This window comes from Gasterosteus aculeatus, chromosome 14, assembly GCF_964276395.1.
Source record: "Gasterosteus aculeatus chromosome 14, fGasAcu3.hap1.1, whole genome shotgun sequence".
Classification (NCBI taxonomy): Eukaryota; Metazoa; Chordata; class Actinopteri; order Perciformes; family Gasterosteidae; genus Gasterosteus; species Gasterosteus aculeatus.
Genome location: NC_135702.1, coordinates 6,222,143 through 6,452,905, shown reverse-complemented (window position 1 = coordinate 6,452,905; position 230,763 = coordinate 6,222,143). Strand labels below are relative to the sequence as shown.

Here is a 230,763-nt window from a genome sequence, read left to right as displayed (position 1 = left end):
GGAGAGTAGAAGGTGGGCAGGGAGAGAGAGGCAGGGGGGAGGGACGGGTGGGTGCTTTTCCTGGCTTGTCCGGCTATTTGTCCAGGTGTGAAAGTGTGTACTCACAGAGGCTGCCCCTGGGCTCGGGGTGGCCAAGCGCTGACTGGCAACCAGCCGAGGCCAATGAGTCAATTTCTCCTGGTGGGGGGGGCGGCAACCATACGTTTGTGGGACTCCCACCGGCCCCTCCTCCCCCATGTCCCCCCCACCCTCCTGGACACACTGCCTCATCTGTCACTGTCAGGTATGCCTGCTCAGGGCTGCCAGGGTCAAGCTGGCCCTGTGAAAATGGGAGAGGATGTTTGCCCAGCTTACAGAGCCTTTTGAAGTTTTGTAGGCTGAAGGAACACAGTTCTCCTCACCTAGATCCTATGCTTATCACATAATATGATTTGTATAGCAGCCTTTTTTTTTTTTTTTGACAGGCTTTGATACCTCTCGACATTTTCCACCAACAGTCGCTTCTTTGTTTCTAATTTAACACCCTGCTTGTCGAAAAAAAATGCCAGAAACCTTGTTTCTAACGCATTTCAAAGCCATGGGAAGCGTAGGTAAAAGTGTCTAAAGCCGTAATATGTTTGTTCAGATCATTGCGGAAAAAAAATACTGATGTGCCATCTTGTTGTAAGACATTTTCCTTGTGTATTGTAACACATGAAAGTACCTCTCACAGGCCTCTGGTTATAGAATGGTCCACTTATGTCTGTTTCCTTATCCCTCAATAAATAAAAAAAGGTGAATGGTCCTTTTTTTCTAAGTGGAAAATAATAAAAAAAAGTGTATTTACATATTACGTGGATATCTAGTGGTATTGCGATGTTTCGTACCCAATTGCTCAACAAATATATTTTAAGATGTAAATAATATATGATTGTATTTGCAAACCATGTACTAACTGTTGGGAGTAGCTCTCTGATTGGTTTTCATCATAACTAGTATACAAAAAGATGAACCGTGAATATGTTGTGCATTGTGTCAAAGTATCACCTGCAAGACAGAAAAAAGAAAAAAAAGACCTGTGATGCTTTACCACACCACTCCCTGTCAGCATTCATCTGTTAATAATGGCTTAGTACAAGCACTGTTGTCAGTTGTCTAAACCATGAAGTTATCCATTGAGTCATTAAATATTTATTTGTTGTCAAGATGAATAAAAACATTGGTCATTTCTGCAGTTTCGGAGTCTGTTGGAGTTGATCCTCACGTCAAACCTGACTGATCGTTGCGGTGCATCTGCGCGTGCATTTCAAAATAGTCCGCAGACAGCTTTCCATTCCTTACTCATTCCTGTTGAGTCTAATCCCGATAACTTCGTGTTTTTGCTGGGAATTTCACCAACACTGTAAAGGTTAGCCAACAGACCCAGTCGTCCCTCTGATGGCCTGCTGTCTCTTTGGTTCTTAAACAGTACCCACTTTTTCAGGCACATATACAACAGATTGGACTTTTATGTTAAAGCCAATATTTCCCTCTGTTTTCACCGTTGCGGTTGAATATATTTTTGGTGCTCTGGTACATGGCAAAACATGTCTGTGTACTATATTTTCATAAGGAAGAGTCATATTATCATCTTTTTCATTCTGCTGTCATTTATTGTGTAGAAATAAAACACTGGTTAAAGTGAACATGAGCTTGATTGTGTTTCTTTTGAAAGCTTTTTATTTATTTCCATCATTGCAAAAGTGTTAATTTTGGAGCAGCCTTATAATGTATTTTTAACTCCTAAGATTATCTTTCTTCTAAAAGATCCATAGTGAGCCTTATTTGAAATGCAAAAAGTGCTGAGGTGGTTATCAAAGAGGAGCTCGTTCTTTAAGCCGTCATTGATACATTGGCATGGAAACGTGAGTGTTGTTCCTGGCACTCCAATCACGTTAATGGCCTATTTTGTGAGAATGAACATCAAACTACTGATTTTTTAAAGTGCAGTTAATGTTGCATGACTGGAAAGAAACTGGATCTGAGCTTAAAGGAATAGTTTGTTGAGGGAGATGGAAAAAGAAAATGCTTCCCAGCAGCTCGCATGCAGACAGGCATAGCCACCTTCAGTTAATGATATGAATCATGTATAGTTATATATAATTATATAATTAATGAACTAATAATATAGTTCATAACGAATGGCTGTTTGGTAGTTTAGCAGCGGATTTCCCCCTGTTCAGCTGGGTCATGTGGTATATTGGGTAAACCAGGAACATAACAGCACTGCACAGCAATGTCAAATTTAAATTCTTAATGAAGTCCTTCCAATCGAAAATTTTCCGTTTCACTAACTAATTCTGCTCCAAATATTCACGTGAACTTTACTCTAGTTTGTTCTACGGAGACTTATTTCAGCTCAGCTTTTCTGTCAGTTTGGGCAGGTCACACGACTCATGTGAACCAAAGGGGAGGATGGAAACCTGGTCAGATTATCACTTCTTTCAACAACTTTTTCATGACTTTTTTTGACATACCTAAATGGTGCAAATTTTGTGATGACACCGGCCATTTATGACTTAGGGCTATTGTCAACATGCAATACGTCTTCATGGCGACCTACCATACCATTGCTTTTCCATGACTAATAATGTTACTATGACTTGTTTCTTACTATGTCTTATAGTAAAAGTTATATATTAAAAGTTTGGTTGTTGGTCCTTTATTCGAGGAGGGTGCACTAAAAGCACTAAAAGTAATTATTATTTGTTAAATACACTATCGATGTATTTAACAAATAATAATTACTTTTAGTGCTTGTGAGTAACTAAAACTCACTCCCAACACATACTACACACAATTTATTTATTCTATTTTGTTTAACTGGTACACACATGGTAGAATTTAATTTTTCACTTTATTATTTTAAATGGGATTCAGTACATTTTTTTAAATGTATAGACACACTATATCATATGTTTTTGGAATGTATTTGTTAATTCTATGTTACGTTTTTTTTGCAAAACACTGACTTCATCATGACAGTGATGCTATGCTATATGACGGCTATAAAAACAAAGCAATGCTAGTTGTGTAAATAAGGAAAGCTTCACAGAAATGTTTTAGTAATTACTTGAATGAATGTTTATTTTTCATATATGTAAATGTTCCTGCTAATAACTTTAAAGTATGTTTAAAGAGATGCTTCATAGCTGTACAATACTGTCATATGCTAGTCCCCTCAACTACTATTGAATTACTCATTCAATAGTAGAAAGACAAGTCTTTCGATTCAATATACATTTTTAATATTACACATTCTTCAGAAAAGACAAACAAAGCCACATAATACTTTTTTTACAATTCAAAATGTACAATATAATGATTTTTTTGAATCATTATTTTTACAATTCATATAACAGGATGTAAATATAAAAAAAGGCATTTTTCATCTGCATTAAAACAAAATTCATGGCTTAGATATGACTATGAACAGCAAAATAAAAGGATTAAAAGGACCACAGATGATCCCTATAATCCCTGATGCACAATTCAGTGTACAGTACTTCAAAACCTTACAGTTGGTTCAACAAAAACTGTTTAATCACCTACCAAATCTTCTATGAATGCACATAAATTAGCAAACATCATATTCTCCTTGAGAATGACTTTATTATTACCAAATTACCATGACTGTAATGTCATAATTAATACTGCTCCTCAGTGAATTACGTGTGTCATCTCCACAAAACTTGATGACTTATCCCATGATGACACACGTTCCATTCTTCTGATAAGTTGTAACATATCAACAAACATCATTCAATCCAGCAGTATAATGCTGTTTTTTTTCCAACATCAATTATAATACAGTTGCTGTGGTTATTTATATACCAAACCCTCAAAAGTTATGCAAAGCATTTACTTTAAAGACTTCAGTGTGGCCATGGAATTGCATTATTTTGTCTTCGACAGATAGTTTTCAGGTTTGTTTCTAGTCGTGTAATCAGAGAATTTTTCGTGTCATTTATTGTGGAAACTGAAGATTCAAAAAGGACAAAAAGACAAAATGATTCCTGTAAATCAGTGCTATGTTAAAAGTCCTTGAATGAATACTACCCACTCTATCTTTGCATAATTTCAACAGGCTGATTAGTAGTAACACAAAGCTTTGCTATCTCAGGTGAAACAATTGAATGTAATACAGTCTTACAACATTGTTTCCGATGTACTTATTTCAATCATGAAGAATGGCTTAGTTTTTTTTTATCAATATTAACAAGAACGTGATTTTAAATTGGCTTTAACACTTGTCAATTTATGCTTTTTTTTGTGTTCCAGGTAAGCTTCAAAGCTCCAAAAAGGAACTACAATTTTACATTCAAAGTACTTAAAACCAACCAGTGGTCTCTTGGCTGAGTTATATATTACATTTTCACACTGAAGTTTCTCATTGAAGTGTGCAATCACTGGCATTTTTCTCCAGTTTTTTCTTCTTCTTTGTTTTACAATAAAAGTAGGCCACACAAAAATATGTTTTTTTTGGTAGCTTAACACAATGTCCAGTAAATTCGGCTTGCAAAATCACTGCAAGTCACTTGAGAGACACTTGCTGCAGAGCGGGTGACAAGGTTCATCCTTCACTGATGTCATTTTTGCAAACAAAACCAGAACCAAAACCCCAGCGCTGCGGACTCCAAACGCCTGTCTCATCGCAGTTTAGTGATGCTGTAAGTGTTACGCTGTACCGAAATGAGTTTTTCCATGCAGGTGGTGCGACTTTCATGTAAAGAGCCATGCCACGTGTTACTGGGAGTTCGCCCATCTTCACCACGGCAGTAGACGTACGCCATGGTGTCGGTGCGGCTCTGGATGTGGGTGCTGCGCAGGAGGGACCGGCAGTAGTGGCTGATCTTCTCCACCCTGTGCAGAATCAAGTTGGCTTTTCTGTTAGGAGGGAAGGAAAAACAAATTCAAATTCACAGTTGAGACATGCAGAACACAGTGAATATAGTAGGGCACTTGGTTAAAATTATCTAATAATTAACAGGCATAAACATTAGTTGATCAATGAAAGACAGTGATTTTAAATAGGTACCAGATGACCCTTATAGTAAAATCATAATATCATAGAATCACGGTTGGTTTAGCTGGACAGGGAAAAGAAACCGCTCACAGTTTCATACCAAAGCAGGCACCTTAAAATAAAAAAGAGAATTTTAACAATGTCTCTCCCGTCACTCTGACTGGACTGCCAGTCTGGGTCAACGACATCACATGGAACAGTATTTTAAATTTTTGGCTTCAGGATGTGTTCCCTACACCGGAGGAAGAAGTCTGCAGTCCGTCAAACAACGAATTATTTCCGAAGGCCCAGTCAGGAGTTTTATTATGGTTTTCAAATACCAGGTGAGCTACATACATTATGAATAAAATACTTTACAACACACATACACATTCAAGTGCACACGCTTATACATACATGCATGCATCTACCCATAGTTACTAAACAATAAAATACCCACAGGTTAAACTCATATGTATAGTGAAATGAGGACAGCACATACACAGAAGGGCAAAATCCATTTGTTTTGAAAAGCAGTGTCTGGCGAGCATCAACATCTGTCTTTAGTTAAACTAGGAGCACAGACATCCTTTTCACTTATTTGCTGAAAAAGGGGCGGAAAACATTTTTCTCATTTCCCTTGAATTTTCATGGCTGAAACAATGGAATACCAAACACATAATTAAGGGAAGTTTGCAAGCATCTGAGCTATGCACACATTTAAACCTGTTTGATGCCATTCATGACAAACAAAGAAATTACAAATAAAACAATTAAAGAAACATTTTCAACATTATTACAACATGACTTTTCAGGATGCAACCAACGGACTTTCTAGGTAAACAATGTAGTCTCTACTGATTTAAACAACTGAGTCCTGAGCAATTTATTTTTTACACAAACAAGGTTTCAAAAGAAGGCAAACCAGAACTGAAAAACCACATCCAACAAAAGACGCCGATGTGGGGTACCTTGCAGTACGAGATGATAGTTCTGTTTAGAGTGAAGGTAAATAAAGCAGCAAGCATGCATCACAGCCATGTCCATAAAACAATAACAGCTAGTTTTCAGTTGAACCAATGCTTGAGTACTTTTTGGTCTTGTACGACTGACTCTCGGGTCCAGGGGGACTTCTGACTGTTCTTGCATTTCACTTGACCAATCTGTCACCTTTTTTTTTTTTTTTTTTTAAAGAACCACCAACGGAGCCTGCTTGTAAATTACCCCAACAAGGCTCAACCCTTCCAACTTCGGGCAGTAAATAATCCGTACGCGTTCATCCAAAAGCCCCCACCTCCAAGCAGCCCAACCCTCCTCCTCCACACACACACACACACACACACACACACACACACACACACACACCTAATCTTTTTAAGAACCACAATTATTCCACAATTATCATATCATTATTTATGGCTTGAACGAAGGTCTCCCGGGCAGCGGGGGTGGACATAACAAAACATTGGGACATAACATTTTTGCTATAATCAGCGCTGGACCAACTTCCTTGAAAGAATAGCATCCATAAATGTTTATTCTCTATACTTTTTGCTAAAGTGATGTTTATTGGACTCCTTTTTGAAGCTTAGTCAGGTTGACGTTTTGTCGTAATGTCTCAAGTGTTTTTTCACACAGCAACACTATATATGGGAGTGTGCCTGTTAAGGGGGGGGGTCATAGTTGAGGGGAGTGTCTGAGTGGCATGTTGTGGACACCAAGGAACTCTTTACGAGAAAGAACAGGAAATGGAGTTTGAAGGTGACTTAGTGTCAGCGGACTCTTAGTGTTTAGTGTTTGGCTTGGCTGTCAAAACACTGCTTCAGCAGCACTGTAGCAACGCGAGGAGGGGCAGTAACCACGGACTTTTCACCATGACCTTGCCCACCATCCTTTTAGGCAGAGGTACCTCGGGAAGTAGGAGACAAAGCTTTGGCTCTTTGACATATACTAAAAACATAAAAACAAACAAACTTCTCACCTTGGGCCCAGCTCATCCTCGCTACGCCAGACGAAATCTCCAAACTTCTCATAGTGGGAGTTGTAGTGGTGCTGGACTCTGTACAGCAGCGGGGACGGGATCTCCATCAGTGTGTTGTAGGCCATCTGCTGCTCCTTGCCGCTGGTGTAGCCATTGTACAAGTTGTACACCTTGTCTGCAATCTCTGTAAGAGATACACAGAAGAGTGATACGGGCTGCGACAGATGCAATCAAACGTCAGTGAGGAAAATAATAGTGTCTTTGATAGTTATTTAGCTCTTTGTCACAATAAGTTGGTAAATGTGAGAGATACAAATTTCGACCCCTGACGTTTCAATTTAATGTAGGAATGACTACTGAAAGATGTTTTGATGATGAGCAATTCACGCTAGAACGTAGAACATGTGACCACCAACCCCGTTCTCCCCTATATTGAAATCAATGTGTTTTACTAACAATCATATCCAATTATATTCAATCCATGTCAACATTGTAAGAGTAAGACAAAATTTGGAAAGTACCTTCAGCTCGGCTGTCATCCACCATTGGACAGGATGTCCTTACTGAGACAAAGCTTGACTCAGAGAGGCTGCCTCGGCTATCCACTGCATGGAGGGTAAACCTAACATGACAATATCAAACAAGTAACGGCGTAAAGTTTATTATTTGGAAAATCCAAAGAGTAAGTATGATACAGCGCCAGAGGCAGGAAAATGGGCTGTGTAACATGTTGGTCTAGAAAGCGGATATTTGATCATATAACCTACGCATACGCTGACATCACATGACTTTTGAGTAAACATCTTGCAAGTAAGTAGCCTGGAATTATGGGATTTATATTTGAAAAAGGAGAGCAGCGAGTACCACAAAGAAAGGCAGACGAGACGGGAGTAGTGGGGCATCTGGTTTGCCTCCAAGCACTCCCTCAGGACTAAGTGCCTCTGTCTGAAAATGTCAAAAATCCACATTTTGTGTGTTCGTCGAAGGACCATACAGTAGCGTGTTAAGATGTCACAGTGAAGCGTAATGTAGGACCACAAAGCAAATACTAGAAAACAAAATGACCTTTGGATGCCCTTTCGAAAATGCAAATCTGTGGACCTCCGAATAAGAAGTGCAAGGAGGAAACGGCCATATTGAATCTAAGAAGCGCATTACGGGTAGCACAGCTTAATCCGTCAATATCCGTACAGCAGCAAAGAGAGAAGTCGCCTCCCGTTCTTATGAACATGGCTATTTTTCTCTTGCTGTCTTGATGACGCTTGAACTTTTTACTTGCCACTTGTCGCTCTCCATGTGACCATGGCAACTCTGGGAACCACATATTATTAGGAACACCAGTGCATTACCTACTATGACAAGTCAAAAAAAAAATATATATATAACCGGTAGCATATTGTAACAGGTTGCCATTAAGTACGGAGTTAACTTCTAAGTCAACATTTGGCTCATAGCCGCCACCCACATGAGTGATTCCAATTATGTTGGCTAATTTGACCTCCCCTCAGTTATGCCTGCATGTGTACAGACTGCACATCTTCAACCTTAGTTGAAAAGGGTGTTTGATAGGCAGGTACAAGCGTCTTAAATGTTCCAGTATCAATGAAGAATACCAACAATAATGTAGCTGTGGTTACGGTTGTTTTATGCTTTAATGTTGTAAAATAAACAAGACTCCCAAATGCGCTGTTTTTCATTTTGAAGAGAAACACTTTGAAAAAGCAAATTTAGTACTGAGGAATGTTTTGTATCTAGTTTTGAAATACAGTAAGCTTTCAGCAGCATTCCCACATACTTACCACTGTAAAAACAACAGATGACAACAAGGCAGCCACAAAAACGTGAGACAAAATGAACCACTGAGACGGCGTTATATTGCCAAATACTTTGAGGATTACATGAAAATAAAGATTTTTCTTCTTGTTGTTTCAAATTCACTTTTCATCCCGAAAGACTGTTTTTCATGTAATGTCTTGTGAGAGCTGTCCCAATGCTGTCAACTTATTGTTTTTTGTTTGTAACATGGCATGTTTGGACATAGCTCACATAGTTCGTCTGCTCTTGTTGTTCAGCGGGGTGGATGTGGTATTTCCCCAAGAACCTCACAAGAGACGCACAGTCCTAACTGGCTTCTCTGCCCGGCAAAAACAACGCCGGCCACACTGTTTGAATTATGTTGCCCCATAACGTGCAGATGGATACAATGAGTTGGGAAAGGGGGAGGACAGCAAAAGGATGACAGGAGTTTTATCAAGACAATTTGTTAAAAGTTGTCTTTGGTATCAAGAATGGGAGCTTGCCAGACCTTTTTATTGCAGTTTTATTTTTTGGAGTGGTGGTGGTTCGGCTCACATCAATGCAGGTAAATATGTTTTTCTTCTATTTTGTTACCACAGTTACCACAGATCCTTAAAACATTTTCAAAACCTCTGTAATTCGTGGACACATATAGTGATATTAGTGGTGGGCTGGATGGAGAGAGTGTAGTGTCTGAGCAGAGAACAGGCTCTCAGTGATGATAAAGATCTCCATGGAGAACAAAGCAACCAGCCACAGTCTGGCCTGCCACGACAATGTCAAAACATCAAGCAACACAATTGGCAAGACACACGACAACAACCAGCCCGGGCCACCCCCCTACGCATACTCACACTGACACAACACACATATCTACATTGCTTGCATATTGATCAGTGCTGTCCATCTCTGCGCTGAAATGATTTGCCCCTTGCGTCGTTTCTAAGGCCGTCTGGCCCCACACGTACCTCCTCTCGGAAGCGGCGCAAATTCTTTTTCCTGTGCCACAGTTTTTGAAAGCTCAGCAAACAATGAAGAAGACAAATGGCAGATTGATGTTTTTGTAAGTGGACGATGTTACCATTAAAGTAGTCATTGTCCTCTAATTTAATGAGCCGGCAGAGAGAATGCCAAACGAGGGATGACAAGACAGAAAGCCCAGCGACAGACGGACAGTGGGAGAGCAGCAGTGAGAGAAAGTGAGAGAGGATCAATTAGGGCAGTATTTTTGGCATGCTGAGAGAAGCTCGAGCGGTAAGGGATGACTTTTCCATGACATCAGCATTTGGACGGCAGAGCCAGTCCTCGAATCAATCAAAGCCACGTTGAACTGTCTCTAAATGGCTGAAAATTCGTGGCAGCTTAAAGTATCTCATGACTTTTGAAATCTTCCTGATCAATGTGGCATTACTCTGGTCCAACACCCTGAACAATATTTGATTTGCATTTTGTTTTAAAACAAATACTTAACTCTGTTCTGAACAGTCTCCCTCTCAGCCGAGCAGGACTCACATTTAAATGAAATAAATTACACCTCATTAAAAGTATTGATACTTTGAGAAAGTTGACACAACCTTAGCTCCAACAATATTTTGAAGGAAAAGGCCACTTCGGTCATTGTGTACGACTCATCGGCGTTCTTTTTGTGCTGGGGGAGTATTTAATCAAAAAAGTCACTTCAAAAGTAATGTTTGTTTTGTTTGTTTGCAGACACACAGTACAAATTGGGCTCCAGCATTAAAAAGTTCCTCTGGTCTAAAAAAAAAACCCTCTAGATACCACAGGGCAGCTGAGGTTTTAACCATGAAGGAAGGCGCTAATTTGATCAAACTACTCACATGTTTGGTAGAACAAAGTCAACACTGGTTGTTAGTAAAGGACTTTAAATGCCCGACAGTCCAACAAGAATATGAAAATGTGGGGCTGATGTTCTTCTAATTCTAATACTTGATTCACGGCTGTGTTTTGCCGTTTCTCTCTTGAAATGAGTTTAACCTTTCACACAGTGAAGAGGAGCAGGTTTGCAGGGCTACGTTGGGGCCACGGCAGCCTTGGTAATGATCAAGTGTGAAGCCAATGGCGGTAAAGGTCTTATCAGAGTCCTGATTAGGACGGCGGAGTTGGCCGCGAGCAGATGTGCCCTCAGACGTAATTGCGACGTAAATCCTGCTCTTATCAAAGAAAAACAACAGGTTGGAGAATGCCTAAACAAGGGTAACTCTGATAGTTAGAAATGAGGTTTTGTGACAGACGCCTGACTACTACAGGTTAAAGTAACACATGTTCCAAATTATTCTTCATCCACTATCAAAGCCTTCAGGACTCTCTAAGCCACACTTCTTTTTTTTTGTACCAAACAAATAATACATCTTCTAGAAATGTCAGCAATAACTGTTAACTGGTTCCGGGCGTTTTTATTAGACCTTTTGTCTTCTTTATCTCCTTGTTAAGAGGCTCAGTTATGGGTCAGTTATGAACACCTTCATTGCAAATTTAGACTACTCTGCACTTTCCTGGGCGCAGAGCCGCTGACTGTTTGCGACCACGACTTTCAAAGTTGTTCCAAAAAAACAAATCACACATTTTAATACTACAGTTTTGTTGATGGGAGACATTAATGTCAGTGCTTTCTAGCATTTCTACATTAATCCCTTATTTACCTTCCCTCTGGGATGAATACAGACAGACTACCTTGTAAGTTGAATTCCTTGTAATGCCAATGTTGAGATTCCCAAAACAAACCAAGGCCGCCACATAGCAAGAGCATTATATAAACACATGTGACGTAACACAACTTGCGAAGAACTTCAAAAGCTGGGAAGACAATGACAAGCCATAACAACATCTGCGTCCTGTCTGGTTCACAGTCTGCTGTTCTTACACTTTTTGGTTCAGGGTATAGAGGGTAAATAGTGCCGAAAGCAAAGGCAAAGTATACTGTAATGATACTCAAACAAATGGAATTTTCAAAAAACTTGCCATAAAAAAAAATTAATGGAAAAATATAGCATCACTGTGGGATATCTCTTTAAAACATTCCAGGAATTATTTTGAATTATTTTTTGTTGTTGCCGCTGTCCCAGAGACCTGTTGGGCCAGCTATAACTTTTTGTTTTTGAGGTTGTAGTCTGTGGTGGCGCTTTATTGAAATGCCATGCTGTACAGAGCTTATTTCTCCATTTTGTATGTAAATTAGATGAATAAAATATAACAACCTGGTATTAATATAATTTAATATTCTGTAATGGAGTCCAGTAAATAACCACGCAACCACATGGTTCATATAACAATGTTTGCGGGACATGAAGTCGGATGGGGTAATCCCATTCTCTGGGAAAAATCCACAATCAGCTCCAGCAAATAGACGTGTCATCAGTCATAGATTGTCAATGTTTGATGTAACGGGGTTATGGCTATGAATTCATTAAATTATATAAACCCCCGTCGGTTAGTTACCTACAGGCCTGCCAAAATGTACAAAGAGTGGTGCATTTTTTTCTTTTACTTTAAAGAATAACTATTCTGGGGGACACCCCCATTGATAATAATTCATCAAAACCTCCGGTCTGTTCTGACCAAAGGGAACATAAAAGAACGGAAGCATCTAGCACTTTCACTGAGTTGAGACTAAGGACACTTCCCTAGTTAACTCGACCCAGCTGTTGAAGGTAACATAATTTACCCCCTCAAACAAAATATAGCGTTTGCTTTGGGAATCGCAGACGCCCAAAGGAGTACGTGGTATAGCTGATATTTACCCAGTCATTTTTGTTTGGAAGAAATGCAAAAATCGCCACAATGTCATTTTAAAAGGTCTTCATTTGGTTTTAATTTTATTGCATAGAATGGTCAGATCACACCAAAATGATTGTTGCAGAAATGGATCATTACATGTAACTTCGCTGATGCTTCTGTCGAAAGTGACTTTCAATGAGTGCATTTTAACCATAAGCAGACCCTCATGTTCGCTTTCAACAAACCGTGGGAACCTGTTCTGGTCGTTCATAGAAACATTCCCAAAACCTCTACACCAACACTGATGTATTAATTAATTCTGGACGGCAACATATATTTAGAAACATTCGAATTTCAGGGAACATCTCCACCGCCGCCGGCACCGCCAGTCATTACCTCTTTAAAACCAAAGTCTCTCTCACGGGCCTCGCAAAACTCCTCCACTCGTCTGCTTCCAGGACCCCCGGAGCTGTAGTTCTTCAGGTTTCCTAACACGTGACCATTAACTAGGTAGTTCCCTGGCTTAAAGTTGTCGGATACTCTCCTTGTTTGGTTTGACAGTCTTTTTTCACCATTCCACTCTTGAAGGTATAAACAGCCACAATAAATCACAATAAGTGACTTGTAAAACTTGCTAAATAAGTCGACTTACTTGTAGAGACTGTCGGATTCCAGGCACTTGAAGACCACTGAGTACAACACCGAGTGAGGATGGTCTCCGGTCCTCTTCCCAGCGACGACGCAGGACGAACCCAAACCAGAAAACAGATCATCCACCAAGCTCAGAACTTCACCTGGTAGAGGGAAGAAATCGAAGGCAATGCCAAAAGAAGGAAGGAAGAAATAAGGAGAGAGCAAAACAAAAACTTACAATAGTTCACATTGGAAATTATTTGTACTGTTTTGACATTTTTCCTACTTTTCTGCTAAAAAAAGAGGAAAAATGTTGCATGTTTCGGTTCCACCACATTATTCAAAAAATTTTAATTTATGGTGGCTCAACAATAATTTAGTCATAAATACATTTCAAGTTTAGGAAAGTCGATATTTTATGATCAGTGATTGTGCTGGTTGGTATTATGATCATCACTTCTGCCCCGTACGAGGGGAGACGTTTGTCCAGCACCAAGCCCGCTGCTAAATCAAGTTGGACTTTTTGCTGGCAGAAGTCCATGAAGACCACATTACAGGACTGTAAAAAAAACAGGATTTATTTCCTCTACGAGAACACTTTCCTGCTTTTACAATGATCTCTCTGAGCACTTTGCCGTCTCACAAAACACTACTTTACAAGTTGTGGAATATCTTTTGTGTCAGTTTACGGGAAAGACGCAAACTTCATTTCATTTAAACACACATGAATGCCGCCAGTTTCCAGTATTCATGGGGTCGATGGAAGCAAAGAGGAACAGTCAAAATAGTTTAATGGTTTGATTCCCAACTATTTCTTCACATGTTAGAGGGCAGTTTCAGCTTGTGATACATGGGCCAACTTATAAACACACTGGCATGGCACAAGGGGCTGAGAAGAAAACGTTGGAAAAGAGAGTGGAAAAAAAACTGTACATGAAGGATTTGACCTTAGGAGGTTTTCCCCTAAATACACTATTGCACTGTGACAGTGTTGCCCTTTGAAAGATTTTAAACATGATCTCGGTTTGGATTCATCCATATTTTTTGGGGGGTAAGAACTCTAAAAGAAGTTGTTGACATCAATATCAGTGTGTCCAAATCTATAATTTCAATCTTTTTGTAAAAATGTCAAAAGATCCCATGCACTCTCTTTTCAATTTGAAACTTGGTTTGGAAAACCTCTTTCAAGAGCAGAAACTCTGTGATTTAAATGGTTAGCTGGTCTTGTAGGCTGAATTGTGGGTGCTGGTCTAACCCGGGGTTCGCCTCGCCTCTCACAGCGGATCAGCGGCTCTCTTTTATTTGATGATTGCCATCCTTAAGCTAATTGACTTTCTCCTCTCTGGAAGGATCTTTTATGGTCCCAAGGTGGAGCTTTGTTCCAGTATGCGAGTATTTATGCATGTAGGAAGTTTGAATGGTCATTTAAGTGATTAGCCTTGAGTTTAATGCTATGTTTGTCTGTTCTGTGTTCCCTCGCCTGTCACCACAAAACAAATCTTCCTCCAAATAAAGGAACCTGAACCTGAAATGTTTACTGTGTTCTTTCTGACATAAATACTTTGTAATTTTATTAAATTCAATTTCTTCATTCAATTATCTTTCAGTGGTGCTATGTGTGGTAGAGAAACCAAGACAAACTCACAGTATGCATAAGAAATATTTTAGCCCAACACTATGTGCTTTGTGTTGTCAACACGAGTGACAATGACATTTGCAAGGTTTACAACTGGCAAATATAGTTTTGGAGAAATGTAATGTGACCTCAATGATGTTTTTTATCAACATAATGGGGAGAGAGTTTTGGTGAATATCAACAATAACATCTTGTTATGTTGTAACAACTGAAACATGAGTCATATAATGTTAGCCTAATTAGTTTTCTTTTTAAAATTGGTGGAACAATTTCCCATAGCAAACAAGTTATTCTTTTGTAGAGATAATTAGTAACATTGTAATTAGGATTCACCAGATTCACCCTGTGTTGTCTTTGCCTTTTTGAAGTTATTTAGTAAAGTAAATACAAGAGGAGTGCCAATTTATCGACAAATTTCTGCCACAAAAGGATATGAGTAGAAAAAAACTTTACCAAACAGAGTAAAAAGCAGGACAGAACAAGGAATTACAATGAGAAAGCCAAGTTGCACCCAAGTATGCATTTGTCTGAAAAAATACCACTTGAACTCCCCACTCAAGCAAATATTTATTCCAATGTGCCTAATATTAAGATTGCGTGCTGAAAAGATGGCTGAGTAAATTCTTCAGTTACTAAGCCTTTATATGTATCTTCTGAAAAACAGTCAAATAGCCACACATAAAGTACTGATTATAGCTTTTTTTAAATAGTGAACCATAGTGTTTGTATTGTAGGAAAACTGCAACACGTCCAAAACAATACACTTGTCATGACAATATACAGTATCTATGTGTAATAACAGAGTACAACAGAGTATTACATACATAATCCTTATGCTATGAATAGAAAGGAGCATCACAGGCTTGAAGTAGAAACATGAGACGATGTGTTTTAAAAGAGCATTGTAGTTTCAATAGAAACTGATGTAAAGTTGATGCATGTGGAGGATTAACCAAAAGTCAAATGTCTTTAGTTCGGTTGCTTGCGGTATAATTATCAATTTATGGACTCAACAGGAAAACACAAAAATGTTATAGTTCTTTAAGAACTCTTATATCTTTTTATCTAGGAAACTCTGCCGCACGACAGATGGTTGAAACCCTCTTAAAACAGAGCCATCTGAAAGTTATAACAACTTTTATGCAATTACATAAATATATGCGGGCTTAGTGGGGGTACAGAATGTGCAATCATGTAGACACAGTAAACGAGCAGATACATACATCTCCCAATCAAGCCGTTGCTTGATTCAAAGTACAGACGGAGATTCCAGGAACACTTCACTTTATGACGTAACTGTATAACTGCAGTTTCTGAATCAGTAGCACATGTGCTTACAAACCTTGTCAAAGACAATTATCCAAAAAACAATTCATGCGCTGCTAAATATTTTCACTAATTGATCACTCGCTCAAAATCCTTGAATGCATCCCGTTCACTAAAGTTCACAAATAGCTAATTTCTATAGAGAACCTTTAATCATCGTCTGCCTCCACGTTGGTAGCTTTTAAGTGCTTTCGCATCAACCTTGTTGAAGTTGTTAATAACCAAAATCAAATCCATTAACCCCAGAAGGAGATATTGAACCCACCCAGACATTATTGGTTTTACCCTTTTGAGGGGTTCTTCATGGGTAGTCCTGTGGTTCCGTCAACATTTATGTCAATACCAAAGGCCAGAACAGCGCACAGCTGGAAAAAATTAAGGCCCAGCCAAAATTCTATTACGGTAAAAGCCATTTTGCATATTCTCCAGCTTATGCAGCAATCTAAAACCTCCTGGTAAACGCCAGGTGACCTTTTTTAGTCAGCTCAAAACGGCACAAATAATAACAAATCATGGAAAGAAGACGAGATGGGCCGACGGAAACACACGGGCCTCGAAGCTAACAAGACATGCCGAGTTTGTTGGTACGGACCCAACATCATACGTCTCTCAGGGCTTTGCGGGCACACAACAGCAACAGTCCCCGACCCGGACTCACCCAAACTCTCCAAGAAGAAAAGGAAAACCCCTCTCGAAAATCCTTGTCACATAACAAACACAGAAAAGAGGAGGGGGTGGGCACAGCCTGGGAAGATTAAAGAGAGCTCCTTTTTCTGTGGGCAGCCCTGGTTGTTGAATAGTTGCCATGGGCGGGAGGACGGCGGGGGGGCAATAACAAAGCATGAACTGAACGTTGCGGGGGTAGAGAGCAATATAAATGTTGTATGGGAACGTATATTTTGCGTAGAGCTGCATATGCGCACACAATAAGAACGCACGCCTTCGGTGGATTGGTTCCTTCTGTGACAGGTGTGTACGTGGTGGGATTTTGTCAAATGTCGGAGGCCAGACCTGCTGCGGCGTTATCTCTCCGACATGCCTTTTTGTAATTATGCCGCTGAATTCAGTCACAGGGTAATTGCCATAGCCATTAGCCGTGTGTTTTGTGTGTGTGTGTGTGTGTTTACCCGCGTGAGTGAGAAAGGGAGTGCACATATAAATCCTAAAGGTCAGTGGGTTCACACATTACAAATCTTTTCAAGGGTAAGTGGCTGAGGAGAGAACACTGGAGCAAGGCAATATTATTCGACCTGTAAGTGGACGTGCGAGTGAATCTAGAGTTCTATGCACTAAATGAAAGCAGTAATTACATTGTTCTATGAAGTAGAAATCACAGTTCCTTTAAAACACGTAGAGGCTTTGTCTTCTTTTATTAACAATTATATTGTTGGTCTCTTATCCTAAAATATTATATTTTTTTAAAATGCAAATAATGTTGCTAGCAGACAACCAAAAACAGTCTGTGCAACTCCAAAATGTTATTGGGATTTGATGAATTTCCCTATGTTTCACGGTAGTTTTGTATGTTGTATTTCCATCCTAAAGACTCAATAATAGCCTGTAATACATTTGAATTCTGCAGTGCTGCATGTGTATGTCCGCAGTATACATTATGTGTTTTCTCTGTTCATCCTCTGATTCGCCTTTTCAAATTAGATTTAAGTTAGCCTTAAACTACCCCTTCATTTCTTCTTTTTACTTTCTCTCCTTTTTCCGCAACCCATTATCAGTCCAGACATTTGCACAATTGACTCTGTTTAAACAAACAAAAAAACAAGGTTCACATTAACAAACAAATCACAGGCTTTATATTTCCTGTGCTGCCAAACCCTCCCAGGCCTCCTCTGTTAAACAGCACTCAACTTCCGCAACTCTCTGACTCTCTCTCACACACACAGGAGACATTATGCAGGTACCGACAAACGGTCACTCCTGTGGAAACTAATGCTTCACAATGCCACCTATGTATGGAAATTCAAGCGAACAAACCAAACAAAGTGTGGGAGGGGTCTACAGCTTCGAGTGGTGGGGATTTACTCACTTCATCCTTGGTACATGTTTACTGGGAGGAACAAAGCTCTGTGGGAAGCAGGTTGAGTTGCGCAAAAAAGATGTTTCTAATCAGGTAGAGGGACATCCTTTAGACAACCCTGCTGAGGCATTGTGCGGGCAGAAAGATCCATAATTTATTGATGGAAAACATTTTTTTCAAGGTTTGAGAGAGTAGGCTAAAATAGGCTTGGAATGCTATGCTGACACTTTAAATGCAGAATTGTGTATTAAAGTGCATTCTGCGTTTCTCTATCCAGATCAATTCAGACGGTCGGCGTACCACCGTCCAAGTCTTGTGTAATAAATGCATTTGATGTATTTATCCAGCTGTTTTTTTTATATGCAATAAATACATCAAGAATATTTTTTTTAAACGGCAAATAAGGGAAATGAAAAGAATAAACTATGCTTTGAAAAAATGCTTTGCTTGTTTTTTATTTTGTTGTTGCCCAGTTATTGTAAATGCTGAGCCCAATTCAGTGCTGTACTTATTGCTGCTGTAATAGTGCTGTTGTTTTTGTGCATATGAGTTGGAATAATAGCTGGATGTCTATCATCATTGTTATGACTGATGGCCACAAAAGGCCCCTCAACACACTTTAATGTATTAAAAGAGCGGCACTGAAGGGCAGCATCCTCATCTTGTCTTAATTATAATTCAAGCACAAATCAATTTGAGTTAGAGGTTCCACTAACATCAAATGACCACATGGACAAAAGGGAAGAGGGAGAGTGTTGTGGTCACTTAGAGATGGAGAGACAAAAGAATGTGACCAGGAAAGTCTAGACCCATGGCGAAGAGAGAGAGAGGGAGAGAGCGAGACTAAGAACATGTGTATGTGTGTGTGTGTGTGTGTGTGTGCGGAGAGACAAAATGGGAAAGGATGCAAAAAGGGAAAGGGAATGCAGAAAGCCCTTGGCCCCCTGCCTGCAATCAGCAATCTGCTGATGGCAAGGCTCGTGACGAGGAGGTGCACAGCGTCCATTTTTAGCGATGAGGTCATCTTTAATTAACAAAACAAAGAGAGTCGGCTGTGTCACTCCAATCTGTTATCTGCACCCATACCCAAGGACACCATTTATCTCCGTATAATTCAATCTCTTTGCATGAGGGCTGCTTATCGACGCATTTTTGGTCTCAAAAAAATAATGGAGCTGTTACATAAACGGGGACGGGGGATGCCGCTGATCACGGAAGAAAATGGGACATGAGGAAAGTGAAGAGGTATGTGACAGAAGAGGAGAATGAAAAAAGGGATGATTCACATGTTGTCTATCCCAATAGGCTATAATAAAAAAAACAATACTACAATAATAAAAGATCAAATGGATAATCTGCTCCTCAGTCCAACAGTGCCAGCAAGAGGTGACATCATCGTCTGTCTGCCTCCCTCCTCCATTCCTCGCCATCTCTACCCTTTGTCTTTTTTCTTTTCTGACAACGTCTTCTCTCTCACTTCACTGTGCCTCTGTCTTTTTTTTACACAATATTTTCCCTTGTCGTCATTACTGCCGATGTAAGGATTTTTTTTCTCCGGTGGTTCTTTGTGCCACCAAATCAAGTATCGTACAGCAATGACGCGACACAGATACTCACAGGTTTTTAATTAGTAAGTGTGGGACAGTAGAGGGAAAGATAGTGCCACGCTGTTGAGTCCATTCACAAAAAAGTGTCACCTCGGCATAATCAGGATTTAAGGAAATGCCATACATCCAACGAGACAATAGACGGATTGTTGAAAAGTGATGATGGAACCTAAAAGCGTATTCAGCCAATTCAGGGTGTGTTTGGTCAAGCTTTTTGTAAGACAAATTTCCCAACACTGTTGGCACCCTCCTTTTTTAACTGTTAACTCACATTGAGAAGCTTAATGATGTCTCATAATACAGTATAGATAAACTACTAGTTATTTCCATACTCTTGAATCCATTTGTGAAACAATCTGCAGCTGCGGCATCTGTTTTGGGTGTTCAATAATCTTTAAAGTAAATGTTTTATTGGTAAAGGTTGTTTATGTTTAAGTGAAACAATGTGAGGTCCTATATAATGAGGTATCAGTTTTACAGCACAAAAATATATTGGCATTTCTTGCACTACTGGTTCCCTTCTCTTGTGGTCAATGGGTTTTCTGAATGGGCTTTTGGTTAAAAGCCTGGCATTAGGATCTGTGGCTTTGATAAGTAAAAGTTTACGTCAGGAAATACCTCTCCCGTTAATTCTGAAGCTTTTATGTGTCGTGAAAAGGCTGCGGCTAACAAGTGGCTTAATGAGACTATAAAGTGTCATCACATTGACCAGTCCATTACAGCGATGCTGTGCGCACTCACACTCTTGGTGGGTTCTTTTTTAAAGCCATATATCATCAGCATAGGTGACCGTCATGCTTTGTTAATAATTAACTACTGTTCATTTGTGAAAATTAACTTGGGGGAAAAAAAACATGTATTTAAAGTGGGTAAAAGGGATTGTACTAATTATTACTTACCCAATTTTCTTTTTCTTTGTTAATTCTTTTTTTTTTTAGTTTTAAAGCTACCTCTTCACATTTTCTCGAATGTTCCATTTTGAGACTCTTGTCAAATGTCAATAATGTTAATGATATCTGTGAGCCTTAGTGTCTTCTTAAATATCACAGTTGGGTCGACCTGCAGCTCTGAAGGAATGCTGAGTCCCTCAGCGCTGCCTATCTATCTGGCTTCTCTGTGAATGCTGTCTCTGCCTTGGTGTGCCATCTAGAGGCCTGTCTGAGGCCCCGTGAGGTGGATCATCCATATCCATCACTGATGTGATTGAAATCGGAGCAAAAAAAAAGAGGCTTGCTAATCTAATTAGTTTTGAAGATACAGTATGTGACATAAAAACCCAAAGGAAAAAACAAAAACACAAAGAGGAATAGATACTTGTGGAAAATAGTAGTCGTAATAAATGCTACTTTATGCAGACATTCCGCTTGTGGGGTCGTGGAAAAGAGAGAGGCCTTCATCTGAAAAGAAAAGCTTAAACTGGTTAAAACCGTGCCGTCCCATATCAGGCTTTACAATCTAAACCGAGCGTGGGATTCCTTTTAAACCACAACACTGGGGCCTCAATCCACAAGCCCCACAGGAACCCCAGGAAGTCCCTGTGACAAGGCCATGACGTCATTAAGACTAAATAATAGCTAAACAACTCTATAGATGTGGCTTACTGTGATTCCCACAACACACAAGTGAATACTGTTTACACATGAGCTTATCAGACAATGATGCTTTAACCGATACGCTGGGCAGCTTGATCCAATCATATTGGCAGGCATACAAAAGAGGAGTTGGCCCTTTACTGTTGGTCCAAATGCTGTAATATGAGAAGTACGAAGACAGAGGCAACTTTACTAGAGTTCAAAATACCACTGATGGTCTGGGTTTTTTGTTCATTTAACTTTAGTTTTACACAGGCAGTGCCCCCTTGTTCTACAACCTTAATCAATCTCCACAGGGAAGATTTGAAACAGTCTGCCGATTGGAAATAGTCTGCCGAGCAGGTTATCACGCGTGGAGACTGCGTGTGGCTATTAAATCTCATCTTTGCATTTACCTTTTTGCAATTTTTTAAACTTTACTGCAATCTGGGATGACCTCATTTTCCCCCATGCTTCATCTCAGTGAGTCAGTTCCCCTCTTGATTTACTGGCCTTGTAGGAACAGGTGATCCCTCTCTTCCTGCTCCAGCTGTACATCTGGCATTGGCCCGTTCTATGCAAACCCGCAGGACCTGGAAACTGACCACAGTGTCTGCAATACCCTAGTCCTTGCGGGTGGCGAACACAGGATGGATGTTGGGAATGAGTCACCCTCCAGTGACATGCTGTGTTGAGCAAACAGCAGGTGTATTGCCTGCTGTGGCGACGGAGATCGAGGGAATCCCCTATTGAAGCAAAATTAGGCTGCAACTGTGCCTCACAAACAGGAAACTCTTCCTTCAGTTTAAGCATGCTCTAAAAACATGTTTTATAGACTGCTCTTGTCGGTAAGGAAGGATTATCAAACTGTGTCTCTGTCCATGCAGTTGCATGTTTTCGGGCAGGGAACCCCCACTATTAGATTCCCCAGACCAGATGTTGCTTCTCATTTGTTTGTTTTGGTTTCATTTAATTAGCTTCGCAGTGAGGATGGGTTAATTGTTGAGATGATAACAGCGTCTCCGTGGAACTGCCCTAGGATCTATGACCCCCACATGAGATGTCTTCTTCTTTCTTCTCTTGGCAGGAATTATGGCATTACCTTAAAGTGGACTTTTACTTATTAGGACATAGTTACCATGTGGTTTTCTCTCTATGATCTCAAGTCTTCCCTCTATGTCCTAATATTTTACAAGAATCTATTTCAAACATTGTATTTTAATACACTTTTACAGGTATATTTCTGTGCGCATTCTTAGAAAACCAAGCCCTGGCTTTTCTTGTGTGGAAATGGAATGCATTCCACGGCGTAAAGGAGAGGTTTATCTGCCTCTGAACTAACATGGCATTTTCTTTTTTCTTGAAGTGGACCACCTCTCCTGATTAACTGCTAATGTGAGCACAAAGATCAACCCTGGTGTATGTCAGAGTACTTGTGAGAGGATATGAGGACTCACATATGTTAAAAATATACTGAGGCTTGTTGATGTGCATGCACTGAACTTGTTACTATTTGGCTTAAATACTGTTACACAAAACCTTTTAAATGGGTTTTAGGGTCTCTTGTCAGGTTCAGCTGCAATTGGTTGTTCCATCTTAACAAAGGAGGTATATTTTCATCTTGAAATTTTGAGATGAATTAAATTGCAATCTGTTTAAAAGGAGTGTTTGTTCAGGCGTCACATATTATCATAGGTATTGGATGCTTCTTTCTGCCATGCCTTGCAACCATGTATATATGGGACCAGACAGGGGCTGCCAGTAAAGCATCATGCCCATATAAACAACAAGATATATGAACTTGGGTCATGGCTCCTCTCCTTGCATATCAAAGCTTGCAGTCACCGTTGACCTCAGAGGGAAGATTTGTGAGGGACCAGCAAGAAGCCTTCAAGAAAAGATTAGTTTTTTTTCCCCTAAGCAGCACTGATAAGTGGGGTGATCTAAGAGGACTGAAGACAGGGGTCTGATGCTTTGTACAGATGTGACAGGAACAGGGTGATACTATAAAAACAACCTGACCCCTTAAAAGCCTCCCTGATACGTGCTATGAGGCACAAAGACTCGCTAAGAGTGAGGGAATGTAAAGAGAGATTTAAGCAAAGGATGTAGAACATTAAAAATGAAACATTGTGGTGCCTGCTGAGGGCTTGAGGGCCGTGTAAAAGGATGTTGGAAAGCTTTCAGGAGGACTCGCTGGAAGAAAAAAGGAGATTCTGACATATTACGTGTCATTATCCCAATTTGTTTTGAATTTGCTTTTTACATTCAGGTTGGAGGTGCAAACTGTCCAACTGCATGTGAACATATTAATGTTTTGTATCTTGTAGCTATTTTAAGTAGCCCACAGACGATGGCTGCAGAAAATATGATTCTAATGTAATGAACGATGATGCATTAAAGAATCAGACCTAAGGCACTGTACACTGATCTAGAAATAAAGAAATGCAAGGAGAGGCCTGCGGAGTAAGAGTCAATCAGTAAGCCAACATGGTGGATACTTACAACTCCTTAACAACATACTTAAGGCCTATAACATCAGAAAGCCCCTCTGAATAACAAAGTCAAACTGACAGCACTATATGTTATAACGCATAGGTACAATATCACGTCTGCTGGTTAGATAAAGCGAGTGGGAGTCTAATTAGCTAGATTTATTGATATTAGCTCAAAAGAAGATTCACTGGCAAGATTTTCAAGGACTTTTTGATTGCATCCATCCGTACAGGAGGCTGGTACGGACGACCAACACAAGCCAAAAGGTGTCACACTATTTCATTTGAATCAGCTTATGAACATGGATGAAAATTTCTCCCAGCTTGTGGAAACATTTGAAAATAAGTAATTCCTCATACGCAGCGATAACAGGGATGGGAATGGTGGTATTTGGAAATTAGAAATCAAGAACTCCCACAGAGGTGATGCCATTTGTGAATAATTGCTAATGTGGTTGGAGAGTCTTTAAGGTCTACACCATTTAGTATGGTATTCTTCATAAAATAACGAAGTTTTGATTTTACGCACACTACAATGAAACAAAGGAGCAGGATGAAAGCAGGCAGGACCGCTGTTCTTCAAATGAGAGTAATCTCTAGAAACAAGTCCCCCTTTCAATAAGAGGAGCCTAATGGAAACCTTCAAGCTAAGAATAATAAGAATAATAATTACCTCAAGAGGGATACAGTATCATTTCCTTCCCTAGTCTAGACAGCTCTGACACAGAAACATGGCTTTGGTAACCCATTGAGAGCTGCATCCAAGTGTCTGCATCTCCATATTCACTCCGTCTACCATCTGCATGAGAACGCGCGTGGCTGAATGTGTGGGCTGTGAGTGCGTGACTCATGCTCAAACACGGATGAGTGTCGCTGTGTGGAAGTCTGTTTGTCTTTCCTCTCTCTCTGACACCGGCCCCGGAACACCGGTTTTTCTTTGGCGACGGACACAAATGCCGCCGCAGCTTCTGCGTTCGCTGGAAGCAGGTGCCGCCGTCACTGCTGATGAAGTTCCACCTCTCTATCCGCACAGTGTTGACTTATGTCGGATCTATCTTATTTCAATCACACCGTCCATGGCTCTGTCCATTCTATGTTTTTACCCCAGCGCACATTATTAGTACTTGTGGATTTTGGAATGAGGTTTTGTTTGGTTAGCAGTGTATTTAAGACATACTGCTGGCACTGCTCAATCCCTTGTCTGATATGAATGATCAGAATCGGTTGTTTAAATGTCACAATTTTATGATATAAAAACAGTGAGGTGTACAATCTTTGTCTCTCACTTCGTCTCACATCCAATTGCAAAACATCTTCCATCTTTAAAAATGTAATCTGAACACCTTACAATTATCTATATTGCCTAACAGCCCAGACTTTGAACTATGATTGTCTAGTTTGTCTATTACAGTTTACTGTAAATCAGCCGAATAATCATTTTGTCTGTTCACACCCTCGGATGTTGGATGGAAGGCTTGACTTGAAAGCTCACTGGTCCAAATCACCACAGTCTTGGAAGATATCAAGAGTAGAAACACAAAAAACACCAGCATGCCCTCGAACCAAAGTATTTATTCTGAAATCGCTCCATTAGAGCTCCTCAGTAGCCAACGGTGGAAGACTGGATTCAATGGCAGCAGGGAATGAGTGTGTGAGTTAAATTCAACAGGAATACTTGCAGAGACACGCTGGATGTTAATTACTTTGTCATTCTTTATCCACGAGGTGAGCAGGACGCAAGGCTAACTTGCTCCCCTTATTTATCTCAGGTTACGGTTTTATTCAACAGACTTGGATTTGCTGGTCCAAGTGCGTCAAAGATTGTGATTAAGGAAGAAGGCAGGTACGGGGAGTACAAATCCAATCATTTCAAAAATAAGCGTCAGAAAATGATATCACGGCTTTCATTTGCAGAGTCCAGAGAACAAGATCTCATCGAGGCCCGTATTATTTCTAAAATCGATCCCTACAACGCTCTCCAAGATTGTATCTTGGAAAGCAGTCCCAATCCTCTCGCCGGTTGGGAAACAACGAGGGTGTTGAGGGAGTTGAGTAGAGTCGGTTTCTTGGTATTTGCGTTGGAAGTGAGATGCATGCCCTTACAGTTTATAATACGGGTTTCCATCGAAGGGGAAGGCGGGCACAGTGGGCCAGAGTTTCCTGGCAATTAACATAATCTCACGGGGGGTCATCCACTGAACAAACACGTATCAACGAGCTGTTGGTTGTGAGTAAACACGCAAACAAGCGTGACTAACAGACTAATCTTTATTATGCTGTCCTTCATGACATGATTTATGTTGGAGACTGGCACATTGCAGAGTGAGTCACCCGCACCATCTGCCCCTTCCTACCTCACCTCTGCAGCACGCCTGTGTGTCTGTCTGTGCCCCTTTCCCCCCCTCGCGGGTGCCCACTCTTCATCAGCACTCCTCCCAGGGCTGATGGATGGGCTGTACATTTTACAATAGGACCAACGCCAGGTTCTTCCAGACTACCTCATTTCTCCAATATTATTAAATTCTTTCCTATCACCCTTCCGCTGAATCACCCCCTCCCCCACCCCATCGCCTTGTCGCAACCATGACCACTTCCCCATAGCACTTGATTAATCGCAATACGTCATTTTCTACCATCATCACACATCACTGTTCTGCATCCAGACCAAAATTCTACTTTAATTCTCTGGGTTTTTTAAATCAAAACCTCTGTGACTTCTTAGCAGATGCTTATGTGAATGCTATTCAGCAAGTCATTACTATCACACATCTAATACAATTAGATAATTTAGAGACTCTTTCACATCTGTGAACAGTGGAGGGAAGACCACACAGAAATTATTCTCTTCCTCAGAGTAATTATGTGTGTGATTTGTACTTTTATATGGGTGTGTGTGTGTGTGCGTGGAGAAGAATGTTCCAAACAAATTGAAAAAATATGTCTGGTGAATACCAATGTATTATTAGGGAGCATGGAATTTAATATCTGTGTTCTAAATGGTCCTTACTCAGCATAACTGTAATCCCAGGTCCAGCATGCATTGTCATGTCAAGTAAATTGAGTGAATCATGTTAATAATGTTAGTTTCTTTTCTTGCACTGGTGCAATTGCGTGAAGCAGCATGTGCTTTAGATCATTGTCTGGATCAACGAATGAACCAACAGCACAATCCACAGATCAAGCTCACGTCCTATTTTAATCACATATTTACAAAAACTAAAATCACTCAAGCTTGGGAATTATTTTTTGTACCTGTATAGACTTCTGCCTCTGAGGGATCCTCGACTCGTTTATGCTGGATCATGTAGTCAGAAACTTTGCAGCCAATCACGGGCTCCACATCCATCCACTCCACGGCTACCATGGTGCTTGAGGGCTCCAGGTAAGGGGCCAGGCGTACACTAATGGATCCACATAGAAAGGGGAAGGTTAAGAAACCGTTTATTGCCCTGTTCTGGAATTTCAAGTAATATTGTATGTGCGTGCAAAAAAATGTTTAGGGGCATTAACCAAAAATGGATAAGTAAGAATCCCATGTGGTCATTGTCATGTGAGCGAAGAGACTGTCACACCCCTGCCTATAGAGGACAGGGTGGTAGGTCTGAACAAACCAGCATTCCCATGTTACCTGTTCTCCAAAAATGTTTTCCAGTGCAAATTTCCTTCTTCCATCTCAAAGGGATAAAAGAACTACTGTATATTACCATGTTGCCTGCCCCCCAGCTGTGTCTGTCACAACATCTGGGAGAGGAAGGTTATTCATTTTTCATTTTTTATGCTCGGTGTTATCCCCACAGACAATAACAATAAGTACTGTGGGTTCTTACTGGGCTTACACTCTTACAGTGGCCAGAGTAGGAGATTTGGCCGCTGCAGCAACTCTTCTTTGAACCTTTCATGCCAGCGGGCATCGGCCCTGGGAAAGCATGACCAAATCTTTTGGTTGTGGCAAAAGCCTCGCCCGTCCTCTCCAATTCACCAACCACAATTCACAAACAAATCGATTTGTGCAATTCTTGCGCAACATATTGAAGTATTGCAAAAGAGGTTAGACCAATCTCCTCACAGACTCAATTTAATAACTGTTTTGGAGTTTATCAAAAAATTCTTTGTGGAAACAGCATATCATGTAAAACAATTATTCTCAAACCCATAGGAACAGTGTTAAAGTGGTAGGATATTGGGACATTTCATTATTTTCATTAACATTTAGTTATATTTGATAATGTGCGGAGGACCTCTGCAAAAATAAAGGATAATTCACATTGAGGCCGCAGAACAGAGTCCTTTCTGCAGCTACACTACATTTTATCCATGTTGAGCTTTTAATATTATTGAAGTAGTAGTAGTGCCAATAGACGTTGGCCCTCTTTCACTCTTGAAAGTAATATACTAAAGGCATATTTTCAGTCTTGATTAAAGGCATTAATTGTAAGTTATTGTCCTTTCAACATTCTGTTTCTCTTTAAAAGTTCTCAGTGCAGCGGTGGCAAAGGGGAGGGGGGGGGGGGATCACTCAGGAGTATTATTAGCACACCTTGAATGAGAGCATGTTCTTTTCAGAGAAGTGTAGGGACTGACTGACAGCTATTAGAACTCTGGGGACTTTTTGTGTCTACAACTCTCTCAAGTAGCCCAGGAATCAGTGGAGATAGGTGTGTTTCTGCATGTCCTTGTGGGTATGTGAGGATGCCTGCAGAGCGTCAGTGCATGCATCCATGACATCCATGAAGTCCTTGGTGTCACGGCGTTACCTCACACTTACATTGGCTGCCTGAGGGGACTGCAGTTTGGCAGGCCATCCTTGCTGAAGGCACTCAGGTCACAGCGACACCAGTTATCAATGACATCGCCCTTTCCAGCACACCAGTATGAGCTCATTGTGGCGCTCTTGAAGGCCTGTAAAGGGTAACAGGTGAGAGAAATGCAATTATCTTTTGAAACATAAGCTCCACATCCATTTATTCTTACCCCACCCCCCATCTCCCATTCCAAACCAGCCTCCCCCCCACTGTCCTCCTATAGCCTAGCCTACGCATATAGGCGCACATCATTGCACATCTGTCCATATAACTCATCATTGGCTATGCTAATTTTATTTTCCCCATCTCCTAAATGAAATAACATGAACGTATTGCTTGACAATAATGAATTGTCGTCACTTTGATAGTCACACAAAGATAGACATGCTCACACCCACACACAGGGTGACCTTTTCCTACCCGCCATTCCCAATTATCGTGCGGCATCTCACTAACATCGACAAGCCTGCACTATGATATTATGAAGTAACTGTGACTTTTATGACAGAGGCGTGAAAGCTGTGCCTTTCTGTGTGGATCTGTCAGTGTTGATGTTGATGTGGTCTGTCTGTGCAGGAGATGGGAGAAGGGGTTGGGGGAGGGGGTTATATTAGGAGATGACATCATCTCCCAACATCTCCTTGTGCCGCTTCATTAAGGGGCGAGCAAAAAATCAAAGGCAGAAGCTCAGTCTTTCTCCAAAAGGCACCAAAATGCCAATACAACCGTTAAAGCAATAAAGTATAATGTCAGGGCTTTCCTAAAGCCACAGGCATGAAACAGAGGGAGTTCAAGGGAGTTTGCAAGCACTGTGGTTCCCCCCATCACACAATGGATCAATGGAGCACTCAGTTATTTATGTGCTCTAACTGGTTGCCAGTGCTGCCTCGTGAAGACAACTTTAGAGATGTACTTGATCATGGTCCCAAAAATAGGCCACTGGAATCATGCAGAAACATTATCACTTTGTACCAGGCTTCTGACCAAAAGCTGAGAAAATCAGCTCTTTTGCTCCAATATACAATGGCATTCACTTATCAAAAGGCAAAGGAACTGATGAGACCACACACATCTGTACGACAACTGCAAACACGCAGTGTGTACACATGGGTCACACTGCGTGTGTGAGTCTTTCACGGGAACTGACTTCTCCCAATGCCAATTGCTTTCACTCAAGGCAAATGATCTTCAGAGTGAAAGTGGTCTCAATGAGCAGCAGAAAAGGACTGGAAAGACCAAAGGAAGAAAAAAAACATCATAAAATCAACAAAACAAACAAAAAATGAAGGTGTGAACAAGGGAGACTCCCAACTCTCAAAGCCTCCCCCAGCGTACTGTGGGACAGGATTAGGATCCTTCAGCAGTGAAGGCTTCCTCATTATTCATCCTCCAATACAAGGCCCCTTAACGAGCACTCTGAATGAACAGTTATTATAGGGAGTAGGCAAGCAATGTCATCCATGGCCATAATATAACCCCCTCGCCACCGGAAAACAAAAAAGGGGAAAAAGGTAATTACACCCCCCCCCCCTCCCCTTTGCTTGAACCCGTGTGGCTAACTGCAGCCAGAAAACAACAGCAGCAGGGGTCTTGCCACCTCACGTCAATGGGAAGCAGGCCACAGACGAAGGCAAGAAGAAAAAGCCGCACTCAGGGTCCATGCACGCAGACAGACTAGACAAATATGAGAAATGAGAATATGACCTCTGCTGCTAGGGGCAAAACACAGAAAGACCACAGGACCGCCGTGCGTATACCACCACCGGATTCCTAGCAAAAATCCCATATGGGTCTGCGCAGTTGATTGCATGGCTGCACATGTGAAAAATAGACAAAGCGATTACTGCCGTGTTTATGTTTGAAGAGTAATGCAAGCCAGTCTCCACTGGGTAAACAGGGAATCTAATTGTGGTTTAGAGAACGGGGTGGGAGTTTGGGTGGGGGGGGGGGGGGGGGCAAAGGAGGTAAAGCAGAGATGAGGATTTAGAGAAAAGCAAGAAAAAAGGACTGCTGCTACACATAAAGTCATTATATGACAACTGTGTGACTGTAAGGACAGCCATTTTTATCTGGCTGGCATTAGAAAGGAAAAGCCACTGTTAAGATGAACAGACACATTGAAAGGTCAAAGAGAGAGTACTTCTGTGTTCAATGCAGAGATACTATAAAACTGGGAAAGGGAAGGTTATCCTACACTGTATTGATTAAGTATATTTCCTGTATTTCCAAGAAGATAAGATAGATCCATACACATTCTATGCTGGCCAGATAGTAATAAGCAGGTTTCTTGATGAAGATGCTCCTATCGGATTGTAACAATGTATGACAGCAGTGACTACAGATCTTCTTTCAGGGGGCCGGGAAACCCTTCCAGTGGTTACAATAACACACAGTTCTACCATTTCACAAATGGGCCACGATTCATCTCCATTGACATTATCGATACTGAACCAATTGAGCTGAAATGTAATCACCCCCTGCCAACGGAGGGCAGCGAGTGTACCGAGCGTCAGCAACAACTCCAGCCACAAATTCCGAGCCTTGACGTCATCTAAACCCAGCAGACTCACTGGCACCAAAATACTATTTGGACCCTTCACTTTCGTAGAAGCCTGTCATGACTTACAAGAAGGAAAGGAAGGCCACGGTGACCTCTTTAATGAATGACTCCGTTAGTCTAGTCCAAGCTGACCGTATCACTGTCCGTTTTCAGAGGCTAATACGTGAAAACACTGGCCAGCTGGCCCACAGTATTGATTTATAAGATGATCACCAGGGGTGGTAAAGAGTCTTAGTCAGCACACACAGGACACCATCATTGGCGACCTAAGTGTGTGTGTGTGTGTGTGTGTGTGTGTGTGTGTGTGTGTGTGTGTGTACTCGTGTGTGCGTGCGCACACGTGAATTCGTTTATGTAGCATTTCCAATCATTCAGGGCTAATGGTGTTAACAACATAACCAATGGGCTGCTTCAAGGAAGCTTATCAGAAATAGTAGTTCTAGGAAATTGGACACTGAGGGCGACTGGCAGGTTGGTTCACCGAGAGGTTGAGAGCGGGTTGCCATGTCACTGGCAGACCCTCAACCAGCAGGTACTGCCTCCAGGAATGCCAACTCTGTCTAGGGATGGTCGCAGCTACTCTGATCATTCCGGCAAAGAAACATGACTAGTTTGTTAGCACGTTAACCTGGCTACAAAATAACAATCTACGAGATGGGCAAAATGGAAACATTCACCTTCCTGTGATTGATAGAATATTATTAATGCTGCCTTCATTCATACGTGCCTTGTTCATCTAGCAACGAAGGATTTAGGGTCAGTGAATTCTCGAGTCTTAACCACTGCTGTATACAATTAATGCTTTACAGGCCAAATCTTGACTACATTGTAGACTCAGTTGCCTATATATTGGTTATGTGAACCTATTGCTTGAACTAATGCTGTATATTAGAAAAAACATGCAATTAATACTGCTTCTTAGGAACCCCCCCCACATACAAACACATTTATCTCAACAAGGGCGAAATAAAAATCACCTCTCTACATTGCCATACACAGCTGTCATATTAGTCCACAATTATTCCAGCTAGGTGTACTAAACTGGAAATTCAGTGCGTAGAGTTGATAAGAATCAGTAATTATTATCTGTTGGAGTGTGCGCTCTCCTTGGTACTGAAGGGTTGTTCTTGGAATCAAAACGTGCCATGTGTTGATTACGTAAGGAGACCTACAGGATCGCCCATTGAAAGCATACGCAACGCGTTCGCCTGCATAATGCTCCTTCTGCTTTTGGTACAAATCTGTTGTTGCTGTTTTACTTCGGCGCTCCCTCGTGCCCCCGCTGAGAATTTTCTAGTCATAACCCTCCGAGGAGGCTGCAGTAGTGCGTTACGGTGAGAGCATGACTGCGGCCACTCTGCAAGATATAAAACATTCTGACCCATTAGACTCACAACCAATTTGTTCAAAAGGTTTGCCATAATTCAGTCACAGCATCACAGGACATGGGACCACTGGCAAGCTCCCCTGGCGTTCGCTTATTTATTTATCCACTGAGGTATTTCTCTACGGCACTAAGGCAATGTCTGCCTGCGAGTGTGTATTTGCGCGCACACCCGTGGCCTGTCAGCAAGACCACCTTAGTCGTGTCCAAGCCAATTCCAAGACTGGTTCCAGTCAGATTCAAGTCAAGACCAGGTTTAAACCAAGTCAAGCCCAAGAAAAGAGCCACCTCTGAGGTTCAATCGAAGGTTCAAGCAGAAGGCCTTTTTATCTGAGGAGTTGACGGAACAAAAAAACAAGCATTATAAGCTTAAAACATCTGCTGAATTTACTGTGAAAGGTTCCTTGCCAGGGGATAATCCTCACTAGGCATTGTCCTTGGAAAATGTTGCAAATGTCATATTTTAGTAGTACCCTCTCTGTGGAGGCAGATATATCTGGGATTTATAATTTGGACAATTCAAAATAAAACTGGATAGAGTTTTGTTTTTTTGGGTAGTCCAATGTTCTAGGAAATACTTTCATCCAAAAATAGTAAAAAAAAATTACTATTCAAGTATTTTTGCCCATGCACATGCCAAATAAATGTAAAAATAAATTCATGTTTCTTCTAAGCTACAGTATAGCTGTGTTTTTCGATTCGTGGTCTTTCGGACGAAGCAAAATCCCCCCAGGCATTATAACGAGGAGATACATGTGAAAAGGACATGACGTGTCCTGTCAAACAGTCCGGGAGCGGCCACTGAAAGATGCAGGTAGCAGAGAACGGAGGGAGGAAGGGGGCCAAAGGAGAGTGACACGTCCGTGTAAACCCAGTATTTGGTTTATCATAAACAACAACTAAGGCCCTGGTTTGATGGATTCAGTGGGTTCAGGGTGAAAAACGAAAAATATATATTTGATAATAAAAAATAAAAAAATGCATGTCTCAGAAAGCTTTTTTAAGACTGTAGCTGTCTTTCCACATGTGCCCAGTCAAGTAGAAAGATAGTGTGCATGTGTGCGTGTCTGTGTGTGTGTAAGAGAGACAGATAGAGAGACAGAGATAGACAAACAGTAAGGCAGAATTAGTGTGTGTGTGTGTGTGTGTGTGTGTGTGTGTGTGGGGAGGGGAAGTTTTTTTTTTTTGTTGATTGTCTCTAATGCAATATAGGTATGTGCCTTTCAGACGACGAGCAGCAGTTGCCGCCAAGAGAAGAAAAGGAGAAGAGGAGCGGAGTGATGGTCTCCCCTCCCTCCCCAGAGGTCGATGACATCAATGCGAAGCTAATATACCTGCCTCGAGCTAGCTCACAAGGGCTCGCTTGAGTGATCCACTGCGGTCTACCACTTCTCCTCCTCCTCCTCCTCTTCCTCCTCATACATCTCAGTCCCTGTGTCCCCAGAAGACCACGTGTTGGGGTATCAGGAGCGAGGAGGATGGATAGCAAGACGTTTGGAAGAGAGGGAAAAGAGACATTTTTGCTCTTCCTCACGTTCAGCTATTGACGAGGCCCAGTAGGGATCGTCTGATATTGATTGTGCCTTCTTTTCTTTGGGGCTGTGGTGCTTGTCATTAGTGGCACGTAGAGGGGGCTTTGCTATGTGTATGTGTGTGTTGCCTCTGAATTTATATATATGTGTGTGTGTGTGTGTGTGTGTGTGTGTGTATATATATATATACACACAAAATGTCGGCACTTGTTCATGTCTAAAGGTAAGGTAATTAGATTCTTGATTGGGGGAGTATGATCCAGTTTGCTCCATGTGAAGTGTGGTGCGTGCGTTTTTTGTTTGCTGTGAGTCACCTCCAAATAGCTCAGCGTTTGCTTAAACACGCACACAGAGAAGGCATGAACCGGATGTCTTGTCAAGAGGATGCCCAACGAGAGCAAAATGAGGTAAATTAAATCTCAAGTGAAGCCGGGGCCCCTCCTAAATTACCATATGGAAAATACATCCGTTACGATTAACCTTTCATTGCTTTGCTATATATATATATATATATATATATATATAATGACTTCGCCACAAAAGGATAAAACCATGATGTAATCTTTTTATGCCCTCTGTATTCTAGTGGTCAAAGTTAACCAACTAATGCCACCTAGAGGCAACTTATTAGAACTGCCTCAATTGAATTGCTTAAGAGAACAATGGATGATGTACAACCACATCCCAACCGAGTAGGATTGGTGTAACAGTAAATCGACACACTTAATATCCATACATTGAATAATCCATAATAACAAAAAGCAAGATCCAGGCTTCAGTGACTGGATGTGGATGTTTTTATATATAAATATTTATTTTATTTTATTTTTTTCTCCAAATCCAGTAGGTATGTTGGCACTTCAGATGTTCTCCATTCTCTTTCTGGTTTTACGGTCCCTCTCCCAGCCTCTCCCTCCCCTTCTGCAAACACATCCTCATGCACATGCAAAATAGGCAAATACACACAGATGCACACAGTCTCCCCAAACCCCCCATGCTGATTTCTAACCTCTTTGGTGACGTTGTCTTGGACCAGGCTGTAGAGGGGCACCACGCGGCTGACTTCCAATAGCACAGGGACCGGGGAAGGCTGCTCACCATTCCTGCTGTTGCCAGTGCGGCCTCTTCCGGACACTCCTCCCGTCGTCGCCTGGTGGTGGCACAGGTGGCAGCCAGGTGGACAACTGCCCTTCTCCTCGCAGCGGATCTCCACGCCGTTCACCATGTCGTCGGACAACAGTTGGCTCCTCTGCAGGGCCGACAGGTAGCTGATGAAGGGAACCGACTTCAGTTCACGCCGCCCGCTTCCTCCGACCCCCTGGTCTGTTGCCTCTGGAGTGGTAGTCCGGAAAGGGAGGGAGGGCGATGGTATCATGTGGTGCAGATCAAATCAACAACAGTCATTTATTAGTGGTCATTTTGGGATAAAGTAAGAAAACATCTCCCCCACTTTTATTTGAATTATTTGAAAATGATGAAACCGAACCCCTCTTTACCAACTTTCTCACATCTGTAGCTCTATAAAAATGTTTTATGAATCTTCCCGTGTGGAAGCAAAGAAACAGTAAAACTCGCTAAGTTGCATAAAGGGTCCACATCTGTTTTTAGTTTTGCTTGCTGCCAAGGAAAAGAAGAAAAAACAACAACGACCAAGCCTTTACTGTCATCATCTTTCATAGACAAAGAATGAATGGGAGGGAAAGAGAGGAAGGGTGTCACTGACTTCTTCTCCCTGAGTGTCACACACCACTATTTGATGTTCTCACTAGTTGGGGGCGCGGGGGGTTCTTCCTCGACAATTTTTGCTTTTAGTGACACACCATGTGGAAAGAAGAGGCGACAACAGAGACTGTTTCATTTGGAGGCAACGTCAGGCGACGTGTTACAGTGGAGCCATGTAGTTTGTCACCTCTGCTGAGATGGCAGATGAGGATTTGTGTCTATTTGCTTCAAAATAATTTGAGTTTTCCAAAGTAGAAATTAGTGGCTTTTTATTTTGCGTTGAGACATGATTCATCAGTCAGCACATTGATGGAAAATGGATATTTGCAAATGGATTTTCCTAAACCAAGCCACTGAAAAATAGGGTGAAACCCCATGTTTAATAGTTAGATCTAGGTTTTGGACCAATTAGATTGAATATTTTAAATGACAGATTTTCACTTTTTACCATTTTGATGCCAGTGAAATAAAAAACTCCTAAAAAAACTATTGTCAGTGCATGACCCAAAATTCCTTTCTTTCAGAGACAGAAAAAAATCTGAATGTGTCTGCATTTTTAAATTGGAAAGTTCCAACTATTTGTTTCTCAGACACAAACAGATGCATGCTTGTAGCTCCAGGAAAAGAGGACAACTGGTGAAGACGTTCTTGAAGACAAATATTTGCAGGACAAAATCATTCAGTGTGTCAACTTGATTTTATATCTAAATCAAGTTAATAAAGTAGGAACAAACAATTTAATTGAAATATATCTGAAATTAGTCTTTTGATTTCAAACCAAGAAAGTAGGTCTTGATGTAACTCAAAGCTGCAAAACGTTTTGTTTTCTCCAAAAATGCAAAAGGTAAGAAGCAAAAATAATGTGATTACAGAAGAAGTACTACTTCAATAGGTCTGTTTTATGTTGTGTAGCTAAAACCTGAATAATAAAATGACATAATGTTAATAATTAGCTGCATAGAAAGTTAAATAATTTCCATGCTCTAGCAAATTAAAGCTTTGTCCTTTGTAATGGTTACATTAAAGACAAAGTCAAGCTGATTACTGAGCTATTTAAACAATAACTTGCTATTAAAAGTGCATAATAATGTCTACAAATGGAGCATTGGGACTCAAACCAAAAGAAATTGATGATTGCAGAGCTAATGGGCAGACTAAAACAACCAAGCTGTAGCAGCAAATCCCTGCCATAGAATAAATAATTGTCTGTAGATAATAGGGGGAGGGGTGTTACTGTGGTTATGAGTCCAGTGAAAGGTCTGGAAAGATGAACACAATTCCACGGACATGACCCCAAATGATCCTTAATTGTTGCTATATCCCTGGTGTGTGTACGTGTGCGAGAGAGAGAACTGATTGTGTACACACGTGTATTTATGTATGTCTTTGCTTACAACCTGTGTGTGAGTCTGACAGTCAAAAGGGTGGGTGATAACTGCATGTGCAACAGTATGTAAACAGGCTTTAACGAGTGGACCAAGAGCACCAATTACATGCACTTCTTGATGCAACACAGACATAGAAACGAGCTGTCGTCCCCCCAGCTCTCACATTACTTTAGATCAGGTTGGCTTTGGCTAGCCAGTCTTATTCGCTCTAACCCCCTTTAACTCAATACAGTTGAAAAATGCATTTGATGAAATATCTGTCACATGTCTTTTTACCCTGCTTGGCATAATTAGCATACATTAATAGTGTGGGGTATTTCTACCAGTGTAAATTAGTTTTTCGCCTAATACTGAGTCTTTTATTAGACTTTCCTGTAAGAATTTCCATCTGAAGTGTTTTGTTCATGTCAATGTCTATTTGTGTAATGTACAGTCTTACTGACATCCAACCAACGATGACACCCTTCACAAGGGTGAACTAAACAGGACGGCGTGTATTTCGGTGCAGTTAAGGGAGTGGCCCGTCATTCGACTAACACATTCTTTGCAGCGTGGAATGAATGTGATGCTGACTTGCCTGTCATCACACATAGTGAAGAGATAGATGTGTGAATTTTCTTGCCATTGATCCTGCACTGCCTTTGTTAATTAAAATGTCTTTGTAGACTGGTTGCAGTATAATTACTCATGAGGGACACATCCGTTCTGGCCAGGGTTATGTTGCCCAGGCAACAACAGCAAAGGTGTCACATGTCTTGCCAGGCAATTCAATACAGCTGTTGTTAGATTTGGTTACTGTTGTCATTATTGTTTTGCTTTATTAAAACCACAGCTTTTAACAGATACACCATCTCTTACTTCTTATTTATTTAAGGCCCTGCACAATTATTGGTGAAGCAAGTGACACATGCTTCTGCAATGCTGATCCCTTTGAGCTGTGTCTTGTCTTCAAAGGGCTATTGCAAATAAACATGGTTTTACAGCAGTTACTTGGCACGGGTCTATTAATACAATACATTCAATAAATGACAATCAAATGGTATTTTCAATTTGACCAACCAACAAAAAGCAGTTTCTCATATGGTGCTAATTCACACATCAACTCTACACCACTTTGTGGCAGCAGTTTTGAACAGACATCTTCTCGAAGACTTACTCTGACATCTAGTGGTCTCTAACTATAATTACTGAGTAAAAACCTGAATGGTCAAAGAATGACCTCCTAACATCTATTCCTAACCACTTTTCCTTGACTTTTGTGGAAAACGTCACGGGGTCAAGGAAAGATGGTTAGGAGAATTCATGAGGAGTTAGCAAAAGACTACATAGTTATGATGCAGCTGCGAAACCACAATTTCTCTGAAGATGGACTACAAAGAAGGACCTTTGAGATATGATTCGCCCAAAGTTAGGTTAAGTTAAGTAATCATATGAGTGTTTATTTTAAAGATGGCATGGTATGATAATAAGATATGTCTTCCTGCTGAACACGAAAATCGTTCCATCCAGTTGTATCATACTTCAAGACGTATTTTACAAATTTCCATCTTACAAGGAAAAGTATTATGACAAGGTATTTGGAATGAAACTTTGCCTTGCTCTCTTTTTATGTGAATATTTTACTGTTGAGAAAAAGGGAGAAAAAAAATAATATTCTCCTGATATTTGACGTTAAACTAGGACGGGCGTTGGGACCCTGGGGAGAGGTTTTGTAAACCCGCACAGTAGCCAATCAAAACGACACTCTCAGCGCCGTGCGTCTGACGTAGCAATGCGTACGTCACGTGGTCGACACTGCAGTTTGACACCAGCAGCAGCAGCCGCTGCAGCAGGACCACAGCACGCCCATGAAACATCTGAACTTCAAGACAGCTAACGTTAACGTGTGGAGAGCAGGTAACGTCCACAGGCCGAGGTGTAAAACAAGAGAGGCAGTAAAATGAACCGCGTGTTTTATTGTCAAGTGCACGTGCACCACAGTCATAACGTTGTCGCGTTGTTTCATAGCCTTCACGTTGGTTGCTTAGTCGAGGGGCCTGCCATTCACTTTTTTTTCTCCTTCTCAATTCGTCAATATAATTCGTCCGTAAATCTGAAATGCAAGGTCAACCCTGTTCGTATGCATCAAGAGATTACATTCGTGCCCTTGCACATGACCTAGTTACTGGTGGCGTGGACAGCTCGCGTGTCAATAACAAATGTCAACAAATGAACATTTTGTTCGGCTGCCATTGGTGCACCGAACGGCAGCGTTACTAACGTTCGTTGTCACTTAATGGTGTCCTTTTTTCACCCGTTCGGTGTTATTGATCACATGTTAAACAAAGAGCGACAGGCTTGACTTAAAAAAAAATACATATAAATAAATAATAATAAAACAGCTGATCTGCTGTGCTACTTCCAGCTGGACATAAAATGACTGTTGCTTGCATAAAGGGGTATGATTCATCAAAAATATAACAGAACACATTATTATTTCTCTTGTTTTCTTTTTAAAGTCTTTGTAAAATATCACACAGAACGCTGAAATATTACAAAAACTCCTCTTTTTTTTTTTTTGTTTGTTCCAACTCCAGGAAGAGGACCATAATGGAGGCAGCATATTCCCCGCTGGACCCAGATCTAATGAGGGAGGTCCTTGAATGCCCCATATGCCTCGAGACCTACAACCAGGATCAAATGAGGCCCAAGCTCCTGCAGTGCGGTCACACAGTGTGCCGGCAGTGTCTGGAAAAGTTGTTGGCCAGTACTATAAATGGTGTGCGCTGCCCCTTCTGCAGCAAGGTGTCCCGCATGAGCAGCATCTCCCAACTGGCCGACAACCTCACTGTGCTCAAGATACTGGATTGCACCACGTCCTGCAGTGCCGCCGCCGCCGCCCTGATGTGCAAGTCCTGCTGCAGCCGCCTGCCGCGACAGTACTGTCGCGACTGTGCCACGGTCCTGTGTGAGCTTTGCAAAGGCGAGGGCCACCTGCACCTGGGCCACTCAGTCCAGCCGATCCGGAAGGCGGCTGAACAGCGCCGCAAAGAACTGGGTGGCAGGCTGGCTTCTCTGCGCGACGTCATGGGCGAAATTCAGAAGAAAAAGGCCGCTGTTGAAAACCTCTCAAAGACCTTGAGAATCAAGTACCAGGCGGTGCAGCAGGACTACGCGTCGGCCGAGCATCGTCTCCAAGAGGAGCTCGGCAGGTCCCGAGGGGCGTTCAAAGCGTCCATGGCCGAAGTGGAAAAGCTGAACGGGCAGGTGCTGGAGGAGCAGACGTATCTCCTCAACATTGCAGAGGTCAAAGTCGTGTCACGTTGCGATTATCTGACGATGCTGGTGAGGCAGAGCGACATCGCGCTGCTCAAGGACGATGACGAAGGCAGCGATAACGAAGAGCTGGATCTGAGGGGTGGCTTGCCCACCATGTTTCAGCTACAGGAGCCGGGTCTCGTCCGAACGAAGCACTTGAAACCAATAGAAGTCGGCCAAGTGACCACGAATACTTATACTGTCAACACAGAGGATGAGGAGACTGGGTTGGAGATCGCGCTTGAGGGCGATGTAGAGGGTTTAGCCGGGGCCACGGCGCTTCATAGTGGTGGAAGGGGGGCTCCATTGGATCTTTACCAAGACATTAGCATGTTTGCAGCGGGAGTGGAGGCGGCCTGTGGCTCACCAGGCAGCTTCAAGTCAAAGTCCCTGGATGCAGGCGGGGGATCACCTGGAGGAGCTGGGCCAGGTGCCGGGCCTCCAGCCTGCCAGTTCGTAAAGAAGATGGGCACCAAGGGATCGCTCCCTGGCATGTTCAATTTACCAGTGGGCGTCTGTGTGACGCAGCATGGCGAGGTCCTGGTGGCCGACCGCGGCAACCACCGCATCCAGATCTTTAACCGCAAAGGCTTCCAGCGTGAAATCCGCCGCAATGCGAGCAGCATCGACAACTTTGTCCTGAGCTTCCTTGGGGCGGATCTGCCTAACCTCATCCCCTTATCCATTGCCGTCACTCCTCAAGGTCTGATCGGGGTCACCGACAACTTCGATAACTCCGTCAAAGTCTACACCATGGACGGACAGTGCGTGGCTTGCCATAAAAACCAGCTCATTAAACCCTGGGGCATTGCTGCCATGCCGTCGGGGCAGTTCGTGGTGTCCGACGTGGAAGGCGGCAAGCTGTGGTGTCTGACAGTGGACCGCAGTGTGGGCGTGCTCAGCTACAACCGGCTGTGCTCCGCCGTGAGGCCAAAGTTTGTGACGTGCGACGCGTCCGGAACAGTCTATTTCACCCAGGGCCTGGCCCTGAACTTTGAGAAGCGCCACAACGAGCCCCACCTGGAAGGCGGCTTCTCCATCGGCTCGGTCGACACGGATGGCAGGCTGGGCAGGCAGCTCAGCCATTTCTTTTCGGAGAAAGAGGACTTCCGCTGCATCACCGGCATGTGTGTTGATCTCAATGGGGATCTGCTGGTAACGGACAGTGGCAGGAAAGAAATCCTCCAGTTTCCCAAAGAGGGTGGGTTCAAAATCCTCATCCAGGAAGGACTGATGTGCCCAGTAGGAGTGGCCACCACCCAGAAAGGACAGCTGCTAGTGCTGGATTGTTGGGACCATTGTGTCAAAGTCTACACATACATTCATAGGAGGCATTCCTCCACTTCCTAGAGGAACTACCCAGTCTATCTGCACAGGCATGACCGGTTTAGTTGGTGTGTGTGTTGGTTTGAAAGGGTAGATGTCACTTTAGTTTGGGTGTAGCGCAAACGTCTTACTTTCACTGAGTTGTGAAATTAATATTTGAGGCAGTTTGTTTTATTTTAAAACCTGCTGGACTTTTAATTTGGGAGCTCAAAGTAAAAATATGCTCGTTAAGCTGCTTCCTGCTTAATTATTTGATTGAATCACAACACTGAGACCTTGCAACATCTTTTACATAAAAAAAATACTGGCACAAGACAAATTAACATAAAGAAGAAGCAAGAAAGAATTTCAAATCGTAAAGATGAGTTTCCTTCCTCTGGTATGTTGCTCTATCTGCTATTCACTGATTTGGCTCTGCTGTGCAAAAGAAATGAATGAGGAAGAGGAGAATTTACACATAATTCATACCTGCAAACTTGTTGCTTTTTGGCAAAATTCGCCGCTTTGCAACAGAAGTCATCCACGTGAATCGGGTAGATCCAAAGAATTGAAAATGAATGAAATGAATCGTGCCAAGCGGCAGCTTCCATTACATTACCTTTATGCTTCCCACTCTCCATTGTCTTTTTCACAATGAGTTTGCAGGTATGGTGTTTACATATGAAACAAAGCATACCAAGGCTTTCGGCCTGTGACGCACTTTATTATTGACACAGCACTGTTTGCTAGAGCTTTAATTAAGAGCACAGGCTAACATTGATGTGGCTGAATGCACCTTTACGGTTAACTGTGTAGTTAACCAAGGGGAAAAGAGTAACCAATTATCAGCATTCAATGAATTACATTCAGGGACATTTTAGTTACCTCCAGGATAAAGGGTTGACCAATAAAATAGACCTTGGAGGAGAGCTGGGTGATACACTGCAGAGGAGATCTGTAATTCTGTAAATTGCTGTGAGTCCAAGCCTTTAGGAGATGATGGACTCGGAATTGGGGTTGCTGTTGTTTTTTGTTTTTTTTGTCTCAACACCGAGCAGAATGTGAGCTTAGAGGACATTTTCAAAGCAAATATTACTGAAATCTATTCGTTTATATTCCTTAATTCAACCTTTTTCTGAGGACTTCCCATCCACAGCCTCACGAGGAGTCGGGTGGATGTAAGCATCTGCAAGGCAACGTTATCGTCCTCTTTGGCTCCTCACTCTTCTTCTGCTCACTATATCTCCTTCTGCAGGCCTTTCATTTTATATTTTGCTCATAAACAAGTTCTTCCTACTTTTTGGACAGAGCTGTGTCCATAATGATGAGAGAAACAATGGTTCCTTGTTACTTTTATAACGATAGAAGGGGCTCACAATTTTAAAATAGTTAATAATGGTTATCAAAAAGTTATTTTGAAGCCCTATGGGATTACCTTGAGCTACTCCAGACAATCATGTATAAACGAATACTGCCAGTATAGCTGACACTAAATAGTGCAATTAAATAGATTTATATATATATGCATGCATTTGATTCATCATTTTTTATCAGATGACCCGTTAGATGGTGATGATTTCACTAAATGGCTAAAATAACTAGAAAGACACCTTTTAATGCACTTTGTGGCCTAAATATTGGGACACTAGTTAATCACTTAAACTCGCCTATATTTGTGACGTATTCCATGGCCATAAAGTTGTGAATAGTAAATATGCCTCCCTTACTTTACCAGTCACATACTTTCAGTTTCAGCCTTAAAAATAGATGGTTTCCCACAGCCGACCTTAGTTCTATTAAACAGTGAGAATCAAACTGTATTGTAAACAATAAGTGTTTTAAATATTTCCAAAAAGTATCAGGTGAAGTCTTGTCATTTGTTTTATTGTTAGGCAATGTTATATCTCAATGCTAAACTATTAGATTGTCATTCCAGACTAGCTGCATGTCAACCTGGCAATAGAATTTTTATTTCAAAGCTTCCACTTTTTACTGTCACTACAAGTAGTTCTCACTAGAGAATATTCAACATTCAACTGAGAGAAATAATAGAATTATAGAAGAATTAAGTGTCCTTGTATCTGTGGGCAAAACATCACTGTGTCACATAATCTCTTTATGTCAATGAAGAGAAGTTATTTGATTTCATTGTGATTACATTTTCATTTCTATCATCGGCTTGTAATACCACATTATGTTCGTGAACCAAACTGTTCAGGGTGTTTTGCCCTTTGGAGGCTTTGAATTGTACAACGTGTTGAACACACTACAGACATCTTTGTGTAGTCAAGTACATGTTTGTATTTACCCCAGTGCAATAAACATTTACAAAAACACCAAAAGATAGCTAGATTTTTTTTTTCATATTCTAAGATTTGTGTTTTCATCCCGCAAACATCTGTACTCATTTAATTCAGTGTGACGGTAATAAAAGAACCTTCCGTCACCATCATTTTAACTTTTATTTTTAATTTAAAAATGCACTATGTTGTCTTATCTGTCTTGTTGTCCACTGTCTTACTGTTTGATGTTATGCACCAACCGCCAAGTCAAATTCCTTGTATGTCTTGACATATTTGGGTAATAAATGTTCCTGATTTAAACATGTTGATTCATAATTTAACAAAGGCTTTTGAAAACCCACAGAGTCGTTTTCAAAAGTTGAATTTGCAGATCCTTTGGTTCAGTAAAAGTTCATAAAGTTAAATACTTGAAAAAGTATTAGAAGTAAAAGGCCCTAACTACCGAAAATATAAGCATTCTCACTGGGGTGGTGCCTCTTTGGGTGGTTTTTTGAAGAACATTTATGCATCATGATGTAAGAATTGTAGTTTGCTATGATCTAATTTTAACTGCTTTATCTACAGTTGAATAGTCTTACAAAAATAATGTGTGCAGATTAATCAAAGTAAAAAAGAGCTAAATATATATATACATATTTAGACAGGAAATATGAAAATAAAATAAAAACCCAGGTGTTCATTTACACTGCTTTTGGATCTGGAACAAACAGGATTAAAAAAAAACCATTTGAATTGAACAATGATGATTTTAGGATATTAAGTCATACTGTTGTTTAATTCAATGAATGCAGCTCCACACGTCTCTAAACATGACCCAGGTTAATCTACGGTCAGAGGGCAGAAGTATACCCCCCCCCACGTTTGGCCTGGCGTCTCGTCTTTCTGGACACACTCACCTTTCTGGTACTGCAGCCAGAGCTGCTGCTGGGCCTTCTTGCTCGGGAAGTAAATGCTGCAGCTGAGCTCGGATCCGTACAGGGCCTCGGATACGTAGTGGCTGCCATATTGCTGGAGAAAAGCCAGCAGCTCCTCTCGTGTGCTCTCAGCTGAGAGCGTCTTCAACACCTTGGAAAAGCCTGTCAGATCAGGACGCGAATGTGCGATTATAACATGAAAACCGATGCATCAGGGGCAGATAGACACACAAACAGAAAACATATGCAGGAAATATATCAAATATAACATGAGAAAGGCTAACCTGTAGATAAGGTGATGGAGCTGAGCTTGACTCTGTACAGATTACTGCGCACTCTCCACTGTTGAACCATAGGATAGCCCACTGCCTCGCTGAATTGGGCTTCGCCTGAGAAAGGGAGAGACAATTCATTGATACAATTTAAGACCGGGGAGAAGTAAGACCGACAAGTACTACAACAATTTGAAACTAATTACCAAACTTAAGATTTTTGAAAAAGCAGGCTGAAAATCAAATTAAATGAACTCACAAATGCCATTCGAACCATTTATTGCGTATCGATTGTTTTCCCTTTCATTGCCTTAACAGCATTTATTTTCCCAGACCATATCCCAGCTGCTCCCAGATCAATGGCAGATGTATAGTGCAGCTTGAACTCCAATTGCTTTTTGCTGACATTAGAAGTGGGCGCATTCTTGCCTTCCTCTGCAATGCAATTATCAAACTTTCACACCCGTTTAGAACTAAAAGCCACAAAAGTGAAGCGCGAGGGAGAAAATAAAATAAACTGCTTATGGGAACCTTGATCCTGTGCCTCTGGAAAACGTTTTATACCTGAGACATAAATTGCAGAGTGCAAAAAAAAAGAAAAAAGCATGTGTGTGTGAGTCCAATTCTGGTGAAAGCAGAACCAAAGTAATAATCTCAGGGGTCGATGCGGATCAAATGCCAATTTAGCTAATGGAGGGATTAGGGAGCAGAGGTGGAGATGCGGTGAGTGACTCCTACGAAATGGGATGGAACCGTCAAAGAAAGGATACGAGGATGAAATGGGATGTTAAGTGTTGGTTTGGGTCCAGCGTGCGTGTGCACAAGTGGGCAAGACTTTCCAAGGTCAAACCGCAGCCAAAGAAGAATAAAAAGTTCATATCTTGTATTCTGAATCTCACAAAAATGACCCACATGTCTTTTTTCACTCTCACCTGTGAGCAGGGCCAGGTTGGGCAGTGGCTCGGACAGCACCCCGCGGCATTGTTCCTCTACTGGTAAGGGGATGACCATCAGACCGTCGGCCAGTTGGGGAAAGTCCTTGATGAAGTTGTTGTCCCTGGGAATCGCAGGTGTAACAAAGTGTAAAAGGTTCAATTCCTCAAACCACATTAAAGACGTAACTATTTGGTATTAACCAGGTTATCGTGTTTGATTGTTTGTGTCAACCTCAACATGGACTCAGAGATGAATGAGGTGTGCGCGCGTGCGTGTGTGTATGACGCTGTGTGTGGGTGTAACAGTTGCGTCCCCGAGTTTGAGGGAAAAATGAAAATCTGCAGGCAAAGATAACACCGACGCCCCGGGAACCTCTTGCGTCCTCTCTGCGGGAGGCGGTGAGAACAAGAAAGAAGGGTAATATAAAAGGAAGCGAGAGGGTTGACGAAGGCCCCCGCAAATACACGAACACGGAATTGATACGTTTTGACGTTATTCTTCATGCTTTTAACGTGTTTTCCAGCCTTTTCGTTCCCTTCTCTATCTTTTGCGTCTTCGAAGCACAAAGTGTTACAAATGCAAGGGTTGATTCAAGGGCGCAGGAGGAGAGAGGAAGAGGAGGGAGGTGCTGTAAAAAAGATTACTGGGGGGGCTCATGCTCGCACAACAAATATCGATTGGTAAATTAAATCCGCCGTCTTCACGCCGAGGATCAGAGAACCCTTTTGGAGGCGCGTTGACCAAGATGATGTGTGGCGTTATGGATTTTCAATCCCAGACGTGGACTGTCCTTGACACTCCAAAAAAGAGCTCATTCCCTTCTTCTTTCCATTCATATATAAGAGTGTGATGTAGCTTATGGTTCGATATTATTGCTCAAAAACAAAAACGTTCCGAGGACAAAAAAAAAGCGTGTTAAGACCAGTGTCGCATTGGAGTGCCTGATCACACATAAAATCGTTAAATGTCCTTCACCTTCTTCTTCTTCTTTCACCTTTGAGGAAAAGCAGCTACGACCAGCATAGATTGCTGTGGCATCTTTCCATTTCTGCACCGGTTAAGTGGTGAGACCGCAAATTCAGAGGGGTCAAGATGTAAATCCTGAAGATTTGTGTTCATGAGGTTCCTCCGAAACCAAAGTTCTTTGTGTGTGTGTGTGTGTGTGTGTGTATGTGTATGTGTGTATGTGTGTATGTGTAAATGTCTACCGCTGACAGCGGATTAGAAAATGAGACATTATCCATATCAATGTGACCCAAACATGTCAATGGCGTTTAAGAGCCAGGGTCTTTCAAGGAAGATCATCTTAATCTTATACAATTCCTAAACTAAAATTCAGTACAGTGGCCACTGGCCACTGTTAATTTGTATCACCCCGCAGCCTCAAATTAAAATTAGTTTAAATGATATGATTCACTTGTCATGATTAGTTCCGGCTTTGCAAGCAGCGAATCTGACATAGAACTTCTTCAAGGCAAGCTACTAGAGAACAGAGACCGGCCATCAGGATGAATTTGCCGTGCGTGGATCCAGAGGGGAGAAAGGGTTTTGCCATAGTTTGTTGTGTGTTTGTGACATTGTTAGCTTAAGTGCACTACCAATGGTCTCAATAGGACTAAAAGCATTTCTGTTTTCTCTAATGGCGGACTAGCGCAGATTGAAATAGATTTTCAGTCAAAAGAAATACACAATAGTCACTTTGTACAAACATTGTTTTCACCTGTTTTCAGAGATGCAAAAAGGTCGTATCGTAAAGCTCACTTTCACCTGATAAACTATTTTTTGAAAATGGATTACCTAATTGTTTTCTTACTTTTTAGTAACTTGCACAATTAGTGGACATTAACACAGAAATGCATGATGGCTAAACAGCAATGAGTTGGTATTGTGCAGAGAATAACAGTAAAGAAAAAGAAAGTGGAGATAGACGGTGATTTGCTTTCTGAGTCCTTTGGGGGAGAGGTTTTATTGCTTTGCATGCATGCAGAACGTATGTTTATACTGTATGTAAAAATAACACATGTGCACACATAGATGACTGACAGATTGATTTATACCTTTTGCAGTCACCTTTAACATACCGTATGCATATTCAGGCTTATTATCATTGTGCATTTAACTCCTTTGCCATCTGTTCAGGGTCCCAAAGCAGCTCCGGGCAGAGAAGTGTGTCATACTCGCACTAATGAGGATTCATTTAGGTGGCTGGAATTCATAGAAGGCAATTTATCCAGGATTTCATTTGGACAACTTAAGAAATGAAAGAATACATGTTTCAGACAGGATTAGCTATTCTATATTAATCCATGCGCTTTCAAGGTGGTGTAGCCAGCGCGTTGCGTGACGCACATGTGCAGCTTTGCCACACTTCACAACGTTCTGTGCACCAGCCCACCGGTGAGCAAAGACTTAGCTGTTAGCTGTTTACTCATGTTTCATTCAATACCCTTCTGTGCTTATTACGGGTATTGGACACTGGTTTTCCCTCCTGGCCAAACAGGAATCTAATCCTACCTGAGTGGATAACTCTTCCTGTTTGAATAAGAATCTCCAAAGCACACAATTTACAAGTTGTATCGAGAAAGAAAACATTCACACATATGTATTTAAGCTAAAAAAAATTGTTTTCCTGCTGTCTCTTCCCTTCCCTGTGTGCACACTATTTAGATACACCAGGTAAAGCGAACAGTGGCGCATGCCTCACACGGAACCAGTCATTTTTATTCTACATGTGTGCCGTGTCAGTATTGCTCCCCCTGTAGACTGTTACAACTGCTGTGTGTTTGTTGAGCCTCGCCCTCGGCACTAACACTTTCGCATTTGTCCTCAGCATCCTTTCTTCCTGCTGTCTCTCAGTCACTCTTTCAGCTGCACCTGCTCCGTCCTCGCATATCACAGGCCTTCTGTTGAAAGGCTCACACCGTGAGCCGTCTAGAAAGAAAACATTTCTCCCGTCTCTGCGTGTGTTTCAGCTTGTGTCTGTCCGTCAGAGTTTATATTGGCCAATAGGGGCCATCAACAGGACACCTAGTTTCAGTTTCTGTATGTGTGTGTGTCTGTATGAGTTAGAACGTGTGCTCACGCGTGGCTTGAGTGACTGCATCTATTTGAGTTTGTGACCGACATTCGGCGGTGCTTATCTGAACATTGTCAGGGGTAATTGTCTGTTTTTTGTTCTATTATCTCACAACCTCAAAACTAAACTAGTGCTCTGCCATTTTTGCTTTTATTGGAAAATCGCATTCCGCCACTGAGCCCCTTCATCCAGTCAAATGTTGTTCAGCGACCGAGACTGAGGACGTTAACCAAACATAGCATCGACTAAATGGCAGTACTGTATCCAAAGATGAGATGGCCGCAACGGCAAATGTAAAATTTTCCTCACTTCCTTCCTCCTCACTTTAGGTGCCCTTGCTCTGACCTCCCGGCCCCCCACCCCCAACTTTCCAAAAGGCCTTCATGAGCAACCCCTAAAACTGTCTCTGCTAGCTGTAAGCAGTGCAGTATGTCTTTTTTCCACCAACTAATTTAGAGGCTGCCTTCGTGGATTAATGCATGCACTAACAAAGAGTCTCTAATTCCCAGAGGATAGAAGTATTGAATGCACATACAAATCCTTGGTGCCAAGCTTACAAAGGCTATAGCGTGATTACTCAGCTGCTAATTGAACGTTTGTAACCTTCTTAGGTCAAGGCTGAATAGGAAAGTAGCTCTTCAGAAAGTGAAAGACATAAACAGAAGGCAGTTTGGATGGTAATTTCAAAGTTTATGTGTTCTTCACTTTCAAATGAACACTTTATAGCAGATAACTGCATTAAACTGGATTTGTGATTAACGCTTCATTTAAATGGGCTGGTAATTTGCATTAAAATGAGTCCTCGTAATGCCATCAGTAAACACATTCTCCATGAAATATTCTTGCAGGTTAACGAAAAAATGATGAAAAAAACCCTTCAAGAGTCTCTACCGAATTAAGTAATGTTATGTCAAAACCCACAAAAAGAAATGTTTGAGTTGAGGTTACACAACTTGAGTCAAGCCAGGCTTCAAGCGCACAAATACACGGTTTTATTTAAAAACACTATTGCTAACGAGCAAAATGTATTACAAATCTCCCCTTCCAAATGAATGTCAGTCTGCTTTTTAATAGCCATGCTCCATTTAGAGGGACCTGCATCTTACGACACTTTAATGACCATCTTCAAAATAACTCTGGAGGGCTGAAGTTATGACACTGTGAGAATGTGTGAAATCAAAAGACGCTGCGCTCTCCGTAATGAGGACTGAAGAGCAGGGAAAGCGCAGCCGTGATATCCGCCACTAGAGGCTGCTCCCTCTCTGCGCCCGGCAAAGGCATCCAGATCACTCCAGAAAACCTCAAGGATTCTGTGTTCTAATGTGCAGCCTCCAAAGGTTCCCGCCCACTTCAAACGCTCCCTCTCGCACACGGAAAGGTGTGTGAGATTGAAAAAATAAATCCTAAAAAGAAAGCATAAAAATCCTTCAGTCTAAGACGTATTGATCCCTCAGCAATCATCATCCGCTAATGAGCACAACCGAATAACCAGCAACGAATGAATCAGAATCAGAAGCCATTCATTGCCACACACGTCACACATGGAGGGATTAGTCCTGACGATTTGGTGTGACGGAGGCAGCATCCGAGGGGCCGGCCACAGAGGTGGAGATGGCAGGTGACCTCCAGGCAGAGGAGACGGTTTCCACAATGTGTCGGTGACGGAGAAGTGATTTGCAGTTGTGACTGAGGTGGAGAGATTACTTCTCCACAGTGATGCCGGAGGGAGGGAGTGGGGGTGGGGGGGGTCCGGGCGGTGGAGAGGATGAAGAGAGAGTTTACCACAGAGGAGGGAGGGACAACCAGGCGGAAGCTGAGCGTGAGATTGTGGGGTTGAGATCTGGAGACGTGGGAGTGCCGTGTCCTTGGTTGCGTGCGTAGGGTCACAAAAGCATTACGGACTGTGTGTGCACCGCCACTAGGTGCCAGTGCAGTGCAGTTAGGAGGAGGGGGGGGGGGGGGGGGTGGTATTATGTTGGAGAATTTCTGAAGGCTGACTGCAGCATTGTGTGTGGATGACCAAAAACAAAGAGGGAGGGAGTAAAGCCTTCGAACCTTGAAATACTGGGAGGTATCATGCCTCTTCTGGATGGACAAAAGAAACTTAATTCAAAAAACAGCTCTGTTTTCTGCTTTTGACATACAACCGGACAACTGAACACAAAAAGTGTGAAATTTATGAATTTATGCTGGCAAAGAATGCCTCTCTGATTGGCCCACACATTGCTAGTAAAATGAGAAAAATAACTTGACAATGCTTCATCTCCTGCTAAAAAAACAGCTGCAGGTACAGAAGATCAGTGAGTGGTTGTGTCGTGCAGTTATCAGCGGTCTCAGACCCTCCTGCTACATGCGAAAGAGAGACAGAGAACAACCCGACAGTAAACATGTCATCCAGTGCGACACAGCGGGATTTCTATGGCTGCCCTGCTGTTTAGATTCCTCCCTGAATGGGATAATTACCCAGCATTGAAAAGGCAAGTGTGCCAGAAAAAAGGCAGCATGACAAAAGAAAAAAAGGATATTGCTAAAAGCAGTTTTCTCTAACAGGATATATACACAATAAGCAACGATGGTCATCGCACAGTCAAGAGGAATTCAGAACCGTTTACTTGGGTTTAAATCCATCCAGATTAGCACAGATTTATAGATATCTGTCTCACACAGGTCCTTCCAAGAGCCTTTTAGGTGAATCAAATTTTTGTCATTTCAATGAAGCCTGACTGGTGGTAGCGGAACAAACTCAAAAAAAGGGTTTAATTTAAGTTTTGGAAAAAAAAGTTATCATGAAATTCACTTTTTTATAAACTCCGCAATTAGTATAATTCATGTTAAAAGAAACACTATAATAAGTCAGTAATGTAATATATACAATTGAGTTAAGTTTTGTTAAGATTTTGTCATATTGTTGTATTCATCTTTCTGTGAATTATCGCTACCCCAAATCCTGGACCCCTTGTTTATTTCTCAAACATGAATCTTGGTACTAAACTCAACTAAAACACATTCATTATGAAATAAATGGATCTGATCTACACTGCAATTTCTGACTTAAAAATGTAATATCTCGTTATCTATATATTAAACCAATAAAACATTTAGCCATACTTGCCATTGAAAAACTAGGCACCAATTTATTGCACAATCAAAGACGAATAGGGTCGAATGTAGCCAATGTAATATGCTTAACAGCGGTATAACTTGTTATTTGAATAAACGCTGTGGTGCGAGTGGAGCCTGTCTGATGATACATAGCCCAGATAAAACAACCGATGACACCCAGGGGAACAGGCCCCAGCAGAAGAATTAAACAGTTCTTAAAAGACGCCATCCGAAATTCGGGCTAATGCGTTGCGCAATAAAACATTCAGAGATGTTTACCTTGAGACTCGTGTTACAATCTCTCATTACAGCTGCAGGAACTGCTCAGTTGATAAATGATTCCACTGAGAAGAGGAGATGGGGGGGGGGGGGGGGGCTCTTCATGGTCACTATTGATTAGAATTGGAAGGGAGAGGCTGTCAGTGAAACGGCCTCTGATTGAGAGGACACTTGGTGTCCCCCGTGCAGGAGACTGCGTGCATGTGCATTTGTATTCATATGTGAGGTTCACTGCAGACAACTGGCTAATTATTTTAGTAGCACGCTTCTAACCGGCCAATCGAAATCAGCAGTCATTGCTGTCGTCCCTGTCAGATATACTACACCACAGCATGTTTCACACAAAATCTAATTCAGTCACAACACATTTGGACATAAAATACGTCTTGTGCCGATTAGATATTTTAAGTAGGAAAACAGATTGTACTGGATCACACAGCTGCAACACAATGTGAGTGTGACATCATTTTTTTGCACCTTCATACCTCTATTGGCCTTAGGAAATTGTGGAAATGAACTTGGTTAGCATATAGTATTACCATAGAGATGAAGCTTGGTGATCCAGATTGAAGGTGTGTGTAGGGTGGAGGGGGGCAGTTCAGCTAGTTGCAGAACTGATTAGAGCCATTTCTTTTCCAATTTTGCATTACTCCACTTGCACTTTCTCACTTCATCTAAACCAGCCATTTGTGTGCGTTGTCACTCTTTCTCTCCCTCCCTGCCTCCCCCACCCCCGTCCTCTCTCTCCGTTCACACAGAGACACCACAGTGTTACGAGGAGCCCCTTACCAGCAGTTCTCTATTCCCGACACACTCTCATGTCATCGCACTGACAGCAGACTACAACAGGGGGTTGTCTTTGCTTACTTGGCTCAACAATCAAGAGGCAGAGCTGTTGGACCATCTTCTATTTCAACAAGTAAAGCCAAATTAACAGGCAGTCCAAAGACGAGACTCTTTTTCTGCCTTTTTAATGGAGACAATTGCATAAAGTGCTCGTAGCGTTTTCAATTTTACGGCGGCAGAATGGTGATTGTCGACTGTGAAATTTTAAAATGGTGTTTGCCCCCCAAACAACTAGAGCACAAAACAGGAACCGGCGCTGGAACTTGACAGAATAACTATGTATTGATTTGTATGGGTTGTCTTAAGCAAATGTGTGTACATGTTTGCACACAAGTCGTGTGCAGCCATCGCGGAGGCCGTCATCCTTTTAACTACCACAACAACGGAAAGCGATCAAGTCCTCCTCGATTTGCTTCCCGCTTGATACTCAACAGATTTGTTTTCAACAGAGTCATCACACATTTTTCACAGTCGTATCTTTTTGCATTTGATCAGCAGTAATGGGCCTGAGACGGCGTGGAATTCTGTATCCTTTTTTTTACAGTGTAATTACAGAATGATACGACTGACGTGAAGTCCCAATTAAATGTTATTATGTTATCTGGTGTTCTGTCCGTCGATGTGATACGACTAAAACTATACAGCTGGTTTGGGATTTCCCTCTCAAAGAGCCGGCTCTTAAAATCCCATCACAGACGTGGTGACTGACATGCAGCGGTGAGTGTAGGCGGCTCCTCGACGTAGCAAACTTCCTACAGTTGAGAGGTGGCTCGAGGCTGGATGTGAATATATGAAGTGATATTGTTATCATGAATAATTTATAAATGATACATTGACAGCACATCAAAACGCAGGGCACCGTGATGGGGAGAGAAGGATGTGAAAGGGGAAGAGGTAAGGCAGATAGTTGCCCAGAGGGGGCTGCAGGGGGCTGTGGAGGGCTGCCACCCTGTAGTTCATTAATCGTTACTAAAAACGTCAAACCACTGATTTAGTCCTGGTCCAACAAATTTCTCGGTCAAATAGGGAGGCAGACTGAAGCTGTTAGGGTGGAATGGCATTGTTAGCTACCCCCCCCTGTGATGCAATGTTCATCTCATTCCTGAGGGTTTTAGCGCTTCATGCTGCATATTCTCATTTTTCACCCGCCGGTCTGCTATCGATTAACTGGCTGCCACACATCCAAGTGATTTTATCAGTCAGCAGCTAAACTTAGTGAATATATGAATCCATTGTCCTTGCTTCTAGCTGCTCCTAAAGGATGCTTTCTGTGAAAACGTGTTGAACTTCCACAGAGAAAGGTTAGCTGGAGAGAGAGAGGTAAATTTATTGTCAGGTTTTCTGTGTAATGGTCTCCAAGTATCTAAGTGGAGAAATGAAGAGGGTGTTTAATCAATAGCAAATACACTTTCATGCTTCACTTTTTAATGATGAAATTGCCCTTTAGTTGAACAAGACCAATTGTTGTTCTGATCGAGGAGCAGGAAGGAAACTACACTCTGGGTAAAGATGTAGTTTGCAAGTTTGCTTGCTGTCTAAAAGAAAAAACAGCTTTTTCAAATAAATGTATAGCAAAGAAAAACTTATTGAGATAAGTTAATGATCTTAATCTTTTATCCAAATTTCTACAAAACTGTAAGGAAACAAGTCATAGTTAACTCAAATAGAAACATTTACATTCACAAATTCCTGTAAACTCGGCCGGGGCAACAATGTCAAAAAAGACACACTCCACAAATGGAATTATCACCATAAAGTCTGAATTTGAAATTCAAAGCTATAACAGCTTCCTATGTAAAGGTAGAGTTGGCTTAGTTCTACCAGTTTTTTTTAGTGCTTTGTTCATGAAGCAGCGCCTCAGTTGACCATTTAAAAAAAAACTATTTGTTTGCCCTGCAACAATTCGCTCTCCGGCACGGAATAACAACATCCGTGTGCAATATCTGACCACCGCTTCACAGTCCAGCGTCCTCTACAAGCCACATCTGGAGGCCCCACTGCTGTTTTTCCCTCGTTCTCATTTCTCTCACAGTTACTCTTTCAAAGTGTCTCGCTCTTATCACTGCTTTTACAAATCCATCTCTCTCTCTCTCTCTCTCTCTCTCTCTCTCTCTCTCTCTCTCTCTCTCTCTCTCTCCAGTCAAACTGCAGGTAGTCGGCTATAAGCCTCTTTGACATTAGCTGATATTAGGCTGGGCTTTATTAGGTCCTGTCTTGCCGTGTGAGTTATTGAGCAGAGAGCGACAGCCTCAGGAGCGATCACACTTGTGTATGCTGGTGCATTAACTCACCAAAGCAAACACACAACCACACAAAAGGTAAAAGGGGAATGTCTGCGCTGACACACACACACACACACGCAACGCCTCTGCAATCTCTATAACATGTCATATAAGTAAAAAAAAAGGTGAGGTGAGGTTTCACTGTGGCTTTGAAAGACTCCAGATAAAAAAAGATCCATGTTATGGTGTCGTCTTAGTTTAAGGGGTGAGGGGGGGTGACGAGCACAGAGAGCCTATCAAAAGCAGATTTGTCTCCATTCTTCCTTACTGTATCTTTTTTTTTTTTTTTCTTTCAGTCAAAAGTGTCTTCGCTATCAGAGCGACAACGGTGGCGGCGTCAGATTCACAAAGCTTCACACAGGTCGAGCTCCTTTTTTTCTTTTCCTTCTCACCCGCCGCCTCTGATGTGTCACAACCCGAACTTCTACGAATCCCGCTCGCTTTGCTGCATTCTCGCCGTGCTTTTGGACGAGGGGAAGAAAGAAGCTCGGGTCAAGTGGCTGTTTAGCGAAAAAAAGAGTGAGCTCGATTCAAACCACTTCTCTCCATTTGCTTTATCATATCTATCTATATAATTACAAGGCATTTTCATCGTTATGGAATGAGGGCAATTACTATAAATTACGGAGGTGCTGTGGCAGCTGAGGTCCAACTGTCTCAGGCCGCCTATCCACGTGGATCCATGCGGACTTGCCATCAGATCATGACGTGATTGCAGGAAAAGAAGGTGTTTTCTCGAGATGAGATGGAGCGTGTGAGCAGAGAGCCGAACGGGAAGATCACAGCGACAGCTTGTTATGTGCTGGTGAAACATGCCGCTGTTAATGTTTGGTATTGATTATTGTCGGGTCTTTTTGTGTCAGGTATCCTTTAAAAAAAAAAGATACATTTTGATGATGAAGACCTAATGTCCGTTTAAGATTGAGAGACTTATAGTAAAGGCCACTTAAAAAGTTCAAATCTTACTGGCCTGGAAGGAAACAGCCTCAACTACCTGCTTCAAATTGTTCAGCACGAATCATCCATGTGCATCCACGTCTCAAAGAACACTTTATTTGTTTCTCTCAAATGTAAATTATTGACTGCAGCCGGTCTGATATTTTCCAAAGTCAAATTTAATAATTCCACGTATCGTGCATATATAGCGTGTTTGCATCGCAAGATTTTATTACTTATTTTTATTAAAAGAATGGGATCGTAGGAGAATATTTTTTTTCATATGACTGATTTGATAATTGGATGCAGAGGCTGGTATGCAGTTAAATGTCTGAAGGGTATAAAGTGCTTCCAAAAGACCAAAACAACAGCTTGTAATGAGCCTTTACTTTCCCCGAGTCAGTTCAGGGAAACTGTGCATACGCTCTCCGTCGGGTACACGCTGTTTGCATATCTTTACATTGCAATCACACTGTAATGGAATTATTCTCAGGCGTAATGTTTAAATTAAAACATGTAACTTTGTCACACAAACGCATGCTTGCATAACATTGCAATATTAGCTAATTTCATAAGAGCAAAATTAACAACATTAATTTCTGTTCTGCTTCAAGAGGCTGAGCGAAGAGAGATCAATTTACGACTAAATGTATGCAATACGGTCATACATCACAGGCCATATTTCATATCGAAACACTACTTGCGATGCTCTGGCTTAAATCGTACAATTCATCTTAATCATCTAATATTTCACTTTGAGGTACTGGGGGAATTGTGTGTGTGTGTGTCTGTGTGTGTGTGTGTGTGTTAGAGTGAGAAAGACTCAGTAGACAGAGGAGCGGTGAGAAGGAAAGGCATGCGGCCGGTGGGATAAGAGCCGCATCTGCATATCAAAGAAGTCATGGAGGAACTGTAAAAAAAGAAAAAAGGTGAGAATAAAAACTGTAACTCATCCCTATAGGTGTGAATATAACGAGGGTAATGTTGAATCTTCTGGGAGCGAGTCACTCAGAGGACAAAGCTACTGTTCGTTTGACAAAAGGATTTGAAAAGCAGAGGGAGCACTTTGGAGAGACGACATGCAGTAATACACATGTTTAATTAGAGGCACTGGGAGTCAAGTACAATACTCCTGCGTGCTTAGCTTGTCTGCTCAGACTTAGAGTGATGAATAGCTCAGGGAAAAAGAAGTGGTTTTCTAAACGTTAAGTGAAATAAATTTGATCCAGCCTATAATGTACAGACAGAAACAGAGGGGTGATGCATGCAAAACACCTTCTGGTGAAGTTCATTTTTTTTTCATTTCCACTGCAGTAACTGCTGATCTGTGTACAGAAAGTTTCACCGCATATATCAGGTTTATTCTGCACCTTCCTGCACAGTCTCTCTTATCTGAAGAGGCACATCCAGTAGGAAGTGCACTTTGTCTGTCATCTGCATGTAATTAGTGAAGTGGGCTTCCATCTGCAGGGAACATGATAAGTGCGATGAAGTAGGCATCGTGCAATTAGCAGGGAAACATTTCCTGCTTTAAGGAACAGGTGCAAATTGCACAGGTGTAATAAAATAGAGGTTGAGGTGGTGGAGAGAAAATGTGGTTTGTCAGCTGTATTACACAGAATTGATGCAGTGGACAAAGTGTACCTGCACCAAAATAAAACTAGATGAGGGGTAGCAGCCCTGATTTAGCGTCTATGGAGGATAAATATCCACAAGGCCTGATCAATTTAAGAGGCAAGGCGAAGCCAGAGTCACAGCATTTTGATGTAGATTGGGGGTCCGCAACCAATATAGCAAAAACATGGAGTCTTTTGAGTTTTGATACACAATGGCGGTTTGTGAAAGACACTTTAAATTCCATTTGGATATTTGAAACTGAATGGAGCAGCAGCGGGGGAAGCGAGGTTGGCTACACGTGGATGGGACATTTTAAAAGTACTTGATTTATTTATTACGTTTCAGGGGAAATGTTTGAAAACCACAAGAGCTGAAATAATCAAAAACAATTATTTGTATTTCTTTTCTGCTTGTAATCTCTCTGTACTATCCCACCGATATAAAGATGATCTGATCTTTCATTGCTTATCTAGCGTGTAGAGGTAATTGAGTTGTTTGAACTTGTATTTTTTACCCTGCTGGAGCCATGACAAATTCCTTTTGGGGCCCCCCGTAACCCACCGCGTGGAACGGGATTACAGAAAACCCACTGGGCAACTGGATCAAGATATTCCTTTTGCTTTGGTTTCAAAACACTCAAACTTTCGTTTTGTGTCTATCATACTGTAATCTTCAACCTTTGTGGATGATTTGTAGAAACTATTTCAAGCTCTTTGATTGTTTGGTGATCAAAGCTAGTAACCCCCCCCCCCCCCCCCGTTTAAATGCTATTTCTTCTTTTGTCAGCGCGAGTTGTCCCACCTTACAACATGCGGTTCTTCAGCACGTCAGAGATATGCCGCAAAGCTCTGCTAAATAGTTGACTCTTAATTCATGTTATAGAAACATTTGTGCCAGTGTTTTTGTCTCATGCAAACGCTATTTTATTATGAGAATGATTTGTGTTTACTGGCCGTCTTTCAAAAACAACTGAATATACTGTGTGTAGCAGCCTGCTTACTTCCTACGTAGTTAAGGCTGCCAGCACCCCGAAGGCATCGTCCAGGAAAGATGTAGACACAATTTTGCGTGAGTAAATACATTTAACTGCTTCGTCTGACAGGCATTCATACTGTGAATAAAACAATGTAATGGCAGAAGTGAATTTTCATCCACCTTTTCAAAGCAAATGCGTCTTTTAGGAAGTATGTGAAATTACTGGGGCTGAATTATAGTGCATTTCTGAGAAGACTTTACAAGAGAAATGGTTCCAAAGATTGATCGCTCGCATTCTTTTTCTGTAGCTTCTTTCAATGAATAGGCTCACTTTTTACAATAATTGCGACGATCCCCGTCTATAGACAGTACAAAAGGAAAATACACAAACGTCGATGCATTGATCTAAATCATTATAAACAAAAAATAACCTGTTCTCTGTTGCAATGTAAGCTGCATGCAGTGAGCCATATATGCTGTGGAAATATGGAACCACAACAATACATGTTACAAAAGGACCCCAAGGACCTGGAGCGGACACATAATGTGGCCGTGTTTAGCCAAGCGCAGCTTTTGTGACCCGTACAGGGCCGAAGAGAAGAAAAGCATTTCACGGTTACTTGAAAAACTGTGTCGATATATATATATATATATATACTACACACTATACACACTGTGTATGTGTGTGTGTGTGTGTTTCTGAGCAAATACAAGACGGAGTCGGAGGAAGCAGGATATAGACACAGTGTGTTTTTGTGTGTGCTCTGTTTGTGCATAGATACTCCTTAATCATCCCTTTGTGATTACAGGAGCATTTCACCACAAACAGCACGGGACTTATCAGAGGGAGCCAGGTTTTCAGAGGGCTGACAGTTTAGCGGAGAGGGGGGTACTGCAATGGGGTAAGTCTCAATCCTCACTCAACCAGCACTTTGTCATCCCCTTCTCAATCTCCCTCTCACGCACACACCCATCCGTGCGCACACAGACACGCACCACCCCCCCCCCCCCCCCCCCCCCCCACACACACACACACATCTGTGCAAACACAGATGTGGCATCAGAACAGCGAACCCTGACTACTGATTCCTCCGCTGAGCTCGCTGCGACATTCTATCTTTCCTCCAAACCTGCAAAATGGTGAAAGACAACGCTTACTCCTGGCGGTGTGTCTTTGGAGACACGCAACCATGTTAACAGTTTACATAATCTACACCAGCTGAATTATTCAAGTAAAGCTTTTCAAAGTTGACACAAAAAGAAAACTGAACGGAAAGAAAAATAATTCATTTGAAAAATCAAAATCAGTTTAAAAAAAAGGAAATTAAAATATGTTGTATAGATAGTAACATTAGGAAAATGTAGACCAATCAGAATCTGTGCGAGTGTAAATGTGTGTACTTGCAAACTACTTACCGGAAGGTCATTTGGAATATCTGTTCCAGGTTGACTTGCTTGGTTTTGTTGTTGTATCCATGTAGCATCTCAACAAACAGGGTGTCATTGAAGTGAACATCCTGCCTGGGGCACTTTTGTCCCTCACAGTTGTCTGACAGCAAGAGGCAAGAGCGCCCATCGCCTGCCAATTTGTACTCCTGCACACACCTAAGGAGGACGGAAACTCAGTCACTATATGAGTTGTTATACATACACCCTTTGGATGAAAGCATATCAATGTGTAGTTGTCAGCAAGAACGTTGGATGATGACATGTTGCAAACGTTGCAGGTTCATTAAACAGCAAAATAAAAATGACGAGGGGTCTAAGTGATTGACACTTAGTTGTTTGAACCACTACATTGATGTTTCATAATGGAACCGACAAACTATCAAAGCCACAGAACAGAAAAGTACCGAGCCAATGCCTTAGCCCTCTTTTTATTGCCTTTACGTCCTACAGCACCAACCATCTATTCGTGGACAGAACCCACCCGACTAAGTGTATGAAAAAGCGTTGTATGTCCAGGATGTGCAAAATAAACGTTGCTTTCTTCTGCTTTTATTGCTGTGAGCTTGAATCCAGCCCACTGAGCAATTGTAGTAAAAAGTTATGAACTCATATCTCCTCCATTTATCTGCGCAATCCTCCGTAACAGTCAAAATAGAGTATCTGCTGATGCTAAAGAGTACAATTCTGCAGAACATCAGGTCTTTTCAACACAATCTGGAAAACGCAGCAGACACAGCTTCTTCCTGTTGGATGGAGGTGAGGCCTGTTCTCTTTCTTTAGACATCCATTTATTTTACAAAAACATTTTAGAAACTATCAAGGCTTGACCCATCTTACTGGAGTGTTATTAGTAGAAATCTGTACAAAGATGACAGATAAGATGAGGGAGAAAACATAAAACCTGTGTAAAATAGTACACTTTACACCCGTCTCCAAATACTAATTCCCTTTAGATTCCTATTCCTCGGGACACGCTCTAGTTCTAGTGGAAGTTGAACAGAAAGCTGAGTCTATATATTCAGTGGAACATGTAGGGAATGAGGAAGAGGGCCTTCGGACAGTGAATGTAAGAAGAAGAAAAGTCTGAATGGTTCAATAATCCAGGTTTAATCACTGGTGCCCCTTTTGAATAGTGCATTTAAACTGAATACACGCAGGTATGAAAGAATTTATCAAAGCTTGAGATCAGTTGGCCAGCCAAGCAATTACGTAAAAATATGCGATCTTGGGCTAATGCCTTTCATCACATACAGTGACATATAATCATTCGCTGATTACACACTGGTCATTTTTCTATTTGCTTCATTTTCCTGAGGAATAATTTCTTAATATCACAGAAATATTACTCACAGAGCCAGTTTCACGAGGAAGCATTATATCTACCCCGCAGACACCTTCCAATTTATTTACTGCTAGTTTTTCTCACCCACAAAACATGAGTACGTTGCTGGAACCAGGGTCATCTTCAAGGGGCACAAGCTGCTGGAGACACAGCTGTTCACAGCCTCCATTGAAGCCATCCGTGCAGTCAATGCCCCTGGAGTAGTCATAGCAACCTGAGCCATCCTTCATTGGCCTCAGCCCCTCAGGACACTGCGAGAAAAGAGAGACAGTGAAATAAGTGGAGGTGGCGAGGGGGGAAGGAATAGATCAGGGCAGGGAGAAGAGAGTAAGGCACAGAGGTCAGCGTGTGGATTTTAATCAGGACGAGGCGGCACCGAGGAGGGAGAGACAGTGATATTGTGGGAGAGATGAGAGAAGACAACTGGGCAATGGGATATTTAGGAATTCAAAGATGGAAGGATAAAAAAATGTTGGCGTACAGAGGGTAGCGTAAGGAATGTGATGGGACATGCATCACTCAGTTTCCCCCCCCCTGGGTTTCCAGGTATTCTTCTCCTAAGTTCACCTAATACAAAATAGAAAACCCAGCTCAGTACGATGAACGGTGTTGTGTATATTTAAACTTCAAATTTCTACTTTACACTTAGAGAAAAGACACCGTGCTTCTCAGACATGAAGTTTCTCTCCGATTTGTTTGCCTGCCTTTTGGTTTTTCTCCTCAATGAAGAGATCAGCTTTAGGCGTGTCCACTGAGCCCGAGGCTCTGCCGAGTGGGTGTCTGGAGCCCTGTGGCAGGATGGCAGATCGCTCCCACCAGCCTGCCCCGCAGCCCCGCGCAGCGTGTTCACACGATCGGTGTAGTCAGCAGTGAAGGTCGGGACCTGCTTGTGTTCAGCTCTATATGTTTATATTTTTGGGTTTGTGCTACAGCACGTTTTCATTGGTTAATGTTCAAGAAACACATGATTTGCCTTGTACCAGACTGCCGACTGAAGAAGAAAATAACAAACTGAATAGGTTGTCTTATTTCACAGTTTTATGGTTGGTAGCGACCGAAGATACCCAAATGTATTTGCACAAAATCCTATTAAGATTTGTATATATATATATATATCCTAACTTCACATTGGCATTACATTTGAGAAGCAGCATAAGAAACACACATTTTAACATGATGCAAGCAGCAGATGCATTCTATAACAAAGATGGCTTCCATTAATTTTAAGTTTAAAAAGTATTTATTCAACATTCTTTTAAGCAAGCATATAACTTAGTGAATGACAGAATGAAAATGTGTTGGTTGTTTTGAATGTTGCTTTAATAAGACAAGATCTTTCTTATTAGGATTATGTTTATTGTAACTGGGTATTCTCTTTACTTAATCATTTTTAACAGCGTTTCTATGGTCCAAACTTCTTCATATACACATATATTGTGCTATATTTGCAGGAGCAAAGAGTTCCACTTAACGCTTCATCAAAAGTATATCATATTGTAAATTAATTGTTTTGCATTACTGACACAGGATTTCGAAACGAAGGAAAATTAGCTGTCACATGCGGCGATGCGCCACTAGACAACCTCAGCCCATCAGCAACATATTCACAACAACACTAATTAAAGAATTGCCCTTGAGTGTTATTGCGGTTTGTGCCAGTTTACCACTATTTCTATACTAGAAATGTCTTCTCTCGTAGGAGGGACTGGAATTTACAGTTTGGTAATGTGCTGTTTCTGTGCCGCACTATATATGCAATCATAATAAATCAGGTATCAGAGGCTGCACAAACCGCCATAACTTATAATTCAGTTGATGGCTGCTGCTATTAACAGTTTATATTCACTGTAAAAATGGTCGTATTTGAATAATTGATGGGGTTTCACAAAATTCAATTTACACTCCGCCGGTAAAATGTTTAATTTTTAACAACGAGCATTTTCTTTCTCAGAATCGAAAGTACTGCTGTCATTTCCCCTTTGGGTGTGTTGATGCAACACTTCTGTTGGTTTAAAATGAAGACCGTGATATTTCACAGTTTGCAAAGCACTGTTCACCGCTCTTCGCTGACTAATCCTCGTGTTCCGTCTGTGCCTGTGTGGGATTGATTGGAGGTGTGTGAGGCGTGATGACACACAATGCAGTGAGGCGTGATAACACACAATGCTCGTCTGGTAGGTTTTGGGGTGTTTTAAACAAATAAAGAAGGCCAGGCCTTTGATTCATGTGTCGACTTTTTTTCATCAAGCAAGTCAAATGCGTTATTTTCTGTGCTAGAAAGAAAAGAAGAGGCCGCCCTGCTGTGGTCCACCGATGCACCAGACAGAAATGCAGCTGTCCTACCTGCAGCCTGAGAAGAGGGATTTTTTGTACGATATGTGATGACATGAATCGCACATGATCGCATAATCATCACAAGAATCCAGCTGCTGTACCACTTCATTCAGATATCCGAGTTACAAGAAGGCCCGTGTGCTGCTGTGAATAGAATCCTGGTCTGATTGACGTACTGTAGAAGGAGACTCGTACCTGGAGGAGTCTTTTTGCCACACTTAATCTGCTGCTGGCTTTACATAAGCAGATTGTCAATATCTGCAGTCTATGCCACGGTGCGCCACGGCCCTTTACGCTGTGATTTATGGTCTGTGGTTAATAGTTCTATCAGGCCATGTCACATGTCACAGACACCACTGGAATAAACGCTCTGTAGTTCAAATGAATTCAAATCCCCTTGTGACCAAAGAACCAAACTAACGGATCGTGAATGCCAATATGTCTTCTTCTGCAAGGTCCTTGAGGTCAGCAGTAAAAAAAGATGTTCTGTCTTTCACTAAAGCATGGGCCAGGAAAGAAGAAGGCGTCGTTTTGTGGGGTTTTATAATGGTTATGCAATGCAGAAGCAAACATTAGGGAGGGAAATCGAGTCAGAAATCAGACGACGCAAACAGAGGATTGAGTTTACCAACGTGAGAGATGTTGAACAACAACAACTTATTGTGGCCAGGAAGTGGAAAATGAAGAACTATAAACACTATTTCCAGTTCCATTCATCACTTTTGCCTACGAAACATTTTTGTTACATTGTAAATTCTCAGAGAAAGAGCTCTGGACCTGATCAAATCTGTTACTGCGTGCCCGATATGTGTACAGCTGTCTGCGTCATCTCATCAGCGAATACAAACCATTACTAAATGTGAAACGTCCAAAGCCTTGATATCAAGGCTTCTCCATAAAACATCAAGGATTTAAGATTTGAATGCAGGAAGGTGAAACAACGAGAGAAAGCGCAGCTATTTGAGCTGAGGATGATTCATTCTGATGTTTGGAAGACCCTCACACGCATGACAGGCTTTAATTCAGACTAATTTTCACCTCAAGGTTGTTTCTTCTGACTTAACCACAAATATTTTAGGATCCAATATCATTTACAATCCGCCGCCAACAACGTCGCAACTAACAGTAATCAAGGGTCTGTCTTCTTCTGATTCATCTATTGCTATTAAGACTTTTACTAATCATCACATCAAGACCAGACATAATGCTGCTTTCCTTCGTAGAGTACAAATGAATGCAGAAATATATTGTATGCATATTTTATCTCTTCCGCCAAACAATTAAAACAGTTAACAGAGCGGCAGACCTCGTGCACTCAACACACAGGTCCAATAGGTTGAACATTCTACAGTCTCAGACCCATGTACTCTATCGCATGAAGGTAGTGCTAACTTCCCGAGCAGAACAGGATTGGAGCCATTCATCACGTCGAGGCCGAGCTGTGGGAATAGCTGCCTGTGACTCAGAAGCCGCCATGCGTCACTCTGCAGTTATCCAAAAAGTACCCAAGGTTAGCCATTAGCACCGGCCACCATTTCCTCCCTAACCATGAGAAAGTGTAAGTAAGAAAGCAAGGAATATTAAGTACAGACAAAAACCTTCTTACACATTGTAGTGTGTAATGCACGGATCACCCTCACGAATTAAAGTAATTTTCCTAATCACCCATTGCTTCACTCAGCTTTAATCCGGAACTGAGCAATATCTATGAGTCTCTTAATGATCTTGCCAAAATGAAGTTGCACAGATGTCTGTAGTTACTGCCTATAACAGATTTCAGAGCGAGTAGAGAAGTGAGAGCATTGATCGAGAACAAATACACTGAATAGTCAGATTGGAGCTTTTGGAATTAAAAAACAAACAAACAGTTCTGACCAGAAGGGATCTTTTCAGTGGTAAAACTAAAAAGGAAGATGTGCGCTGTTTCCCCAAAACAAACACACATAACAATAAAAGTATTGGAAACAGCACCGCTCTAAATCACACTGACAGACGGGGGGGGAATCAAATACTCTAAAAGCATATTTGACATCCTAATCCGGTTTAAAGGCGGCAGAGATTCATGCCCCGCAGCTCTGTCAAATTTTAACTCTGCTAAAATGGGTTAAATAACGCACGGCAGTTTTTGCTGCTTGCAAGAGAAAAACTCTCGGGATGCAGTGCGCCCCCCCCCCCCCCCAAACCCCCATCCCCCCCTGAGAAATTAGAAGACTCGGACCAGCTGTTTGTTCGTTGTTATTTGAATTCATACTTCATACTTAATATTCAGTGAGATAAAGGTTATTTCTCAGCTATTGGGAATAGCGTTGCTTAAGGGCAAAAACATTATTAAAAAATAGACCGCTACTTGAAACAGATGTAGCTTGTCTATTTAGATTTTGATGAGCTTAATTTTTTTATCTATTTTCTAATGTGCAACTGGTGCACAGAAGCAAACATGGAGTATATCTGGATGGAGATCCATCCATCCATTTTGCTTCGGTCTATGCAGCACAGGCATCACTCTCTTCCCTTCCACACACAGGAGGGACTGACATGCATTCTGTAGGCCGGGTCGTCCCTATGGCTCCGCCACCTTTCTTCATTAGTAACAACATAACAGATGACGGTGCAGCCCCCTACGAGAGGGACGGGCCGCTTTGTTCCACCAGACGGGCGTTTTCAGCTCAGCTTGGTCGCCAAAGGCGTTTAATAGCTGCTGTTGAGTTCTCTTTTGTCGACGGAGACAAAGGAGACGCGGTTTGTTGATGATGATTCATTTTGTTTGTTTATGTCAGGAATGCAATTATTGACAATAAAGACACTGTTAGAAGTTAAAATATTAACATATAACAATATGGCTGGTCTTGGATGGGTGGATAGGATGATTGTGATGCATAAACTCAACATATGTGGATATTTGGTCATTATGAAGATAGATAGATATACAAATGCTGATTGTACTGAAAGCTATTGCAGAAATATCAGCAAAACGCAAGAAAAAACAATGTTTTTCTTTTGAAACCTCAATCATGCCACAAATGATTGCACGTCAAAAAGTAGAAGGCAGAGGAAATGGAAATACTCATTTTTCTTTTAGTTTCTAACCTACTGACAAATAAAGCTGGTACGATTACATTTTCTTTCTTATTGATTTTTATATTTGCTTGGGTTTGAATTGACTAAAATTGATTTCAGATTAAAAAAGGCACTCTGTCGAATGCAATTTTCAGTATCGGACCCTCCGATCAGGGCGGTGCCCCCTTAAACTTTACATTCAGTTGCACACTAATGTTGCTCACAGTGGGGTTTTTTCCCGCCACTTGATCCGGCATTTAACCAACGGTGTCAGAGTGAAAAGATGTAAGAATGATTATAATTTGCTTTAAACCATAATGCGTTGAAATTCGAAGGTAATGAGGTAAACTGAGCCGTGTGGCGGAGCAGGGGGAAGTCGGGACGCTCCGTCGTCAGGAACGCGCGGGGCTGTGGGGACACACGGGGGAGGGTGGTGGTGGTGGTGGGTGGAGGGCTTACGGATGAGGATTTGCACAGAACATTTGTTTTGGGTGGAGTTGCCGTTTTCCCTCCCTGTTGACTCTTTATGCAAACCAGAAGCAACCGAGCAGAAATCTGCCTCCGCACTGACAGCTCATCGTTTAACGCCTGACTTGTGGAGTGTGCAACGCATTTTATTAAACTCTTGCACACTGGGACACTAGACGAACGTCTTAAAATGAGATGGGAGACAACGGTATTGGTTTTCTCAAAACTCTTTTAAACCACCGTGGAGTTTGACAGGCAAAAAAAAAAGGTAACTTTCGGATAATGGTTGAAGTTCAGATTCACATCTTTGCCAAGCGAGCCTCCAAACAACTGTGTCCGAGACGTCCCAGAAGAGACATCATCGGATGAAAGATATGGCACTAATATCCTACCATCTGCTCAGCCACTGAATATCTCCATTAAGAAGATAGATATTGTAGCCGGCTAAAATAATGTGCCATCAAGACCAACAATCATCCATTTACGTAAAGCACAGGAACCACAATGTATTGCAGCTGGGACGACCAGGGAAAGCTATGTTTACAGAGGTTTGAACTGCACCGAGCAGCCTGAGGGGAATTCACAGAGTGCATCAGTAATACCCCCCCCCCTTCTCACACAAGCACAGTGGATGACACGCTACATTGACCACAGGTTCAACGAGAATTTGACCATTTCATTCCACACCACTGGGTAAATGCTAGATGGTTGCTGCCCACACAGCCCACATTTGCCCATTGGCGTTCCCTACACCTGTACGACCGCCGTGTTTGTTTGCAGCACGATAAAGTACAAATATAACTCCACTTATAAGCCTGTTTTTAATCAAGAGAGATTTGTGGATGAACAGTTTCCAGTTGTGGATTAATGATGGTAAATTGTCATCTTTTCTCTGGGAGATAGATTTAAAAAAAAGAAAATGGAAAGTTAAGAGTTCCCCTGCTGGGTGTGTTGAGATATGCGTCACACTCCCTGCATTATCATGCATCTAACCGATAATAAGGGTCTGCTTGGAAAAAAACCCCTCTCTGCTCTGATTGTGTAAAAGCATGCAATTGCAACTTCAAGTCATAGAACTTAAAATAGAAAAATCACCATTAATAAAACCACAATTGTGCAACATTATAACCTGAGATAGTAAAAACTTCCACTTTTATTACATGTGTATTTTCGAGTTACGTTATTCTTTTTTAATTGTAATTACATTCAAATGATCATAATCTCAGTGGGACTAAAATGTCTACTTATATGTCACTAAATACAATACATTTTTTACTCTTCTCTCTTTCCTTTGAAATAAATTCCCCACACAATTATTAGGCTATACACATTTAAATACTACTATCTTTTTCACACAGGGGAAAACTAGTGAAAATACTGGTATTGGAAACAGCGCCGCAGGCCGTAACAGCGCACAACAACAAACGGCTTTACCCAGAAGATTACTACTGTAATGTATAACACGACCGACCGGTGCTTTATGAGCAAAGTGATGAAAAAAGGAAGGCGTCAATACAAAAGCACTCCCCGTCTAAAATCACTGAAGTGCAATTACGACAACGGTTTTATAATCGGAGGTTAACAAGCACAAGAATAAGCAACATTACATCTTTTAAGCAGCAGCGAGTAACGGAACACAGGGAAACAAAAAATGGAATGAGCAATGTCTCCAAAAATTGGACCAGGATTGGCTCAGACTAAAATTTAATTTATTGCAAATGCATTGCAACAGTCTTAAAGGCGGCAGTCAGCCTTGGGGGACTGACTGTGATAATGGATGTCTAAGCCCTCCGTGCGGCATGCCGCTGCTCTGTGTCAGCGCAGCTCCTGTGACTGTTGTGTTTTAAACTAACAGCAACCCAAAAGAGTCAGAAAAGAAAATGATACCAATGTGTCTGACTTCCCCGGTAATCTTTGAAGACTAGAAGGCTTTGTCAGTGGGTTTTTTCTGCATATTAATTAGCCGCACACAAAGGCGTGAGACCGTTCTGAATCACTTTAGATCTCACTTTATGCTTTCCCAAAGTTGAAAATAAATCTTTTCATGCTGACTATTATTTCGAGAGTGTGTATCCTTCTCTCCTTTTAATTCTACTTTATTAAGGTGGTAATTCCTGCCATTTCTGTGATTTCTTGTCCTGTGCTAAAAGTCTGCTGTGAGAAGAAAATCATCATATGGTATCCATGTGGGTTTGCCTCCACATGCCTGTGAACATCTTTCATTAAATATACCACAATATGTCCAGGGGCTTGCAGTGGAATACAGTCTGAAAAACAGTCCGGTTGCCAATTAGCATATACTGATTCATATTTTAGACACACTCTCTGCTACTTTCCACCTGTGGTTCTAATAAAGAGACTTGCTGTTCAATTTGTCTCCGGCTCCTGTATAGGATCCAAATATTACTGCTATGTGGAAAAATATTAAACATGGTTGGGAACACTATTACATATATCATTATAATTAATTGACGGCCCTCCACCAATTCACACTATACTATACCAACACCTAGAGGCAATGTATTTATAGCTTCAATAACAAACAACAGCCTTGAACTTTGCTTAAATTAAATATTCCAACATTAAAACGATACATTTAAAACATTGGTGAGACAATTTGTACATTACAACTTATATATTCTACATAATATTTTACTGAGAAAATTAAATATAAACCTTTAAATTGTCCCACAGCAGAACTAGGCATTCGATGCATAACAGTTGTTGTACCATCGCTGTTAATAGGAATTCTAAATAAATGAACCATGTTGAGGTGCTTGGACGATACACACGAGGAACACCAAATATATGCAGTGAACTCCGGCTATTATAGGGTGGTGTGGTATTATCAGCAACACAATGATACACCTACTGTGACAGGTTTTGGTCAAGAGGCGATTACCAATATATGTAGACGGGGGCATATCTTAGTCATAAATAGCAGCCACAAGAACTAAATATGGCAAGGGTGGATATTGTCTCGGTTTTGATGAAAGATGGGGAGTATGTGTCAGGTTTATTAATATGGACGAGTTGGCATGGTAACACAGTGGGAGGTAAATCGTGGGTGACGAGTTGCAGAGGGCATGTGCAGACAAACTTTGTAACATCTTTATAGAAAATGCTGAAATTGCTACAAGGATTTACTAAGGTACTGAATTACAAAGTCTATCAGTTTTGCACCACAACAGCGGCAGGAGCGCTAAACCTCTTTCGAGATTAGTGTCAGGGCAGCCCGGTTAACATGAATATTGAAAATAACAGATAAGAAAAAAAAAAAAAGAGTATTGCCTGATCAGTGTTGGTCTTTGGCAAACACAAACAGCGAATAGACCAGACAATTTATAGCCCCCTCCGAACTAATGAGCAGGCTACCGTCCTCCAGCCACTGAGCTGTCTCATCAGTTGAATTGCTTTACAAGCCAGGCCCGCCCCCCCGCCATCAAAGGCCTTGGATCTGAAGTTTCCAGTCACCCTGTTCTTGTAAATATGTCAGGAGAAAAGCTCTATTGCGCCGCTGTTTAGATACATCTGGAAAGGTTTATAGATGACGGCAAATCTCTAACAACAAACAAATTAAACACACGTAATAGTTATATCCAAAAAAGCATATTACATGATGTATTATTGTTACTGGTCCTGTTTTCACTAAACTACTTTCTATCTCTGTTATATTGTAAGAGCCTCACTACTGTCATCGCTGAGAACATCTGTTTTTTCAAAGGGCAATTTCTGTCTTTGTCCTGAGTTTAAAATTAGAAATGGGAAAAGAAGTAACAGTAACAATGTCACATTTACCTCACCACAAGAGCAGACGACATCATGCTGTCACAGTATGTGTACAAAGAGTACCGGTGCACACACCACGGGCAGTGTGAGTCATAACTGTTTCTAGCCATCGGGCCTCTACGGGTCCATACACTAAAGAGCCTCCTGTAACACCAGAGCATCCTATTTTTGGCACATTAAATGTTATAGATTGCTTGCAAATATCACGAAAAGCCATATGTGGATGCAGCAGATGGCATGAAAATTTAATGAGTGACATTATCTTGGGAAAGACACATTAAAAACAAGATGATTATGTAAATGAATGAATATTAGACGACATCCAATACTTTATCAGTCTTTTAGCGGCAAAGTCAACCATCAACTACTGACTAGCAGAAGCACTTAAAGTTACTTAATCGCTGCATGTTGGCGGGCTTCATTTGTTGTTTGTTTCATTAACTGCTCAGGTAATTGCCTTTTCTTTATAGGTCTTATTATGATTCGTCAATTTAAAAATGTGCTCGACAGCTTTGGGAAATTTCAGGTGTGCAGTTATTCCCACACTAAATGGAACATAGACTAAATGAGAGAATACCGCATCACTAGTGGGTCCAAAGTCGCTAGTTCGCTAGTTAGCTAGTTAGCTACAGCTCTGCTACTAATTATTTAGCATTGACAGCAAAGTGTTGATGTCAGCACGTTACAGAAAGAAAACCGGCACACGATGTCTAGTAGCACTTACCATGCAGCCGGATGAGTCCAACTGTCTGTCAGTCACACACTTAAAGTTCTTCTTGCAACCACCGTTATCTTTGGAGCAGTCTCGGACCGGCCCAAAAGATGCCAAGAGGTCTTCTACAGTGTCAAAGTAAGTCGACATCATGGCCTCTTCCCTGTAATGGGAGAAAAACAAAGGTGAAAAAATCCAACAAGAAAAGAGCCTTTCATGTCTTCACCAGCCACTAGAGGTAATGAGTGGAAAGAATTCTTAGGCAGCTGATATATTTTGTGCACTTTTAGAGGCTTTACATGTTTTTATATAATGGGAAAATGTTGTGGCGTGTCGGTGCCCTTCCAGCTGCTATTAACCACTACAACACAAACAATAATGCTAAGTGGACGCATCAAAGCATTCTTCATCAACGTGACAGGTACCCTCTGCAAGCTTGAGCTTCATTTTGTGGCCAGCGGCACAAAGGCAAGCCTTACTAAACCCAATCCAAAAGTAGTTGGGAAACCAATGTACCCTGCGGCTGGTGTGGAGTTTTTTTAAAAACAGCTGTTGTAAAAGTTTCACTGAAGAGAGTGTGCCTGCAGGCGTTCGTGCCGGTTCACCGTGGGTCGTGTCTGCGCCTAATTGGTGTGTTGGTAGTATTTGGACTTGTTTGTCACTGTGTGTTGACGGAGAGCCGAGGGAATCATTAGCATCGACTAACTCTCAGGACTCATCCGAGGGCCGAGACAGCAGAGGAAGAACAAAACAAATAAAAAAAGGAGAAGCACAGACAAACCGAGGCAATAAGAGGTGAAATTAATGGATTCCTCAGTTCTTCTTTATTTAACATTTTTCCATTAAGATATCGTTATAACATCATTATTTCATTTGTGGAATTTCATGGATGGCTAGATGTAGATAATCAAACATTATTCAAATTACATTTGTTGTTCGTTTTTGTACGAAATAGGTGTAAACGGATGTAAAAGACAGGCACGCTAGCAGCTCCTTGAATGAAATGCTAACGTCAGTTCTAACATGCTTGCAATGAAAATGCTAACATGTCAATGTTTAAAAGGTCATTTTTATCTGGTGCACCATCTTAGATGGTTGTGTCAGTGTGCTAACATTTGCAATTATCAGTTAACACAAGCCATGGCGAAGGCTGATGTGAATGTCATTAGTTTTGCAGGGATTTAGTCGTAAACCGAAGTATTGGAGAAATAAAAATGATGGCCTGCTGCTTGCGCTGGATGAAAAATCAGGAGAACAACAAAGTAATTTCTATTTCACGGGGAAAGCACAGGACTGCACCAATTGAATTGGCAATTCATCCAATTGATGCTGAGACATTTTCCTTTAAAAACACAAATATCAACCTTGTGGGAGCTGTAGAGAACGTCGGGGGATTACTAAAGTCAGTGTGGCTTCCATCTCCTGAGGAGAAAGAATGCACGGTATTTGATATATTTCGGTCTGGAGTGTTGGACGGATCTTTGTCGCCAAACTGGGAGCCATAAATATAATGATACATTTTAAGTTTGGATTGATATCAGTTCTGGTACAATCAATAACCTGCGCGTATCACTCAGCCAGTGCAAAAGGAGGAATCTGCCATTTCCAAACGCTGGATCGTTATACTTTCTTCTGAAAAATGTCAGCTTGACCACTGCTATACAGCTCAGCTGCTGTGCTCACTTCCGCATGCTCAGCCATGCCCGTACACTGAGCTCTGCATGCCAAACTGAACAGCGGGGGTAAGCAACCCTTGTCTTTCTCTTTGCAAAGGAAAAAAGTACTGTCTCTGGCAATGTGATCTCATGGATGTTAGTGTGCTGTGACGGTGACTCGCCTCTACAAACAGAAACAACATCCTTTGATGATGTGAAGAGAGATGCGCTGCTGAGGGAGGAGGATTGCGGAGTATGTCCACAGTTTTTGTGTGTTTGTTTCTATATGTACTTGGGTGCTTTTGTGGCAATGGTTGTGTAATATAAATCCACTGAACATGGTAATATATATGAGGAATCAGGAAACATTTATCACCAAAATGTATTTATATATATATTAGTATATATATAATTAGTTTTGTGGTTACATTGATTAAAATGTTCTTCAATGAGCGAAGATGGCAAATCAGACTCTTATTAACTCAATTTCTTTTGTGCGAAAACAATTGTACAATAACCGTCACCGTCGGTGACGTAGAGCAAAGATCTAAACGTCATTCACCAAACAACTTCAAAATTCAAATTGTATGAAAATGTGCAGTATTTTAGGTAGATGGGACAAATACCACTTTCATTTTCATTTACAAAGTACATTATTTTTTGGTATTCTCACTGTCTACCCATATGTGGTCAGCTTGGGAAGCTTTGACTGTTTTCAGCAAAGGATTCTATATATTTAAGTGTTTATGTTATATGTTTTATTCTATCAGCTTAAATCTCCCTTGTGCGAGCAGAGAAGTATCAGGGCTCACTGACAGAAAATAGGTACCGTCGGCTTTCAAAATCTAACCCTTCCTGACAGCGCTGTGCTGATGACAAATCGCTCAATGTCACACTGCAAATATAAATAAAACACGTCTAACAAACGAGTCAAGGAAAATCCATCCATCAGGCCGAAATGTGAATAGTATTCTATTTTATAATAGTTTTTTTGTTTGTTCATAGTATTCAGAGTAGTATACGTAGTATATGGCCCCTAATGGGGCGAAGGCCAGGGGTGGGACAGCTGTATTCATTGTGTACACCTAAAAACATAGCATAATTTTTTTTTGAGGGGAAGTGGCCCGGTGTGGTGTGTTGAGTCACCCGCAGCGGCCCAGGTGACTGAAGAATTACACAGCTCCAAAAACTGGGAGACGTGGGAGCTGAACACAACTCAACAGCAGCTGCATTATACGTTTATTCGACAAAGTGTTTTTGGCACGCACAATCAGATCACTTTCGCCGATTGGGCCAATTACATACTTGGGTTGATTTGTCATTTTACTGCGCTGTATAATTGTGTAGCAACAACTGTGGTATTTGTGAGGCCATTCTTCAAAGCATCTGTTTCTCATAGTAAAACTTGCCCTTTTTGAAACTGTTACCGATCCACTGGACCCTAAATCCCTAAATTGTCTTTGGAGGCCGCTCTGCCATAAGCTGGACGATCAATAATCAGCCAAACTGTGGGGTGCAATCTCCAGCCGCACACAGGAATGGGCTCTCACACTGAACACCGAAAGATTCATTGTTCAAATACTCTGTTATACACGTACTGTTCAGCTGTAAATGCATATCGTACCCAACACAAGTGGCATGTGCGTAGTAGATGGTGCATATATCTGATTAAAACAATGACAATTAAAGACAATTAATTGTCAGCACGTTTCCTACATTTAAACCCGCTATTAAAAAACTGTATTTTCGGGTGGTGTAACAGCAAATCAAAAAACACAATTATATCTGATAATGCATCGTCTCCAAATCATTAGCTGATCAAGGTCAGCTCTTTTGCTCGACCCAAAAGCAATGACTAATGCACTTGTTATTAATCTCCCACTCCGCCTCTTGCTTTTTCAGATGATGAATGGCTCGGCGACTCGGCCCAAAGTTAGAGCGCCGCTCCAGCGTGATTACGCGGCCCGTTATTGGACTGCCCCGGCACTTGATTAATGCTCTTGTTTCAGCTACCCACCGATATGCTGACTCTCATCAAGCGCTCTCGTCATTGAATAGAGTGCATTTTCTTTAAGCCCACTGTAATCACTGAGGGAAAATCCAGTTGGTGAAAATAGCAGGTAAACGTAAGTGATGAAATAAAAGCTGACATTTGATCGAGATTTGGGGTAAGAAGAAGAAGGAGACTTATTCACTGCATTTTGTTCTTGGTGTCAACCTCTTTCGGTTGGATTGTATTATTTACTGCGGCACATTTTGATGGTTCACTTGATCACGGCGAGTGATGTCATTAATCACCAGAGTGGGCTGTCAGCAGCTACTGAGGGTTATTAACAGTTCCTTATCGACACCAATACTGGTCTCGAAGCACAGTTTAGTGTGGCTGAACTATTTATATTGTGACATTAAAAGGTTTGTGGATACTGGCTTTGGTTCAGCGGTATGAAGCATGGATGCAAAGCTAATGTAAGACAAAATTCCAAATAAATTATTGCTAGTGGAAAATTGATATATATATACAGTATTTTGAGCTTGAATGTTATGCATTATGAATATGTCTGGGGGTTACAGCATATTCAACGTCTCCTTGCGTCTGAGCAGCCGAGGAAAAGCCCTGATTCCACCAATGGACACAGCAAAACACTACGGCATTGCTTTTGCTTTGCATTAGTTCCAGGTTTTGCTCCCAAGATAACCTTATGAAGAATACTTTGAATAAAATCCTGTATCACTGCAACTATTTACTGGAGGTTTATTGACAAATATCAGGCTATTGTTTGACTTCATCGCCAAGCATTCCCCACTCAAAGAACGGCAAAGAGACAAATCATTCATGGAATTTATGATAGATGATGAAGAGGTATTTCAAACGTAGTATATTCATGATGTGTTTAGATATCAAGCAATTTTATATAGTCCTAAAATATAATAAACCACAGCATTCACTATCACAATTGTTGTTGTTTTTGTTTTAAGGCAACTTACTATGGTCATTAACTAGGATGAATCTTCTTCTGTAGGGTTTACCTTTAATTTACAGGGAAAAAGTGAATATATACTGAATATAAAAGGAAAAAACCTTTTAAGATACAGCTTGGCTTTATTGTGCTTATATTGCAGAATTTTAACTATTCATTAATATGTAAATATTTAATCTAATCAAATTTTGGCAACCCTTAAGTGAAGTAGGGTAGTACTTCATATGAAGTAGGGAGGTTTGTAGTCAGGGAGGGACTTTGTCCTATTTCTCACATGTCTTAACCTCTATTAAGCTCTGCAAACTGAACCCTGTGGAGAGGGACACTCTCATTTGCATGTAGCAGTGAAGCCAATAAGGATGGAAAATACGTCACAGCACCTTGCATGTTTCATAGTATCCATTATCCATGGGAATGAAATAGTAAAGTGAAAAGCATAAATGCCCCTGGTCAAGGTTGACTTTGACTTTATTTGACTCATTTTCATGAAAGAAAACAATGTTCATTCAGTGGCTGCAGAGGAATATCTAAAAATAATAAAAGGCAAAATAACTCTGATATGAAATGCTTTTCATAGTTAACAGCAAAAGCTATAAACACTTTGAGTAACACTTTCGATAATGGACAACTCATCAGCATGAGTTGACAGAAAAACCGGAAAACGGAGAAATTGTATTTTAGAGAAGGCTGGTGGAGAAATTTGAGTGCTTTCTTATTAAAAAAGCATGATATTTGGGGACAGGATTAACAATATTAATTTCACCAGGTTGTTTCTGCAAGCAAGACCGAAACGAAACCAGGACACATGAGTACAGCACCTCTCACCTTTTTTTAAGTCGACATGTATATCTTGATAAGTTGAGCACTTCAAAGCCTGCAAAAACACTGTACGAGCCAGAAACTCCATGGGACATTGTTCCATAAAAAACGCTCTAGATAATGAGTTGCTTGAATTATTCATGACAATCGGATGGACCTCTCTATTGTTACAGGAAGTTATCATTGACTAAATACAGAACATGAATTCATAATCAGTCAAATCGGGCTTTTAATTGCTTTACGATGTATATTCCTTCCTTCAAGGTTGTGATGTAACCAAATGAGTTCTACTCATAACAGTGGCACTTGAGTGACAAAAAGGAAATACACAAAGGTAATAATTGCTTTGAAATAATTGTTTTTCCTCCAGTAGCTAAAAGAGATTCAGAAATATGTAAAACTGTCTGATCAGATCAAAATATAGTAGGCGTGTGGTTTTAAATGGTTGATGCTCTAAAACTTGTCCTCATTTTTCTAACTCACAGTAACTTATCAAAACACTTTTTCAAAGTAAGAGACATACGTTGACTAATAAATCTGTGCCGCAATCCTATTTTCGTCAGAATGAACAGATGTGAAAAATTGCCTCCGGAGTTCTATGCTCCGGAGGCAATTTAATGAAGCCCATTTGAACGTAGAAATTGCAACAACAATTTATGTGATACACAAAACGCACTCAACTTCAGTAGTGAAGTGATAACTAATGACTATTTTAAACTCCTCGATCTGAATGTAGGGGGATCTGATTAAATCTAAACAGGTAAAGTTCTCGAGTACCCCACCTGGTAGTTACCCCACTTTTTGTTTTGTGTTAATCAATTTACAGTGGTAAAACGGCACAAACTTTACTTTTTTTTTTCATTGGCACATGAAGACAGAATTATCTAAAATACAGAATCTCAAAGTCCCGGACAAGTTAGTTTTTGTCCATGTTGACTAGTGGATTTCTGTGTCAGGGATGTGAGGATTTAAAAGTGACCTTTGACCCCGCGGTGACTTAGATACTAAACCCTCACGTCGTCACTCATCAGTGAATTGATACCATTCTATCCTTTAGATTTTGGAAAAAGGGCTAATTTTTCTATTGAGCAACGGCAAACCATTTGGTTTTGAAGGGGGATATCACTTCCCTGGCTGGTGTGAATTTAATTCCATAGATGAGTGATTGTTCTAATCTGCAGCTGACGCTCCGCGGTGTTTTGTGATGTTCGGCTGCAGTGAGGCATGCCGGCCCCTACTGGCTGGTTGGATGAAATAATTGCTGCCAATATTTCGTTTTGGCCCTGTGCGAGTGCCAAATCCATAACCTTGTTGACACGTCTTTCCTGTTTGAATTCATTCTTCATGCTCGTAGCCCAAAGTTAGGATATTTTCTAACAGCGCTTTGCCTGCTGCTTCAATCAGGTTTAATTACACAATTTAATGCTTGATTGGTATTCTGACTTGTATTTCGGAGAAACAGTTTTAATCATTTTTTAAAGGAGCTATTTCAAAGGTCTTACAGTGTTTTAGTCATGTGTTATCTAATGTAAAGTACATCCCTTTTCAGTGAGTAAAATGTTTTCTTGTGTATGCTTATCTTGTTAAACTGCCTACAACAAGAAGCATACTGCTTGATAGTGGCTAAAGACATTTATACGGGCACGCAGAGCTGTATGATTAGTACTGTGAAATTCATACATGCCTGTAATATAGCCAATATAAGTGAAAGTATATAATAGTTGGACTTACACTCCACAACACAAAGTAGCTTTATTTTTAAGCTTCATTCCTTAATGAAATGACTGAACAGTCAAAATTGTCGAGCCTATTAAAAATGAAAACAAATAAACCTGACGTCCCACGAAAAGTTTTTATCAGGACCAAACGGCAAAGACACTCAGTTTGTCTTCCAAAACAAGTGTGGAGCTCCGAGCTGAATCAGACTGACCTGACCTCTCCTGGATCCTCAGTAACCAGCACATCTGTCTTACAGCTGGCGATGGGGTTGATTGACAGCTCCACTGGTGGCACCACAAAGCTCTTGCTGACTGGCAGCCACAACCCTTGACCCAGACTGTAGAATGATCTGTGTTGACACAACCACAAGAACAGATATGGAAGGATATTTAGTTCATACATTAAAGTATGTATATATATATATATATATATATATATATATATATATCTTCTTGTCTGCCAAATATCGGCATTCGTTTTTTTTTTACTTATAGCCAATTTGGCTGCCAGTGCATCACAGTATCATCTGAATGCATCACACTCGTTCTGACCCTCACTATGTGACAATTTGGCCTCAAAATGCTATTTAATGTAAATCAACATTGAATCGATTTAATCCTCACCCACAAATTCTTGAGATCATCAGAGGGCTTATTTCCTCACTGCTCCAAGTTTGCAAAAGTGAGAGGCATCAGAAGTTTGTGAAACCAATGCCTGTTAGGACTGACTCTAACACTGTCAAGCCGTAGAGCGATACAGTCTTTTTTCCCATTATCCTGTTCACAGTGCTGATATAAAACCCATCCAACAGGAACCCAGTGAGAGTTTACACTTGGTTGGCGAATCTTCACTGACTTTGTCTACTATCTATATGAGTGTGTACATGGCTGAAAGTCTGCTGCTGTGTGTGTGTGTGTGTGTATGTGTTTGTGCAACTGTCCTTTCATCTTCCTCCTCTCAGGACTTTGACCAAGCGGTGGATTGCTGCCTTTGTGTATACCTGCGCTATCGGAATCCCATCTCCGACATACCATTGTGCTTTTAACTAGCAATGTCCCGCTGAAAGTTGAAGTGGGCCATTGTGTACGAGAAAGATTGTGCATTACCCGATTTTAGAACGAGTGGACCCACGCCAAGAATGAAACTCGGTGCCAAAAGCGTACATACTGGAGACGGCAATGAACATGGCACCAACATGGCGGTAAAACAAACCAGTATGTGCATTCACATGTTGACATTAAAAAATAAAATATCCACATAATATATATCTGTATGGAGAGTAAACATCAACTGTGAAAACTGTTAGACAAAAAGGCATAGTGTCGGCAAAAGACAAACAGCGTTGTTGTTGTTCTGGTTATTAGTTTCCCAATCAGTGGTTAGAAATCTGTATTTTATTGTTTAGCTCTTAATTGGTTTAATATTAGTTTGCAAACGTTCTACATGTCGGCCTTCAACTCTTTAGTTGCTACAACAGCCTTTTTACCTTTACTCTTCTGCAGTCAAAAAAGGGTCACTTCATAAAATGAAAAAAAAGCCCAAATCAAAAATGCCAAACTCAAGGCTTCAAATTGTCGTCCCAAGAACCAAGGTCGACTACGACCGCATCCTTTCCGCTTCACGACCCCCCGTGCACTTGATTCCTACTCAAGTTTCCCATCTGCAAATCCGACTGCAACAAAACACAGGCATACACAATGAGCCCATCATGGGGGAGAAGTGTAACGGAAATGGCGGTAAACACATTTGAAAAGAGCACATCCAGGACTGCCCCTCGGGCTACTTCGCCCACACGGGAGTCCTCATCATCCTGTGTTTGAGTGTCCGTCCGACTGCCTCTACGTGTGTCCACTCATCCGTGTGCTCCATCACACACATTCAACTACACGCCAAGAACCCCACCGTCGTCCCATTGTGTGTCCACCGGGTCACAGACGGCAAGCCGGAGTGGAGGACTCACCTGAAGATCCTCTCGGGGGCCTGCTCCCCTGTGACCAGGTCATAACCTTTCTCCAGGTTGGCGTATGGCCAAGGACTTGAGGAAAGACAGGAGGGGGACACAAAATCAGAGAGAGAAATCTATAAACATTACAATGTCATGGTTAACTTTTATAATTACTGTAAATTAATGCAAAAAAGGATGTTCTAATTGTTTGTTTTTTTAATTCACAAATACATGCAGCACTGTGTATGTAATAAAATGCATCTCACAAATGGATATATACAAGGTCAAAACTAACGTTGCTTAACAGTGTTTGCATACATGTGAGTCTACTGGACTGAATCCAGGCTGATGGAGTTGAATAACAATGTGGGACCTTTTCAACGAATCGATCATTGGGCAAGCCGGCTAATTGTCGAACAAGGTCAGAGTGAGAGATGAGGCTCTATTGACTCATTTCCTCCTTCCCATCACGTCAATTCATACGATTCGCCTTTCTTTTGTGTCAACCTCAATTCATGTGTGTAGTTCTCTCTACACGTTTCTATACTCCTTCACTATCTGGCCTGCCCTGCTTTTTTCTTTCATTAACTTCTTCTCCTCATATCTGTATTCCTGATTACCTTCATCCTCACGTTAAAAGACCTTACAGCTACTGTCCACTTGCAAGCTCATAACTGCAAATGGCTTATATTTGACACGTCACGTCATTAGATTGATTTCTTACCTTGATTTTGAGTAATTGCATTACTTTGGAGATCAGTTTGAAGAGACTTGAAACTTTCAACAGATAGCTAATCCATCACAGCCTACACTTCACCTTTATTTTATGTGTAGTTAATATTGGGCATCAACGCAAGTGGGAGAAGGTTGAGAAAGCTGCCATGAGGCTTTTGGATACGAGTTGGTAGAGCAGAGGCGACTTACCCTTCGTTCCGACCCCAGTCGCTGCGAACACAGAGGTGTTTGTGGACAGGATCGGTGGAGTAACCCTCATGACAGCTGCATTCTCCTGCAATAAAGACAACAAGGAGGGGTGCAGTGGTGGATATTCATTTGATGAGAAAACAACCAGTAACTGACCCTGGTTACCTCATTCCTTTAGAGGTCTATAAAGGAAGCAGATGTCACGATATCTTATTTTACATTTCTCTCACGAACAAAACTTGAATAGATTCCAGTGCCATTAGTTTGACATTTTCCTGCAACATTTGATACAACTTAACGTGATCCTTGCCATAGTCTGTTGCCACAATTCACGTTTAACCCCAGAATACTACGGACATGTGCTTTACTTGTAGTAAAAGACCCCTGTGGCTACTGGACTGCCGACTCAACAAATAGACTTTTAGTTTAAATTGTGTTATACGTGAATATACTCAGATGACGTTTAACACACCAATGGATTTGCAATTTGTTTATATCATGTGTTTCATCAGTTTTTACTAAAGTTAGAAATGCTTTAGTGTTGCGTATGGTGCATTTAATATCCGGCTCGTTTAATGCCTTATGTGAAGTTTCAGTGTCATGGTAGCTTTACCAACTATTAGCACTGATCCCAAAATAATATGTTTCTGTTGCCCTGCAGTATGTGGAGGCATAACACTGGAAACATGTGTAATGGCCACCCAGGCAACCCCATCCACAATTTTATCACCTAGTGTTTAATAATTTACTGGTTGAGTTTATAGGCTTAAGACTCACTCACGGAGTGCTGCACCACCGGGACTAAGTCACCGAGAGGCAACAAACATGCTTTTATTCGCTTTTAGCGGTTTAATGAGCCGTTGCTAAATGTGGAGTAATCGCTCTTGAAATGGCTCCCCTTTCAAACGTGGGCGCAAGTAAACATCAACAACATTCAGTCACCGTAGACATTCAAAATAGAAGATGATTGAAAAATGTGAAAACGGCAAGATGATTGTATATTTTCATGATTTGGTCAAAACAACTTCTAATCCATATTTGTACACAACAGTTTATGTCGGAGACAAAGTGCTCAATATGCCATGAGCTGTGTAGTCCAAATTGTTTTGGAGCTGTGTTCAAATTTCATTTTTTAACAGTTTCCTTCCAGATTGTCCTTAGTCTATTTTTCATTCAATTAATGGCTCATTTTTCCTTACTAACGGCAGAAGCACTTACTGTTCATTGTTCGAAAACAAATATCTCACTGACATCCTCCCCCTGCAGACTTTGTGGCTCTATTACAATGGCACACTCCGTGCTCCTTTGCTCGTGAAAGAAAAACAATTAAAATTCATGTTGCAGATTGAGGGCTTTGTCAGTTGAATTCAGACATATTGCAATTCTGGGGAATTTTCCGAAACGATTGATGCCGTCATTTTTCTTGAGGAGGCAGTCGCTGCAAAAACATGTTCTGTTCTTTTCTGTTCTGGTGCAATAACTCATAAGCACACGTACACCTCCATTTCCCACCGCTGCTCACTGCCTACACATTTAACCTAGTTAAAGTACTTTTCTCCTAACAGCCAGAGGCCCTGCTTAATAAAATCCATCCTGCACATGTGCAGTGAGGTGGCATGTTACCAGCTACATGCTGGAGCCATTGTGAGTAGGCCAGTTTCTTTCCTCTTCACTTTTCCTTTTCAGTCTGCCAGATGCTATATTTGGCTTTTGCATTAGCCGTCTGCTAATGTTTAGGCTAACAATAGCATCTTAGCTTGAGATATATTTCTTATATGGGCCTCCTGCTGATGACTGATACTCAGATTGTGTTTTGGTTCCAGAGGAAACATGTAATAGGACATGAACAACATATTTCACACCACAAAAGCGAATCAGTACCTCAATTAGGAGTTTTCTGCCATGTAATGCAGCCATTGCGAAGCCTATTTGTCTCATTTATTGTACAACAAATATGAAACAATACAAACGTGTATCAAATTTAATGCAATAAAAAACCAACCTACCCTGAATTATTGACTGGTAATTGTAACTTTAGCCAGAAATGGAAACGCAATGAACTGAAATGTTCAGTTCATCGTCAGCGTATTTTGTTTGAAAATGTACAATTCTACCTCCATATATGAATAACTTTGTGAAACATGACCGGCTTATTCCCAGAGACAAATTGCGCTCATGACCTGAATTAGATGTTGGAGAAGTTCTTCTTTGAGCAATTTGGAATTGGACACTTCTCATTTAATAGAGAGCAGGGTCCACACAATATAATTAACAATATTGGCAACGATATTCGACGGCAGAAAAGACAAATTACACTCAATTAAGCGTGGATAATTGATTCATATGCCTAGCTCACGCATAAGAACATGCTTTATGAATTGTACACCGGTATATGCACGAGGACCTGGAGGCAGGGACACAATCTCTGAGTCTTTTACACGTCGCCTTAAAATGAGACACACCCGCATGGACGCACAACCTAATCTAAGACACACCTTGCAAGTAATCAGTGGAATGTATTTCGTTCCTTTATGCAAATGCCTTTGATGGAGGATCAAGCAATTAATGGGGAGAAATACCCCCGGCTGATTACACATGCTGCTGGATTAACTGACCTTTAGACAACCCGCAATAATCAGTTTTGGGAAACAGTTTATATGCTTCTGAAAAGTGGTTCAGGCATGTGAGAACGGGAGGTTTTGATTAGGAAGACAAACTTAAACTGAGTGTAGCAGTTTCTTTAGAGAACTCAAATGGAGTAGACAAAAGGTGAATAAATAGCACAAAAAAACAATAGGAAAAGGAGGAGTTGAGCTGAATTAGTTAATGAAATACTGTCTCTAGGAAAGATAAAGTCAGCAGTAAAACACCACACAAGGAGGAAACGAGGAGATAGGATTGTGTGGTCATTAAATTTGAACTTCACTGATCGGCTAATATGCTTTGGCAACTGCACTCATTTTTACATGTACAGTGTGCAGTTGCCTGGAATTAAGCTGCAATTCCAGGGACGCATGAGCTATATTATTATCATCCATTTGCTATGTGAGTTTGAAACAGTTGCTGATGTGTCTCAATGGTATATTTTTTACAAATGTAAATTTATGTATAAAGTGTATTTTACATTGTTCATTTAAATTCTTTTATTTTGTATTATCATAGGAATCTGTGTCACTCCTCAAATCCGCATATTTGCACATTTGATGTTGGGATTATGATGAAATGTAATTTAATTTGTCATAAAATTGATCAGAGGCTTTCACAAAGGAAGGAGTTAGTAAGTGACATCAACATTTTGTTTCTTCTTCTCGGGATGGCGTTGTGTTACAAAGAAGATGAAAATGTTTCTTTCTATTACACAGACAGACCTATCTAGCTGTCTTCTAATTCTAGCTTTAAAGACTTATTTGAACAGCCGTATAAGTGTGTGACAAAAACAAGCAATATATGATCTTCACAATCATGGAATTGTAATTTATTATTAGGATGAGCTATTAAGGCAGTAATAACAGCCAACATCAATGGAAGGAATAAAAAGCAACAAAAGAAAAAGAAGATTTGACCGGCTCAGATTTGAGGAGAGTAACTGTTTAGTCTGAGCATGTTGGCTGCAGACTCTTATACCATTAGGTATAGTAAAGATATTAACTACTAAACCAGTTTCTTGCCTTTTGCAAAATGACTAAAAATTAACATTTTCCCAGAAGTATGAATAGTTCTGCAGTGCACGAAGCCTGTTCACTAATGACTGAAGTTATGGTGGACTGATTGATCCACATTAAGAGCTCATCACCTGAGATTGGAAATGGATATTTGATGACGACAATTAACTGGGCTCATCCTGTTCCCTTTCTACATTCGAGCTTAGTTTCTACTCAAATTCACAACTTGACACTGCAAATGGGGATAAATATGAATGTGATACTGCAAAGGAAATGTTGTCATTGTCAAACTCTTTCCTTTCCCCTCACTGTTCTCAATTCAATTTAAAAGGAGTTCAAGTGGCAATTACTTGATAACATAACACAAATCCTTTCTTTTCCCTCTTTCATCAGTATAACACAAGTCATTTTACAAAATACCTGTTTCATTACAATGATTTCTAATCTTTCGCTGTGGCTATTTGGATGCCATTGGGTCAAGTGTTCCCTTGGGAGGAGAGGTTTAAATATTTAGATAATTATATTATTGAGTGGGTAGAAATAATTTGTTTCTAACACTGAGCGGCGTAGCCAGAAATTGTATTCTATATTCTTTTCACCTGTCTGAACAGCATTTGGCCAGATATGTATTTTTCTAGCGTACAACAGACTCAGTTTTATTTACATTCCCTCTGCAAAAACCTGAAACCAACACTAGTGGTCACTTTGTCCCACAGTTTTTATCAGAATAATGAAAATCATACACACGGAAAACAGTGTTGCAGCCCAAAGACCCAGCGAGGTTCTGTAACCTATATTTGTATGTATTGTCACATCGCACCCCACTGTCAGCAACATCTGATTTCTTTCATATTTTCTAATATTATATATGTACATTTTATATACATTTACATTTTTTCCAATTGAAGCAACCTAAAGAAAGTTCAGAAATGAGCACTGGATGTACAGTATGACATAAGAAAATAATGAATTCATGGCATCAGTATATATGTACACTTTCACATACATTTCTGGGTTTTCACAAAGTGAAAGGAACTGGAAAACCATTTGTATGTGTGTATGTCTATGGAAGCTTGTTTGATATTTTCATGTTCTACGAGACTTTCCCAGACAGGTGTTTTCTGGCAAAATAACCAATTGGATATTTCTTATTATTGAGACCAAATTGGCAGCATGCTAGGGGGAAATTTATAATCAAACAATCTGGTTGCTTAAAAGAAAACATACAAAAATCCAAATAGGTGGAGAGAGAGACGGAGGTAGGGAAGCAGGAAGTTCTGACGGAGTGAGAAGAACAAATTACCATGGGTCTATATAAGTAAATTGCTTCATCATTGAATCACCAACATTACTGATCTCAACATGCATTAACACCAGGGATTGATGTAAGCATGCACACACATGTCCCCACATGTTCACGATCCGCAAAACGCATGCGTGCAAACTCCATGTTTGGCATCTTCATGTGTACCGAGCGAGTTGGACGTCTGGAGCTCTACTAAATAATGCATCGGCCCACAACGTGCCCTTGACCAGGGTGACATACATTTCACATGCATTACAGATGTAATCCATTCTAATTAGTTTGGATTTTTATCTTGTCGGGCACAAAGAGCTCAGGGGAGGTCCAGCACTCGGCGCAAGATAAACATTGCCGCGCTGCACAATGGGTTTTTTATTGTTTGTTTTAATGTGAAAACAAATATCCTTAGAAAATTGTACGAGCTTGTATCCATACTGCAGTGGAGACTGCAGATGATTTACCTGGATGGGGCATTAGGCACCGGGGGTGGACTTACAAATTGCAGTCTAGCTCGGCTTACTAAGCTTTAACTCCACTGAATGTTACATTTACTCCTCTTCTAAAGAAAAGCAAACTCTATTCAGCCACAATTATTCCAGTAATAGCATGAGAAATATACAAGGACAGCCTCCCTTCGCTGACAACTCAGCCAATTACACCTGGATCCCATTGTTTTGTTGGTTTTAGGATGCTGTTTTCTGCCTAGTGTGTTTGTTTCTGGCTGTCTATTGGAATATCTGTGTAACCCAGGAAGTAGAAGGCCGTGTTTTTCAGTATATAATTCAGTAGCCTTTATATTTGCAGACAATATTGAGAAGGTTGTGGCAAGGTTTGTACTTTCATATTGTATTTCATAATGATTTATGGTTTAAAACATCATCATGATCGTAATGCTTACTGAGACCAAGGATAGAGCTTGTAAGACATTTAGAGTCTGAGAATTTGTTACACACACAAAATTAACTATTTACACTGAGATATGCTTGAGGCTGGTGGTAATGACACAAATACATATCCATAAATCAATGCTTTTGCTACTGCACAAAAATTGCCCATACAGACATCTTCATCACTGCCATTTTATGCATTAGGCATTTTCCTGGCTCCAAAAGTTAACCCTGTAGCAAAAGAGGAAGTTCAGCTTCCTTCCCACATTCTGTGTTGGCGTCCTGGCAGTTATAACAACATAACCGAGATAAAAAAGACACTTAGGGGCTTTAAGTAGCATTTCTAACTAATGCATAGAATCTCAAGATGGTGCATGTTTTTGTGGACTAACCTGTGTCCTGATCACAGATCTGCTCGCAGGGCTCAGTGGTCCTCTGGCCGCAGTTGTCCAGAACCCACTGTGTGGATGAATTGGTCTGATAGTAGAGGGTTAGCTTGGCAGGGTTTAGCCAATTAGAAACATCCAGGAAGCTGCCCATGCTCACCACAAAACTACTCCCTGAAAAAACAAAGACAGAAATGGAGACTTTATATTCTTCCAATGGTCTTTTTTACTCATCCGTAGCGTCCAGCACTGTAACTTTTTGGGGATGTTTCAGCCACAGCTAATGCCACATTCCTATTTGTGGCACCAGCGCTACATATTCCCCCCAAAAGAGTAAGTATTACTCTCACTGACAGAGGTGGGGAGTAGGAGGAGGAGGTGGAGGAGGGCAGCCGTTCTGAACTCCTACTTTAGACTCTCGTTTCCTGATCCTATTGCATTTGTTACTTGAACTGGGAGAGTCATTTATTTTCACTGTAATTTCAATTCCCCCGCCCTGACCGGGCTGCATTTAAATGAGAAAATTAAGACCCGTAATGTGTGTATCGATGGGATTTCCCGAGTGATTGCAGTAAAGGGGCTAAAAGAGCTTCACAAGTCACTCAGTGAATGCTATGCTCGTTGGCATTGACTTACCTTTTGTTCTTACTGCTCCCAGACCAATCTTTAAACTCTGATTATTGAACAAGATTATCCTTAATTGATGCCAATGACTTTAAGTTCCAAAGGGAGCCTTGGAAGATTGTCTTTTAGCCCTCTAGTGAATACAACTATATTGTGTACTAATTGCTGAACGGGTCTGTAAATTGGGGAGAAGCTTTTGCAGCCGATATACATGTCAAATAAAAAATGTGTTCAGCTAGGATCTAAAATTGCAATTGTAAAAGCAATTGGTAAACATGATTCCCTCATTAATTGATGTCTTGGTGTGAGAATCTAAGTTGGTGGTCTCCATGCTGGTTTATTTCTAAAGAGAGGAGCAATGCATGATGAGTGATGGATGAGTGACAAGGCCAATGCCCTGCAGCAAAAATGCACAAACCAGAAGAGTAATACTTTACCCTACAAATAATGCTGATGACATATTTACTGTACTGTATTTCATTTTACTATCCTTTTTCGCTGTTTAAGTTGTATTTTCTGACTTCCTGGCCAACACTGTGTTTACCAAGTATTCTTTTGGCATTGCCTTCAAGTAAATGTTGCATTAGCTTGTAGCCATTGTTCTGCTGCACCTAAAGTATACATTTGAAGTCAGACATTGATATGCAAATGAATAGATATACGTCTTCATGGGACAATATACAAGACGGTGGTCGGATATAATGAGCTGTAGAAAGGCTGCATATATTCTTGCTACTTTACACACTAGTCAGCGAGTTTGTCCTCCATTTTTTAAATGACTATATACTGACTTTTCATAGACGCGCTTAAAAAGCAATTATCAAGTACAACCAAAATGAATTTTCCGGATGGAATTTTCAAAGTGCATCACCCAAGTCAGGCTGACCAGAGGTGAGCACTGCGGTTGGTGAACAGCGCTGCCAGTAGCACTCATTTGCTGGGAATGGAAAAATTCAATGCTGTCAGCTCACACAGGGAGAAAGCAATTGTTAGATTATGGGTTGGTTTCCCTGAAACCCCTCCTGAGTAGTAAGAACATTGCTGATTGCTAGCAATTGTCCTGTGCATATTGTGAATTGAGTGCAACAGTCTGAGGGAAAATGATTGTGTTTGAGTAAAACTCTTTCAACTGCTTTGACAACAGGTGTGGAATAGAAATCATTGCACATCGGCGGCAGTTAATCATATAAACATCTAGCTTGATCCATTTATCAATATTTGTTTATCTATAAACATCCAGGCCCACGCTCGCACACATCCAACACTGACTGACATCTCATTTAAATCGAATTATGTATCTTAAAATCCTATTTCACAAAACAAATATCTTTGCTTCCTAGACTTAATATCAAATCTGTACTAATTTGTAAAAAAGAAATCCCATGATTCACTTCGCCACTCCGGAGTGCTAAACTATTAACCATTGACCTCTTTGACCTTCAAAGAGATACATGCATTACCAACATGTTAGATTAGGCGGTGTTGGTTCTGATGTTGACCGTACAGTCGTGCATTTCTCGCTTCCTCCGTGTTCTTTATAGCTAGAGTAAATATCAGCCCTCAGTGCCGTGTTGTTTGTGGTCAGCTCTTGTTCCGTCTCCCCTACTCACTCATTAGCTCCCCTATATTAATATAATAACTTAGTATGTTACTCGCACATATCATATGCTTTGCATTGTAGCCACACTGCATTATGGTCTTTATTCCTGTATGCCTAATCCTTGTATGTATACGTGGTTTTGCCAGTTTGGATTTGTTTTATTTGTTTATCTGTTGGGTTTGTTTGTTTGTTTGCAGATTCCTTGCACGCTGCCCACTGTACGCTTGCCAGACTAATGGGTCAAGCCACCCTCTTATCACATCTGCTCTGCCTCAGGTGTCTCCTTTGAGTATCTGAGATCCAACCCCCATCTAAAGGAAATTTGTAGAAGAACAACGTAACTAATGTAAATATTAAAATGATCTGGTGATTGCGAACATCTATGGAATATTTCAACCAAACCATTCATCACTGTTGTCTATGTCTTAAGTTCTGAACTTAGCATTGGGTCAGAGGTGAGCTCCCAACTTTTGACAAAACATCTTGTGAGTATCTGCCTTTGTTATTAACGGTGGAGCAAAGGTGGGAAGGTCGGAACAAAACAATCAATCATTCCACAGTGACTATGCCTAACGGCATTAAAGTTCTCAGCACGTTGACTGTATCAAAACTAATACTAAAAAAAACACATCAACACCCTATGTTAAAAAAAAGAAGAAAAAAATCTAAAGAGTGAACATTAAACGTTTTTTTTACACCATATATCCGCTTATATTTACCAGGTGTCCATCTTGCTGGTTGAAGATTTGTGTACTGTTCCATTGTGTCTGTATGTGCACACAAATTGAGGGTGTGTGGGTGGAATAGAAATGAGGCCCTGGCGGCAAGAGCACCTGATGGAATGATAAGTGAATGCTTTCAGAGATATGGCAATCATTAGTTAAATGGCTTCAGCTCCTCATTCCCTCCAACTTCGCTTAACTCCTTACTCGTTTTCAATGTTGGCCTTTCTTACCTCCCAGCAAGGTTGTTAATGTGGTATCTTGCCAATACACAAACCCAATTTACAATTATCCCAAAGCTGAACGATGAAATGAAAAAAGACTCTCTAGGCAGTTGACTGGGCCCCTAAGAAATTGATTATCCTGAATTGGCATTTATTTTCAAAAATATATTTTATTATTATTTTATTATTGGCATGTAAAAAATAAATTGGCAGCTAATTTTTTTTCATAGAAAAGTTTGGGTCCAGGTTTAGTCTGTTAGCGGGTCATATAATGCTTGTTGTGTGTAAAGCAGCAATACAACACAAATAAACCTCGGAGTGAATAGAATCGTTGGGTAGAACAGGTTTGTATTCAAATCCATGCAGCCACATGTAATAAAGTCCTCACAATGAATCCACTGCAAAAAAAAGAACAAATCAGTCAGATGGCTCCATGTGTCATTCAGTTGTTTGTGGGGACAATGAATCATTTCTCTTTTCTTTTCTATCTGGAGCTTTCAGTCAGTCGACTTTGTTGTCCCGATTCATTTTTAATTTTTTTTTTGCGCGGCTCTAGCACATCATTTACTTTTTGTCGGATGGATGGGCGTCGTTTGAACTTTATCGGTCGTGCAGAAGGGGCACTGACACTGAAAAGCATTAAGATGTAGAACCACAAATCACAGTGGAGGGGGTGGAAATGTTATTGCACGCCATTTGTAAATAGAAACAGTGGAAGCGTTGAGAGCTGCCCCTGGTCCATTAGCTCTTCCTCCCAACAACAAAAACTATACAAATTGCATAATATCTTGCAGCGTGTGTATGCGGACCGTCATCCCTTCAGTATGCTGCTCAAATGACAACTGTATCCAATTATAGCTGTAAAAGAAACAAAAGGTGGAGTACAGGCTATTATCATACCACGCTCTGCAAATCCACCCCCTTTTCCAACACAATGCTCAGCTTCACGTAATGTACCAGGATCTCATCCTACACTTGTCACAAATGTGATAATTGACTTCAGTCTCGCAATCGAGTTCCATCGTGTCTTGTTGGTGAGCAGTATTTCCACCTCCCCTTTTTTACTTTTGTGTTTTATATCTTATAGTTTCGAGTGCAATGAGGAAAACAGATACAAGGCTAAACACAAAAAAAAGATTTTCCCTTTTGTGGAATATTCAACCAAGGTCTAATGCACGTGTTGCTCTTACCATCGGCAATGAAATGCTCAGGTACATGGAGCGTAACCTTGACGGTGAGGGGGCACGATTCCTGCGTAGCGTAGACAATGGCGATGACACACGTGCTGATGGTAATCAACGTGAGGGTCACCTTATTCAGGGGACTGTGTGAGTGGCCTAGAGGGAGAAAAAAAAAGAACAGTTTGACTGAAACCCTTTTGATTTTTATCAGGCCCTCGGACGCAAGGTTGTATTCCGACCTCCCGTTAAAGACATAAAGCAAACCTTCAAACTGTATCACCCGCTATGGCTCGCCTTGTTGAAAACGCGGCCTGTGACTCTCCCATAATCCTTGAAAATGCAGTTCGTTGATTGAACCCAGATTCCAGAGTGCGGCCCGAGAAAGAAAAAGGATGATTGAGAATCCCCGGGCTTCTGCCACGATGCCCACGATCACCTACCAGTGTGATGAACGATCTTATTGCCACTGACAGGGTTATGGATTGATGGTTTTCGTTGCCCTCTGGCTCTGTCGGGGCTCCCATTTCCAAGGCGGATATAGGAAATAAAATTAGCCGCTTAACCTCTTGTCTCGTGATGTTTATTATGGGAGAGAAGTAATGTTGATGGGAGGCTCACTGGAATGTGATCAATGTATTTAGGCTTCACTTAACAAACGTTCTTAAGAAGAGATTTCTCCAGGAAACCCACTTAAGCAGTGGAGGTTCTTACAAAGCACCAGAGCTCCACCCTCTTTCAGGCACGTATGGGCGTTTCAATCTGCTGTGTCCTTTACCTTCTCTGAAAAGGATGACATGCACTTTGAATTCACAAGGTCATTTGTATTATATGACATGAAGATCAGGAGGACGTTTATTTTCTACTACAAATTTGAGCAAAAAAACACACATGGCACGCTCAATGTTTTAGAATCTGCATGCTTGAAAACGTGATGCCTAACAGCAGGTCGGTTCTTGTTCTCCTGTTTTTGGCAGTAGAACTCGGGTGTTGCAAATATTTGTCCTTGCAGATCTCCCTCCAGAAAAACAAAAATATAACGAGCCACACACATTCTAGATGTTTTAACATTTTACTACAGTACAGTGCCATTTTTTTTACCAATTATTGCAAAGTGCAAATAGAAAAGCAAACAACCATTCGGAATAAAGGTTAATAAGTAAAGCTTTGGAAGTTTGGAAGTGATGAAATGCAGCTCAAGGTCAAAACCGGGGAGACAAAGCCAGGACGATAACGAATCCCCACACACTGAACGGCGTCTCAACCACAGTCACGATGTTGTGAAGGGACAAGAACACCTGTCCGCGGCGAAAGTGGCAGAGCAGCTAATCCCTTGTGGGTAGTGTCACCGGGCGCTCGAAGGGCCCCTCAATTACTATAAAAGCCTACTGAGTGGAGAGAAGCATGAAAGCTCACGATGGCAAACACTTTATGGCCACAAAACATATATATCTATATATAGATACATATAGATGTACACCTGGATACAGAAACAACCTCTCTGTTTTCTCTTCCGCCGAGCTTCCACTATCACATAGGAAGGTAAAAAAAATCCTGCTTCCCCGCAAAGTAATGTGACTCAGCTTTGCTCATCAACTGAGCCTCCATTTACATCTGCTCATATATCTGCGTTGAGTGTCACTGAGCTGGTCCACGGAACAGCACTTTAAACCCCACAGGGAACGCGCGTGACTCCTTCCTACTTTCAGCTATGCAGACGATTTCCAGGAAGGTCGAGCCTCATTTCACCCAGCTACAGGCTCATATTTTACCAGGGGAAACTGAACTGAATTCATTTTTTTATTCTAAATGCATTATTGTTTGTAGTGGATAAGAGTCTTCCCCCTGTGAGAGTTAACGTGTTTTAACACCTGACAAACGTATAATAACAGCTCACGCCTGCTTTCGCTCTCACCTTTGCTGCGCCTTCGTCCTCTGTGCTGCTCTGTGTAAAACTTCGTTTGGCTGTCATCCTCAGGCTCGGACCCTGATTCCCCCTGAGGGCCAAACACACCTCCCGGTGCTGAGAGTGAGAAAAGGAGAGAAAAGAAGAAGAAAAAGGAATTGAGAAGTAAGTATATCAATCAAATAATTTGATACGCAACTATTAACAAGCATGTGCTGTCGAAGTTACTCAACATCGGTTAGTTACGAGGTCTTGAGAAAAATGGGATTATATTTTAATTTAAGTTGAATTCAGTACAGTTTGAAGAAAACTAAATTCAAATGCTAGCAATTTAGGGCACTTCATTCATTTTTCTTTTTTGTCATTTTCACTTGTCTGAAACAATTGGCATTATGATTGCATTGATATTTTAGGGAAATACAGCATAGATTTCAGATTGCAGTGAATGATTTATTAATTTACCATATGATTTATTCATATGAGGAATTATCAATTTCTAGAACCTGAAGAATTTGAATTATCATAATATTATTGTAACGTGTAATGAAATTGTAAGGAACATATGAGTGTAGTATGGTAATCCTTCTGCTGTCATACAGGATCCTCATTACTGCATAACTGAAATTCAGTGATAACGGACGGATTGTAGCCTGTATATTGGACTCCGAACACATTTTCATGGTAAACCAATCAAAACGTACTCTTGCTTATATCCTCTTTGAAGGCCAATGTGATCAGAAACATGTGCTGTTTATATGTTATATCTTACAGATGGAGAATGGGTAGTGATCCTAACTTTACAAAACAATCATGTGTGGTGCTTAGTAAAAAATACAAATGTTGTTATATGCAATATTTATTAAGAAAGTAAGAAGTTCCACCTCTCCACACTTCCTAACCCTCTTTGTCCGGTCTGTCGGCTGCCATATTTGTCCATTGTTAGCAAGTCTCTGGGGCTCATCCCCAGAGTGTGTGCATGCCTGTTTTTTCGAGTAAGAGTTAAGAGGCTTTTGTTTGTACTGGGTTACCACTTCGACATCAAAAAACATATCAGAATGCACAAGGGCTGCCAATAAGTGATAATTGCCGGGGATTTGCAAAGTGTAAAGCCGCAGATGGATGACTAAGACATATAAAATAGATCAACGGCGTAATTCTGTGTGTGTGTGTTAATTCATGTAAATCAAGCAGCACTTTTTAGTAATTTAGCCATGAATAAAGTTTCACCATAAAGACATGACGCTATGCCAATACCATCAATCCGATTTCCTCGTGGTTGTACACGGTTTGCTTTTAAAATCCCCGGGATCATCCAGATTACACTTCATAATCCAAGAGCGGAAAGGGGATAATGGACTGAAAGAAAATCAATGCGTTTCTGTTGGCTGTGAAGGAGTATCTCTGATAAAGACATGACCGTAGAAATGAGGATGCGTGCGTAACAAAAAAGTACAATAGGGTTGTGTTGTATCGATATTGTGATCCATATCGCTCAAATTTTACTTCTGTAAGAGGCAAAAGCTTCACCCCCACAGGGGTAATTATAGGTCATAGGAGGACATCTAATTGCTGTCTATTGGTAGTTGTTTACTTCATAGATAATAATTGAAAGAATGCGCTGCATTTAGAGTTAAATAATAATTAAAAGGATTGTACTAATACATGTTTACGTTTTAGTCACAGTGAACGCATCCTTTCACAGGATCAAAAAACGTGTTCATTCATTTAAACAAAAGTGGGCCACATTTAAAACAACAAAACTATTTCAAAACATCTCTTTGCAAACCTTCGCACAACTTCTGCGGTAAACCAAAGTCTAATTTATCCAGTCGGATCAACAAATGAATCTTTGCAACACACTGCATGAAAAAGTCTCCCTCGCACTTGCACAGCCCCACTACTTTTCTGTGAGGTTCACAAGTGCTTTAATTGGTTTGAGTGAAGAAGCATGTGTTATGCTCAGCATATGACTGAATAAATGAGACCAGGATTACACCGCGCAATGTGTGACAGTTTGTAAATGTGTTATTTTGCTGTTGTTAAACTCTGCCCCCCGTTGAAATTAATTCCCCAACACCTTTCTCTGTTCTCAGAGTCTCCGTTAACCGTGTCGGCATGCTGTGTATACATATTCATCTTTTGGGTTGTTTTTTGGTTTGTTTCCTTGAAGAATTCAAAGTAACGCAGGATGACTGATTGATACAGACCAGTTTCTTTTAGTGCTCATTTTTACAGTCCTCGGCCACCAAAAGCTGATCACTGAACACTTTCAAAGATCAGATTCCCTCTCAAATTGAAAAGGAAAGGACACTTAATTAATGGTTAAGAATACCCAAATATGAAAATATCAACTTCTGATAGAATTAACTTCAGAACATTCTTTGGTTCTAGTAAAGAACAGCTGCTTTCTTCTGAAATAGTTGTGGATCAGGGAAAGAATTCATTTCACCTCATCACAACCTGTTTTTAATTCCCCTAAACAGTCTATTTAATAATAATCTACCTTTTCATAATGTGCTTATTTTCAAGGATAGTGCAACATATTCTTCTTCCTTGTTCATTGGACGCGGTCATCACTCTGCAATGGAGTTGCACTCTGCGCGGTGCAACTGCATTGCAACGCAGATAAAATCTCCTCTTACTCACTTACTGTATATTATGTGAGCTCGTGAAAATGCCTACTCCCTAAAAGACGGTAGACATGATAAAACTGCATATTAAGCGGGTGTAAAACGTGCTTGCAGAAAGATGAGGGCATTCTTTTGGTCGGGTGCGCTCATACAGGTAGAGTGGAGTTGCCTTTTGAGTGCAAGAAACTGGCGGTATTTGCAGAGCGCGGCCGAGGCAATGTGCTGTAAAATTGCGTCTGAATATATGCGACATGTTCTGTGCATGCCCGAGAGGTTGTGGATGAAGACGAGAGAAAAATACTCAGGAGGAGACCGAAGCAGAGTCACATAAATATGTTAAAAAGGGACAATCGTGAAGCCTAAAAGCATCCGATAATAGTCATACTTCATATTTTAAACATCCCATGAAAAGGTTTGAATGATTGAAACACATACATATCAGTCTATTATACTCTGTACATTTCAACAATACATATTTTCATGGTACATTTATTGAATTCATTGGCAGATACCTGATTTTCTATGCGTTTACAGTTCATATGCCCTTTAACAGCATCCCTAAAGTATTTCTTTGGTTAAAGTGAAGTTTTTTCTGTGCCGCTCTAAACAAATGTAGTTTTGGTAAACGTTAAGGAAGAAGTCAGGTGTACAAAGAGTGACAACACCAGCTGACTTTAAACTTACCTTGATCGTGTAGCAATTTTCATTACTATTGTGGCCCATCGAGGAAGCTCGTGTTTACTTTAATTGCGCTTCACAAGGTAAATAACTGGCAAGGTAAATAACTCTTCATTGGCTATTAGTGAATGATTCATCTCTGGACCAGATTTATACACACGAAAGAGCACAAATTAACCTTCCGATGAATGAATCAAGAAGCATGCGATTAGAGCCTGATTTACTAAAGTTGGATCTCACAGCATAATCTTTTTCAGACAGCCTTGTAGCTCGTTTTTAGTAGTGATCATTTTGTAATGGTGAAATAAGATGAATTATTACATTTCAGTAGGTCTGCAATTTCAAAGCATTGGCTTTGTGCAGTCGGAATATTTGAAATAAAAACATGATCTTCTGAGGAGAGGTGAAAAAAAAAAAGTTTGAATGACGAGCAAATACGTACAAAACAACCCTAATGAATTTACAGACAGAGGTCAGTGAACATCAAAATGTATTTCATGTTTAATAACTACCAAACAACAACAGCCCCGCCGCAAGCCTGAAGGATAAGCAGCTTTGAAGAGGACTGACAACAACAACAACAACAACAAGTCAGGGTGCCCTCTTTGTTTACTACTATAAAAGGTGGACCTTTTCATAATACTGAACAAAGAGGATATTGCCGTCTCTCTTTCTGTCTGTACTGCAATTGTTCATTTCTTTCTCAAACATGTTTTGTGCAGTAATGTGAAATTCCCGAGCACATCTTTTGAGATTTGTTCACTTTCTGATTTAAAAAGAAAAAGAAGCCGGCCAGATAAAACATGAATAACAAAACGTCAACAACACATGTATATTTTATATATTTCTGCCGTGTGTGTGATTCAATGTTTCACTGATCACACAAATACACAGAATGTGAGTGTCTGTGTATGTGTGTGTCATTTAGATGTATTGTATAACCGAGCGAGGGCATTGGTTTGACAAACAACACACGCGAGGATACGTCTCAAGGAGCAAAAATCTTTTGAAATACAGCCCTGGAACTTTTCTATTTCACTCCTTTTTATTCTCTTTTCAAAATACTTCTCCCTCTTTAAGTCCTTTTCTGTTGTGTGGATCTTGTTTTTTCTCTCCCTCAGACGTTGTACCTCCCAAAACACTGAGGCTAAACCCCAGTCAGCACTACAAGTCCCAATTACTGGGCCGTGCCAATCTCACTTTCACAGTTTCTCTCAAGCTCCTGAAGTCCATTGAATCATTTCAGAGTGCTCCCAGTCTTTTTCAAGCTGCCTCCATCTGTTTTGCCCTTCATTGAATTAGTTAAAATAGTGCATTAACCAACACAAACGTCCCTGCTTGAAATTAATTTCTTTTATCTACATTTAAATACTGCGCTGTAATTACTTCTCACAAACTTTCAATCAACACGCGTGCAATACTATCTGGGAAATTGACATTATTCACTTAATTCTCTTCACAGTCAGCATTTGATAAGGAGAAGACACCTGCTGTCATCATTAACGTTCCTCCGACTACAGCGTGTTTTTCTGTACAAAACTGTATTACGCTCTCCGACTACACGGCACCTCATCTCACCGTGCTGTGCTGGGTACGAATAACAAACGTAGACGAAAAATAAGGGCATATTGTTTAGTATCAGACGTTAAGATGAACTATAAAATCCAAATTCATTAGATATATGTGTGTGTATTATCACACAGACACAAACATACATTGGTATTGAGCGTTGATAGTTAAAGATGGAGGTAACAGATCAATTAAAAAAAGAAAAAAAACAAGAGCAGATAAGAAGAGAACGGCTATTAACAAAAGCATTGCAGGCAACAGGAGAATGAAATGTCACAACGACTGAAGCGGGAATGATGCGGTTCGGTGTTTAAAGGAGAAAATAAGGCAGACGCCGCGACGAGGGCCGCCAGGGGAAAACACAGAGTTCACAGGAGAGGTGACGAGTAGAATGAAGAGCATTCAGCAATCCGGTAGAACTACAGTGTTACTGTTATTCAGCAGAACAAATAAAAAAACGGAACGAACTGCTCAAACTAGTCTACTCCTCAAGAGCGTATGACGGCAATAAACTCATTTTACATTATTCTGCAATAATAATTCAACATATGTGAAATCAATAATACACATGTTAAAGAATGTGCAGCTAAGACATTACAAATGTTGGCAAAAAAGTAAAGAGGAATAAAGAGTTATTATTTTGAAGATAAATCCATAAATAGACAAGCAAGAAGTGTAACAAGCATACAGTGACTATGTATATATAGTGGGTTACTTACAGTATGCAGTGTGTGCCTGAGGCCCAAAGTGTTACGTAGTGCAAAGAAGGCTGAATGTATGTATGCACACTGCAATAAATTATACATACAGGTTAGGTACAGAAAAGCACCCTTTGCGTTTAACTACTAGTCAGGAAGCCGGATTTGCTTGTGCTTGAACTTTTATTTGAAAGTGAGCCATGTACTCTTTTTAAGTAATTATGGATATAAAGTACACCACATGAATGTGTGGCCTTTTTTAGTGCTTTTATGGATTTGGCTTTGGGTCATCCGGAGCAATCCTACCTTCCATATAATGTGCCTAAAGTGAAAGTGAAATCGTGTGGAGGCGAGACAGTTGTGAATGGAAACATTGTTAGTAGGTCAGTTTGTGTCCATGTGGGAAGAGAAACATTAGAGGAAAATAGTGTATTAAAGAAAATGTATTAAACATGTTTGATTTTGAATGAGCTTGTATGAATGCCGACACTTGGCTTGTGCATGCAGATGCCTTTGTGTTCATAAATACTATATGAGGCAGCACTTTCATTTACTGCGTGCATGTGTGTGCATGTGACCCGGGACGTCTCTCAACGCAATTGCCTCAGCGGCTTTGTGACTAAGCGAGACAAACTGTCGTCACTTATAGCTGCTAAATGTCAGCTGGTGTGTATGTATACTGCGAAGTGCATCCGCTTTAGTGTAAATATGCTGATGATGCATGTGCGCGCCTGAGCACATATGCCCCTGTGACAATGTGTTTGTGAGTAGAACAAGCTGACGACAACACCAGTGCCCACATCGCACAGCAACTGGCAATCCCATTAGGAAGAGCTGCATTTAGCAATGGGTTTAAACTCCAAAAAACCAGAAAGTCAGAGTGATAGCAGGGCATCTATAAGGGAGAACCTGGGTTCTTACTTTATTCTGTCTGTCCCTGTCTGTGCATGCTGGAACCAGATGGCCACAGATATGTCACAAAAGTCTGGCTACCCCTTTAACTGTAATTGAATTTGTCATGTCTCAGTCTTCCACTGCACTGTTTGCAATATATTTTTAGATTGTTTTTGCCGACGGTATTTCTAATAGCATGCAGAAAGACACATGCACACAATCTTGTAATAAATAAACAACCTAGCAGGCTGCAAATTATTACAGAGGGCATCACAATGTAAGCCTTGGCGACACATTTTACAACCTGGATTTATGGGTTGCAACCTCTTATACAGGAGAGAGCGGACTTCAGAAGGTGGGAGGCTTAACAAGGCACCACTTGGCTCTCGTACTAAAGTGGACTCAGTGTTTGTACACTCACCTCTATATATATTTTGATTGCATCGCTCATGCATCCAGAGCCCACCTGCCAAATTTCTTTGTATAGTATATCTCAGGAATTTCCCATATGAGGTTGTGGAAAAGATTTGACAGGCCGTTGAGGGTAATTTCAGATGCAGTGACCTTTGGCCCCTGGCTGCACGTCGTTTTCTCACCTGTTATCAAACAGGTTCTGCTGTGGAAAGCTCTTGCAGGGTGGCAGGAGATGGCAGCTGTCACCCAAATGTGGTGTTGCCTTGCCAATGCAGCCATCCAAAATGAAAAAAATTGCCCTTTTCTCGACACTTCTTTTCCAGGGTGACATTTGTATCTTTTTTCATGATAAGTTGACAGTGATGAGTTAAAGTGTCTGCCTTTTCCTACCTTTGAGTTTGAGTGTACCACAGACTTGTCAGTCACTGAAGCGGCATTTGGAACCAGGCGAATTGAAGAAAACATATGCACAGTTTGTTGTATTCAGTAAGTTGACTTATTAAGGAAATGTCCCTTTAGTTACTCTGCTTAATGTAGTTTGGATGGTGTGAAAGATACTGGATTTGGATTTTGGAGAAGCTGGCAGTGTTTGGCTCACAGAGACTAAAAATGTCAGAATACTACAGAAAAACATAATTCATGCTGTGGCCCTAAAATGAAATCATAAAAGCAATGATGAAATAAAAGGATAGAGGAAAATGATCGTAAATGCAATTAAACAACATTTATGGTATCTGTGCTAAATCTATTGCAATCGTAAACCCCTGCTGATGTTACTTATTGAGCTACGACTCCCTTCTCATTTGGAGGCGCAGCCCAAAAGGGCTAAGGTGCCAGCAAAAGTAAGTACACCATTGAGAATGTGTCTATGTGTGTTTCTGTTCATTTGTAAACGAATGGCAGTCCCTTTCACAAGAAGTGGACATGCAGCATTCAACCTGTCACGGATTTGATGGGAGTGGTTGTGTTAATACGTCTCGTGCATTTTTTGTCTTCTCCAGTTAAACCCCTAAAATCAACAAAAAAAACTTTATTTTTACTACATCCTCAGTCACTGTCTTCTCTGAAAAAGTACAATATCAACAGGCAGGATCAAGAAGACATTAGTTCTCCCGGATCACCTGCCTCCTCGAATATTAGGTCCAGGCCACATCAAAACACCTGCCTGAAGAGTGTGTTGTTGACTAAGCGATAGTAACATCTTATATTGAAAGGTGGGCTCCGAAGAACGGCGTCAAAATGAACTGCATCCAATATATAAGGGGCTTTCACACACAGCCATAACAGTTAGGAATGAATGTATTCAGTAAAGAATCGGTATATACGTGTGTGTAGAAAACCACCCTATTTTCTACCCAAGAGTGGTGACAAAGATCCCTCCGGTTGTTGTGGTTTTGTTTAAATGTTGATTTAACACCGTGATCTTTCCTTTGAAACTTACTTACAGTTGCAAATTAGTGGAATAAAGAGAAGAAAGTTACCAAATTACAGCAGTGTGTGCATAAAGGGGGAAATACAAATGTATCCTGTTTCAGCTCAATCTCAGCAAGACCAACTTCGTTATGGTGACCTTTAAGCAATGAGAACCAAAGGATCACTTCACCAGCTGCTCCTGAAGATCAACTCAACATAACAAGACAGGAGAGCAAATTGGTGTGCATGACTGTTGGCTGTGCCTCCTTTCCTGTGTTAACACTAGCTGCACTTTCATCTCCTGTCACACTTCTCAGAGTAAACTATTTCATATTTCTCCTCATCATTACCTGAGAAAAATGGCCACAGTCAACTCAGGAGATGGCTTAACTACAACGGGCAACCCCTCCCGTTGGCAGCTCTCTTTTTCTGTTAAGGAAACTGGTGGGCGCGTCCGCACACTTGTCTAAACAGCCCGACTTTGACTGGAGTGTGTACACTCTAAAAAGCAGCAGCTCCTCCTCTTGAGAGCAAATGGACAGAAATCCTGTGAAAAAATAAAGTCCCAGCAGGGATTTGAACCGAGGATTCACTGACTGTCGCGGCATGAGTCTGTGTCTGAGTCCTGCCTGGACTTGACCGGCCCACCCACCCTTGTGTGTGTTAGGTCCGTTAGGGATCCGTTCCTTAAGCGGAGGCTACTGTCACGGTCTGGGTTCATTTCCCGTTTTATTTTGTGGTTTCCTGCGTCTCGTGTCCCTGGGTTAACTTCACTTCCTGCCCTGGTGTGTTTTCCCCTGTGATTGTGATTGTCTGCTGTGTCCCTGATTGTTTCCTCCTGCGTCCAATCACCTGCACCTTTTTTTGTGTCGATGTTGGTGTGTTGCAAAGTGTGTTGTGGTTCATCTTGGTTCCTGTTTTTGCATTTTTGATATTTTGATATTTTGTTTGCAAAAGTAGTAGTAGTTTACTATTTTCTTTAGCTGCGACATGATTCAAAGAGCAGAATCAATATCTGAGTCTAGCGAATAGCTTGCGGTCAGGATTTTATTCAATTTAGGTAAATCAGGTTTATCAATTTAATTCAGTTATGCAAATTAGTGAATGGATTAGCACGATTTTAAAATAGTGTCACTTTTTATGTATGAGTTAAGTGTGTTAATGAAAGTGAACATCTGACCTCATGGAGATCAGCATCTTCTTGGACATAAACTAAACAATAAACAATTGCTTCATTGACTGCTTGCATTTCGTTTTGGTCTCTTCCGGTTTCCTAACACCAAACACGTACAAAACCAGAGTCACACACTGCCCGGACTTGGCAGTCAGCCTGCGGCCTGCTTTAGAGAAGCCCTGGGGCTTCATACCCACAGCCTTAATCACTAGGTTTTGTCTGCAGTGAAGATTGAAGACCACTGAAAGTGGAGCTGAGCACAGAATGAATTCAAGCACCATCGAACACACACACACACACACACACACTCACACACAAGACGGCACAAAATAATACTTATGTGCTACTTCAAAGCTTCAATTAAACAGGAGAAAAACTAGATAATAACCGTGAGATTATCCACATCGTAATGAGCTAATGTATTCGTTGTGACACATCAAAAAAACGTCCACATCTTCTTGCCAACGCATGGAAATACATTAACACCACAGCTGGGAATGGCATGCACGGAGGTGCATGCAAATGAGGGGATATGTTTTTAAAGACACGTTTCAAGTTTTGACAAAACCGCAATGTGTTGTGACTTGTGACAAAGTGTTTTGGGAAAGGTGGCTACCCTGCAACAATGGTGGTTACATTATGCAAGAATAGCTTTTCAAACCCAGGAATCGTCTTCTAAAGCAGCTGTATTTTTCACAGAATATCTGTATTTATGTTGGAGGGCGGAGAAGTTCTTTTATGGCAAAAAAAAAGAGACAACTTCACTTGGCTGTGGTCCGTGCCATTTACACAACTCATGTTTCCACAGAATATGCAATCAATTAACACAATTGTAAAATGAATATCTATTCTTTGGATGCAAGCTTACCCACTACCAAGATTATATTATTAGAATGTAAAAATGCTTTCACACAGCACATTTGGTAAGGTGCCTCTACGAATACAGCTAGAAAACTACGACTTCTTTTCTCCGGCAATTCTTCACTTCTTGTTGATACATTTACTGAGTTGTACACTTTGATAGCACAATTCCACAACTTCTCTCAGGCAAGAACGAGATTATTGATTGGGCGTGTTGGTAAAAACAGAGTGGCTACACAAATCATTTCGTATGTCTAATATCCAGATGAAATCTTGATTTCCCCAATGACATATCAGAACCTTTATGGGACACAATTTGAAGTCTCAGTACAGTCCTAGAAGCGGTTTCAAAATCACATAAAAATGTGGGAGAAGAGGCTGCACTATAGTAGTGGCAGTAATATGCTCAGTAGATAAATGTTTCTGGATAATATAGTAAAAAATATTTCAGACCTTTTATACACATATGGACCTACATATTCTTGTTTTCAGGAGGTGATAGAAGACCTTTTTCAACATCTGGCTGGAGAGCATGCTGTGTGGCTAGAATGCAGCCCACCCCCACAGATAATTTCAGTAATTAGATTGCAATTTGCTTCTCAATCCTTCTCGGTGTAAGTGGGAAACTCACAGCTGGTCAGCTTTCACGGGATGCAATATGAGATTGCAGGCGGCCAGGTACAAATTAAACTCGTAATGACTTTTGCAGAATTGTTATCGGTGTGCAAAATATGTATCTGATAAACTGTGCGGGTCCGCAGCAATTTTGAATCTGGCAATCTCCATGATCATGCTTTGTGAAACATCCTCCAAATTAGATACAGATAGTTTGCCAAGATGGGAAAATTGGAAAGGGAAGTTAGTGACTGCTAGGCAACCTGTGCGTGGAGGGGCAAGGTGTGGTGCTCCAAAATACCAGGGCAACACAAGCTCACAAGGAAGTACAGGGTGTTGCCACTAAGCACACTTTGAAGGGTTGAGCAGGACAAATGCTGCTGTAGATTACAGTAAGTAAATATTCAGGTGTGTTTGCCCTTTGATGTAAATGTGAACGAAGTTAGGTGATAGTCTTTGGTCCGTGAACTATCAACTTCCTTGACGACAAGGCACCGGTGTGACGTCTTGCTGTTATTTGCTCCTGCTCCCAATCCAATGTAGATCTTGGGTGGATCTCCAATCCAGACTGCCCTGAAGCCCAAGGACCATCAGGGCACGCTCACTCCCCCATGCATCATGCCTCATAGAAAATAAGTGCATTTCCTGGAAAATGATTTGTTGTGCTGGTGGATGTAGACGTCCCACACATGATATCCTTACAAAAACCTACTGCTGATGCTGTCGGTAAGACGTCTCGGACGATTTCTCTCCCTCTTGTGCGGACTGCGCCGGTATACTCAATAGGGAGAAAAAAAATTCCTTTCGTCCTTCAAAAGAGTGCCCAAAGTCCTTTAGCTAAGAGGGATCTCTTAGCATTTAAGTGCTTTCTTTAACCCACATTTAGTATTTCATGACTGAGATGTGTGTGTCTGGCTTAATTTAAAGGTTAGCAAACAAAACTATTTCACCAAAGAGTGGACATCTCTGAGCAGTGTCCTCAACAGAGTTGTGGAGAGCTTGAGCTGCCTGCATTTCATGTTAGACGGATCATCTGCTCAGAAGGCTGACACAAGATACCTTTTAATAGTGCAGAGTTAAATTCCTCAAACGGCTGTTCTAGATCACCAAAAATAGGAATTCTCTCCACCACTGGGTGTGGAGACTAATAATCCCCACACAAGTAAGCTTGGATAATATGTAAAATTTCTCAGTGCATTTTGCATCTACTGCACGTGACAGGGATCAAGGGGGTTCTAAATTACTCGGCCAAGAGTCGGGAATCTCGTCACGGTTAATTACTGATTTTCTCTGTTAATGTCTCACTGGTCATAACAATATTACCAGGGACACAGGCCACATGTCTGATTTAAAATGATTGGGAATGTTGCTGGTAATGAGTAGAATTTGTTTGGTGAGTGGCTGGTGTGTCAGATCACCCAGCTATCGTGAAACTGTGCTCCAAATTGATATTTAATGAAACAGAAAGTAAACTTAAAAGCAAAAATATGGAAGCATAGATGTGATGTGTATGCGGAGGGCCTCTTTTAAAAGTGCAAAGACAATGAGCAATTATTTTTGCTTTATTTGCATGCGGTCTCTACCTCAATACGTACTCGTGCAGGTCAAGCATAATGAAACATCTATTAATGAAACATCCATATATGTGTATTGTGTCTTACTAAAAGGAATCAACTGCCACCTCCAATGCATCAATAAATTACAATTCTGTACTTTCATAATATGGGGCAGTTATAAGGAATATGTTATTTGTTATTCCACATTGTTCCTATACGAACCGACTAACAATTGGATTTTCATTGAACAATCTGAGACAACCTAGAAAAGCAAAGAATGGTTAACGGCTTATCTGGTACGGAGTGTAAATTAAATGCATGTGAATGTACACATCTCTTAAAGTAATATGGTCTTATATTACATTACATGTAATGTATTACATTACATTATATATTGGCCCGTTCATCAAAAAGGGCAAATATCCCTGACCAACACCATAAAACGAGTTCCACAGAAGCAGCAAAATTCTGCAAACATTGTTCAGTACGCCTAGTAAAATGACAGACAAATGTTCAAATGCTGTAAATCATCTCGAAGTATAAGTCTCTGAACAAAACTTTCGTTTTTTTGTATGACTTTTTTGTCCTACCTCTGGTGTGGCTGGGGACCCTGCGGCGGCCCGTCGATGAGCTGTGAATGACGTGCTGGTAGTGAGACATGTTTGTTGGCGTGTTGGGAACACGGAAACTGTCCTGGAACCTCTGCATCAAATCCTCTACTGACTCCGTGTTTGGGTCAATGGCTGCAAAAAAAGAGACACAAAGAGAAAAAGGCAGACCTGTCACAAGGCTTTAAAGTAAAACTCATTTTGCAAATAGTGACCAAAACAGATACACACATTGAAAAATTCTAACTTTCTTCTTTTAAAGGTTAACTTATTAGTGTATGTGATGCAAAATGAATGCTATCCCATTTACCGTATATAGCAAAAATATATAGTCTTTTTAATCAATACCATTTTCTTCCGGCCTTATATTGATTGCATCAATTCAATATTGCCTCAACACTCTCATCCTTGATGGCTCAGTATGGATAAATGACTGCAATACAACTTGCTGTAGGGGGAGGGACAGAACATTGGCAGACCTTTGACGAATATGTTCTAGATAATTAATAAAAGCCATCAAAGACATCAGTTATCAGCAGAGAATATTGAGTCTGACACACAAAAACAACTCCAATCTTTCTAAACAGTTGCCGTGTTAAACAAATTAAAGTGAGAAAGTCCAAGTAGCGTGGACGTGGAAGTGTAGCGAAAGAACACAGTTACTGAAAAACAAACAATTCATCAATAAAGTATGACAACAGCTGTGTCCCCAAACTTAGTATAAGTTTACCCATCTCCAAAGGACGGGGACATTTATCACCCCAACCACGAGAATCCCCACCTATCATCAACATCTATTGATGTGTCGGTCTTGCTCTGAGGTGCACTTTTTCTATGAATAATGGTGATATGTTGCTCCCAGTGGATGCTCATCGTGCATCTCAATGAATGCACGAGACCAGAGGGGAAGGGAGATGAAGAGGACAAGGACGAGGGTAAAAGTGAAGAGTATGAACATTGTTTTCGATATTGTGAATGGGAAGCTTTCAATTACAGAGGCCATGCACCGTGCTTGAAAACATGCACATTATCCATGTAATTATACATAGTTGTTCAGAATCATTCATGGTTAGCTCATTAAATCATGATTGAATAGGGAGTCATAGTTACATTACATTACATAGTAAACATTAAGACTTAAGACTCCACAGCCAAATGGCTGGATAGTTATTTTCTGGAGATATTTCCATTATAACAATGTGTGACTTAGTTATCACTACTCAAGGTGCCCTGAAAACCGACAAACTGTTTAATGGGAGTCAAGCACACTCAAGCAGTTGAATCAATGGTTTATTGAGCAAGTGAGCATCAACTCTACGAAAATCACCGCAATCGACCGTTTACCAAAAGCAGTGCAATGAAAACAGCAGTAGTTTAGGACTATAATTGCTACAAGTCTGAGTGAGTATTGAGAGCACGATCAAACACATTTATTCATAATAGATGGCTAAATGTGAGCATGTGTATGTCGGCAACATTTTATTTTGCATTATGAGGTCCAACGTGGCCTTTCCTTTGACTTTAGTGTCCGTAGACCGAGCTTAAAGCCTTAAATGGAAAGCGATTAGACAGCTGCAGTACTGAACGATGATAAAGTGAGCTCCATTCCCAGTGGGCGGTCATGGTAGTGCTTGACTTATTTAGATAGGTGTAGTTGGCTTAGAGACAAAGAGAGTCAAAGCAGATGGCACTTAAGCTTTGACCTGCCACGACCAAGGAGACTGTGTGACGGCATGCTTGCATACATATTTCATGGACGGAACTCTCTTTATCTCTCTTTCTTTGTTCAATTTTGAGGCAAGAATTGAGATACTAGGTCATAGGAGAAGTGCCGAAAGCCACAGTCTCTTTGAAAATAATGCAATTTGTCTCGAAAGGTTGTCATGACCCTTCTGCTGAAGTTTACCCCGTGTATTTATAATAGTCCTCCACATTGTCATACACAACCAACTAAATTGTCAACGAACTTAGAATGCAAAAATATGCCGATGGCACCATCAACTGCATAGTAATTCTGTAAAGCTGACACATGTTCTTTGGGCGGAATTCAAATATGGTGCAATGAGTTAATTTAATTACCAACAGGATGGGGATTTATGATCAGTAATCCAACACCATAGTTGATGCAATATAGTAAAACAGTTAGCAGTTATTAACATAAAAAAAAAATATATATATATATATATATATATATATATATATATATATATTTAGTTTTTATTTTATGCATTTTTGCTGCTCCCTATTTCTCATATCTGTCCAAAGCAGCCACCGCTACTAGGATAGTTTATTCTGACATTTGTTTTTTCCCAGACCCAAGTCCAAACTGGCTTCTCAATTTGAGTTCAATGTCAGCTCAAGCTCTGGTGGCTTTATTTTTTTTCCTTTTCATCCCCCTTATCTGCAGTTGCTTGCTCCCTTATCGTGTGTTTACAGTCTCTCATAAGCAGTGGATGTCAACAGCATGCCGCCTCAGTCAACTTATTCCTCGCGGTCTCACAATGCCCAGCGCGTTGCGATAACCTCACTCTACCCGTTTCTTGTTTGACCCCCACGTTGGCTCCTTAATGCAGGGTTTTCCAAAAGCATGAATATGAATGTGTTTGTCTCTTTGTCTATGCAAATGACCACGGGGTGCATTGCATTCAAAGCACAGCTGTGGACAGCTGTTCACATAAAGTGAACTCCAAATCCTGTTTTCATGGTTGTGTGGACTTTATTTGTATAACAGAAATGGCATCAAACCCAAACAGTGAAAAAATATTGAAAAATGTTGCTAGAGTACTTAGTGAAGACAATTATTTTATACGTATAAGATCACATTGAATGTAAAAACCAGCTGAATGGTTTAGGAAAACTATTCTTCCAGTGTCTGATTTGTTATAAATACTTATTGAAATCCACCACTGATATTATTACAGTTGCTGTTATTAAGATCAAGAGAGTAGGTATCAATACATTTATGTAGCTCTGCATGTCTTCCTTTGGAAGATTCACGAGTAAAGCTCAAGTTTGCAGAAGCAGTGGCTTCTAAAAATATATTCCTGGGTATTGTGACAAAAACGGCTATAACAAGGCCTGTATCTGATGCCTGTAATTTCGCAAGAAAATGATATTCAGCACCAGAAAAGGCAACAGTTGTTCCGTCAGCACGAAAAGACACTGAAGGACTTCCTACTCACAAAAAGCTAAATGGACAAGACTCTGGCTGTCTGCGACCAAATCGCTGATACAGCCAATGGGAATTACTGTCGGTCAGGAAACCGTTGACGAGGACTCGCTGATCACAAATAGTGCTTGACCTCTTCTCTCAGGCTCAAGAGGATATTTCCTCTCTGCTGAAAGTCGGCGAGTCACAGGGCAAATCTCGTCGGGCTCTTCAATAATGCCCTGTGCCCCCGAGGTAGGTGGTGATGAAGATGGCAATGCAGCATGGAAGATGCATTGGAGTGTTGTCATATAGGGTAGTAGCAGACACTTTAAAAATAAAGGCAATGTTTATTCTCAGGAATAAAAATCTATTTTTTCAAATAATAAGGCAATTTGATCGTCATTATAAGATAATTGAAGTATCGACCTGCCTCGGAAAGTGCCTTTTGAAATGTACAATTTAATACAGCTACGCCTACCCGCAGCCATTTAAAAAAATCAAATGAAACATTTGCAAAGCAAGGCTGTGATACCACTTATGCCTGTGCTTCACATTTAATGCCGCTTCTTGGCATGTTGTAACAATTACGAGTCAGTTATGGGCTTTTTCTATTCAAAGCCGTCCTGCGTGGCAGCCCGACAGTGTGCATATTCACACGAGCAGATGAAGCCACGACGCAAATGGCGGGCATATTTCTGAAGATCTTTGGACCCTGCAAACCCCTGCTGTTTTAATTTGGAGCAAATCTGTTGGAGAAAAAAATGAAAACATACAAAAGATATAAAATCTCTCTGTGATTTATTACATTTGGCATCGTTTCAAAAGGTCCATTGCAACTTTTTGGGAAAAGTTTGGACGGAACTGCTTCTGCAACAGTGTGACAGGGGAGGAGAGAATAAGAGGTTAGACAAATACAAAGAAGACACGGCGTCCATCAATGAATGGGGAATGGAAGAGAATGGGCAAGAGTGCGAAAAAGAGATGGGTAGAAACTGGATGCATGTTAGGAATGAAATGAAGATGAGACGGCCGGGAGAGGCAGCAAAAAAAACCCCACATATTCAACATTCATGTGGCATGAGATTTAAAACCACACACAGGCGGATATTCTCGCACAATGACAAGAGCGCATTCATCTCGACAACGCTGAACACTTTGGCAAAGGTATGGATGTGAAGGGAGATAGTTACACCAGAATGGGAGGAATCTCGTGTTCTTTCTAAATGCATTTTTTCCCCCTACGCCTATTGCCAAGTCACTACAAAATGGACTTATATTGACAGATGAAAACCGTTTGTAAGACATCTGGAGGACTGAGAACAGAAGACACAGACAGAAACTCCCCAACCCCCCCCCCGCTCTGTGCGATTTGAACATTTACTGCCTCAAACCTGGTGGTTCCCAGCCACTATAAAAGCATGTAATGTCCGACACATCTTCTAGCCTTTGCCTCTACTTGTATATTTAAGGCATCTGCGGTTCGCAGAGAAGTAAGAATAAATTGCTATCTATAACTCGGGTCTTGCCATGGGGCAAAATAAAATATGGATGTGTTTCCTCATGCTGTGCCAGCTGAACATTACAGGCCAAGCTCTGACCTCCATCTGCTCCAGACAGCTGAAGCGCCTGACAAACAATCCCAATTACACCCCGGTCATGAGGTTTAACAATGAGATCCTCATTTATTTAGATAGCGACTCGCGGATGAATAACAGAAAACAACTGGAAACACCTGCATTGAAGTCCTTGGACAATTTTCGGGTGCAAGACGACGGCAAAGCAGATTAGTTGATGAAGGTGACATGCACTTTTAAAGACTGAGCTTCCTTTAAAAATAAAGAGTTCAATGGATTTTTAAGTGGTCCGGACAATCTGACAACGATGAATGCAAAATCCGTTGCATACACAATAGACACATCCACAGGGTTTAAGAATGAAGAGTTACAGAAACAAAGCCAGAGAAAATGGGTTTATCTTCCACGGGGACGTCCTTTGACAATCGATCGCCCGTCACTGGGAAATCATTGTCGACCATGTTTCAGATGCTATCGGAAGAAATGTGTGCGAGCCATGGCATGATAAGACCCGGATTTTTGACGTGAGTGTAAAACTAATAAAATGTGCTTCTGGTCAGTATTTTGTTCTGTACAATACCTGGCAGAAAATGCTGCGAATAGCTGCAGCAAATTGTTTAGCTGTTACCTTACTCAAAGAGTAGGCTTCGACATCATTTGTGGCATACAGCAATTTGAGTCAAAACACTACTTCTGCCACCGGATTGTGACCTTTCTCTGCCTTTTTTTCCATTTCTCTGTAAGTGTGGTTGTATGGAGCACTCGAACATCTTAGAAAATGTGACTGGATTGGTCGCCTTCCTCGACACCACCCACATTGGGTCTCCTTCCTCTTTGCAGGGGCTCTTTGAGTGTGACTACCAGTGTGACTTTGGATACTGTCAGTCTTTTCCGTTAGATACAATTGTAGTTATTTAGTGTCTATGGGATCGGGATTTCTTTTTACTGAGCCCTTTGACTCTTCTGCTGTGTCACTCTAATAAATATTTTATCACTAAAACCTTTGAAGGATTCCGAAGAGAACAATAGATAAACAGAAATATGGATTTTCCAGATCTCGCTACGGTGTTTGCTACTGGGGACATTTGCGGAAAAATAGGTGCAGAAATGAAGCAGGAAAGACATTATGCAAATGTAATTACGTTACTGTGCTCATTTATCACACATCGAGATAATTCATCTCACCCAGAAACAATTCAGTCAAATTAACACACTGCCAGGCACCATATTTTTCAGACAGTTGTGTGTTGACCAGAGGCAGGCTGGGGAGAACAGCTGCCCCCGATCAACCCAGAAAATGGAAGGGCGGCTTTGCAACATATACTGTATATTCAACCTGTAAGAGTCTCGATTTTTGCAATGGATTAGTTTGATTTTATTAAAAAATTAATTAATTGTGTTGTTTTCCTCACATTTCTTAGGTTTAGACCAAATTAAATACTTCAATTTCCAAGAATGTATATTTTTGTATTACGTCACAATGCCTTCAAAAAGTGGGAATAAGTACTGATGTGACTGATCATTACATATATATATATATATATATATATATTACCAGCCTCATAAAGAAAGCTCACAAGTAGCCAAACAACCCACATACTATTGGCTCGGCCTTGGTGCATGTAAGCCAATCTCTGGTTACGTACAGCCGGTGCGCTGGATGTGGATCACGCAGAGTTGTTTGAGCGCACTCGTACATATGTTTCTTTAAATCATCTTATTCATCTTACTAAATTGCCCTCATTGACGACACAAAACTTAAACGCTTTCCGCGGAGGAGGCAGAAGGAAGAATGGGAAATCTTTGTAATTAACTCCCCTCTATTTATCACGGGGGGGAGGATGACAAGCTTGATTCAGTATTAATCAAAACATTACCTTGAGCTAGCTGTAGTGCGCCGAGCTGGCAGCCATTGCTCATCAATGATGTCACATTAGCGATCTGAAGCTTGACACTGGATTATCGCTCTCCGGTTCTGAGTTCAATTAGTGCTCAGTAAACAGCACTCGTTAAGCTTGGTAATGACAGTGGGCTAGAGGACGATTTAACTGTCTGCTTTTTTATCTACTTCATTCATTTTTTGTCAATTCACTTCATCATTAGTTCACCTGTAGGCATTCATGCTGCTGTAAGAAAAAATAAATCACCTTGCGGGATTAATCAAGTCTACCTACTTATCTATCCGTCTATATATATCTACACACATATGTATATACTACCAGTCAAAGTCTGGACACACTTTCTCATTGAATTGAATGAGAAAATGCATGCAAACGTTTGGCGGTACTGTTACTGAGTAGTAAATATGAGTAGTTATTTAAAAAACAAAACACGCTATAGTATATTACATATTTAGTGTGTGTTTCTGAACCCACCGTGATCTACAAGAACCAATCAACACAAGCTTCATAATTGTTTATTCATATGCATTTGTTCAATCAGCGGGTAATGTAACCTCTATTACTGTCTCCATCCCTATTAAAAAGTGAGAAACACTCGGGTAAGCAGGAGAAGAAATGCCTCAGTGTGAGTCATGGATGCATTTGGCGCCTTGCTTTAGAATGCGTGTTAGAGCGAGTTGATGAGAGTCATTCTTCGCGAGTAGTTATTAATAATGTGAGAACCACTGCGAGCAGCATTGAGTTGGTTGAGCAGTGGTGTGGAGTGCTAGTTCAATCACTTTCAAGTAGTGTTCTATAAAATCATCCTATTTGGGTTTGCTTTTAAAACATAACATTCTAAGAATCAAATTGAGGTCGTTTTCAGCTCGGCACCACACGCTTTTGAACATTACATATCTATTTTGAATCGAGAGGAAAAACAAATGCACGGTCTAGAAGGAAAGATGACAACGTCAGATTAGCTATTAATACCTCTATATCTATACATGAATATATAAACCACTGACATGACGCAGCCAGCACCCGAAGAAAGAATGACAGCCCAGAAAAAAATGACGTGCGCTTTTACAGTTGACAGTGATGAACTACAATACAGTTTGTGTCCTTTTTTTTTTTTGTCTCTCGAGACAGACGTGTTGAGCACTGAGCCCCGGGGCCATTTAACCCGACAGAGAGGAGGCTTTGACTGTCTGCAATTATGCAACAGCAGCATTAGTTGGATCTGGCACCCGCCGCTGTGATTCGGTCTGAGACTTCTGGGACGAGACATACTGTTCCATTTCTTACATGCATGTCAAAATCTGTGTTGAGGGAAGTGAAAATCCTGTGCGGTTATAAACCTCGTCCAGTTCTATGCATCAAATTATAAAGCTCGACTCGGGAGACTGTGGCGCATACAGGCCAAAATGTATAGAAGGGTATTAAAGCCCAACATTGTAAATTTTCAGTGATCATTGTTATCTTTTGTTGCTCTGAGATAATAAGAAATACAAATTAGGTTTTAAAAAAAGGAATCAAGGACAAGTGCATTCAAATTGTTGCCTGATTGTACTTGAATTCAACCACTGCTGGAGCACAAACTTGTTTACAAGGGCATCAAGATTTTCATAGCTCCATATTTCAACCAGAACCAGATGCATTTCCAAAAAAGGTCAACATTTTCTGAAGGGGCAATTTGCATCTATCCCCTTGGGCGGGCGGGGGGGTTCCAAAGGCCACCGTCCATAGCCTCACACAATCTAATTGCTGACATTGCTTATGTGACCCCAAGCAAATGATATGTGTAATTTGCTCATCTAACAAAAAAAGGCTTCACATGCAGTTTGGCGGCAGATAATCTTATTGCTTTACGCTGTAAACCGAGAGCGAGCGGTATCTGCGATCTGATGCCGATAACCGGTCCCTGAGCTCACGTCACAGAACACGATCTTCGGAGTGGTGGCGAGGTTTTTTTCTGCACCTGTTTTTACGCTGTCCACGACGCTCTAATGCATTCTAAAGCTTCAGGGATTTTTGAATAATGAAATTGAAAGGGCTCATTTGTTGGGTTGTCCTGTATAACAAAAGCCAACGCCATGGACAACCCTGTCAGGCACAGCCATAATCCCCGGGGGGATAATACAATTGAGTCCAGCTGAAAGAGGTTATCTGTCAGCAAGGAAGGGCAGATAAAGGATGACTGGTATTTGGGGACTTTTCGGATGCAGAGCAGGATGGAACAGGTTGGACGTGAGTTAATTACCCCTGTATTAAAATGTCACTGCTCTTTGGAGGATACAGATGAGAAGAGGCATCAAATTAAATAGTTTCTGTGACTATCTTTCAGGAAAAATATGTATTTGATAAATATGTTTTTTATGAACATAATTTGGTTTGTCACATAACATGTATACAGAATTGGTGTCCTGGTGATGATGTGATGAACTTCAAATTGCTCACGTCACATAAAATACGACCGTAGAATTGTTTCGCATAGTGTTCTTCTTGATTAAATATTATGTAGAAAAAATAATAAAAGTACATTTAGAGCTTACAAACCATTTTTTTGGTTTTCTTCTCAGAGCCATTTGGGGAGAACTGTCTCCTTTTTGTTCCCTGTAATAATGGCAGCATTTCCATGATAAGCCCATGATACCGACTTGTATTGTATGAGCCTCGAGTTCTCCAACCTCTGCCCTTTTCTTCTTTACCCAGCGGCTATCCAGACATGTTGCCTTTCCACTTGGGAACAGAGCAGACATTAACCTCTATCCCTTCACCTTGTTTTAGTCAAATTTTTCAAATGAGGGGTGAAAAATTTTCAAGCCTTGAGGTTTTTTATCGCGCTTGAAATGCAATTAAGTCAGTGACTATGGGTAGGTTTCCCTAAGGTCTGCTTGAAAAGGAGAATAATAGCAATAAAAACATATATATTTATTAAAAGGGTATATAACCATACATTCTTTCACTATTTTAACATAGTTTTCAAAAAAAGCAAAATGAAGTTACTGAAATGAAAAATAATCAGTGGTTATTCCTTTAAATATTTCCAGAAAGTATGCACGCAAAAATAATATGTGTGAATCTGGTTATGTTAGGTGATAGATAATATGGGAGCAAGAGGGCATTTCCACAAACCTCTCCAATGCATAATTCAGTAATACATGAATAACCACGGCCCCCTCTAACTCAGTCAGCACCCTTCAATTATTAAAGTTGTGCTGTGCAGAGGAGCACCCCAAGTTCAAATAGATACGATGTGAACAAATGCTACATTGCATGAAATTACAATGTTGAGAGAACTTGTTTGGGGGCCCGAGAGCAGACTCTTCTTTGAAGCATCGCTTCTAGTATTGCTACTAAAGGCTGAAAAGCATTTTTACCTTGGCTTGAAGTGCAGATCGAGCGCTGACCATGTTTAGCAAGGGTCAACCGCCCCCCCCCATCCCTCTGACACACGTCCGCATCTAATCGACCAGGCCGATGGCCCCTATCACTTGACCTTTAGACGTTAGACATTAAATTACACGGCAGTGCGTGACGCACACAGAGCCGACGGCTACGTTATCCTGAGCCACCATTGGTTCACAGCTGAAGTGGTTTGAGTAAGAAATTTAGCTCATACTCACGGAGGACAGAATTTGTATCATTACCAGCATGATGTAATGGCGTGAGTCATACAAACCTGCTAAATTTTGACTAAGTATTAGCAGGGCATGCTGTCCTTTCGAGAACACGGTCGCGCTGGCCAGGGCTAAAGTGAACCGTCCAGGCTGGGGCCATCTGGGGAGCTGGCACCGAGCGCCTGCTCGGATGTACAAATTAATGCGCGCAGAACCACCACTGAGAACAACAGACTGTCTGCAACAGCTCAAATTGTTTCAGTGTATTCTGCTCTTAGTTGAGGGACCGGAGACAAAACCCTCACTGTGCCGTCGCTCTCGAAGCAAATCGCAAACTCAATCTCCATCATGCACACCGCTAGCGTTTCGTACCGAGGGACAAGGTATTCCAACCTACCTCGTTTTTCAAAGTTATGCTTAATCTCGTTTTCCTTGCACATGACGTCCGCGTGCCCGCCGGTGCCGACGCCGTAGTCCTCCTGGGCCTTCCCATCGCTCAGCTTGCCGTGGAGTTGGTTGGGTGTGGAGTTCATGGAGTGTCCGCACGGTTCGTCCTCATCACAGTCGTAATCGTCGAGGATGGGGGTTTCCCGGATGGGCATGCCGATGACCGAGTTCCCGTGCTGGTGCGTGCTTCGGGAGCCCCGGTAGCTGTCGCGGCCCTGCGGCCCGAGCAGGACGGAGGGAATGTAGTGGATTTCGTGGGTGGCCTCGGTGCTGGCACTCTTCTGGGGGATGCGTCTGCGCTTGCACCACCGGTGGCGGGTGTACAGGACGAGCGTGAAGAGGAGAATCAGAAGCAGGAGGGCAATGAGGCCTCCCTGGATGGAAAGCAAGAGAAAAGAAATAGAGAATGTGAGGGAAGCACAGTAGGACGACTACTTGTCCTCACTTACTCGGTAGTGCTGATGTTCGGTGTCGTGGATGGAAAAAATGAAAAGTTTAATACACATAATGAAAATCGCTGCTCCACTGACACGTACAATGGGTTGAATGGCAATCAGCACCATTTGCCACTTAGAAGTCTGGCAATCTGACAACATGAAAGGTAGCTAAAAACAGACTGACTGATGATGCCATAGTTAAAGGCAAGTCGGGTGGTCGATAAACTGCCAGTTGTTGGATAAATAAAAAGGGATAAGTCTTGCAAACGATGCCAACCTTAACCTTGTCTTTAGAGAAGAGGTGTTCAAAGTCTGACTCAGTGTAAATCACACTAAATCAAGATGCATCGACATGCAGGTTGTCATGAGAGGATAAATATCCGTATGTACCTACTTTTGGAAAATAAATTCAAACCAAATCGCACATTTTCTTCTCAAAAGATATCAAAAATAAGGTTGCGAGGTGTGAGTAACACAGAAGAAGTGAATTTTGACACTTTATCTGCGATTGTGAGCGAATTATAATAATTTACAGCTGGATGGACTTGTCCAGTGTCTTTGCACCTTGTCGCTCTCCTCCACACTCCCCCTTGGTTAAGACGTAACCCATTTTTAGCAACGTAATGCATGACGATTTAGTTTCTTCAAATGTAATTTCTGTGTAGATCATAAGACAAAGGAGCCTGGTGAGGATCGTAAGGTATTCTGGTCATATCATGAGAGGGACAGAGAATGATACAACAGGCACCCGCTGCAGCAGCTGTGACATTAGGAACTAATTAAAAGGAAGGAAGGATACGGGCATGCACTCATTCACATCAACACGTACACAAACAATGCAATTTCCGTAGGGCGCATTAGCTTTTTTTATTTGCTCAAAACCACCAACTGAGACCGTGCACCGTGCACCCGCCGACATCCACATACCAAATGCCCATGTAAAGGACTTTTACCTGATAATAAAACACACCACGGCTTCAATGACAAAATACAGGCTCAAAAATCACCACAGAATTGAGTTACTTTTGACAACACAACATTCACAAAGGATGAATGTACCTCCATGGCTACCCGTACGGTTAATGCTATTGTGTCCTTTTCCTACTTACATAGTTTCTACAGCACACAGATGTGTGACAGAACTTTCTTTATAGCAGTGCTGCATCTGGACTCCAATGCACCACAGATGTCAGCCTGATTTGCCCTCACTGTATTCCTATGTTCTTTTTGTTCTCTTTCAGTGGCCCTGAAAAAGGAGCATAACATTCCTTCACTAATCGTTCAATACCTCACAATCACAGAAAAATCACACACCAGCCGACAACGGCCGCGGCTGGACGATAATGTAAATCTAACAGGATGGAGGGAGAAGCTGTGACATTAACTTTGAAGGATTTCCCCACAATGACAACCCCGTAGGTGAGGAGTAGTATTTCACTCGGAAAGCTATTGCAACCTAAAGGAAGGCAATATACACTATATATAAATAACGACTGACAGAAAACGCAGGTTCAGCACTTTTACAAGCATATATTAACGTGATAAAAATGTGATGATATACAGAAAAATGACACACATGCACAAACGCATTCCCGTGTGCTGAGACTTCAGCCACGTGAGAGAGAGAGAGAGAGAGAGAGAGAGAGAGAGAGATTTGAGATTTCAAAGGGTCTTTTATTACATCATTTCGGTTAAAATTAAACGGTTACATATAAACGGTCAATGAGGATCTACAACAAGCCTAAATCATGTGAAGAGAACAACATAAATCACAGATGGATGACCAGAGCGTTCTCGCTGACTGAACACAGGAGGTTCTCCAGACCCCAAATGGTAACAAAGAGTTCGGTGTTGTTGGTCAGTTTGTAGTAGCCAAACTCCACCCTGAGCCGAGCGGCCAGCAGCCCTGTCAGCATCAGATTTGCGTCCTCCGACCCTCCACCACGCACACGGTTCTGTCTCGTTTTCCAAATGGCCAGTTTGGACATTCCTGAAAGGAAGTTTAGCAGAGTGTGAACGTTCTTCTTGCGAGCAGAATATTTTGGTCCGTAAATAAATAGAGGTAGAGAGAATTGTTCCCCTAAGCCCCGAAACCATGCCTGTAAACGTTTGAATAGTCCCTTCAGTCTGGAGCACTCAGCAAACAGGTGGTAGACGGTTTCTGGCAGAGGACAGAAAGGACACCTGTCCCCCCCTCCCGGGTCCAGGTGTACCAGATATTTGTTGGTAGCTATGGCTCCATGCACAACCCTCCACTGGAGGTCCCCTGTCCGTTTGTCCACAGGAGGCTTGTACAGAGACCGCCAGCAGCCCCCCGGGGAGCACTTCCTGCCAAAAAAGTCGACCCACCTTGAGACCTTCACCCCCGTTAGAGAGCGCAAGTTTGAGACCTTCACGGAGACCTGGTATACTGCCTTTCTCCCCAGAGACTCAAAGTCACCCAGTCGTGGTGTCTTCAGGGACAGCAGGGTATCCTCACCTGCTGTCCACTGTCCTGCAGCCGCAGAGACATCAAGGGGGGGGAAGGCGTACTCACACCCACCGTCCCATTGGTCAGAGAGTGATCGGTCTTTTACAAATGACCTGAAACCTTCTGGCAGGGAAGCACAGACCTCCTCCACCAGCCTGAGCAGGAGCCTGTTGGAACGGATGTGGGTCAGCTCCGCCAGGTGAGGGATGGAGATCTTCACCAAGTGACCCAGTTTCACACAGCCGGCCTCTCTCAGTCGGGTTCTTAAGCTGACGGATGTCAGGGCTTGGGATGTGATGAGCTTGCCCCCAAGCAGCGGCTCCTCAAAAAGCCACATCCCTGGTGTTGTCTCACCACTCCGCTTGTGAGTGAGAACCTGCCACGCCTGGAGGACGGACTCGTAGAACACTGTCAGACCAGTTATATCTACTAGCTGGGGCTCAAGCAGGAAAAGATGCTTATCATACCCCATGCGTCCAGCCCTCCTTAGTAGTACACATGCAGCATCAGTCCATGGCAGGCCGGAACTGTAGAGCAGTCTCTGGGCGGTCAGTAGTCTAAAAGCTGTCACCCGTGAGGCGATGTCCACCAGGCCTTGACCCCCCTCCTGGATCGGTAAATACAGCACAGCAGCTTTCAACCAGTGAAGGCCTGACCAGAAGAAGTCCACAACGGTCCTCTGGATCTCAGCAATCAGGTCCCGGGGTGGAGTTAGAGCCGCCAGCCTGTGCCAAAGGGCCGAGGCGACCAGGTTGTTGACAACAAGGACCCTCCCCCTGTAGGACAGCCGAGGCAGCAGCCACCTCCACCTCGACAGTCTAGCGCGCACTCTGTCCAAAGCCCCTTCCCAGTTCTGTTTCTGAAACTCCTCAGTTCCTAGAAAAACACCCAAAACCTTTAACCCCTGCCTACCCCATCTGAGGTTGCCCGGTAGTTTTGGTGCTTCTCCATTGGCCCATTGACCAACCTGCAAGGCCTCACTCTTCCCCCAGTTCACTTTGGCTGAAGAAGCCCTCTCGTAAGTGTTAATACAGCTGCTTAGGAGCAGGATATCCCTCTGATCCTTCACAAACACGTTTACGTCATCAGCATATGCTGACACCATCAGGGGGGGGCGCTGAGGCAGTCCAGGCAACACGACTCCAGACAGACGGGATCTTAAAGTGTTGAGGAGTGGTTCAATGGCTATGGAGTACAGCTGCCCAGAGATGGGACATCCCTGTCTGATGCCTCTCTCGACCTGAACTGGACCGCTCAGCGCGCCCCCCGCCTTCACCAGACAAGTGGCTTTTTTGTACATCGCACCCAACAGTGACATAAACCCTTCACCAAAACCAAAAGCTCTTAAAGTGGAAAAAAGAAAATCATGGTCCACCCTGTCAAAGGCCTTCTCCTGATCTAGGGCAATGACACCAAAATCAATATTACACAGTTTACCAATGTCCAACAGGTCCCTCATAAGAAATATATTGTCCATTATGGATCTGTCTGGCACGCAGTAGGACTGGTCTCTGTGAATAATACAGGCGAGACATTTTTTAAGCCGGTTGGCGAGCACCTTAGAGAAAAGTTTGTAGTCCGTGCACAACAACGCCACCGGTCTCCAGTTCTTCAACAAGGACAGATCTCCCTTCTTAGGTAGCAGGGAGAGTACTGCGTTTCGGCACGATGTTGGTAGCAGGCCTGTCTGCGAGCTCTCCTGCAGCACCTGCCACAGGTCGGCTCCCAAACAGTCCCAGAAGTGTTTATAAAAGTCTGCAGGCAGTCCGTCGAGTCCAGGGGCCTTACCAGCAGCCATCTGACCCGCCGCAACAGTCAGCTCCGCCAGGGAGATGTCAGCATCTAGGAAGGCCTTGTCTTCTGGGCCCAACTGTGGGAGACCTTGAAGCAGTTCTGCAGCACTCTCGCAGTGGTCGGCCTCTTTCCTGTAGAGGGCGCTGTAGAAGGCGACGGCGTGCTGCCTCATCTCAGTCGGATCAGCTGTCATCTTGCCGTCAGGGAGGCGGAGACACACCATTTGTTTGGCCCGAGAGACAGACCGCTCCAGGTTAAAGAAAAAGGATGTAGGAGCATCCATGTCCCTCACACTTATAAACCTTGATCTGACTAGAGCACCTTTAGCCTGTTCCTTTAGGAAGGACCCCAGTCTGTCTTTTTTCTGCTGAAGCTTGTGGGCATCTGTGCTAGTGTGGGGGAAAAAGCTGTGCTCCATGTCCCTGATCTCCTTCTCTAAACACTCAGTGACTTTCTTGACTTTGTAGGTGGAGCCGCTAGTGTACTGCTGCACAAAGACTCGAATGTGGGCCTTTCCCACATCCCACCACAGACTAAGTGACTGAAATTCGCTCTTCCTCTTCCCCCAGATCCCCCAGAAAATCTTAAATTTCTCACAGAAGTCCCTGTCCTGCAACAGCTTCACATTAAAGTGCCAGTAGGAGTTGGATTTTTTGGTTGGTGAGATATGGAAGTCTAGGGTGACCAGGTGATGGTCTGTGAAACCCACTGGGAGAATGTGGCAGTTTAATAGGCGATTACCATAACTGGAGGACACGTAAACCCTGTCCAGCCTGGCTGCTCTGATGTTCCCCTCCAACATTTTCACCCACGTGTACTGCCTCGCCCGAGGATGTTTGACCCTCCATGCATCCTCCACACCTGCCTCAGCAATCACCCGGGACAGAGTGGCAGATGACTGATGGTGAGGCTCCTCCCCTGTCCTGTCTAAAAAAAAGTTAACAGTACAGTTCCAGTCTCCCCCCATCACTATACACTCGTCTTGGTCGTAGTGCAGCAGGGCATCCCTTAATTTGAGGAAGAGGTCTGTTCTAAGAGGGCCTTGATTCGGGGCATATATGTTAATGAACACAAAAATGATGCCAGCTATGGATGCTTTGACCACTAGTGCCCTGCCCGCCTCCACTTCTGTAGAGGAGAGGATGCTAACGTCCAGCCCAGGTGAGAAGAGGACGGCCACACCTGCAGACAGGTTGGTCCCATGAGACAGGACATACTGCCCCCCCCACCACAGACCCCAGTCCACCTCGTTGTGAGGGTCGCTGTGGGTCTCCTGCAGAAAGACAATGTCTAACCTCTTTTGTTTGATTATTTCTGCAGTGACCGCTCTCTTCTGGCGGTCCCTCCCACAATTTATGTTTAAAGAGCCCAAAATCACCTTGTGCATTAGAAAGAGAAAAGAAGCAGTGACGCAGACAAAAACAGGAAACTGTAACACAAAAAAGGAGTGCAGCACATTCATCCCAAAATCAATCACTGGTCCTCAGCCTCTTGGAACCCTTCACTCCGTCTCTCTCCATTATCTTCCTGAGAATAGTTACATGCTTCTTCAGTCTGAAGCGATTTTTCTTATCCAGAGAGTTATTATCATAAACTTTCTGCAAAAGCACAGCAGTTCTGATGAATTTAGCACCGTCTGGGAAATAATCTAAAACCTTGATGGACTTCCCAAACGTGTCATCCAGGAAGCTGTTTATCTCTTCCAAAGAGTACACGTCTCCATCTGCAGACATGAAGCCCGAGTCAGAGAGGTTATCTGATTCACTGTCGCAGTCCATCGCCTCCTCCTCTTTCTCGGGCGGTGCCCCTCCACCCATTCCACCTGGGGGGTCAGCGCTGCTGCCTACTTCACCTGCTCTGTTACAGTGTGCAACACCTTCAGTCTCTGCCCCCTCTTCCCCCACACAGTTCTTTTCCTCAGCCTTTTTCCCATCATCCTTTTTTCCTTCTCTCTGCTCCCACCTATTGTTTGTTTTCTGAGACTCTTCCTTTCCCTCCTCACTGGTCTTGTCCTCAGCTCCAAGTCTCATCTCCACTCCTGTCCTGTCATCTTCACTCGTTGTTTTGGCCTCTTGATTCTCATCCTCTTCTGCTCCTCTGCCTTCCTCTCTGCACTTTGTGCTTATTCCCTCTGCCACACCTCTCTCCTCCTCCCCTGTCCTTTCCACTTCAACGTTCAGCTCCTCTGCTCTTGTATTTTCTATCTCCCTTTCCCCGTTTTTCACTCCCTCCCTAACTTCCGTCCTGTCTTCCGCTCCTGTTTCCTCTGCTCCTTCCTTCTCCTCCACCCCCCTCCTTTCTGCTGTATTAATACCGGTAGTTGGGCTCTGATCCCTCTCATGTGAGCCCACCTGTCTGCCGTGACTCACCTCCACTCCTGTCTCAGCCGGCGGCGCATCGCCTCCCGCTGGCTCGTCATCCATCGGCGCCCCGGCGCCACCGAGCCCTTCTGCCGGTGCGGGCTCCGATTCTGCGCGCTCTTCGGCGGGCTTGTGAGGACAAGCGTCACGCTTGTGCCCCATTCCCCCGCACAGAAAACACTTAATGCTACCCGTATTTGCGTAGATCATATAGTGACCCTCGCCGTGCTTCACTCTGAAGGACACCTCTAGCGTCTGTGAAGGACATGTGAGGAACATGGACACTTGTCTCCTGAAGGATTGGACATGTTTAAGTTTATCGCTCTTGCAGCCCAGTCCCACGGACCGGAAACCACTCGCAAGTTTTCCGAAGCGCAGTAGCTCGCGCTCCAGCACCTGGTTGGGTATGAAGGGGGGGACACCTGACAAGGTAACCCGCGTAGAGGGCACCGCGAGCGGTGACACCTGCAGGTACACCCCGTCTACGGTTACGCCGCTTGCCACTAGCTCCGCCACCAGCCGCTCCTCCTTCAGGAACACCAGCAACCCCCGGTTCATGCGGGAGGCGTGGGACAGGTTAGCGTGCCCCACGCACTCCCCGATGGCCAGCAAGACAGCTTCTACCGGGACGCCGGGGTCGGGCTGGACCCGAACCCCATGCCTCAGAGACGGCGTCTCGGAGGACGCCATTCCCGACACGAGGCACGGTCCTCCGTCCCCTAATCACCACCAAAACCCCAGAACCACTACAGACTACCGTTACTCACTCACCCTGTGAAATAAGAGGAAACGTAGAAAGACAGTCCTAGAAAAGTCACCAAACTCTCCACCAAACTCACCAGCTCACCACGCACCCAACCGCCATAGAGAGAGGGAGAGAGAGAGAGAGAGAGAGAGAGAGAGAGCAGGGAACACGTGTCCAAACGAAGACCCTCGAACGGAAACAAAATCGAGACAGAATAATAAATAAAATCCACAAGAGATCATTCATCACAGCATTTAGAATTCCATCTTCATGAGGAAAAACAAACCCCCTTGAAATAATAACTCATGCACTGCTGGGTGTCCATGAATCAAACTAGGCTGAGAGGGGAGAGCAGCCCAGGGAAGACTAGCACCACGGACAAAACCTGTTCATTAATCTCCAGTAGGGTGGCAGCTTTGCAGAAATGCAGTCCTGCAAACTCCCCTTGGTGTGAACTTCTACATTAATTCACCCTGAATAATGGCAAAAAAAACATCTTGAAGGCTTATGTTTCATTTCAGCAGCAGAGTAATAATGGAGGTACCTTGTTAGGCTGTGCAAGAGCAGTGAGGGAAACTGCAATGACGATAATAAAATGTTAAAATCTCTGTTTGAAATACTGCTTTTATCCATTCAAAACGCAAGACAGATATCTTATTTATGTCGGTGATTCATTTATTCATCTCAACACTTGCGTGACAAGTCACTAGGTTGTCAATGGAATGTAGAGAAGGACTTTGAATGATGACACCTTTTACAATAACACCATGCACTTGGAGGAAATAGTGGCATTCAAACCTTAACTACAAACCATATATTTAAAAATCTAAAGGCTTTACAAAGTTCAGGCACGCTGACTGAAGGACTGCATATAGCACATGTCAGTTTTTGTTTTATTCCTCTGTAAAATTGTAAATTTGACTCTGCCACATCAGTGCCCTTAATATTCTCTCAAAGTCCCTTTCCTGTATCATCTCACAATGTCTTCCTCAGCACTTTCCACCGTTCCCGCTTTTTCGTTCTCTCTCCCTCTTGATTGCAGCCCTTCTATCTGTCTCCACTTCCCTTCATGTTTGATCACATCTTTCTTCCACTCTTCAGCATCAACAACCGTATAAATTCCCTCTGGCAGATGTAGCCATGAGGGAAAATGGGTTTTCTGTTCATCTTCAGACCCTACAAATATCCCTGCTGCATGCGTCCTAAGTGACTTTCACAGCGAGGAGATTGGCTGAAAACCTTTGTAATTCAACTCTTCTCTGTGTTATAGGTTTATTTCTGTCTGTGATTATTTTCCCTACTGTGAATTCTTTTTTCCCCCAATAATGCTCCCATTTTCTATCTTTGAGAGCCATATTTTCCTTTGTTCGCCTTCCCTCTGCTTTTTTTTACATTTCACTTCCTATCTATTTCCTCTGCACTGTCGATCATGTTGTCCATTTCTCTCCTGCCAGACCCTTTTTTTCTTCCTGCGTCTAAATTATATATATATATATATATATATTTATTTATCCAGTCTTTTACAGATTAAATGCATAATTTTGCACTTGCACTGAACTAATTTTTCAACAGACATACTTGTTAACATGAAATGTACATTTATTAGATTAACATTGTTTTAGGCATGCCGGTCAGCTTCAAAACAAAGGACAGAGTTTATATGTTCAAATGAGGGTAAAATGAATAAGCCATTTTTTAAAATGTTAGGGAAGTTGTTGGTAGTCACCATTCAAACACAGCTATCTGCCCAATAGCTATGATGGTTACCTGTTCACCCAAATTTGATTGAATGGAAGTATGTTTTGGAGTCTTGATGACTCGTATTTACGTCTAAAGTTTAAAGATGAAAGAAAGTTTACAGCTCTTTAGTTGTCAAGGGCATAATGAATATATTCACTAGTTAAACTGTGACAATCTACACCAGCCCTTGAACATGGCAACACATGGATACCAAGTTAGTGTTTCTGTTCTAAGTGGTAGAGTCAAGAGGTTAAGAAACTCTGAACAAAACCTCATTGAACTGGACTGATGAAGCTTAAAGAGAAAGAAGTAGCCACATGCAAGGTGGGATTTGGTTAATCTTGAGAGTGAGCCATGCATAACTGGGACGACTGCAGGTGTCAATCAAAGCCTCTGAGGTGTTTACACGCTCAGAACTCGCTCATGCATTCTTCTCATCAGGGTTGAATTTAGTTATGCAATTTTTTGTCCATAGTATGTTAGACGTCCGGCATGCCCCCACTTTGGAGACACAGGAGTATCCACACGTGAACGCGGTTACAGCAAAAAAATATTTTAGCCACCTATAATAAAGGCCCAAATAATAAGTGACCGAGCTGGGGGTGTGCCGACTTCTGTCTAGTGGAATTAATTCACTGATTATGGATCATCCCCCCTACAACCCTGCTTCAAATAGATCTAACTACGGATATCTAGATGTTTTGCTTTGGCATAAACTCTGCTGTGGTGTCTAATCTCTGTAATGTGTAATTCTGAAGGTATTTCTTCTGTGGGGGACAGAAATAGCATTGTCAACATGGATCACATGTGTCACCTCTCTTTTGGCACATTCATAGAAAATAGGATTTTTCTAGGCAGATGCTTGGTGACATTTTATATTCAAAACAGAATACTATAAGTCAAAGGAATTAACATTAATTGTAAATATCAACAATATGTACTAAAGAAAAAAAAAAGGAAAAAAAAGTATATATATATAATAATGAAAAAATGTAACAAAATATAATTGTGTGAATCAAATGGTTTTACCAAAACATTGACCTATTTTTCTAACATGATGCGATTTTTCTATAAAGTATTTGTGACCTGTGTAAAGTGGTTGTAAAGGACTAAACACACATTCAGTTAATTGATGAACGCATTCCTTAATCAATCCCTCAAAACGTCGAACTCTTCAACGCCCAGGAAGTTTTATAATCAAATTACATTGACTTTCATATTTACTTTGGCAGAACTGTCTCTCTCGTGATCCTATTAAGCGTCTTTGTGTATCAACGGAAAAACAACGAGACTCTGTGCGAACCCATCCAACACATGCTCTTTGGTTAAGCCACCATCTGTGCACGGTGCAGGCTGCGGCTCACTAAACCCCAGTATCCATCTTCTCCCTGTTCCTGGGGGAGTGGGGGAGGGTGGGGGGGGGGAATTGGACAGTAGCAATCTTCAGGGTTTTGTTCAGAATAAATCCTACTCTGAAATAGTCACATGCAGAATTCAGAAAAGTCAAACAAAAACAAAAATAGCAGATGTTAACACGAAAAAGCCACGGATGGCGTGCCCGAAAAGGAATTGGATGCACATAGGTGTACACAAAGTCACACACACGGGCTGCCCACATACACAAAACAAACACACCCTCAACGCCCCGCTTCTTTGTTCATGACACTGTGTGTCGAGCGCCGTCAACTCCCTCTACCACTCTCTGCTTTTCTTTCGCCATCTTTTTATTTGTCAGCCACCCACTCTTTGTTACGCTGCCCCCTCTCCCCCTTTCGGCGCCGTATCGGTTTCTCCCATCTCTCTCTCTCTCTCTCCCAGCAGGAAGTTAAAGTGGCATGTGCCTTAGCATCTGCTCTCCATTCTCCCCGTCCAACTAGAAGTGGCAGCATGAATGACAGGACTTGGCTCCGTGGTTAATGTTTCCTCTCGGCTAATTCACCTTGGAGAAAAACGTGCCCGTCCATTACCTGAGCACACAGAGAAATATCTTCTACAATAATACAGGCTGTGATTAACAGCCAAACGGATATTAGCTGCGTGCCAGGATCAGACTGCACACTCATTTTGGTACTGTATCAGATTAAGCCAATATAGTCACAATGTTCTCTGGTGACTCGGCCCGAGAGAAGTCACAGACTGCACGTCGCTCTCTGACCAATCAGCGCGGCTTCTTTCACCAACCTGCATGATGCTGTCAGGAAGGAGGGGAAATGGGCACCGCCACGATGTAAGACAATGGCAGCTGGCTTTTGCAGGTTTGGAATGTAAAAACTTTAGTTTCACAGTTCAATCTAAAAGCACTAATGGCATCATTCCTCTCTGGCTTCACCTCCTCTCCAATACTGCTACTTTGCATTAACTCTATGTGCTCCTATTAATAATAGCATTCATTTGGATGTTGCCAAATCAAATCTAAGAAGAGACTCCACTTCAAAGGATTTATGCAAAAATGTACGTTAATGTCAATTGGTAAAATAATGTTTTCTGATGTCGGAGAAATAATCTATTTGGAAATTACTGTAAATCATTTCTATATCCACCTCCCTGGCTATGCAAATCACTAGAGAAATTACACAGACAAAAAGCCCGTACCTAATCATAAAATCTGATTACACTGTGATTGAAAAGTGAATGAAAATCTTCCACAGCTTAACTGGAAAGCACTAGGTCGACCTTTCCATTTTGTTCCCCTCGCCATGGGAACTAATACATGTTTCCATCGTCCACTCCCCATCCCCTTCCCAGGCACCTTGAGTCTCATCCCTTCATCACTCCAACTCTCTGTCCTCCCCTTTTACGTCCCACCATGCTCTATCCCACACAGGGAAAAAAGATTTGAGGCCAGATAACGCTGTCAAGAGCCAAAGCCGTGTGAATTATAACATAGAATTAGGGCTGGTTTGTTGGTTTGGTACGGCTGCCCACCCAGGATTTTTCTAGCTTCCATCGCCTACACCCACAAAGTCCCTCTGTCAGCCAGACTAATAAGTCTTTCTAGGCGTGTTACTGACGGATGAAGTCTGCGACTGTAGATTACAAAGACAAATGACGTCTCCGTTCTGCAAGAGAAGTTCTAAAATATATGACTGTGTTTGTTTAAAGGAAGCGATTTTTAAAAGCATTATCTATTATCTAACTATCGGGAGCATCGGTAATGACTAATCTACAGGGGACATTCAGTTAAATATTTCCCATTACACCACCCAATGCGCAATTTCTTTTCATTCAGTAAAATAAGATAAGTTTGTTTTGGCCATCGCTGTGAGGGAACAACCGTTTGTTTCAAATCCATGAGTTATTTTTTGTACCAGTTAAAGGTAAATTAGGCGTGTGTATATATATATATATATATATATATATATATATGTGGTGCTAGTTAGCATTTTTCCATACATTATTATATCCTTGACTGTATTGAATAGCAGGGAAAACGTTGTAATAATAAAAATAGATATGTGCACATGATCAAAATATAAGTGACACATACATGAAGTAGTTCGAGGAAACAAAAGCACACATATAGACATGACCTAGCGTATATTTTTTTTCACCACTGAACTGGAGCCTGGGTATATTTCAGTATAATGACATCCCTTGATGCTCAGTGTTTGCATGGTAACCAAATATAATTGCCCGATGACCATGCACCACTGCTTGCTCATTACAGTGGCAAATTAGTACTGCTGGAAAAGATGAGACTGCAATGCCCCCCCCCCCACACACACACTACATTATGGCTCCTCCATTTACTTTTATAAGAGATAAAGGGTATCTTCTCACTGAGGCAGTGTAAGCCAACTGTAAGCACACTCGTGCGCCTGGGTGACATTTTAGAGAAAGACGTGTGATCAGAAAGGTAATGCCAATATTTGCAGTGGAGTCACAAGGGCACAATAGAGCCTTACAGAAGCTGTTGATAACAAGGCAATAACAGGACGCGGACAATGAGGCCCTTTGGGTGACTTTGATTGGGAAAAGGGAAGGGCTGAGGACTGAATGGGGAACGGAATGGATTTTCTCTTTTGTTGAGATACAGGCATCAGAGTGTGGACAATGGTGCATATTTGTAAAGAGCAGCATTTGGGAAAATAACGGTGGACGCACATACACAGACAATATGTGTTCCTATTTAGCTTGGAGGGGGATGTGTAGAAAAAAAAAAAGGTCCACGGCTTTCAAGAACTCGTCGGTTCTTTTGGCTGTGTTGTCAGGAGCAATTTGGTGGTATTTAACAAAATACAGAAAGAAAAAATACATGAAAATGAATGACTTTCATGAGCTATGTGTGATTCCAAAATGTTTGTATGTGTTAGTGTGTGCTTGTGCATGGTGATAACCACTACCAGAGGCAGCTGGAGCCACAGGCCTTGTTATATTCTGTGTCATTTGGCTTAAAGGGAGGCCTTTATTTGTTTCTCCAGCTGTCGACCAAGTGTTACCCCAACAGCTTGTGAGAGAGGACCTGTCAGCGAGCGCCAGCAGCTCAAGGGGAGCGTAGTCTTTGTCCATTCGTGCCAGATGCAATCAAAAACGGTGCCTTCTTCCTCTCCCGCTACCCCCCCCCCCCCATCTCTGGTCATCCACATGCTCCAAATATCACAGCGGTGTCTCCGAGCGTCACTGGCAGCTCTACCCTACATATTTCATGTTGTTCACTACAGTGTCTCAACGGTCACTTTTACCTGGAACATGAATGTCTATATGGAACATGTCATTTGTTCTGTGGGAGAGGGGGGCGCGGGGGTGTTTGAAATGCCATTACCAGGTCTGAGTAACTCAATTCAAACAGATCAGGGTTTTGCGATTGGTACATTAATATGAAAAATCCCTGAATACTTAAGTCACTGTGCTTCAAGTGGCTGAATCAATAGTGAGACAAAGGGGTAGATGAACAGATGAGGCAGGAAAAAGTGCTTTTGGTCTGCTGGTTTACAGCAGTTAGCATGGCAGAGGTTGGTGGTGCTGTCTTTAGGGTGCATCGAGGTTAATGAGACATGCGGCGAAGATGGTTTGATTTCCCTGCAGTAAATGCAGGTGCAGTGATCAACATACGAAGACGTGCCGAGTGAATGACACTTGCATAGTTTCAACTTCAGAATTCAAAAGAAAGAGCTACAGAATGTGAAGAAACCCAAACAAATAGTAAAACAAGAAACATAGAAATACATATACGAGAGAATCTATAAAAAGGGGCCGGACACATGTATATATATGTGTGCTTTTTATATGATTAACAATTGTGAATGGTTTTAATGGACTGTCACAACATTGAATAGAAGAAAGGCACATTTCAGATGGGTCCGGCATATTGTAATTGTTTTCAAAAAGAAAATGTGCTTCCTGTTAGTAGCAGCAATGGAGTTTGCAGATGTTATTTTTAAGTTACTCAGGGTGCAACTAGTTATTTCTACAGAGACCATTTGACTGATTGTTGATTAATCAGTGTTCGACTCTACAGTTTTAACACAAAATTGTTTCATTTTCATCTCCCCGGGGTGCAATTCAATGGTTGAGCAGGTTTTAATTCCAATCCACCCACCCATGGTCACAGAGTGTTACAAATAAAAAAAAAGAAAACAGTCCATGCGCATTTTTTAATTGGATATGTAATATTCTAAGGCAACATACATGTAACTAAATGATTGTACAAATCTATATCCTCGCGCCACACTCATGAAACCAATTTAGCCCAACACATGCATGCATGCAAACACACAAGTAGTCCAAAATACATGCGTGTGCACAGTAATTCAATAACCCTCTCCCCACGTTTCCTTTGTTTCCCAAACTCGTGGTCTCCATCGGTAACTGTTACCCAGGCAACAGAACAGACAGAGAAAAGGTGAATGAATGGGCAGAGGAAAAAAAGGGCTGAAAAAATAAAAGATGGGTGGAAGGAGACACTTCTACCGAGGTTTTTTCTTTACTTACAGCATTCTGAAGAGAACTAATATGCTTTATCCATAACTTTTGGCCAGCCGAACATCGCAAGTGTTTGTCTTTTCAAGCATGCGCATGTGGTGTATTTTAGAAAGAGACATCCCAATGTGTGTGTGGTGCTCATCAGTGCTTCTGTAAAGAAGTCTTTTGTTAACCATGTAAAAGGGCTCAATTGGAAATTTACAGCAGTCTATTGCCTCCACGCAAACCTCAACCTGGCAGGGCCACAGTGTAAGACCTTGAGTACGGAACATACAAGAGGTAGGTGTTGAATATGACTATATACAGTAATGCCCATGCATACAAGAAATTGATGTTGACCTGAGGAAATAATTCAATTGAAAAGTGAGGTAATTCTCTCGCAGAATTCCATACAATCTGACTTTTGCAACCAGAGCAGTGGCTCCCTGACGACCAGCAGAGAGAAAGCACGATTTAAGATTCTGGCCCAGAAGTTGTAGTTCAACCTGGTCCCCCTTTAGGCAAGAAAAAATAACAGCGGCAGCAAGTCTTGAACCGCATATGCCGCTACTGTGGAATACAGCAGCAATCTACAAATTAAACAGCCATGTAATTAGTTAGTTAATTAAGCAGAATAAACATATTAAACTGCGGTGACATCCATTGCCTGCAGGGGGTGTTACAGGTACAGCAGCAGGTATCTCTCTCTCTCTCGGGCAATGGGAAAGCAACATCCTCATACATGCCTTCATCTGCCTGCCAACATTCTTTCCTTTCCATTAAACAGATACTCAATGTGTAGTGGGTTACCAGTAAAGAACACCTGAATAACACTTCAATAATGTACCTAATAATAATAATAATAATAATACTGTAGAATACACAAATCAAGAAGCGATATTTCCGTTGCCACATTCATGTCACAGCCAAAGCCTGGACCCGATCCACCATGACAGTGGCACAGTCCTTGAAGCAGCACCACAGCGACTGACCATGTGTTTAGTATCCTGCAAAAATCTGGGAACAGATTCACTATGAATGAGAACATGCGGGAGCCATGCCAAGAAGCCTCCGTGAAGAACTGCTTGTACCGTTCGCTCCCCTATGGATACAAGTAAGACACAGAGCCAGGGCCGAGCACATAAAGAACACCTTGACCTATACTGCATTCACATATGGTGTCTCTGGCTGTAGAAGATTGTAGTGAATAACAAGGTCGGTGAGGAGGCTCCTGTCCTCCTTCTGGAATTACTAAAGGAAATTATACTCTTTATACTTGCCTCAAGTGTCCTACAGAGCTTATGTCCATGAAGGGAAATACCTGCATGAATGTAAAAATATGAAGGTGAATTCAATTTGATTCTTAGTCCTGAACTTTTCTAAAACTTCATACTTTATTTTTGTTACTTAAAAAAAAACAAGCATTTATTCTTGGCTGATTTTAAGAAGTTTACCAGATGTCACATCGCCATCCGTAATGATTCCAATTCAAAGGATGAACACTTAAAACAGAGTAGTGCAGCAGACATGAAGCTATGAGGAGAAAATTACAAAACAGCATTTTACTTTCTTCCTAATTACATCCACGGTATCCCCACCCCCACGCATTAACTTAGCGTTTGCCCTCATATATTTCCACATATTGTTAACAGGGCAGGCAATGTCAAATACACCAGGATGACCAAAAACAGGACGCAAAGAAGAAACCTGGAAATAGTAAATGAGTCATATGTGCTGTCTTGACAGTTAACTTGTTCTAGCCGGGAGGCTTGTTGTTACCCCAATGCTACGGCCTTCGGGGACATGCGAGGTGAGACAGTTTCAGGCGTGAGGACAAGGTGTCTTTTGAAATAACCCCAATGACTTCCACCAAGAACCAGAAGGAACAACGCCCGGAATAGCGACAACAAAGCCCACTTCTGCAACTGGGCACATTTAGCGAGTCCCAGTGGAGGAGAGGGTCGCCGCAATGTGACTGCACGTGGTGAAAAGGGAGAACGCTAAATGCAGTTATTTTTTTAATCTGAGCATCTTTTGGCAGGTTGAAGCAATTTGCCAGTAAGCCACATGACAATCATTCCTCTTCTGAATGTATAGTGGTACTAGAAAACATAAATGGCCACATTAGTGACCGGGATGCCTGGAGAAGAATTACTGAGAGAGAGATATCCTGTCTGTTGCGCTGCGTTGTTATCGAACATCTGTGCTATTTGTGGACTGTGTATAATGAACACCGCGCAAGGGGGTCACAGCAGTGCTAATCGGCAGAAATAACAGGAAAAAATGTACTAAAGATACATGTCTAAAACATGGAGCTCAACACAGAGAGCATTGCAGCTGCATTCAGTAGATATCCAGACTAGCCATAAATGCAGTCACCATCTAAATGTTCATCTCTTCAGTCCCCCATGCGTTCTCAAATGGATGGCTGGGATGACACACTACATTACGTGTGCTCCAATATGGCTCGCAGGCAGTAAAAGGTTTTGGCTTGTAGTGAAAAAATGGGCTGGACCTGGTAGCCGAGAAAACAAATTCAAGTATCCCAAATAAGTAGTTGTTAGTGATGACCAGAGATGTGTATTAATTTGCTTGTATCATCAGCTGCTGTAGCACGTTTGTATTTCTGTCAGTGCAGCATAAATGACCCCTCAGGACAGAAGGCTCGGGGTCGTAGCAGAGCTTGCTTGAGGGAAAAGATGACCGATCCGTATAATATTCGGTGTTGCAGATTAACAGCCTCTTCGATGTGTGAACCTGAACAGCACAGCGTATTTTCTCTTGAAAGAAACATTTCAAGCCTTTCACTGAGTAGGCAGAGTGGGACTCGGGCATCGAAGCACATTGGCACGTCTCTCGATAGCTCGTAAAGCAAAGTCCAAGAGAAATGTGTTCGTCTGCTGTTGGCAGCTGTTGAGAAAGTGACAGTCCCTGTGCAAGGAAAAATGTCCCATAGTTTCATGGAAGACAATCGGAGACACCAAGTCTGGGAGACACCACTGTCATGCTGACCCATTCGACGGTGGCGTCTTTCGGTCGTGGTGTCTCAGAATGTCAGATGGCCAAATGATTGTTTTACTGATGAAAATACATTTACCAGGGTCTGAAATAGAGCCCTGTTCTATTTTCGTGTGGCAAAACTTTAAACAAAACTATTCATGTGACGTGCTGTTTCTCAGACTTGAGGCGCATCATCACTTTAAGTCTGGGTCAGTTGGTAAACAACACTTTTTTGCAGCAGGGGAATAATCATATTCAGCAGTGAAAAGGGCTTAGACACAACAAATAATACAAAAAAACTAGGCATTACTCAGATATGACACAACAAATGGAATTAAATATGCAATCGTTCAATCCTGGTGCCATAAATCACTTTTAAAACATTAAATGCCGTGGAAAAAAATGATTAATCAATATATACTTGAATTCATTTGTACTGTGTGATCAAACTGAGAACTGCCTTGGATCATGTGTACGCACATTAAATTGACAAAGGAACTATTTTCATTTAAACACAGTTCATACACCGATGTGCTCACAATGAGGTCTTTGCATTATCTTGAATAGCCGGGTCAGGATTTGCCGTTCAAATGTATTTCCTGCGCTTTGAGCATCACAAGCCAAATTCCATCCAGCACCACCATATCGGAGAGAAGGCCGACATCTCCAATGACTCCAATTCAGCCTGATCAAAACAAATAGAGGAATATATATTGTGTTAAGCCAGAAACTTGATTTGTATCCTTTGGAACCTTTTATTTAAGATGCATTTAAGTGATCCATCGCTGATCTTTAAGCATGTAAAGGACTATAACGTTCTTAACTAGAGGCTTCCTGTCAATTTCAACACAAGTTACCTTTAATTATGGGGTATGGGGTAATAATGGGGTCGTCGTGGCACAGGGGTAGAGCGGTTGCGCAAGGTTGGTGGTTCGATTCCCGGCCACGTCTCAAGTTGAAGTGTCCCTGAGCAAGACAGCAACCCCTAATTGCTCCCCAGGCAAAAATGTAAAAGCCATGGATTTAAAGTGTAATGTAAGTAAGTAAGGTACATATTGAGCGTTAATGTAAGTAAGCTTTGGATAAAAGCCTCAGCTAAATGACCTGTAATGTAATTATTTGTATGCTTGGTGAAATTATAAAAAAACTAAAAGTTTGCTGAAGCAAAAAAAGCTGGGAGGAATTGAAACGTAACTGGCTTGGACATTATTGTAATAATTAAAAATGTCCTCATCCCCAGAAGCAGGGGATGCCGGGGCATAGCGAAAATAATTCATTCACGTAGCCTCTGATTCCACTGGAGCCACGGTTGACTCAAATGGTCGATGACCCAGCGCCGTGGTGGTCATATATCAGCAGTGACTGCTTAATTATGAGGAAGCCATTTCAACCGTGTCGGGCGGACCACGATCTTCATGCATATCTGTCAGGACAGAGATAAGAATAGCAGACCTCCCATCACATTGTGAGAGTGCAGACCAAATGGCCGCAGCTCAATTTTAAGGAAGGATTGTACAAAAAAAAAAAATCATTTAGTGTTTAGCTGTTAGTGTATTTAAAACTCCACTTTGTGGTGTTCTATGAACACTCAGATCTAAAAGGGAAAATAATTATTAGATAATTATGTTCCGTAACGACATCTGAAAGGATCTGAACTGCCAGCCTTTATTGCATCTCATTTTGGTAAAATACTACCTGTCCTCCCAGTGAACTCGAACATGTCCACTTCTTTGAGGAATCTTCCACAGTGCTGCACACAATATGAGTGACTGTCTTTTCCTCTGAACTCCATATTCAAATTCCCACCGCATTAACTCATTCCCAGTCCTTGTGAAAAAAGAAATGCAATTATATCTCGCCAATAATTCTTTTTTTTTTCAAGCTCCCTGCAATATATATTGCATCATGCATTGTGCGGCATGGATTTTTTCTGGTGTCGGGGTTGAATTGAGCGGAGGAAATTGCTTTTTCTCTGTGATCTGTCATAGCTGTGGGGTGGGGTTTTTTGTTTAAGAGCCGTTTCAGCACATGTCAGGGGTCTGATCGAACCACTGGTGTGACTCTTTTCTGGAGGCAAACTGTCTGGTGTTGGACGTTAATAATTCCATGAATCACATTTTTTTTTCTTTTTTTTCTTTTCTTATGAATGTCTACAGGGCTGTGGAAGTTCTTTCTGATATTGTTTAAATTATATCAATTGCCTTTTTCTCTGATAATGTAAACAGAATCATTTCTCTTGTGTGCGTGTGTGGGTGTAGGTTTAATGTATTCTGTTCCCTTTTTGGCAAATACGAAGAAAAAAGAGCACGACTACCAGATTCAACTAATCCACAAGTAAGACAGTGATCCCCAGGGAAATGTATCACTTACACTATGTAGGTATTACTACCCTACACTCAACTAAAGTGTCCAAAAAGATCCAAGACCAGTCCGACAAAAAGCCTGTTAAACAAATACAATTATTACAATATGTGTGTGCGATTATTGTGATGATGAAGCGAAAATTAAACGATATTAGATGGAGGAACACCACACATGTCAGGGGATCAGAACATGATGTAATGCCACAATAAAGAAAAAAAATACATACATTATCATACATATAAAGCTACCTTTTTTTTTAAAGAGTCTTGGAAAAGGATCATCAAAATACAAAGCAAGGAGAAGTCCTTTGGAATTGTGCAGCGATTTCAGGCATTTAAACAATATTAAAATAAAGTGCGCCTGCACTATAGCTCAATAGACAGGTCAGCACACTGCATTCCAGCTTTGATGGTCTGGATTACTGTGATGCATTCTGAGCATTTTGCTCACTAAAAGCTATTTTAACAATAATGAATGAGTTTCATTAACAGTTTGAGAGAAAACAGACAAAAAGCAAACAAAAATGTATTCGGAAGTCTTTGCATTATGCGTAGGAAAAGTACAAGGACAATGGAGGGCCGGAAGACGTTTCAGTGAAATAAATGCTTTTTCTTTAATAAACATCTCGTTAGCGCCAAAGTCTGCAAGCATCGCCAAGGCCAACGTGTCCTTTACAAAATGTAAACATAACACGTGTGTCCAAGCAGAAAACATCACGTACTTGGGAACTTTACTAAAGACACTGTATATAAAAGTATAGAAATGTAAAACAAAATCTATCCGACGGCTACTTCAGTCAATTGTCAGTTTTAGCCGTTTTTATACCGATACCTGTCCGTGTCTGCTGTTGTCACACTGTGTCGAGACGGCGGCGGGGAAGGACAGCGAAACGCACACAGAGTGCGATGGCTTGATTGAGTGAGAAACTGACAGTTCAATGCCAGAAGAGTAGCGCGCTCACACTTCAGTCCGGCCCCAGAACTGACAGCATCAGATATTGTGATGTTCATATAAAGAGCCAGGAGACACCTCGGGGCCACGAGGGCCGAACCACCAGACCTTCCGACTGCCTCCATGTGCCTCCCCTCTTCTTTCCCTCTTTGAGTTTTATACAACAGTGTCTGTGCCAACCCAGCATTTACGACCGTTATTTGTGATGATCATATTTGTCGTTTATTAGCAATAAACGACATATCTACTTGAACGATGAATGAATGAACAAATGGCTGACATGTTTGCTTCATCAGTGTAAAAGTCAATGTTGTATGTGAAGATTATTTCCCCAGCCATGGAATGACCAAAAAGATGATCTGATGCCGGTTCAAAGACATTTGCACCTGCAAAAACCCTTTTTGAAATGCCACGCTCAAGATGTGAGACAGATAAGTGTTTCATGGATTCAAATGTGATGAAAAGAAGGGCACATCTTGATGGTATTTGAAGTTCCTTGCAATCGCTGCACTTTTGAGCAAGGTTGTGCTTTTTGGCACTGGTGTGGACAGAAAGAAGCCAGGCTGTTCTTTAATCATGCATATGGGCTGAGGATGAGGGGGATCGGAGCAAAAAGGAAACAAGTTCAGCTGTGTCTAATTATAAAGATGCCCGAGAGAAGGTTGAGCAGAGGACAGGGAGACTGAGATTCAAATACTTATACTAATGATACTGGACTTAATGAATCCAATAGCAACAGCTACACATACTCAGTACATATACGACACATATATATATATATATATATATATATATATATATATATATATATATAGTTTATAGTTAATAAAAGTGAAGGTGTGAGTATCTGACTAGCTTTCCATTAGCTATTAAGGTGATGTGCGAGGGCGGAGCTGCCTGCAACTGGGAAAAAAGAGCCTGTTTAATAAGCCATGTATAATTATGTGGTTATGATATTTTATGTGAAAGCCCAAAAAAGTATATTAGTAAAGAATATGTAGAAGTAAATATTTTTCTGCCAAGTTCTTTTGGTTCCCTCATTTGGGAGCGTATCCATGGATGGATGTCACAGCTCGCCTTCTCCTGTAGCTCTTATGCATAGCGCCGGCTCTGCGTGCGACTATGAGGGACATAGACAGTGAAATAAAGTAAGAGGCCATGCAGGTACAAAAAAAAGACTTCAGGTTGGAGTTTCGGGAGAAAGTTAAGGGTTGGGGGTTTTGGAGAGTGCAGCAAAAAACCCAACCAGCGGGATTCCTCAACATGAGATGAAGCCCTGTTAGAATATTAACATCCATGAAGATGAGATGACGTTATCATGAATACATTTTATAAGCAGAGAGAGTGGATGGAAACACACACGAGATAGCTGCAACGCAGGTGCAGAGGTGGGTCTTATCAATAAAGCCCAGAGAGGAGAGACTATTTCGGCGAGAGCGCGCTGCAGAGCTGAAGCTGTGTGTGTGTGTGTGTGTCTGCGTGTGTGTGTGTGTGCGTGCGTGTATATGTTGGCATGGAACATCGGCCTCAGTAGGTTTAGGGCCATAGTAAATCCTCATATGACACAATCATAAAGCTGCAGTATGGCGATGAAGAACCTACTGACGCAGAAGAGCCCAGCAATGCGTCTACTCGACCTGCAAACACGTTGATGCAATACGCTATGATATTGTGTATCCCATCAGAAGGAACTTTTAAACCACGAGGTGCAGATCTGCTTATGACTTGTAGAGCTGCAGCTTTTAAGCTAGACACACCTGCGCACCAGACTGCGTGTCAACACCTCTACCGTTATTCTGTGCATTTGTTGGCATTTGTGTGCCACTTAATCGTGTGACCTCAAATAAGGTGGTAAATAGATGATGCTTTTCTAATCTTCCGTCCGGTCAAAGCGATTTTACACTACATGAAGCCTTTTGGGGTTAAGTGTCTTGCCTTAGCACAATGACGAGAACTAGTGGAGGCGTCTGCATTCTGTATCAACACACACATTTGAACATTGGCTTTGTTTTGTTTTTCTTTGCAACTTACCATGACAGATATGTGCAGCAGGTGCATGTGCTCATGCAGGCCGTGAGCGGGCTCCCGGGCCGAGGGCTGCGTCGTCTGGGCCACGACCTCCGACTCGGTCATGGACACATGGAAGTACAGCGTGCCGTTTTCCAACCACTGCTGCTTCCAGTGCACCTGGGAAATATCTTCCCCCGTGCCCGACATCTCTGCAGAGAACAAGGAAAGAGGGGAAAAAGGGACAATTTATAATTCACGACGGGGTTCACATCCAAAGCGCGAAAGTCTTTTGAGGAATAAACCAAAAGCTAACATACGACTGTTTGTTTATGCAATGGTATTCCAGTGCAGTGCTGCGATGTAGCACACATCGACTCGCCGCTCTCTGAATTAGAAACCTTGAACTGTTAGAAAGCCGGACAGAGCTGTTAAGCAGCCACAACGTTGTGCCCTCGTGCAGCTGGCATCGGGAAGACTTACTGTCGTGCCGTTGCTCCGCTGCTTTGATGAAATCTTTATGATGGTAACTATTTCACCCGTGGTTTGAAATGCATAAGTGACAAGAATCTCTCATGTGTCTTGGCAAACAATACAGCACTTCTATTACAGACAATATGAGATAAGAGAGGCCTAGTCCTGAACATTTGTTTACACTTTTTTTTTTTTTTTTTTTTTAATGCTGACATAAAAACTCCACAAATGGGAAAACAATTGATTTCTCAGGCTCGATTAAATTCATATCTAAAGCAGATGTAGAAATGCCGTCTCACCATTTGATGTACTCTGCTTATCTGCATAAATCATCCTACATTTTGTCCCACTAGAAAACCATTAGCTCCGGGCCAGTGCCGGCATTAAGCATCCAGCATCAAAGGGAAACTGGAAACGTTTAAAAGCGAAGGGAGGAAAAAAAATGTGCAAAATAATAATAATAAAACCATGGAACCAATTGCAATCCGTGGAGAAAAGAAAAAACGCGGAGGTGAAAAGGAGAGTGGGATCCCCAGTTTATCTCGATATGGATCACGGCACAAGAATCTAACGCTATCAAGTGGGAGTGGTTGTTCGGTGGAGGAGTACTGAGAGGCCTCGGGGAGCCTCGGATTGCGAGGTTTGATACAGTATTCGTCACGGGCCCCGGGTGACAAGGGCAAAGACGTCTGCTGACATCTCCTATCAGCGGCGGGTAGCAAATGACAAATGGCTTTCAGTGCAGCTGGTTATTAACCTGCTGTCACCGGGTCAGAGGACACGGATGGCCGGGGAGGGTTATCTGCACTGTGCTCGGGTAGTGCCATGGGCCCTGAAATGCAGAGGGGGGGGCATGCAGAACAGATCTCCCCCCCCCCCTCCGAAAATGACAGATCACCTAATGTATATAGACGTGTGCAACGTCCACAGGCATCACATTAAAATGCTCATTTAGCTGGTCGGCTACATAGTGGCAACAACAACAAATGTACCAGTTTTCAAAATTATTATTCCCATTAAATTATTATTCCTATTAAATTAATATTCAGATTAAATTATTATTCCTATTATATTCGTGGTTATAATAATAATAATTATTATTCCTATTGTTTAAAAATATTAGAGAGACGTAGAACTCTCTCTATAAAATCTAGTGCTAATAAAATGGGTCTTCTGAGGTCATCAAAGCATGTTGTACATCTGAAGGAATTGGGACCTATCTCATAGGTGACCTAAGGGAAGGTATACGGGTATACGATATTTTCAGTATGTGGGTAAAAATGGTGTTGAACAATGAACACGTTACATTATCATACATTCTAATACACTCTCCAAAAGTATACATCGTCTTGTGCTGTGAGAGAGCTTACGGTTCAATTGTGTAAAATGCTTTAAATCCCATAACTGCTGGCTATTCAACTCTTTATGTTTAATCTGTGGGAGTCCTTGACCTTTCACATTGAAGTGAGATGAAGCTTTTCTGCTGGGCAGACAGCGAGGTGCCTCCCGCCATCTGTTACCGTTTTCCGCAGAGCTCATCAAGCTTCTTCCAAATTTACCTTGAAACGTTGCTTAGACGCCCTCCGTGCATTCCAGATTGCTATAAATAATTTTGATTGTGCACACAACTGACACTTTGTTTGATGCTAACTGATATTGATTTCCATAAGAACAACTGAAAAGCGAGTCTTGAAGCAGGATGGATGGACAGTAATAGAGTTTCTAGGGCTGCTACCTACCTTGGTACATTTCTTATGTAGATGAGGAAGCGCAGTAGGCGTGCTATTTAAAGACAAAAGGATTGTGTGTGTGTGTTCTTGTATTTTGTGCTGTGAGGCTTGTCATTGGGCACCTGGCCAGACGTTACTGGGATGAAGGTGCATCGCCTCAAGGTCTGCTGGTAATTCATTAAGAGGAACGACATTGATGTGTATGTGTCAATGTGTGTGTGTGTGACTGCTCCCAGCAAGGGTGTTAGCCGTACGGTGCGTCCGAAGGGAGACCCAAGGAACGGCGTCGTGATGGTGAACATTTCATAGAGCTCGGAGAAACAATGTGTCCCATCATGTTCAGAGAAAAACGGTCAAAAGGGACTAAATTGCTGCCACAATCTGCACATAAAAGGGAAATTGGCTTTGCAAAATAATACATTTATCTGATCTTATACGGGACCATACTGCCAAATAGTCTATTCTTCACATTGCTGATGTTCAGTTTTTTAAAGCTTCCGCTACATTCGGAGTCCAATTGTACCAACGGGACAGGCTTTTAAATTGAAGGGAATTGCCGTATGCATCTGCACGGCATGAATGGGAATTTAAATGTATGGTATGCTTTTTAAAATAGTCACGAGTCAGTTAGGCAAGCAGTAATATAAAGGGCACGTGATGTAATTCATTTCCATGGCCTGTGAAAGTAAAGCTATAAACCTTAAAAACTGGACAACAAACTGTAATCTCATCATGCTGAATGCGCTGCACAGTTTTTTCTTTTGAGCGATGGAATTGCACTTTCACAATCACCATTTCCTTTGTAGTAAGGTCATTTGGAGACCACACTCAGTTTTCTGATAGTTCATTGCACGGAGGATTCAGCTTAAAAAGATTTCAAACGGGGGCTTTTCACTTGATATTTCGGATCGACCATGTTCAGGCCCCAGTAGTTACCAGAAGACTCAACGCTAAAACCGAGGCAGAAAAGCTGTAACAACAGATGTGAAAACCTTGGTTTTGGTCCCTTTTCACTTGGCACAGAGTTTGCATAACTGTCGGCACACGGATATGGAAGCTAGGCCCAAATCCTTGATAAAGCCGCCCTACTCTTTGCTAAGTCCTCTCAGTAGGTACTCTAGATACAAGTGAAATCTATTGAACACTCAGCAGAAGTCGTACTGCAAGAGCCGGTGATCATATAAGCGCTCCCATATTACTGTGTTTTTCCTGATTCCTTTTTCTCTAAGCTCTCTCCTCTAAGATCATTCATCCTTTCTTCATCGTTTGAAAGGTTTGGCTCAAAGTGCTGAGCTTGATTTTGACGTTTTACTGCAGTTTTTCCCCACTCTTTAAAGGTTGCCTTGGGAAAGAGTGATTTCCACTTAGCAGAGGCTTGGATATTTGATTAGATGAGGTTGCCCACAACCGCTGAATATCCTAAATACATGCTGCTCAAAATAACCCAGACGAATCAGGTCCTCCTAAGCATTTGTATGTATTTGTAGGGATTTAATATTGCAATTAAAATAAATAAAAATCAACATTAAATCATTCATATAGATCGACACACTGCTGCAATGTTCACTAAACCAACAATGTACATTAAGATTTGTTAAAACAAACAAATCCCTTCCCTAATTTAAACAAACAAATTAGATAAAAGTGAATTAATTGTACTTATAATCCATACATGAATTGCCAAATTAAAAGTATAATATCCCATATTTAAATAATTATGCAAAGCTGATTTGCTCAAAGTAAAAACCAACCCTTAAATGGAATATGCACATGCTGTTCCTTCACCTCAGTGTCCTTTACACTTCAACAAAGGGAGAAGACCAGTAACGATGTCATCCAGAGACATTCTGGAGATGCTCCAGTGATCATGTTGATCATGAGTGTTTATTGTGGCATTCATTTTGGCAATCACAACTGGAAAAATTTTATTTGAATAGAATAGAATGATAAAAATGTCACCAGCCCAAAGACAAAATCTCCTTCTGTGTCAATGGACCATCACAAAAAATGTATTCGAGGGACACATCTGCCATTCACGAGTGGGAGATGGAAGTATTTGTTTGGGGACATTCGCGTTACTGTCCGAAATATATTGAAACAATGCATTCACCAACATCCCGACCAGAGTCAGACTGACAGCTATGTGGCAGTTTGTCAGCTCGTGGACAAACTCGTGTCAACTACATTTACCGTGATGAACGCTGGCACCGTAAAAAAGGAACTTTGTGGCACGAAACGTCCAACGGGCAGCCACAATGGCTTTGCTCACGCTGCCATTCTACGGTATTGATGGCAGATTGAGAATGAGAATGGATTCATTGGTTTCAAATGCATAAAGCCCACAATTAAAGCAAAGCCAAAAAATGGGAGGGGTGAGAGTATATGAAAGGGAGAAACAAGCAGACGGAGCTAGAAAGGGGAGGGAGGTTTATCAGTCATCATGCAACAAAGTGTTGAAGAAGATCACCATACCTCTTCGGCATTACGCCTCAGAACATCTCTGACACCTGGGACAATGCTAAATGTCATGCTTTTTTTTAAAACTTTTCGAATGCACATTTCCGTCAGATGTCGACGGGAGCCGTTCATCAGCGGAAAATAAACAGGTTGAAAAATGCACACTTGATTAGCTACTAAATGGCCTTGATGTAATTTCCCCTCCACTCCCAGAATACAAATTGTACCATTACCATTTCAAAATGACCTGATGGCTGCTGTATTTGGGAAAATACAGGATGAGCCACCAAAGATACGCAGGGCTACCGGTTCCAATTTAACACCCATGCAACTAAAGGCCACGCTGATGTCTCATTACAAACAATAATGAAATAGCTGGCATGAAGGAAAATGAACCAATTATAAATACATCAAGACTTTCCTTCTCCTGGTAACGTAAGAATGTTATCAGGCCTGACACAGTTAGCACAAGGCCCTGTTTATCTTGTTGGAATGATCAGTCTGGCTTGCGTATCACATTAATTGGTCCATGTTGTTTACTAATCGTCAACAGGCCATAAGTTCATTTGGAAGAAGAGAGGCGCTCGTGTTGGAGGCGATTTCGGTTGTATCCTTGGATGTGTATTAAGAGTCAAATTGGGTTGTTTTTTTACATTCACAAAGAAACTGTGAGAACACACATTTAACATTTAATCGCCCTGAAGCTCAAGAAAAAATGCCAAGGAAAATGGGAAGCAAATAAATGAATTACAACTCCCCGTCCTGGCCTGCGCAATTCCAATTATAACTACTTATATTGGCATGCTGGAAGTAAATAATACATTCCACTCCACTTCCACGCCAAGCCTGTTACACAATAATTTAGAATAATAATGTTAAGCAAGTGTAACATTGTGACATAATATTAATCCAATGGTTGTCTGCGATACGCTGTGAAAAAGAATGAACTTGTCTCACACTTCACCCTTCTTTATGTGGAGTTTTATTTCTGGATCTACATTTATAAACAAATACACAAAACCCAGCGGCTTATAAGATCACAGGAGATTTTACGCTATAGAATAATTATAATGATACTAACTACAGAGGCGTAATTTAAACTGAACACTGTGAAATCCACAACAACTAGCAAAGAAAAGAGCAAACTCTGCATTTTCCATCCAGACGTCTAAGCGCTGTAAAATGCCTCCTCTATACTTCCTCTCTCAATCAGCACTGTGTGATCCAATTCTGTTGACTCAACACACACGTCTGTGTAGTTGACCTGCTTTCCCCCTCACTTTCCCTACAGCACTTCACACGAGCACTCGGGCCATCAGTGAAAGTCTTACTAGCAATTCATTACTGCGATGAAATGAATGAAAACTGTGGTGTGGATTTGTCAGACTGCTGGATTGTCCTATGAGTTGCGTTGCATTTCCACATCTGGATGCTTGTCGGTTGCCCTAGAGTGCGTGACAAAGAAAGCAAACAGACCAGTTGACGGCAGGATGTTACTGGAAGACGAAAAAGTGACACCAACTTCTGACCCCCCCTCACCCAGTCTCCTCTCCCGGTCGATGGTGTCCACACCGATCCTGCTGTGTTCCATCACAGCAGCAGCTGTTGTGACGGCGTGCTGACCACCTCCTACAGACAACCAATCATATTTTCCAAAGCCTCTCGGCATGAGAACGGAAGGTGACTCGTGACATTAGAACGCACGGCTAAGGCGATGCAGTAACAGGATTAGTCAGCTGCAATGAGTGTGCTTATGAAATCAGATATTTCGTTGTTTTTTTCTCCCCTTTAATAGACAAGAGAAGTGAAAGGATTTTTGATTAATGGCTTAGATGCAAAGATTAGTGGCACAAAGTTGCTCAGATTGGATCAAAAGCTTGTTCTGATATGGATTCGGGTACGACGACTGCGATATACAAATGAACATCTAACTTTTGTAATTACACGAAAACAAACAAGAAATAGTGGTGTGTTCTTTATATTTTGATGATTTTCCTTGCCCTAATAAACACCCCAGGAGTAAAATATAAGTCGCTAGTAACTATTACATATTTCTTCTATGAGAGCATTAGCACAGAAATAAATATACATGATGAACAAAAATCACAAAATAACCAGCGTGTTACTTTATGTTGTATTATATATTTTCCAAACAAAGGCAATCGCATAGTATGCAATGCATTATATATAACAGTTATAGTGGGACTATCAGACCTTTGGGAACCTGTTGTGTCGGTGTAAGTAGAATATTCAAATGGCTGCTTGGGCCCCATGTTGCTCAGTGGAATATGGATTATCTCTCATTAGCAGTGAATACATTCTCCCGAGTGTGTGTGCGTGTATTTAAACATGCATGTCCTTTATGTGTGTGTGCCTCCATTGTTGCTCAAGGTCATCTCCATTCTGAATAGATTGAGTTGTTATCAAAAAATGCCCCTATTGCAGATTGTATTGTGCAATTAAGTCAAAAAATCATTTTAGCCCCCCAGTAAATAACCATCATTAACTCTAAAAAACAGCGTAATTTATGTGTGGATCTATAAATGCTTTGTCCCCTACGCTCTTCAGGATTAGTAAGGCAGACTGCCAAAAGAAAAAAAAAGAGAGAAGAAATTCAGGAGCCCTCCTACTAATGTATTTAAAGTGACACATTAACAGGATAAACAGTCCTCTTATCTGCTGAGTGCATAGGCCTTTTCTAAAAACACTACAATCCCATTAACAAGACCTATTCTGATTTCACTTGTGTCCACCGATGGGGGTTGTCTGCCATTGCCAAAGTGGGATGCCCCGGTGTAATAGTACACACATTAAGATTTACTAATCCTTTTGTTTTGGCCACTTCAATTGAGACCTCGGTCAAATAAGCAGAGCACCGTGCATTGACACCGTGATTCTAAACTGCATTACAGAGTTCGTGGCGACGTGGGCCCTGGGGGGAAAGTCAATGTAAAACATGCAAACGTGTAACAAAGAGCTACACACAAACAATATATGTAGTGCGGAGGGGCCTCGCTGTCAAAGAATGGAAAAAACAACACACTTTTGTGTCAGTAAAGTTGTGCCTTTGTTAGCCGCAGTGATGTCAGTGGTGGGATGGCTTGTGTGATGGCCCTGCTTGGGTTGTGGTTCCAATCCCCGGCTCTGATGACCACAAAGCCAATGGCCTTGCAACAATCAGACAATACCAGAATGTGAAAACAGACTGTGATGTGTGAAGTGTATCCAGCTGAAAAAACACTGGTCAAGGTTGAATTTATAGTGGGTATTCAGCTGGGAATTGTGCATATCTGAGTCTGCAGTGACGGGAAAAATAATGAATAGCTTGGTTAAGGATTGGATAGACAATGGGTGATGTATAACGTTTCTGTCCACAGCCAGTTCCTGAATGGTTCAAGCTCTTTCCTGTTGCATTGCCTCTCTCGAAGTCGATCCCCTGCTCATTAACCTCACCCTGAAATAGCTTCAGGATTAGAAATCAAGTCTTAAACAACAACAAGGATTACGTGGTGAAGTTGTACTTCTGTCCGGCTTTTTCTTCTTTCAAAATTTACTTTCTTTGACAGTATTCTCCCTCTGCTTTTTAATTGCTGCTAGATGGCAGCATAATCCTGACCGGTGGGACGACTGCGTCCTCCTGTGACATTATTCCTGTTTCCTGTATTCATAGAGCCTCACAACAGTCCATCTCTGCCCCTTCCAGTGATACCAGCTTTCCCCTGCTCGGAAAAGGTACCATAGGAGTTATCCATTGCTAAGATGAATACTTTTATGATCTGGGTGATTCAATTCCGGCAGAGCCCTACCTTTACCTTTTGGCAAAGTCTACACATGTTGAAAGGTCTCAGCCAGACATCCTGGGCCTTGGCACGAGCCCAAACTTGCTACTGTGTCCCTCAGGTTGTTCTTTTGCCCCTTAATGGACTTTGTCATAGTGCTGGCACTGAGAACGCCTTTAAAGTCAAATGGAAAGCAGTCCGTGACTATTATAGCAATTGATCTTGCTTGACATAATGAAGTTGACGCCTTGCCAGCTGCTAACAGAATCCCTCCGGTGGAGGCACACATGAATGTCTCAAGCAGGAAGTGGATCATGCCTCACTACTCTCTGCCTCTCTGTCCTTTGCCAGCATAGTCGCTATAATGGTGCAACATTCAGTGACAAGCCATTGGAGAAGCAGTATTGGTGTGCTGGATCAAGAGGTATCACTTATATATACACAAAGCAGCTTTCAAAGCCTGTTGACATATTTTATGATGTCATCACCCTCAGGAAATGGGGAACACACACTTGCAGCGGACATATAAACGTAATGTGAGGTGAGGTGCTGGAGTGCAGTGGTTTTCAAAAGATAAATGCCAACAAATACAGACGGAAGAAGAATATTTCCTTAGACATATTGAATTTTGGGAAATCATTACATTTATCGTCGTGGTTAAACTTTTAACAGCTCTTATTTGGTTTACTTGTGTGCTTTCTGTGCCAACGACAATTCAGTTCCTTCAACAAATAAATGTATTTATTGATATTGAAACACTAGCAAATACGACCTAATCAAACTATGTAAGTTTGGGATGTAGGTAAGACTTACAAGGCTACGCGTAAACACAGTAGTATTGACAAAAATGATCGTGCATTGATGTCATTGGTGATGCATGGCTTTAATTTGGCATGTTTCATAAGGAGTAGTCTTCTCAGGCAGACATCGCGGCACAATACTCAAAAGTGTCTTCTTTAAATGCTTAAAGGTTCCAGATCTGGCTTCCTGTCAGTCTCTCTTATTAAAAGAGAGTTGTGAATTTTGAGGCATCCAACACTTCCTTGTCCATTACTATGTTGACCTTGGATATCTCTCACAGTTTTTTTGCATATACAGTTAATGTATAAAGAATTTCAGTTTTACGGACTTAGGTATGTAAAAAACCTGTTTCATATTTATCCAAAGAAACACACACTCAACATGATGAAATACAAATATATCATTTTGTGTGTTACACAGATAATAATTGTCCTTGAATTACTTTATTTCAGGAAGTGAAGCTGCTCCTGCCAATCTCAAAAGAAGTACCGTTTTCTAAAGCCTTATGTCCTGTATTCATCCGTATCGTGGCCACACATTTCGAAGTGTATTCGCAGCTCTGGAAGGCTAATAAAAACCAGGTACTTCTGCCATTGCCCGTCTTAAGACAGCGCACTGTTCAATCATCTCTGTCCTTCCGTCTCAACTGTCTTACGCCTTCTTTCTCTCCTCACATATAACTAACCGTCTCCTTTTGTAAACACAGGGTCACGGTATAGCAAGACATGTACAGTCGTACGATAAATTAGCTACTATAAATATGAGACTATGCTGGTTTTGAAGAGTTCATTAATTTCCTGCGGGCATGGGTGTGTCTCATCTGATTAATGATGGTAATGCCATTGGCGTGCTGAGTTGGGTGCCGTGTCACTGGAGATAAATCAGTAGAGCGCGGAAAGGCGTCATGCCCTAGCTGTGTCCAACACGCTCCCGTTACCTGGCTCCTTGACCTCCGTCACGATAGGGTGGTGACTGCGGATGAACGCGACCATAATTCACGTACTTTGTTACACATGAGACGGGGACAGAAAAAAAACCCTGATTAATGTGCCTTCCTGTAACTGTTTTTGGATACTTCCTGGGCCTCGTTAGATACGAAACACGGATCGGGATAAGATGAGCAAGATGAAGAGCCGGATTCACAACGTCAATTCTTTGAAGGCTTTTTCCCCTCATAAAAACTAGACCAAACAAGTACTAGGTCATGTCCTTGGAGGGAAGGAGGTCCTGCATCGTTTCACTGAGTCAGACCATAACATCCAAATATCCCTATGAATAATATCCGTTGTGGGTGGTGGTACATTATTTATGTCAAAAGTGAAGATTTAGAACCATTGCAATTGAAACTGTCTTTCAGGCCTTTTTCAAACTGCAGTCGTATCAGATTTATTTCTCAAATCAATTGTTAAGGACGGATTGTGCGCACTGTCATTTCCAGACCCCCACAGCTTTGAGAATTAAAGACATTTTGGGGATCTTTTAAGACATCTAACTTCCAGATTGAAAAGTGCTCTTTAACCACCCAAAGCTCCAATGATCGAAAAGACTTTCAGACCAGGCAACTGTATTATCAACAAAAGATGTGTTTGGACAAAATATGTGCAAATTAGGAATAATTAGTTATAAAAACGTTTGTTTACATTGTAAGTCTTAAGTCTTTTTTTGTAAATCCATTCAAAGACAGTTTGCAAGAACACGGTGTGAAAAAAAACTGTCCTCAAACTTGATGAAATATTCCAGGTACTTATTAGGTTTATGAGCCATTCCAAAAACAAAGTACTCCACAGCCACGTTTTCAATGAACTATGCATGGCCATGGAAGCAGAAGATATGAACTAAATGTTCCATACAGACATCCTCAGGCAGTCATTTGTGTTTGAACTGAAGACGAAACATATTCTTTCCTTTTAGTTTCATCACTGAATAAACTGCAAGGGCAAGGTTATAGGAAATAGAATATAAATTTCTTTAGACTTTAAACTGTATAAAATGTATTCTTTCATTCATTTATTTTAAATAAGAAGGTACAAGCAATCTCGTTTTATTTTTGTCATTGAGATTTTGTTACTGTAAATGTAATATTTTTGATCTAGTGTCTACATTCTCATAGGACTCAAACATTGAAACTAGTTAAAAATAAAATGCTGCTAATATTCCACACCTCCAAAATAGATTAAACCATCATCAGATAATCCAGACATGGAGGGTTTCAAACCATCCAGAGCATCCTAAACTACACTATCCAAAATGTTCGGACTCTAATCCCACTTAATTGACCTCTTTTGTTTTTCTCTTTCCTTTCTAAATCAATAAGTGGGGTATCAGAGTCAACTATGCATGGTATTCTTTATTAGTGTAAGAGGCTTATTGTCAGCATATGAACCCGGTTCCAATATCACTCAGTACTGCATAAGCTTCAGCTCTGGAGACGCCCGAAACTGACAATAAATGTGAAAAAGTAAAAGGAGATTAGAAGGAGCTGTAGAGGACCATAAAGCCTTCAGCTGCACGATTGATTGAAACTGACAGAGACATGATGAAAAGTTGATGCAACAAGTACAGCTCAAAAGTCTATGAAACTATGAATTTCCACGGTGATATCTGTTCTGGGGAAGGTACTGGAAAAATATCTATCACACATTAAGCTAAAGCAGTAAATCAAGGATTATTCTCCTTCCACGCCAACCGTCTGCATTACAGTTCCTAGTGAATTATTGGAAGGAAAGATTATATATATTTTCCTGTGTATGCATCCACATGCGGAAGGAAAGTGAAGGTGCACAATATACTGAACATATGATGTCGACTCCTATTTTATAGCTTTAATCCGCCGTTGTCTCTTGCTTGCTGCTGCCATCAGCCACTGATCACTGTGTTGATTATAAAACATCAGGTTCCTTATGCTGGTGTGCTTGTCTAAAAAAGCATACCAGCTTTCACTTCTTTCCCCAATCATTTTAAACCTATTGTTCATAACATAGTTGTCATGAGGAGGATTGTTAAAAGTAAGCACATCTACTCGAGTGACTTGTTTTGTGGGTTTGTGTTCAGTTTCATTTTTGTAGTTTCCTGCCTCTTGTGTCTCTGGGTTAACATCACTTCCTGCCCTGGTGTGTTTTCCTCTGTGATTGTGATTGTTTGCCTTGTCCCTGATTGTTTCCTCCTGTGTCCAATCACCTGCACCTTCCCAGTGTATTTAAATCATGTGTGTCCCTTTGCTCTTGTTGGTTCATTGTCTAGTCTATGTTAGTGAGTCAAGTCTTATTGGTGTCTTGGTCCTCGCCATCCAAGGAGCTTAGGAGCTACGACAATGGCTTAACTTTGTAATATCTTGGTGATTTATAGTTACAATTGTATTTGTTTTGTGAGCACCCTTATTACAATCTTTAAGCTTAACAATTTTCAACGGGTTATACTTGTACCTAATGAGCCCAATTACAGGTTAACAGGTTAACTTTATAGAATATAATAAAGATTCACTGACCATTCCTTCGCAAACTTTTACTAAAAGAATATGACCTGGTGATCTGCATTACTGCTTATTAGTATCAGACCCCTGATGGTTCAACATGTGAGAACAGCAAATCTGTGTTGAAATTGCAGTAGGAGAGCTAGTAACGCTGGCCGCACTGGAGCAAACGGCTAATGTGGGACATTAGCGTTCCCGTTCACTTCCATTCATGCTTGTTACAGTTAAAATGACTATTGAGCTAAAGTCAATTATATCGTTATCATGATTTATTCAAATGAAACCCAGTGTAATATGTACTAGCTCTTAGCATCTTATAATACATAGTAATTCAAACTGATATTGCCGAGATTATTGTACAGCCTGGACCCTTTCATACAAACTGCAATAACAAAACAATAAAATCCGGCTGTATATGGCTCACAGGGTTTGGGGATTGGTTGCACTTCTTAATTGACTTAATTGAGCTGAGACAGAGAGCCTGCCTGCAGACTGTATTGGATAGGCGTTTCATATTATATATGCTTTTACCTTAAAAAATTAGCAGCAGTGACATCGAGAGATGAATTAATGATGTTCTACAGGGGTAATTTATTGGATATTTCAAATATTGATATTCTTATCAGTGTGTGTGTGTGTGTATGTGTGTGATTGTTCTAGGATTGAGAAAAATAAAAATGCCATCATGGCATGTCCATACACATCAAAGTGGAGACATACAGAAATGAAATATCACAGGAACATACCTCCCTCATTTCTGCCCTTCACTCACAAATCTCCAAAGGGCCGTGGCTGAGCAAGGTACAAGGTTGTCACATTGTAACACCACTTATTTAAAAGGCAAAGCAATTCATGTGTAGGTGGTTGTGCTGGTTATCTAAAGAGAAATTGTGAAGAAAGAATAAAGAGAAGAAGGAGTGGCAAAGATTAATAGTTAGTCAGTCGGGTCTCAATGGGAAATTTCATGATGGTGTCATTTTTTTAGCCTGGGCCTCAGACCTCTTAATCATCCTTCTTGTGCCTGCTGTTGCAGCATGATATCAATTCGTTTCTATGGCCAACAGTCTCCGGGAGAAATGTCCAGTAGACAGCAGGTCGTGCCAGCCAAGGTGCCCAAGTGGTGTTGGCATAGAAGTGAATTCAGTACAAAGACATTATAGCAAGTCCCTTTACAAAAGGAACGATATAGGCTGCAGCTCAGACAGGCCGGGCTCAGAGCTGTGACAACAATGCAATTAAGCATGACGTATTGCATTTGTCAAGTACTGATAATTACACAATTCCTCAACACAAGGATGATTATAAAATGGTTCGTCTCCTGTAGCAACATGATGACAAAAACACGTTTTAAAGTATATTCCGCTGTATGACAGCACACCGCACAGGGAACAAAAACAACAGGTGTGGTTTATGTAAAACTGACACCAAATGCAGCCAAAAATGTGTGAGAGGAGACTGTAGTAACCCCTCGAGTGCTCTGATTTAACTGTGTTTTTCATGTGGTGATCACATCAAAATGTGCTATCCTGCTGCCTTCATAACGCACAAAATAACATGTGATGGCTTTATATCCTCGGTGAAGCGCTCTATGTAACTGCATCCATTTGAGACATCCAACAAAGTCTCCCAGTGAATAAATCGTCAATAATTCAGCCTCCTTTTGAGTAGTTGTGAGGAAACTGATTTAAAAAAGAAAAAGAAGACGTCATGCACCGCATGCATCAGTCAGACAGCCACACTCACGACAGATCACAAGCACCACTCGTCTAACCTCGACCACATACTGGCCCCTGTCAGTCTGTGTTAGTTCTCCGAATTCACCCCCATGTGTTCTTTCCTGAGCACCACCAGCACCTCCCACAGAGCCGCCCGCGGGGCCCGAGATGTAATCTCCTGCGCTTTCCCCCTTCCATAGCCGTCCTCCCCATTGTGCCGCAGCCATGTGTTTTTGATGCCGCGTTAAACCGGCTCTCGAGTGGTTTCTCCTCCACTGATTGTGATCAAAGGTCTGTAAGTGGATTTCTATTTTACCTGGATTCATTTGACTGGTGCATTGAGTTGTATCGGAGACACAGCTTCGGATGAGGGGGGTGCAATGGAGTAGGGTGAATGAAACACCATATGTGCCCATGTGAGTGTATATATATCAACATTTGGAGCTGACTCTTTGAAATCTATTTTGAGCACATTACAGATGGGCTCAGACAGGCCTCCCAAGTGAGCTTATGCTTTATTTATGTTAGGGAATAGCCAAGGCAACATGTAGGGGGGGTCTTTAATTGAGTACTACTTAGGGCAGACATATACTCAGGGAAGACGGTTTCATCAATATCCTATTGAATGACACCGTTGATCTGCGACGTTGCCAACGATGACATTGTTTTGAGGTATTATAGTGTTTTTAGTCAGCATCCTACCGTTGTCATGAGGAATTAACATTCAGCCTCTCTCTATGTGAACAGTCTGCTGTTGTCACTTGCATGGGTCACCGTCAGAGCGCTTCTCTTAAGCGGGCTTCAGCCGCTCTGAGACTGTATCACATGACCATAACAGACGGCCTACATCAGACGTCATCAGAAATCAAATCTTTCTTCCTTCCGTTAGGACGCAGACCGCAAGATCTGATTTTTGAAAGCACGCAGCATCAATGCCACCACAAATACTTGCAGATGCAGCGGTTTTCCTGCCAGCAATCAAGGACAATGAAGTTAGCTGAATAGAATCTGAAACAGAAACATCCATATATATATTTTTTTATACCAGCATAAGTAACATCAAGAGGTGTTTTTTTGGTGTTATGATATGCAGATAACCGCAGCTATAAAAACACACACAGTCTTAACCCAGCCAAGGACACAGATTCATATTTCCATCTTTAAAATAAATGCCTCTAAGGCCGAGGAAGAAAATAATGTGTGCCCGATTAATTAATTCTCACACTCATGAAAAGTAATTAACTTCATTTTTTTTTCGATTTATAGAATGCATTAAAATACACAAACATTTTGTGAAGCACCTTAAGTGGATGTTGACCACTTAGATTTTTTGGTTACAGTGATTTCTTGGCTGTGTTGCTGTGGCCGCATCCAAGATCCCTCAACATCAAAAGGGGAAATTTCCTTTCGGTTGACATCTTAAAAGGACTGCATAAAAGATACCCGGGCCCAAAAAACAACTCTATACCAAAAGTATTAAAGTAACACTCTTTGTTTCCAAGCTGCAGATACACACAGGACACAGAAAGTGAGGAATTTCCATGTCAAGCCAAGAATCTGGTTTAGATATAATGTATGCTCCTTCTATCACACACTAAAATCCCTACAGTGCACTGGAAGTTGCAGAATATGTCCTGATGTATTCTAATAAACACTGAATACATCTGATTTATAGTATTAGACATTTGAGGAAACAATGGTTTTCTGATGCAACACTTTAACAATCTTAAATACATCTCTCAAAAAACATCTTTACAATTAAAAGCACAATGTTTCCCAGGTTTCCAGGTCATACATATTGCTCGGCTACACGGAGCGGTCTGAAGACAATTTTAAAATATTCATTCGTTTTCAAAGGCGCTCAATGTTTTCAGAAGTCTCAATAGCTGAAAGTCTTTTGAGCAAAGTTGGTTTTCCCTGAGAATAGATAACATGTAAAACCTCCATCTTGATGCTACATACCATTAATAGAAAACGTGTAGTGTCTCTTGGAAAAATGAATCACGTAAAAACAGCAATACATAAATGCATACAAATGCGTGAAATTACCACAGAAAATGTTTTCAAACACTATGTACACAGATGTCTGCGTGGGCCAGAGCTTGGCAAGGAGATAAATATACTCAGACCATGACCTCGTAAATAGTTCATGGACCTATGTTATGATACTCGGGACAAACAAGCAACGCTTTTAGGTATATCCAAGCAGAGGCAAAGACATATATTTTATAAAAGTATAAAAATGGGTCTGTTCACCAACACCAGTAGGAAATAACATACATCATTGGTCGCTCAATGGAGTTGAGCGAGGCACATTTTTGGTTTTGTGTGGACGATCCTCCAGCTTTCGCTGCAAAGTTTCATCCTCGTTTTGTTTTTTTGGTCTGTTTATGTTGATAATGTTATTGTATCATTAGGTGACACATGAGCTGTTCACTTAGAAGTGCTGACTTTGAACTATTTCGGTTTCCCCCGTTTCTCTACCGTGAAGGAGGTCTTTAGTCCTGAAACCACCGTTACCAGAATGACCGGCAGAAGTCCTGTGGTGAAGTGGTTTGAGACACCACCGCTTAGCAGAGCAGAAATGTCCTCGCCGAACTGTCCGTAGCTAAAAAAAAACGTCTCTTTTGTTGCCAGTGATGATTAAAAAGGGCTTAATAGACGTTCCAAACCGCCGTGGATTCTTCATACTGTATAAGTTAAACATTAGTGGTGAAACTGTCGGTCCCCAAATCCGTTATATGATCAGTGACTCTGATCCGTGGTAAAATCCAAACAGTGGGTTTTATGATCCGATGAGTCAGTATTCGACACCATGTATTAAACGAACACATTTCAGGCATAAAACGCTCCTCAAGGAGACATTTACATCCCATTTACAGACACACACTCTTTTTTGGGGGGGCCTTTGTTAGATGTCACAAATCATCTTTCTGAAAATGTGAATAGCTGAGGAAGAACACATTAGGCTTTAGGAAAAGAAAGGGGAAAAAAACTAAAAGCACACTACATGCCCCTTGTCACAATTTGGAGGAGGTCACCATCCCAGACCACTAAATTATGCAGCAGCCCCTGAGTCATGCAGTGAGTGAAATAAAAGAAAGAAACTGGCACACACACAAAAGCTGGGATTAGAAATGTACAAGCAGGTGCTTGCAACATCCTGGCAGTTGTTTGGAACCAGAAGCAGTCTCAAATGGAATAGATACGGCACATGAATATAATGGGAAGGGGCACAAATGAAGCAACCAGTGATTATGTCATACATATTTAACAGTTTAATCATTTAATTAAAAATAGGTGGCCTTTGAAAAAACAGAAAGAAAAAAAACTTTAATGGAGGTTTTTCAGCTTAACATTAAGAAACAACATATCAGACCCTACCTGAACGCAATGAGGCTTTATTATAGCCTCCCTCGTGAGCACACCTGCTCCACTGAAAATGCATGTTTGCATGCAAATCGGTTCAAATTGTCTCCATGCACGGTGAAAACCAACCATCGTGGTTGCAAACATTGGCTGATTTCTTTGACCCCGAATTCCGTTCTATAGCCATGTTCCTAAACATGCACGTCGTGTTGTGATGACAACACGAACTCACTTAGTAGAAGATTTAGAGAGTAAAACATTCGTGGCTTGCCGGGCTGTGAATAGGGAAACCGTTCTGTTTTGTAATATGGAGATAAACAGCATGAGGGAAATAAAGAGTAATTGCAGGCATACCAAGCAAACAGGGCCCGTAGGGTATCTCTGGATAGCACAACTTCTATTAATGGCTGGATACGCACCTTTGTTCAATGTCAATTACAGTATGTAAGGTAGATTGTAATCAAAGATGTCTTCCACTCAATACCTCGTCAACCTTGGACTTGGCAAGAGAAAAACTACATTTCAGCCACCTATAAAAGTATTTTTTATGGACTTTATTGTGACTTTTTGTTTATTATTTGATTTGATTCATTATAATAACTGCGTGGAATACATTCAATATCTAGTAAAGGTCTTAAATTATTCAAATTGATATTTGGCTACTTAAAACAGAAAGTGGGTCCTCCACTGGATCTAAATCATTAAGCAGACAGCAGCACATGGCTCGCCAGCTAAATGTATTGTTTATTTTTAAATGGCAGCCAAGGCAAACAAATCAAAGACATTGATATACACAAAAGTGATTTAAATCAGAGAATGGCGACGCATTCTATATCAACCTGTCAACGCTAAAAGTCCCACAAAATGAATGACTGCCGCTCTGGCATTCCCAGCCCTGCCTCATCTTGGAAGTGTTCCGTGTGACTACAGTGCTCTTACGACAGAAAATACTGTAATTTGCAAAGCTCGCAAATGCTGTAAAAAAAAAAACATTTTACGATTGAGACAGTTCTATTGACCACGACAACCCTAAGATATTCTCCCCTTTTCACAAGCCTGTCGACGTGAAAGGGTTAACTGTTTGGGAGAACTAAGTGCCATGAAGCCAATTTGCTTCTAAAAGTTATTATATATATGTGGACATTTTCAGAGTGGTTTCTAATGGGAGACTCATGACAGCGTAATACAGGCCATCTGAAAATGTACAACACATCATTGGGAATCTGTCTGACCATAGCAAGGCCGTGGCCTCGGAGCTAATTAAACGGCATATGCCAGTCAGTGTCATATGTGCAATATCACCGTGAGGGCAGCCAACTCGAATGGAACAGTGGCACACTGAGTGATTGAAATGCGTTAGATGTGAGTGACTAGGTGCACACTGTATTAAGGATAAAAAACCTTGAAATACGGTTCGGAAAACAAAATTTAGTTCAAAGATTTGATAATAATAATTCTGCATCCACATTGTGTCTCAGACTGTCTGGTTTTCTTATCAAATAATCATTCAACTTGTGAATGTGAATCTCTTTATGGGTCTAGAATAGCTGAAAATAACGTAAAAGCCAACTCCCTCCTTCTGTGTTTAGTCTAGGACGCATTGCTGGAGGGAACAGAATAATAATAATAAAAAAATCAATACACTAAAGTATGTTTGTTCTCCCTGTATATTAGATGTTGACTGTCTTAGGCAGTGTAACCTTTAACAGACACTGTATTAACAGGTTGGGAACTAAGACGGCTGTTTATTGACCAGCATTGAGTAGTGAAAAGGAAGGAATATTTGTTCATGAGACTCCAGAAAAGACACCACTCAAGTTGCAGTTCCCATTGGGAGAGAAAAACATTGACTCAAACTCAATTAGGTTAAGGAGAAGATAACCAGCCTGCAAGAAGCTAGCATCCATTAGGAGACCGTAATAATGACACATAAATGCAATTAGTATGACTGATGAGTGGCAACATCCTGACGATTACTTGCGTACTTCATCATAATAGTCAGTCTGGAAAATCCCATTAGATCCGAGGATGTAATGGTGGAAGTGCTCAGGAATCAATCCATCACTGGGGTGTGTATTAATGTGGAATCATCCGGCTTTGACGGTATCTGATCTGTTGATCCAAATACCAAATAAATGATATCATAACAGTATCTAGTTCTAACCCTGAAACACTGAAATGCTTTACTGCTAACAACTGTCATCTTAACTTTAGATTGATAGTGAGTAGTCACGCCATTGAACTAATGTTTCTGTTCAAAGTCTAGTGTAATAATGAATCAAACCAAGAATTCAATCTAACATGTTTTGTGTGAATTCCTTCAAATAGTCCAAATGTTTTCTATTCGCCATTCCTTTTTAATATATTTGTATAATATTCTGGCTGACAGAAGTCAAGTATGGATCCAGGTTACTGATTTCCATGAGACGCAATCCTCATGTAATGGAGGATAGCCGTGTTATAATGAATCTAAACTCCATCCTTCAGTGTTTAGTTAATATGCCAATAGAAGAGGGACATACAACTTTAAATGCTTGTAAGTTGGACTTCAATGTGTATTTTTTATTTCTGATTTTATTGCCCAACCGCTGAATGGGAAGAGGATGTAGCTGGCAGCAGTGACGCCTCAACAGCCCGGAGACGTGCTCGGGCTGGACAGGCATGATACCCACATGGGTTGGCATTATGTCAGGCCTCATTTACATCACAGTCCCACCGTTAAAGTACTCTCCCCTCCCACCTTTTTATCTTTCATTGCCATCCTCCTATTCACTCAGGCTCAAGGACAAATATCTGTAGCTCACAGGGGTAAAGATAATAACAAAAAAAGTCACACACAAAAAAAACAGGCGTGGGATCACACAGTGTACACCATCGCCTGACAGCGGAGCTGACTGTGCTGGCGAGCACTTGATACGATGAATGCAGTGGGTACATCGCCAGTTTATTCATGGGCTCCTAATATCAGAGCAATGGGGTTCAATTTCAAAATCTGCAGAGGCTCTTTAATAATTAATATCCTTAATGGTGTTGAATACAGGAAGCCAGATTCCGTCAAATAAGCAGCAGAGTGACTCTGATTTGTAAATATTGGACACACGTTTTGATCTACAATTTGTCAAACTTTCCTATATGTGCAACGCAAAAAGATGTTAGAAAGACATTTTTCTTCAGCAGAGCATCCTTCCAGATTGTGACCGCCGTAACAATCGTAACAAGCCTAACTAAGTGTTGATTGCTGGTGAGTGCCATTTTTTAAAGGACCCATTAATTCTGTTTGTTGAGCTGTCTCATTACAGAGTTAATAGTGCATTTGTCCTGATTGTGGTCACGTTACGGAACAGCGATCACCCCGTTGGGCTAATGGGTGGAAGGCACATCGCGCACACATATGTGATGATCTGTCTATTTTTTTTTATACCAAAACGTCCAACGCACGTCATGCGCAATGACGATCAACGGTTATTCATTCTAAATTGTACATTAATTTAAACACAATCAAGATTTACATGCCGGTGGCAATGATGTAGTTGGCCTTCTGTTCCATTTACAAAAATGTTTTTTACAATGAATTCATGACAGATTATTTGTAATTATTGCTCCCCAGTCTATTTGTTCAAAAACATTACTCTAACTGTAGCATACAGTATATATCAAATAAACAAAAGCCACAACATCTAATAATTGCTGAAATAAAAAAAGAAAATAGCAGAAGCAGATATCCTAAATGCATACAGATTCAGTTTAGGTCATTGGGCTCAGGCCAGGCTGGAGCCAAACAGTACACATGTCTAATAAGTGAATGCATCTACTATTATGTTGTTTACTTTTTTATTAAACTGGTAGCCACACAAACCCCCTCAACATCAGGAATGCATGCCAGCTCCAAACTTACTTTTCAGAATCATATGTTTAAAACCCCTAGAGGACATATTTCTTCCCCCCGGAGTGCTGCTGTTGCGTTAGCCTCAATTCATTGACAGTTATTTAGACGAGGTGAAGTTAAGATTAGCATCATGCTGTGATGCGTGTGGGAGGAGGATATGTCTATTAAACACTCGTTTTATCACCACTGGGTCTATGCATGACTGCATTATTTAAAAGGTATTTGCGCAGTCTTAATCAAATCAGGTTTAATTGGTGCAGCTCTTCAAACAGCCTGGTCCCAGCACTAACATTATTTTGCCAGTAAAAACCTCGCCACCTTAGTAAAGGCCCATCTAAATACATTCATTTTATTTGACGTGTATGCTATGTTTAGAATATGTTCACCGGTTCACCTTGCCGCGAGAGAGCCATTTGCCGACGCCGCTGGCACGCACACTGTATACAAAAAGCAGTGTTCTGCTGGTCGCAATGACTTTTTAAGCCTGGTAGAAAAAAAGGCCCACCAAAAAATATATGATCACTTAAGTGTTGCGAACTGAATATTTTAAAATGCAGGACACAGGAGTAGCCGGTTTAGCGACTATGTTCCACATTGAGCCGAGTCCCACACAAACAATGGCTCTCAACGCCAAGTTTAATAAGAGAATATTTTATAAATACAGCATAATGTTCAACAAAAATTTGGAGATGCACAACTGGACATTGCTTTAATCAGTGTGGCAGCTCCCCGCTTGCTAGAGACGTGCTACCCGTCATACCGTTTGTGTGTATTATGGATAAGCACCTCACACAAACCCACTTTAGAACATCCAAACCATCCCTTTTAACCGGTCTGAAGACACATCGCCCACCAGTGACCTCAAGAGAGCCTGCTATGCCGTGTTAGACTTCCAAGGGTAATTGCTGTTAGATCAGAGCTAATCCAGAGCCAGACAAAATACCTGAAAAAATGCTGCGCCTCTGAAAAGAGGCGAGAAGAATACGACCATGAAATACCAATGAGCATCCTGTGGATAAAGGATACAATATGTGAGGCCAAGTGCCGGTTTATTCCCCCTCAGGCTTAACGGGAGTCTATAGGGTGCTGGAGAAACAAGCACTCCTTTTCAATTCTTAAGCTTCAACAATTACTTTAAAAAAAATGTACAGACACCAATCACTCAATATTTAAAACGTCAGTTGTAACTCAGTTGTAAGTCATTTAGCAAAACTGTGCTTTTGAAAAAGCCAAAGAAAGTAACATTTTGAATAGAAAACTTCAACAAAAAGCAACGAAAATTTCAAGTTATCACTGTGATCGTGTTACGCATCCCATAATTAATCATCAAATGAATGAGGCTTTGGTTATACGCCTTAAAATGCCGGGTTGCCCCCTCTGGGGTTGAAAGAGAGTTAGGTATCCTCGGCTCTCACAAGTGACGGTAAAACACAAGCAGCCCAGATCGGTTTGCTTTACAGGGCAGCTGAGACCAGCCTTAGAGAGCTCAAATATATCTAAGGGAGCTCAGAGTAAAGCTCATCTCCCACAAAAGGGGGCAGTTGAGGTGGCTTGGTTCGTCTGATCAGGATACCTCCTGTGTGCCTCCCGTTTTTTTCGGAGCACTGGAAAAAGGCTCTGTGGCAGTAGACGAGAACACGAAGGCGAGAACATGAGCGGATGTAAGATTCTGTTTGTGGCTCTCACATAATGAATTCTTTTGAAAAGCCTACACAATGCCGCCATTATCTAAAAGAAAAACAGCCAATGGTTGCTCACAAGTTAATCTGCTCTTCCCGAGGGTCATATGGATCAAAGAGCAGAAATCCCCTTTTGTTTTGTATGAAATCAATGGACTCATATCGAGAACACTGACAAGTGGAGAGTTCGAGTGTCGTAGATGTTTCCCCCCCCGTGCAGATAAAACAAAACCCCCACCAGGAACTTGGACGGATGCGCATGAAGGAGCTGAAAAAAAAATGAAACTTGTGGGAGGGAACCCGTCAGACGAGAGGGAGATTAATGGTGCATTCATTTTCTTATCTGTGAGGAAATCTCCGATTGTACAGCTTGGAGGGAATGCAAATAGGTACAAAACAAACCAGCATAGATAAAAGGTTTAAAATCCTTTGTAGGAACGACGGGGCATGGTGATGGTGAGCAGTGCACAGCTGGCGCATTTCCAACGTGCAGAGCAAATTCTGGTGGGAATCAAATTTTATGGGTCTTAAACATCATTGTGACCAGCTTACAATGAACAATGCTGCTCCTCTTCCTCTCTGAAGCGTTCACACACACACCGCTCGTTGTGTTTGCAAAGTAAGACCATTATGCGATTTCAATAATTCCATTAACTAGGTTATTGTAGACCGTTTAACGACGTCTCCGCTGTAATGAATCACTAACACGCATGCGATATTGGTACCATAAAGTGTAGGCCGCACTGTGATAAAAAAAACAAAAAACTAAGGGAAATACTTTACTGATTCTTAATTTTTTCATTTATCTTGAATCTATCGACTCGCTTTAAATTACCTAGAGAAGTTCTGAATAAAAGCAAAGGTAGGCCAACTGTGTAGTGTTCATAAAAGAAACACGGACAAGAGACAGATGGAGATGAAGAGCGAGCGAGAGAGAGAGAGAGAGAGAGAGAATGGGGGGAGGCAACTGGAGCCCAAACAGAATGGATATGGTCTTTCATCCTGCCTTATGATTTGGAAATCTAAACCGTCAACCAGTAGGTGGACATTTACAGGCCGTCTGGTTTGTTTGAAGCCAGAGAGACGGGTGAGCGTGAACTCCATGGAGGCCGTTTCTGGGTAGAGCGTTCGTCCTACTGACAGCCAATTGAAGCCAATTCTCACTTCCATCTTACTCTCTCAACGGTCTTCATTACGACACGCCGGTGTGGTTGCCAGAGGATGGAATGCCTCAATGAACAAATACAATTTGAAACAATATAATTCCCTGTGGCAAAAAAAGAAGACGTTGTTCCTTGAAAAAGAATAATTTCTCTGTGGAATACATGAAACGCAGCTTCAAAAGGGAAAAAGTGGCCCAATGATTCTACAAAATTGTAGTAAAACACCTAAAGCTAGTTTTCTATTTCACATTATCCCTTTTATTCCAAAAATGTGTAATTGTTCGTTGTTGCCATGTAAGCAGATACCAAAAGGAAAAGGATACTTTGCAATTAAATAACAACCTTTTGACAAAATCACAAAAAAAAGGTAACAGTAAACATAAATGTTCCACAGGAAACAATCAAGCAGCTTCATTCGGTGAAAGATGCTGTACTTCTCACAGTCTGCACAAGGCACCGCTCAACAGACTGCTGAGTATCTTCTCAGTAATCAGCAGGTACAGGTATGCAGAATATCCATTACAACACGCTCGCCGTGTACCCCCGGCAAAGTGCATCACGCCGGCACTTAAGCGTCCTGATTACTCTCACGTGGGGATGTGAGTAACGCCAGAGCTTCTGAATTCTGAAATGTGGGCACATGTGCTCCGAGAGGGCAAACAATTTGTATTCCATGAACACAATCACTCTGTCTGCTGTCTGATGGTGCTTCGTTCAGTCAAGACATCGAGCGGTGGACTCCACTGTTATGTTCATTTAATGTCATAGTGTGTGTGTCAAATCCACGCACTGGGTCAGAAGTGTCTTTCAAACAAGACAAGAAGGAAAAGGCTGTTTAGCAGAGTAGTTAGAGGCAGCTAACTGTGTACTCTAGGAAGGGAAATATTTTGACGGAAATTTGTTAAAAGCATACACACACTCAAAGGAATTAGGGCACTTTAAAGTTTCAGCATCTACATGAATGTACCACAAGTTCTGCCAGTCAACCGCAGTTGTACACTGCGTTTTAATTTGCTTGAAATATTCATTAAACGTTCACTTTTGTTGTTTTCCAGCTGCTTATAATGGAAATCAATCCGGTACTAATCAGGGGATTTCAATAAACTAAATGAGCAAATGGTTCATCTTCAAAAACGTCCTTGTAACGTTAAAAAATTAATAAATTCATGAGGATCACACACACACACACACACACACACACACAAAAGTTATGACATGCCCAACTTTTAAAGTGAAATCCTAGGACAAAAGAAACCATTGTTTTTTGTATAGATCCAGGAGGAAGAAAAGAATATATTTCGACTGCCAAACTCACCATGAAATGTCCAATCCAATCCCACAACAGATTATATATACAGAGGTTTTTCATCATTTTGATGCACCGCTGAATTGATGGAAAAATGTGATGAAAACCCTGATTTAATCTTTGGTTTAAGGCACTGATTGAATCCAAACAATCAACCTTTAGTAAAAACCTGCCTATCCGATCCTCCTTCGTAGCAGCTTGCGGCAGCCACTGTTTTCACGTTGTGTACATTTGTGTATAAATATTCTCTTGTAGACACCGGAACTACGAGAGGCAGTGCTGAGGCCCGGGTGTTTTTATGTCCCGTCTGTCTGTGAACAGGTTCGCTAGTCAGATAAAAACCCTGTGGTTGAGATCAGAATGTGGGTGGAGGTCAAAGACGGGCGTGCGCCGAGGAATTTTGCCAAAGTGGCGGGATAGGAAGCGGCCATTGTGGCCCCGGCCTGATTCGGCGTTGGGTCTGGTGTGGTAGTCGCTACTTTATTTCCATCAAATCCAAAAGGTTGGACGTGCTCCTCCTGCGGTATCTGTAGACAAAGTTGATCTTTGTCAAATATCGTCTACACATCCCCCTTGGTTTTAAAGATATTGTTGGAACGTTGATGGATCTTTACGAGCACCAAATGTCCGGCTCGCGTTGCAAAGCGTATTTTTCCTAAGAGAGCAAATTCACTGCACAGCCTTTGTCACACGGGGCATTCCATTATGTGGCGGGGGACACAACCGAGGAGCAAAAGGAGCGACTAAATGGAATTGCTTTTATAAATCAGTGTCACATTATGCATTCGGCGCACATATCTGAAAGCCCCTTTTACGGCATACAAGGAGAAAGTGTATAAAGCTTTTGGGAATCAGCTTGCAACAGATCTTTCGTTAGATACACAATCCAGGCTATTCTTTCATAGTCCAGCTTTAAATATCGAGAGTAGTAGGTCTGCGCTACTCACACAGTTCAGGTTGCCTTTTATTTCTTAAGCTAATGTCTAATTGAAAGCCAGTTTAAACAGGAATATACATGACAGTATCGGCAGAAGTCACAGTGTTGTCCCTGAACCTATCAGAGCTTCCAGACCCCCAGCGGAGGTCCTATGGCAAATGCTAAAGGCGCGGTTTCATTACATGTGTTCAAGAATCAGCATGCTCAGGCTAAATTCAGCAGTTCAGCATTTTATGCCGCTTATTACAATAAAACTCATGAGCAGACGGGCCTATTTGTTTTGATACATCAGTAAAGCAAACCCACATGTCATGTTTGTGTTTAAGGAGGAGCAAACAATTGCGAAGATAAGGATCTACGATAAACCGAGGAGAAAAGGCCGCTGATTCATTGAAAAACAGACAATATATGATAAATAAAACAAAAGCTATTGAATTATGCCATCTCCTCATTTGCCAAACATTATCTTTGATCTTCTTTGCCAATTAATGAAATGGTGGGGAAATGTGTGAACAACTGTGCATGTTGTTGCTTTGAATAAATCAGGGGAAAGAGCTTGTGCATTCATTAACGGGATTTACATGATCTCCTTTATTCATTCCGTCCAATAAAAGACAAATAAAAATAAAAAAGCACCCCTCTCAGCAATGCTAATGATGAAATGATTATCTTTACATCAAAGCCGTCCAACTCTACCAGAAGGCACGAACGGAAGACGCCGATGGTAAAAGAAAGCGTCACGTTCCTCCAAAGGAAAAGCAACCAGCGTCGTCCGCTGACCGCGTTTATCCATCCTTCATCGTCACCACAACGCTGAATGAGCCTGATCATTCACTCTCTGCCGGCCCGCTGGCCTCAACGTTGGGTGATGTAATGCGACCTCATAATCCGTTTGTTTGTTTTTTGAAAACCACCCTGTTGTTGCCGAGGAGGGCGGTGAGGCGGTGCCGCTCTCTGTCATGGTGAGGAAATGGAAGTTTACTCGACTGGTAAGGCTCAGGTGTTTTGGGGCCAGACCCAAACTGCAGATTTGCACAATCCATTCAACGCAATGTGTTCATGCACTACTTTTATTAAAGGTTTAAAGTGGGCCGCATGTGTATATTTCCCGTTGTATGAATTGAATGTACCGGTACTGTAAATCTTTTAGGTTGTGCATTCAGTCCATCCCCGGGAGAGGGTTCCCTCCTCTGCCCTTCTCCCTTAGGTTACTTCCTTTTTTCTCCCCATTTAGGAGTTTTTCCCGTGATTTGGGTTTTGGGAGAGAGGATGTTGTATGTCTACGGACTGTAAAGCCCTCTGAGGCTGATTTGTAATTTGTGATTTTGGGCTATACAAAATCAAATTAATTTAATTGTGGAATTATACATGGATCTGTGTTATGAACTATTATAAAACTGTGAGCAGAAAAAATGATTTCCATTCCCACTGTTAAATTTCTGTGTGGAAATACTCTCTTCAGTTTACTTGTCTTTTATATCTAATTCCATTCATGAAAATAAAGAAAACACAGTTTCACAATGTGACAAAAAATTGAAAGCAAGACCTCAATCAAACTATTGGAAAACAAACAAGGCAGAGGAGTGTGAAAATGCTAAACTCTTTCCTTCCCATTCATCAGATGTCAACCCACAATTTACCACCGACCAATGTCTTCAACGGCACTCTCCACCGCCGTCATCAAGACGAAAAGAGGCGATCTCTTCTGGGAGGATGGTGTTTATCGCTCCAGTGTCATAGCCTCAGGAGGTTCTGGTGGCTCATTATGGCCCAGCATCTTGCTAAGACACTTTTACGTTATTTTTTCTCCCCCTTTTCATTCCTCACAAATCTTGTGTTTGAGGTATAAAATATAGATTAGCGATGCACATTCTCACAATGGATATGGACCTTGGTCGTAATATATGCTGACAAACCACAGTGGAAGAAGACACTACTTGCACTTCACAAATAATTGCAAAACACAAAAATGTATTAAAAATACAATATGGGGATATCCCATGACACGCAGCCAAGCTTGTATTTGTTAGTTCTGAATCGCAGCAGGTGAGCGCACAGCAGGCAGCAATGATCAAGGCTAAATGCAGAACTACCTTTCTGTCAAAAACTTGCCAGTTTGCTGTATAAGAACAAAACCAAGAGAAGAGAAAACACTGGGGAAGGGAATTACAAGTGCACAGTGTGGTTAGGAACAGAGTTCCCACTACAAATGAGACTGCAGTAGAGCATTCATCTAAAAAAGACAGCCTCCCGTAGGTTTCTTATAGCAGGTCAAATGATGACAAATAGACCATTGATGGCACGCACAGGCTCCACCGTGGATCCTATTATCTCTGCTCTCTTTACATACTTGGCGTCTCAGTTGGGTGGTCTAGTTTGTTTTATCCCCAATGACGACACCGTTCAAAGCCGTAAAGAATGAAGTTTTTCCCCAAAACTCCATGTCAAGATTCTAAATCTTGTCGACCTTTACCACCCTCTCGAGTGCTTGTCCTGCACCGCTAAGCTCCACCCTTCGACATACGATTGAGGTGTTGTGAAGTTGGCGCATGTTCTGTGCCACAGGAGGTAAAGCAGTGAAAGCATTCTGGACATTTGCTTCTTTACCCCCGTTGCTCGCATATCCCCTCCCAAGCTGGGTTTGCCGTAACGCCTGCTTAGAAGGCTACGGCAAGAGAGCGGCAAAGCTGAAAGCTAGAGCTCAGTAAGATGAACAAAAGAAAAAAGACGTGGTGGAAAATTAAAAGTGTCAAGATTTTGTCCAATTCAAATCGACGGAGATGATAAAGGACAGGGAGACGTTTGCTCCTGTGTTACGTGACTGAAGGCTCTCAAAAAGGTGAACTCTTTAATGAGGTGTTTACCGAGTCAGCCACGTTCCCAGATCACTTCAAATCAGCAAAATAAAAGGATCTTGTGTGACAAAGCGTAAAAGATCCCTGCCTAGAACTTTTAAGTTTGATACGATGAAGTCGAATTCAAGCACAACTGCTCCTGCCATTAACACTCATTGGAAAAAATTGGAGACACTAAGGGGAAAGCTGTGATGCAGAAGAAAGTTACGTATCTTTGCGGTATCTTCCATATATTAAAATGCACCCACGCAAAAAAAACAAATACATCAGCAAATCTAACACTCCCAACAAAAGTAAGGATGGCATGTTTGCCGTGTGCTTATTGAATGCATTTATTCATCACTGTTGTCTATCTTTGATTTTTCTTCACACATAGAAAAGACAAAGAAAACGGGGAAGCAGCGCTGTGCATTTCCTCTTCGCCGCCCTTTCAATTTGTCCATTCACCATGACACTTGAGGTAATAAATCAAAGCCGAGCAGGCAGCCGGCCGCAGTGGGGAAGGGACTTACTGTGCTTCTCCCACCTTCCTTAACCTCTGACGTTCCTTCCACAAAACCAGTCAAAGAAACCGACGCTGGGCCGCGCTCGTCGTGGCTCGGGTTTCATTTGGCTCATAAGGTATGAAATATCTCTAGAATCCTTATCAGAAAATAAGAAGCGAGTGGCGATATGTTAGAAAAGATAAAAACCAAGAAGAAGGTGTGAAGGTGTGAGAAGCTGTCATGAAAGGGAACATGAGGTTTTGCACATTTACATGTCAGTCAACCGCCCGATGAGGCAAGTACAGGTTGGAGCCAAATAGTGGACACGTATGTCTGTCCATCGGTTTGCAACGTAAAGAGGGAAACCAAACCAAGCACAGGAGGTTGAAATGTCCAAGCAAGCGGTGCATTAAGTGAGACGCTACATGAAATCGTCATACTCCGCAGTCACAGCCGGTGAGAAAACCTAGATTTTTTTTTCCCTTTGAGTTGTTTACGTCCTTTTAAAACAAGTCTCACATTATTGAAGGCAGCATTTTGCTGCGTTGTTAAAGTTTTTCTTTGGTCCACAGGCACTGATGTTGACAATGAAAGCCTCAGAACATGAAGCATTAGCGCAAGAGAATATGGTAGATGTGTGATTGCCTCCCATCCAATAGAGTCAACGCGCTATGCAGTCCTTTATAATGTTCAGTGGTATTAAAACATAAAACAGAGGAATGAATGCCAATGCCTACGCTCATATAATATATGCATGTCTGATTACGTATTGGATGAGGCATATAGGCTTCTGTGGCACCCTGAAGCATCATCATCCAGCATTCATCCATCAAGAGAAAAGCTGTCAAAATGACCTTATGTGTAAAGTACTGAACACATGCAAAACACAGGTGACACCAAAATGTCCACTTCTGTCTTGGACTCCTGTGCAAAATAATAGGTGCTGCAGTGAAAAAAACACTATTGCTTATGGCAACATAAATCAAATAAAAACATCAGCAGTCTTCATTCTTTTAAAAAGAAACATCCTGTTTTTTTTTTATAACTGTATGTTTTTTGTTTTTTTTTATAAATGTCAGCTTTATGATGAAAAACATCAGGATTTATTTTTGCATAGTACTGTACCAGAGCTCTTATTCCAGTTCACAATGTAGTCAAGGAGCATGCTTGCATTAAACATATTGGAGCCGTTTTCTCCCTCGTGCCTCGTTCCCTCTACAACATGCAGTCACGAACTAGAAGGGCCGAAGCGGCAAATGCGCTTGCTGGCTGACTGGGAGGACGGAGAGGCCTTTTTTCACCAGTCAACGGCTGTCCTTAATGAGAATAGAAAGTGATTTGCTAGCTTGATGCTCCATCTCTCAGCCCGCCTGCCTTTGCTTCACGCAGCCAGTTTACCCCGTCCTCCTCTGTACGGAGAAGGAAACAGGGAGCAGATCAGATATCCTTTCCCCAAAACATCCACAATTTCAGTCCAAAAGACTCGGTAATCAGACGTGGATTTTGTCAGTAGCCAAGCCAATGACCTCCACCAAGTCTTGCCTCTTTCTATTTGCCATAAAACAGTTGTTCAATTACACTGCGCGAATACGAAGCATTTTGTAATTACAGTCCATAGCGTGTGGCTTATTGTTGTTATACACTCTCTGCACCTCCACCAGCACATACAAACCAAAGGGGGAAGAACAGCAACATCCATCTTTCTCAAGACTTAATGTGACATAAGTGAAAAAATATATATGGACAAAAGCAGGTAAGCTAGTTCCCCTCATGCATAATCTGCTCCGCTCACAAAGCACAAATCTTATTTTGGGAGGAAGGGGGGCGGGGGTGTTAGGCAGAAATACATTTCCTCTATCATGCCCTTTCGTGGTTCTGAAATTAGTGACGCTACTCCGACGACCATTTGGAAGTCAGAGGCTTTCATGGAGAACTCCAGATGACCTTTCCAAGTCCGGTGTTTGTTCGGATCGAATCAGTTACCCGTGATTACACCCACCGTGCCCCAATATCGCTGGTTGCATATCGCCTAGCAATGCACGTGTTACTCCAATTATGTGCTGAAGTGAGAATAAAACACCAATTTCATGCAGATCTGCAGGGCCAAATTGTATCCTTTGATTGGGGCAGCGTACTTGGGGCATGCGTGAAATTCAAAGTCCTAATCACATTCAACCACAAAATTAGGGAAAGCCAGAGAGAAGAGGGGGGCACAGAGGGGCACAGGAACAAAATAAAGAGTCCCATTTAAACAGCAGCCACACTTAAAATGCATCATGTACCGAAGCACAAGTAGTTTATGAAGCAACAAGGGGGGGGGGGGGGGGACTCACACGTCACCTCCTTACCACAACTGTATGGCTGGATACTGGAACAGGACAGGTGATTCAAAGCCAGGAGGTGCGTGTGTGTGTGTGTGTGTCTGCGTGCGTGTGAGAGCACATGATTTGGGCATTTAGGGTGAACACAAGCCTACCAGTTATCACAACGAGCGCAGCAGTTCTTACCGAGGGTGAAGTAAGGGAGAGCTGTGTTGTCAAGATCATCCATCACGGAAATTCGCCCAGGTAGATCTGTCCTGACGAATAACAGGAGTCGGGATTCCCCCCCTCCTCCTCCTCCACCAGCAGTGCCTCCTCCAGTTCCTCCTCCACCACCGACACCTGCTCCAGCGGCGCCCCCCGCTGCGACCGCGCTGCCGGGGGCTGCGCCGGTGAAGCTGAACTCGTTCTCCCGGAGCACGGGCAGCGTGGAGACGGTCACGGCTTTCACCTCGCACGGAGCCTCCGCGTCGGTCTCCCTGTCCCGGTCCCGGTCCCTCTCCTCGTCGGGCGACGCCGCGCCTCTGCTCGCTCGGACCGTCATGGTGCACGCCAGAAAGAGCCCTGCGAGCAGCAGGAGGAGGAGGAGGTGCGGCTGTACGACCCTCGCCATCCCGCTCCGTGCGTGTGGTTCCTCTCGCTCGGAGTGGGGCTCATGAGCCGTCCGCTCACTTATAGCACCGTCGCTGCAAAGGAGTCGCGTCCGTCCAGGAGGCGGCAGCACAGGTGTAGTGAGGACGACATCTCTCGGCTCCCGTTCCACACGCCAGCGTGCGTGCGTGCGTGCGCGCAAACGCACACGAGTCGAATCGATTAAGCGCGTAAAAGCGTGTGTGCTTTTTTTTTATTTTGAAGAGGAGTCAGGGCAATAGTCAGTGCGTGGCTACATTTTAAATAATAAGAAAATAAAAACTTTGATTGTCTATAAAATAAGGACCGAACTCGCATAAGCAGATGTCTCTCTTCACATCATTAACATAGGCCTTCGTTTCCCCCAAATATTACTTTTAAGGTTCAAAGTGCATTATTGGCCATTAACCCAACAATATAGCGCCACTGCAGCTGTTCTTAAACAGTCTTTAAAAAAGCAAATCACTGTCGGATCTTCTTTCCACGTCAAATCCAAAGTTGAGGTTCAAAGTTCATTCTTGACCTTGACGCCCACCACTTATACCTACAAGGTTCATTTAGTTCTGGAGCTCTTGATCACAGAACATAGTTTTCACAGCTCTGTGGATGTTCAGATTGTTTCAGAGTTTTAAGGAGTTCTCATCCACAGTGTCTCCAAAGGACAGGTTCATTAAGAAATTAACAAAACAATCTCACCCCAAGTAACTTATTATTATTGTTTTAATCAGTTTGAGTCAATACCTTCTAAGGCACAGACAATATGATAAAAAACAGGGAAAGATGTTTAACACATTACACAGTCTAATTAAATGGGGATTCATTACAAACAGTAGATATTCCTCCTCATTTCATAGGAGCATGACGTCCTCATCTTACTAACCATTAAACAGAAAGTCCTCAGTAAAATGTATTCACCTACTGTCACCTTGTGCCCTTTTACAACCAGTCTTATCCAGCTCTTGCAGAAGAGAAAGTTACATTCTTGTGTCCTACTAAATGCACGGATTAACTTGATGCACAGCTTAGAGTGACGCACATTCATCATAACCTGAAATATATCATCATACACAAAAAAATGAAATGTCTGAAGGGGTTGTGCAATGCAGTAGTAAAAAAATAGACATGATTACAATGAAATCACAAATTAATCTGATAGATAACTTTGAGTTCAAGATCTAAAATGCACAGCAGTTTCATTGTACTTGTCTATATACATTTTTGTCCGCTCATAATTAAATCGTGTCTTAATTAGCACCTCAGAAGTGAATGCAGGCTTCTTTCGCGCTGTGCAGAAACAGCTTTAGTGACGGAAACAGGGGGCATCAGTGACTACAGAACGCCATTTACATTTCACCAGTAGAAACAAAAGTGTTTGTGTGTCATCATATTTAACACTTACCTTTTACAACATGTCCCTGAAGGTGTCATAGCACAAGAAAAAACACTACTTTTATATTTTCATCAGCTGTGAGCAGCCCCACCACATTCTCTGTGTGTTCTATGTGGGACAAGAAGTCCATCAAAACACACACACACACACACAAATTATACAAATGTATGCACACTGTCATCTTTGGGTGGACTTATTATTCATCACTGCTCTGGTCTGGACGTACTGTTTACTCCAAATTTCTCACAATTAATATGGAAAAGGGCCACAGCACCACTCGTTCTCTCCGCGGTGCTGAAATATTCCAACAAGCACTCACGACGTGTGCTTCTCCGTGGTGAAGTATTCACTCACAGTGTGTCCCGACGCACGCTACTGATCTTGACTATTGCTTGAACTAAAGCACGCAGATTACATACAAACCTTTTGATGACGAGTCTCACGCATTCATTGATCATTAAGTCCTTTTCGGTGCTGCGTGATCGACATCTCCTAATGACTTCAGACACCTTAGCCTGAGTCACAGTGAGTTGGGAGGACTGCATAGGCGCTGACACTTGAGGGAAATTTACCTTTCGACTGCCAAAACCATTTTTCTGTTACAGGCCTTCTTTTTAGGGTCAGCCGAGCTGTCAGTAAGGCACACTCCACCCCACTTGATGCACGCCCACCCTGCTACTGCAGCTAGAGCCGTTGGATGCAAAGTACATCCCATGCTTCATTATGAACTCTTTTTTTTTTCAACTGATGCATGTAATTAAGTTCATGCTAATATGGAGTAAAGTCTAACTGAGCAGAGAATGAACTTGCTGTCTCTCTGCATCTGTTGTTATTCAAGCTTCTGCTTCTTCTTTGTTCTCATTAGCTCGGCCACTTATGCTTTATAGTGCACGTTCGCGCATGTGAGCGTTCCCCTCTGGCTGACGCACGGCTGCAACTCCGCGCTGCTCCCATTTGGTGGTTACAGCTGTAAACGCCACCTCGAATTTTGTCATTGTCACGGAAAACGTCCCTCCCACCCTTGTTTTTTTGTCTCTCAGAGAAACACCGGTATCTCTGCATGCGCTTTGGCTGTTATTTGTACTGTCGGCACCTTTGGCTGTGAGGGGCGTCGGGATGTTGAGCGCTGTTAAGAGGCAATTAAAACATTACCAATCTTGTAATATGCATCGGTAAGATCCTCAGGTTTCCTCACAGGTTTTTCCTGACAGTTTCCTCACAGTTTAGCATGTTGGAAGGGCCAAGCCATTTTGTGATTTAAAAAAACCCAAATGTGCTCAAACAACACAGCCACTCTGTGTCTTTTAAATCCAACACACAATTCACCAAAAATGTGTTGTGCAAGTCTTCCTCCTAAAAGGTTTTTAAATCGACCCTGGTTGTCAAACTATTCTAAGGTGTAATTAAGGTGTAAAAAGTGGATTTTACTTTTATTGTTTAGTCAAACCGAGACACGTCCATAATATTTGGCCGTTAAGCGATGCTACAGAATACCAGTTCACATCTGACGAAGCTCTGCAACTTCCAGAAGTTACAAACTTTGAGGCAACGCCGTGCTACCTCTGTCCTTTTGTTGTCCCATCCTTGCCTTGCATTGCTTCATGCATTTTTAAGACACTAGGAAATATTGAAAGTAGCAAAAGTGGGGTGAAGAAAGATGCAATGAATGGAAACAAATGAAAGGAGCCTCACATGTGCAAGCAAACTGTGGTGCTGAAACAGACAAACCAAGTCTTTTTATGAGCATCACACAATGCCGTCAGAAGTATTAAGACAAATGCAAAGAACACACATGTATCCATTTTATTCACACACAAAATCCCCAAATCATAGACTACTTTCATTCCCTTAAACCAATGTTTAAGTTCTGTAGCTGCAGAATGTTTAATCCATACTTTAAAGAAAGTCAACCCATTTCAGACACAGCCACACTCAATAAATGAATTATCATTTAGACAACTTTCTCCCTTTCCCTTCTGTGTTAATTTTCCATTTATGTCCGTCGTAATGATCTCTTGATGGTATATCTGGGTACAAAGAGGGCGATAAATGGGGAAATCTGACATGCTTTGCTGTTGTCCTGGCGGGATCACTGATACTCTGGATGCATCTAGTGGGGGGCCACCGAGCATGACTTCTTTTGCTGATAGATTTCATTGAACACTGTCTACCTTCTAATGGGCAAACAGTAACAAGACATCAGGCACGATTGATTGATGTCGGTGTGTTGGCCGAGGTGGCAGAGAGCAGCAAGAAGCAGCTCAAACAAGGCTATGGAAAGGAAGATTGCATTGTTATTTGCTGATGGAGAGCTGTGGTTGGAGATGTGAGATTTATTGCTCAGGAAATTGCTTCGACCTGAATGCCGTGGCAGCCTCTGACTCTCTTAAAATTGAATTTGATAGACAACAAGCTAATGTTCACTGCTTCTGAGATGGTTAAACCGATTTATGTGACATAATAAGTGAAGGACCTGAAATTTTCCCTCTCCACCTTCAACCAGACTGGAAGAGTGTTGTTTAATGTCAACAAATTATTAAAAACTATGTCATTCCGCTCATTCCGGTCTCGATACTGTCTATCTACCATCAGCCGTTGTGTCTTAAAGTTCTAGTACGAGTCTAAATTCATAGAGAAGAAACTAAAATGAACCGTTCGTTTCACTCCCTCATCCATTATTCAAGCAATTACTCAGCGAGCTAAAACGTTTTACGTGACCCTGTGCAAAGGTCAGCTGTAGAAAAACTGTTGCAATACAGATCAATCTATAAATGTGCATTAGTCAGTGGGTTTGGGGCACAAACAGGCTAATGATACACGCTGTTTGTGCGAGCAACACCCATCAAGGTATTCTATACCTGCTGCCGATACAGGTTAGAGGGATGGAAGTAGATTTAGATCACGTGCTACAGGAATCTGGCATATATTTATACAACTCGCCAGCTTTACAGACTGATGACATAATATGTTTCTTCTTTCCGTTGCAATGCTCTCAATCACAATGTGAAGATGCTGAAATTCGGACAATGTTTGCTTGTTATCCCCCAGGAGAATATCTTTTTTTTTCTTCCTTCTTTTGGCCATAAACCAAAATAAACTGGAATCTAGAACCGATGATGGAGTTAGATGAAATCTTCAGGGAAGTGTGAAATGGAGAACATTTCATGAAAGTGTATCCAAGAGACCTTCAACCAACAAAAAAAAAAAGAATTCTCAAGTTAGGTCACCATAGTAATAAGGATTCATCCTGTGTGCACCATATATATATATATATATATATATATATATATATATATATTTATATATATATATATATACATAGATATATGCTCTATATATGCACCACACGCCTTATACTTAGAAAATGTTATATTTGACAGTCTGGACCAAGATTGTGGATAGAATGATATATTTATCATCAGGTATTGCGTCATGAAATCCCCAAATTCGCAAAGCCTCACTAAAAACTTTTTTTTATGAGTTGGTTTGAACAAAAACAGTCATGAAAACTGAGTTCTGTGCCGGCGGCGTTTTCCTGTGCGATCTTTGTTAATTGATTAGTTTAAGTTATCTGGAGACTGGCCTAGTTCTGTAGGTGTAAACAAAGAGCTCCTCAATTAGAAACTGGGTCACACCTGGAGGACAAAAACGCAACCACACACATCCCCCCAAAACACGCAGAAACGACCCCTGACAAATTGGTTTAGTGGGTGCTGAGCACACACTCCAACCAATGTGTACAGCAAGAAACTGATAAGTCATTTAGTTCAAAGTACAGAGACTCGCAATCTGTTCCCTCAATTTGTAGAGTGATGTAACGCATGCGGGGGTTGGACCTTGACACATTTTCACGGTTCTTCAAAATGGCTACCATCAGCAATAACAAATTTACCAAAATCAAGAAAGATAAGTGTGTTGGGATGTAATTATGAGTGTTTCAGTTTAATCTGCTCACTTCTTTCACTGAGGGAACATCTCAGGAAAAGTCAGATTAGTGAGTTTTTTTTTTTTTTTTTTTTCAGAGCAGCATCAGCATTTTCTTCACGGATAGGCATGTGGGTTTTTTTCTCGTCCTTCATAGAGGACACAATAACTTACGATTTATTTCACTGTAACATCTAAAACATCTCCCTCACCAACACGGGAAAAAACCTCACTGAATGGGAGATTAAAGCGGGAGTTTGGTTTGTGATAAGAGAACCCTTCTTCGGAAAGTAAGTTTTGTCTCGTAAAACATTTAGCTGAGAGAAATTTAGATACCAATCTGTGTTCAAATCTCTCTGAGCTCCGTGGCCTTGAAACGTACCTCATGAAAAAAAGAAAACTTTTGCCAAAGGCACACTATAAAAATCAACACGATGACCTGTCTTTTATGTCATGTTAAATTCCTTCTCTTCGTTAAAGTGTGTGTGTGTGTGTGTGTGTGTGTGTGTGTTTTGAAATGAATAGCTGCTATGGTCAAATCAAATCCCAAAGAATCCTTGTAACATCAAGTGCATGCGGGACGGTGTTGTGTCATTATTTTAGCAGCAGTGGCCAGCAAACTGCGTTTTCACACAGAGAGCTATCTCTCATGTGAATAAATTATGTTGCCACCTTTTGACTCTCTGTCTGAACATTCTGCTGAAAACTAAAAACACTTTTTGTTTTAAAAACAGTGTCCAGTGGTGATTTAATTCCTGTTGCAGTGGGACCGCGGAGCTGATCCACGTCTCCTGCTACACTGGAGCATAAGGTCCGTTCGTTAGTGAAATCTACCTCTGGATGACCCCCCCACACACACCTGCTCTTATTATCTTCCATCATCCCCATTGAGAGCTGCCGGGTCATCTGTCATCGCTGTTTACCGTCCACATCGCGGCCCACCGACCCACCCGGCCGTCAGGCGCTCTGGTGACGGACAGGGTGGGTGGGTGGGACGGTCGGAGAGGCGAGGTCGGGTGTTTGGCCTTCCTCTCACGACTGTGGCCTCGCTCCCTGCAGTAGCTCCACTTCCCACGTTCCTCCTCACAGATCCATCTGTCGGGGGGCATTATGAGCAGTGCGATACAATCCTTGTTACAGCGTTTAAGCTGGTCCACATCGAATCAAGTGCAGAGATTTAAATGAATTTATTTTATTTTTTTAAGAAGGAGTGCAAGACCTTACGAAGTCTGTGAAAGTTATTCCCCATAAATACAAGTAAATGTTGGAAATAATGTTTTTTCAAATCTAATTTACAATGCTCCTGTGGGTCATTTCTAGATTGTTCTCTCATCTGCTTCTAAGTGCTTCCACTTCCTTCAGCATTAACCTTGCTGCCCATTACTTTTTTGTGTGCTTGTGAAATTAATAATCAGACTTACAAATACGTTTTACCAGCAGAGGCAGTTAATGGTCTGCTAGGACTGTGTACATACATTCACCTCTTTGGGTTTTGCTGAATCTGTCTGACTGGAAACTGGATGATCTGTCAAGTCAAATGAGTGACTTTCTCCTGCACATAAAAGCTATACAGTATTTTCAAACACATTCTGTTTTATGCTAAGAAATGTTGTTTTATTCGCTGCAGCTCCGTGTTGACTTCCAACTCCACTGTACAGAAAGATGAAGCCAGACTCCAAACTAGAACAAAGAAGAGAGATTATAAAAGATCAATTCTTGCCGCCCTGTTTTGGCCTCCAGTGGATTCAGAGACTCTCATTATAAATTCTCCCCTGCAAATTCCTCTAACAAAGGGCGAGATGTCTTTGCACTTACATAAAGTCTTAGATTAAAACGCACCCCGAGCAAGCTACATTTAGTACGGAACAAATATATGACGTGATCTGTTGGCACTTAGTGAATCAATCTTACAAAGAAGAAATACTCCCCAGCTATTTCACTAATAATCCTATGGCGGTATCAGGAGCCTCCATTGTTGTTTAGAACAAACCTGTCACCTCTTCACGTTGCCAGACACACACCCAAACTACACCCGTAGTGGTCATTAGCGCCTAACTGGAAGCTGATTGGCCGTGCTCAGCAGTAAGTAACTCACAGCTGGAAGGAGTAATGGTAAACCGGCAGGACCAGCTAGAGAAAATGGAAAAAATCTGTCTGTTTTCCAAGGAGAGCCAAAGAATTAAATAAAATATATGTTACTTCATCATGCTTGTTGCTGGTGTTTGATTTAAATCTATAACTACAGGCTCCAAAAAACTAAAATAATAATGATGATATTTGATTATATGTCATATTATATTGGTATTATTTGCAATCAGCAGTGTGATCATTGCGAATGTGGAGGTATTTTAAGCTGTTATAAAGAAAAATAACCATGGTTCATACATTTAAAAAAAACATGTTGTACCAAACAAGTTCAATTAATATTATTTGAACAAACAAAAAATGCATTACTGTATTTCTTGCTTTTTCATATTTCATGTCCCATCACCGTGCTGCCCCTTCATTATAAAATGTTTAGAATGGCAGTTAAAAACATTACAGAGAGAAGGGAAAGCGTAACCAGTTAAAATGCTTATTCCGCTGCAAAAGGGCATCCTCTGAGAAGCACATTCAACCACAAAACGGAGCTCAGCGATACACCAACACGTGTCACACCTTCAGCTCGTATGGCTCTCTCCACCTGGGACTGAAGCGCAGCACCTTGCACGATCTTAAAACAGAAGCAAGGGGGGGGCACAGCTGAGCTGCTAATGTGGCACCAGAGATTATTAGAGCGCTGCTGTATCTCTTTCATCTGGTCATGGTGCAACCGTGGTATGTGCTCCAATGCCCCTGGCTCGTCAGCGAGACCCCAGACCTAATTTGCAGCTCCTGACATGACCCTCCAACACATTGACTGCTGTAAAATCGCTGCCTTCCAAACTAATTAGATGGAAACAGAATGCAATTAGAGCAGCTGATAATTAATGCTGTGAAAAATGTGCCCGGAAGTTTCACAGCTTCAGTGGAATATGATTGGATACGGTAGAGGACAAAATACCCTTTTTAGTACTGCATCTTACGCCTTAGATCCTACTGGTTTGGTGTCATTTTAAGGATGAGGTAGCACAACCGCTTCACACTCCAAAGCATATGCTTATATATGTTAAGACTAATGTCTAATGTGACTAATTACTCAATGCACGAACGCATGTGTTTTTGCGGTTTTGGGTTTTTCTCTCGGCACTTTAAATTTGTCAATAATCACAAGTTTACTTGCATTTACATTTCATACATTTCGATTGGATCTTTGAGCTGTGAGTTAGATCATTTCGGCCAAGGGCTTTATAGCCTCTTCTCATGCGCCTATCTGACAGACAGAATAGGTAACATCTGCATTACAAATGTCTGCAACGAGTGTATTAGATTGATGAATTGCTCTGATTAACTGATTAATGAACAGTACACGAGTAACACTCTCAGTCAGTTTTATGTTCTAGACAAGTACGAGCAACAATATGCAAAATCTACCCTAATTTAATGTTTTCTTGAGCAAGATTTCCATAACTACCCCAATATATCCAATTTGATTAAGCTGTTGGTAGTGGTCTGCAAAAGCAGTGCATAATGTCTGGTTTTAATGAAGGTAGAGAGCATACTAAAAATGCTTTGTATATAATACTGAGTATTAGAAGACTGTGCTTTTGGTTAGCTCAGTTTTTATGAAATATTCTGAAATATTATTAGTATAATATAATTGTAGTTCAACGCCAAACCTTGACCCTGCAGTTCATAAGCGTGCACAGTGCAAACAGCAGACACCAAATCAATCAAAATGTTGAATCTTGTGCCTCAATAGTAACATATTTAATCAATATTTTTAATTAACACATCGTTTACTGTGTCATACAGTAGCCCCGGACTTATTCCAGCAATCGGCATAACAACGTATGGAGGAGCTGCAGACACAACCTTTGCGATTTGCACGGGCACGACATTACACAATGTCAGAATGACTACATGTACCCGGTTAAATATCCTAAACGCGGTTACTCTGAGGACACACGCTTTTCCTCTGTAAATTAACCGCTGCGTTCTAATATCTGTTAATGAAAAAAGCTATTTGGAAAGGACCCCGGCAGGGGCAGTTCACATTTCTCATGAGCACTGTGCATTTGCAAGTTTAATTATTTTATATTCTGTTGCCAAATGTCAGCAACAACAGTGGGTTACACAACGTAGCAATTACAACTTCAGCTCAACCTTTGAAGCTGCACCGTGTTAAAGTATTGTATTCTGAGCGTTCTTTTATCATTCATGATGATGCCTCACATAGGCTGGTTTACTGGTTATAACTCTTGGCGAATACTGACTTAAAAAGTGAAAATGATAAATCCCAATTCGAAAAATTGTTTTCTTTAGTACCTGAAGTAGCATTTCTTTTTGAGATAATACGTTTTCTCGGTGGGAGGCTGGTGAGGGATCATGTGGCAAATCCTCTAAATTGATGAAGGCTGCGTGACGCGACATCTGCAATAGGAAACGGTGAACCTTCTCACATTGTTTCCCCCCATGAAGGTGGCGTAAACACTTTTGATATCATTGTAAGGAGTTAGCAGCCATAGGGGTTAATACATGGTGCCAATTAAATTCAGGATAAAGAAAGCAGTGAACAAAGAGCAAAAAACAATTTGATCAAACAAAGACTAAATGAAAACCACGGGAGAAAGACAATGAACTCACATTATTTTGCTCCGTTCTTAGGATTTGTTCGTCCACCGTATGATTGTGCGATATCATTAGTGAACCCTTATTAGCTCATAACCGTCTTCAACTTCTCCTTCTATCTATTGTCGTTGTTGTAATTATAACTCACGGCTTACTTGCAGTCACCATCCATAATTCATCGTTGCACTTTTGGGTAAAATATTTCTCCGTCAAAGGGAGAAACACTTGGAGGCCGAGGTGCTGTAATTTACTTACATTCAACTACCTGGAAGCTGAAGTTTGTACACTTGACTGTGCAATTTCACTTGTGTCATACGTACTTTAGATGCAAGAGTAATAATGTGATACCAAAATTGCACTCGGGATGTAGACACGGTCAGTGATCGGCTGTGGCATCAGCGTATCTCGCGTGCCTCCAGCATACACATTATGGCTGCATCAGTGAGGCTTTAGAGCTTTTCTCACTAACAACCAACAGGGGGCAATGTTGCTCTGTGATTCCTCTGGTCACTTCACTCTGCGACTCGAGTGGTGGACGAAATCCATGGAGCACATACAGCGAAGGTTGACAAAGGAAGAAAATACAGCAAAACAAATGAATCAACTCGCCAGAGGAGAGGAGTCTCGGCCAGAACCAAATGAGTTCAGGCAGCTTCATTTGTACCGCAAAATCTGATTTTACGCTGAAATTGTTCCATAATTAGGGAATAGAGTGAGGGTATCACGAATGTCAGACCAAATACATCAGCACAAGATATCCGACAGGTACAGCGCTACACCGTACCAGGGAGCTCCTCGCTGTGTCCTCACTGGTAATGCCACCTACAGCGTTTCTGAACGACACATTTGCTTCGCGCGTATCTATCGACGCATGAACCGTGGGTGTTGCTGCAGGTGTTCAGAGAGGTTGTGCATCATGCATTGCATGCTATCATTTGCCAGACATATTTGAGGCATCTCTTTCACTTTTAGTAAGTGTGCTCGGGCTGTACTGATATATATAAGAGGTCACAGGTCACACTTCTTGTTTGCATTCTCCGAGCACACATTATTCTACCGAGATCAACATGCAGTTCCAGACCTCAACAACGCAGCAGCCTGCGAAAAAGCTGAAGGTGAAATTCACACTGAAGGGTTTCTAACTTTGTGTTGGTCCAACAATGACACCCCTTATCTTATGAAAGTGGAGAAAGCATGAATAAAACATGCGGTCATACCTTTTTTTATTTTTATAGCCTCTGCAATACCTCATACATGGCTGGAATAGCTAACAATCAAAGAGTCAAGAGAGAGGTTCAGTGGGGAGTGACTCTCTTTTGAAGTTGTGCCTCCCTGGACAATTCTGACTTTCTTTGAAAAGAATGAGGGAATATTGGTCAATAGCAAGTACGACTGCCTTTTGGAATGCTTCTGGTGTATGTATCTGTTTACTGAATGGAAAGCGGACTTCTTCTGTGTTCGCCTGAGAGTCGAAAGGTTGTGTGGAAATATAGAGAAGGACACCCTTTCCTCTTTATAGACAAATGTTATCAAAAATGTCTGTCATTGTCGCCATAATGTCAGAAATGCAGACTTGGGATGGATTTGTGTGTTTCCTGTTAACGTGCATGTTTTTTGGGCGTGCCAGATGTTTGTGTCTAAGAGCATTCGATTTTTGCAGACATTTTCTCTGCTCTATAAACATATATTTTCTGATTCAAGGGCTAAATGGCACACCGTTTTTGAGTAAAGGTCACAAAAGTGACCCTATTTCATAGTAGCCATACACAATTCAAAAGTCTGTCTGCCAGTCTGTCGGCTTGGCTTTTTACTGGCTTGGAAAGGCTCAACAACAAACGGCAATCTCATACTAAACTCACAGATGTATTCACGGGTGAAACACAAAGGCCTCAACTGGGGACCTGATGGAGTTCTAAGAGTGCAACCGAAAAGAACCAAAAGGTGCGAGGATAGAAAATGACGTTTTCCGTGCAGAGAGAAGTCAACGATCGATATAGTATAGTTCAAATCAACAGCTTCTCGTGCTGGTAGATTGCGTCCAAAGAGTGTTGTCCTCAGAATACCAAAAAAAGGTGAGGAGAATGTTCAAGTTGCACGGAGCGTGTTCACGGGGCTGAGGGCCGGGGAGAGGCAAGAGCAAGAGCTCAGAGCCCACCAAAACATTCACAACGGGTCACGCTGAAGTGGCCTTTACAGATGGGATTTGAGTAGGAAACAAAGACACAGGATGTGCACTTCTCTCATCCGCGAAAGTGCTATAAGATATATTTTGAAGATAATAATGACGCGCTCCATAATTTTACAATGTTTATACTGAGTCACAAACCATGACCAATCATTTATGAACATATTTTTACCTGACGTTGACCATATTTGCCCTGGTTAAATATTGCATGGAGAAATGTTTCGGTGCAAAAGTACCTGGACACCTGGAAATTATGCAAAAAAGTCCATAATAATGGTAACAATATCTTGCCTTAACATCTCTCAAACAGTGCACATAGCAACAAGACAATATGGACTAAAAAACGGATAATGCTCATGGAAAGCTCAGCGAAAAGTACAATTATCATCTTAGACCTCTACAACAGGACTGCTTGGCATCTTGTAAAGTATGAGCCGACCACCGAACATCCTAAACTGCCTTTGTTAACAAATGTCACAGCGGGAAAGCGTCTAGACTCAAATCTGTCAACAATAAAACTATTATATGATATTAAAAATATCCCATTTTAGCCATTGGAAGTTAGTTTCAGGGGCACACATCTAGAGCAAACGGACAAACTAAACGCCTGCGTGATTCTTCCACGTCTTCACATTTTCTGAAGGCTGCTGTGGTTCTCTGGCATACTTGTGAAACTTAAGTAATGTGAGCAAATGTGCGTAAAAAAAAAGCAACCTATGTACGCCGCGGTCACATGATTGCAGTGTCGGGATGGAAAGATTGAGTAAAGGCACCTTGTGTTGGTTGCAGTCTGTTAGACGCCACCAAATCCAACACACTGCTCCTCTAAGTAAAAAAACTAAACTCAGTTGGATCCCAGAATCCCTTTGACTGAGCTTTGACATTAGATATTTATGAAGTAGTCCTGAGTTTACAGCTCTGCGATTTCTGATGACACTACTTGTTCTCTCCAGGTGTTCGCGGACCGCATGTGAAGGCAAAGCATTATCTCTTTGGCAAAAAATGCAAATTGCAGGGTAAAGGTCTTAGCAAGCGGTTACAAGCCACCGGCCTGATATCATTAAGTTTAACCTTCCTCCCCCTTTTGGAAGCTGGGATTATGAATTCCTTTTATAGAGAGAAGGGATTTCTTTGAGAGATTTACCTCGCAAGACACAGCAGTGGGAGTACATCAGCGCATGGCAACCTATAGTGTCAGCTGTTTGTTGTCTTGCAGCAGGCAGCCATCTTGCTGTCCTTGCTGTTTTCTTTTTCTTCCCAGGGTGAAATGCTGATGTTTGTTTCTTCCTGTGCATTAGAAGCGTAGGATTTAGTAGTAAGAATCTGCAATTCAAATGCAATTATTAGTTGTTTTTTTTCTTTCTCTGTCACTGGCAACTCCATTAGCCAATTAAATGTGTCGTATCTTTTTATTAGAATTTCCTGCAACTGAGGGACACAACGCCAGTGTTTTCCCAATGATAGATCATTTCATTTTCAAAACATAATTGAACACGAGCACGAGAGTGTCGTGAGTGGGTGCTCTTCAGCGGATGGTGTAAACATTTGAAACTTAAAATCCCTGTAAAATAAGGCCTACAAAAGGCACCAGTAGGGTTAATTTTTTTTCACACTCTGTTTAAACACCTAAAGCCATTTTGTTCAATTATATTTTTTAATGCTTTTTTTCTCCAACCAACAGGTCCAACTGCATTTTGAAAGCTAGTCAAAATCATAAATAAAGAAAAAAGGGAAAAAAGACGATAACTGTGTCTGCTTCTTTGACCTTTTGATAGTGAGTCAGATTTATATTAGTACGTATGATGTACTAGGCCAGGCTTAGTGTCTCAGCCACAGCACTTATATGCGTATTGATCCAAACGCACCTTTGTCTCACGCAGCATGAATCCAGAGCCGCGTCAGATAATAACCCTTTCCATCTCTGTCAAAAGGATGACTTAACCTTGTTGCATTGGGGCCTGCCAGCAAACTATTTAGCCTGGAGAGAGAGCAGCAGACAGAGTGAAGTGTATTTGTGTGTGTGTGTGTGTGTGTAGTGCGGGGGTGGAAAGCTGAAAGAGTGACTGCAGCTTATGAGCAAGTGTCTGACAGTGAGAAACACCAAATAAGAGAACAAGTCCTCACTCAGCCAGCAGCTATTGATCCAGGTTCAACAGGCCATCCAGCAGAGCATTGATCTGAGCCACATTTCCCCTCATTGGTCATCATCACAAGAGGTACTGACACTTCCCGAAACACAAAGCGTCTAAATGAGACATTTAGTCTTATATTCAACCTGCGAGAATCAGAAGCAAGAACCTTGGGAATGATCAGATGATGATAGCAAGGTGGAATGAGAACATTCGAGAGCAAGTGGTGTTGCCCACTTAATTGGCAACCTTCAATACCGTCCAATCAACCAAGTTACCTGTCAGTCTGTATCACTTCATGTTTGCTCCTTTTTTACTGATCAGCACAAGCTTACTCTCCTAAACGCCGGTGCGAATAGTCGACTAACATTATAATATAACTGCTCTTTCCATTGCATTCACTTCAACCAGCTGTGTGTTATTGGTCGGTATTGATTTATAACACCAGTCTTGTCTTCCTCCGTCTAATTGAGTTTTTTTCCTCGCTATTACAATATGTCACCTCTACTTCAAAAAGGGTTTAGTTTTGCGCCGCACATCGTGACCCAGCTGCCAATAAGGCACGACTTTGACGTGATAATATCCAGCCTTTAAACCTCGGGCCCTGCCACTGGTTTCCTCGGTAGGAATGAGGGTTGGGCAAAATCTAGTGTTTCTTCTATTATTTTTTTTACGTGTAGATAAACTCACCTCTGGAAACAGTCACGATGTGCTGCTGAAAGAAATCATCGTGCCTCATGTGGTTCAACCTCTCTCTGGTCCGGTGAGGGTTTCAGCAAACATCTATTCCTGAATCACATAATGTATAATGCAAGGAGGGATCAGGGTCCAGTGTGTGCACATGTTTTGGACATATTCTTTTCTTTTCAGTGCTTTTGTATTTTGTAATATGTGATGAGAAGACATATAATGATTGATCTGATTCATCTTCAATTTGTAATTAATTCATTTATTGCCTTCCCTGTACATATATACACTGTATATACTATATGAAGCAGTCTTATGGCGTTCTTTGACGTCTGCAAAACAGTAACTAAGTAACGTTCGGTTTGTGGCATTTGAAGTCATTGTGTTATGGAAATTGTCATCCGTCTCCAACTGGTAAATTCACATCTATTTGCACTGCTATGCATAACTGATGCATTCTGTATTTTTGTACTGCCATCAATATCCTTTCAGCTTAAGAATATAAGAACAGAGTAATATCAATGGCCACCGGAGGCTCAGTGTAACTCCCAAGTCTGTAGCATTTTATTGGACTCCACAACGTCCAACTTTTATAATGCCATTCGTTGTAACATTAACAGCTGTAAATACTGCAGAGTCCTTTTATGTCCAGGATCGATGCAAGTGGTTCACTTCTATCATTAATCACGGACGGTACCTTTTATGAAGCAATCTCACTTTATTCATAAAGGATAACTGTACGGCTCCATTAAGGTGTCACGCTATTTATCTTCCTTATAACCTGCCCATGGCATTACAAAGCGTCTTGGCTTGCCTCTCTCTCTCTCTCTCTCTCCCTCTTGTCTCCACTCCATTTGTCCCTTTGCCCTCTTTCACATATAAAATAATTGGAAATACATGGAGGCAATAACAAGGGGGCAGTTTACTGGCGATAACAAGAAGGCTGTAAAAGAGAAAGTTGTTTGTCCGTGGAAGTTGTGTGTGTGTGTGTGTGTGTGTGTGTGTGTGTGTATGTGAGAGTGAGAGAGAGAGAGAGAGCATCCATGCATGCACTGTTTGAAAGATAAGAGGGTTGCTAGTGTGGTTGGGCCGTTAACATTTATAATCTAATCCACGGGGAAATTATTTGAAATTGTGCACATTTTAAACATATTAAGTCAAAGCAATGCATAACAGTGTATCTTTTGATCTCACATCAGATTTTTTGGAGGGAAATACATTTTTTTTAATGGGGCTTGAAGGCTGAATTGAATTCATAGCTTAAGGGGCAGTGTGCTGATGGTTAGTAATAAAACAGATGATTAAAGATGCAGAAATACTACCATCAGGATTTAAGGCAACTGTCTTAATGCGACCCTCAATACCACCCAAGACCCGTTGGGCCATAAAAAATACATTACTTGATCTATTACATCTCAATCCGTGCCAAGAGGTAGTTGAGGAAAACATGTTTTATGAATGTCCAGCTCAGTATTATAAGAACTGCTGGGTCATGGTTTAATCCTTTGGGACTCATATCTTCAACGCGTGTTGGCACAGCCCTCAAGGAACCACCTGGGTGGCAGCTTAGAGGCACTCCTCTTGGCCATTTTTCCCAAGTAAATGATAGCATTGATTTCCCCGCAATATAATTAGTCACAGAATTTCATGGGGGTCAAAAGGAGGATACAAATAATCCCATCGGATAGTGTTGTGTGATATTCAAAAGACAACCTTCACAGTTTAGCAACAAATGTGTTATAGCCACAACACAGACGTGTCAGATCTCTCGTCGGCGGGCAAAGGCAGTCAAGAAACAAAAGACGTGTAAGGACTCAAAATCGCTGAGGCAGGAAACTCCATTTCTAGGGATCCCGAAGTGACCACATACAACTCTCAAAACTCAACCCCCCCCTCCCACTTGCTCCTCCGTCTCTGCTCAGAGGTGGAGGTTAGCTCACCCCCCCCTCGGCTCACCTCCATGCGAGGGATCTCTCACCGCTGTGCACTTAAAAAAAAAAATCTTTCACACCAACCTTTTTCATTCCTATTTGAAACAAGGCAAAACCCGCCTGTGTGGACAGGAGTAGACCGCCAATTACCAATTGTGGCGAGAATGGCTGAAGAGAACTGAACTAAAGAGATTTGGTGTTATTAAAAATTCCATTTTTCCATTCTTTTTTAATGCAATCTAGTCGAACGGGCATAATTTGCTTTTAATTCAAGTGCTCCTTTGATTAAAACCCAGCGTGCAACATGCCACGTGAAACACACAGCGCGTGTATACCTGGCTTTTCCACTGTGTGCACGTGCCTCATTGATAGCGCTGTGCTTCGTGCTTGAGATGCAGCCTCAGCGGGCTGCCGGGCCGTGTGATGCAGCCTCAGGAGTCGACTTTAAGCGGGAACCACCTGACTGTTAGTTCCTAGAATCTCAGCTGGTGCGAGAAGTTGAGTAAACAAATGTTATTTTATAGACCTGCATGCGTATCCACCGAGGCAAGATTGTTTTTATAGAGAGCGGACATTTGGACAAAGTATTATGTGTGTGTGTGTGTGTGTGTGTGTGTGTGTGTGTCTACAGTGTTAAACTATGAAACTATTCAAGACAGTATTCCCTTTTCGATTTGGAGAAAACTATGTACTGTGATGTACTTTCATTATCGGCACATCACATCTGCTGTGTGTTTTATAAGTGTTTTTATAATTGTGTGTTTTTTCTATCTTAATTATAATGCCATTTTGTATCAAATTGATTGGTTCGATTGTCTGGCAATACTCTTTTTTTCACTAAATTACAGAATTTGTCTCTCTGGCAATACACTTTTTTTCACTAAATTCATTCATCCTGATTTTAGTCCTTCATAAATATCTTTACTTTTGAGCATAACCGTTTTCTTTTCTTGCTTTGTTGAAATCGCTGGTATACGACATTGGCCTTCAAATTCAACGTGTTTCACAGAACTGTAGTATTCAAACATATGTCAAATATTATTAATTTGATAATGTTATCAGGATTTCATTTGGTTTCATCACACACTACAAATTGTCGATTCAAGAGCTGAATCTGAATCAGTCAACACCTCGCATGGTTAAGCCATGTAAGCTACAAAGGAAAAATGCCCCTGTTTGTTCCTACAGAGGGTCAGAGAGCAACCGCAGACCTTCAATGACACTCGGAATCTGTCCGTTTCCTCCGGTCGGCTTTACATATCTGAGAAGAACCCCCTGCTGATGATGTGCCATCGGGTGTATTCATGTGGACTCTCAGGCAGGGAGGCAGGTTTGTTATCCAACCAACGAGTTAATCAACCAACGTGCACATGCGGTTTGCGCATGATAATATGTGTAAAATTAGAAGCTGGAAAAGCAATGCGTATTATATCCCTGCTGGTATGATGGCCACAGGTATTAAATCAAGAAGGGATCAACCAAAAGGCTTTTGAAAAAAAAAAAGCTCTTATTCCTTTGGTATTAAAATGTTACTATATCGTTACAGACAACGTCTGAAGCATTCACGTGGCTGTGTGTGTCTCATATGATATTTATCTGTATTCATAAACGCGGTAGTAACAGTGTCCCGCTTCTGAAGGTTACAGCGAACCCTTTCGCTTCATATAACAGCGGCCTTTTTTCTTTTTGTCCTTTTCCATGGAGACGTCAAGCTAAAACTGTACGTGGTCAAATGGAGACTCTCTTGTGACAAAGACGTGACGCATTCAATCAGTGGATCGTTTCATCAAAAAGCCGCGCTTCTTTTGAGAGCTCGAGGATGAAATAAGCTGCGCAATAAAATAAACTTCTAACGTTCATTGTGTATGAGTCCAAGGGGATGTAAAACAGATATCTCAAATTAATCAGAACTCTCAGTTAAAAAAAAATTCTTGATTAGAAATTACGTCTGAAGAAGTCCCTTTTATAGGAGATTCGATTGGGATTAGCTTGTCGTTGTTGTGTTGTGTTGACATTCATAAGCATGTCTCGCACAATCAAGTCCACCGGGGCGGGACAGGGAGAGGCGGCAGGTCCAAACACAACGGCTGGAACACACCGGCGGTGAAAAGATACTGAGGATTTGGACGGGAACAATGGCTTCAGACGAGATTATAGACTGGGAACTGGAACACAAAGAGGATGACTAAGGTCCCGGAGAACGGGCCAGACGCGGGAGTGCGTCATATCGCATCACATCAACGGGGTACGGCACACTTGAAGTCAAATCTGGAAAGCAAAAGCTGCCGGCGCAATCATGAAATATGGCCGTGAATGAATTTGTGTCACCATGACATCTGAAGTGAGGGGCCACAGCAGCCCGCCAAAAATATTTTTTGGGGGGAAAACACCAAAGAACGCTTGCCAGGCCGAGTGCACCCAAAGAGGACCCCAGTTGACAGCATCCCATCGTTGCCCGATTGGTCTGCTGTAACCCCCTCCAGCATCACAGCTCCAGTTCCACTGTGCAAGAGACTGTTTTTAGCCTCTCTCTCAGGCTTCAGCCTATAAGGGCTGTCAGGTTCTAATTTTATCCAGGCACTGTAGGAGGTCATCCCAACTACTTACTTACTTAATCAAACAAGAAAAACATTTCATTTTGGCTTTCATAGTGGTGGTTATCAATTCGAAAGTCTTGGGAAATAGTTATACTTATATAACTTATCATACTCTCATGGACTTTAAAATGGGTGAAGTAAGACTAACGATGCGAGGCCCCTCTCTAGATCAACCACTTTGTCAATTACTTTTAGAATCACAATGATATGAATCAATATAGGTCAATAGCAGGTTGCAATATACATTATTTACAGTAATTACATGACAGATTGCGTGTGTCCTTTGTAATTAAATTGGCATTAAAGGTAGTTGTTGACCACTAGTAGCACTATAGAGCAACGCTTTACAAAGACGGGTCCCCTTTTTGTTTGCGACATGCAGGCGTTTAAGGTAGTATAACTTTGGTTTGTTTACCAAAGAACTACAGGACCATTAAAGATACCACAGTGTCTTTAATTTGTTATTTAAAACTCTACACACCGTGCAGCTAAAGCTCAGATAAATCCCACTGTCACCACATTCAGTGTACCGTGCAACGTTTGACAGCAGGTACACGACTGCTTTTAATCGACGTCACAATTTAAAAGTGTTTCATATCAGGTATTCAGCCGGAATATATCGCCCCCTTATCTTTCCCATCGCTGAGTACAAAGCCACATGAATGGGTTTTTCATTAAGTCCTCCAATCATGTCTATCCACTTCTGAGTGGGCCATGATAGTGAGGTAAGTAAGAAGATTATCAAATAGTGCTCGTTTGTGTCTATCGTTGCATCTTTGGAGACTCTCCGGCTTCACGTTATAACATCACGGAGCTCCCTTCACCTGATTACAGTTTTATCTCCAGCCACAGCTGTTCCAAAGATTTTACAGTATTCTGTGACATTATTTGAGCCATGGGAGCCACGTCTCGCAGCTGCCAGAAGATTGAAAAAAAAAAACCTGTGTGTGTGGACTGGCAAATCAGCCTATAAGCTTTGAGCATGTGTGTGTGTGTGACTATGCATTTAAATGAAGTCAGAATAGTCAAGTACAAAGATACAAATGCGAGACCCAATAAACATATTTCAAAGGCCATTCTCTGCCGTGTGAACGGACCTTTGCTTGCGTGCCGTGTTTGTAAAGTAGCCCGTCTCCAGCGGTCAGTCCCGATCCCCTGTCTCCGAATCTAAAGGGCTTAAAAGCTCCGAAGCTCTTTGTTATTATTTTAAAGGTCTATCTAGGATAAACTTGTGTTGACATCTACAATTAAATGTAAGCCTCTGTGTTTTCCAAAGAGAGAACAAAGGTTTGTTTACATTGTGTAAGTCTAAAAATGTGTTTTTTGGCAGGAGCTACAAGATGAAGGGATGTTTGACCTTGTCAAACAGTTACAAAGGTAGTTTTCCAAATGTTATCTGATGCAAGCAAACATGAGGAAAATCTATCCGTGATTTGTGTGTCAAGCAGGGTGCTCGGCAGAATCCTTTAGAAAAGCATCCGCGCTCATAGAAACAATTTGGACCAAAGATAAACATAATGACAACCGAAGACGCATGTTTGTGGAATAGATTATGTTTATTTGTTTAGGTTTCGCACTCTTTCATACGCTCTCTTTCTTACAATGGGTAAGAGGGGCAAATAACAGAAAGGGAAGGGAATAAGAAAAAATACACTTATATGTAAAAACCTTGGATGTGAATCGCTAGTTGTGCCTCTTAGGATTAGTATATTGCATAAATGCAAAGACATTGTGGGTGCGTTCCTTCACAACCCGGCTGTGCAGAAGCATGTCTGAACTGAGGTGCATAAATCTCACATGGATGAAGTAGTGGGAAGCTCTGCACACTCTGATGGCTGCCAGCACAGAACAGTGCCTAAAACACTCTGGTTTTCTCACCTGTTGCGAGGAGGTGAGGCCCAAGTTGCTGGAAGCAGCATGCGCTCATCATAGAGGTAGAGAGAGGTGGTACCCAACATGGAACTGAGTTTAATCTCCGCTCACTCCCGCCTGCAGTGTGCGTGCACTCACTTGTTGTTGTTTTTTTAGCACTAACTAACTGCGTGTGCTTTCCATTACAACGGTGTGATCAGTGTCATGTTGAAACCCATGGACGTGTACTAAGGCATGTAGCGTGATGGTGGAGAGCTTGTGGCTTGTTCCCATGTCCCTCTGTCCAGCATGGTCTTAAACATTGCCCATACTGTTGTTAATGTTAAAAGCGGTTAATGTTAAAGGCGGTTTTGCCCTCAAGGTGGAACTTGAGAAAACCAGGCTGAAGCCCTATGAACGTCTACCCAAACCAGAGGAAAGGAGGGGGGGATTTTTAAAGCAGCCCCCTCCCTCGAGCTAAGAATAACTCCTATGAAGTAGTTCTATCATATACTTGACTATCTGGGAGTTTTAGGAAAATTCAAAGGCAATAGTCTGAGGATTTTTTTCTTTTCTAAAGGGAAGGAAGCAGAGGCTCAAATGTTGAGGTGCTGCATGAAATTCTCTCCCGGCTGACAGCTTTTAAAGCGAAACCTTATCTGTTTGACGCCTCCACGCTTTCTGTCTCACCCAGGGGGCTTTGATGGAGGGGTTGGGAAAAATGCAAAACGCCGCCCCCCACCCATCCTGTCACAAACAAATGAATTTTTTCTAAAAGTGCAGATTTTTTTAGAACCAGTGGTTGAATGCATCGCTCCGCTCTCAGACCAAATTCCCATCAATGACGCCCGACGTCTCGATCGATTCCGATTGGTCTCTCTCCTCCATCGCCGAGACCTCTAGGTGGTAGCAGAGGTCCACAGACTTCCTCTCTGTTGCACGCATCTCAGCTGCACCACGCCGAGCGAGTCACAGTGAAAAAAGGGGCTCCGGTGACCGGGGAGAGAAGCGACAGTAGTCCATAGACAAAAGCGGATGAAAGGATCAGAGAGAAGAAAAAATAAAAAATAAAACAGGCACAGAGGCCTTTTGATTCAAGCTGATATACAGCAGGCCCAAGAAGTCTCTTTATTTCACTCCCTTTCTTCCAGTCTTTACATCCTGCTGCTCAGTACCACGCTCCCTCTCTCTGGACCTCTTTCATTGTTCTCACCTGCTCACCGCGCCAGCTTTTAGGAAGTCATCTCGTTTTAATGTCCACGTCGGTGCCGCGTGCAAACCCGACCCAATGCGCTCTGGTTGAGGCCGTTCGGGGGAGCGGGGGTGGGGGGTGGGGGACACTATGGTGCAGTGTTCTGGGTGTTTCTGAAGGTGTGGCCCTCCCATCAGTATCACTTTTTAAAAATAGAGTGCCGGCTTCCTGCTGGGAAGAAACCATTAAACAAATGGCTTTTCGGCCCCCGAGCTGACTTTGAAAAACATTTGGGGTTATAGTGTGTATACTATTAGTGAAAAGAACGCGGTCACTTTGTTTTATCTTTGGTTGCGTCTCTCCTCTAGGCTGTACTCGTGTCTGAATTAGAAAGTCCTTTATGAGTTAAAATAGACGTAGCCAGCGTAGGCTTTTACATTCTTGATCAAAAGTCAAAATGACACTAGTGTGGGAGAAGGTACAGCGGTTTGATGTGGCCTTCGTCTACAACAAAGATGTTGCTGTGAAGTCACATTGAACCCCGCAGCGTGCTTGTGTAAAATATCAAAGATAATACGGCTTAGAAAGCTCACTGTTATCATTGACATTTAGAAAAATAAGTTACAAGAAAGTTATTGGGTTTCTTTGTCAGTGGAATAGCGGATCGCAAGCAAAGTTCTCCGCACCTCACGCACCTGTGAGTAGGGCGCCCCTACTTATATAAAGAGGAATAGATAAAATAATATGAACACAACGTCCTCTCATAGACAATCGCTTCTTGCTTGTCGAGTCAGATTTGTAACTTGTTTTATCTTGAAGATATAAGTGAATCCAAGTAATCAGCAGACTGACAGAATAAACACAAGCACATTTATTTATATAAGCGCCGTGTATTTCAAAGGGTTTTTTCACAGAAGGCAAATTTTCATTCTTCTCCTGCAGTCAAGAACTTTTCTATTGGTGAAAAACAAGCATCAGCATAAACAAAACACTGACGCTTTAACGGCTGATGAATGGCACTGGATGTAATCAGTGTGAGAGAAACAGCTTATTGCTTCAATAGCTTGGCTCATCTGTCATTTCTTAAAGGGGGGAAATGTAGCTCTGACATTCTCCTGTTTTTTCAAAACTGATGAAATAAGTTAAACTATCCAGTGCTATATTTACACTTTTACTACGACAAACGCTTAACCCTACAGCCCCCTTAGGCACTAAATGACCTTACACTGCCCCTTTCATTTTAATATATATATATATATATATATATATAATAACATCATCACATATGTCTGTGTCCAATCAAATAAAGGCCCAATTGCTTGTGACCATTTCTCTTGAGGTGAAGTATGGCACACAGTGCCACCAGTATGTAAATGAGTATGCTTAAAACATTTATTTTGGTGCTATATCCATGCTAAAACGGGGGTTCTTTATTTGTGGATTCAAGGCAATATTGTGCAGTGCAGACCACTTGCAGGGGAGATGCAAAGTACCAGGATGTGCAGGTACACCGAGAGCCAAGGGCCAGAAACCTGATGTCCACCTCTGCTTCACTTCCCCCGACAACTGCTTCCACACAGGAAAGGAGATGTGTTCTTTGTCACTGATTCAACGACCCACACAAACACAAACACAAACACACACTGAATCAATTGGATGTTGGATTTATGTGATTTTGTGGATTTTGTACGTGCAGTTTTAGTCATTTCTATTACTTTGTTTGATATCTCATAATTGTCATTATTTGGATTCACTTGCGGTTGATGTTGTCAAAGGTAACTGTTACACATATGCAGCTTATTTTACTGATTGCACATATTATATTTACAAAAAAGTAAAATAAAAGGGACAGCGTAAGACTACAAGAGTCAAGCAACAATAGCTCCTCTCTCTAACTTCATCAAAAATGTAATTCTCTTACTGCGGAGGACATGGCGAGCATCTCTGTTCAGGTGCCAGCGACAATGTGTGCAAGACCAGGTGATAATTCACGCTTCATGGGCTCTACAGCTTTTCCATTATGCTAAGGGTTCAAAAGGTTCAGGGTGGCATATTGCAGTGCAAATTGCAGGCAAAAGCATGACAGAAGTGAGTGGAATCAATTACAGCGAGTATGACACATCAAAAGAATGAGGGGAGTAAGCTACCTTGATAAGAAAGGGAGCCATGTGTCAGATGACAACTTGCATTCTTCGAAGACGAGCTCCGGGACATTTGTAACTTATTCCTCATTTTCTCCACATTGAATCTTTGTAAGATGAGATATGTTGGTACAATTGTCATGAGGTAAAAGGAATTGGAGGCAGGTTAATTAAGGGTAACATTCAGCAGTAGGTAAAGCTGTTAGGCAGACAAACCCTTTTGAATAAAAAAAATAAAAAATACCCTGTGGTGTCGTTTTTTGGACATGGAACCCGATAGTGAGGAAATTACAGTTGCAGGTGAGAATTTAGTTGAGCAATTAATTTAACTTAATTTTAAATGTACATGTCCAATAAGCTTTGTGAATTGAATGGATTTGTTCCCTGCAGACTCCGGGGTTCCGAAACACATATAGACCTTACATCCTACTAATGCTAAAACATTGATACTTTACTGTTCTGGTGAAGGTAGTGGATTTAAAATATCAAAATTGATTGATGTACATCTCAGATTAAACAATTAAATGGTGGTTCAGTGGCCTGAATGGAATAATCTGTATTCACTATATCTATAAACTCGTTAAGTGTTAATTTGTCGGTATCTGACTCATGGATTGTTTTGCCATATTCCCCGCGGTTTTATGACCACAGGTTTCTTTCTCGGTTTCTATTTAAAAGGAGGAAGCTAAATGTTCTCCATTTCTGTGAGGAGGATTTCATTAATTCAAGAGCCACACACCTTAAATATGTTACCCAATCAAATTGTAGGCTACAGACAAAAGTGATTCCCACAACACGGAGACTGCAGAAAATTAAAACCAAATTAAGTTTAGACTGCGTTGGGAAGCAATAATGCTTTGGATATGAATAGCCAAGAGTCGTTTTCTTAACGTCGCTGAGGCAATTTCCAGTGCGCTCGCTGCGATAGGTTGGTAAATCCCCCTCTGATACCTCAAAATCAGTGGGATCACTTCTGTCAACAAAGAGATGTCTGAAAACAAGTCTTCCGCACACCCGTTATCATATTGTTCAGCTGTCCAGCTGGCTCAGAGGAACCCAGACACTGCTGTCAAGTAAAAAAAAAAAACTCTCACTGCTGTGAGAAGAATGGCACGTTTACCAAACAAAACCTATTTTCTCAAGTTCTTGTCGGCGTGGGCACAGACCTTTTTTGTTGGAATCCAACCAATTGATGCACAATGCATTTCTCGCCGGCAGCTGCCCGCTGTCATAACTTTGTTCACTTTCTTGCCAGCCAGGAAAATCCGATCGGCTTTATATCTCAAATACAGAAGTAAATGTATGTTGTTTGCTTTGGCTTTTCTGGATGAAGATGCTCGCGTTGCCCTCTGTAGCCCATGGAAAGTTAAACTCTGAGCCGACAGGACTTTTTTTTTTTAGGAATACTGATATTTCAAAAGCAACTAACGCGGCTACTCTGCTACACCCTGCTGTGAAAGCGGCCGCCTTCCTTGAAACGCGTATAGTGCTGATGTGTCATTAGAGCTGCCGGCTGCTCGGCTGCTAATGTGGACCATGTAGTTTCAAACCCGGTGTAACGTCAGAGCGGGAACGGCTGCTGAACACTCATCACAGTCTGGGGCTTATTTCGGAGCACTTTTGCTGATCTACAAAAAGGTCTGGAGGGATCGCTGACGGCTGCGGCGGCGACCACTGGCTCAGCAAATCAGAGCTCCAACCGGGCGCTGACCTGTTGTCCGTACCGGGGAGTGTCATGCTCCACAAACATGCCTCGTGGTTGCGCCTCTTGGAAATATATCGTCCGTGTGAGAGGAGCACAGTGTGTGTGTGTGTGTGTGTGTGAAAGGGCCGATAAATGCAGGCACTTTGCCTCTGCAGGCTTAAAAGGGCACTTTCACTTCCATGGACGAAAAAGCTGCCCCTGATCCCCCCCCAATAACCACGTTACATCTTTTTGTACTTTGTGTTGCATTGTGATGATACAACCAGGCGACAAAATGGCAAAGCCAGAACGATAGCTGGATAATGACAATGACACGATGAGCGGGATGAGTAATAGTGCTTTTGTATCTTGTATCTAAGGTATAATACCTAATTGAGCATTAGCCTGCTGTTACACTTCATTTAGACTTAATCAGGTCTTGTGTGTTTCTTTGTGTCTGGATTCATTCGGGTGATGAAAAGATGGTGGCACAAAGCGGCTGCGTCTTGCCTTTTGTATCCGGGAAAATGTCACGAAACAACAGCATGGGGAGCAGTACATCACTCCACATAAAGAAAATAACTGTTCAACATGACAGCTGACTTTGTCTTAGCAACTCTCTACTGCCCTGATGACACACACACACAGATCCATCAGTCTGGGAAACAAGCACCATTGTCCGTTATGTGGGCAAAGATTACAGATGGACAGAGAGGAGGAAGAGCCGTTCTTTCTCTATTTGGGTGTTTCTGGCTGATATTCAAAAAAGTAACTCATTGAATCAAGACTTCTTTTTAGCAAGTTCTACAAAAGCGTAGGAGGTGGAAGGGTCACAAAATATGTGTTTTGGATGAATAACGAGACGGCGCAATGAAGACATTTTCTGAAAAATGTTTCTTTCTGCTCGCAGGGAAATGAAATGTTTGCGTGGACTTTTGATTGATATACTTAGATGCAAAGAGATGAAGGAGAAAAAACAACAACAATAGAATAACATTAGGTGTGAAAAAGAAAGCTGGGACGTTAGAAACCTGGTCAGCAAAGTGAGATTACACACTAAACGTTGATACATGAAACAAATAAAATAAAATCCATTCCGCACCATAACCTTGTACGTTTCGCCGATATGCATCTCCATGTTGAGCAAAGTACATCCCAGTAATATTTTAAATTTACGATTCTGCATTTTTAATATTCAGTCGTGTAAGTGCTCTGGATGCTGTAGAAAACAGTGGGCTGCGTTCCAAATTACCCACTGGGCACAGGGCGACAAAACAAGCTGTGCTCTGGAGAGAGCTTGTAATAGATTGCAGTGATTCCCCTTGGACATGCTGTCGAGCAGGTGGCGCCTTAGCTGGTGCAACACACGGCAATGAATTTACCATTTCCTGCCCCGCCATCTGACTATAAATCATACAGTCTGAAAACACATTTTTAATAACCGAAGAGGCAATTAAATAAATTTCGATGAGAGTTCGAAGGTAGCTCTCCGTGGAGGTTATTTTTCTCATTAACCCGACGCGCGCGCATACTTGCCCGCCCACACGCATGAACAAACCAAGATCCATACATAGATTTTAGCTCGCGTTCACGTGGTAGATTCGATCAAGCATTCCAATAACCTTGCATGATGTAGTAGTTATTTAATTATGTTCTGTGCACAGTGGCATATACAGGGTTATGTATAACGCTGAATGGGATTCTGCTTTTACACATTGACCACTGGTGGCGGTGATTCAACATTTCAATTAGCATTGTGCCAATTACAGAAGAAGAAGAGAGCAAACTCATTTCAATATTGTTGGCAAGAGAAGAAAAGTTACTACTTGGTAACTCTACATGTGTTTGATTTTAATGAAAAGTCCTCAGGGTACCTTCAGTTTAATTTCATTCACGTTGTCAAACACACTTTAAAATAAATGAAAAAAAACAGATTTTTCTTTTTTATTAAATCAGTTACACAGTGCCTGCATAATCATAATTATATTGGGCATTGTTAAACTGTAGCAGATGCTGTAGGTTGTGCTACCGTGACATATGAATGAACTTTTCTCCCACCTAAATGCCCACAATTCAAAAAGCCTCCTCCCTGCAGTCCAGATGATAAAATCGCTTCTTTCTGCTCAGCTGAAACTGCCTACAGCAAAACCCGCCTGTTCTGTCGAGTGGATGTTTTCCTCTTTCTGTTAAGTCACGCCCTCACAGGTGGTTAATCCCCACGGACCTCAGACGGTCGCCAGTTCCGGTCATATTTTCCCCGCTTCTCTGGCAGTGAAGCATTGAAGCCATTAGCTGGGGGAGCCAAGGCTGAACGAGGAAAGCCTGATATTGCATACTTGCTCTTACTTAAAGGTTAAAAAGAAGAAGAAAAAACTGAAAACTGTTGAATTTTCCTTCATATTTTGGAAACTTTTTTTCATGCAAACCGTTCAACTTGGAATGAAGTTGAGGTCCAAGTACAGGTTGGTTCATTCTAGTGAAACATCAAATCTTGACTAAGAGGAGCACATGTGCTTTATCATTTGGATTAACTATTCAGTTGTTTTTCTGTATTATCACTTTTGCCAACCTCATGATTGTTGAAGACATTTGACAGAATTTAAAGCATTTTCATCTCTATACTACTCTTCTTTGTTTGTATTTCTTTTTTTCCCCATTCCTCTCTATCCAGGGACCTCACTGCACAAACAGTGGCGTTTCAGTCCAAGGACGTGCTTCGGTCGGTCTTGGACGCCATCCACCGTAATTAGTTCCTCAGCAGAGCCGCTGCATCCGCAGGCTTAATGGGCAACAATCAATGCCAACGCACACAGAGGGGCTCTTCTTGTGTGCGGCTAAAACTATCTGTTGGATAAGACTGTCGAATCCTGTCAAAGTTTATGTTTGACTTGGTGCTGTGCCGGATATACATGTGGAAATATTAAACAAGTTTTCAGCTTTTGTTCTACTGTAACCCCGTATCGAGTGAGACACGCGCTGGATACCTGGGTGGAAGAGGATATATATGCAAACTGAATTGCTATCTCTGTCTCTCAACCTGCTGTCAGGGGTTAGACATATAATTGTGTTTGTGGCAAAGCACGGAAACACAGAAATATTCCTCCTACACATCTCATTTATTTTCCACGTCCATCTGCAAGTACTCGGCAATGAACCTTTTGAACCAAATGATTCATTCTGTGTTTGCACATAACTTTCCCTCTGAAAAAAAGCACAGGCCTTTCAAATAAAAAATGCTTTTAGTTAGAAGGACCTTCTCGTTGTTCATATCCAATGTTGCGATAGACATGTTTTTTTTTTTAACTGGATTTTGAAGTGTTGCCGATAGTCATGTTGTCGGTACTATTTGACCGTTAAATGAATAGTTTAATCGAAATATCACATAGCGTTTCCTATAATATAAAGAATAAGGCAGTGCAGCTCTCTGCAAGCAAGTAAGCCAGAGACCCCCAAAACAATGGAGATTACTGAACAGCTTCTGCAGCATAATCCAGTTGTTTGTACCAAAACCAACCCACCGTCTGTCTAAAAGCCCTTAATTAATGATGCTGAACATGTTTTCCAGCAATATGGAACCAGCATTCTATTTATTGCGTTTGAATGGCTGCAAAATAAACCAACGCAGCAAAGTAATTATTCTCCTGAACACTTTCAGGACAGGGAGAATAGATTCAAGTCAAGTCAAGTCATTTTATTTTGTATAGCCCAGAATCGCAAATTACAAATTTGCCTCAGAGGGCTTTACAGTCTGTACACATACGACATCCTCTGCCCCGAAACCCACCATCGGCACAGGAAAAACTCCCCAAAAAATGAAAAAACCCTTACAAGAGGGAAAAAAAGGGAAGAAACCTTAGGGAGAACGTCAGAGGAGGGATCCCACTCCCGGGATGGACAGACTACAATGGATGCCATGTGTACAGAATGAACAATGTATAATACATGCAATTCCTATGACAGAAATGATTCAAGTAATTGTGAGTAGTAAGCCAGGCGAACAGCAGGACCACTGCAGAGGCAACCACCATCAGATAGAACCACCATCCACAGAATCCTGTGGGGAGGGAGAGCACAGAGATTTTAGGAGAGGGTAATGTCGGTTTATGAGTAAAGTAATATTATTAATATCTAAAATAATGATGATGATGATGATGATGATGGCAGCAGCAGGCGTCAGCATGGCCACGGTAGGTGTCAGGACCAGGGTCCCGAAGGAACCACAATCTATGGACCTGATAGGGGCGAAAGCACAAAAAAAACTCCCGGAAAGAAGCTGAATTAGTCATGTGCATTAATAAAACTTGAATTATGGTAGAACGAGAGCGTGAGAGAGGAGCTCGGTGTGTCCTAAGAATTCCCCCGGCATTCTAAGCCTATAGCAGCTTAACTAAGGGCTGGTCCGGACTAACCTGAGCCAGCCCTAACTATAGGCAGAATCAAAGAGGAACGTTTTAAGTTTTACTTTAAAAGAGCTGACCGAATCTGCCCCCCGGACTGAAAGTGGAACCTGGTTCCACAAAAGAGGAGCTTGATAACTGAAGGCTCTGGCCCCCAGCCTACTTTTTAAAACCATAGGAACAACAAGTAACCCAGCATCTATGGAGCGCAGTTGCCTTGTAGGGCAATACGGTGTTACAAGCTCTTGAAGATACAACGGTGCCTCACCAGCAAGTGCCTTGTAGGTGAGGAGAAGTACCTTAAAATCTATTCTTGATTTAACAGGGAGCCAGTGCAGAGAAGTTAATACAGGAGTGATATGATCCCTTTTCTTAGTTCTTGTTAATACACGTGCTGCAGCATTCTGAATCAGCTGGAGAGGCTTAAGAGATTTATAAGAGCAGCCTGATAACAAAGAATTACAGTAGTCCAGTCTGGAAGTGACAAACGCATGAACTAATTTTTCTGCATCACTTTGAGACAGGAAGTTCCTGATTTTTGATATGTTACGTAGATGGAAATAGGCAGTCCTTGAAGTCTTCTTTATATGCGAGTTGAAGGTCATATCCTGGTCGAAGAGAACTCCCAGATTCCTGACGGTGCTGCTGGGTACCAGAGCAATTCCATCCATAAAAACTGTATCACGCGACGGCTGTCTTCGAAGGCGCTCTGGGCCTATCAGGATAACTTCCGTTTTTTCTGAGTTTAGCATCAGGAAGTTGCCAGTCATCCAAGTTTTGATGTCTCCAAGACATTCTTGGAGTCTAACTAACTGGTCCGTCTCTTCTGGCTTGATCGACAGATACAGTTGAGTATCGTCTGCATAACAATGGAAGTTCATGCGGTGTTTCCTGATAAGATCGCCCAAAGGAAGCATATAGAGGGTAAATAAAATCGGTCCAAGTACAGAACCTTGTGGGACTCCGTGACCAACATTGGTGGTCTTTGAGGATTCACCGTTTACAAGCACAAACTGGGATCGGTCCGATAGGTAGGATTTAAACCAGCTGAGTGCAGTTCCTTTGATACCAATTAAATGTTCTAGTCTCTGCAACAGGATACAATGGTCTATGGTATCAAATGCGGCACTGAGGTCCAGCAAGACAAGAAAAGAGATGAGTCCTTGGTCCGATGCAAGTAGAAGATCATTCGTAATTTTCACCAGTGCGGTTTCTGTACTGTGATGCACTCGGAATCCTGACTGGAAATCCTCGAACAAAGCATTGTTTTGTAGAAAGTCACATAATTGATTTGCGACGGATTTCTCAAGGATCTTAGAGAGGAAGGGAAGATTAGAGATAGGTCTGTAGTTAGCCAACACCTCTGGAGCAAGAGTAGGTTTCTTAAGAAGAGGTTTAATTACAGCTACCTTGAAGGACTGTGGTACATGTCCTGTTAACAAAGACAGATTCATAATATCTAATAAGGATGTGCTAACTAAAGGAAAAACTTCCTTAAGCAGTTTGGTCGGAATCGGATCCAAGAGACAAGTAGAAGATTTAGACTTTGAAAATAAAGAAGTCAGTTGATCAAGGTTGATGGAAGAGAAGGCATCCAAACAGGCATCAGGGCCCACTGCTGCATCCAAGGAGGACAGGTCGGCACTGGTTGAAGGCAGGAGACCATCAATTTTCTCTTTGATAGTCAGAATCTTATCATTGAAGAAGTTCATGAAGTCGTTACTAGTGAGGTCCAAAGGAATACACGGCTCGACAGAGCTGTGACTCTCTGTCAGTCGGGCTACAGTGCTGAAGAGAAACCTGGAGTTGTTTTTATTTTTTTCTATTAATGATGAGTAATAAGATGCTCTTGCGTTACGGAGAGCCTTCTTATACGTTTTAAGGCTGTCTTGCCAAACTAGCCTAGATCCTTCTGATTTGGTGGAACGCCATAATCGTTCAAGCTTCCGCACAGTTTGCTTTAGGTTCCGTGTTTGAGGGTTATACCACGGAGCAGACTTCCTTCTTGTTGCTATTCTTCTTTCCAGAGGAGCAATAGCGTCCAGCGCCACTCTCAAAGAGCCTGTAGCAGTATCGACAAAATTATCGATCTGAGACGGACTGAGGTTTTCACAGGAGTCTTCTTGTATCTTGAGGCAGGGCACTGAACTTAGAGCAGAAGGAATGGCTTCTTTAAATAAGGCTACAGCGGTATCCGATAAGCGTCGACTGTAGAAACCTTTGGCAGGAGGAGGTGGTTCTGATAGTAGAAATTCAAAGGTTATCAGACAATGGTCCGACAGGAGAGGGTTCTGTGGAAAAATTGTTAAATGTTCAATCTCAATCCCATACACAAGAACCAAGTCGAGAGTGTGGTTAAAACAGTGAGTTGGTTTATTTACACACTGACAGAAACCAATTGAATCTAACAATGAAAGAAATGCAGTACTAAGGCTGTCGTTGTCGACATCCACATGAATGTTAAAGTCACCCACAATAATTACCTTGTCCGTTTTAAGGACCAAACTCGTTAAGAACTGTGAAAATTCAGAAAGAAATTCTGAATAAGGACCTGGGGCCCTGTACACTATTACAAAGAGAACCGGCTGGATTATTTTCCAGGTCGGTTGCGAAAGACTGAAAACCAGGCTTTCAAATGAGTTACAATCCACCTTAGGTTTAAAGTTTATTAAAAGGCAGGAGTCATAAATAGCTGCCACTCCCCCCCCTCGGCCTGTGCCTCGGGGAATATGAGTATTAACATGACTCGGAGGAGTCGCTTCATTTAAACAGAAATATTCCCCATTCAACAACCACGTTTCAGTAAGACAAAATACATCAACATGGTGATCTGATATTAGTTCATTTACCAAAACAGCTTTAGATGACAGAGATCTAATATTCAAAAGACCCCCTTTAATTCTCCTATTTTGTTGCACTATTGCATTATTAGTTTTAACTTTAATTAAGTTATTTACTACAACTCCTCGGTTGTTTACCTTTAACTTAGATAAGTGTGTCCGTGGGGCAGACAAGGTCTCTATAGGGTTCATTATGCTGAGTGACTGCTCAGATTGAAGCGCAGAGAAGTGTGTAAGACTGCGACTCTGCTCCCTGGTCTGAACTCTGGGTCATGGATTAAGTCCACTAAGAAACTGGGTCAGGTTCTTAGAAAGAAGTTCAGCTCCGTCCAAAGTGGGATGGATGCCGTCCCTCCTAATCAGACCAGGCTCTCCCCAAAACGTCTTCCAGTTATCAACGAAGCCCACATTATTTACTGGGCACCACCTCGACAACCAGCGGCGGAATGACGACATGCGGCTATACATGTCGTCACTTGTCAAGTTTGGGAGGGGGCCAGAGAAAACTACGGTGTCCGACATTGTTTTAGCGTATGTACACACCGATTCCACATTAACTTTAGTGACCTCCGAGCAACGTAATCGGGAGTCATTACCGCCGACATGTATTACAATCTTACTGTATTTACGTTTATCCTTAGCCAGCAGTTTAAGATAAGACTCAATGTCGCCCGCTCTGGCTCCCGGTATACATGTAACTATGGTCCCTGGTTTCGCTAACTTCACGTTCCTCAGAATGGAGCTACCTATCACCAGAGTTGGCTTCTCAGCGGGTGTGTCGCCGAGTGGGGAGAAGCGGTTTGAAACGTGAAGTGGTTGGTGGTTAACCGTGTGCTTCGACTTAGACTTATGCTTACTCCGAACAGTCACCCAGCCTCCCGGCTGCTCAGGGGTTGCCGGGGGACGGCTAGCAGGAGCGAACGCTACGTCTATGTGGCCCGCACCGGCTACGGGGGTGGGCTGGGTAACTACAGCGGCTAACGACTGAGCTTCCATGGTGCGGAGCCGTGCTTCTAGCTCACTAAGCCTCGCCTCCAATTTATCAAATATACTACACTTCTTACATGTACCGTTATCGGTAAGGGAGGCAGAGGAATAGCTAAACATGTGACACACCGAGCAAGAAAGAGCAGGAGAGGCAGGGAGGGAAGACATCACCAGGTTAGCTGCTAAGCTAATGCTAACGCTAATAGAAGTAACGTTGCCGCTAAACAACGTCCAAGCAACTATTCGATGGAGCGAAAATTTGCTAGACGGTGAGGCGTTTAACAGCGCCTCACGTAGATAAGAATTCACCGTTGTGATGAAAAATATCACGCTACATTCAACTCAGTATAGCTAGAGCTGTGAAAAGTTCGATGACATCAAACACGCTGGTAACAGGAAGTGACGCAACACGCTTACCGTAAACCGTAAGAGTAAAGTCTCCAGGAGCTACCATACACAGTTGTTGCCAAGGGCACATCAACATGGACACCAGCAGAGTGTAGATGCTAACGGTCGCTAGGTGACTGGCAGAAGACAAAACGTCATCTCGATTCGGCTCCACAAAACTGGCAAAGTTTTGGATTTAACTTGTAGACAGGAGCCAACTAAACAGTGTAGTTCAGCATTTTCTGACACTATCTGGCGCAGCAGTGGGCATCATTATCACAGGTGAAAACAAAAGCACGTCCTGACCAGCGGAGACACAAATTACATCGGGGCAGAAATTACACGAAACACATGTGGGCGGATCGGATGGTTTGGTTAATTATCTCGTCTCACTTTTGGTCATAGAGGGGTGTATTGGAATATACTGGGACCTTTTGATCAATGTGTTACTTCTGTGGTTAACCTCCTCTACAATTTGGTCCTTTGTTACTTTAAAGTTGTTAGTATGTTATCGGATTTACAATTTGTCCTCTTTGTTTTACAGGTATGAAAAGGACCTTCAGCCATATTTTCAACAAAGCCCATTATTACAAACACAACCTCAACATCTTGAAATTGTATAAGACTTCCGGCTATAACGCTACTATGACTATTATGCAATGTATTGATGTTTCAAAGATCGTTTGGGTATCTAACGTATCTATTCCAGGGAGACCCTGCTCTAAGGATTTTTATGAAGGTTTTGGGGCTCGGTGCCATACATTCAGTGTGAGGTTCTCGGAACTGACAGGCGCGACCTTTCAGTAATTGCCTTACACTTCATCAGTTTAGTGTTAATGAGCTATAGAAATAAGAGACAATTCTGTGGACCACTGCCGCAATTCATCAGATGGAGCAACATCAGCCTTTTTGTGAGGTAGCCAAAATTCAAAGGTTCCAGAGGTATTTCTGTTGCATCCAACAATACATGCAGGTCCAGTTCCTGCTCATTGAATCTTGTATAAGAGAATATTTCTGGACAATGGTGCAAGATCAGAGGTTATTTCAAAAAGTGAAGAATTTCAAGAAACTATGCGCCTCGGTATCATCGTATGCTGTTGCACAGTATGATTAGCTGTATGATTAAAACATTTCAATTCGTGTCTGCGAATAACAACCAGTAACCAATTTGCACTCTTTTTTTTGGACGACAGTTATGGCACTGATGCAAAAGGTAGGGTTAAGTCATGGCTAATTAGGACTTCATTAAACACTGCGGTAAAATGAGGTGCAGCAAGAAAGTACAGACATTAATTCTCTCCAGACATGCGCGATAATTTGTGTACCCTTTGAAGGGCCAAGTAAGGCTTCAGTGCCAAAGACCAACATATTTTCCACTCTTGAACACGCTGCACACCCCAGAGTTTAGTGTCAGCTTCATTAAAATGCACGGCTACTCACACAGTTGTACCTTGTGCATGCACAAATTAACATGAATGATTGCACTGTGTTATCCCAGTTGGAGAGCCTACATGGTTCTAATGTAACAGACTAAATAAGACTGCTTATGTCCAAGGATGAGACAACATGCATGGTGACTGAGTCAATGTATTAAAGTTTAAAAGACATTTTGAGTATCTAATGTCCAGCATCTAAATTTAAGCACATGACCATAACCAGAAAAACGCTTGAATGCTCTTTGCAATATTAAATGGTTTTTCAGAGGCATAAAAAGGAAATTAAAAGGTTTAATTTTATTATTGTTCTATTTTTACCACCTTCAATATAATACCTAAGTATTTTTGATAATGTATATCTATTACTGTTTGCAGCACGTCATTTAGAACGGCGAGCACAAAACATTGATGTTCCACAACAGTTAGACAGAGATCAAAGTTGTCTCCCCCGCAGATCGTCACATTTTCTCCGTCATATTTTATTAATCAAAGTGGGGACATATTTCTTTTACCTTTTCTTGGACTAACCACCAGACAGGGAGCCAACTGAGGACGTGGCCTCTCTTTCAGGGTGGCTAATTTGTCTTGGAGAACCTCATTTGCATTGCAATTACATGAGAAGAACCTATAAGTGGATCCTGCTTCCTCTGACAATTGAGATGGAGTGGACATTTCTTCTACGTGCAATGGAATGAAAGAAAAATCTATCGATCGGGGGGCGGAGGCCTGGAATTAGAAATGTTCCCGTACAGTGTTGTTAACTTGTATTCAATCCTGCTAGGGAATAGTCTATTACATCTTCTAAAGGAGTCACTTTCTATGGTAATGTGTTTCAAAATTTCTGCAATTTAGCTTTTTTTTTGGTCACGCCACTGTGGGCTCGCAACTTACCAGCAACGGCATTCAGTGTGCGTTCGCCTCAAGTGTTCCGAGTCGTATGGCGGAAATGGGGGAGAAGAGTAATGGCGAGACTAAAGCAAGGCAGGTGACAAATACATCCGGGGTCACTTGGAGTTGCCATACTGGGTTCATAGTATGTTTTCATTACAGCATTTTAAAAATGTAATTTCAACAAAAGCCTTCTCGAATGTTGGAGGGAGAAGTAACTTCTTGTGTGATGCTACCACCAAATGTTTCAGACATTATTTCACCACGACTGTGATATACTTTTCCAACCTTTTTAATAAGCACTACCAGAAACAGCTTTGATTGAAAAGCTAAATCAAAAACGAACGCATTATTCTAATGATCTTTCTGCGGTTAAATAAAAGGACTTGTCAGGAGGAAATGAGGCAAAGTCTTTTGTTTGGATATCTATAGCTTGGACCTAAGCTGTAAATCAGGGGAGGCTTCAGCTGAGTTTGCATTTCGCCAACAACAACAATTGAGCGACCTATTTATTCTGTCGCACTCTCTGCTCATCCTCTGCTTCGACTTTATTTTCTGCCTTGGCGCTGTCCTTCCAGCTTCCCCCTCTCTTTCTTCATGGATTGATGATTGTGGTTTGCATTGATATTTATCTCTCTGTTCCCACTTCTTCTGATGTTAAATTACACATTAAATCCCCAAACATATGCCAAAATACACTATTTCTCTAACTCTCATTAAAATGTTCCCTACCAAGACGTGAGTGGGCCTACTCATTACTCTTAAGATGATTCATCAATACCGCGATTGATAATAATGTTCAAATGTTTTATCCTGCACTAGATGTAGGTGGAGAAAACAAAGATGGAAGCATCTGCATGTACCTTTACTTAGTAATTTTGGGCAGAGGCTTGACCCTGTTTAACCGCTGCCACAAAAAAAGAACAACAGCTGCAATGAAGTGATGAAGTGATGTGGGAAGGGGGGGAGGAGGTGGGTGGAACGGCCTTAAGAAAGTTAAGCAGAGGCACGGTTTGAAATAAAATCATGAAAGTTGTTGAACCTCAAAAGTGACAGAGACACAGTGTTACAGTTCTAATGCGAAAAGAAAAGAATAATAAATTCAGCTAATAAGAAGAGCCGCGCGTGCTAACGAACGTGCTGGTGCCCCCCGAGGGATTTTTTTGTACAGCTGTTTCCACCTGCTGAGTATTTTCTTCCTTTGCTTTGCTTTGTCTTCTCCCTCTGAATAAAAGAACATCCGGACGGCTATAATTAGCCCCGTCACTCTGCACTTGTGAACATGGTGCATGCTGCCATGTATTTCTCCATACTTCCCACACCAGGCAGCTGTTTTCAAGCTTTGCGTCACTCACTTTTCATTTACTTTCACTCACAACACTCTCCTCTATTATTTAACCTTTCTGTAATATTCCACTCTAATTCCCTATTCCCTTTTAGTCTCACTCTCTCCTGTGGTTTTCCCCCATTTTCTTTTTTTTCCCTCACATGATGAAAAGATTTCAAATTGGTGTTGCGAGAACTAATGGCAGTAATCACAAAAACGCTGACCTGTTCCATATTAAGAGGGTCACCTGGCTTCCAAGCTGCCAGATGGGCTTCTGCAAGGAGAGCTAGGTGTGATCCATGCAAATGTTGTGCAGGTGCTTGTGTGGATATTTGTGTGTACATTTATTCTAATGCTTTGTGTCACTTGAATATGTTGTTACTAAACTGTCAAATTGGACAGTACGCGTAATAATCTTTGAATGTTGCTGTAACCCAAGTTTACACAAAACAACACGTGTTTTTTATACCCAATATATGTTTGAAAAAGAAAACTAAAAGAAAGCAATGGACAACTGCGGTTTACAAAAAGTATTAAATATGCATATATTCTCAATTTGTCACCATGTAAAAGAAAAAGAATTTTTAAATATAGCTCTGTTGTTTTTTCATCATGTTATTTTCTTGGTAGTCCAACTGAGTGTCTGACCGGTGAGATTATTACCGATTTTACTTCATATACTTTATGTTCTTTATATGTGATTATGTGGGCTGGAATGTGTGAAATCATACTGTGTATTGATCCTTCCTATTTAAAAAGCAATAACATCAACTTTTTCTAAGCATTTGAACAAAAAGCCAACGCTCTAAATTTGAGTTCCTGAGGATCAGTTTGCGCCTGAAAAAGTGCCTCTTTTACTAATTTGGAGGCCTCATTAAAGAGGTCTTTTGGTTGTCATTTTTGCAGCTATGCTCAACTTCTTTCGATTGCCGAAGAAAATAGAACGGACGATGCCTCTCAGCGGAGGCATCCGAAACAGGACAGCAGCTAGTGTAATTACGTCCGGATTCAGACTACGCGATGTGGAATTGCTTCATGTCTTCACTCCTGCAGTCCAATCAGACTCTAATTTGGTCTCAAGTGTTAATGTTTGTGTCTGTCTTTGTATGTTAGCCCTGTGTGCAAGAAGCATAAACCCATAAAAAAAGGGAAATGATGCATTAATGTGTTTTTGTGGCAAAAGACAAAACAATAAGGAAATCTCCTAGCACGTTTTCACTGTGTTATATATAAGAGACAAGTGAAATACTGTTTTTTCTTGATTTCATTTCAATGAGGAATAACATAATCATTCTTTGACAGCTTGTGCATGAATTATGTGATGCCTGTTGTGTGAAGTAGCCCATAAAGACTCCCTGGACGCTATAGATGTGTGATTTCCCACTCCCATAGCTTCCTGAAATAAAGTGTAATCGATTCACTTAGGTGAATGAGATTAAATTGGCTGTGCATCAACGAACATGCTGATTCACTGTAGTATTTAAATTCCTTCATGTTGAATTGTGTTTTGTTTTAAAGATGCAAAATACCTGGAAAAACCCCTGACATTTACAATTTTACAGTGCAATAAGAAAACGCATTCTGCTATTTGTTCACTTGGACAGTTATTACGCAAAAATTAAACCTTGCACTTGCGTATCTGTAACAAGTGGGCAAAGTTGCGGGTGGTGTTTAATGCCAAAATGGCCCAGCACCACCTCATCTGTAAACACAGGTGCCATGGGCTACGTTGGCTATGTGACAGATGCTGAACCATACTTTTTTCCATCTGTCAGAGCATATTTTGTGCTCTTCTTAGCATTTCCAACTAGATTTCTTAGACTATTTTTATCACTACTCGTGTTAGCGTAATGATAAGCTCACGTCAAGACAAAGGGGGGGGGGGGGGTCACATTTGCGACAAAGGGGGCAATGAATTATGTTAACGGCCGGCTGTATCTCGAAGAGCTGTCACTTCCAATTTTAGCGAAAAAGCCAGTGCACACACTGTGGGGGGGGAGTAGTCGGGGGTAAAGCGACGGCGTGCCCTCGGAGTCAGATGGCACCATTCCCCTGTCTGTGAGGTGTCAGGCACACCCTGTCAACTCACTTTTGCTCTTTGCGGATTAGTGGGAACTCACCCGCTACCTAAAACAGTGTGTCTTGAAATCTGAAATCTGACTAAAGGCGGTGTTTGAGGTAGAAATATCCTAGACACAGTTTTATTTCTATTTCAATAGGCACAGCTTTTCTAGCCTCAACGCCACTCATTCAGCGGTCCAGAACCAATTACCTGAGTTGGAAATCATCTCACGCCGTGCAACACAGCCAATCGAATACATTGTTTTTGTAACTCAAGACATTTTGAAGTACCCTCATATGACAGAATGTATTTTATTCCATTGTGGGAAGCAAAAGGACCCACCCACAAGGATGGGCGACAGAACAAAGAGGGAACTGCTGCTGAATCGTCGAAGTAGTACAGCATGATGGACGATACGCTTAGACCTTAACATCACATTAATCCTCCGGCCCAGTGTGACTCCCCCAAGGACGCAGCAGCGTTTTCTCCTCAACCACCAAGTACGGGGCAAAAGACAGGCAGATTGCAAAGAGGAGGACACGCCAATTATGAACCAGCGGAAGCCAGACTGGCTGGTGTAGATCCAGGAAATTGAGAGGAAAGGGGGAGGCGGGAAAGGAGATCATTGGAGCGAGAAGAGCATGAGAGGAAGGCATTAGAGAGAGCCGAGAGGTTGGAGAGCAGGAAGGACGGACTTGCATCCGGGGCCACTGGAGAATTCATACAGGGATGGAGAGGAATTCATAGAGAGAGTGCAGCAGAAGGGGACTGACTGATGGCCATTTCACACACCCTTCAAACGCACATGGCGCCACAGATGAGATATGTTTGTATTCCTTCATTTTGTTAAGTGTCTTATTATTTGTAATCCAGTGAAAACATTTTTTTAATGTTTTTCATGTTTTCTTTTCAATACATATAGTACATTTCACATATAATCAGAGCTAAAAATGTTCAACGCAGATGACACAGAACTATTACAGTTATTCCTTCCACAATGGAAAATAGTTTACCATTTATATAATTTATTGACAATAACACATTTCTGCCAAGAATTCAAACTTAATTCATTGTCCTTATTCAATTGAAGCCCATTTGCGACAAAGGGAAATCGATACCTGTTGTGTGTTTTTTTCCTGCTCAGGCTACATCATGTTTATATCTTGCAGCAGTAACTCATCAATCCTATCACACATACAGCGTACTTGATAGAGCTGTGGAAGATTACAGCGTGGCATTTATTTGATTCGGTCAAAGTGAGGAATCTCTTTTGCTGACCAAAGCACCTCTGATATGTGCATTAAATCTGGGGTGCCAAGAGACTAGATCATTGGATTAAAGACAAATGACTTGAAGACAAGTGAAATGGAAGACACGTTTGGGATTTTGATGTACCGGTAGTTTTTCGTTGATTGTTGAATTCAGTGATTATTCAACATACTGGATTAATTACAATGATGTTTTCATACAGCTACCCGGAGCATATGTAAATTACAGCTTTGGATTAAACATACATTGCCTAACACTGTAGGTGTCCTGACAAATAGGTGATGAAAACCTTGGACTAAGCACCTGCTGGGGGTCCTTGGTATTCTTGTCATTGTAAACGGCCCAGCAGCTCTTCCCAGGATGAGGATTCTTCCTCGTCCCCTTTTGTAACCAATTGGGCCCGCCTGGCTCTCTGAACTACCTAGAGGCAAGAGCATTTATTACTTTCTTCTAATATCACAGAGACCAACGAGATCAGCAAAGCAATTAATCATAGAAAGTCAAGCTGCTGCACAGCAGAGTGTAGGATGAAGATCGTTTTGTATTGTACTGTACCTCTGCAGCTCGAGGGCCGTTTTTTACGGAGGCTCTGGAGAGCTGTTGGCCTTATGATAGCTCGACAGAAGCTTGCGATGCTGAAGAAGACACTGGAGAGTTCCAATTGATGTTATCATGGTTTGGCAACCAGTGATGGAATTAACATTAATGAAAGAATCATGACATGATTTGCTGTGGTATGTGCCTGTGAATAATATAATGCATCCATTTTGTGTGTTAACACAGAACCTCGTGGTGTAACAAGTGGACAAACCAAATGGACTCTGCCTTGGTGTATCTAGATTTTTCATAAATGGAAGGTTATGTTATTGTCACCAAAGATAGAACCTCCTCTTATAGTACTCTGCTTCAGGTTACCATGGAGTCCGCTTGTGTGAAACTGATGTGGGAGTCGAGCATGGCAGCACAACACAATGAAAACGCAAACGGGCTCATACTACATCAACCTTTCATTTTCCATTTCATTTAACAACGTCATTTATTACCCCACACCATTTACTTCTTCATTATGTTGACAAAAAGCCACCATTATGGATGTTGAAATTTCAGGGAGAGCAACAGGACTTTATCCAAATTAATTCTTGGCTTTAACCAGCACCATGGTTTTGATTCTTAAAATGTTGCATCCCATGCTCCATTTACTTGGCCCGTACCTCATACCGGGGTACATAATTATAAAAGAGGCTGCTGTACATGTTTGGCAAAAACCTGATGTTTTTTAATATGCATTGGATTTATGTTTTCTGCAGGGGTGTGATGCACATTCATTAAAAACACACTCGGTATCTTTAGTTCGTCTTGCCTCATAACACGAGTTACACAGATCAGAGGTACAGCCTTGTGTTTCCTTTTGTTTACATCGAGCCCTCCCACTATTTCATAAGGAACGTATGGTGAATTGTAAATACTCAACAGTTCACGCTGTTCTCTTGCACCCTCTGCCTAATAGACCTCGGGTATCTGAAATAAATGAATTGATATACGTGTCTAGTTGATTTTCTTACACAGATCATTCACGCCAAACAATAATCCCGATGGGAAATAACTGGTGAGTCCCTGTAATGAATGATAGTTGAACGCTTTTCGAGGACTTAGATTAATCAAATATTGCTTCGTACGACAGCATTGTCTACCCGGTAAAACAGCACTCGGTTTATTAAGTGTAAAGCTCAGGCAGTGCTCTGTGATTTAAATAAGCGCCCTCATTCTTCTTCCTCCTCTATTGTGTTTATCGAGAACTCAGCAATGATAAATGTCTCTATAACCTTGGAAAAAGTCAGCCTGAATACATCCTCGGGAAGTTAGGCTGTCAGCTAGTGGTTGAAGTCAAATGCGCCTCCCCTGCTCTCAACAGCATAACTACACACAAAGCCCTGCATCATTCCCCACTCCGACCCAGTCAAATCTGGAACATATCTACTTGGAAACTGATAGTGGTTGACACATATTCTAAGAAAAACACACAGTAAACAGCATTTTTTAACAAAGGTTTTGAACTTTGTGGGTAGATTTCTACTTTTAATTACCCTCTCAAAGCCATCTAATCATATTGGACACCCTGCTACGTCATAATGAAGCGTCTCATCTACAGTTCCATTCATCTGTGGCCCAAAACAATCAATCCTGCACTATTTAATTAAAGGGCAGGCTCTGATTTCATCAAGCCTGTGCAGGGGTTTCTCCATGTGCACCAAGCTTCTGTCTCGGTTGAGTGTTTATATAAGGAAAAAAAAAACTCTGGCATTGTTGGCATTTATCTGGATGTATGACCTTTTTAACATGCTTTCATTTGGGGACCATCGTGTTTTCTTACTGAAGCAAGGGTTTTGTGAAAATGCCACAGAGTGCCAACGTGTAATGTCAGATTAATAGGGAGGCAGTTAGATACGTATGTCTCTCAACAGCAAATAGGGTGCATATTCAAACGGACCCTGCATAGAGAACAAGCAAATGGCCGATTTTTTTTAGTTATTATTATTATTTTAGTTTGTGTGTGTGCATGTGTTTCCACATTCCATTTCATCAATGGAGCCCAGTGAGGTTCGTCCTGCATTGTACCCGTGGCCACACAAAACAAAATATCGAGACATGGAATGTCTTAGGGGCTAACATGAACCAAAGAACACACACTAACCCCAACGCCCATCCCGGAAAAGAAACACTCCACAAAATCCCATGGGACCAAAGATAAGCCCACTGTTCTAACAATCGTTATGCTCAAGACAAATGCCAATTACTCTGAATCGGTTGGCACTGATGATACACTCTCCTTAATCATTACAGAATGATGGAAAAAAAGGATTTGCATGGTGAAACATGTCTTTTTTTGTATAATACTATCATGTTTGTGATGCATGAGACCACGTTTAGTGGGATACTATGCTGCCATGCTTTTTCTTGTTATTTGGTCTGAAAACAGACAAAAAGTGATAAAAAAAAAATCAAAAGTCTGCAGAGTATCTCGTGCAAAACCAGCGCTAAAATGGCATCTGAAATACTGTTGATGAATGTTATGCAATTTTAATGCACGGATGAGCAAACGACCTGTGGCAACACATCCCAAGCTAATTCCAGCAAATAATCCAACCATGCACTAAGGACCAGTCCACGACCAAGAAGCTGGGGGGCTTCAAATAAATCACATATATGATTGGCAATAGTGAGAAGCTCATTCGGTTATATTATAGAAAATTTCTTCTTCCCTGGCTATTGAAGTATTGAGTGTAAATTTACTGAAGCATTTAAGCCTGGCTCCTGTATGCCACTGGAGGCTTTATTGTGCTTTTCAGTGCTGCCGTCCACCTCCACACCTGTGATGCATGCGGGGGCGACGAGAGCAAAGTGTTTCTTCGTAGTATATTTGACTGTGTAATTTGCATCTGCAGTTATTGCTTGTCTTTTACATTGTGTATGCTTTGTTTCAGTCGAGGTTGTCGCTTCTCAGAGCCAATCATTTCCTCACTTATTTTACATACCTCAATATGAACTTGTTATATCTGATTAAATGTTTGGAATGTGTGAAAAGTGTAAAAAATTCGGCTATAAAACCATCTTTCAAATGTTGTTTATTTGCTTATTTACAGTCAGCTGTGTTTGATGAACAATGTTTATTTATTGACTGAGGATAGCGCGACACGAAATGAAGCCTCTTTGTATCATTTAATAGTGCGCATGTTTTCTCACTTAAGAGTGTCTTTGGTCAATACCCGTCTACAAGAACAATATTTAAAATCAATCAAATGTTGTTTGTTTTTTATTAAATCAGCTACTGACCTCCTAAACGATAAAAGCAGACAGGGTTAGGGACATTGTGTCCAGCCCTCAATGTAGAGCCATTCACCTCAGTGCGGTGATGGAGAAATGATAGTAAATACAATTGTTAGTGTCAAATTTGAATCACCTTGGATTTCCTTCCCGACTTCAATAAGATACTGTTTCCATTAGCTCGTCTTACTTTCACTGCAGCTGCTTAAAACAAGCTTTTGGAAAGGTTGGTTTTAATGAGCGATGAGGTTTTGTTTTGATAAAAGAGCATGAACCTCGGTTAGTGTGTGTGTGTGTGTGTTTGTGTGTGTAGGAGGAGACTGCATTGACTCCTCATATATCAAAAGCTCTCACTAGATAGACAATATTGATCGTTGATGTGAAAAGGTAAAGCCAGTGGGAATCTAGAGGCGATTTTTCTTCTATGCATTCTCAAACCTGCATTGCAGCATTTTTTTTTTGTTTTCGTCAATGGATGTCATGGTCGTTGACCCAAAAGTTAAATCAGAGTTTGTGACATGTTTGTTTACAAAATATCTGTCCGACGGTTCTTGTTACCCGCCTTGCCAGGTTTTTGTTCGATGACGCATAGACAGGTCTCACGGCTCAAGCTGGTTAGTGAAATTCCCAAATAGCCTGCAGGGATGTGGTCAAGGCTACAAAAATAACATGTTGCAAAAAAAGGAGCTTTTAATGGTTATTCTTTCCCGTATGCCAAGGACAGCGTGAGCCACAACGCAGTCGATTGGGACATTCTGTAATTGACGGGCAGTGACAAAAAGTAATGTTATCCACAGCCAAATTGAGAGGGTCAGACACATCTTGTCTGCCTTGCACGTGTACAGATTTAGCTGGCAATGAGAGACTAGGATCCAGGTAATGGACAGTTGTGCCTGCAGGCGAGGAGATTTCAATTTTTTTCTAAAAAGTAATTAATGCATTTCATGCAGAATATATTTTACCAAAGGAGTTTCTTGTTTTCAAACACTTGTGTTTATTATAATCTTTTTTAATATAAATTGTACATAATCAGCACATTATTCCATAATCCTAGGTATATTATACAGCACTCATGAATCTTGCAGGGATCCTTCCATACATTGCAGGGGACCTTGCAGATGTAGCTTAGTGCATTGCTCTTGAAATGTTCAACAACATGGAGTAGCTTGCATGAAAACTCTGCATTTAGGGTAAACAGCACGCCGCATTAATGGTTGTGCAGTGGGGAGCGAAAGATGAGTTTTAGGTTATTGGCAGAAGCCATCCAGTGCACTCACTGAGCTCTAATGGTTTGGCATTAGGGGGAATACATGATCAAAGATTACACATCAGTGGGGTGTGTTAGGGTGAGAATCAGCTCTCTCCCCAGCAGAACTTCTCCTGGGAGGAAATATGCAGACATCCACGTGATGCATCTAAGCTGTATTACAGTTTGGGAAATGGTCACAGCATTTCAAAAATATATTCCGTAAATATATATTTCAGTATTGTCTACCTGATGGAGAATTAAGACCTTCCTTAGGTACCTTCTGCTAGCTCTATCAGCACTGTTTCTGTTGTTTGATCCCTTAGCACAATTATCTACCCCCTATAATTGTGTTTGCTCAGTCAGCAGTTAAACCGGTAAAACTTTTTGTGAATTTACTGCCAGTTAGTTGTAGGACCATTTTCCTGGCTAGTGAAGTGAGTCTCCTGGTGGCTGCAAAAAAAAAAATGCTTTACTCGTGTGAGATTGTTATCTAACCCTCAGCAAAAAAGCCTAATGGGGCATGGGGAATGGGCCGTGGGACCTGGGGCCTAGGGTATGGGGCATGAGGCATGAGGCGATGGACCTGGGGCACGGGACCTGGGGCATGGGGCATGGGCCTAGGTTGTTAAGAGCGTCAAAAGTGTGATTTGAAAAAAATAAAAACTCCAGTAAAGTATAGATACCCAAAATTTCTACTTGTACTTTGTTACTTGTTACCTCTGCATTTAGTTGAATACTTAATACATTTCTATGGAGATAACTGGAACTCACCTCATTGCCCTTATTTGTCCATGTCCATTCAGAAATAGTACAGCAGACGTCACCCTAGCTATAATCTATGGCCTGTTATTTTCTACTACAAGGTCCCCACCCAGAACTGTCATAAAGACTGAAAATAACATGCTGTCACACCACTAAACCATTAAAGTAACGACACTGCTATGTGGATTGTGCAATAGAGCTCCTCACGCTGAGTGAAAGGACATGAGACTCCATTATCCACAATTTCACTTGGGTTTTGAGGAGATGCGATCTCACTGGCCATGTCAGCGTCACTTATTTTTGCACTTGACATTTGAAATAAAGTGACCCTTTGATAATACGTTGGCCTTTTCAGAAGATGGAGTACACACTCTGACCTACAGAGAAGTCACAGAGAATTCATGTTCCCACATCTCATTGTGTGGTTTTAAAGTTTAAAGTTAGTATAAATCCTACCACTGTAATGAAGAAGCAAGGAGGAAGTTTATTTTGTAGAAATGCGCCGCAGAGACGTACTTCCATGTGACATTTCAAATGAGATGCTTGAATGTGTTTGCTTTGAAAACCAGTCAGTGGAGAGAGGATTTACAGTATGCAATCTTCAAATAACGTCAAGATAATGAGGCAAAGCCAAAGCACATAATGGTGTCATTACAAACACACACTTGCTCAGAATGGGACACAGCATTAATAACGCGCGTGTTGAATGCAATCTCCTTTTATTGTTCCAGAAAATGTGAAAACAGTAAAGTAAGACCAAGTTTTGCACATGGGCCTTTTTCTTTGAGGCATTTTGATCACAGTGGGGAGCGGACGACAAATGGACTTCAATAGTGATGCTAAGGCTGAAACCTCAGCCAGCACCAGTGTATCTGTGGGTCCTAATTGCAAACAAATGTCCCAATAAATCAAACTTTGATTCTAAATTGTGTGAGGCCTAAAATGGGAGTTAATCGGTACAATTCTAATTAACCTGTTAGGCATGAACCCTATCACTCAGAATAAAAGAAAAAAACATGTGCATATTCATATTAATATCTCCTTTCAAAAGGTAGGTAGGAATATGAATCTGATGTAACTAATCATGTTTCTATTGCCATTCTGTAGCAAATGGAGATACATACAGGAAATATGAAGTTTATTTATTGCCTAATATGAAACCTGTAATGCAATCATCATAACTATCAGTGGGAATTGCTCAATGTCCTCTACTACTTAACTAGAACTATTGCATCATTGCCATCTAACTTTAAAAAACTCTTCTCCTCTCTGCTGCGACCCTCCTTCACCCCAGAAACCTCCAATCAGCAGCAAAGTCAGACTCCCGATAGTGTTGCAGCAGCTTTCTTCACCGCCACCAACAGTGTGTGGACTCCAAGGGGGGAAACGCCCTTTCCGACCTCAGCATCCCTACCGCTGGATTATCCCCCGGCAGGATGAAGTCATGTCTCAAAAGGCACAATTTTTATATTCATATTTCATATTTATAGATGTTTAATAAATGATTCTTTAATTCTGTGTCTTCTGATTGAAATAGACTACAAAAGGACTGAAAGAGCAATATACACATTAATATTGATGGATTTTCATATGACTCTTCATACAGGCTGATACATGGGGAATGCCAGGCCACACAGTGCTCTACAAGGTCTCCATAAAGTTGTGTAAGCAAACAAAGAGAATGACAAAGGGTCACACTGAGCCTCAGGGAGGTCAGCAGGCATCTTAGTCAAGTTAGGCTGACTTGAAATTCCCAGCAGGCCCAACTAACTGGAGAACTGTAAGCAAGGAAAATCTGCCATTTTTTGGCAAAGAAACAAATGCACTGGTGAAATATAATGGTAAAGACATAGATTTGTCAATCCAACTGCTAAATGGTAAGTTTGAATGCATCAAGGTCTTTGTTCGTAGCGAGCGAGCACCATGTGTTTTAAGTGGAGGCGCGTCAAGTAAACTGGACTATTTGGACAACAATTAGTTGGTCTGCAGATTCTTAAAGATGAAGACCAGTCGTTTTGGAAAACAGAACATCATGGGTATCTTCTGTAAAAAAAGACCACCTTCTATTGCAACTCACTTCACTATGCATTGACGCAAACCCATTACAGAGTCCTTAGGTCTTGTACATGAAATACACACTTAATCCACCTTGACTGTCTTTCAGCAGTGAATATGTTCAATTCTCAGCTAAATCACATCGTCACAAAATCAACAATCATTCTTTCTTTTCATTGTGGTCTCCTCATACATGGAGACCACAATGCCTGAAATTGCATCCATTTTTCCAAAAAGCAAACTGATCAAAGTAATTCCATAAATATGCATCCTATTTGGAGAGATAAAGCCTAACCCAAAAACTATTTTTTAAAACTATTATTTTTCTCAAAGAATGTCCTTGTTTCTTCTTCATTTGCTTCAGTTTGTTAAATTGTCTGACACAGGTAGCGGTTTCGGGGTCAGGAATACGGGGCAACGAATCTTTGCCTGTGAGACGAAGCAAAGAAAAAAGAAAAGTATCAGTAAAGTCAGTTCCAGCGATGCAACCTTAAAGCAGGTTTGAAGCTAAGTCAATTTGCAGCATTTAATGAGAAATGTAAAAAAAGTGTTTCCTCTTAGTGCTACTTAGATGTTTTGGCCACGGGCTGTTTCTGTAATCCCTACAATGGTTTCTCAGTTACGGCAAAAAAATAGGGAAAACACTGTCTAGAACGTTCAATTCGGATTAGACCTCAGGACACACATTTACATGAACTGCTTCCCTCTCTAACTGCAAGATATCAGTATGACGTGCAGCCAAATGTCTTAATTCCCTGTGATTGACATGGATGTTAAGGACATAAGGCTTCAGTGTGTTTCCCTGGTTGTGTGATATTTTAATAATTTTATGTGTATACGTTCTACTTTGCAGACTGGAACGTTTTTTTTAGCTGAGAGTTCTTTTTTATGCAGCTTCAACACAGACATGAGAATTGATATTGATATTGCCTATTAACATTTCTATCCGATCTAGAATCAGTTTACATCCACTTAACATACATGATGTTCTCCGCAGAGGTTTATATGCATTGTTCACAGGATCGTCTAAGCAAACGTTCGCTAACAAACAGAGACTTCTCTTTTAAACTTTGTGTGTGGATAATAATATTATCATTTTCTGTACCAGTAGATTGCATGTTATGCCGCTTTTCTCCTGATGAGAGTTGCTGATTTCCAGCATGACATTATTACATTACAGGTCATTTAGCAGACGCTTTTATCCAAAGCAACTTACATTACACTTCAAACCCAAGGCTTTTTCACATTTTTGCCTGGGGAGCAATTAGGGGTTAGGTGTCTTGCTCAGGGACACTTCGACATGGAACATGGGGCAGCCTGGAATCAAACCACCAATCTTGTGCTTCCCAGCACACCTTCTCTAACCCCTGCGCCACGACGACTCATCGGGGAGGACAGACTACGGAAAGGGAACAGCCTTGTGTTGGTGAGGATGAGGAAGGGGACGTCTCCGAGGGCCCCGGTAAGGGCTCACCTTCCCTAAAGGCAGGCATGTAACTGGTAGAAAAACGTTGTCCCCACTAGAAATTATTTTTATTTATAGGCCAGCCAGAATGTTAAAAGTCAAAAGAAGGATTTTTTTAAAAGCTGAAAAACGAATTTAGTGGTACGTGTGTTTTAGGGCTTAATGTATATATGGAATAGGATTTTTTTGAGAAAACACCTGGGAAATCCATCCAGAATTCACTGACTGATTGGCCAGTCATAATTCAGGGGGCGGGACCTAGTAAAAAATGGATTCTGTAAAAAGGAGTTTGTAAAACATTACATTTGTGCAGTATGTTTTTAGCCTGGGAGTTCTTTTAAAGAATGAAACATTTTACACTAAGGGCGGTGTATCCCATTTTCAGAGAATATTGTACAATCCTAAAACAATGTCATAATTTGCAGTGTAATTCTATGAACCCAAAAGGAGGTCCACAGCACTCTTAGAGGATCCTTCCATGATCACCCAGTTGGCAAACAGAACCCTAATGGGTTCATCCAACCGTATACAGAAGAATCACACAAAATATCATATCCAAGATGTTGCTTGGAGTAAAATCCAAAATTGGAAGCATTTCCTTTGCCTCTCAATCGCTCTCAGCATGGTTTGCATCTCGCGGCTAATGGTGGTAGCAGCGCTAACAGAGCAAATTACAGCGAAAATACTGCCAGAGCGAACAATGTTTATCTGAGGGGGAATCCGTTGGACAGCGGCGCGCACACAACGGGCCTGTCAGCTGGGACGCCATTATCAGCTGTAACCGCCGTGTGATAGCAGCGTGGAGCAGCAGCTGTGAGCAAACCAGTTGGGCCAAAAAGGACGGAGAAAGTTGACATTCCTCGTATATATCTTTACTTAGCATATTGCTAGACAGATGTTTCAAACTTTTACCAATTAAAATACATGTCACATGACCCCACCAGGCCAGTGAGTTGAGACACTTTGTCACTGTTGCCCTTGGAGCGGCTTGTAATCTGGCATCTGTACTGCAACAAGGTGAAGGAGTATTGACCACTGGACACCGTGTTGAATGGGTGGTAATGAAAGCAACGGCGAGGAGAGCCATTTATTATACAGAGGCCTGTATGCTCTAAAGGACAAAAGGCTTATCAGAGCACCAGAGTGCATCAACTGTGAATCGTCAGTGTTGCAATCATTCAAATAATGTGTTTGTTATCAGCGAGAACACAAAAGAAACACCATGTCAACACAAAACAACTTCCAAGTTTGTGTAGTTTGCGTTGTTTTTCAGATTTTCAGATTGTTAACACGGTGAATGTTTTGACTAGTGGTACCATCAAAAATAATATATTATATTTTTGTGAATGGATCACATATATCATTCCCTCTCTATAACTGACACACCACTTATATTCTGCATGATATGATTTAAAAATGGGAAGATTGCCACAGTGCACCAGGTGTTTGATTAATGGTTTTAAGAGCCCAAAAGCTTCAAAAGAGAATATCACTTTAATTCATGGACAAAATCAGCCTTAACCAAAGAAGTAGTGCATTACATATCATCAGCGTGATTACTTAACTGTCATCAGTCAACAGGACACATGCACTCCAATGTCATTAGTGCTAACAAGCTTGGCGGCGTTGGGCATCACAATGAGAGTATCTACGATTCAAAAGGCTGCTTATTTCCATGGTGACGGCGCGCAGCGTTTAGGAGTTCTGCAGTGTGGTAGGGGGCAGGGCGGGTGTTTTTGAAAGCTATCTCAAGAGACCCTCTCGAGGGAATTAGTTGATGGTGTTCACATCCAAAAAACAATTCACTTCATTTATTCCTAACCGCTTTGTCTTGCAAGTGAAGACATGAATATCAGTCTAAACTATTTTTTATTAATTGCTGTTAGAGAAGACGGTAAATCGCGTGTGACCTGGAAGTCCGTGAAGAAAAATGAAATAATCACTGTGTGGACGGTATGAAGTGTCTACATGAAGTGATTCTGGCCCACTGATCGGAGTTTGCCGTTTCATCATTTATTGGAAGCTGTTAAAGGGTTGATAGGGCTTGGAGGTAATCGGTTGGATATGACTCCATCACTTCATCATATACGAAGAGATTTATTTTCATAAAGGCCATATCCATAAATGTAACCTGCTTTTGGAATTTAAAATACGATAAAACTCGTTTGGATATTAAATGAGTTTGTCTATTCTTAATACAGAGCGGTGAATTTGTTGCGCTCTGTGAATGATGGGCTGATCTTGACCTTGGCACACCTTTAATGACTCCCGCTTGTTTTATAATCAAGGTTGACATTCATCTTTGTCATTATTCTCATGGTAATTTGTAACTGCTGAACTAAACAGTGTTTTTTTTTACTTTTTGCTGAGAGGTAAGAACCCAGTGGTCATTATATGTTTTAAACATGCAAAATAAGATACAGAGATTGCTGCACAAATAACTGTTTGGCACAGAACACGGCCGGTTGTTTCTGGTAAAAAATGTGAGGAATTGGCACTTGGGAGGGTCAAAATACTACTGTTTGATATTTCTGCATTATCGTGGTTTATGCTGCCACCTGTGCTGCCAGAGCCACGCAGAGAGCAGCTGGCACGTCTGACATTTTAATACAACACGATCTAAAACAACAGAGCTGAGAGGATGGAGCAAGGGAAACCACAGTAGTGGCGACACCTCTCTGACACAAAGCATTTAACGTGTTCAGCACTGAAAATGCTCTCACAACCAAAATAAAAACTTCTGCCCAAGCTGTGGTTCCCCCTCAGCCAGGAGCCACACATATTTGACGAAGGACATTAAAGCTTTAACAGCTGCTGATTAATCACGATGGGTCTAAATTAGTGGCTGGCTCTTAACCGCGGTATATGGAGCTAGCTGCCCAGTGCACTTAGGTCCTCCTTTGCATGTACTTGACAGCTGCGTAGAGTAAGTGCCACTTCTGCCATTTGAACTGCATCTTTTTATTCCGTCCAAAATAGTTTCAACAGTTTTAAAGTGCTGTCAGATAGTCTTGATTGTCAATTTGTTGGAAAAAGTAGTTTATATTAAATATGATGTTAATAAAATCTTTACTGTCCCTCCTGAAATTGTATTCTAACCTAAAATCAACTGTATGAACTTAATATATATATATATATATTATATTATTATATATATATAAACATATAACAAATTAGCAAAGTTTAATTTGTCCGTATCAGCTATTGACAACTGCTTCCCTTCAGTCCAAAGAGGAGGGACGTTTCATGTAAACGTAATACCTCGCATTCTGCACATGTATTACTACTACCGCGTACCCTCTAAATCATTTTGTTAGCCCTGGTATTTTGTTATTTTTACCTGTTTGTCGAGCCAGGTTCAGCCCAGTGGCGAAGTAATTACAACTTGACACTCCCGTGTGCTGCTGGTGGGAATCACTGCAAGCAGGTTGGCCCCGGTGGGTCTGCACAGTTCCGGGCTGAGCTGACAGCACCGAGCATCGCTGCAGGCTAAGGAGAGGAGCCAGTTTGCTAGAAAGTGGCGCCGTGTTTTCCCATTCAGACGCACGCTGGTTGCATGCCAACCCACAGGAATCAGTCTGGGAATATTGTGACTGGTGGAACTGCTTAATTGCAACAGAACTTTCTTAAAATCTGCAAAAAAATTAAGTGAATATGAAAAAAAGTAACCGCTTCTAAGTGCATTAAAATAGAGACTGATTCATAGCAAGCAGGTAGTTAGTCCACTGCAAAATGCTTA

General features: G+C 41.6%; 2 protein-coding genes across 2 annotated transcripts; one reads left to right on the top strand and one right to left on the bottom strand.

Annotated features, from left to right (window-relative positions):
• Positions 1-3,252: 3,252 nt before the first annotated feature.
• astn2 (astrotactin 2) lies at positions 3,253-175,822 on the bottom strand. The gene is made up of 23 exons (XM_040197294.2): positions 175,214-175,822; positions 142,626-142,813; positions 118,783-119,206; positions 108,140-108,292; positions 95,057-95,164; positions 93,154-93,300; positions 88,800-88,967; positions 82,556-82,640; positions 81,647-81,721; positions 79,898-80,035; positions 72,528-72,678; positions 62,240-62,406; positions 60,781-60,969; positions 46,248-46,372; positions 45,328-45,432; positions 45,026-45,205; positions 35,124-35,446; positions 28,602-28,735; positions 27,089-27,237; positions 13,189-13,330; positions 7,526-7,626; positions 7,005-7,188; positions 3,253-4,905 (listed from the first exon to the last, which is right to left on the bottom strand). Exons 1-23 carry the CDS (start codon positions 175,638-175,640, stop codon positions 4,668-4,670), a joined length of 4,101 nt encoding a protein of 1,366 aa, XP_040053228.2. The 5' UTR covers positions 175,641-175,822; the 3' UTR covers positions 3,253-4,667.
• trim32 (tripartite motif containing 32) lies at positions 38,986-44,429 on the top strand. The gene is made up of 2 exons (XM_040197295.2): positions 38,986-39,120; positions 39,801-44,429. Exon 2 carries the CDS (start codon positions 39,814-39,816, stop codon positions 41,869-41,871), a length of 2,058 nt encoding a protein of 685 aa, XP_040053229.2. The 5' UTR covers positions 38,986-39,120; positions 39,801-39,813; the 3' UTR covers positions 41,872-44,429.
• Positions 175,823-230,763: the final 54,941 nt, after the last annotated feature.

Excerpts from the sequence above, each read along its gene's own strand:
- astn2 (XM_040197294.2), bottom strand. The coding sequence starts at position 175,640 with ATGGCGAGGGTCGTACAGCCGCACCTCCTCCTCCTCCTGCTGCTCGCA. Across the intron at positions 80,036-81,646 it reads GCCCCCGAGAGGATCTTCAG|ATCATTCTACAGTCTGGGTC; the intron begins GTGAGTCCTCCA and ends GTGTCAACACAG. Across the intron at positions 72,679-79,897 it reads GAGGATCCAGGAGAGGTCAG|GGAAGAGGCCATGATGTCGA; the intron begins GTCAGTCTGATT and ends CTCCCATTACAG.
- trim32 (XM_040197295.2), top strand. The coding sequence starts at position 39,814 with ATGGAGGCAGCATATTCCCCGCTGGACCCAGATCTAATGAGGGAGGTC.